Below are 288,358 nucleotides of genomic sequence, written 5' to 3'. Positions count from 1 at the left end.
TGCCTGCCCTCCTGCCCTCCAGGTGGCGCTCGCGGCCCACAGAGGCCTCGCTGATGGACAAAGCTCTTCCTCCGCCCCGTCCGGTAACCGGCCCGCGGCTGCGGCGCCTCGCAGTGGCCATCGGAGACCATGACGCACGTTCGGTTCTCAGTGTCCGCTCTCTTGCGTCCGCGCCTTTTCTGAAACAGGGAGTGCGTTTCTGTCAGAGCCGACTCTGGGTTCATGTGACTGCGCTGTCGGGACCCGGATTCCTGTGTCGGAAACCAGGCCCAGGGAGGTGTCTTTCCCTCTGGTCTTCACCTGGGAGTGCGTCTGGTCCGCTCTCGTTGTGCTGCCTTGGGGCCGAGTCCAGCCGCCCGCGGACGACGCCTTGGGCGGGCGGGAGCGTGAGCGCTTGCGGGGCGGGCAGAAAACGCCGCGGGGCGCCCTGTGGCTCGTGAGCCGGGGGTGCGCCCCCTCCAGGCAGCAGCAGCAGCGAAGCATCTCATGGAACGGTCGTTCGTGGAGCCCTCGGGGCCCCGCCGTGTGCGCCGCCGCCGCCGCGTCCCCTCTGCCATCGCGGAGTCAGGCGTTCCGAGGGTGGCGTTGCCTGTTGCCGCCGTCCTTGGCTGAGTGTATCCGGCGCCCCCACTCTGTACCGCTCTGAGTCGGTGGCGAGCCCCATCGGTGGTGGCGCGCAGTGACGGCGACGCTGCCCTTCGAGTGGAAGCCGGGGCGATTATCCAGGCATCAGCCATGGGGCGCGCGCTGGAACCCAGCTGGCCCACGTGTACTGCCGGGGTGCCGTGTTATTAATCACGTCCCCATGCTCGCCCGCGGTGAGGATTCGTGTGGTCTAATGAGCGGGAGCGCCGACCACCAGGAGCTACCTCGGGTCCCAGTTGCCATGCCAACTCTCCGGGGCGGCGTTCCCGAGCCATTCCTTGGGGGCCGCGGCTCACCTCGGCAGCTTAAGGGGGCGCGTGTTTCTCCTGCCGTCTTGACAACGCCGTCTCTCTTCTCTCCGGGGGGGACGCAAACACGTCTTCACGCTGGGTGTGATTTCAACCGGCGCTCGGGAATTTTGCTATTCAACATTAATCAAAATTAAACAAATGATGCTATTAATTATTGCGCCGATAAAGCATCCTCGCTGGTGTCCGGGCTTTGCCCCAGGGGAGCGATCTGAGCCGTGTGGTCCTCCAGATGGAGCGAGGGGAGGAAGCTGCGTTCCGCTTTCGATGAGGCTGAAGAAATACCAATAAATAGTGGGGCCCTCGATGGCCCGAGGACGAAGCAATGACGTCTGTGTTTTCGACAATGCTGGTAGAGACCTCAGGGACGAACCGTCCTCCTGACAGCTCCCTATCTGTCCAGGACAAAGCCAATCACGTCTCTCGTTAAGCATCCTTGGAGGAGATGGACTTCTGACTCCAATTTAGGCACGCATTTGAATTTATTTTATTTTTTCTTCTTTTGCTCTTTAGGGCCATTCCTATTTTTCTGGAGGTGCAAAAAAAAAAAGTTAAAGTGAGAAAAGTTCTCTATTGTCTTCCTTCATTTCAGGAACATGTATGAAGGTGACCTTCCCCATGAGGTCTGGACCTTGTTTGGTTTGCAACCTGAGGCTGTGAAATCTTTTCACGGGAGATATGGTTTGTCTGGTAATGGAAGCAATGAGCGGCTTGGGTGCGTTCGTGATGCTCAGCACATGCTCAGCGCACAGCATCGAGCTCCCATCAGACGAGCGTCTTCCTTGGCCCACAGCCACTGAGAGACAGAGCATGGAATCTGCCCGGGACCCCCCCGGCACTTTGAACCTGAGCCCCAGGGCTGCTGCCCCCGGGCCCCCCTCCTTCCCCACTCCTGCCTACAGCATGTTACAGTCATGGGTGGAGATGACTTCTGTTCCGACCTTGTCGGATCTAAGGTTTGACTCAGGCACGCAGCCCAGTGCTATTGGTTAGAGCGTGTTTGGCTGCGAACTTGCCCGATGCTTTTCCCGTATGTGTTCTCGGTACAGACTTTGTGCGCCGGCGACGGAAGAGGCGTCCCTTCGATGGTGAGCTCAGACACAGACAGATGTGACGGCGTTGGAGAGCAACTTGGCAAATACGCAGCATCTAAAATGTGCACGTCCTTTGATCCAGCATCTTCAGCGCTAGGGATCTGACCCGCAGGCACGCTTGCCCCGATGGTCAAAGGTGCACGTGTCTGGGTGGCTCGTGGGGGCTTTGTGAGAACAAAGCCTAGAGACACCCGAAGCTTCGGTACCAGCGGGGTGATGGGATGACTGGGGACGTTTCCACGGGAGCAAGGGCAGAGCGGTCATTCACACAGACCACTCCCGTTCACCTCGTCACTGCCGTGCCGCCCATACACTCACGGGTGCGTCTCAGCCAGTGCCTGGAACTACTCGGTGGGAAAGTGCAGGTGGTTTTCTAGGATACGGAGCCACTTGGATGAAGACAGATTCATCAATTTATATGGCCACACGTGTGTGCATGCCCGGACAGCAGAGAAAAGTCTGGGAAAACACACGAGGAAAAGGGTTGCTGTTACCTTCAGGAAGTGGAGCCGGCAGAAGGGCCGACAAACACCTTCCCCTCTTCGTTTTGCTGCATTCCTCTGTGTCATCTGTCTTTTTGTCTCATCCAGGAAACAATATTTTTAAAACCGAGTGGCTTCCCTCAGCCAGGTTGCTCTGTAAATTCAGCGTCCATGTCCCAGAGAGGAGCAGCTGCCCCCCTGGACTGGCCCTTGGAGCTCTGGGCGCTGAGTCCGACCTCAGACACTGAGGCAGGAGAAGGCTCCTGGCCTCCGGGCTGCGAGGCTGCAGCCCTGCCTCCGGCCCAGGTACGAGCTGCGCGCTGGCTGCCCCGGCGGCCCCGCCCCGCGCAGGGCGACAGCTGCTGCCTCTCCAGGGCCGGGCGCCCGCGGGGCCTGGCAGCCGGTCCCCAGCCCAGCTCGGTGGCTCTCTCCTTGGAGCAGCCTGGAAGAGCGACATGATGGATGATGCGGCCGCTGCCTCCGGGGGCCCGCGCAGCCCTGACTTCACCGCTCGCCGACTGCGGGCCCCGCTGCAAGGTGGCGTGAGGGGCGCGGGGCTGGCGGCTCCCCCAAGGTCGCAGGGGCTGTCGCTGAAATGCACGCCGTGCCCTGAGCTCCCTTTCCGCCTTCTCCGCCTCCGGTTTGTGCTGCTCCTTCCCTGCCGTGGGAGCTCACGGGTCCCTGGGAAGTACGGCTCTGCCCACCCCGACTTCTGCACGCCAGCGGGGCACAGGGCCGGGCCCACGGCTGTTCTAAGTCGACCACTAGTCAGCGTGACCGTGACCGAGTTGAGAAGGGAGGGAGGGGGAGGGGCACACGCAGCCTCCGACGCTCTGGCGGTGTCTGCCATCGTTTTTGAAGAGCTGCTTCTGCCCTAGTTTTCCCCCACCCGAAGCTGCAGCAGGGGCGTGGTGTCTGCCAGAGGCGTCCCTGCCGTGCGAGGAAGTGGCACCCATCGGGCTGGGGATGGCACCTCTGGGGCAGGCAGTGCCAGCCGAGCCCTGTCCCCGTTGGCACGGGGCACACGCTTGCTCCTTGCTGGTGTCGTGCCGGGAGCCCGTCCTTCACACGCGTGGGCACGCGCCAGGCCTGCGGGAACAGAGACGCCGAGTCACTACAGCGGCCCGGCCAGGGCCGCAGAGTGCCCCCCGGTCGAGGGCGGCCCTGTGCTGAGTGACAAGCCAGAGCCAGCGAGTGAGCGGCAGGCTGGGCTGCGCTTTTCTGGGCGGGAGCCGCCCAACCAGGCACCTGGGGCGTCTTCTCCTACAGGCGCATTCCTGTGTTTTTGTCCATGACATAGATGAGGCCGCAGCGTCTGTCTTTAGGTCAGGGAGTTTTACTCCCCCCATCCCGCTGTGGCTCTGGGAAGACGGGTGGTCCGGCCGACCCGCGAGGGCTAGCTCCCGGCGCTGCAGGACAGGCAGGGGTGAGGCTGCAGAGGGACTGGGCCCCGCCAGTCGCCACGGTGTTGGGGACACGGGGCACATTTGGATGAGTGAGCTGCTGGAGAGAATGTGCCAGAGGGGGACTGTTGCTTGTGGGGGGGCAGTCTGTGTCAGCTGGTGCAGGATCCCTCACCGAAGGCGGGGCGGGGGGGGGGTGCATGGGGAGGAGGAGGAGGCTGCCCACTTCAAATGTGTGTTAAGCCGTTTGGGGGAGCAGACGTGAAATCGCAGCCTCCGGCCTTCAGGGGGCAGTGGGGGCACTTCTGGCAGCTCAGCTTCCAGCACCCCCGTCTCGATCCCTGGTCGGTGCTGATGCCCTGCGGGTCCCACCGCTTCTCCTCACTCAACGGTCTCCCGGACTTCACGCTGGGCCGTCACTGACGCCACGGCCCCTGGGGGGCAGTCGTCACATGGATGGTCCTCGGGCTGCCCCACGGCACCGTGAGGGGTCTCAGGGACCCCACATCCTCAGGCTCTGTTTCTGAGGGGTCTAAAGGGCGGGGAATCGTGGTCTCTGCGCCCTCCCTCATCCTGCCTCCGTGCTCTCTGCAGGCCCCTCCTTTTGAGGTGCTGGGGGTGACCCACATTCCGATGCACTAGCTTCCTCGCTTGTTCTCAGCAGCGAGCTGCCCCCGGGGCCTCATGTTCTCTTCGCTATTTCCCTGCGGTGAGCCGGTGGCTGGGTGGTCTCACCGTTTGCAGTTAGGTTGTGTTTCATGACGGTATTTTAGAGGAGGGAGTCCAGGGATGAAAAGGAACCATCTCGCGTGCCCCCTCCGTGAGGGGTGACCACCTCTACCCACCCGCAGCTGCTCCCGCCGGGAGGGATGGCAGGCGGCAGGGGAGGGGACTGGGGCAGGGTCCCCACGCTCACACCTGTACAGGGCGCCCTTCCCTCACCTCACCACGTGGTGTTTCTCTCGTCGTCGTGCCCTGGTGGCTGCCGGTTTTGGACCCCCCGAAACACGTGAGCATCGCGCAGACCCTTCCAGGGAGTGCGGCGCCGTGCTGGAGGAGAGACTCGGCCGGTGATTTCTGAGCAGGGCTGCCAGCCGCGGCGTAGGAAACCACAGAGCATTTCGGATAAACAGCAGTCTACGTCTTTCTCCCCCGGTTCCAGTCTCTCTGGCACTGCGCCCCTGCGGCCGGTCCCCGAGCAGACTCCGTCTTCCTGTGAGACGCGCCCCCGGGAGAACGCCTGGACGGTGAGGGCCCCCTTTCTCTCCCCCATCCTCCACCTCTTTGACAAACCACCATCGTTTCCCTCCAGCTCTTCCCTGGGAACACTCGCCTCTCCTCTTCACACCCAAGTGTGGAGTCAGAGAAGCCCTGCCTTGCTGCACGCCCTTGTGATCGTCCCCCCGCCGACCCAGCTAACACGGCCGGCCGCACTCCGTACTTTCCCACGACACGTGCCATCAGCGGTGTGCCCCATCCGCCCGCAGGGAAGCTCAGGGCACCGCCTGTGGTCCCCACGGTGCCCCTCACTCCCGTCCCTTTTCCTCTGCGCTCACTCGTGGTGATGGATTGAACTGGTCCAGTCCCACCACCAGCGTTTCACTAGCCACAGCTGGTGCTCGCTGCCGCGCGCCCGGAAAGCACCGGAAGTGGTTGCTTCAGAGCCCTTTGTGCCCGCACACCCCAGCGCCACATGCTCGTCGGTGGCGAAGGGACATGCTGTGTTCATGGCCCATGGAACCCTCCGGGGCAGTGACGGGCCATCTGCACTTACCAAAGAACCTCAGTCCACACACATCAGGGCTTGGGGGACAAGGTCTCTTTCGTGTTTTATTTTTCAAGGTGGCTGCTCCTTGTTCGTGGTGGAAACGGGAGGAGACACGAGAGCGGGCCGGAGGGACCCCACAGCCCCGAGACCCTCTGTGCGTCGTGGAGCACGCTCCGAAGGCAGGCGCACTGCTGCGTTCCGCCTCCTCCGCGTCACGCTGCTGCTCGCACTCACTCCTCTCCCCGACTGCTGTGTTCTCTCCCCCTGCCCTCCGCCCTGCAGCTTCCCTTCCCTGTGCCGTGAGCCGCGGGCTGGGTGGCCTGCAGCACAGCGCCCTCAGCGGGCGGGAGACCGGGCCCGGGGGCCTGCCGCTCCCAGGCGCGGCCTCCCAGACCACTGGTCACAGCGCTCCACACGGCCTCCGTGTTGGCCAGAACTGCACCTGAGACGAGACCCGTGTACTGTCCCCGCCCTCTCCCGGGATCCCGGTGGCTTCCGTCCTGCTCGAAATGGCCCATCTCCTGTCACAGCCCTTGTCGCTGCCCATCACGTGTTTTGAAACCTGGGCGGTGGTCACAGCTGCCCCACACTCTCTGCGGGACCCCGGTGGCACTGGGAGCTCCGAGGAGGCACGCGGGCCGCTCTGTGCGGGCAGGGTGCTCTGTGACGAGGAGCTGAATGCCGCAGTGTGGTCCAGCTGCTGCCGGGGGCCGGGCGTTGCTCACTGGCCGCTGGGCAGCTCCTGGGCACGGTGTTTGCCTGGCGTCACTCTTGGCTCTCGGTTCACGCCATCCAGTTCCAACGAGCGATGCAGGGCTTGGGGTGCCCTCTGTGGCAGAGAAGGGTGACTGTTACACCGAGGGCCCGTGCTTGCTCCCCGCCTCCCCTGGACCCCCCGGGCATGGACTTAGTCCTGGGTCGTGCGCGCTGACATCTTGCACTGAGGTGTGCCGCCTTCCAGCTCCTCCCGCTCGTGCACCCGAGGGCCCGTGCGTCACGGCTGGCGCAGGTGCCGGATGGCGAAGCCTCGCTGGCCCGCGTCCCGGAGGGTCCGTGCGCAACCCTACGGGGACGCCACCCACACCTGCTGGACACGTGATGTGAACGAGCGACCGGCCTCGGTTCTGCTGTTTGATTTCTGGGGGTTTGTTTTGTTCCCACTGCCTTGTGTCCTCGTGACCAACGGGCTGACTCGCAGGTCATGGGGGCTTGTGCAGCCACATGCCTAACCAGCTACCAGCTGTGCTCTGGATTTAGGAACACACACACACACACACACACACACACACACACACCAGAGGTCAGCATTTATCACGGGCAGTAGTGAGACCGAGAAGAAAGGGGAGAGGCAAAATTGACCTATTTTGAGCCCTGGCCGGGCGGCTCGGCTGGGTAGAGCCGTGTGCCGATGCTCCGAGGGTTGGGTTCCGATCCCTGCCCAGCGCACGCACGGGCGTCAGCCGGTGAACACGTGAGTAGGTGGGGCGCAAACCGATCTCTCTCCCTCTTCCCCCTCCCTCTCTCAAACCGATGGAATTTTTTAAAATTAAAAAATTCACATGTTTTGGTTATACCTCTGATATCTCGTCTGCACTTTTGAGAAAGAGCTGTTTAAAACACCAGACATGCAGCCCACGCCTGGGCAGGCGGCTGCGGGGCGCAGTGGGGCCTCAGCGTGGGCGGCTCCCCGGGTGCCGGGCGGGGGCGCTCTGCGCCCTGCACGCGGCAGGTGTGCGTTTGGGGGCGATGCCGATGGCGTCACCCTCCACTCCTGCCAAAGTCTCACCCCCAGACCAGTGGGTCGGGGATGCAGGCGATTTGTCAGAGGAGCAGCTGTGGCAGGAGGATCAGCCTGTCCCTGCTGGGCCCCAGCTCCCGGTTTCCACGGGACAACCTGCAGAGGGCAGATGGCGCCGAGCCGTCCGGTGGGTGGCTGCAATCAGAGAGAGAGAGTCTGAGTTTAGGAAACCTGGGTATTTTATACCAGACGATGAGCACGCCTGCTGTTTGGTCTGGAAGGAGGCACTATTTCCAAGGCTGTTCGCTATGCAAACGTCTTAGAAAAGACACGTCGGCACTGAGGGGGCCCACTGAGAAGCGTCACAGACAGGAAGTGGTTTCTCTGAAACAGACTGGAAATGTCAGGAGGGAGTGTTCTTTTATGTAAATGGCTCGACCTGCACATCATCAAAATCCGCTCTAGGTTTTTAACTAGTTTTATTTTAATACCTCCGTGCTGTTGATCTTTCGCTTTCTCTGTGCTAAGAGTGGAAATAGTCTGTAATTCTTTATTCCCGGTCCCCGAGAACCAGGACCTTCCCTGACATGTCCAGCCGTCCGAGGCCCAAGGTGAGGCCGGGCTGCGGTCCACCCCATTTACTGTGAATAAATAAATAATGAGCAATAAAAATTGTCCCGTGTCGCCACGAGAGGCGCCAGCCCATGTTTGTCTTATCTGTACTGTGACAAGAACGGCTGTCCTCATTTTCTCGGGGCGCATGCCCCTTTGCCAGAGCCATCAGGCAAGTTTAATGGCATGTTTGTGGCCCATTTTATGCAAAATTTGTTTAAATCTCTAGATTTCTTATCTCTTGAAGAAGGCCCACATTTGTCTTGCACCATCTGCTCTGCCCAGCCTTCCCCATGGACTTTATTACTCCTTACACCCTCGCCGCTGGGAGACGGCTGCATCATGACTCAGGGCGCACGCCGGCATGCGGGCAGTGTCGATCACAGCGGAAGGAAGTGGCATTTTTTAAAAAAGATTTTATTTATTTATTTATTTTAGAGAGGGAAGGGAGGGAGAAACAGAGAGAGAGAGAGAAACATCAATGTGCGGTTGCTGGGGGCCATGGCCTGCAACCCAGGCATGTGCCCTGACTGGGAATCGAACCTGCGACACTTTGGTTCACAGCCCGCACTCAATCCACTGAGCTACGCCAGCCAGGGCGGAAGTGGCACTTTATTGCCCTTTCAGGTGGGCACGGGGATCTTTGCTCAAGAGAGTCGGTCAGTTGGCGGAGGGGTGAACGTGGGAACAGAGGCACTCTTTCCTCTCCTACTTTTTATGTCGGCAGCCACCCGCAGCCTGCCATGCGCGTTCTGTTCTATGCTTTTGTGTGTGTGCTTCTAACCCACTTTCTTTGCAAAAAGTTTAAGTGAATGGTATATTTTTGGAGCAATTTATATTTCTAAAACTTGCAAATATGAAAAAACTCTTTATGTTTCTAATGCAACTGAAGACTAACAAGGAATGTGAACTTTTAATATTAACATACATACGTTTTAAGATTTAGAAAATGTTTTTTATAGAATGTGTGTTCTTTCTACTAACTGCAATCAACTTTAGATTAATTAACCAAATAAAGTTTATGTAACATCCTGAGAATGATCTGCCACCCATGTATCCCAAAGCCAGGGGCATTCCAAATGTAAACATTATTTAGATTTTGTGTCATTTGGAATTCAAAAAAAATTTCACCGTTAGCTGAAGGCCTGGAGAATGAATGTGAGTGAAGAAGTGAATGGCCTAAACGCTTACTCTCTCTCTCTCCAGGTCATTTCGATGAATTAGGAACAGCTAGCCGAGTTTTTAACCATCATCTGTCTTTATCGATGTTAAGTAGAAAAGCTACCACCCCCGTCCTCCTTCTCAAACTACTAAGCACGTCTTGGGCGGCTGCTTGAGTTCTCTCAGGATGCTGGCACACAGGCAGGTGCAAGGCAAACTTAGGGATAACGATGCTAATGGTAAACGTTTGTGAGTGCCGTGCTGTCCCGAGGCCAGGGCAGGGGGGCAGTTGCCTCAGGCACAGGGTTGGAGGGGCTGAGGAACCTTCAGCAAATCCAGAAAGAACACTCACTTGCCTCCCCCCGACCCCACCCTGCCGGGCCCTTTCTGTGAGCAGGGTCCTGCCCTGAGAACTTTGTTGTGTGTTTTTGCTATAACTATTTTAATAACCTACTTGGGGAGATGCTGACCCCACTCGTGGCCAAGTTCACATGGTTAGTAGTTGGTAAAAGTGGGCTTGGGACCCAGGGTTTATGCCGTGAATAGTTTCTTTCGCTTTAAGAAACGTGACCTCTGTCTCGAGGGGCCGGGATGGGCCACAGCTGCCCAGGAGCCGGTGGAAGTCGTGCTGCTCCCCGGCTGAGGGGCTAAGAAGATGCGCACACAGTGGAACCCTAGCCGGCCTGGGGAAAGAAGGAGACCCCGCCGTCTGCGACGACGACAACGTGGATGGAGCTTGAGGGCGTGGTGCTGAGACAAATCAGAGCGAGGCAAACGCCACACGACCTCACTTAGATGTGGGATCTAGGGAGCTCGGACTCCCAGCCTCCCAGCAGCGGAGCAGAGCGGTGGTTGCCGGGGGCGGGGGCGGGAAGACGATGGTGAAAGCGCGCAGAGGTGCCGTCACGCAGGGCGAGTGAGCCTCGGGGACCACCGCGCTGCTGCTGCGTGGTCCCTGGGGTGAGCGATGCCGCGCTGTGCACGCGGAACCTGCTGAGAGAGCAGGTTTGGTGTGCTGGCCTCGAACCTCCCTGCCCCCCACAAAGGAAGATGAAAATAGTACCTGTGCGCCACGTGAAGCCGTGGGTATTTAATTAACTTGATTGTGATAATCACTTCACAATGCACGTGTATGCAAAGCAGGAAGTTGTACACACTAATTAAATACAGTTTCTCAATAAAACTGGGGAAAAAAGCAGCAATGCCACGTCTCCTCTTAAAGAAGCCAGGGTGCCCACGTCCGAGAATGGGGCACCCGAGTACGAGGATGGGGCGCCCGGACTGCCACCCACCACGGCCTCTGACCTCTCGGCGAACGGACCCGGGCCCTTGGGCAAATGTCCTCCGTGGGTCTGTTAAAAGCCACCCCACTCTCTTCCACAGGCTAACTAGGGTGACTAGCATTAAACCTATGAAAAAGTTTAAATTTATGTCTTCCGATCCCTGTGTGTGACCGAGTCACTGTAAAATGAAGGCCCGGAGAGATCTGAAAACGGTCCTGTGTGTTCCTTCCATCAACCTTGAGGACGCTTGTCAAAGCAAGCCTTGGATAAGAAAGATCATTTTTCAGAAAAAGAACCGAACGAACGCTCTGCTTAAATGAACGAGGAGCAAATGAACCTTTGTATTCGACGCCCGTGCTGTTGCTACCTGGGAGCCCTGCTGCCGCCCTTCCCTTCGAGGGGACATGCTGATGGATTGAATGATTAAAGAAAACCTTTTAAGTTCTTGCTGTTCGCTCCTGATAACATGAATCAAAATTACATTCTGCAGTAACAAGGCTTAAAGGAATGGGTCCCGTCTGGGGAACCTGTAGACTTCTTTCTTTCTTTCCTTTTTTTTTCCCCCTGAGAGAAAACCCACTAACAACTCTGAGATAACAAGACGCAAGACCGAGCCGCGTGACGGTGACCATGCTCCGCTCCTCCCTGGCTCTCTCTGCTCTGCTTCCCGCCATTGGGCGTTACCCTACTTTCTCGATGGGAAATATGGGACTCCAATGAGCCTCACACACCAGTTTTCCCTTAAGTGATTTCTCACCTATAAGAAGGTCCTAGAGAAACATGTTTGAAATGATCCCCCTCCCACAAAATGCTAGATTTGTTCAACAAACGTTTATTGCGTGCCCGCTGAGCTCTGAGGGAGAAGGCTCCCATGAGAGTGGGAGGGGCAGGTGCCCGCGGGGAAGCAGTGAGCCAGGCGGTGTCGGATGGGGTGCTCTGTGCCCGGCGGACCCGCCCTGGCCCCTCGGGGGCCCAGCACCCACATGGTCAGGAGTGAGGTCGCACTCTGCTCCGTGTTCAGACACTTCTAGGTATTGCTCAGAAAGGATTTCTTTCCTACTGAGCAAAATGATGAAACACAATGATATGTGATAAGTCAAACTTGGGCAATGTGGGCAGATTTGGTTCTAATTCTTCTTGAGTCTTTTTAAGCAATTATTTGTCTTTTTTATTGAATTTGTTAGGGTGACATGGGTTAATAAAGTCACATTGGTTTCAGGTGTACAATTCTATAACACATCGTCTGTACGTTGTACTGTGTGTTCACCGCCCCGAATCAAGTCTCCTTCACTATTTATTGCCTCCTTACCCTCTTCTACCTCCCCTACCCCCGCTTTCCCTCCAGTAACCACCACACTGCGGTCTGTTTTGATGAGGGTTTTTTTTTTTGCTTCCTTTACCTTCTTCATCCGGACCTGCAACGCCCCTCCCCTCTGACAGCCGTCTGTCCTCCGAGCCTGTCTCCGTTTCCCCTGTTAGTTTGGTTTGTTCCTTAGATTCTGCAAACGGGTGAGATCACGTGGTATTTGTCTCTCTCTGTGTTAGTTCACTCAGCATAATGTTCTCCAGGTCCATCCATGCTGTCGCCAAGGGTGAGATCTCCTTCTTTCTACAGCCGAGTGGTGAGACCTGATTGAACCGCGACGCTGCCATCTGGAACAGCCGATGTTGCCAGCACCTGACTTCTCTGTGGGTGTGGGTTTCCGTGGGGACAAAGCATCGACGTGCGTGGAAGTGTTGGTAAACTCTGCGTTTCTAATGCTTTTATTATTGCTGCTATTCTTACAGTTGCAGTGATTTCATTATTGAGCCCCACTTTAAAATTAACCGCGTCAGAAACACTGGGGTGGGGAGATTGAAGAAGGTCTGGATTTTCCCCCCAGCTGGTGTTGGTTCTAATAGACATAGTGATCATTTGGAGCTTTATAATTTAAAGATGACTTTTCCTATGTTACATACTTCAGTCTCACCAAAACACTGAATTGGATTAAAAGAAAACTACTATAGTTTTAGCCCTATTTTGTGTGATTGAAAAATTAGACCCCCAAAGTGCTTGTCTGTGGGAGAGAGGTTTGTAATAACTAGTGGGTGGCCCACATGCACTTCCCCCCGTGAAAATGCGGGGCTTTCTCCCAGGCCCAGTGCCCTAGGCTGCGCCTCTGGCTCGAACCCGTGGCCCCAGAGCTCTGACGGAAGAGCTTTCTCGGTCTGTTCTGTTCCTGTCTGTCAGGCCTTTGGGGGGAGGCAGTGCATCTGGTTCTCAGCGAATAATAGTGAGGGCAGAGTGTGTTTATAGGAGTTGCTCCTCAGAAATTTGTATCTTGCTAAAACGAGGAAGAATATCGACTCATTTATTAATAAGAGGTATTTAAAATGTCACACTTTTGATGTACAGAAAATCCTGTCGTTAACTCTATCCACTGGGTAAATTAAATGACCGAGGTTTACAGTGTGGGTTTGCAACAAGCTGTTGGTACAACCTTAACGTCATTTTTGTTATATTATCTACATTGAAAAAACAAACCTATTTTTGTAGCTGCGAGTGTAAATGTAGCCATTAATAAGCGTGCCATTTTTGAATGTTGTTAAATTGTCGTTAGGTAACACAGCAGCGATCAAAGCGAAATAAGGGGGCCGTCCGTTCCGAGCGTGTATCTCCAGTCTTGACGATTTCCATCGTTCTTGCAGAGCTCTCCAGTGCACTGCCAGGGGGAGAAGGGCAGCTCGCTGCACGCAGAACATGGGTCTGCGTCGCATTCAAGACGCGTTTCACCGAAGTCGTGAGGTGCTTGCAGTCGGGCAAGTGAGACGAAGGGAAGCAAGGGCTCCATCCAGCGAGATCACATGCGCAAACGAGTCGAGGAGGAAAACTGATTCTCCCTCAGGCCCTCTCGGCTCCTGGCTGAGACCCTGGTAATAAAAGACAGATTAGCAGGAGAAAAGCAAACAGAGTTTATTAACACATCTACCTCCTGCAAACACGGAGGAGACCCAGGAAAACTGAGTAACTGCCTGGGATGGCTCAAACCACAGCTTTAAATACAAAAGACAGACGGGGTAGGGCGGTTACGGGAGGTGAGCAGGAAAACCACGGCAAACTAGGGTGTGGCTGCTACGCAGATTCGAGTCCTGCCTTCTCCACCGATGAACGTTTCTTGTGATTCACTCCACTTCCTCTCCTGGGAACACAGAGAGAGGCACCCTTCCCTTATAAGTGCTCATTTCCCTCAAAAAAGGGCTACTTCTCCTCTTTTCAGAGACTCTCCTGTGTCTGTAGCCTTTCAAAAATCATCAGCCCCAGAACGAACATGCCAGAGGCGTGGTATATTCCGTTCCCCTTTGTATGTGTAAACATTCCTACAGACACTGTTCAGTTTGAGAAAGGCCCCACACACTGCTCACCTGCTTATACTCGTGTAAGGGCCCACAAACATTATCCGTGCATTTTATATACGTACTGCTAGTAATGTGAGTGTGACATTGTGACGTGTCAGAGAAGGCGTGCACGACGGGGGGTTTTTATGGGCGGGGACCAGGCACGAGCAGAAAGTGGTCTGGGAAAGAAAGGAAAGGGTTGTGTCAGGCCGGGGCGTTTTCTCGGGGGGCCGGCGGCTGTGCGCCCGGACTCGGGATGGACTGGCGTGAGGAGGACACCTTCCTGGGAGGGCTGAGACGGCCTCAGCGTCAGGCAGTCGGTCTGAGTTCGGCGTCACGGGCTTCAGCACCAGGGACCCCACTTCGGGCCAGAGGTTTTCCCTCTCACGCGGCGTAATTAAATGCATGGATTTGGGAATTGATTATCCTTAGTCTAGGACGTCACATTGCAAAGTCAGCTCACGGCAACTCCAATTACACTGTCCCCCCCACCCAACCTGAAGAACTAACCGGAATTACTTCCGAAATTCAGTGTAGCCAATTCTCCCACTTCTCCTCCCCCTTGTGTAATATTGGCTCTTCAGAGTTCTTTGGAAAATGTCATAAGAGGATTTTACTTACTCTATTTCCTGTCTTTCATCTCATTGATTCTTCCTCCAAGGTCAGATAAATAGCAAACGGCATCAGAACGATGGGATGCTTTAAGCTTTTGTGGCTCACGAAATGCTACTTTTCGGTAGACTCCTTGGTGCACATTTCAGAGCACATTTTCCCCAAAGCAACTCTGCAAGGATTCCCTTTTTCTTTTTAAAAAAAATTGTTGTTCAAGTACAGTTGTCTCCATTTTTCCTGCAGCTGTTGACACGTTATTTGTGGATTGTGCAGACATATAATTTAGGGACACAAGAAGGGGCCCCCCCCGAGGGACCTGGGTCAGAGGAGGCTGGGGTAAGCCGGCGGGCAGTGGCAGCCCGGAGCCCCCGCACACGGCCCTCCAGGGGCTAGGGCATGAGTGAGGCAGTCCTCTTCGACTTTCTCTTTCTGTCGTTGTTGTTATCTTCGCGGTTCTGTAAAACGACAGTAAGTCTGGAGAGGGAGAGCCGGATGAAGTAAGCGAGGAAGGAGAGCTGGGAGACTGAATGTCACCGCCCTGCAGCCGGGCTGCCTGGGCTTTGGTCGCAGTTCCTGCGTGTCGTGTCGTGTCTGTGCTCGGTTGTCCCCTGGCCCCCGCCCCCCATCTGCGGATTGCTGGCCGTCATGGTGCCCACGGCTCGGGGCATCCGTGAGTGAGAAGGCGGGGTTCTGCAGGGCTCAGAGCAGGGCCCCGCACATCGCCAGCATTACAGACACGTTCCCTGTTGCTCCGCGGGCCGGGCCCTGTGCATGTGCCGGGGACGCAGGCTCTGCGCCTCCCCGCTGGGCACAGGGGACCTCGCGCTCTGCAGAACGGGCCTGAGATGCACGGCCAGGGGACAGGGGTGTCCAGCGACCGCTGATTGCCTTCTCATTTCAGTGTTGTTGAAAACTTTGCTTTAGGCAGAATTTGTCTTAAACATTTACATTTTCAATTTATACTATTTGTGAACTCAAAAATACAATCAAAGTTTTTACAAACTGGTGACCGGCTAGTCAGCCGCAGCTTCCATACATGTTTGCTTAGCCAGAACCATGGGTGGTTTTTTTAAAAAAAATTAATTTGAGTACTTGGGGGATAATGGGGGTAAGCGGGGAAGGGTTTTCCGGAACAACTACAAAGGACACGGGGACAAAAGCAAGGGGGCGTGGAAGCAAGGGAGAGAGCTGGGGTCGGCTGGCGTCGGGGAGGAGTGGTGGGGGGTAAATGCAGAGAACTGTAATTGAACAACAATAAAATAATTTTAAAAAATCGAATACTCGGAAGCAAACTTTTCATTCTCTAGTCCACTCCGGTCCTTGTCCTTCCCCACAGCCCCGTGTCGCGCCCCAGCGGCCAAGCGCCTGGGCTCCGGGGTGTTCTCGCCAAGCCCTGCAGACACCGGGCCTGCCACCCCGTGCCCTTGTGACGGCGTTTCTCGGGCAGACCAGGGATTCTGGGAAATGTTTTAGTTTATGCCATTTCAAGCCATTTTTAAACCAATTGTACAATTTCTAATGTAATTTTTAAGCATATACATCTTGGCAAAAATAATAGTTCAATTCTAGGACTTAAATTTTTAAACTTGGTAAAAGTATATTATTATTTAGAAATTTATAATGAAGCTTGATGTCAATATTAAAGTCTTCTTTGATGGAAGTTAGGCTTTAGGTATTAGGTACTTTTAAGAATTATAACAAAAATACATTCACCAACTTATAATTTTCTTTTTTTTTTAAAGATTTTATTTATTTATTTTTAGAGAGGGAAGGGAGGGAGAGAGAGATAGAGAGAGAGAGAGAGAGAGAAACATCAATGTGCGGTTGCTGGGGGTCATGGCCTGCAACCCAGGCATGTGCCCTGACTGGGAATCCAACCTGGGACACTTTGGTTCGCAGCCCGCGCTCAGTCCACTGAGCTACGCCAGCCAGGGCTATAATTTTCTAATAAAATTATTCTTATTCTAATAAATAATAAGTTTTGCCCATTGGGGATTTTTAGACTTAAAACGCTTCTATATTCTTTGCATTTCAAGTCACCAAGTAAACCAACGTTCATCTACGGAGAGTGTGTGAACTGTAAAAGAGTATTAAAGGTTTATGAACAAGGTCTCAATGCTTCTGAAATCATATCTTTTACATTCTAATTAGCAAGAGCAGCCAGGTTTCCTTGCGTGTTCACCGGATGTGAGAAGTGTCTGGCCGTGTGTGCATTTCAGGCTCCAAGGGACCCCTGGAGGTGCGGTGAGACCGGACTTGACCCCTGGAATCCCGGTTAGGCCCGCCTGTTGCGCGGTGGGCGCCGGAAACGGGGCGGCCGGGCCGTCGCTGCGGAAGTCAGAGCTGAAGGAGACAGACAGGAGGCCGGGGCGGGGGGCGGGGGGGGGGCGGGGGGGGCGAGGAGGAGCAGGAGCCCAGGACCGGCCGCGACCCGGACGTGGAAACAAGGGAGGTCAGCGTCGGTCTGTCTGACGGTGCACACTCACGGAACACGTGCGTGTAGGCGCCGAGCGTCACCCCGGCGGCAGCCTTGTCCAGGGCGGAGCCCCCCGGGGCCTCCGTACCTGGGGGACGTCTGGAGCACGTGACCGGGTGGCGCTGGCTGGGCGAAGGCGGGCTAACGGCCACGCGCAGGGAGCGGCCAGCCTGCTGCCCCGCTGTGCAAACGCAGGTCACAGTCCAGAGCCCACGGGACCTGGTTCAACGGAAACACAGCCCTGAAGTCGGGGCCACCTGTCACCGTGCCGGGGCTTGAGAAGACGTCTGCCTCCGGTCACAGGGCCACTGTGTGACGCCGGCCGGGTGCGGCGGCTCGACCCACCGGCGGGTGGCCTTGGACCGAGGCAGGCCTGCACGGTCGGACGCCTCTGCCGGCCGCGCTCGCGGAGCGGCGTGCAGTGTCCACACCCCAGAAGCAGGGAAACTGCCAGTGCGGGAGGAGAAGATGTCCTCCTTCGCCCGAAGCTCCAAAACGTCTTGTTGCGAATGGCCCACCGAGCCGCCGTGTTCCTCCGAGGGCAGCGTCTTGGAGGACGTTGCGGACGAGCACGCCCGGGCCGCGCCGCTCTGTCGCCCCCAGGAGCGCGTGCCGGCGTACGAGCCGGCGGGACACCGGCCAGGGAGGTAAGCCGGCCCCCGCGGGCCACCTCCTCCGTGGCCCAGAAGTGCGGCTCGCGGGAGTGACGAAGCGTGGCTGCGGCTGCGGCTGCGGCTGCGGTGGCGCGCCCCTGGCTGTGCGGGGGACGGCGGCGGGGGGGGCTGGGCATCGTACTGGGTGGGGCCGCGGTCGGGGGCTCCCGGGGTTTGAAGCATTTCCTGGAGGAAAATGAAGAACCTTCTTTTTTCTCCCGTCGTGCACGTCCCGAGTAGAGCGTGCGGGAAGGGGCCACGCGTGGCCGGGAGTCCGAGGGAGTCGTCCCCCCCCCCCCCCAGCACAGCGTCGGAAGGTGCTCGTGGTGGCGACGCTCTCCTTGTTCCGTGGGGAGGTTGCTGTGTCTCTTCCATGTCGGCCGAGTGGGCATTTTCAGTTTTTCTGCATTGTCTAGGGTCCGAGACCGTGAGACGGGTGACTTTACACGACTCCCCAGATGCGTGGGCGGGCATCCGCGGCTGGCAGGTGCCCGCCACGGCCGGTGGGGCGGAGGCAGCTCTCCCGCTGCCTTGCTCCGTGTTCACGAGGCTTCTTCCATTTAATAAACTGGGGAGGACAGGACAGGAGGTGGGCTGAGTACGTAACGGGCGCCGCTTTCTCGGATGCAGAAAGCATGGCGTCCTTTTGCAACGTGTTATTTCTCGCGGCCGACGGGCTGTCTTTGGGCCCCGGAAGGAGCGGACAGGAACAGGGGGCGGAGGCTGACGGTCGTCCGAGGTGCCTGTGGGGCGAACGCAGGGACGTGAGCTGACGGCTGGCGCGGGACCCCCGGCCGCCGGGTGGGCAGGGCGGGTCCGGGGGGCGGGGGTTCAGGAGGGCCTGTCAGTGTCGGAGCAGTTGGAGAAGCGGGACCCTCGTCCCGGGGTTTGTGTGCAGATCGTAGGGGAGCTCAGTTTATTTGTCATTTTACTTCTTGTTTTGAAAGCTTTCGAGACTATGGCCATGTTCCAGAATGTGTCCTTTAGATCGTTATCAGTGCCGTACCCTACGTAAATTGATATGGACTTACCTGTGTTAGAGACTGTTATATTAATGGATAGGCCCTTGTCAAAGGTATTTAACCAAAGGTGTGGTTATGTAACGATTCTAGTAAATCATGCTCTAGGAAATGATAGATTAGTAAAAAAGTAAGGAAAAAAGAAATGTTAGAGGTAACATTGACCTTAAGGTAATAGTTTCTGGAATGTTCTATCAGAGCTGGGCTTCAGCGCAGGACAGTGGGCCAGGTGCCATCTTGTGAGCAGAGTCCCGGCGTCCACTGTCCGTGTCGCGGGCTTCCTGTGCCAGCGGGGCCCTGGAGCCGGCCTCTGGTTTCGTCCTCGTCAGTGGGGACGGCCTCCTCGCAGCTGTGCGGAAAGCAGCGGGAAGCCGGCCCCCGGCCAGTGAGAGGACTCAGAGCACTGCGGTGTGCAGGGAACGGCCACGCGCAGGCATCCATAGTGACAGATCGTCCAGGGCTCGAGCTGCCCCGCAGGCCTGCGGCCAGGTGGTGAGTGCACCGCGGAAGGCTAAGCTGCTCGAAAAACCGTTCTCATTTTTATAAGGTGTACATCATACACTCTTCCATGGAATCAGTTTTCCACCCCGGCAAGGCCGAGGACAGTCGAGTTAACGTGACTCGAAGACGTGTGATTGTGAAGAAGAACATCACTTGTCCCGACTGCCGTGACGACCCGCGGTCTTGACCTCCTACTTTCCCAGTCCTTCCTTCTTCTTGCCTGTTCACCTTGACTCGTGTCAAACGTTTTCTTCCGTTTTCCAGACTGCTACTGTGGAAACATAAGCAGGTTTGTGTATCTAAGATTTGGTTTTCAGAAAATTCCGGATCTTCACCCGCCCCCAGCAGAGTGTTTACAAAAGGCTCCCAGTGCCCCTCAGTGAGGACGGGGGCGCACGCCAGGGGAAGGGACTCGTCTGGCGCTGTGCGCAGACTCCGCCTGCTCGGCCCTGGCCCGCCCGGCGCAGGTGTCGGGAATCCGTCCCTGCAGAGCTGCGCTGTGCACAGTGCGGCCGCACCCCACGTGCCTCCGCAGCCCATGCAATGCGGCGGGTCCGCAGTGAGCTGCGCTTTAGGTGTGAAACGCACCTTGGATTTCCAAGACTCGTTATGAAAAAAGAATGTAACGCACCCTGACAATAATTTGTACATCAGTTGTGTGTTGAATGGTAATTCTTGGGGTGCATTAGTTTAAATAAAATATATTCTTGAAGTTAATTTTACCTGTTTCTTTTTTACTTCTACATCGTAGCTACTAGAGAAGCTAACTGCATGAGCGGCCTGCATTCCATGTGTATCAGACAAGCCTGCCATGGCCTGTGTATTTAAATATCTTCAGGGACGTCCCCAAATGTGTCTAAATGATGACCTTATAGCAGCAAGAACAAAAAAAGAAAAAAAATAACAGAAAAAAATGACTTTTACAGGGAGATAGTACCGATTGTCTGTTGTTAAGTAGGTGCCAGTGAGTTCGCACAGCAGGGAGAAAGTTGCCTGGTTGTGGGGAGGGGCCGAGGCAGCGGCAAAGGAACCACCTGCCGTGACCCTGGCGACGCAGAGAGGCTGACGGCACACAGTCACTCAGCTCGGATGGGAGGGAAATAGCCACGAAAACACGGATTTCTCCAAATGTCTTGATGCCAGTTGCGGAGGATTGGGTAGGGGGCCAGAACTTTGGGTTTCTAGGTGAATGATTTTCAGCTTTTACTGCTTCAGTGGTCCAACGGAGCTAAGACTGGGAGAGCCGTCACCGCGAGCAGCATCAAAGGCATCCCAGACCTCTGTGAAGTGGGAAGTTTTGCAGAAACAAAGGCCTCCAGCGGAAAAGTAAAGGACGATGAATTGCAGCAAAGAAGGGGGTAGCGAAAGGGTCTTCCTGGCCCGGACCAGGATGAAACTGGGGGAGGAGGTTGGGGTGGTCTGTCTGGCCCATTGGGATGAGCAGTCAGACTGGAAGGTTCCGTACATGGTCAGTGTTCCTGACAGATAGGGGTGACGTCACATCACCGAAGATGACCAGCCAGATCCTGGTCACGCTGACAACCCGAGGTGAGGTTTTCAAAAGATGGAGAGAGGACCAAAAAGGAGACTTATCTGATTCTTCTTGAGCTTTTAGCTCTGATGTGTTATGAAGGTTTCCCTTCCACTTCACTGAAGCATAACTTCCCTACGATGAAATGTTTCCATTCTAAGTGCGCAACTGGGTGAATTCTGAAGAATAGTGGACACTCACGTGACCACCCCCCGTGTCCAGATACAGACACTCCCACCACCCCAAAGTTTCCCTGGGAACCATCGCGCTGGTCCCCTGGCCCCCTTGCAGCCCCCGTGGCTGGGTTTGTACCACGGCAGGTCAGTTCTGCCTCCCCTAGGACTTCACACAGGTGGAGCAATGCCCATTCCGGCGTCTGGCTTCTTGAGCTTAAGATAAATGCTGCGGCTTTATCAATGCCTATTGCTTTTCTGTGGCGGAGGAGCATTCCATTGTGTGCAGAAACACATTTTGTTTATCCCTTCACCTATTGATGGATGTTTGGGTTGTGTCTGCAGTGTTTTGGCTATTATGAATACAGCTGCTATAAATACTCACAGGCAGGTGTCGTGTGGGCGTGTTTTCACATCAACCGGGTAAATGCCCAGGGGCGAGGCTGCGGGGAGCCTGGGAGGGAGGGGCGTGCAGTGTTCTGGGGCACGGCCAAACCCTGCTCCCAGGGGGCTGCACCCCGCCGCGTTCCCGCCAGCCGGGACTGAGGTCCCTCTCGCTCTGCGTCCTTCCCAGGAGGAGGCGTCTGTTCTGCTCCTCTGCCCGCTTTTCGGTTGGGTTGGTGGTTTCCTTGAGAGTTTTTGTATTTTGGGGGATGGAAGTCCTTTGTCAGAGATGTGTTTGGAATATGCTTTCTACCGATTGATGGCTTTTTAAAAATTCTCTTAACATTGTCTTTTGCAGAACACACGTCTTTTGATTGATCGATTGAGTTGTTGATTTATTTATTGTTATTTATTACAGTTGTCCCAATTTTCCCCTATTGCTCCCCCCCACCCCTGAGCATGCGTTTTTAATTCTTATACATTTTGACCTACTAATGTTTTCTTTCTTGGGTTGTACCATTTGTGTCACGTTTCAAAACTCATCGCCTGCAATGGTTTGAGTGTGTCTCTCCAACATTTATATGTTGAAATATTACCCACCCCAAATTATGGTGTCGGGAGATGGGGTTTTGGGGGTGGTTAAGCCACGATGGTGGAGCCCCATAAATGGGAGTAGGGTCTCAGAGGCTCCAGAGGATACCTGCGGCCTTTCTCCCCAGGCGAGCGAGCACAGGAGGTCCGCCGGCCGCCCAGGGAGGCGGTCCTCACCCAGCCATGCTGGCACCCCGTTCCCAGGCTCTCGGCCTCCCTCCCGACGGAGAGAGACACATTTCTGTTCTCTAGTCCATGGTATTTTGTCGTAGCAGCCAGAACAGACGAAGGCGTCACCAAGCCCATGGTCTCTTCGGTTTTCCTCTGTCGTTGTTTTTCTTATTTTAAGTTTATTCAGATTTTTTATTTTTTCTTGAGTTGGTACCAGTAGTTTGTGTCTTTCCAGGAATTTATGTATTTCCCCTAAATTATCTAGTTTGCCATCATGAAGTTATTCATAGAATTACCTTAAAGTTTTAGGGTTTTACTTTTGTAAAGTTGGTAGTAATGTTTCTCTTTTCATTTAATTGGAAGTTGAATCTTCTTTCTTTTTCCTGGTTGGTTTAGTGGAAAGTGGGTTGATATTTTGAATCACCAACTTTGTTTTTGTTTTGTTGATCTTCTCTATTATTTTTTAATTCTCTATTTTAATATTTCTACTCTAATTATTTTCCCCTCCTTTTTCTTATTTTTTTCCAGTGTCTTTTAGTGGAAGGTTAGGTTGTCCACTTAAGATTTTTCTTCATGGACACGTGTTCACAGCCACAGATTTCCCTCTAAGCACCACCCGAGTTGCATCCTCCAAGTTTTATTGTGCTGTGTATTAGTTTTTATTTATGTCAAAGTAGTTCTTAAATGTCTCTTGGCATATCTTCTTGACCCACTGGTGAAGTATGTTGTTTAACTTATACACATGTGTAGATTTGTAAAATTTCCTCTGTTGCTGATTTCTAATTTCACTTCTTCGTGGTTGGATGTACTTGGAGCAATTTCAACCCTTTAAATATACTGAGCCTCATCTTATGTCTCCGATGACGGTCTGTCCTGGAGAACATTTCATGTGCTCTGCAGAAGAACGTTTGTTCTTCTCTCACTGAGGGGAGCGTTTACAGATGCCCGTTAGGTCTGGTCCGTGTGCTGGTCCGGTCTGCTCGACTTGGTGTCTGCCTCGTTGTTCTGCCCGTTATTGGAAGGAAGGCACTGGGGTCTCCAACTATTATGTTGAATGGTCTGTTGCTGCTCTCAATTCTGTGAGCTCATGCTCCATATATTTTGGGGAACTATATTTCTTACAAACTTCCTGATGGAATGACCTCTTTATCATCATAAAATGTCTATCTCTAGCAACATTTTTATTTAAGTCTTTTTTGTTTGGTTTTAGTACAACCCTTCCTATTTGTTATACTTGCTGTTCATGGATATCTCCTTTCCTTCCTTTAACTTTTAACCTATTTGTACCTTTGAGTCTGTGTATTTCTCCTGTAGATGGCGTATAGTTGGATCTTATTTTACTTACCCAGTGGGACTGGATTTTTTAATCTGTTCACATTTAATGTGATTCATGATGGAGTTGGATCTATGCACGTTATTTTTGTCTTCTACATGCCTCGTGGGTGAACCTCGGTGGTCCTGATGGCAGCCTGTGGGGGGGCAGGAGGACCCTCCCAGGATGCCCACACGCTGACTCCCGGGCCGGTGAATGCGTTAAGGTTATGTGGCAAAAGGGATTTTGCAGGTGCAGTTGCAGTCTTGAAGACAGGGCGAGTGTCTGGGGTTGTCAGGGGGGCGTGGTGTAGTCGCACAAGCTCTGGAGCCGGAGATTTGTGGCCAAAGGAGCCCAAGGCCTCAAGTGTGAGAGGGGCTCATTCCGCCGCAGCTGATGGGGCCTCGTGGAACCTGGGAGCAGGGCCCCAGGCAGAGTCTGGAAGCAGGCACCGGCCCCTGGCTGAAAGCCAGCCGGGACCCGCTGTCCCCGGGCCCGCATCCACAAGGAACCGAGTCCCTCGTGGGTGTAGGGCTGAAGCTCTGAGATAATAATGGGTACTGTCTCCAGCAGCTGAGTTTGTGCCGGGTTGTCCCATCAGTCATGGAAACCGACGTGCATGCGAGGTGTCCGTTGTCACGCCAGATGGACCACACGCACGGAAACGGCCCTACCGCCAGTGGAGGACGGGCGTGTGACGCAGACTCCACGGTGGGATGCCGGACTGTTCAGGGGAACTGAGCGCAAGGCGGGGGGCAAGGGGAGAATCTGCTCATCAGTGCTCGACGCTAAAAATCCTGTTGAAAACGTAGAATGCTGAGGACATTGTGCGCGGTGCCTGTGCCTTTTGCTTGGAGGGAGGGACTCTCGGAGTGACCTCGACTAGTCATGGCCTTTCTCTTGCGTGAACACGGGGTTCGTGTTCCTGTTTAAGACGCTGAGATCCTGATTTGTTGAGTTGGAGCGGAAAGGGGCCAGCCTACCAACACAGACACGACTGTTGTCACCCGGCCCGGAGCAGCGGAGTCAGGTAAGCGGAGAGCACAGACGCAGTGGCACACTCGGCAGTAACGAGGGGCATCTGGGCCTCTGCAGTGCTGGCCCCCGAAGGACGGAAACCGGCCCGGGACACCCGGCGGCGCCTCAAAGAATCTGAAGTAGATTCCATTTCGGAGGCTCCTCATGGCCCCGTTCTGTCGCCTTGGTGTGGCTCGGGCTGCTGTGACATTTCCTGGCGGCGACTCATCGAACATACAGCGTTAAGTCCTCAGGCGTCTCTTCCTGCCCGGCGACTCATTCCCCAGGCTCTCAGGCCAGCTGGAAGTGTACTGGTCCCCAATAATGAAGAAGGTGGGGACTGGGGGCTCAGCGGGACCAGGACCCCAGCCAGCCAGCGGGGGCGGGGTGCAGGGGGAGCGGCCCCGCCCCCAGGGAGAGCGCCCAGGGCGCCCGCCGCGTGCAGGGGGAGCCGTGTCTCCGGCTCCGGCATTCGTCCCCACGGGTCACCGCGTGGGGCCATCCATCCCGCGGAGGTTAAAGGGGTATTTCTCAAAACCTGGTGGGGAGGGGCAGCCTCTCGGGAGGCTGTTGCGTCTTTGAGTTAAAGGCTCTGAAGGGGAGAGGAGGTGGTTACTTTAAAGTCAGTAGCGAACGTCATTTCACCCCCGCCAAGCCCCCCGAAAGGTGTCACAGTCACGGACTCGGGTAAATCTGCCGGCTCGTCTTCGGCGCTTCCCGGCTTCCGCAAGGCGTCTGGGCTCGGCCCAGGTGAACCCAGGCCTCTGTCGTCACTGCTGCTGGTCAGGGGTTCTCCTCGAGTGGGACTGTCACTTGAAAGGGAAATGACGTGTCGTCCTTTGGGTTCTTCTGACTGTGTTGACACCACAAACGTGCGAGCACGTAGTCCGAGCAGACGTTCCTTCCAGCCCAGAAGGAAGGCGTGTGCCCACGCTGCGCCTTTCCCAGAAGAAGGTTCTCGGTGGGGAATGGCCGCACCTTGGGAGTTCCCGAGTTACTTTCTGACCTTCTGCCTTGGATTCCAGATGCCCATCCTTCCGCTGGGTGGTGTCAGTGCGGGGGACTTCCTTAATAAATACTATCTCTACCCTCAGGATTAGTGCTGGTCTCCAAAGGGTGTTTGGGGGTTTTCTGAGGGTCTTTCTGATGCAAAAATCTCTGCTGCTCCGCCAGCCTCTGAAATCCTCGCTGGCGCCTCCCTTTGCAAACACCCCTGGGGGCGCTAGTGCAGGTACTGGTACTGCTCCCCTGTCTGAATGGGCACAGTAAAGGGAGTGGTTTAACCGGACCTTCCCCTGCATGGTCTTTGGTACGGGCAGGGTGGGGCAGCACAGGGCGCGGCCGCCGGGCAGGGGCCTCTCCGTCTGGAAGGGCGCAGCAGGGGAGGGGGCACAGGAGACAAACCTCCTGTGTTTTGTGTTTGATTGTTTTCTTGGGATTAGCCTAGCTTTGAAGATAAAGGTTTTGCTTTCCGCTGTAGTTTATTCTTTCTTTTTCAACGTAATCATAGGGCATTGTGATTGAGTGAATGAACGAATGAACGAATGAAATCTTCGCAGGGACCAATTAAGGAATGAAGGATTACCCTGGGTACGGTGTGGTTGTTTTCTTGGAATGAAGGAAGGCCTTTCTTACAAGGAGCCCCGCTCTGTTATGACAAGCCAAGAACCACAGTGGCGGGGCTGTGTGGGAAACATTTCCAAGGTCGAGTTGGGCTGAACCTTCTCTCTCTTTTTTTTTTAGGAGTCTTTTTATTTCTACCTGATGCAGGAGCGGCATTGTAGGCTGGCAGGCTTTTCTCATTAACTTAAGCTCTTTTTGGCTTCCCTTACTTATGGGGGTTCTCACCGGTGTTTGTACTGGGTTGGCCAAAAAGTGCATTTGGTTTTTTTCCATAAATTTTTAAAGACTTAGTAGTCTTTAACTTCATTCCGAACAGTTTTGTTGGATTGCATTGTGACAGCTGTCACAGCAGCGCGCATTTTAAAAAAACGTATCAAAATGGGTGAATTTTTGTGTATCCATTGAAATATTGAAGATGGAAGAAAACACGCAACATTTTCAGCATATTATGCTCTATTATTTCAAGAAGGGTGAAAATGCAACTGAATCACACACAAAAAAGGTTCGTGCAGTGTTTGGGGGAGGGGCTATGACTGATCATATCAAAAATGGTTTGTTAAGTTTTGTGCTGGCGATTTCTCGCTGGACGATGCCCCACGGTCAGTCGGGCAGACCAGTGGGACAATGGGACTGGTCCCTGCGGGAACAGGAGTTTGCCGAACTCGCCAGTAGAAGGACCGGAGCGCTGGGTTCTGTGTCACCCGCCTAGGAGACGGCCCACTTTTCGGGGGCGCACTGACCCTGACCCCACTTCTGCAGGTCGGAGGTTAAAACGAGGATGCAGTTTGCTGGGTTTTGCTGACGAATTTTCTGGAGAAGACGTCTGGACGTTTGTTTGGGTGGGTTTCCCAGTCCCGCACTTTGGGCAGGTCTCCTTCAGGGGCCCCTTCAGAGTGGCCGCAGAGGTGACCGGATCGCTCCGAAGGCTCCTCCTCAAGCCCATGGCTCCGAGCTCCAGCGGGGACCCCTGCTTTCGAAGGTGTCAGTGAGCCAGGCACTCAGGGCTGGCACACGGGTGCGGGGAGGGCCCTGATGATCTTCGCCTTCGCAGCTGGTTTTTCTGTTGCTCGAGGTGGCCGTTGTCTCTGAGGGGCCAGTGCTTTCGGCGTCTGTGTCAACATCTGCACTCAGGTCAGTGGGGGCCGGCTGGGGGACTTCGTGTCCTCTTCCGGGCAGTGAGAGTCCCCTCCAGTCCAGCCATCGGAGGAAGCAGCAAGGGCTTCCCTTCCCTTTTGTCCGCGCACAGGATGCCTCCCCGGCTGCGAACACCCCAGCACCCACTCCTGCTGTGCTGGAGCTCCAAGCAGCCAGCGCTGCGTCTCTGGGAAGGGGAGCTACCTGGGTAGAGGTCCAGACAACCCCACGGGTCTAATGACCCCTCCCTAACCAATGCTGGATGGGCGTGGACGATGCCACACGCCAGCGCCCGGCCCTGGTGGGGACAGGTCGGCTCAGGTGCGGCCAGCGCTCCCCTAGGGCTCCTCTGGGCCCCAGCCAGCGCCCCCACTCTGAGGGTGCCTACCTGCCTGCCCCTCTCCCTTCCCGGTCCGGCTCCTCCTTCCCCGCTGCCCAGGACAGGAGCTCGACGTTCACCTTGACATCGACCCAATTCTCCAGTTTTCATTTTGGGGAATTCAACCTATATTTCCCTATAGCCAAATTTGTCAAGTCTTCAGTGGGGAGAGCAAGCCTGTAAGTATCATCTGGGAGCCGTCAGGGCTGGTAAGCAACATTTTAAGGATCCGTAATGAACCTGTGCCCCTGTGTGGGCACCTGGAGCCTGGAAGGAGGTTGAAGCTTCAGGACTCAGCGGGGCAGGGACAACAGGGGCAGAAGCCAACAGGGGGAGGAGCCAACAGGGGGTGGGGCCAACTGGGCAGCAGGGCGTTGGGAGAGCCCAGAGCTGCCTCTGTGGGTTCCCTCCAGTGGGGTCTGGGCCCGTGATTCCAGTCTCTGGGTGGGAGTGCAGTCAGTCAAGTAAAAATGACAGGATTGGGTGAGGACATTTCTGAGCTCCCCTCTGGGACTAACGTTGGAGCGTTGTGAGCATATTTTATGGCCAAGAAGGAACCCAGCAGAGCACCCAGGTCTAAGGCAGGCTCTCGTGGGCGAGGTGGAGCTGAAGGGAAAGACAGGGGTTTAGGAGCTGAAGACCACACTGTCTGCATTCGGGAGCCCCAGAGAAACAGAGCCAGTAGGGTGTGTGTGTGTGTGTGCGTGTGTGTTTGCATGTGTGTGTGTGTGAATGTGATCTCTCTGTCCCCACTTGGAGACTGATTCTAACGCACTGGATGACCGTGGGGGCCGTCCCAAAGTCCTCCGGACAGGCAGTGAGGCTGGGCACCCAGGGCAGACTCGGTGTTGCAGCCCCAGTCCCAGGCCGTCTGCGGGCAGAGCTCCATCTCCCCGGGGGAGATTGCCAAATCTCACTGAAGGCCTTGAACTGTTTGGACCAGGCTTACCCACCTTCGAGAGGCTAATCTGCCTTAGTCAGAGGCGACTGAGTTAGTGGCAGTGTTGACCTCGCCTGAGGTTAATTTCACAGCAGCATCCGGGCTGGTCTGCGACCCGAGACCTGGGGCTGTGGCCCAGACAAGTGGACACACGGTGTGTGAGCCATCACACTGCTCCGCCTGGGAGACTGGGACCTCGGCGTGCTCGAGGGTGGCGCCTAGACGGTGGGTCAGGGCCGGGCGAGCACCGCAGGCCTGGTGTCCGGGCGTGGGGGTGGGAGGCGCCCCCTGGGCCAGTCGTCCCTGCGGCCCTGCTGTTGGCCAGCGGGACGGCCAAGCAGAACGGCCACCTTCTGTGCCCACATTCTGTGAGCCCAGACGTGATCCGAGGTTTACACAGTAAGGCTAAATGTGACAGCCGCAGCCTTCAAGCTCAAGTTCAAGTTCTTGACTCTTAGACATTGCGGGGCTTCAGAAGGTTTTGTGGTTTATGTTTGTTTCACTCCCTTGCTGTGAATTCCACAGGAAAAAAACGTTCATACGTTAGGAGAGATTATTGCATACGAGAAAACTGGTCTTGGATAGGCTTAGGGGGTCAAGCGTCCCCGTGATTAGTTAGGAGATACAGTTTAATATCTTTGGGGTCAGTGATGTAATTTGAAGGTCAAAATATTGCATAATAGATGAACAGCTGCAGACAGGCTGGGTTAGGAAACGCTGTGAATTATTTAGATTTGTTTCTTTTTATCATCTCGATTTCCAGCTGTACTCCTTCTGCTGCGGCATCATCCCATGCCTCCTCTCTATCCCCTTCCTCTGCTGTTGGCCTCTCTCTCGCCGCCTGGGGGTCCCGCCACCTCACGCCGTGTGTTGCGTCCAGAGCCCGCCCTCAGCTCGCGCTGCCCACACCCTGAGCTGTGTTTCTCGGGAGCGGCCTGTGGGCTGTGGGCGCTGAGGTCTCTTTGGGAGCTTGTGGAAGGTCTGGATTTCTGTGTTCGAGCCCCCACCGTCCCAGACGCACGTTTACCGGTGTGCCCCCTGTGGCCTCATGGAAGTATTTTGTCTGAAGGTGACAGTGGCCGCTGTGCTCCTTTTGCAGGCTGGCAACCCCCAGGAGCGACCATGAGCGAAGTCCTTGGGGGTGGCTGCAGGGGGGCAGTGGTAGGGCCTCCTGCTCCGGCGGGGGGCGGGGGGTGCGTGGGATCTAGTCGCCTGACCGACCGTGTGGAGGAGAACCTCGGTTTTCCTGCTCTAACGGTATAGAGACTAGAGATGGAGGAGTGAGCTTGGTGGAGAATTTTAAGACAGAGGTTGGAGTGCACATTGGAACTTCTCCTTTTGAAAATAATTTATTTTATTCCTCCTTGACAATCTGTTATTCCTTCCTCTACAACACATCTTCTTTAGCTCTTAATAAGTTGGTAGACATATCAAAAGGGCGACAGTAATGATAAACCCGCACACTCAGTGCACTGTTGATGAGATTTACATCATTTCCATTAATGCCTACTTTCCTCAATGGCAAAGGAAAACCTCACGGATAATTGCATGGTTATCACAGTGTTTTCATCTATATACAAACAAGTGAAAAGTGGCAAATCCTTCTCGTTTGGAGTCATTCCTGTGTTGGGAGCTGCACAGAGTTCTGGCTGACGGGAGAGAAGTTAGAAGACTTTGTTTCCTGCGGAATGCTGAAATATGACTGTTTGTGTCAGATTCCTGTAGCAAAACTCAGAAAGCCCCATTTAACTCGCTGCAATGAATCTCTCTCTTTTTCTCTCTCTCCACATCAAGTATGTTTGATTTTCTTCCTGGCCAGAGAGCACAGCCTTGCTGCCACCTGAGCGAGAGGTGCGTGGATGATTTAAGATTTAAGCAACGTGTTCCCCCTAAGAAATGTGCATTGTGATCTGCAGTATAAATCTCTGATTATCTCAGAATTTCAAATAAAGCACGCGATCAAAAACTACTTGTTCCTAGCCTAAAAATCCGACGGGAGGAACACCAGCCGGATGCCCAGGGGAGGGGTGTCAGCCACCCGGCCTGGGGCTGTTCCGGGCCGCGTCGTGGGGCCTTTCCCGGACCCGGCAGGAGCCACGCTTTTCAGGCGTCGTAAGATCTAAGGAGCCAGGGAAGGCTCTGACGTGTTGGAAATGGAAATACGGTTGCAGAAACGGGCTGTCTTAGAGAGGCGGCCCAGCAGATTCTGTGCAGGCTTATTCGCACAGGGTCAGCGGTCAGTTGGAAATGACCTTTCCTGGATGCTCATTATGGAAAAGTCCTCTAGAAAAATGTTCTGTTCCCCCGTGTTTTCCTTCTGATGGAAACAAGACTGCCTAAGAGACTGGGTGTGGAAGAATTTTTCCCATAGCTCCAATTAGCAAAATGACTCACAGCCCAAACCTGCACCTGCTCAGGTATAACCAATATTTATTTCCACCTGGGATGCTGTGTGTTCGCTGCTGTAAAGGAAGAAAAAATACTAGAATGTAATTAATGACAAGTTTTCTTCTAGCTTAAAAAGGTAAAACTAAAAAATGCCATTGTCTTAGGGTCTCCGTATGGCCCTGTAAAGACATTTCTCTCCTCTCCTTTTCTTAAAAACCATCCCCTGGAGGAGGAGGAGAAGAAACGGAAAACACGAAACTCGCCATCAAGGACACTGTGCGGGAACTGGGCCGTGGAGACGGCGGGGTGCGGGGCAGAGAAGAGAAGGCTGCTTTGCACCCACCACCTTGGGAAGCCCTGAGCACGGGAAGTGCCAGGCATCGTGGCACGTGGGACCGCAGGGGACAGAGCGTCCCAGACACGTCTCAGGCACAGAGGACGCAGCTTGGTGGGGCTGAGGGACAGCAGGTGCGCAGTGCGGTCTGCACGGCGGGTGGGGAACCCCCCGTCTCTCCCCAGCCCTGCCAGGTGGAGTGCTTGGAGGTGAGGGAGGCGCCTCTCGGGGTGAGAGGCAGGCGGACCTTCCTGTGGAGAGGCCGGCCCCCAAGGGGAGGCTTACAGATACGGGCAACGGCGGGGCCCCGACGGAAACTAACCCAGGGACCGAACTGTCTTCATTTTCACACACATCACATCATGTTTTTCCTCTAGAATTACTGCTGTTTTATGTCATGTTTAAGAAACCTTTCTCCGGGAAGAGGATATGATGTAGAAATCCTCATATGTTATCATTTTTGTGTATATGTATAATTTTATAATATATGTATTTTGTAATATGTATAATTTGGAAATATTTTGTAATATATTCTAATGTGGAAATATGTTGTCATATATATAATTTTAATATATACTATTAATTTAGAAATTAAATATATACTATAAATCAAATATATGTAATTATATATTATTTTGGAATTAAATATATAAAAATAATACATACTTTGTAACACTGTGTGTGTGTGTATGGTCTCCAGAAGGTATCCAGCCATGTAATATGAAAAATAGAGACATATATTCAAGAAGATACAGGAAACATTGTACACAGGACAATGATGCCTCAGTCCCCTTCAAAGTGGGCACCTCGGGACCACACACAGTTCTCTCAATTGCCATCAACTGCCCCATTGTATTTTCTTGAATGTCACTGATGATCTAAAATCTCTTCCCTTTCAAAGGTGATTTTAGTTTTGGGAAAAGCCAGAAGTTGCAGGACGTCAAAGCTGGGCTGTAGTGGGGCTGAGTCACCTGGGTGATTTGATGTTTTGCCAAAATACTCTGCATGAGACGTGATGCATGAGTGGGTGCATTGCTGTGATGAAGCTGCCAATCACCAGTTGCCCACAGCTGCGGCCTTCTGAATCATCTGAATAGTTTCTGCGGGGGAATGTTCAAGCTTAACACAAAATTTGGTGCAGATTCGTTGCTGTACTCTCTCAGTCATTTTAATGCAACAGCCACACAGTACACATGCTCACTCAACAGCATCTACCACCCTCACCGACTAGTACAGTGAAGTTGTCATTCCAGTCCGCTCTCCTGGGCTGCCAGGTTACGTCGATGTCACACAAACCATTCTCATCATATGAACAATGGAGTTTTTCTGGACAGACCTAGTACATAAAATCTGGATATATCAGGGAGGGGAAAATCGCTTAAAATGTTGAATATGGTTTCTTGGGGGCAAAGAAAGAGTAAAGTAGAGAAGATCAAGAGACAAGGAATGTTTGTTTTGTTTCACGTTTGTTACAAACTCCTAGAACTATTTAATGTTTAAAACGACCTAAAAACAATACTTTCAACGAAGCAAACATTGATAAAAATAAAACTATCCACCCAAGCCTTCTCACCCCTCAAGACGCCCTAACAGAGCATCCCTGGGAACAGTTCCTCGTCGCCACGTTGCAGTCACGTGCGCCACTGTGGCCATCGGTGTGAGTGAAGGCTTCCAACTGGGCCATGTCGAACAGTCACGTTCCACAAAACTCCGAACCGGTGAATCCCCGAAGGTTCTCTCACATCACAGCAGGGCTGCTTTATGTGGGTTGCGTCTGAATTCAGTGCTGGCCTCCAGGTGGGCGGTGACGGTGCAGTGAGGGCAGCGGGCGTGTACAGATCGGGGAAACACCATGAGGACACACCTGAGCACTGCGGGCCTGGAAGCTTCCAGGAAAGGCAGAAACGTGGGTAGAAAAGTGTGTGGGCGCAAGGAAGAGACTCCTGGATTTAGACTTCAAACGATGACTGAAATGCGTGTGAGTCCAGAGTCTACCACAAATTCTACTTTTTAATTAAAGCACAGTCTAGATATAATCTTGATACATATTCCATGGCACAGACTTTACTGCCTGTTAAATTGATTTTTTCCTCGGCAATCTCCTTCTCGTTTCTTCCCTGTTGAATTCAGACCTCTCGGGGGCTTGGGTTTTTATGACTTCAAATCAGCGTCTTCGGTGTCTGTCCCCTCTGAGACGTGTGCAGTGTCTTTCCCTTCCCCATCGAGTGAGCCGCGTTCCCTGGCCGCCGGAGGCTCTGAGCGGGAGGGGCTCGACAGGCGGCCTGTGTTCACCCCGCGTCCTGGAGCCCCGACCGCTCTTGCGGTGTGAGTGTCTACGGGGTACCAGACACGAGGGTGATCACGCCATCTGTTATGTGCAGGTCACCAGCCGACAGATGGTGACTTTGGGTGAGGATGCTCTTCTGTCCTGGGATTGACTGAGAACAGGGGAGTTGGTTCTCGCTGGCTATTATGGGGAAAGAGCTTTTCATTCCTGGATAGCACCGAAGTCCTAAACAACCCTTACTCTATCACTGAAACCAAGAGTTTGCCGTCTGCACGTACCGCTGCTTCCAGAGGGCTGTGGGAGTTTGCCTAGGTGCCTGGGTTTGGGGCGCGGGGGACCAGGGGTATGTAGGTGCCCAGGGAAAGTCGGGGACGGAGAGCCCGGGGGGCAGGGCAGCCCTGGGGTGCACACGCTTGCAAGAGGAATGGTGGGAGGGCACCGGCTAGCTGGGTTCTGTTTCACAGGGTAGGGGGGTGGGCACTTCTGTCAAAGAACTGACTCACCAGGTTTAAGTGGCAGTCTTTCCACGTCACCAGCAGGGAGCACAGACACCCCAAACTGTGTGTCCGGAGACCCACACTGCCCTTGGTGGACGGTGAAAAGTCTTGTCTTGCAGAAGGAGCTCTGACCGTGCCCTGCCACGCTTACCTGTGTCCAGAAAAAAAACCGTCCTCAATCTGGGGCTCAATCAACCGAGGACTCACCTCCTTGCCACCTGCAGGTTCATCTGTCTGGTGACGTGACACAATCTGCCCTGCACTCTGGTCATTTGGGGTCCAGGGGGTCTGGCTTGGGCCCCAAGGCACTGAGCGTGTCATGACGTAGCCCGTCCCCAAACCGCTGTCTATGGGTAGCCACGTCCGTGTTTCAACCCCCCCACAGCCACATTCCGACTGAGGCTCCGGTCCTGGTGGGCTGGCACAGCTGCTTCTGCGCCAGTGACGTCACAGGAGCTGCAGCGTGAGGGGAGCACAGGCAAGGGGGGCACCCGCCGGCCACCAGGTCTGGGTGTCGCTCGCCTCGATGCCCCGACTCTCTCTGCCGCCCCGAGGGACACGCTGCCGTGGTTCCCGAGACCACGGTGGTGGGTGTCTTCAGCCACCCTCCCAGGAGGGGAGAAGAAGACTTCTCCTCTGCATCACGTTTCATCAGGGGATGCCCCACAGGGCGTTTCTCGGTCCGGGCACCTCCTTCTCCCCCACGCCTCGGCTGTGCTGGAGCGAACCAGTCGGGGCGAGCTCCGTGTCGCCGTGCCCGGGGTGTCGCCCTGCCCGGGCTGAGCCCCTGCCCTGCTCGCCCAGTCTTCCTGACGCAGAGCGCGCCCTGTGTGGAGACGCCACGCCGCCCCTGCAGCTGCCTTCAGTCGTCGTCCGCAGCCTCTCGCGTCTGGCAGTCCTGCCCCGGCACGGCCAGACCCTCACCCCCGGTCGGTGACGGACAGGATGCTCCCCCCCCCCAGCCCAGCTCTGCATCGGAAGGATGTCCGTCCCAGGGACTCAGCTCTGCCCCTGGGAACGCCTGGGTCCGGGGCGAGGCCCACGCGTGTCCGAGGGAGGTGAGGTGCCCATTCTGGTCCCACCTCACAGAGCAGCAGGCGTTCCGAGAGTGATTCTGGTGCCGGCCACGGTTAGCGCGATCGAATGACCACCCGAGGCGTCGTCACTCGCGTAGCAGTTTGCAGTTCACAGCGCTGCAGAGGAAACAGCCCATCCTTCCTCCATTCAGACTTTCTAGATTTCTCCTAACGCCTAATGGCATCATGTCTGTGCTTTAAAAAAAAAATCCTGTGGCTTAACCACCTCTCTGCTCCTCACCAGGAGGGTCCTTCGGTCTCATTCCAGCGCTGTCGCCACGTGAAGCCGGATGCGAGCCCATGCGGGGGGCAGGCGGACCAGTAGTCAGGGTGCTCGCCTTCTGCACGTGCACAGGAGTCTTCCGCCGGCCTCACCGAGCTGAGCTGGCGGGCGCAGGGAACGGGGCCCCGCGCTCTCCAAGGGCTCCTCCGGATACGCTGTCGCGGATTCGTGGGCTGTCTCTGTGAGTGCACTGACCGTCTGCGTTTAGACGCGTCTGGCATTGTTGTACGATTTAGAAATGCTGTCCCCAAACAGTAGTCTTACTGCCTCGAAAAGCTAATCACAATTCTTTCCCTCCCCCCTTCCACTTAAATATGCATGTCGAGTTACTACTGGCTTCTAAAGATCAGCCTTAGCATATAAATGCGTTTGTAATGGATATAATTTCTCGCTCTGGACATGAACTTCCTCAGGATCTTAGGTTAGCATTTACTGAAGGTTAATGCAGGAAATAGCGCTCATACATTGCATGTTGTAAGATGCCGTCTAGGGTGATAAAGAATTGGCTTGCTGTTTAGAATTGAAGTGAATTCCAGTCTCAGTGCTTCCTGACTCAAAAATCAAGAAAACAGTTTTTGGGACAGACTAGAAACACACTGTGTTTGTCATTATGAGCTGTTGGTAGTAGCTCCAGCCTGTCCCGGGATTTTTGAAGGAAAGTGTGTTGGCCAGTTGCTGGGGGACTGGGAGGCAGCTTTCTGAAGGTGGTGCATCGTTTGGGGTGAGGCCATTTCTCAGCCCCCTGCACCCACAGTAGAAGCTGAAGAAACGTGGTGTAAGACAGTGAGGCCCGGTTACCACCGGCCCTTCCACAGGGACCCTGGCCTCCGCTCTGACCCACGTGCTGGGGAAGAGCGTGGGGCGGGCTGCTCTGTCTCTCCCTTGGGTTTCTCACTCGTGGTGGGGCCTCAGGCCACGGGTTAACTGTGGACAGCTCATCTTTTGGCTCATCTGTAGTTTTTCTGAAGGACAGAAGTTCTCCATTTCTACGTGGTGAACCACATCATGTTTTTCCCCTCTACACCTAGTGTCGCTTTGTGACTTCTTTAAGAGACCTTTCCCTGGGTAGGGGTTAGGATGTGGAGATCCTCACATACTCTCTGCTAAGGCTTTAATATTTTTCTTTTCATGTAAGATGTACACTCAATCGATGGTTCGTTTATGGGTAAATCATGAAAAAAGCTAATTTAATTTTTATGCGTGCATGCACAGCTACCCCAGCACCGTGCACTGGTTCAGTGAGAGGGCTGTTCTGAGTCTGTCCTTTACCCCGAGGCTCTGGGACACAGTCTGCGCTCTGTGCTCTCTTTCCCAGGTCCCTGTCCCTCGGGCAGCAGCGCCGCACTCTGCAGGTGAATCCTGACAGCTGGCCCAGCAGGGCCGTCCTTTCTCTTATTTTTCTTTAAAAGAATCTGGAGTATTTGGTACTTGTTTTCCATGAAAAAATGATCTCATCAAGCCTTACACACGCGCACGTGTGCGCGCGTGCGCGCACGCCTGTTGGGCCCTGACTGGTGCAGCTTAGCTGGGTGGGTGTTGTCCTGCCAAGGGGAAGGGCTCTGGTTCGGTTCCTGCTCACGGCACAGGAGTGGGCTGTGGGTTAGGCCCTGGTTGGGGTGCGAGCGAGAAGCAACTGATTAGTGTTTCTCTCCCTCTCTTTCTCCCTCCCTTCACCTCTCTCTAAAGTACATAAATTAAATTAAAAAAATATCTGTTGGAATTTTTCTTGGGGTGGTATTAAATATGTACAGCAACCTGGAGAAAATTGCTGCATTCAGAATCTTGAGTTCTTTAGTTTTGTCCCTTCATTTGTTTACATGTTCTGTAATTTCTTTTCATAATATCTTATACTTTTCTTTCTAGGGAGGTTGCACATTTTAGAACTAGTTTGGTTTCCTAATTCTTGAATTAGCTTTGGCAAATTGTATTTTACTAGAAATTGGCCAATTTTATCTAAATTTAAATATTCATTGGCATAAATCTGTTCAAAATGTCCTCTTAAAATCTTTCAAATGTGTTCAGTATCTATTAAGATGCTCCTCTTTTCATGTACAATACTGATTAGTTGAGTTTTTCCTTCTTGATTATTACCATTAGAAGTTTACCCATTTTATCAGCATTTTCAAAGAGGCCACACTTTATTTTGTTGTTCTCTATTGTAATTTGTTGTATTTCTTATCTTCTACTATTTCTTTCCCCCTGCTCTTTTTGAATAGATTTTGTTGCCCTTTATGTAACTTTGTCAGATGGATCTCAATTAGCTCATTGATTTTCAGCTTGTCTACACTGGCCTTCTGGGGTGAAATTTTCAAGCTTTTATTTGCTTCAATATATGTTTATTACTCCTTTATGTTTCTTTCACATTCTTATTAGTTGTAGAATGGTAGGTTGTATATTTCTTACTCTTAGAGCACACACACACACATATACACATGTTTGATATGTTAGTAGTGACTCACTGGAATGTGATCTCAGGGGTTTAGAAAAGAGTTTGCTGAAAAAGTCGATTTTTAAAAATCAACTCCATTGTGAACTTGACCTTAGCACCACGGACAGGTCATTTTATACCCAGCACCTTTACCCAGTGGGTTAGACAGTCAGGAACACGGAAGGAGATACACATTTCCCTCATAATCTTCATTCACCAACTTTCCTTCCTTTTTTCTTTCCACTCCTCCTCTTCTATCTCCTTTTTATCTTCTGGTCACCCTTAGCCCGTTTTTCTCCAGATTACAAGAAGAGTAATTTTGTGTCTAGAAAGTTACTTGAACCTCGACCAAAGATCAGTTAGTCTCCTGGACTTGTTAATGCCCTTCCAAGGCCCCACTAGCCAAGTTTCCCCATCTAGTGGGTATGATTTATTGGCCAGATCAAACCTTAGCACTAGGTATGCACTTTTCCTCAAAAACAAATTCACACACAAAAAACCCCCCGTATGGCATATAAATATAGATTCGGGAAAAGACTGCCAAGGCTGGCGAGAGGCGCCAGCACGGAGCAGCTGGGACCGGAAGCAGAATGGATGGCTGCGTGGGAACAGCTCCGAACTTAGCACGCGGGGCCGGCCTGGCTGCCAGGAGCGCGCCGAGCCCCCTGGAGGCTCTGCGTCGTCCGGCGCAGGAGGCGGGGCCGGGGAGCGGGGAGGGGCCGGGGAGCGGGGAGGGGCCGGGGAGCGGGGAGGGGCCCGGAGGGGAGGCGTGCGTGAGCACCCCCGCCGCCCCTCCGCCGTGTCACGTGCAGTGGTCACGCGCCCTTCTTCCCAGCACGGAAGAGAACCGGTTCCCTCGGCTTGCCTCTTCCAGCAACTTTGTTTTGACACTTAATGCCTCTTTCCCTTTCAGTCTCATTTCTTGTCGCTTTAGATCGGAAGGAAGCTTTTGGTGATTGAAGAACAAAGCACACGTTCCTAGACGGGGTGGTTTGAGAAGAGCATATTTTCACACCCCTGCGTGACCTGGCTGGTCAACTTATGTCAAACAGGAAGCCTTGATGGGGTTCTATTCCTTGTTGCTTTTCTTTTACTCACGCTCCTGTTGTTTGAACTAAAATTATGTAACATTGTGTCAGAGAAAATTCTTACGCTGTAATTTTTTTTGCCTGGTACTGTATAATATTTGAGATATTGGCTTAAAAACTAATTAACTATCTCCATGTGGCTGGGATCCATTCTCCATTGTGAGACAAACCCATTAAGGGATACAACTTACACTGTGTTCAGTAACTTAAAGATGTTTCCAGAAATGCCATCCCATCTCATTCAATATTACAACTCAGTTGTCTTTATGCATTGGGGCAAATGAGTTCCTTAATCATCTCCTATAGTTGCACTTGAAACTAAGCAATGTCCCTTTAACAGCCTTGGGAGGTTATACTCCCCCTGGGGTGGTTTTATTCAGAAGGTGACAGGTAGGAGGTCTTTGGGGACGACCCTCAGGGATGTCAGCACATTCTTTTCCATGTTCATGGAGACAGTAGCTCTTCATCATCAGACAGTGAATCAGAGGTCTGGAAGGACTCGAGAAGAATAACAACAGTAAAACCAAGTGTACCGATAATGAACACAGGCCAAATAGCACAATTTTGGATTAGCAAGCCTGGGCAAGTGAGAGACACGAATTTGATTTTTCATGATGTGGCCTGCAGACTGGTCCCCGAAGAGATTCTGAAACGACTTTTTACATGTATCTGGGACGGTGGTAGCCTCCCCGAAATAACGGTGCGGCTTCCACAGTGAGCCTTCTGCAGGGGGATTCAGACGCACACCTCACCTGGCGAACGCTGTACCTGGCCCTGCACGGTGTGCTGGGGGCCTGGGCGAGGGCCGCAGAGCTGGGGGGGTGGGCGCTGCGGGAGTCCCCGGAAACACGCTTTGGCAGGTGTTTTCTGTGGTTATCCCCACCACGGTCACACAAGTTTAGAGGGACTCCACAGAGTCCCTTTGTAAGTGCCTTGGACAGCGGCACAGGCTGACCTTTTAGTGGGGTTCTTCTCTTCTAACCTTTTCAGTGCCTTTTGAATGGGCAAGAAGAAATAAAAGCTCTCATGCTGAGAAGAGGCATTTGAAGTAGCTTCCAATACTCTGGTTTGTCTTCAGATCATATAGAGTAAATCTATCGCCTTCTACTCTAGCAGCTTCCAAAACTCCTTCAGATGTATCATTGCCCTTAACAAAATGAACGGGGGCACTGTCGGGTCGCTCCTGCAGTTTGAACTCAGATCAAAGGCAGATTGTTTTCAAGGGAGCTTCTGGCTCTGAGGACGCTGCAGTTTAATTGAAATGCCACCTCTTCCACGTCACTGTGTTAGCACGTAGGAAACCATGCGGTCTCCAGCCCTGACCCGGGAAGACTCTCAGAAGCTAAAATATTTAGTCCTGATCTTTTAGACTAAATGCAGAACAGAAATTTTGGAACATAATTGCTTCAGAAAAATGCTCTTTTCAGGGGGAAAAAAAATCAGCCTGTGTTCTTACAGGAGACTTGAAAAATGTATATTGTGTGGTGATTAAGTGCAGATAAAGCAATTCATTTTCCCTGTATTGTTTGGACTGTAGTTCGCTGTAAAACATAATCCCACACTTTAGAATCAGGACACTTTTATTATTTGACTTCACCAGGCTTCTATAAACTGGACTGGGTATTTGGTAATTATCTCTTCCTCCCGTTAAGCTGCTTAATGCCTCCTGATCCCTGCTCACAGGGGCCCCCCGGAGGGGGTTGGCCGGCCTCCACAGAGGGGCCGTGGGGGTCAGAGCTCAGGAACCGCAGCACCCTCTGCGAGGGGCCGGCTTTTGTACAGGCTCTGCCCAGATGGATCTCTCTTTTTTTCTTTTAAGATTTTATTTATTTATTTTTAGAGAGGGAAGGGAGAGGGAGAGAGAGAGAGAGAAGCATCAATGTGCGGTTGCTGGGGGTCACAGCCTGCAACCCAGGCATGTGCCCTGACTGGGAATCGAACCTGCGACACTTTGGTTCGCAGCCTGCGCTCAATCCACTGAGCTACGCCAGCCAGGGCCTGGATGGATCTCTTAAACGTGCCCCCCTGGTTGCCTCTGGGCTCCGACTCTCCATCAGTGCCCGTGCTTCAAGCGCAGAAGTGGAAAACCCCTGACTGATGCTGATGTAAGTCGCCTGTGCTCGTGCGCACGCACATCTCCTCGTGCGCCAATTTGGAGAACACCGACAGTGGGGACTTCGCTCTATCCTGTCTCATGTGCCTTTGGGAAGCATAAATAGAAGTAAAGTGTATGCTCCTTGATATTCAGAGACAGATTAAGAGATTACTCATTGTTGGCTCATGTGAATAATTCCTGTTTCCACCCTCAGGGGTGAAAATAAAGCTCTCAGGCCCACGCCCCGCCTTAGCAGACTTTGTCACCCCTTGATGTTTCTGCAAGGTGGACAGGTGTATTTTTGAGGGGATTATGAGTTCCTCGCAGAAAACATTCTTTTAGGACCGCCGTGCTAAATGTGACATACTGTGAGCAGGTCCACCAAACAATTTTAAGCTTCAGTTCCTGGAGAAGCACGGGGACTCAGAGTGTGAGGGGCCAGTCATTCAGAGAGCGATTATATGCGTTTCTCCAAGATTTGTCTCAGGAGTAAAAGAAGACGTTACTAATGCAGAAAGGACCCGCAGTGCAGGGAGCGGTGGGAGGGGAGCGGCCTGCCCCTAGACGAGATGCGTCTGCAGAGTCAGACCTGCGTCCCTCCCAGTGGGGGCAGCGTGGGGCCGCACTGGCTGAGCCCTTTGGTGGGGAGGCGGCGGCTCCGGCTAGGAGGTCAACACAGAGAACAGAGGGAGTTCCTTCTGAAAGGTCAGCACGATTTCTCTTCAGTGCAACTCTCTTGCATTGGGCTTACATTTTCCCTCGGGAAGAGCGGAGTTATCTATTCATTCAGTCTCTTCGCCGCTGCACTGGGTACTGGGGGTGCAGTGATGGAAGAGAGAGGCCGGAACCCCTGTTTGTGTGAGCTCTGGGGGCCCAGCGTGGGCGGGTCTCCTTTTCAATGTTTCGCACAAGGCATTGACGCCTGTCCGTTCTCCTACATGCGGCTGCAGTCTCAGCCGCCTGGCACCTCACCCCCCCGCGGAAGTCACTCCCTTATGAGGCTTTTATTTATATTTTGACACCGATCACATCTTCTCTCGGGGGTGTGTGTGTGTGTGTCCCTGTCCCTGTAAATTCTGACCTGACAGAAATCGGGGACCATGTCTTTTCTCCCTTCATATTCTCTAAAAGAGTAAATGCGTAATAAGTGCACATCGGATCACTGCCTAACTGAATTTACAGCCTTGCCGGCTCCAAAGAGAATAGTAAAACACCGGCGATGTTCTTTGCGGGGTCCCTTTCGGAGACGGATGTGCGGCCCTTGTCCCGCGCGCTGTTGCAAGTGAAGTGTGCGGGGGGCGGGGGTGGATCCAGTCACGATGGGACTGCCCTCGCTCACTGCCGTGGGCGCGTCGATTCCCCACGTGGTTGCAAAATCTACATTAGGGGCTGACGTGTGGAAGAGGCAGGCACAGTGTCAGTGTGGACCTCAGGGGAGCAGAGTGGTCCCTAGGATGACAGTTGTGCTGGCGTTGCCGTGGCCAGGTGGGCGTGGAGGGGACATGAAACAGCGGAGGAGAGAATTTGGGGGAAAACCTTTGCGTCTGACGCCCGACTTGAATAGGCGGGCGTGAAGGGCGTAGGCAGGGCAGGGGCGTGGCCCCTCCTGAAGAAGTGTGTGGGGGGGGGAGATGCCACCCACCCTCCCCCACCCGCACCCAGCGGTTCTCTCCCAACACCAGAGGACATTCGTGCTGCCTGAAGGGCAGCGCTTTGCCCGCCCGAACCTGTCACCCGCCCAGCCGGCGCCTGTCCCCGCTGTGGCTGCATTGGAAGGAGGCCCAGGTGCTGCAGGATGTCCCCGGGAGCGGCTCTTCGCCAGGGCGGCGGGGTGCCCTGGCCCTGCTCCGGTTCCCTCGCTGGGGGAGGTCGGGTGGGCACCCGGACGCCGATCCCGGTCGTAATGCGTGTCCGTGGGCAGCAGCCAGCCTCCCACAGACTCGGGCTCTCCACGCCCTGGAGGAAAATCTCTTGGGAAGCATAAGACCTGGTTTTAATTAATTAGTTTGTATTCGATACGGGCACCTTCTCCTTAGAATACTGACGCCCCTCCCCCGTCTCCCCCAGAATCAGCCGGCCGACCCTGGAAGGCGCAGGAGTCACTTACGTCATCTGCGCTAAGGCTGCTCAGGGTCTCGGGCACTTTCGTCTCCGGGCCCCGTCCCAATCGAGCCCCCGGAAGGGAGGTTGTTCCCACAGTTTGGTCCCGGAGTTGGCAGGTCGTGGGCGGAGTCCCTGGACCCGCCACCACCTCGGAGCAGACCTGCTGTGTGCAGAGCAGTTTTCTGAAAAAGCACCCTGGCACCCCGAGTCACTTTTCGGCGACTCCTTTGCCAGGAGATTGGAAGAACCGCCCTTCCCTCACGGTCCTCCGTCCTCCTGCTGACGCCGTGCACAGCCTGCGGGTTAGAAGGGGCTTGTCCTGGAAAGAAGACCCCAGACCGTGTCCCCAGGCACAGGGACACGTCAGGGAGAAGGCCCCACGCATCCCGGACAAGGCGGCGAACGCCTGCTCGCTTTCGCATGGAGGCAGATGAGCGACGCATTGAATGCGGCGCAGACCGAGACACTTTGCAGCAGCAAATGCTCCGAGCCCTGAAGACACTGTCCCTGTGCTTCTGTGGTCCCCACTGTTGGGAGGACCCTCCGTCTCCTCCGCACAGGAGAGGACCGCGGGCACTGGCTGGCCAGTCTCCCCCCGGTGGGAAAATGGGTTACTATTTTCCCAGAAACAACTTTGAGGGCCCCGCTCAGAACTTAAGACACGTATTTCAGGATACGTGCTTGTCTGTAGGAAACATTCGATTCAAATACATTTATAAAATGTAGCCTATTCTGACCTGGCTGGCGTAGCTCAGTGGATTGAGCGCGGGCTGGGAATCAAAGCATCGCAGGTTCGATTCCCAGTCAGGGCACATGCCTGGGTTGCAGGCCATGGCCCCCAGCAACCGCACATTGATGTTTCTCTCTCTCTCTCTGTCTCCCTCCCTTCCCTCTCTAAAAATAAATAAATAAAATCTTTTAAAAGGTAATTAAAAAAATGAAATAAAATGTGGCCTATTCTATCCCAGACCCTGTGTGAACTGCTGAGCGTGTGCCGCTGAAAGGGAAACCATACTTAGCCTGAGAGAGCGGCAGTTCAGCTGTGTAAATGAACAGTAGAATTAAGCAGAGCACATCGTGAAATGCCCTAAGGTTGGTATATAGAAGCACCTACGAAGACGGGACTATTTTCTTTATCTGAGGCCAAAACCTCGGCCCGAGCTTGCAAGGTTGTGAGAGGTTTGCAGGACAGAAGAGTCAGTGCAGGCAATGGGAATGGACTGTATGTTCACGACCTGACCCGGTGGCTGGTGGCCCATCAGGGAACGGGGACGCATTCTCGTGGCTTTGCAGTCACATCTCGGTGTGTGTTTCAGAGATGTCCTTCTTACAAGGGGGTTGGGGGTGGTAGCGAGGGGCGAGGCCCCTGCGCTTTAACCAGAGCAGCATCCACCCTCGTGAGGAAGGAAGAGATTCTGGAAAAGGTCCACTCCGCAAAATATCGTCTATCGACTCCTCAGATAAGAAAACCACCGATGTAGGGGATGCACTCCTTTCCAGCTTTGAACAAAGGGAATAAAAAGGCCGCTCCCGTGATCTGGTCTTCATTTCTTCCGGCACAGAGTTGCAGGAGGGGAATGACCGGCACGCATCCGTCCCCGGACGAGGAGGGCAGGTGTCTGGCCAGGGCCGAGAGGGGCACCTTCGCCCCCGTCACTGTCACAGTCTCCAAGAGTGCAACCCGGCTCAGTGCAGCCTGGAGACTCCTCGCTGGCCTCACATTTCAGGCGGCACAATCAGGGCGCAGATGAAGACGGAAATAGTAACAACGTGTTTCGGCTGTTCCCAGAGGCAGGTTTCATTCCGCAGCCCCTCGTGTGGGCGCAACTGCTCTCCTTGTGAATACTCGAACCGACGCTGCATGTCTGAGCGGACGCGGCACGTCTGCGGCGAGGATGCGCGGAGGGCTCTCAGTTCTCCGTGGCGGCTCCAGGAGACTCGGGGGGACACGGCGGCAGGGGTGGTCTGAGGGCGCAGGCGCGGAGTGGGGCAGACCTGGCTGTGGACCCGACACAGCCGCTTACCGACAGCCACACCCCCCAGGCACGCACCTGCCGGAGGTCCCTGTGCAGAGAGGTCCCGGCTCGCCGGGACTCTGCCAGCTCACCTCTGCCCCTCGGCTGTTTGCAAACCCTCCTGGGTGGTCGCTGTGTGGTCACTGTCCCCGAAGGAGCAGGCAGCAGTCTGAGAGGAGGTGGAAGGCATTTCTGGTGCTCAGCAATCCAGAGCCCATACTCACAGTTGCGAGTGCATGGAACACAGGGCTTATTCTTATGTTACTACTTATTACTTACTGCGTTATTTTTCATACGTACAACTGTACGCCTACTTTTGTCCCACCCTGTAAAAAAATAATGAAATGCACTCCTTAGAATCACATTGTACTTTAATATGTTATTCTCTGCAAATTTGCTGCCCTCTCGGTCACATGGGGACAAAGTCCTTCCTGCCCCCGGGCTGCTGGCCAGGCTGGCGTTGCTCTGGGACATGAAGGGTCGTGCCCGGGGCTGCCGGGCACAGGGCTTGCAGGTGCGAATGTGGTTTGGTTTGGGTGTTGTGCTGCTGTCCCTGCGTGGGAAGAGTGAGTGCTAGGTGCCCCCTGCTCCCTCGCCCTGGATTGCAGAGAGTGGCACGTGTCACACGGACCTGAACTTGGCCTGTGCCATTGGGTGTGGCCCCCAGTGAGAAATAATCGTCTGTTGTTGTGGCCCTTGGACCCTGGGGCTGTTGGCTATTGCAGCAAAGACTGACTCATACACCTAAGATATCTTGTATGACGTCAAGTGTAAGGGAATGTTTAGGGCAGGGAAACTATAAGAAAAGGATTATAAGCCGTGAACTGCTGAAATTTGACTTAAAATTCTAGTCATCTCCCAGCTGGGAGCAAATCCTTGGGTCAACTATGCGAAGACTTTTCTGAGCTCATTTTAAAAACAGACATTTCCCCTGGATCCAGGCAAACACAAAATGTTTCATGTGTAAGGAACACGAAGGTCCGTGGGGTAGAAACACTTTCACACACTCCCATCAGCACGCTTGCTTGGGATGCGGTAGAATGATTTGGATAGTGACGTCTCTATTCCTGAAATATGAAAGTCATATCTCTGCCTTGGCCTGTGGTTATAGAAACACAACTTCATTATAAAAGTCTTTGTCCTTGCACGTCGAGAGAGCGGATGTCTTATTCCACATGACTGCCAGCTCTCTTCTCTGCGTCTGTGGATTTCTGCTTATTTGTTGTTTTTGGACACGGTTCTTCTGTTCTTGTATGAAAAATTTAGCACAGTGTTAATAGGATTTACGAAGTGTTTATTGAACCTGAAACTGCACTGCCTTTAAGTTCGTTACAGCATGTGGATGGAGGCTTCAGCCCGCTCCACCTAAGAGCGCAGGCCATGCTAAGAGGTGTGTTCGGGCACCTGACACTCAGTTTATTACCTCCCCTCGGTGGGGATGTGAGCTAATTTTTTTTAAAGGTTTTATTTAGTTTTTATTTTTTAGAGAGAGGGGAGGGGAAAGAGAAAGAGAGGGAGAGAACAGTCAATGTGTGGTTGCCTCTCACATGGCCCCCACTGGGGACCTGACTCACAGCCCAGGCATGTGCCCTGACTGGGAATCAAACCAGCGACCCTTTGGTTTGCAGCCCACGCTCAATCCACTGAGCCACACCAGCCAGAGCGGATGCAAGCTAATTTTTTAATGCTTTTTTCCTTATCTGTGCATCATATTCCCATTTCTCTTTCTATTTAGAGATCATTCCTTACCTCCCAGTCTGTAAGAGTCTATCTAGGTCTGGCGGGAGCTTTCGAGAGGCACAGAAGAATGTGGCACATCCCGCGGGTGCTCTGGAGGAGGGGTGAGCCTGCTCCTCCTTCCACTCCACTCCTGAGCAACCGCCCACGCGCAGGACCAGAGCCCTGGGGTCACGGCAAACCCGGCGGCAGGCTCCCTTTCTTATCTGCCACGGTGAAAACACTAACGAAGCATCTCAGCATAAGCATGCCATAGGCTACGGAGCCGAGGCTCACTCGTGAAATTACGTTTAAATGCGAAGGACCCGCAGACTCCAGCCTGGAACCGCGCTGCACAGTGTGTGCTGGAGCCGGCCAGCCACTCCGTGTCTGGTCTCCGACGGCCCCGAATTTGGTCTCCTCTCCTCTCGGCAGTCACCTTGGCGACATGAGTTTTCAGTCTAGACACATAAGCACCACTCCGTACAGGAAAATAAACAGGATCGTGGGAATCTGATTTTGGAGGCAGGCACGGGAAAGAGTGATTCCTAAGACGCTGCGGGGTATGCGAGGCCCCACAGACCAAAGGGAAGGTGAGAAGCAGAGACGCTCAGGCTGGCGGCACGTGGCTCCTTGGAAGAGAGATCCGTGAGCAGCCTGTGCCCAAGCGCCCCGCACAGCTCTTGGACTTGGAGTGGGTGCCAGTGGGAGCTGGTGCGACACCTCCGTGACGGCGGCCTCGGAGGGCGGGGACCCGGAATAACTTTCGAGACACGTCTTCCCTCCTAATTGCCTTTGCGAGCACGTGTCTCACAGAAGCATCGGAGTGAGGACACGGGCCCGCCTTTACAGTGATGTGTCCTTGAGACGTGTGGGTACCCCGGCCTGCTAGTGCCAAGGCAATACACTCTCCCGAAATGTCACACAGTGCTCTTCGAGGTAGTGCCTGGTATCTATAAACCAATGTATGACGTTCAGAGTGCTTTCAAATCCATTCACTCACTTGATCCTTGTAGCTAGGCTGCCTTATTCTGATACTCATTCAACAAACACAGGCTGTGCATTTCCCTGGTATGAGGGGAAGCCCTTGATAGGGGTATAAATATAAAAAAAGTGATATGAATGTAAAAAAGAGGTAATGGTAGCTTTTATAGAACTTTCAGCTTCATGGTCAAAATTTACCACCTCGTATAAGCGAGGTAGGAGTCTTAGAAGCCAGCAAATTGTAGTAGAGAAATTAAATAAAATCTTTCAAGCTCAAACTTAATGTTATAATCGAAGTTAACACACAGAACCCGGATTGAGTGTTCTCACCGGCATTGTGTACTTTCGAAGTCGCAGGGGCTTTTTTAATGTAGAGGGCATGTTTTTAAGTGTATATATGTCTTTAAGTCTGTTTCATTGGACGGGCTATTACAGTCGCCCTGTGTTTTCCTCCCCTTTCTCCCCCCTCTGCCAGGCACCCTCATTCCTTCTAGTTCTTCACTCCCCATAGTTCATGTCCATGGGTAGTTCATGTCCATGGGTGGTTCATGTCCATGGGCCGTACATATAAGGTCTTTGGCTTCTCCGTTTCTCATACTATTCTTAACCTTCCCCTGTCTACTTTGTACCTACCAATTATGCTTATTATTCCTGTACCTTTCCCTCCATTCTCCACACCCCCCACTGATAACCCTCCATGTATAATAAAGAGAAAATGGGCATGTTTTTAATACCACTGAGTTATTTGCAGAAAAAGAAGAAAATCCTTTTGGCTGAGCCTTGAGGAGCCGAGGCAAAAGCCGGGTGCAGCCGTGTGGGCCGCCGTCGCCTCCGGTCAGCGGGCGGTCGGCGCTCCCCCGGCCTCTGTGATGACGGGCCACACTGGTGCGGTGTTAGCTGAGAGCCGGCGTGGGGCTCAGGGCCTCGTGACCCCTCTCTGCGCCCTGCCCCCCTGTCGTGGTTAGAGCTCAGATTCCAGACGCAGGGTCTGGAACCCTAGGAGAGTTTCTTAAGCTCTTTAAGCTTGTTTTCTTGTCTGCTTATTGGTATCTTCACCAGATATTAGAAAGGAAAGCAGTCAAGTCAGCGATCCCGCGAGGTCACGATTGAGGGTTTAGTGAGGTCTCTAGAGACTTGTACAGCACGGGCACTTTGGAATCTCTTGCGAAAACAATGGCTGAGGGGGACAAAGCCGAATATCCAGTTACTCCATGGCATGGACACGAGGGCCCTGTGAGACTGTGGTTCATTTTGATTGCCTTGAATAGCCAGCACAGCCTCATATATTGACATTAATTTTTTAGAAAGCGGAGACTGTGGCCACAGCCAAGCACGTCCAAGAGTTACACTTCAAAGCTTAAAGGGTTTTATTAGAAATACCCGTGAAAGATGCTATCTGCTTTCTGCTACTTAAGCAGTATGTTACTAAATCATTTATAGTTGGACAAAAAAAGGTCTTTTGGTTGGTGAATTGAGTTCAATCCCCAGTCAGAGTGGCTTTTTGTTGTGCTTTATCTTTCTGGTGTTTTTTCCTGTGGCATCAGATTTGATAGAGGAAAATATAAATCTCCCCAAAATACGAAAAGCTGAGTTGTTTCTTTATCCTCCTGCAGATTGCCAGGGTCTGACCCGACGGCCCCCTTTTGCACGGCCCATCACTGACGTCCGCACCACGGTTAGAGCCGCCGAGGCAGGTGGGCGGACGGCCCTCCGCAGGGAGACGTGTGGTCGCTGCTCCGTTGGGAGGTCTCTCTGCTAGACTCCAAGCGGTGAGAGGGCGTGGTGTCGCTCACCGGTCTCAGCAGCACGGAGTCCAGTTCTGGGCACGGGAGCGAGTCACAGCTGTCGCCAAACACCGTCCTAGGGTACCTCCTCCACCACGCTTATTCCAAATAAGGTTCATTTCCTGCAGATATTCTCGACACGTAGACACGTATTGTATTATCAACGTGTGTCAGGCTCTCAGACTGGTGATACTGCAATGCACTCTGTTACCTTGGAGTTCTCTTTGTCTTCTTTCTTCTTAGAAGTCTCCCCTTTTATATATATATAAAACTTATTGTAAGGGCAAATGCTAACTTTAAAATAAGAGACTTAATTCTCTCTAAAATGAAGGGAAGTGATTTACCCCTTCCACTTGAGAACATTTACTGTCGACACTTGGTGTTGTAAGTTCTGTCCTGTCTCTTTGAAATGTATGTAGGTCTTTTTAAAAGCTAAACTGGGCTGGCCGGCCTCAGGACGCAGGGGTGTCTTTCTCAGGCACCTGGGGGCCACCCTTTGCACCCTCACCGTCAGGAAGACAGCAGGGCGGCCACTCCCTCTGTGGCTGAGGGGAGGGGCGTGATGTCGGTGGGCTCTCGGCTGCAGACCACCAGACTGCCTCCTCTTCCGCAGCTATGAGGAGTTTGGTTTTCCTTTGTCCAAGCTGGTTAGCCAACACCGGTGGTCCCCCAACCGCCAGGCGCACCGCGGGTGAGCGGTTTGTGCCGTGGGCGTCGTCCCGGCCTCGCATGGAGGCCTCGCCATTGTTTGTCTCGAGGGCAGGTGGGATCGGCGTGGCTGCGCGAGGGGGAGGCCTCTCTCCGTCTCTGCAGTCCCTGCAGGGTGGGCGACGCACGTGCCGCTCCGGGCCTAATGCTCCTCACTGGCACAATGTTCTTTTTCTCTGCGCTTTGCGGAGCGGCTTCCCGGACCGAGATTTTTCAGGACTTTTCCGACACTGCCCACACGTGTCATTGAGCGCATCAGCGACGCCCCAGCTGCCAGCTAGTTAACGCCTCCTGATCACCACAGGCAAACACCTGACTTAATACTAACCGCTGGCCGAAGCAAATGTTTGGAAGCCACCGCTTCTCAGTCGAGGAAACTGGAATGCGAAGTCATCAAGGAGTTCTCCCAGAGCTAATTGGCTTTAATGCGCCAAACCGGGGTTTGAATTCCCCGTCTGTGTTGACCTTAAACTCTGCACTTTTTACCATTATATTCTATTGCTTCTTGTTTGTTACTTAGCTATTTTTATTGACTTTAGTGGGCGACGCTGGCTAATAAAATTATACAGGTTTCAGGTGCACAGTTCTCTAATGCATCGTCCGTGTGTTGTGTTCTGTCGTGTTCACCCCAAGTCAACCTCCCCCACCTTCCTCCCACCTCCCCCAGCCCCTCCCCTCCGACAGTCACCAGGCTGCTGTTTGGTTTAGTTTTCATGTTTAAGGTAGCTGCAGAAGAGGTGGGTGCGTGGGTAGGCTGTGTGTGGGGCGGGGGGGGGTGGGGAGAGGGGCTCGGCCTCAGTGAAGGTGAGCCCGAGGTCGGATGGGACCCCGGACGCTGGAGAGTGTGAGGCGGCGTGGGCACTGTCCCAGGCAGGGACTTCGGCTGGCAGGGACAGCCCCGAGTCACACGGTGCTGCAGGGAAAGGGGGGGGGTTCCGAGTGTGGGCGCAGGAGGCAAAAGCGCTGCCTCAGCGGACCTCACCAGACCCACATTCCACGGACTGAGCAAAAAAGGTGCCTCCTCGTTTTTAATGAACCGGAAGCTGAATTAATTAGTAAGCAGGACACTGTTTAGACCCTAGTGGAAAGGAATGTGCTCTTGAACGAGGGAAAGCGGAACGTTCGCAGCAGCCACAGCGGGCCTGTCCCGGAGCACCCACAGCAGTGATGAGAACGCCTGATTCCCCGGCCCGGGGAGGGGCCGGCCGAATGGGGGAGAAAACGGGCCGGTCCGAAGGTTTCTTCAGGGTCAGAACTAAAATGAACCCTCGTGGTGACCGTTAGGCCTCTCAGGTCACCGTGCAGACGCCGAGGTGCAGGGTCAGGTGCGGGTGCAGCTCCAGGGTGGTGCGTCTGCCCAGGCTGCACGCTCAGCCGCTCAGCCGAGCGAGCCCCGCCCACACTGGGCCCCGCCCAGCCGAGTGGGCCCTGCCCACACTGGGCCCCGACCAGCCGCTTTCTGGGCTTGGGTGCAGAAGAGGCTAAACAGGCTGGTGGCTGGTCTTCTCTTTAGTTATTTACAACCGTAACTTTTCAGGCTCCTCAAAGGCACTGACAATTCTGTATGTTTCTCTGTGCATTTATACCCTAGAAGTTCCAACAGCCACGACTCCCCTGTTTACAGATCCCTAGCAACCCCTCGGCCTTCGCTCCGTGTTTCCTTCTCAGTGTCAAGGAATCAGTGTTTCCTTTAATGAACAAATTAAAGCATTTCACCGACAAGGGCAAAGCCTACCAGCAAACGACTCCTCTCCGACCTCTGCTCAGCCTGCCCCTCCTCTGCATTTAACTACGTATTCTTCGCTCTGCGAGTGGACCGCCCCTCCATTCCCTCCGGCTTCAGCAGTTTTGCAGTCATTTGTGGTCACGGCCTCTAGCCGCTGCCTAAAACATTTCTTTGCTATTTGCTATTTGAAGATGCTTGGAGAGGAATTTCACAGCCATGGAAGAAACCCGCAGAGGGAGAAGAGACGGACGAGGGTGTGCAGATGTGCAGTGCGCGAGCTCAGGCGCAGGAGCGGGAGATCAGGGCGCGGGAGGGCCTCGGGGTGGGTGGCCAGGTCGCCTCCAGCGGGTCACGAGAGACTCCTGACTTCCTCCGGGGGGAGGCACAGTCATAAAAGGATCGGCTCCACGGGACGCAGGAGGGGGAGCCGGGCCACACTGTCCCTGAGGAAGAGGTTTGTTTGATGATGACTAGAAGATGGTACGGAAATTGCTAATGATTTCCCCGCTAGCAAAGAGGTATCACAAGCTCCTCCGACTGGGAGTGCAAACGTGAGGATTGGCTCGGATCTCAGTCTCTGTGGTTATGCGTCTGGGCGTGCTTGGTCATTTGACCCCGCGTATCCATCATCCCTCAGATCCCACCCAGCCCTGGAGTTCCGTAACCACACGGGCGTATGCTTTACTGACGGCCTGGGAAGGGTGACCGGCCAGGGCAAGCAGAGCTCCGCACCGGACGGGGAGCTCCCTTATGTAAACCATCCGTCTTCGTTTTCTTCCTGGTGTCTGTCCTGTGGCCGTTTACTGTTCCTTTGTAACGTGGTTTGGGAGAATGGGGGAGAGCCTGACATTTCGGTGAGTTTAGTTGGCGAGCTGCTCATGTTTTTAGAAAGCATGTTGCTCGTCTTTACATCCTCGTCTGTTGTCAGGATGAAGATTTCGGAAAGGAAATCACGTGGGCAGTAGACTCGGTTCGGGGAGCGGATGTCAAATAGCTCTTCGGAGGTTGTCAGCCCCCTGGGGGCAGCGCCTGTCCCTCGCTCTTGCATTCTGTGGCTGCCGGGAAACCTCTCTCGTGGCATGGGTACTTCGCCAGTTTGTTACAGAGTACAAGAGCTAGTCTGTAAAAATACAGACTACAAGGCCCTTGAGAAAAGTGTCGAGGGAGCCAATGACATTTCCGAGGTTTCCAGATTCCCGAGGACACCCGCGTGCCGCGCGCGTGTAGGTAGAACCTGATGGCGCGGCATCCTCTCGCATCGCCGCTGCTGAGTCTGGTGAGGCGGTTCTCAGGACACCGAGCAGCCCTGCTGCCATAGTCCGCTGCCCCCAGATCTCAGTGGATGAACAAGGTAGACCATCAGCAGGGGGCCTTCTGCGCGGGGACACGGGGATGTGGGGACCCAGCACATCCACCTGTGCTCCCAGATCCCCACCGTGCCGGCAGGCCGACGAGGAGAGGGCGAGCGGCGAGGCGCATCGCGAGAGCATTTTATGGGTCAGCGCGGCCTGCGTTCTCTGACCACAACGGTCCCGTGGCTCCGCAGTCTCAGGGCCGAGTGGGACATGCAGACCTGAACACGGAGCAGGAGACGGAAATGGCGTTGCGAACACGTGAAAATACCTGTCACGCCCACCCTGGCCGTCACTACACATGCGTGTGGGTCTCGGACCGGCACCGAACACACACCTGCCCCGTGCACTCCGCCCGAACCCCACAGCCGCAGCGTGCGGGGCCGGGTCCAGGCGCTTCAGACGAGCGTGGGCTCTCTCCCCAGACCCAGGGCACAGGATGCAAAGGGGCGGTGTGGTCACGACACGGGTCTCATCTGGCAAAGGAAGGACGGGGTGTGTGGAGCATGCCTTGGGGGCGACCATTCTGGAACCCTCCAGCAGACATCGCAGGGCCCCGTCCTGGGCGGTCTGTGGGGTCGTGCCCTTTGTCCCTTCCCTCCCGAGGCTGCGCCCGCCGTGATGGCGGCCAGCATGTCACCACTGAACGACAGTGCTGAAACTCTGTGTTTCACACGGAGGTTTGTCGGGCCTTCGGAGCAGAGACCAGTGCCTGCCTTTGCTCTTCCTCTTAGTGGGTAACTTCTCCATCTGTGGGTGGCTCCTGACCTGGGGGCTTTTGCCTTTGGCCCTGCCGAAAAGCCAGCCCGCTCTCATGGGGGCTTGTTCGATTTCGGCTCCCTGTAAACGCCCTCCGCAGCCATCAGCCCATTGACTCTCTCTCGTCTGCTCCCTCCACAGTGCGGACTCAGGAAGGCTGTGGGATTTCTTCCTAATCATGGTGGGGCTAGCCTCCCAGAACTGTCCCGTGGCCATTCCTGCGGGGTCTCAGCAGGCGAGGTTCTCTCCTGCCGTGTTTCCACGTCCCCTGGCCTCGGGATCCCCTGCCGGGGCCCCCGTCTGGGAGGATGGGGGTGAAGGCCTCTGTGCAGGGGCGTCTGAGCCCGGTTTGGACATGCCCCGTGTGGGAGGGGGAGACTACATCTAAGCCTAAGGCGGGTCGAGACTTGTCACCTCACCGTGTGCCCAGGTGGAAAGGAAACGGGTTTTGGTGAACCTGCAGCAATCTCGGCCGCAGGGTGAGTGGGTGAGTGGCAGTGCGCGCTGGTGTTAGCCGTTCCGAGCTAACACCAGCAGATGTCCGAGCCGTTCATCTGCAGACAAAGAGTTGAGGATGGGAAGGAGATTGAGTAAGACAGAGCTAGAGAAAGAGGGAGGGCGAGGAGTCAGTGGGGAAGCCACTCGAGGACCTTCTCAGAGCCCAGAAAGAGCAGGGAGGACAGCTGTGCGCCTTGCTCCTCTGGACTCTCTGCCCGTGGATGGCTGCACAGGGCCGAGGCCGTCCCCAGCCCCTAGGATGCAGGTGGCAGAAGCCTTCTAAGGGGGTAGCGGTGCAGGCGGGTTGACTTTTCCCAGAGTTAACTCTGCAAACCACATGCTCATCCATGCAGGTTTGCTCCTCTCCCGCAGGGCTGTGGGTGAGTCATCTCCTGCCATTGTTCTTTAAAAATAACCCGGGAGAGGTGGGGAGGACTGGAGGAAACCCACCTCTGGCATTTAAGAGATCTGCCGGCGTCAGCTCCCGCAGGTAGGGGTGGCACCGAGCGCTCCCAGGCGTGGGTGCATCTCCGACAGAGGCCAGCTGTGCAAGGGGCGAGCTCCTGCCCTAGGGACCCGCAGCCTTTGGTGGAGTTTCATGGTGCTCTTGGCCAAACCCCCTCATGAAGGGAATTATTTCCCAATTTTCCTAGAGACACAGCACAAAAGTATCAGCCTTTTTATGTTCAGTTTCCTGGAAAAAAATCAACTACTTGTCAACTTAGTTGTGGCAGAAAGGTGAGAGACAGGGAAGAATACTTCATTCGGTTCTTGACAAATTAAATTTATATGTATCATATCACTCCTACCTAGTCTCATAGATTTCATCAACATAGAATTCCTTCCTTCCTTCCTTCCTTCCTTCCTTCCTTCCTTCCTTCCTTCCTTCCTTCCTTCTTTCCCTCCCTCCCTCCCTCCCTCCCTCCTTCCTTCCTTCCTCACTCCCTCCCTCCTTCCTTCCTTCCCTCCTTCCCTCCCTCCCTCCCTCCCTCCCTCCCTCCCTCCCTCCCTCCCTCCCTTCCTTCCTTCCTTTCTTCCTATATTTCTAAAATATTCAGGGAGTGTTCTGGGAACAGGACATAAATTGGTGGAGAAAACATGTGTAACAGAAATGTATTATGAGCCGTGTCTGTGCATTTACATTTTCTAGTAGCCACATTAACAAAAAACTAAGGGGCAACTTTAATCATATTAAGCCCTATACATTCAAACATGTCATTACTGAACTGCTCTCTTTTTTTATTACTATATCTTCAAAATCTGGGTTATATTTTCCCCCAATCCACTAATCTATTTCCATCTTTTGTGTTTCTTCTACTGGACACCACCCATACCGTGGAATAGTACTCAGTAACAGACAGGAATGAACTGTTGATTCTTGCTCAGATGCAGTGCAGGGGAATTATGCTGAATCAAAAGAAAGTCAGTCTCAGAAGGCTACATATGGCATGATTTCATTGCTATAACATTCACGGAATAATTTTAGAGACAGAGCAAGTTAGAGGTGGTGAGGAGGCAGGGATGGCCGGGAAGGGAGGTGGGTGTGGCTCCGGGGGTAACGAGAGAGGACATCGTGGCGATGAGAAGTGTCTTGCTCGTGCTAGTGGTTGCAGAAGGGTATGCGTGTGAAAACCGCGGCAGGGCACGTGTGAGCACACACAGCACGAGTGTGCGTATAAACGGCGACCTCTCCGTCAGCCCCGTGCACCCTCCCAGTGCCAACTCCTTGGCTTTGGTGCCACACTCTCGTCAGCACGTGCACACCGGGGCCACCGAACTCTGGTCGCGAACACATCTTTTCCTGGGGTTGTTTTCTGCTGCTCCTGGGATGGGCCCGGGCCACGTGGGCCGTGCACCTGCTTGGGGTGCTGCACGTTGGCCTCCCACGGAAACGGAAGTTCAGGAGCGCGGCTGGCTCTTAAAACCTTTACTGCTTGGCGGGTTTTCCCTGTGGAAGGTTCTGCCAACTGCATCGGCTTTCCCTTGTTCTGTAAAATTTCTAGCAGATGCTTACATTCATGACTGAAACCGATTTTGTAGGGGTCGGACCTTGACTCGGAGTGGATGAGGGCTCCCGGGGCCCAGAACACAGCACTTGCGCGCCGCTTGAGAGGGCTGTGCAAAGGCTCGGGAGACGCTTGTCAAAGGTGGACTCATTCAGCGCACACTTTTGAGAGCATAAGCCTTGTAATTTCTTTAATTTCCAGAGTCGTGTGCGCGGGTTCCTAGCAATTTGGCTATCTAAATCACACTTGCCTTTATGTTCCCGCTCCAGAGCATCGTAGCGGTTTTCTTTTCATTTGAAGGTAATTTCCCCACTTTCCATCGCCCGTAATTGCTGTGGCGTGTCGGCCATTGTGTGCGTGAGTGGCGGCGGCGGAGGAGACGCAGGAGGAGGCACCTGGGGCAGGGAGAGCGTCTGGCCGCTGCCGCGCCCCTACCCCCTCCACCCGGATGGAAGGGGCGGAGGGGATCGAAGGGAGGCATTCATTCCCAGAACACCGCAGAGGAGCAATTGTCCCTTCGTGAAGCCTTCTGTCACTTTCAGCCTTCTCTCATGACAAAGGGGCATCTTCATGTGTGATTACCAGAAGTGGGGAAGTGGAGGACGGCGACGGGAAATGCGTTTCGTGATGACCCCTCGGTGAAACGGCTGGCTGCCCACTGGGGCGGCGCGAAGGGGCTGAACTCTGGTGCCGTGAAAGGGCTCTGCTAGTGTAAGTTCCTTCGGAAATCTCTTGCTAGTGTCTAGCAGAAACGTTACTGCTGTATGTGTCACTACCTAAAAATAGAATTGGAGCAAAAGAAGGACCCCAGGATGTGCTTGCTAATGTGCCCAGAGAGCTTTCATGCCCATGAAAAGCACCGTTCCCAGACACAGCGACTTGCTCGCCCCGCGCCTGTTAGAATGCCGCTGCCAAAGGCAGGCGGTGACAAGCGTCGGGGAGGGTGTGGAGAAAAGGAAACCCTTGCGCACTGCTGGAGGGAGCAGGGGTCTGTGCGGCCACCACAGAGAACAGTGTGGAGGGCCCTCAAAGAATTAAAGACAGGCCTGACCGTATGACCCAGAGACCTGGCTCTGGGTACATGTCCCAAGGAAGTGGCGTTGAGGCACTGCTGGGTGTGTGTGCTCCATGCTTGTGGCGGCCGTGTTCACAGCAGCCAAGGCGTGGAAGCACCTGAGTGTGTGTTGATGGGTGAATGGATTTTAAAAAAGTAGTGTGTGTGTGTGTGTGTGTGTGTGTGTGTGTATGGGATATATTACTCAACAATACAAAACAAAGGAAACTCTGCCATTTGCGACAACATGGATAGACCTAGGGGACATTGTGGTCACTGAAAGAAGCCAGTCAGAGCAGGACAAATGCCGAATGATCTCACCGATATGTGGAATCTGTGAGAGTTGAGGGGGTAAGACCAGAGAGTGCAGTGGTGGTGGCGGGGGGTGGGGGCCGGGGACCGAGGGCTGTCGGTCACTTAGGACACACTCTCAGTTATAACGTGGATAAGGTGTGAAGGCCTAATTCATGTTTCCAATGTAGTGACTACAATGAACAATAATGTGTTGTATACTTGAAATTTGCTAAGAGAGAATTTTGTAAATTAACTTACCACAAAAATGGTAATTATGTGAGATGATCGATGTGTTAATTAGCTTGATTGTGATAATCATTTCACATATGTATGTACATATGCACCTTTAAAGAAACAAAAATGCCATGCCGTATAACCTAAATATATACAGATCTGTTTGTCCACCATGAAGCTAGGAAAAGAGCCATTAAAAAAAGACCGCTTCATGACCTTACATTTAAATTAAGTTGAGAACATCTCTCTAAGGGTGCAAATGGGAATTTTTGTGTTTATTATAAAACCATCCTTTTGTAATTTTCATTCTTTAAACAGATTTTTTTAAATTGGGTGCCCACATCGCTTCAGGCATGTGTGGACATGCTGGGGACACAACGGTAAAGACGCAAAGTCCCTGCGTCCACCCTAGTGTGACGTCAGATGGCGGGGTAGAGCACCGCCCAGGCAGGGCGGGTGCCCTGGGTCTCGACGGAAGGACCACCCGGAAACAGCGATGGCCAGACGAGGCTGCGGGGCATCAGGGGCACTCAGAGGAGGCCTGGGGGGCGGCGGCAGAGGCTGTCTAAGAAATGAAAGGCTGATGATGAGGTGACGGACGGGTGGACAGGGGAAGGGCATTGTGAACAAAGGACGGTCCCGTGTCCGGGCACCGTGACTCCCCTGGAGAGTTGCTGTCGGGCAGCGAGCGAGGTGAGGCCGGAGAGGCAGCAGGCGGGGCCTGAGGGTGGACACCGCGTGGGGGGGCCCTGGGGGCGTTGTACAGGCGGGGCGTGCTCACTCTGGGTGGCGGCTCCCAGAGGGGAGGCGGCAAGGAAAGGCACAACTGCCGAGAAGAGCAGTGATGAGTCCGTGTTCTGAGATGGTGGCGATGAAACGAGAGGCAGCGCCTTGGGCGACACCGAGAATGTCCCCTGGCGTGACCGCGTGACTGCAGGGCAGAGCAGGAGGAGCCCAGGGCGCGTCCGGATCCCTGCCTGGCTCTGTCCCGCAGCCACCGCCGGCGTGACGGACGACAGGCGGGGGTGGGCGGGCGGCAGACGCGGGCTGGGGCGTGCGGATGCCGAGCCGGCTCTGGGGGATGTGGGTGGCAGGTGGTTCCATCCGTCTGAAGCTCAAGGAGATTCGGGCTAGAACTGAAGATTCAGAAACCCGCAGCCTTGGGGTTGTGGAGACGCAGTCGGATGAGCTCACCGAGGAGGGTTGTGCAGAGTGGAAGAAAGACAACGGCCTCCTGAAGCTGGAGACGTACCAACATGTAAAGGAAAGAAAACAGGGAACATTAGAAGGGGTTGCTGTTTATTCCAGTGTAACAGTGGCGCTGCAGACCTAGTGGCTGGAAGCAACACAGCGCTGCTGCGGGTCTGGCATCCAGTGAGGTCTCACAATGGCGATCCGATCCGGGAATGGACCAGAGTAGCAGCCGCATCGGAGGGCGGGCTGGGGACGGAGCTCTCAGGAGGTCACGTGGCGGGACGCTGTGCTCTAATGCAAACCGCTGGCTGAGTTCCAGAGCTTGCAGGTGATTGGAGTTCCAGAGCTTGCAGGTGATGGGCCGAGCGCTGGTTTCTCCATGCCTGCTGCCTGGAGGCTACCCTCGGGCCCTCAAGGCTGCCTTCCATTTCTTGCCCTGTGCCGCAGGCCCCCATCTCAGCCAGCAAGGGGGAGAGAGAATCTTCGGGCTGCGTCTGCAGCCCCAGCGGTTCCTGGTGGGAGTGGGAGGGGGTATAGCAAGCGTCCGACAGTTTTACCTTCTCTGACTCGGTGAGTGAGCAGACCCGAGTTTTCCCTCTCTCCAGCGGGACTCTTGGACACCAGTTGTCCAGGCTGATGTTTCAGGCTGACTGCTGTGTGTGGCTCCCAACTACTTTGCCCGAGAAACTCCACTCTGAGCGACCACACCTCCTGGCGAGGAGCCAGCTCCGCACTGCTCTTGAGAACCCAGTGGAAGGGCCCGCGGGGGTCGGGGGCTCAGCCCCCTCAGCCAGCGCTGCCTCGGGCAGGGTGTTCTCAGACCCTGTGGGCGCTCAGGCGCTGGGCAGGGCCGGTGCGGGCCCTGCAGCCGCCTTCCCACAGGCCCAGTGCACCTCTGCGCCTCCTCCCCGGGCCACGCTGTGCCCTCTGGCTACACATGGCCCCACGCATCCTCAGACCCCTCCCCATGCTCTGTTATCCGCGTTATGGGCTGAACGTCTGTCCTCCCAAAAGTCATGGTGAAGTCTCCCCATCTGTGTGACGGTGCCGGGAGGGAGGCCTCTGGGAGGTAATTAGGGCGCCAGGAGGGCTCGCTTCCCTCGGAAACCCGTGCGCTCTCAACGGCTTTTCCCGATCCCCCCCAGGCTCCCATGCCCTGCGCCCTTTAGCCGATGGCTGCAGCTCTGCGTTTTTAAGGCAGAGTCTTTGCAGAAGGACCGCATGATGGGGAGCCCTCTCAATGCTCAGCTATATTTTTCTCTATTAGAAAATCCCTCACAGGCAAAGAAACCCTTGACTGCAAAAAATAACGATATCTGTCTGCGGCCCGCTGCACAATAATGAGACTGGGTTTCCCCGTGCGCGCCACGAAATCCGCTCTCATCCCTCCTCAGGCCTCCTGTGCCCCCAGCACGGACACCCCACTTCGCTCGCCCTTTGTTCTGGAGGCAAACCGATGCGAGCCAGGTGGTGGTGGATTAGGGCGGAAATAATAGCGACTTGAATGTATGTTCATAAATACTCTGGGTCGGCCTTTGGGACAGAGCACTCTAAATACGAGAGGATTAAAGGAGCGGATTTTATTAATTCCCATCCCACCTGGATTCAGAAAACACCATTTGCTGTGTTTTCATTTGGGGAAGAATCATTGCAGCAGTCAGGGGACCTCCCCAAAGTGACACGGAAGCGCAGGGGCGCAGCCGACTCAGTGTCATCTGCGGCTGGGAGGACCTGCCGTGTGGGATGATACATCCTCCCCGGCACCGAGATGGGCTCTGTGCTCGTTGTTGACACTTTTCTGTCACTTGGACACTTTTGATGTTTTTTGAGCCATGGACCACCCAAGTTCTATAGCTGGTGCTGATCTGAGCTTTGAGTATTTTACACACATCAAACTTGAACCTCGTAGCCAGCACTGCCAAATCATACCTTACAGCCAAACGTGGTTAAGAATGTGCCACACCAGGAAAAATGATGGAAGATTTTTCAACCGGCAAGTCGGGCCCCCGAAACAGTGGTTCCGGGGACGTGTCAGAGCGCGCGTGAATTCATTCCCTGGCCATCAGGCTGTTCCGGCAAGGGAACGGGACAACTGTGCTATGAGAAGTTGCCCATAGCGTGTGCAAAGTCTTTCTAAACCCTGGCTGCAGTAACCGGAGCTTGGGGTGCACAGATTGCGAATTTGGAATTCATTTAAAATCATAAATGAGAAGCAGAATTTGCAATGGTTTTTTCTTTCGGTACTGCAAGGGACCATACACAAGTTGGCTGTGCTCACAAGTCCTTGAAACGCTAAGTGTATTAAAATCTTGCAGCGTGGGCAGGACTGTTTGGGCTGTGCTCATCCATTTTTATCATAAATCAAAAGTGCGTGCGTTTGAGTGCTGTTTTTCCTGAATCACGAGTGTTCTCGGTGAGGGCAGCGAGTCAGCAAGCCGTGGTTTGTTTGATTTCCTTCTTTACTTAGCTCTGACAGGGTCCAACCCACCGATCCCCTGGGGCCCGCCCATGGAATGCATTGTTTGTCTAATTTCATACTGTCCTTTGATTGAGGCATTTAAAAAAGCAGACTATCTATGTGATAATGTCTGTTGTTTAGTGACCCTCTGCCTGTCACCCGTTTCGTATCATCTTTTCAGATTGGGGTGCAAGAAAATACCTACCTTTTATATCTTCTTTTTTTATAGTGGTTTTCAACTGGGGAGCGATGACTTCATTACCCAGGAGATACTGGGTAGTGTCTGGGAGCATTTTTTATTGCCAGAATGGGGGGTGCTACTGGTATGTGGTGGGTAGAGGCCAGAGATGCTGTTCAGCCTCTTACAACACACTGAAAAGCTTTCCCACTTGGGGATTTTCTAACCCCGCATTCCAGCAGAGCTCAGGTGGAGAAATCCCGCCCCGTTGCTTAGAGTCTCCACACAGAGTTGGTTAACTTCCCGCTGCCCTAAACAAGGCGACAGTGGGGAGGCTCACGTGCGCCTCAGCTATCTGAAAGCTGATGAGGCAGCTATCGGCTGGACTGACAGTTTTTCTCTTTAGAAAAAAGGACCGTATTCACATTTTATTTTTTTCTTCTGCTTATTTTTATTGTTGTTCAATTGCAGTTGTCCCTATTTTTCCCTCATCACTCTCCCCCGACCTGCCCACCCCCACCTGCCACATTCAATCCTCCCGCCCCCACTGTCTTTGTCCGTGGGACTTTATAACTGTTCCTTGATGGCCCTCCCCCTCTTTCCCCTGTTATCCCCCTTCCCGCCTCTCTGGTCGCTGCCAGTTTGTTCTTTATTTCAATGTCTCTGGTTCTGTTTTGTTTGCTTGCTTGTTTTGTTGATTAGGTTCCACTTATAAGTAAGATCATATGGTATTTGTCTTTCACCACCTGGCTTATTTTGCTTAGCATAATGCTCTCCAGCTCCATCCACGCTGTTGCAGAGGGTAGGAGCTCCTTCTTGCTTTCTGCTGCATAGAATTCCACTGTGTAAATGTACCACAGTTTTTTGATCCACTCATTGACTGATGGGCACCTAGGCTAGTGTTGGTGGGAATGCAGATTGTACAGCCACTGTGGAAAACAGTACAGAATTTCCTTAAAAAATTAAAAATGGAACTGCCTTTTGACCCAGCAATTCCACAACTGGGATTATACCCTAAGAATCCCGAACCACCAATTCAAAAGAACCTATGCACCCCGATGTTCACAGCAGTGCTATCTATACAGCCCAGTGCTGGAAGGAGACTGACGGTTATTTTTCAGTGAAGAGGCACAGAGGGCCCCTGGCCAGAGGTGCAGACGTACAGGCCCCAGAGCTGTTCTCTGCCAGGTGGACCCTTCCTCGCCCGGTCGGCAGACTCGGACCAGGCCCTCGGGCTCCCAGTCTGTGTGAAGACTGGCGTTATCTCTCCAAGTTGAGACTGGGACCTGGCTGAGCAAAATCAATGTTTGGAAATTGGGTTTGTATACATGACAAGTAATACCTAACCCTACCGTAGGAGACATGATGCATGAGTAGGCGTGTTGTCGTGATGAAGCTGCCAGTCAGCAGTCGCCCATAGCTGCGGCCTTCTGAATCATCTGAATAGTTCTCGTAGAGGAATGTTCCAGCTGAATGCAAAATTTGGTGCAGATTTATTGCTCTGCTCACTCAGTCATTTTGACTGTGATGGCCACACAGGACACACGCTCACTCAGCGGTGTCTACCGCCCCCACTGACTAGTACAGTGAAGGCATCATTGTTCACACATGCGCATTCCAGTCCGCTCTCCTGGGCTGCCAGGTCACATCGATGTTGTGCAATGGCTGGACTTTTTCCGGACAGACCTCCTGTAGCCATGTTGTGACGTACTGGGGGATAGGGCGTCCGTGTGTGAATTTTGGAGGAGACACAATTTAGCCCATAACGCTAGGCAACCTTAGAGAGGACGTCCAGCTGTTCGCACCCACCTTCCTCATCAGCACGTCGGCCGCGAGACCACTGACACAGGCAGGCAGCCTGCCGCAGCAGCAGCGCTTGCCCGGCTCTCTCCTCTGCCTCCTCCTCTTGAGTGACGTCTGCCTTGGGAACCCAGTCTGCTTGCAATTCAGCAAAGACATTTTCTTTAAAAACCATAGTTCTTTATTTGGGATGTTTGAAAATGTGTAATGACACTTTTTACATTTGATTCCAAGAGGCTGAGAAGGGGACTTGGTTTTGTTGGTTGTTTTGTTTTTGCCTTGATCTCTCCAGAAATAAAATCTAATTGTATTAAATGCAAATTATTCCACTCCTTTGGGTAACCGAAGGTGTGAGGAATCAAACCTCTTTCCCATTCACACCTTTCTAAGAAACTATTTTTTGTAAGCTGTGCGGTTCAGTGACTATGCAAATATGCATCTAATTTGAAGTTCCCAAAGTCGGTTTAGGAAAATTTGTTCATGAACCTGCTGCAGTCACGGGAAGGAGAAACATCAGTAGCCCCACTTACAGATGGAAACCTGGGTGCCCCGGGGAGACTAAGCAATAGGTACCTAGCTAGGAACTTCAGGGCACTGCCCGTGACCTTCACCGTGTGCCTGTGGTCCTTCACTGAGCCTGGCGTGAGCCGGGCCCTGAGGGACAGAAGGGAAGAGACAAGATGACTCTTTCCCGGATCACACACATGGCTTCACTGCCAAGAGGTCTTCCTGCCAGGGAGAAGTGTCATGTTTGCAGAAATCGTTTGGGAAATTTCGTGTCATATTTCATTAGCACAGAGGCTCCTCATAATTTTAGATTAATTGATCATGATCAATATTAGTTAGAATGGAGAGTCACATTTTCCCTGCAGTGACAGAGGTTCACCTTGTCAAGCTCAATACTTTGAGAAACTTTGCAGACAATGGCATTGCCAGGGCATTTGTCACCAGAGCAGAGTGCTTCCTAACCGGTCCCACCCCACGTGGTGACAGTTCAGACAACTGAGAAATCATAAAATTATACTGCTGGTAACATATTTCATTCTCCTGGTATATTCTATAGTTTTATTTACTTGTTTTTTATTTTTATTGATGTTCGAATACAGTTGTCTCTATTTTCCCACCACCACTTTCCCCCGCCCCACCACCCACCCCCACCTCCCACCCACCACCCTTCCCGTCTTTGGCTTTGTCCACGGGTCCTTGATACATGTTCCTTGACGACCCTTTCCCTTCTTTCCCCAGTTATCCCCCTCCCCTCCCATCTGGTTACTGTCAGTTTGTTCTTTATTTCAGTGTCCCTGGTTTTATTTTGCTTGCTTGTTTGTTTTGTTGATTAGGTTCCACTTATAGGTGAGGTCATATGGTATTTGCCCCTCACCGCCTGGCTTATTTCACTTAGTGTAATGCTCTCCAGCTCCATCCATGCTGTTGCAAAGGGTAGGAGCTCTTTCCTTCTTTCTTTCTGCTGGTAGTATTCTATTGTGTAAGTGTACCACAGTTTTTTGATCCACTCATTTACTGATGGGCACCTAGGTTGTTACCAGCATTTGGCTACTGAAAGTAACACTGCTGTGAACATTGGGTTGCATAGGTTCTTTTGAATTGGTGTTTCAGGATTGTTCGGGTTTTAAAACAAAGATGAACAATTATAAAAAAAAGACGTGCTTTGGATTTTCAAGATAATCGTTATACCCAGTGAAATGTTTTTTGAATGTTTTATACTTGAACTACAAGTTGCACTCACCAAACGCAAATATTACACCTCCCAGTTAAAACTACTTCACAGTATTAAACTTTAAACAGGAATACGCATCTCCAAGTGGTCACGTAGAATGACGAGGCCGCAGGAACCCAGTTCCCTTTCTCCGTCTTCACCATCGCTGCGTCGTTAGTTTTCTGTTGTGTTTTCACGTGTGCCCTTTGCATGCAGCTGCGTGTGTGCGGAAATGGGGCAGGGCAGACGTGAGCTGAGCCCGGACGCGGCACGCAGCTCCGAGCCCCGACTCCGGCTCCGGCTCTGTCAGGGTCACAGCACAGGGTCACTGTACGGTCGGCCGTTCCCCAAGTACAACATGACAGAGGTCGTGATGTTTATTAAAGAAGGCTAATAAAAATGTGTTCATTTGTAGCTTCCACATATGTTGTTAGAACTCACTAGTAGCCACAGCAGCTATTTAGATCTTAGACCAAAAAAAATATACTTCTCTCCCCCGTGATGTGTATTTTATCACTGATCTCATGTAGAATTGCCACTTCGTGGTGACAATAAAAAGACAGATTTCAGTTAGTTCAGGTAGTCTTGTGAAATTTCCCATGGTGGCCGTACCTCTCCCCTTTCCTACTCCAGTGCATTACCTGGGTCAGGTGTGCCCGCAACCCCAGCTTCCTGCAGGCAGGTGAGAATGAAGCAGCCCCATTGGCATCCTAACGTCTCCTGCCATTGCATCCAGTTGTCCCAGACTGTAAAAAGTCTGTGTGGATGCATTTATATCTGAACACTCTCTTGTGTGATCATTATGGACTGAATGTTCCTATCCCCCTCAACTCCCACGTTGAGACCCTGTCCCTGCTGTGTTTGGAGGTCGGACCTTTGAGAGTCACTTAGGGTTAGATGACGTCACGTCAGAAGGGCGGGGCCCCTGTGCATGGAAGCTGTGCCTTTGTAACCGTCTGCAGGGAGGGAGGGACTGCTTCCTCTCACGGTCCTCCACTGGGCAAGGACACCAGGGAAGACGGCGATCCCCACAACCCGACCCTGCGGGCACCCTGACCGCGGCCTGCAGCCTCCAGGACTCTGGGGATACACTCCTGTGGTTTATCAGCCACCCAGTCTGTGGAGGTTCGTTACAACTTCCCGAACAGACAAGGACTGCAGTGTTTGGTTTGCTGTTTGCCCAGAGGCCAGAGCTCCCCCTTAACCCTGGCGGGGGGAGTGGGCCAGGTTCACAGCAGTGCCCACCTTCTCAACAGTGGCGGGCTGGCCATCGGAGCAGGCGTGGCCTGGGAAACTATAATAGATTTCGCCTTGTAGCCCACACAGTATTAAAAGCCTCCGAAGTAATGGAGCTGATAAAGGCTTGCGGAGAATAATAAACGCAGCTGAGAATTTGAGACCACGACCAGCTGCGGGGGACTCGGGCATTCGCGTCCTCCTCCGAAGCCCCCTCTGTGCTAATGTCCAGCATTTTGCCAAAGGCCTTCATCACGGCTAAATGAGACGAGGGTCCCCTCTCACCACCTCATCAAAAAGAAATGTGGGCATTTGCATAAGCAAGGTTACAAAGTCAGGCATGGTGACACTCCGCAATCAGAAACGCCAGCCCGCGCTCCATTTGCTCTGTCCTTTGAGCCGCCGACTGAATAATAAACAGCCCCGTGGTGTGCTGCTGGGCGCCCGGCAGCCCTCTCCCAGTGTGCCAGGGTTTCTTAGCAGATGACTCTCAGCCAGCACGCCAACACCGCCAGGCATCTGGAAGCCACAGCCGCCGTGGACGGAGCAGGCCTGCCGCTGCTGCCAGCGAGACAGACGAGCGCCGAGCTCCAAATGACCACCGCGCTCGTCAACCGGCCCCTCTGTCACATGGCGTCGTGGAGGCTCCACGGCGTTGACCTTGCTCGAGCGTTCGTGTGGTTTCAAGCTAATTTCCCTTGCTTTAATTTTCCAGATATTGAATGTAGGGAGAACCTTCTACAAATACCGTTCTATGTGCGATGTTCGTAATGTGTGATTTCCCTCTCTCAGCATTGTAGCTTGGCTTTACCTGGTTTGGAAGGAAAACAAGCAAAAACTGGGCAGACTTTACTGACGATGTCCCTCTGAGTAGTTCCCCGGAATGTCACGGAGCTGGACAGGTGAAATAGGACCCCGCGTCACTTAACCCCCACCCCCGAAGTTAAACCATTGCAGACTCATCATTGACGTTCGAGTTCTTTTCTCACTCTGAAGGCTGCACTTGACCTTAAGAATTTCTCAGAATTCGTGTGCCCCACACGGTGGGAAGCTCCCCCCTGCGGCCCCGATGCCTCTTTGCTCTAAGTGTTTCTGCTGCGCTAATTAAATCGAAGTTAACAAGTTTGAGACCGTGATAGACAGCAGCTGTTCAGCCAGAAATGCGGAGGGAAAGGGTATGCAAAAACGGTTGCATCAAACGGTTCTCTGTGTTTGAGAAAAAAAAAATGGACTCTATTTCTGTTTTTCCAGAAGTAGAGCTGATCAGCTGCTGCAGGGAATCAAGGTTGACACTTCTACCTCTTAGGGAACTGCGGGAGAATTCATAGGCGGGACTCGTGTGCAGGCAGCCACCTGTGGCGGCATCCTGTGCACCCAGCTCACTGCGCATGGACCCCAGCACCGGGGGGGGCGAACTACGGCCTTGGGGTGAAGCATGTCCCCAAGGCTGGCCGTTCCTTACCATGTCGGGTTACATTTCTCATTGTGGCTCATCTCGGCACTGATAGCATCCTGAGAGCTTTTTTTTTTTTTTTATAAATAACATCTCGTGCGGGAAAAATAAGCCTTGGTTTATTAAAGCAAGGTCAGGCTTGGATATGTGGAGTGACCGACACAAGTCTTTCGCAGGACGAGGGCAGGGAGTAGGGTCTCTCCTTGGTAAGGGCACGCAAGGTCAGGTCACTGCAGGCGAACTCCACCGCTGGCTGAGAACCGGACCTCGGACACGTTCCGCCGGCGCTGCGAGCGCCCGCCCTCGTCCGGGAGAGGCAGTCTTTGAGAAGATTCGATGGGATAAGAGATGCGTAGTTGGCCACAGTGCCTGGCGCAAGGTTAGCTTTCACTTCTCACTGACACCGCCGCGGTCCCCAGGACACCCTGAGAGATTGAGGAACTAAGCGTCACTGACATCTTGAAGCCGCTGCCTTGAGACAGTTAATTGGATGCCGGTGACTCTGTCATGTGGATGGAGAGGTGTTTTGACTTTGACGAAATACAAAGGGATTTCAGCTTTCTGGATTTCACAGTGTTTTATTTTGGTAGGAATGCGTAGCACGAGATGGGCCCTCTCTTGTAGGGGCACGGCACTGCGTCGCGGACCACAGACACGGGTCGCACGGCGGAGCCCCGGACTTCCTCGCTCACCTTCACACCTGGCGAACAGCGGCTCTCCCTCTCCCCCTGTTCCCAGCCCCCGGCCACCACCATTCTCCTCTTTCTGTGGGTGTGACTTTTCAGAGACCTCGTGCACCAAGCGCGGTGGGAAACGCACTCGGCCGACGCACACAGCCCCCGGTGCCAAGGTCGCGCCTGGGACTGTAATCAGGGCGGGGTCAGACTGGGTAAGGGTCGGAGACGGAGGGTGAGAGAGGCCTGTGGTGCGTGTCGCTTGGTGTGAAGAACGTATCCTGTGTTTTGATGTGATCGCTCCATAACGAAGCGGCAGCGTCGATATATTCGTGTGTCGTAGCATGAAGGAGTTCCAAGCTGTTGGGGGCGTCAGGCCCCACCCCCACGTGAATGATCTCAGAGACCCTCCCTGACCCGAGGCTGGAGAGCCCCTGGGGGGGGGCGGCGGCTGCTCAGCCCGGTGTGGGAGGTCTGCCCACCCAGGTCCTTGTTCTTCTCTGGAGCCCTGCTCTGGTTTCCTCTGATCAGGAGTCCACGCTGCGTACGGCGCGGAGGTCGCCGCGAGGGCGGTGACACCCTCGCTGACAGTGAGTGAATACCTTCTCAGCACAGGTGCGCTTCTCTGCATCTAAACCCTTCCCGTCCTCTCCATAGTGTCTTCTTTCCCCAATTTGTCGGTTTGAAATCCTTTTCTTTCTCCTGGACCCACCTGAAATTTGGATATGTGACTCAAGAGAAAAAGTTTTAATTGAGGGAGTTTGGAGTGAACCCTCTAGGCCACTTTATCCCGAATGCCTGCGAGCAAGTCTGCCGGAGACAGTCTTCCGTGGCCCGGAAACGTGCGGGGGACCTGAGCCCTGCTCTGCCCTCTCGGGGCTGCCTGAGCTCCCTCTCGCCTCGGGGACTAGAGGTCCCCACCGGAGGGCGCTGTGGGGGTCTGCGTGGTGGTCTTCCAAAACGCGTGGCTGTGGAGCCCACCCCTCCTTCATGCTGCGTATCTCCGAGCGTGGCTTTGTACACCCAGGGCAGCTTCGGAAGCCCTCCCCCAGGGCACAGGGAGGAGCCGGCGGGACCAGGCGAGGGGGCGGGCCCACAGATTGTGTTCTCAGGAGGCAGACCACGACGCCGGGGTGGCGTGGGGTGGCGTGGGGCGGGGAGGGGAGCTTCCTCTCCACCCTCCGCAGGTAAGAAGCCGTTGCCAGGCCAGAGGATAGACGACGCGGACCTGTAACAGGGTGGTGTCCGAGGACCTAGGTGGACGGGAACAGACAGTATCGCAGAGGTGAATTCCTCAGGTGGGCGGGCTGGTGACAGCTGAGTTTAACGCTTCCAGAATAGATGTGTGGGAGGAAGGTTAGGCCGTTTCTCAGTTGAAGAGAGGCCAGTGGGAGTTCGCTTTTGGCGTGCTGAATTCCAGGTGTTAAAGACGTGCATACATTTAGATATCCGGAGGGTAACCAGGGCAGGGCAAGGTTGAGAAGAGAGGTCTACTCTGAGAAAACCTGGGCCGGGGGTCGTTACTTCATAAAATGGGCATTAAAGCAGACTGCCGGCCGTGTTCACTGTCGGGGGGGTTAAGGCGAAAGGCCAAGTTCCCTGTTTTGAAATTCTAATTGTTTGTGGTTAACCATATAGGTATGTTTGTCTTTTGGAATTTATCATTTTAGAGCTCTTTGGGTTAATCACACTTCTACCACAGTTCTTTTTTTTTTTTTTAAGTCATGTTTTACCCCCGTTGGTTTTCCCAGCCAGCTTCCTTGCAGACCGTCACCGCGCAGGCCGCAGTGATCACGGTGGGAGGACGGGGATGGAGTGCCAGTCCTCATTAGAGACTTGATTGCTCTGGAATCAAAAGGCTCGTGTTTGGTTTGGACGGTTCTGGGCTGTCAGGTGGAATGAATCAAACGCGTCCGCGCTTTCATTTCAAAATGTGGACGCACGCTATTTCTATTGTATTTCGTGGCTGTGATTAATGATGTGTCTGCGGATACGATGTCCCCAAAGACAGCCGATTTTATGCTCAATCTGCATGTGCATTTGTAAAACTAATTTGTTCTCATTAAAATTTTTAAGGGTTTATTTGAGCTAAACTCAGGAGGTCTTTCTGGACATAAAACTCGTGAAATACAAAGCAAAGTCTAATTTTGGGTTTTACTAGTGAGGGAACTATTCGGTGCCTGGAGCATTGCGCTAGATATGATGATCACGAATATGGTTTGGCTGTAAAAATAAAAAGGGGACAGACTTCCTTCCCAGCGAGTGTTTTTAATTCTCTTTGAAAGACTAGGGCATGAAACAAATGAACGTAATGTAATCTGAACTTCTGTAGCTTAGTGAAGGAACATTAGGTTTAGTCAGGGAAATACTAAGCCTGCGTGATGAGTTAAGCGATGTTTCTGGTTAACCTACGGGCATTTGCTGGTTGTTTTGCATTTTTTTTTTTGAAATTGCCTGACATTTCTTTTAGGTTTAATATTTCCTAAATATATGAACTACTGATGCTAAAATTTAAAAGATATTTTTCAAGGGGTATAAATAAAGCATTTTTTTCTCGTCAGTGTTCATTGTCAATTGATTTACTTTTGAACAGATCCCCAAGTGGAGTGTGATATTGCAAATAATTTACTTCTCCCAACTTCACTATGACTGAGCTCATCATGGTGGTAGGATGTAATGGTGGTCACCAAGGCAACGCTTGGCAAACACAATTTGTGTCTAATTTTTATTTATTCACATGATTATAAAGCCCTGCATTCTCCTGCCCTGGCTATAATTAATCAGTAGCTCAATGTGGTAGGATATGTTAGGTAGTTCGCAGATGTATTAAAATGAATTTTATTTAAAAATAATATGTTTGCTACTAATCAGCGAGTGTACGAAGACCGATCCCGTCTGAAGTGAAGAGGTGGGTGGGGTAGGCAATGCACAGCCCACCCATTTGTCCGTGTCCCTGTGTTAATGTTCCTCTCGATGGCAAAAGCGGCTGATTCCTCTGTTTTATTTTATCCAATTTCAGAGATCACTACCCTCAACAAGATGAAGCAATTATTCCCCTCTTTATTTGGTGTTTTCAGAGACCATTAAGCTTATTTTGTCCACATCGGGAAACCAAATAGTTTTCTACTCAAGGTATTTCCGATTCTCAGCAGCTCACTTTCCATTAGCGGCCATCGCGTCCTCCTGAGGTCGGACTCGCAGCAGGCCCGGCTGTGGATGGACCCTGGGCGAGGACTTGGAAGTCAGAGGAAAAAGGGACCTGGGTGTAAGGGGTCGTCCTGGAGCCTCTGCGATGACTCTCAGTGGCAATCCTGAGTCCCTTCCAGGTCTCCAGCGGAGGAGGGCAAAGGACTAGAAGCGGGGGAGGGGTTGCGTTTGGACTAGTGGTAGCTGGAGGAGACAGAACGGGTCACCTCGCTCACACCGGCAAGCAGGCTGCCACCCCGAGATGCACAGCGATAGTCCGCGAAGTCTCGTGGGGGAGGGCCGTCGGGCAGGGAGGGCCCTGGGGACAGCCCCAGCCAAGGAGCAAGAACCTTCAAAGGGGCTCCAAAGGACACTGAAGAGGAGACACTGGGCGGGAGGAGGCCAGGAACCGAGGGAGTGAGACCGTTTTGGAGAGGCCGCAGTCTCCGATTCCGCGGAGGGCGCTGCATGCAGACACTGCGCCTTCTGTGTCATAGCGAGGACGGCGGTGCCAGCTGCTGCCAGGGCGACACGAGCGCCGTGGGGGGGGGGCGTGACAGCTGGATCCGAATGAGGAGAAGAGTGCGGCTGGGTCAGTGAGAATCAGAGACCGCAGGTCTGGTCCGACCTTTCGTGAAAATGGGTGGAGTTGTGTTCGGGGCGCTTGGCCTACGTGCTGGGCGCTAGACAGGAGGGCGTTGTTAGAGGAGGGTGACAGTGACGGGCGGTTCTGTGCGCGGCAGGAGTTAGACTCTGGGTTTTCCCTGTCGTCACTTAGAGCTGCACCGTGATACTGAAAGGCATAGAAATTCTCCACTCCTTTCTCTCGATGGGCAATTTTGGGCCTATAGAGATTCTAGGATTTCACACAGTACTATTTTTTGAGAACTTTGGACCTTATTTTGTCATATCAGCAGGTTTCACTCAACTATATAAAAGTTTTCTAACTTTTCTTATTTTTATTTATACTGAACTATTTAAAAAGTTCTCTACTTCCAGGTAACCAATTAGTTGAGTATCTTCTCTTCATCTAACAACCGATTTGTGATTCAATTAGCACCACTCGGATTATCTCCCTAATCTTAAGGAAAGTTGACTTGGGACCCGAATTAAGCTGTAGAACGCCTCCAGAGCAGTACCCGGGGGTAATGGGCCGGATGATTGGGGGACGGGTGCGGGGACGGGTGCGCGCCGGCGCCCAGGGTTCCGGGGTGCTGCTCACCACACTTCTCTCGTTTCCAGACCTCTGTCAACAAAACAGGCTTTAACAAAGGTCGGTTATTTACAATCAGCTCTCTTACAATGTAAGCTCCATGTAAGGTCAGAAATGATTATAAACAATAGTAGTCTTGCATAGATCATGCAAGATTGCAGGAGAAACTATTAAATTATTATAGATATATACCAGTGGTTATAAGTTTTAGAAAAATGACATATAAAAAGATTATTTTTGAAGAAAAAAATAGTTTCACTTGTTTCAAGTTAGCATGTCTAAAATTTTTTTTTGAGAAATGACATATTTCCATGCTAAAACAATACAGAGGTGTAATAAGTGCATTTGATAAAAAATAAATAATACTTAGAAGAAGATACTAGGCATGCCATTTCTTGAAGGAAAGCACCATTGTTTTGGATTTGTTATAGAAGTCACTCACCCGTATTTTAATCAAAATTTTCATGAATTTTAGGAAGTTTCTTTTCTCTCTTTTTATGTTCTGAATTTTTTTTTATCTCATATAACATATGTCCAATGTATCTCAATGAAAGTAACCCACAATAGCACTGACAACCACCCCAACATAGGTGAAATACCTGGGTACACAGGTAACAGCACACGTGCAAAATCTGTAGCATGCCAATGACACGAGCTTCAGGGCAGAAGTCAGCAACGCCCGGAGAACCGGAAGGGTGCACTGTGCTCACGGCTGGCAGATTCAGCACGGCAAAGTTGCCCATTTTCCCTCAAAGGGATCAACGTAGCAAAGGTATCAGTTCCCGACATGACCGATAGTGTTAGTACAATTCCTGTCAGAATCTCAGCAAGGCACTCTGCAGATACGAACAGGCACATACCCTGGAAAACTTAAAATAATCCTGGCGAGGAAAAAGGAGAGATCACACCACGTTAAGACCTACTGCAGTGATCAAGGCCGTATGGCGTTGGCCGCGGGACAGTTTAGTGGATTCGTGAACCAGGAACGAGAGCCCAGAAATAGACTCACAGATGTGTGCTCAACTGGCTTTTTATGAAGGTGCAAACCTAGCTCTCTGGAGGCGCAGCGTTTTTCCAACAAACGCAGCTGCAGCAACTGGACATCCGTAGGCAAAAAGGGACTGGAGACCGAAAATGCCTATCAAATAAGAATGAACTCAAAACGGACCACGAAGGGAAAGGGAAACGTAAAACAAAACTGCAACTTTTGGGGGGAAAAGCGTGTGGGATCTGAGATCTAGGCCTGGGCGGAGGGCCTGTAGGCGCGACCCCAGAATGAGGCCCACGGATGGAACACACAGACAGGGAGGCAGTCGTGTTCGTTTCCGCTCCAACTCCGGGCGCATCGGCAGCTGTCCGCCTCACCTCGCTGCCTCCCAGGGTGGCGTGGGCCCCGGCCGCTTCTGAACGCATAGCTGCTGGATAAGGTCAGTGCTCCCTGCTGTTGCAAGACCCAGAGATTTTACATGGTCTGTCATTTTAAAAAGTGTGCGTTCATCCCTGGACTCAAACCAGCACGGTCTGCCTCCTCTCTGCGGAGACCGAAGCGAGCTGTGAGCTGGGGCCTGGCTGCAGCCGCGGCGGAGAGCGGCAGATTTGGCTTGGCAAGCCCGGCTTTGCGCCTCATCATTCCCCCGGGGCAGTGCGGAGTGTGCCCACCGGCTCTCTCGGCCGAAGGTGGCGACGGGCGCCCGGACTTTCTCACCCTTGGTGATGCCCCCGCCAGTCCCGCAGTTTCTGATATGCCCGTTTTTTCACATGTCAGCTTGGGTTTTCTTCGCGTCCACCATTTCTTGACTGTCATACAGATCAGAGGTGATGACTTCCAATGGTTTTACTTCCATCCATCTCGGCCACTACCTTGCTCTGGTGATGCCTTTGATGTCCTACATATCTTTATCATTTAGCGGGTACTCTGGTGCAACGTGTCACTTAATTCTTAGCTTCATGAGACATATTTTTGTCCCTCACCTCCAAGTACGGAAATGTAAGTTCTGGGTGATTTTCTAAGCTAGCGAGAGCCCATGCTCTGAATTCTGGGTGTTCTGATTCTCGATGGAGGGTCCTTCCCCCACAGTCATGAGGTCGGAGGGGACAAAGACTGCCAGGCAGCTGACTTGCTTTGTCACCGAGTGACTGTCAGAAGCAAGCTCATCCAGCCACCTGTGCGACTCATCACGTTTTTCATTATAAACAGCGCAACCCCGATGGCAGGGCGGGTACAGCACCGCACTGGAAAGTTTGGTCTTTTCTCAAGTTTCCCTTCTTTGTTGGCATGTGGGTTTCCAAACACATTTACTCAAAAACGTCTGAAGGTCATACTTCCTGAAGTATTGACAAACAGGGTCATTAGTTCTGAGAAAAGTGCTTCCTCTGGAGGGAGATGAGAGCATCTTCTAAACCCCGTGGAGTGATGGCCGGACATACAACCTCTGAGTGGATGGACAGGCGGAGGGACACACGAGGAGGCTAATTTTGCGATGGGGAATGTGGCACTCAGTAGTCACAGTGCAGACTCGTTTAAAGGCGAGAGGGAGAAAAGCCAATCCTGCCGCCTTCTCTGCGTACGGCGTGTTCAAAGACGGCGGCTCTGCTCATCTTTCACCGCGCTGCATCTCTGATGAGGGCACATTCCTTTCTCTCCCGGCCGCTCGGCACGTCTCGGCTGGCAGTGTTGTTGCAGACAGTGGGCCGAGGGCATTTCTGCTCGTGATGACCTCAATCGGCCGTCGAGCGTGTTCGTGAAGGCCAGGCTGCCGACAGCTCCCTGCTCCCCCTCAGGTACCAGCGTCTTAGGCAGCGTTACCAGGTACACTGAGGCATGCTAGAAATGGGAGGAGTTGACAGTTGAGCAAAAATCCGTTTGAATCTGGCAGCATCCAGTCTAGCGGGTGGAAAGGAGCCCCAAGGAGCCGCAGAAAATGAAAGCCCCCCCGGCAGAAGGGGCGAAGAGGCTACTCGGCAAAGAGAGCAATCGGGGATTGCAGAGCTGACCTTAGGGGTCCGTGAGGTGGAGTCCCCGCCGATCCGGTGGCTCCCGATCGGCTGGTTGAAGATCCCATTTCTGGGAAAGCAGGAACCGTAATTAAGCCTGTTTGGTGACGTGGGGCTTAGCATAAGCGACTCCATTTTGGACCCATTCTCTCGTCTTTAATAATCGAACAGGTTTGAGTATAAAGGTCATCACAAGTCTGAAGAAGCTCAGACCGAGTGTGTTTTCACTCTCGTTTTAAATACGGGGTGGACTGCGCACTGTGTAACGGCCCCTGAGGTGTGAGCCCAGGACCGGGCTCCCGGGAGGGGGGCGGGCCTTGTGGCCGGTGTGCCTGGGGGCGGGCTCTGTCCCGGCCCGGCCACGGGGCCACAGGAGCTGGCGGGGGGGGATCTGTAAAATTGGGAACAACAATGATTCTCGGGGCTTTTGGTACCTGAATGAAATAAAACAGGAGATGTGAATGCTTGTAGTTCAGAATTTAATTTATAGTAACGATTCAAAGCTGTTGCTTCTTCTAGGATCTACTTACAATTAAAAAATTAGATTATGTCTAATGAATAGCAATCATATAACTAACATTCATATATATGTATGCATATACACACACCCTAATTAAGAAAAATACTTTGCCTTTATTTATTTATTTTTTCCCTTTGCCCTACTCTTAATACACAGACCTGCCCTGCCCCCACGCAGGGGTAGCTGCTTTTCCGAACGTGGTGTGTGCGGTGAGACCGTGTACGCTCGGTTTCCGCCGTGTCGAGGTGTACAAGGATGGCATTCTGTCTCGCGTGTTCGGCCACTTGCGTGTCGGCTCACAGTCATACATTGGAAGACGGTGATCATGATGGAAAAATGGAAAAGCCTGTCCGGTCAGGGTCCTCAGGGGACAGCTTGGTTTCCGTGTGGTGCCCGCCTCTGAGAAGGCCCACTGTCCCTTTGCGTGGGCGCTTTGGCGACTACCTCATTTCTTGCAGAAAGCTAAGGGTATTTAAATACAGTCTTAAAGTGTATCCAGCAGCTTTAGCTGTTTTTGCCGAAGCGCGGTCAAAGTGTCTAGACATCGAAGCCAGCAGAAATGGAGGCTGCATTCCTTCTTAATTGTAAGATTTATTACACTCTTAAGGTGCTTCTGGACTCCTTCCCTAATTTTATTCCTCAGCCCTTTCCTTGTTCCGGACAATACCCTGGCATTTTGTAACTCACCCTCAGCGTGCTAACTGCTTATATCACTGTGTTTTTGATGCGTTTAGAGCGATGGCATTGATGATAAAATCATCTGTTGCCTGTTTTCTGTGTGGCAGGCACTGTGGCCCACGCTGGAGGTCCTGTGGACAGCAAGAGGGGCTCCTGGTGTGGAGTGACCTTGAAGGAGGGACGGCCGACCTTGAGCAGAAGCGAGCCCAGCGAAGGAGGCTGCAGGCCGAGGTAGGGGACTCTCCAGACAGAGTACTTCCCGTCTGCAGAAAGAAATGGAAAATAGTGATTTAACGCGGAACGTTTAAATGGAGTCTGGCTGGCCTGGTCACACGCAACCTATTTCAGTGAGTCAGATTCAATCTTTTTTTATTTGAGACATTTCATTATTCTTATTTTGGGGCAAATCTCTTAAGTGCATTTTCAGCCATGTTTTCATTTCTCATCGGCGCAACCTAATGCCACTGGCCCAACCAGAAGTAATTTCAGGTATGTGGATGTTTAAAGAAAACGTTCCTATTTGACATTTGACTTCTGTTGCGTGTAGCCTGGTTACCGGCAGGCTTGAAGGAGGCCACCACAGGGCAGCGGGGCCAGCAGGAGCCCCTGGCGGAGGCGGCCTCGGGTTCGATGGCCTTTCTGTCTCTCTCTGACTTGTTGGGTCTCCGTGGGCAAGGCAGGGCTCTCGCTGAGCCTCAGTTTCCTCATGCTTTGACTAGAGGCGACCGTGAATTTCCTTTTCCTGTTTTAGCTAGAATAAAAATCATGCAGGTGCCATGAAGAAAAGGATGCTTTTAAATTTTGAACGAATTCATTCCATGTCCCTGCTTCAAATCCTGCCACATCTTGTCATCTTACTTGGGATGAAAATCTGATGCCCTTACAAGGGACCAGAGGCTGATGGGTTCATGTGGCAGGGACAGGAAGACAAAAACCAAAAACGCAAAAACAACAAACAAACAAACAAACCCCTGAGCACTCACGGGCGTTGCCGAGTGTTGACTGTATCGTCTGCAGAGTGCCCTGGACGGCTGTCCTGGCTGGCTCCTGCCGAGATGTGAGTCAGCCCCTGGAGGGCAAGGATTAGGCCTTTCGTGGCCACTGATTTTGCGTTTCAAATTCCATAGCAGCCGCAAGGTATTCTATTAATGCGTCAGGAATACATGAGTAAGCACTGGCTAGAATGTGTATTTAAAACTCCAATGCATTATTCAAATGCATGCCATTTTGACTACATCGTATAGTTTATTTTTAACGCAGTCTAAGATTGTCACAGAAGCGCGGCACTGTCGTCACTCGGAGTCAGGATTTGATGTTCTGAGCGGCACAGCCCCCTCGGGAACCAGGCACCAGGGTCACCCCAGCTCCGGGGATGGCCGGGGCCACTCAGCGCTCTGCTGGAAGAGCAGCCCTGGGCTTTGACATGCGAGCGGCTCCGGGCGCTGTTTTTAGCACATTTTCTCAACAAGGACGGGGTCAGCACCGGAACCCAGCAGCACACCTTAGGAAGGGATGCTGAGGCGGTGTCCCTGAGTCGGCACCGCCTCCCGTGCCCACTGTGTCTGGCACAGAGGGGGCGGCTGCCAGGGGCTGTCTCATCAGGCGTCTGTCTCTTCTTCGGGCCCCGATGTCAGCAGTAGGCGCTTTGGGAACACGCTGACCTTACGAAGCACTTTTCCCGGGCCTCACGCTGCGCCCCAGTTCACCGTGCTGCCCAGACGCGCAGCTGACGGACGTGCACGTCACGCCCCACGGGGCCAGACGCCGCACTGCACTTGGCCCTGACCGCTGGCCCAGGCGCAGGGCTCTCTGGTCCTCGTGGCCGGGGTCCAGAAGGCAACGCACCTGCTTCCTGAAAGTGTCCGCTCTGAGCCGCAGGAAAACGGCCTAGCGCGCCTTCTCACCTGTGTGCGGTGACCTGGCGCGTGACCTGTGCGGCTCCGTCTGCTCAGCGTGCCACCTGGGGTCCTGCCCTGCTTGTCCCGGCGACGATTCCTGCTGTTGCACGCTGGTTTGCATGTAACACGTGTGCTGTTTCTCCATCACAGCTTCCGGGCAGAGTGATGACAGACAGTCCACCAGACCCCTCCCTGTTTCCCTGTTTTTCTCCCTAAAGTGCCTGTTTCCAGGCTTTTGGTCCTTGATGGAAAGTGGGCTCCTTCGCCCTGGCAGGTTGTCTTCTGGGACTACGTGTTTGTGGACAGGAGAAGGCTGGTGGACGAGTGAGGGGGCGGGGCTACCTGTCCACACAGGTGGGTCGGTCCGATCCACCCTGTGCCTGCAGAGCCATGGGCGTGCGACCACATCGCGCTGTGCCCGCAGACGAGCCTGAGGAAGCTCGGGGCTGCCACGCCCTCTGGGCGTCCCACTCCGAAGCGCTCTTTCTGGCGTGACTCGGGCTTCTGCTTCTACAATATTCCATCCTCCACTAACATCCTTATCTGGGCTCATCTTAAGCTCACAGGCAATTACATTCGAATGGCATTTCATATATCCCTCAGCTGGCTTTTCTCGCAGGCTGGGACACTTCTCTGCCCTCTGTCTGTTAGCTGCGGTTTCTAGTCTCTGCGTGCATATGCCCGGGAATGGAGAGTTTCTGTCAGTCATTTTTCTGGAATATTCCGAATGCTGTGCAGTCAGATGCTGTTCTGTGTCGTCAGTATTTTGGGGGAGCAATGGTGCAGAACTTAACTCTGCATGCTCTGCATCTTGGCTTGTTACTAGCAGGGCGACCTTACCTGGCCCAGTTACCTGACCTCTCTATAACTCAGTTTTGCGTCTATGAATGGGAGTGAAATCACAGTAGTAACATATACCTCAGAGGTGTGAATACGCAGCATGAGCTTAGCATATTGCCTCCATGGAGAAATATGTGTTGCCTACTATTATTGTGTTTCATATGTGTCTTTGATAACCCCGTGGAATTTAGCATATGGGCATCAGACTCAAAGTCCAAAAATATAAATTTGTGTAACTTACTCCGTCAGACCTTAGAAGTAAAGTCATCGTGTAAACACTGAGTGATCTATGCTCTGAGTTCGCTCATTCAGCTTCACCTTGGGCCATGCACTCACCTCGGCTCAGCGCCAGGCTGCCACATTCCGGGTGTCGTAAATCACTGGGGTTCACTAGGCCTTGATGAAACAGGGGGCTTGACAGGTGCCCAGGGCCCCGGAGAGTTCTGACGAAGCCCCACGGGGTACGTGGATTTGCCCCCCGGCAAAGGCAGGGTGGGCCGTCCTCAGTCCCGGGCCTGGGAACTCCGGCGTGGCCGACGTTGCGTCTCTTCTCACAGCTCCAGGGTGTGTGCTGGGCTGGGCCCCGGACTCTGTGGTCGGTTCCGATGCGTGGGTGCCGTGGCGGGTCAGTGAGGGGCTTCTCCAACACTCACGTCTGTTTCTCCCGTCACCCATGGTCCTCAGGCAGGGTGGTGGCAGGTCCAGGGCGGCGGTTCCGCAGCACCCAGGGCTGAGCTCTCGGGTGGTTTTTGTCCGTCCGTCTCTGCTGCATGAACACACACGTCAGGCTCTGCTCCGGCTCCAGTGGGCACAGCGTTCTGGGTGCCACGTGCAGACTGGGTGCCATCCCATGAAGAAGAGGCGTTTTCTTCTTTTTGGTGCTTACCACGAATGCAGAAAATCCCCCCGTAGCCGCTGGAGGCCCTTCTAGGGGGACTGGGCACAGGGCCCGTTCTTGCTGGGAGGGGGGCGGAGTGGGGAAACCTGGCGTATTCGGTCGGAGGCCGGAGGAAAATGAGCTCTGAGGGCCCGTCCCAGGAGGCAGCACTGTGTTTCCTTCTGGAAATACACCTAGGAACAGAGTATAATGTGCTGTCCCAGAGTTTACGGGCTGGGGCGGGGAGACACAAGGAGACAGGAAACGGCATTCAGGGTGACAAGTGGGGCCCACAGTGGAGGCGTGGGGGCTACAGAGACGCTGACGAAGGCCGCCCGCCTGGGGCTGGGGGCACGCCTGGACCGTGGCTGCCCGGAGAAAGCCACTGTGGAGCGGAAACCCGGGGAGCCGACAGTCTGGTCCCAGTGAAGCGGAGCAGAGCGATACCAGGTGTCAGCGGGGAGCGGGTCCACGTGGGGAAGGCCGGTGTTGTGCGGAAGAGCCTCTGGCCACGATGAGCCGTAATTCCGTTTGCCTGGCGACTGTGTGTTTGGGGCGCGACCTGGTCTCTGTCCCTGCCACGCCTCCCCGTCCCCCGGGACACACGGTGGTCAGCAGGCTACTCCTCCCAGCAGCAGTGTCCAGTGTGTCACTTTTCCTTAAGTCAAAATGCACGTGGGCCATGTCCGTCACTTCATCCATGTGAATGGACTTTCACAAGCATGGTTTTTCGTCTCTTACTGAATAAACATTCACTAACACCCACTCTGTGCCAACGAGAGGGAGAGGGTTAGGGATAAATGTGCAATTCGTTCACGTGGGCTCCCACTGGGAGAATATCAGTTCACGCGGAGTGCAGTGTGGAAAATATAAAAACACAAGGAGGCCAGAACGTCGCTGTTTCAGGGCGGAAGCTCTCACTGACACGGCCTCGTAGCTGGTAGACAACAGTGCGTACGGATTTGCTCCTCTGAAATGCAGCCATTCAAGTCGATGAAGTTTTGTGTTCTGTGTCCTACAGGGAGAGAATTTCCCTATCGCTGCAAACTCTAGGAATGAGGTTTATAAAAGATTTTAAACGGGTTAGTAGCCTTGGGATCAAGTCGTTCTCCAAATGTGTTGACAAATTTATCGACCTTGAGGAGCACTGTGGCAAACACTTCAGAGTCCTTTTTCATGATGGCCTTGGAGTGTCTAAGCCTGCAGTTCCCTCTGAGTAGGAACCGCCCGCAGCCCCCGAGTCTGCGCACATCCGCTCCCCGGTCTGCGACGCCCCGGCTGGGCGCCGCCCGTGCAGGCAGACGCTCTGCAGCTGTGCCCCCTCTTGTGAAGAACCGGTGAAGCTCTTCTAGGGTTCCTCGTGTCAGCATCCGCCTCAGCCGTCACAGGCCTCGGTGACTTCTCCCCCCCACCCAGTGGCCAGATCGCCTTAAAGCTTCCTCCCACCCTGAGATTCTTCGGTGGAAACACTCTGTTTTTTTGTAGAAATTCTGTTCGGTGTACCTCCCAGGCATTATTTTCCCATCCTCGGTGCCTCAAGGTCACAAACAGAACATGAACATGCAGACTCCACCTCCCACTCAGCAGCAGGGGGAACCTGGCTCCGCACGCACACGCTGCCGTCCAACACGTTTTCTCTCCTTGTTTTTTCTTTTCCTTTTTAATTTTCATTTTGTTCTGTACAATTGCTGTTTCAAAAACGTGTTATACCTCCTTCAGGGAATGAATTCACTTGTGATGAAAATAATGAAGTGCATTTTCAGAGCGTTAGGGTTCTCGATTCCCTGTCATCGCCCTGGCTTGGTGTCTAATAAAAGGCAGCGATGATGACGACGACGATGATGATGATAATAACAGCAGTGCGGAGAACAGCAGTGGTCTGCACGCACCGCTGATTGCAGAGCGCTGGGGGGACACGGCAGCCTGCGAACGCACAGGTAGTGGCATCCAGGTACTAACCCACTTTTTATCCTTCCTGTCTTTCCACGTAGACGCTAGCTCTCCAGTTAGCTTCTCTCTCACTCCACCACTGTTTACCACGGTGATGCCCTTCCCCCAGGGAGAAGGAGAGAGGATATTCGTGTAGGACATTCTAACGCCACCGAACCTGTCTGCAGCCTTCCTTCTCCTCTTAGCCTCTCGATATCAGGCTGCAGCAGAAGCTTGCTGTTCCTCCGCCTGCACTGTGGAGTTGTACTCGACAGGGGCGTCCGCGGCTGGGGTTTTTACAGGCTTTGTGAAAATAAACTGCAAGTCAACTAAGATGTTTAAAACAAGGAAAACCAAAGTCTTTTTTTTTTTTAATGAACAGCCAGGGTGAGTCACAGATTTATCATCTGCCAGACTTATGTCTAAAGAGCGTCAACGCCACTGCTGCAGGTTCGTTCGTATTAAGAGTTTATGAGCCAAGAGCTGGAAGTCAACCCCCTGCCATTCATGAGTGTTCAAAAATTTCCTGCGCACTAATCGGCTCCTTCACTTCTTCATGACCTGGATTTCATATATTTACTTGCGACCTCATTCTTGCCCACGAGCATTTGTTCTTGTTGTTAAATGAACACGCTTGGGAAACTTTCTATCACCTGCAATAGGCGGAGAGACTTTTAGGAAGTATCCTGAAGCCTTAGCTCACAAAGCTCCACGGGCCCAATGTAAGCAATTAGTGTGAATCTAATTAATCCCTGCAAAACGAATCCTCTTCTCCTACGGCCGTCCCCTGCAGTCACCAGGAAGGACGGGAAGTCGGCCTGTGTGTTCCCGGCCTGGGCGGCACAGGGCGCCCTCACTGTGCCCTGCAGACAAGTGGGCTTCGTGTTAGATCTTCCCAAAAGCACTGTGCTTGGACGTGAGCCGTGAGGATGGAGAGGAAACGGTTCCGTTTCCCAGGGGTCCCTGCCTGTCCGTGCCAGGGTTCTAGAGATCTGTTTTAGAGTTCCCTGGGCAGACACCAGGGTCCCTGAGAGGACGGGGGCTGGGTCCAGCGCTGGGGACGCATCTGTGGAGAAAATGCATCCGTGACTCGGCAGACCCCTCGGGCTCTAGCTGCCACGGGAGCCCACGCGGGGCCCCCTGGTCACGTCCCAGCTGAGTCCAGCCGCCCCCTCTCATCACCCAAGGAACTGGACATGACAGTGAGCGACCTTCCCGACCATGTTGCCCGAGTGACACTGTGAGTCCCGTGAAGCCCCAGACACCACAGAGACAAACCTCTGTAACTGTCTGCCCACCAAGTCCAGGGGCCAAATACGAAAGTTGCCGTTTGCAACGTGTTTAAGGTTTGCTGTGCAGCAGTAGCTAACGGAACAGCACAGGGGCGTTGGGGTGCAGGTGACGGATGGCCCAGCGGGCAGTAGACCAGGCCCGCTGCCCCACGTCCCCCGACCGTGAAAGCTTGTCCCTACGTGGAGATACCTTGGTTGGCCTGGGGTGGGCAGAGAGGGACAGCGCCATTTGAGACGCAGCAGCTTTGGTGAGGAATTCTGAACATTGAACTTGACTAGCACTGCAGCAGTGACTGTAATGTACAATAGACACTGAAGCCGGAAGATACTAGAGTAACCTTAGGAAGATTTGAATCCACCCTCCACCCAGACTGGAGTCTCTGAGGAAGGTAAGGATCATTTCACAGGAGAGAGCAACGGTCACTGCACCGGTCAGCTGGGCCAGTTCAGGCTGACCCCCTTTGCTCTCCGAGTGATGTGGAGTCCGTTACTGTGCAGGGACTGCGTCTGTGAGAAGTCAAGCTGGACGGACGTGTGAATTCCACGGGCAGTTTTCATTAAAACGGAACATTTTTGTTCATCGAATTGTATTGACAATCAGTTACTGATGGTAGATGAGTGAAAACTTCCTGCTTTGCCCTTTCCCACGAGAAGGTGTGCTTTCTTGGCGTCTCACTCTCCAGAGCGAGCGTCACATGACGCGTGTGATGGGTCTGTGGAGACCTTCGGAGGCTCCTCCGTGCCAGCCGAGTCCTGGCGGTGGTGGAGGGCCCCGGCGCCGCCGCACTCCCGCCCTCCAGTGCGTGAAGTGAGCAGCGGGAGAACATGCGGAGCACAGACCGGCGAAGGGAGCCTGACTCATCTGCGACAGCCGCTTGTTGACATCTGGCCGTGGGGGAGAGGCAGGGAGATAAGTCACGAGAAAAATGAGCAAGGCTGTTACAAATGGCGGATAATTAGTGCGTGGAGTTATGCCACTTTAGCTGTATTTTTCCACTTTTGAATCTGATGAATGGTGCAGGACGTCAGCAAATATGTATATAATGTTATCGACTGTTTTCCCTAGGAAATGCCTCATTGAGAGCAGATGTAACATTGCTTAAAAACTAGCCAGCGGCGATCCTACGGGGCATGGGCGATGAAACGTAGCTGCTGAGAGGTGGTCTGCGAGCTCTCCGTAGACGTGCCCAGTGACGGGTAGAGCAGTCACGTTTCTGGGTCCATTTACAAGGAGACGCTGCTGGGGAGGAAGGGCCGTCTCGGCGCACGTGGCTTCGTGGACGGATGCCTTTGGGCCAGACGGATTGCTCCTGCCACGGAGGAGTGACGCAGTTGATTCTTCACCGAGTTTCGCCTCAGACCGGGCAGGCAGAGCTGTCGAAGGCTGGTCCCACAGACGCGGGGCAGCTAGTAGTTAGAGACGGCGAAGCGTGTCGAGGGCAGCACTTAGAATGGGCATCAGCCCCGCTGGGTGCGGGCAGACAGGCTTGTCTCAGGCACCCTGAAAAGCACTTCTAGGCTTTTCCTAATAGGTAACGCACCCGTCCATGCTCGGGAAAACACCCCGTTTTTTGCATGAAATGAATGCAGTTTAATAAGAAAGGGAGAGAGCCCTCCTTCCTTCTGTGAATGATCCTGGGGTCCCCCCCCCCCCCCATAACAGCAATAATGAACATAATGACGCTACCTCGCAATGACTGGGTTGGCTACAAAGTTCATTTTTTTCCCTGTAAGGTGGCTCTCGCAGTGCTTAGTTGTCTCTATCTTCATTTGAAAACAATCTGTTAGATTGTATTGTGTTGTGACCGTGGTCATATCAGTATGCATTGAAAAAGAAAAACTTATCAAAATTGGTGAATTTTTGGTAGCCAATTTAATATTGAAAGTGGAAGTAAATAAGCAACGTTTTTGGCATAGTGTGCTTTATTATTTCAAGAAAGGTAAAAACCCAGCTGACATGGAAAGACGGGTTTGTGCAGTGTGTGGAGAAGGTGCCGTGATGATCAAACACGTCAGAAGAGGTTTTCGAAGTTCCGTGCTGGTGATTTCTCGCTGGACGACGCTCCACAGTCGGGCAGACCAGCTGAGGTTGATAGCGATCAAATCAAGACATTGATAGAGTACAGTCAACGTCATACAATGCAGGAGATAGGCAACATACTCAAAATATCAAAATCAATAAAATGGCTGGTGAAAATGAAAAAAAAACATGTCTTTTATTTTACAGAAAAAACAAATGGAACTTTTTGGGACTTTTTGGCCAACCCAATATGTTCTGATTTTACATTTACTCAGATGTTTTCTAAATTTATTTGTAACAAAACTCGTGAGAGGAGCAGGACAGCCCTAACGCAGCCAGAGGGATACGGGAGGGGGATTGGCAGCCTCTCGTGCACTGCCCAGGGAGGAAAGTCTCGCGGGGCTGGGTGCTGGGTGCAGGGAGAGTGCCCTCCGTCCGTCCATGCTCGCGTCTCTGTTTCCTTGTGCACCGACGGTGGAGCACAAGTCACTATTGACCTGCGAGATGCTCTCTTTAGTGAAGAGTTAGCATGCAGATGCACACAGCAGCCCACAGATGTAATCTGACAGTAAGTTGTACCTGTCAAACAGTGCGACTGGGTATCTGAGACACGTCACGGGGTGAGCAGTACGTTTTCTTACTCCAGGAGATTTGTCTTGTTGATAAGCGGAGAGAACCACGGATAGTGCCGAGATGAGGGGCCCGGCCTCTGGGCCCAGGCTGGGTAGTTTGTATCCCAGCTGAGCTGTGAATCTGCACGGAAGTTACTGTACATTTTGGGGCCTAATTTCCTTCTCTGTAAAGTGGGATAATAGTGGTATCATTTTATCCTGAGGACGAAGTGAATCCATCTAGGTAAAGTATTTAGCACATGGTCATAACTGTATCAAGGTAGCTGTTCTTTAATTCTGGCCGGCACTGCTGTGGGAGTTGACCCAGCGTGAGTTTTCACGAATAATTAACTCACTTATACCGAATGAGGAGCCTTCATTTTACTTTGCCTTGTCACGGTGCTTTTCCATGACACATTTGCTTGGGTTATAGTGCACTTCTAGCCATTTCTGGGGTCAATTTTGAGAGTACTTTAGCTTATTGATAGTAAGACATCATCTCCCCGTGAGACACTAACATTTACATTTATAATTTTGATGATGTATATGAACTTGTTACTTTGCTGTGTGTGATTTTAGTTTTGTGTCGAATCATTTGACAGTGTAAATCTCTCTTAAATTCTCTTAAAACCTTTTAAAGGTAGATGAGAGTTAATTCCCGGATGTCTAAGGTATTACCTGACTTCAGCAAACCCAAAACACTTTACCTTAAAACCAGATTCATTGATTACTCAACTGCTTACTATTTGTTAGAGAAGGTCTAAGTGCTAGGAAGTGTGTGCAAATTTTGCATCCTATGCCTTCGTATCTTTGTATTAGTAGAACTAGGGCGTTGATTTCTGTAACACGGAAAGACACAGCACTGTACATCCCAAGTTTAGAGGAAGCCCAGTTTGAGAAGCAGACACAAATCTCTGTTGATGCTCCTAAAATATCAACCATTAATTAGAATGTGTGTTTGCATTTACCTGTGCCTATATCTATCTGACTGTGTGTGTAGTTGGCCGGAAGCAACTTGGTTTGTAGATTTTGGCAACCATGTATAAAACCTAATATTTTAACAAAATTCTTTTCCTTCTGTTTAATTTTCAGTTATTTAATTAAAAGGGGGATTTTACTGTGCTTGTATTCTATAATATCTATTTTATTTAAAAAAAATTTTAAGGCGCTATTCTGGAGGCCAGGCACTCGAAGCCTTAACGGTCCGAGCAGTTTTTCCCTGAGCTCGGTCTGTGCGAACGCGGCTGGCCGCACTGACAGTGGGCGGAGTAGAGAGGTTTGGACGGAGGCCACGTAGCCACCCCCTGTCACATTCTTGTTGAATCATCTCGTTTACGGGTTTCAAAACCCTGTGTGCGAGTTGCCAAGGAAATAGGGTTTGGTCTAAATGTTGAACAAATGGTGTAAGGTAAATAAGAATTAAATAATCTGAAACTAATTAAGTGCAGATAAAAGAAAAGTTGAGACCGTATAGATACCATAAAAGAGTTTAAATAAGTCAAGGTTCTATTCTATCCCATGAACACTGAGGACTTGTCATATCAATGGCTTGTTGACAACTGACTTTACTTACGGTTACTGAGTAACACATAACATAGCATCTTGCTTATTCTGTTCAATGCAAGAACATTTACATGCAGATTACTTTAAATTAACTAAGCAATGATTTGAAGTTGCTAAATGCCACAGAAAAAAATTGAGTTTTGGATGTCTCAGTGAACTAGATTCATCATTCACGCAAAATATTCACGTTGTCTATTTTGGCCCAAGAAGCTCTTCAGTTTAAAGCACATGCTTTTTATGAGAATTACTCCTTAAAGGAATGATATGGGACACTCAATCCATAATCTTCTATCACATTTTCATCTCTTGATAGCTTTCAAATTGCATATGCATGTTTCTGAAATTACTCAGAGCAAGCATAATACAATTCCGGCTGCCTTATATCTTCAGTATCACTTTTAAAATATTTATACTATTATGGTTTGGTCTCCTCCCTGTGATGTAGGGATACATCGCAAAAAGAAGGACTGTGTGGTGAAAACAGCCTAATTTAATGAAGTGGGTAATGTAATTGCCACTTTTCTCCAGCATAGCAATTCTAAAATATTTTTAAAAGGTACATTTTTATTTATACTGCATCATTTTCTGTATGTCTTTTATGTATTCTACAAATTAACCTAGTTTCAAAAACAAAGCTTTTACGACATTTGGCTTGCCTTAGCGAGGGCCTTTTCGAGAATGTCGCTGATTTACGGTGAAAGAGCGCAGGGAACACACCTGCACCCTGTTCACATGGCATTTACTCAGTCAGTGTTTTCTGAGGACGTGCGATATTTTTGGCCCTTGGTTAGGTGTAGGACAAAATTTTGAGCAAATTGGAAATAGAGTCTTTTTACCTGGAGATTATAGTCTACCGATGACTCTGCCCCCCGTCCCTGCCCCCCATCTGTTCCTCTTGCATGGGGAGAAAGCAAAGCAACCTGTCAGGTAAAGGTGCGTGTTGTTATGACCCAGTGGTCTGTTTAGGACAGTACCGCCAAATACGTCATGTCAAACGCACAGCAATTGGCTTCCATGACATCGGTCCTCCAGAATCACAGTCAAGATTTACGTAGTCAACAGACACTTAGTAACAAACACTTATTTAGACTATACGCATTCAATGCGTGAAACGTTTTACTTGTCGCACACGTAGTGTTGTGCACTTCCTGGCAATGCTCAGGAAACATCTATGGAATTGACGAGTGGGTAATTACGTGCACGAATCACCATCGTGAGATGCAGAACTAACGCCCATCCTCAAGGCTGCACCCTTGTGGGTGAAATGGACAGATGAATAGATGGTTGTTGCTCTCGATAATCAGTGCAGTGATGGAGAGAGGCCCAGAATGTCCCCAGTGCTCCTAGAGGGGTCGTCTCACAGACCCTCCGAGGGTCAGAGGAGGCTTCGTGGAGGCCCAGGTTGCGCTGAGGAGCTGGAGGAGTCGGGTCAGGAGAGAGAGGGGGTTCACGTAGTTAGCCGTGGAGCACGCACTGGAACGTGGGTGCGGGGCTGAGACAGGGCTGGGTAACAAAGTTCTGTGACGATGAGAAGGGTTCAAGTCTGTACTGTCCAGCGCCGTAGCCACTGCCCGGGTGGCTTGAGAGCACTTGGAACGCGGTGGCAGGCGTGACTGGGCCTGAGTTCTTCATTAGAACTTAAAGAGCAAACCTGACCTGGGAGCACTGTACGGGGCGGCATCGGGCTGGGGGCTGGCGGGCCGGGAAGGTGAGGGCCCCGTTGGGAGCCCGGGCAGGACGCCCGCCACAGCGTCTCTCAGTGACACGGGGGACGAGGCAGGGAGCTGGGTGAGTCCACGGTGATTCACTGTCTTTGAGACAAAGAAGAAAGGAAAGAGCCAGAGGTAGACGTGAGTGGATGCTGCTATTTGAGGGGCCGTCCGGGAAGACACACCCAGGGGAGGAGGTCGTTAGGTAGGTGATATCGAAGGGCACTCAGAAATGGTCCTCATCTAAAGGCTGAAGAGAGGCAAGGCTGAAGGTCTGAAAGTGTCAAACGTCCCAGAGAAGCTGACAACATAAGGACTAAGGACGGTCCAGGGGGTCAGGATTTTCACGTCAGAGGGAACTAGGAAACCAGTTTCCTCGGAGATATAAAATCTCTGTGCGCTCCCTGGCAGAGAAATAAGCCCTTGGCAAAGGCAGATAAATGTGGGCCATGTCTTCTAATCGAAACTTCTAGTTGTGTATTAAAATAATTAAATAACTGTGATGACTCCGTCACTGCTCCGTGCAAACACCTCTCAAACCAGCTCGTGTTTTAACCTTATCAACCGACTGCAGTGCGCTGACTTTCAATCAGAAGCCTGAGAGAACCCCCAGGAAATACTCCCGTTAAGAAGCCTTGTTTTCCTCCGAAGGGGATGTTTCTGCTATTTGGAGGGAGCTGCCGGTTCCCGGAGTGGGCCTCCTGGCGCTTCCTGGGAGTCAGTAGCGTGTCCTCTGATTTTGCAGAGCCGGGCGGGGGCCGTGAGTCCTCAGTGACATCGTGGCGAACGGATTTGGGCATGTCACTGCTAACGCCCACCCCAAGGCCCAGGCTGGCCGGGGAGGGTGACCCTGCTTCGGAGCACGGCTGGAGAAGCTGACCCACAGGCTGTGCTTCTGCTCTGGCACGGCCCAGCCTTTCCCTGGAACCCTCCCCGTGGGCCGGCCGACTGCGCTGCAGGTCCCCAGCTGAGGAAGGGTGCCGTGTGCTTTCGGAAGAGCCGTCACACTGTCATGGTCCAGGGCCAAGGGGAGTCAGTCAGATGTGGCCGGGCTCTCGAGAGAAGCATCAATGAAGCTGGGACGTTGGTCAAGTATTCATTAGCCCCCAATGCCCTGGTTGTGGTGTCTGACTGTCATTTCCCGTTAAAGGGAGACGGTCTTTGAGAACCGAACTGCCTGATTTCCGGCCCACAAAATGAGCCTGGAACAGCTGTCACACCGGAAATCAAGGCACCGCATATTGCTGCTTATAATGCACGCCTGTGTTTCTGCACATTACACACGTGGTCATTATACCCCTTATCATACCCGTGGTCTGTAATCATTAAACCATGTATGATGCGCATCCTTATTTTCCTACTCGAAACTTGGGGCAAAGCGTGTGCAGTATACATGGCCAGGTACGGTAGCTGTGAGACACCCCGGGGTCCCGGTGAGCAGGGCTGTGCCGACTGGACTTGACCGCCGGGAAGGGCTGTGCTTGCTCTGGATTGAAGCACATCAGGTGCGTTTTTCTAGGTGAAGAAACGGTTGGCTGATGAACAACAGTGTGTCTTTATGGAACTCTTCAGCATCAAGGAAGAAGGAATGACAGAGTAGGATGTCCCTTTTTTTTGCGACCCCTGGTGACTCCACGCAAAGATGGTCACGGCTGCCAACCCCGGGAAAGGAGAACTGCCACTGGGCCCCGAACAGCCACTATCTGTGCAGTGTTATTGCCTGAAAGTCAGACCTCGGTCTGCTCTCATCTACCAGTTTGCCGGAAATACGGAGAGGAGAGAGATGCGTGAGATAAAACCGCAGTGATGCAAGGGCCAGAGGCCGGGCTGGGGCAACTCCTACAGAACAAACCCTCTGGCTTCAAGAAATAAATTGTGAGCAAGCACGGAAGGAAGAAAGAAAGAAAGAGAAAGAAAGAAAGAAAGAAAGAAAGAAAGAGAAAGAATACTACAGATCGAAAGTAGGCATATCAGATGATGACCATTATTTGGATCTTAAACAAACTGAAAAGTTAATTTTTTTGCATTTGAAAAAATTTGAACACTGCATGCATATGCAGTGTTGGAGGATAGTATGGATTTAGTTAATAATAACTTTAGGAGAACAATAATATTGTAGTTATTTGTGAGATTTTGTCTTTTAGAAATGCAACTGTAACATTGAAGGTTGAAATGATTTTATGTTCAAAATAATCCGGGGGAGGGGCAGAGTCGAGGGGGTATATTTTGTTAGGTAGCGCAGCGCTACGTCCTGCCCAGCCAGGGCTCTCCAAGGCGCACTTAGAGAAACCGGTCCCGTGGCTGGCAAGTCCAGGCGAACGTGAATGCGGGAGAACGGCGCGTCCACACTTCCGTGTGTGTGTGTGTGTGTGTGTGTGTGTGTGTGTGTGTGTGTGTGTAACCCGTCCTTTCTGGTCCCGTCTGTTTAACGAGAGCCCCTCCTTTGTGCTGTAATTTCAATTTGGTCCCACGTGGTACTGGAAACTAATCGTTTCTTTTGCTCCTGATTTTTCCTGCAACTTGGATGCTGATCTTTATTTTCATTCAGGTTATTTCATAAGTAATGCAAAAATGATTCAACTTTGAACTTATTTCAATTTGTCAGATGTCATTGGTTTTTGGGAGCCAACATTGTCCATTTCCAAACTTCTCTCTTGAACTCCCGCCAACTTCCACGCTCCTTGGTAACCAGCGTCTCTCAGGTGGGGAGCACCGGGGTCACTTCTACACTGCCTGGCAAACTGACACCCCTGCAACGCACCGTCACCAGACTCAGCTGACCCTTCACAACTGCCTGGCTTCTCCTCTTGTTGGCTTGCTGCCCCCCCACCCTGCCCCCCACCCACTGTCACTAGCCATGTCAACAGTGATAAGCTCTCTTCCAGGCTCCGTCTCTCCCTCCTGCACCCTGAGCCTCAACGGTTGACTACTCTTGCTACTAAGGCATGAAAATAGAAAGTATTAAACAGGAACTCCATCAGCATTCCTGCAAATAAACAGGAATATTTCCCACCTATCAACACCCCCGCACCCATCCACTGGTACATAATGGAAGTCAGTACCTCCTCTAGGAACTACTCAGTTTACGATTTTTGAGCGAACTTACCCGATTGATTATCTTTATTCCATATTTTCAGCATTTCTCTCTCTACTTGGTCTTCCCGTCAGTGTTGAAATATGCTCCAGTCTCTCCCATTTTAAAAGGAAAACAAAACAAAATAACTCGGGAAGTCATAAGATCACAGTGTCTCCATCCAATCAGAGCCGAACTCTGAAAGAAACGGCTGGACACACCGACTCCTTTTCTCCGCTTCCCACTGGCTCTTCAGTGACGTCTCTGCTGGCTCCGCCCCGCTGCTCCGCGGGCTCTGCCAGGGGCCCAGCCGTGCCGTGATCCGTGCAGCCGGCGGTGGGATGGGGGGCTTTCATTTATGGCTGGTGCAGCTCTTCGGCCATCTTCAGTCTGGCCGACGTCTCCTCCTCCTTCTGGCGCTCTCCTCCCTGGGCTCCTGGGACCCCGCTCTCTCCATTCCCTCCACCTGCCTCCCCAAACCTGAGCTCCTCCTTCTCCATTACCTGGTTGCCGTCTGTCCCTTCTCTAAGCCTCGATGCCGCTCCTTTCTGTTATTTTACCTGGAGCCTCAGCTCCTGATACCCAGAGTATTCCCTCCTTTATTCCCCTGCTGAGATTCTTGTTCCGAGCTCTGCGGGGTCTGCATTTTCAACACATACGGAGCATTTCCCATGGGGTCTTAGAAGCAACTCGGCCGCAGTGTCCTGGAGCTGAGCCCATGCTTTCCCCGAGTGCTTCAGACCCCCTGAGTATTTCCCTCTGCTCATCGTCCTATGAAATTGTCTTAATTAGTTAAAAATAGCTTGCCTCAGACTCATGCATATGTAGTAATTATTACATTCTTATAAAAACCCCAGGAAATGGCTAAAAAGTAGAAATTGAATTTTTTTCTGTTAAAACAGAAACAAAATATGTCCTTCAACTCTGGCCGTCCTTATGTTTCCCTGGAGTGCGAGGTGGTAGGAATTTCCTTTTAGTCCAATCACATGTGACCCACGTTATTCATGATATGACACATTGCACAGGCTAATGTTAACCATAGAAGACTGTGTTCTTATCTAAAGAGTCCATCAATAAGGTAAAGCTTATTTTCAGGATTGATTGCTTCCATCAGTCACCTGAGAGAGTCAGATGTGACATTAACTTCCCTCCGCCTCTGAGGAGAATGCCGAAAATAAATAATACATACGTACATACATACATACATACATACAAGGGGTAAAGGAGGTGGTTGGGGCAGTTATACGTGTCCCCTTAGAAAATGTGTCAAGGTCAAATCCCGTTCCTTTGTCTCCAGCTAACTGGGGTCAGCTGAACGTAAGCTCCTGCTTTCTAAACAGCCCCAAAGTTTTGGGATGTGCGAGAAACACTTACGCAGATGAGACTTCTACAGTGGCTGGGTGCTGGAGGAGAGAGGGTGAAACTTATTACACAGTTTACTTGAGCTTGGAGGCGCACTGGGTCAGGCGCAATGAGAGTGGCGTGGCCCTGAGGAGATGAAGGCTTACAGACTGGAACCCCAGCTCTGTCACGGAAACCGAGGCTCCGCTGAGTCACGCGGCGATACGGTGCCTCAGTGTCTTCAGGCCAAACGTGACTGAATGCTCCAGGGACAATTCGCATATGAGAGTTGTGTGATTCAGTGTTGTGAACGTACAGATGATTGCTCTTTTCAAAAACTCTGTCGATTTCCAGACCTCTAAACAATCAGACTCAGCCCCAGCCTTGCTTAACGTTTTTAAAGCTTCTCGCTATGAGATACTTTCCATCCGGACGCCCTGCGGGAATCCGGAGACCGATCCACACCCCTCCTGGCTGGCCCGCGCGGCCCCCATCACCCCAGGCACACCCGCAAAGCGGACCTGCGCCTTTCACAGTTGTCCTGTGGGACAGTGTCTCAGATCTCATCCCAAGGCCTGTGGTTATTTTGATTTGTCATCTTACTTCCGCATTTTGCTTCTTATAATCTCACTCATTATAAGGATGTAAGACAGCCTCTGTGAGATGCTCAGGAAAGAACGTGCTTGTGTTTCCCCGGCTGACTGTCTTCTAGATGCATGAAACAGCCTACGGACACAGTTGTTGTTGATCAGCGTGCCTTCCAAGGCACGATGACAGCTCGCGTTCATCCCTCCTTACATCTGAGGCCATTGTTTAGTCTGTTCCAGTCGATTTCTCCGATTTCATTCCTCAGCCTCCCCCTCTCTCCCCCCCCCCCAAGGGGAAGGCGGGCTGGCAGGTCTTTGGTGCCCTCTTCCCCAGAGCTGGTGGTGGAGGACCCTCCCCAGCCCTGCCCTTCCCCTGGGACGGGGCCCGTCAGTCATCAGGTCCAGCTTGCCACGCTCTTATCAAGCTCTCCGTGGCATAGCTGGTGGTAATAATTTGCTCCCAATCTGCTGCTTTTTGTCCCCTGGTTAAGAATCCTGGCGGAGAGTGCCAAGAGGAATTAAGCTTCCTCCAGTGTCAGCAGACACGCCTGGAACTATCCCGTGGCTGGAGCGACCCAGCCTCCCAGCACCTCCCCTGGGTGGCTCTCTGCTCACGGGCCCGCGTTCTGCCGACTTTCAGTGTATAAATCTGTTTAATGGGAAAAATAACTGCATTTTGCTCATCTGCTCATATGTTCCTTTTTTTTGAGACCAAATACTTTAAACTACTAAATATGCAGAAAATGTCTTTTTGCTGCCAAAGTGAAATATTCCTATTTTGGCATCATCTTCTCGCCTAATAAAAGCGCGGCCTCTTCACTCCCTTGTTCGCTGTGGGGAAGTGGAGCGTCAGTGAGTGGCGTCAGTGAGTGACGACCGTCTCACCTGCTGGCAGAGGCAGGTCCCCGAGTCTGGGCTGCGGGGTTCTCTCCGCACCTTTGATTGTCCTTCCGCATCCCGCGCCCGCGCCCCTTTGGCAGTGAACTGCTTATTGTTTGTATCTACGAATCTTTTTCGGTTTCGTCCATTCACTTACTTTATATTTTATTGTTTTAGATTCCCACAGCAAGTGACATCACATGGTATTTGTTTCTCTCTACCTGACTTATTTCGATTAGCATAGTGCCCTCTGGGTTCGTTCACGCTGTTGCATATGGCACGATTTCCTTCGACTTCATGGCTCAGGAACACGCCACTGCGTGTGTGCGCCCGTCTCCTTTGTCCAGTCATCTGCGGGCGGGCGTCTGGGTTGCTCCGAGATGTGGGCTCTTCCTAGCAACGCTGCAGTGAACATAAGGGTGTATGTCTTCTTGAGTTAGCGTTTTGGTTTTCTCCCGACAAATACCCAGTAGTGAGGATGCTGGATCGTAAGACAGCTGCATTTTTAATGTTCTGAGGAAGCTCCATGCCGTTTTCCGGAGCAGCTGCACGAACTGACGATCCCACCCACCATGCGCAAGGGTCCCCTTCCCCGCACCCTCGCCAGCGGGCGCTGTTTGTTGGTGTCCTGCTGCCAGCCACTCCGACAGGTGCGAGGTGGTGACTCGGTGACTTTGATTTGCATTTCCCTGGTGATCAGTGGTGTGGAGCGGATATATGCTACAGGGTTCTTTCAAACACAGATGGCTAATAAATATGCATAGTTAGTTGTTCAAGCTTGCTGTTAAACAATGAAACTAAATATAAGAAATACATTTTGCTGACAACATGTCGAAAATGAACAGGAATACTAACAATAATGCCAACAAGGATCTGGGGACGTAGGGACCTCTCACACTCCGAGTAGGCTTGTAACTTCTCACGAACGTTCTGAAGGCAGTTTTTAAGTATTTGCGAAGAGCTTCTACCCCTTGACGCAGCATTTCTGCCTTTAGGGAACCGTCCCATGAGCAGCCGAGGGTGCCCACATGGCAGAGCAGCTGCAAATAAAGCACTGCGGTCTTCTCACGACAGATAAAAGTGGGGACGGTCCTCGTCCCCAAACAGGGGTTGGGGGTCGAAGAAACCACGGCGCAGCTGCATTGTGCGCCCGTTGAGACCCAGGGGTTGCAATGCCGTCTCTGACGTGGCGACACAGTCACAGTCACCGTGCGATGGAGAGCGGCACCCTTCAGCAGCAGGGGCCGCGGGGTTCTCTGGGGGGCGGTGGGTGATGAATGCCTCCCTCTTCCTTCTCCTGCATTTATTAACTTTGTATATCTCTGTTTGACTCTTCAAACAATAAACATGCGGTAGGCTTTTAGAAAAAATGTTTAAAAATGAACAACGTTTTTCTATGACCCACAGAGGAAGCCTGCCCCCCATCTTCCCTCTCTGGGTCCCCCCACCACGGCGGCCTCTGCAGGGGCGTCCAGTGGAGGAGGTCAGGTCATGGTGGGGTGTCTGTGGCCATCATTACTTTAAAAGAACACAAACCACTGATCACCTTACTCTTCTCGGCAGAAGTCCAGAAACGGAAAGGGGGAGATGAGAACGGGCTACGATGTCAAATTAGGGAGAATCCGTTTTCCCTTACATTCTTTGGGGAAATCACTAACATGCCAAATACTTTCCAAAGTTGAGTTTGTGTTAACAATGCAAATAAATGACAGCCTCTGAGTAATTTAATAGGAAAATCTTATGAAGATGAACACCTTAGCAAGGTCGTTGTGGATTTTTTCCCTCACTCAACAGCTCAAAATGTTGAAATAGGCATTTGAGTAACAAAGCTTTATCCTTTTACTATATTTAAATTTCATTAAATTATGTAAAGCCACTTACAGTCTTGGCATCAAACTTGCTGAATCATTTTTTTCTTTTGGCTGAATCTGGGCAGTGTGTGAAATTTCTCTTTAACTCTGTTTCAGTAGCATTGGTAGAGGAGTGTTTTCAGATAGTTTACTTTGTTTATATACTTCATCCTGGCTCTCTTCCCTCAAGTAAACAACCGAAGCACAAACATCGTTTATCCTGACTTCTGAGTCCACATGGAACCTATTGCCCTGCCTGGGTCCACGGGGCACTTTCAGAAGCTTGAAGGAACCACATTCTTAATTATCCTTGATATCCTTTGAACCCACTTCCAACCGTGGCCGTACAATGCTTTAACGACTTTTCAGAACATTCCAACAAAGTCAAATTTTTAAATTTAGGAAAGCTTTATTTGTGCGAAGTAAACAGCAAATAGAAAGGGTGGTTATTGTGGGTGTGGAACTAGAATCCACGTGTCTTTTCTAGTGAATGTGTCTAAAAATGTCAGCTCCTGATGCCCAGCTCGCTTTCAATGAGGCATCGTTTGCTCTTCACTACAGACGATCAAAGGCAGCCCCGAGTCCAAGGACAGCCAGTCAGTGCTAAGCCCCTGGCGGAAGCTAGCTTGCCCTCTCTCCCCGAATCAAGTTCTCTCGTGTCCCAACAGTGTGGCTTTAAGTCTGTGGGCTCAGGGTTCTCTAGCCGGGCATAGATTCCTATTAACGTTAATTTAAAAAACTTACCCTCCCCAAATCCGTTAAGAAACATGGCCACCTGGGCTCTCAGGTGCGTTTGAGCTTTCAGCATCTGTCAGCTACATGAGAGACCCGATTGAGAACTTGGTGATTCTAGGACGGTGGGTGAATGTCCTAGACAGGACATTTGGTGACACTCAGTGACTCTAGACAGTGGGTGAATTTGTCCACACCTCTGGGGAATTCAGTCATGAATCTGGATGATTTTTATTTTCTGAACGTATTATTTCCTTTCGATGGGTTAAATTACTATGATATTGAAAATGCCTTATTTACTGATCAATCTAGTTGTGTCTTAACACAGTTAACAAGTTCAAGTTCTTACATTAGTCTTAGCTGAAAGACCCACCCTTTGGACACGGTCTAGCAAGACTCCTGTGTCCAGAAGGACCGGTAAGCAAACACAGGACCCACGGTCCCGCTGACGGAGCTGCTGTGAAGCTAAAGCATTTATAAGTTTTTGTAACAAACTGGGCCATAATTATGATGCCAGTGTGTCAATTCTATCATAATTTATTGATATGTCAGTTCACTTTATTGACCGCCTATAGCTAAGCAGTTTGACTCTGTGGCACGTTAGGGTGTGCAAAAACATCGCTTTCTATATGGTTGTGGTTTCCCACACACGTGGCATAGATTTCTCCCTTTGCTGCCCGTGTAGGTGGGGTTTTATCCATTCTCATAAGCCAGGTCTCCTGTCCCTGAGACCTGTCCCAGGTCTCCTGTCCCTGAGGGTCTCCTTCCCTCAGGCAACAGTTTCACGCTAACTTCCATTTGTGAAGAAGGGGTCTGATCTTACAGAATGAAGGGATCGAAAACTCTCAAGTGCAATGCCAGGGTGTCTTTTAAAAGATCCCCGAAGGACTACACTGTTTGCTGCTGACACCTGGACCTCTTGAGGACTTCATGTTGACTTTGACCTTCTCGGAGCTTCTCTAGCTCTATGGGTACAGGAAGGTTAGGGAAAGCAGCGTCCCTCAAGTTCAAGTGCCCTTGGCAATGTAAAGTAGGGTTAGGAGCCTACCTCTGATTACCAAATCCTTTGCTTTCTAAATCTGAGATCTTAGACAAACCCCGTAACACTCTGCATCTCAAGTGACTCAGCTGTAAATCCATAGATTTAGAAAGGGAAAGAAAGGGTGCGAACCCGAACCCACAGGGCTGTTGCGAGGACTAAGCGGCTTCAGACACCTGCAGTGACTCCAGGAGCACAGTGCTCTCTTCACCTGTGGTGGTTATTACGATCGGGTGTTACTAGGTGACCGCACGCAACACATGACTTATTTCTCGTAAGGACACTGTGAGACGTCCATCTCATTTACAGACGAGGAAATGAGTCATCAGAAGTGCAGATCACCCTAACTCACGCAGGTTGGGTCGCCCAGCTGAGACTCGTTCAGCCCTTGAACGAGGTGGGTCCGTCCAGAATGCCCTCCCCTGATGCCCGCAGCATTTCACCGACGCACCCAGCGCAGCTGTGATTACTTGTGACGCGTCGCCATGGCCTGGCAGGCGGCACGTTTCACGAGCGCAGGACGCCCGTCTGTCCTGTCCAGTGTCCCCGGGACTCTTTGCCCAGGGCACGGGTTCTTAATAAACACGCACTGAGTGGGCGGATGAACGTGCTGTCTCCCAGCTCTTCCTCTGTTTTCAGGGGACACACATTTCGTCTGCTTTAACTACGACCAAAAGGGACAGAGCCAATATATTGGCTTAATACAATGCGGACTCCACCGTCTTCTTTGCTGCTTAATGGATTTTCTGTGTCAGTTGCAGTGCTCAAAATGCCCCTCTGAACATACTCTATTATAACATTTCTCTTCAAACAGTACCGAGCAAATACCTGTCGCCTCATGTAATACAACTTTACTTTTCACTATGGTCTCCCATAGGCTTATGTATTTACCCCTTTCCTTTCCTCAGACCCTCAAACCTGCCATCTCTTTCAAGGTCCACCTTGGTGGAGTCTAGTGCTTTGAACATTTTCCAAACAGCTCCGCCCGGTGGGTGTTTTACAATGACAAAGGTCCATGTTCTGTAGGCAGGGGAAGGGCGCTGTGGGTCAGAGCCGCCTCGGGGAGAGTCACGCCGCCATTGTCACAGTCAATGTGCTTTGAAACTCTATGTGGATGGACCTTTGTAACTTAGTTTATCCCAGGATTTCCAAAGCTTATTAGAAAATACAGTTTTTTCCCCTTACGTTATAGGTATTCATTCCTAGGTCCCATTTGGGGAATGAATGACCTATAGAGAAAAATCTTAATTAAAATCTTGGCTTCACTGGGTATGACCTGAAGTAAGTAATCAACCTCAGTCCATCCCAGCGCCCTTACCTGCACCGTGAAGATGACCCTGCTCAGCGGGTAAGACCCTCAGAAGGAGCCAGTGGCGTCGCTCGTGGTCGCCGTGCGGAGCGCACACGCGGAGGCCGGCTCTCTGCCCCCAGCAGCGTGGCGGTGGGGTGGGGACTCTCCATTCACAGACGGGAGAGGGGAGAGGACCCGTGAGCCCTGACGGAGCCAGAACTTGACGAAGTCGGACGCTCGCCGCTGTTGTCCTCTGAGTGCCCTTTGCTCCGGTAACGCCGCCCATCTGAGTTCACTGCCGCCCTCCAGTGGGGGCTGCAAGGCTGCCCCGTGGTGCGCTGTGACCGGCCGACCCGTCATCCTGCCTCCTGTCCCTCGCATGCCAGCTTGACTCCACCTCCAAAAGTTGATTTTCTTCCAGTTTTGCTAATAAACTACAAACTTCTTCTATGACTTTAAGGACAAACCAATTGGTGTGCATTATTCCCCCAGCTTGTTTCTCTAGTCTTCCAATGCTGTTTTATTTCAGATGAAACAGGGTTACAGTGAAGAAGAAAATTACTAGTAGATCACAGCTGTTGGTTACTCTTCAGAAAAATAATATTGGTGCGAACAAAGTCCCAAGTAGATTTAGGTAAGATTTGTTATGGGAAAAGGCCGTTGGTTTAAAGTCGGGTTTCAGGTTCAAATGAAAATACACAGGCAGCGCTCAGCAGGGATGGGAAACACGAGAGCGCCAGGTGGTTTTGCAGCGCGGGAACTGCGAAAGGAGTCCAGGAGGGTGGCGGCTAATGCGGGCCTCAGGGATGGGTCTGCAGGGCTGGAGAGTAGACGGAAATCTTTGATCGTTAGCAGGAAGAAAGTATTTTGTGTACAGAGAAAATTCCAGTCACCTTAAGAAGGACACTTTATATTAACACTAGATTCCACTTTAACTCTATAATAATCTCAAATTCCACGTAAAGTGAGTTGCTAAGTCATTTAATCTGCAATTAACTGGCCTTTATCTTCTTTTATTAGAAAATTACAGATTCTGGCTTAATATGCCAGCCTACTAAATTTATCACTGTATGGAATAAAGTGCAATTTAAGCATTTAAAGGGAACAATATCAGCCAAGTGCTGATAACAGACGAAAGCGTTTACTCATAAGAAATGTCAGCAGAAATGCAACGTGTTGACCGAGAGGACAAAAGCCTGCAGTGAAGCAAGAATTACCTAAGACACGCTCCCCGCGTGACTCTGCGAACGTCGAAGCCACCGTGGCAAGCAGAGGGAGCCTTTACTTCGCCCATTTCCCCCCTAATGCTTCTGCCTGCTCTTGTCTGAAGAATAAGGAACTTTCTGTTTTGGGAAAATATGAAGCCTGGCTTTAGCACAGTATGGAGTTGTACATTTCTTAATGTTAAACAATTGTGAGATAAATCCTACTTGCATTAATCATGTATGATAATATTGGAGTTAAATCATTAATATTTAATTGGGTGAATTTTGCACCTAAATTTCTAAGTAGGATATCTTATAGAATGAGTTGGGCAATTTTGCTCTTCTTATAAAGGTGTTGTGGACAGGAGGTTTGCGTGTCCCCAGAATTCATTTGTGCGCGCCCCACCCAGTGAGGCGGCACGGGAGTCGGTGGCTCTAAGGAGGTGAGTGAGGTGAGCGGAGGTCATGGGGGTGGGGCCCTGACCGACGGGACGAGTGTCCTTGCACGAAGAGCACCCTCACCAGAAACTCAACCAGCTGGCACCCTGGTCTCGGGCTTCCTAGTCCCCCAGCTGAGGAAGGACGCTTCTGCCGTTGAAGCAACCAGTCTGCGGCGTTTGTCATGGCAGCATGAGCAGACTAAGACAACATGTTTGGAATATTCTAGATAACGTAAGAAATATTTCCTCCGTAAAGATTTGTTAGACTTGATAAATTAATTTCTCAGGTTTTTAAGGGAAATTTATAAAAACGGAAAATTATGTCTTCAACTTGTTTTATGAGAATTGGTCCAATCAAGTTTTCTAGCTCGAGACCATTTTTATAACATTCTTCTAGAAAAATCATCAATTTACTTTTTAAATTAAATTAAATTAAATTTATTTATTTCTATTTTAATTATTGTTCAAGTACAGTTTTCTGTCTTTTACCCCCATCCCAGCCCATCCCCCAAGCGCTCCCCATTTCCACCCCATTTCCACTCCCTCCCATTCCCGACCCCACCCTGCTATTGTCCATGTGTCCTTCATACTTGTTCCTGGAAACCCTTCCCCTTCCCCCTGAAATGCCCTCCCCTCTCCCCTCTGGTCACTGTCAGCCTGGCCTCTATTTCAGTGACTTTGGTTATATTTTGCTTGTTTGTTTGTTTTGTTGTTTAGGTTCCTGTTAAAGGTGAGATCATAGGGTATTTGTCTTTCACTGCCTGGCTTATTTCACTTAGCATAATCCTCTCCAGCTCCATCCAAGCTGTCACAAAGGGTAGGAGCTCCTTCTTGCTTTCTGCTGCATAGAATTCCATTGTGTAAATGTACCACAGTTTTTTGATCCACTCATTTACTGATGGGCATCTAGGCTGCTTCCAGCATCTAGCTATTGTAAATGGTGCTGCTATGAACATTGGGGTGCGTGGGTTCTTTTGGATTGGTGGTTCAGGGTTCTTAAGGTATAGTCCTAGCAGTGCAATGGCTGGCAGTTGACTTCTCAGTCAACTGGGAAAGAAACACTCCAAGCCAGAAGAGAATGGCAAGAAATATTCCAAGCAATGAGAACCAGAGTCCTGCAACCAAGGCTACTTTACCCAGCAAGGCTCTCAGTCAAGACAGAAGGCCAAATAAGGAGCATCCCAGACAAAAGAAGTCTAAAAGAACACACCTCCACCAAACCAGCTTGCAAGAGATGCTTTTTAAATTTTCGATAAAAAGCTTTTTTTCTTTGACAAAACCTTCTTTGCATCTTGGCCTTGGCTTCTTTTCACCAATGTTTAGTCGTCCTTTCTCCCACTTTCTCTGCTCAGAATTAATCAACATCTATTCTGTTGGTTGTTTTGAAGACTGGTTTTGATGGACACTGATATTTTTAAAATTTCTATGACTTCAAATCGTAATCTTCCATAGCTGCATTCTCCTTTATAGCTAATTATTTTTGGCTCACATTAGGAAGGAAATTCGGGACTGGATGACTAATGACTTTATTTCCAGTGTTTCTTGTTTTCTAGCAAAAGCGCATTTGAGGTGGTCGCTGCCCTCCTCTGCCCGTGTGGCGCGGGTTTGTCATTGATGTTCATCTCTCAGTGACCCGCAGTCCCCGTCATGACGCTCTGACACCCAGGCATCGTTTCCCAAGCTGTCGTCAGACCCCCTCCCTGTCTGTCGCACGTGGCGCTCACAGATTATGAACTATGAACGCGGCCGATTCAATTTCCACTGTTGGGAATTTAATTTTTTTCATGGCCTAACAAGTGCTTACTTTGCTTACACATCTGTAAATATTTGAAAACTATGAGCATTTTTAGTTTAGTGTGTATAACTTTGTGTTTAGTATATTTATTAAACCAAAGTTAAGTAGGTTACTGAACCTTCATTTTTTCCCTATTCCTTCTAGTTGCCATGTTGATTTTTTGAGAAGGGTTTGTTAAGATTTTGTACTGTAACTACGAAGATAATTATTTCTAACATTTTGTGTGCGTATCCCAAACCCATCTGTCGCCAGCACGGGAGGGTTGTACCTCTGGCCAGTGTGCCGCCTGCCAGTCAGATATGCCTGCTCTGTGTTGTTGGAGACCCGGGCACTGGTCTAGTGAATTCTCTTTGTTGAAATAGGAATTAATATTATTTTCCTGATTAAACCTTGACTCAGACAAGTCCCTTAAGCAAACATGGGTTTATTTGTCAGGCAGCAGAAGCCCAGTGAGAACCCCAGCGGAGCCACACCTGCGCCGCTGAGGAAGAAGGGAGGTGACTGCCGGCCGTGTCTGCACGATTTTACAGTTTTGTTCTTGCTTGCCGGTGTGTGCATTGCTCTCGTATGCGCATTTATCCGTTGGATAGTTTGCCTCTTAGAGGACTTGAATATTATTTGTTCATTATTATATGTAAATTAGAGTTTGTTTTTTACTCTGTCTGGTATTTTCTATTGCCGCACGTTCCTTTCTCCTCGCTCCCCCCCCGCCCCCCGTCTCACCGCTGACTTTACGACGGCGTCCCTCACGTTCAGTTCTTCCTTCTGTTTCCGGTTACCAGCCAGCAGCCCCTCTCCCTTTAGCTTTAGACATAAAGCTTAGATTCCTGCGTATGTGAATGGTAGAATGGCTGATGGCTAAAACTGTGGGTATGAAATTTCTCCTTTTCATGGTGATTGTAATTAGCTCATGATAGAAATACCCTTAATTTATGGATGAGATTGCATTTCCCGTGCTATTTGTGTCTTCACTCGGTTCCCCCTTTCACTGTGCAGGGATGCTTTTTTCTTTAAGTCAGAGAAATAGCTAATGTGGAGGATTTTAATAAAGTAAGGCTTTCCTTATCTCAAAGCCCAGTATCTTCTGCAGAGGTTACATAACAGTTCAATGATGCCGACTCAGGATCTCTGCAACTGTCTTGGCTTTTCCTTATGGGGGCAAAATGGCTGCTGTCTGTCTGCCATCACATCCACATTCTAGATGAGAAGAAAAGACCAACCACGGGGGTGTTTTTTTAAATCAGGAAGACAATAATTTTCCCAGAAGTACCTTGAAAGTTACATTTTCTTTCTTCTCCAACATCACCCTCAGCTGCAGCGATGGGACTCCTGCCTGGGGGCCGCCAGCAGCTTTCACAGGCAAATCAAGGGTGTTTATTATCAGAGAAACGGGGGGAGTGGGCCTTTGATAGGTATTTAATCGTATGCGTCACACTTCATATGTTCAGAAATTAAATCCTGTGCTGACATTCTGATTAGAATCTCTGCGAGAGTTCCAGTGCTGCTACATATTTATGCACGTTTTTACCTTTTTGCCATTTCATCAGGATTGGGGGTGGTGGAGTGTTTCTGTTTTGAATCAGAAGTCTCTGTGTCTTATTCTAATTTCCTACCTTCAATCTATTTTGCACTCCGTTTTCATTTTATAATTGCTCTTGAATTCATTTTCTTAATAAGAAATTTAATCGAGCCAGCCCCTGTCTCGCAGGACTTTTCGGGAGGGGATGAAGGTCCTCCAACCCCTCTGCCTGCACCGTCCCCTCCGTTTCTTGGGCTGGAGCCCTGCTTCTCAGAGACACCAGGTTTCTCCAGCCGGGGCCCCTGCCCACGTGGGTCCTTGGAGTAGACACACCTCCCTCCCTGCTCCCCGGAACACCCCCTTCCCTCCCGCCAGGGCAGCTCAAGGTCCTTCCGCTGCGGATCCTTCTCCAGCTCCTCAGACGTCAGGGTTGCTGCTGCTCGGGCAGCCACAGCGCCCCGGGCATCCCGGCTGGAGGTCGCTCTCGGCCCCCCAGTGGGCACGAAGGGGTCGGAGGAGTGTCTTCATCTGTGCGTCCCCGGAACTTGGCGAAGTGTCGGTGACAGGGCGAGAACACGCAAACAGTGGACTAGATGAATAAACAAATGAGCGAATTAAAACACTTTAATGAGAAAAGTACTTTTCCTGGACTATGGAAGAATATTTTTTTTTAAAAACAACAACCGCATACATTTAAAAAAAATAATGGTTTTGGAAGTCTTACCCTGTTCAGCAGTACCTACTTCAAGAGCTGATCTCTCAGCACAGTTTTGAGATCAACTGTGAGAACTCATCTAGTCTCTCTCTCTCTCTCACACACACACACACACACACACACCACACATTAACACAGACAAACTCAGGCAAAACCATGCCTACATTATCTCATACCTATGCTTCTTAATTCTAAGTTTCTATTTTTACAACAGCTTATTTATTGGCCTTAAAACATTATTTATGACTGGCATGGAATTACAGAATAATAAACCCCTTAGTACCTGCTTTTGTAAGACGGGCCTTCTTAAACACATGTGCTTTCAAAGATAAAAATGCAGAGGACTGCGGGCAGCGACGTGGCCGTGGGCGTGAACTGTGGGGTGCCAAGGAATAGAAAGACATATTAAAAATGTGAAGATTAGCCTGACTCCAAAATTTGCTCTTTTTCTCCCTCTGTTTTTTTTCTTTGACTTGAAGATATTTCCTATATATTATAAAATGACAGGGGCCTACGGCTCCCAAACTTCCAAGTCTGGGAAGAAATTGCATACGATGTTGTCACATCCCCTCCGAGCATTCTCCTCTCTCATGGCAACAGAATACCCCACGGGACCCCCATCTAATAATCCGACTCTCGGAGACTCGGATTCATTTCCAGTGACACCCCTGCCAGCCATGTCTGAGTCTCGGGCTTCCTCCACGTGGGAGGAAAGCGGTAGATGTGATTGCGTTAGCACCAGCTAAATGCTTTTTTTTCTTTTCAGTTTATTTATTTTTAGAGAGGGAAGGGAGGGAGAAAGAGAGAGAGAGAAACATCAATGTGCGGTTGCTGGGGTCATGACCTGCGACCCAGGCATGTACCCTGGCTGGGAATCGAACCTGCGACACTTTGGTTCGCAGCCGGAGCTCAATCCACTGAGCTACGCCAGCCAGGGCTGCTAAATGCTAATATGACGTTAGAATCGAGTGGCCCAGCGTGTGCGTGACAGCTGTGACAGCTGTGACCGTTGGTGAGTCAACAGGGAAAAGAACCCTGCCAGAGGGCGCAGCCCACAACGGAAAGACAGAAGGACACAGTGAGGCGTTGCGTATTTCATCTCACGGAAACACAAACTTCAGGCTGACTATGAACAAGTGTCTCTCGTCACAGTGTGTCAGATCTTGCTTTTCAATTGTTTAAGCCTTTAAGTGGGCCCCTGGTGAGGTCCAGTGGTGACGACCCAGGCTTTCTGGGGTCTGAGGGTCCCCCGAAACACGACAATCGGGGATGGAAGACGGGGTTCACAGCCGAGATTTCCCACGACAGGGCCTGTGTGTATAGAGTGTCGTGAGGCATCGTTAACTTATGAGCCATCACAGTTAGTGCACAGAGCACGAAGACAAACAAATATACGTAAAATTTAGGCAGAAAAAGGGATTTTCTAGTTTAAAATGAGATTTTTTTAAAACAACCGTTAACCCTCAAAATGGAAATTATGTAAGGCTAAATGGAAAGAAATGCCAATGAAGAAACCAAATTATTTCATGTCACTTGAATTACCAGCATTTATTACACTGATTTTCAAATGAGTGTCTTAAAACAAAATGCTACACACACATTTGAACATAGACATGTCTTGTCTGCATAATGTTCAAAATGTACCCAAAGGGAAATTTTTGTTTCTACGTTTTCCTACATCAAACACAGATTTAAAAAGATTATTAGATGTATTGGGGTGACATTGGTTAATAGGACCGTGTAGGTTGCAGGTGTACATTTCCGTGGCACGTCATCTGTACGCTGCGTTGTGTGCCCACCCCCAGAGTCGGCTCTCCCTCCGTCACCGTGTCCCGGACCCTTCTCCCCTCCACTGCCCCGACTAGCCTTTCCCTTTGGGGACCACCACGCTGCTGTGCGCATCTGTGAGTTTTTGTCTGTTCATTTGTTCTGTGTGTTCACTTGTCGAGTTCAGTTTTATACCCCATACGTGAGTGAAATCATCTGGTTCTTGACTTACTCTAACTTACATCACTTACAACGAAACTCTCGAGAGCCACCTGTGTTGTTGCGAAGGCGGTGTGTCCGAGTTTCTCGTGGCCGAGTGGTGTTCCACTGTGTACACGCACCGCATCTCTTTGTCCAATCCTCTACCAAAGGACAGGTATTTTTAAAAGCAGCATCTAGGTTACATCGGTGCCCTGCAGCTGTTCAAGGCCAGGCAGGTTCCCACGGGATTCCGGCAGCGGGAAGAACAGGCGCGGAGCCCTCGGGATGCGTGACGTGCCTTTATTCCCGGGCGGGGCGATCCGCACGCGGCTGGAGCCTGGAGTGGCCCCGTGGGAAGTCCCGACTCCCTTGCGTACCGAGTGCACGCAAAGGCGGCCGGGTGCCAGCAGAGACTTTCACTGGTTATACAACGGACCTTGATTCTGGGCCCTCGGGCCTCAGTCACGGTCACGGAACCACTGCGGAGTCCCAGCTGCCCGGGTTCGGGGGAGGGGGCCGGACTGACGTCACCTTCCTACAACTGGGCCTTGCAAATTCACATGAAAACATCGTATTTTCTTTCTAAATATCAAAGTAACATTTTCTCAGAGAGCTTGGAAGGCACACCCACCAGACCTTAGTAAGCTCCTTGGAATCTAATGACTCGCCTTTCCCCTTGTACAAGAAAGCGCCCCCATGGGCGAGGCGAGCTCAGGACGCCTCCTTCTGTGTGAGAGGAGGGCCCACCTGGGGGCGGGGCTCACACCGTGCACAACTCTCGTCTCTGCCACCAGGCTGTCACAGCCAATCATTTCTGCATTCGAGTCTCAGGTTCTCTTGCTTTAACGTAGGGGAGTCTAAATCCTCTTTCTCGGTAGAGAGTCCCCCACACGGGGCCCAACGTCTCAGCCGAGCAAAATGACGCAGTTCTTGCGACCCGCTGTGCCGGGTCGTGCCGGGGGTCAACAGTAATCGCACACTTACCCCTTTATTGCTCACACTTAGTCACTCACTGCGCACATTTAGTCATTTAGTGCAAAGGCAGCCATGGTAGGAGCTCTTTCCGCAACAAGATACGGTTTTGGAAAAGGAAAGTGGAGGGCCAGCCGCAGCGAGGCGGGAAGGAGTGGACGCCACTCTGACCGCTCCAGGGGCGGCCGGCCTCTGGTGAGTCTCAGCTCCCGCAGCCCGCCGTCCCTCCGAAACGTCTCAAGGAGAGCAAGGAAACGGCGTGAAAGACACTCTTGAGGTGGCATAGATAATTTAAGTGCTGGACGATAGCCGGAGACTTCTTGCTGGAACTCACACCCCGAGCAGGACGCCGCGGGGGACGTCGTGGGTGTGCCGTGGCAGCGGCTGATGGATTCGCTCCCACGCAGACGAGCAGGAAGTCGGGGCTGGAGGAGAAAGCACGGAGAAACCTCCGAGGAAACCGAGGCGGCAGCAGTGAACACGTTTCAGCTCCCAAGTGAGTTACAGCGCAAGTAGCCCAGGGAGTCAGCAATGACAGTGAGCTGGGGGAGGTGTGGGCGTCGCGCCAAATAGGGGCACTCTCGCTGGGAGCTTGGGGGAGGTTAACGCCGCACACCTGCAACCCGTGCGGCACAGGGGGCGCGTTGGGGGAGGTCCCCCGCATGGTTCCAAGAGGATGGTTCTGGCGCAGGTCGGAGGGACGGCGCAGTGCCGGGAGGAAGAGCAGCAGCTGGGAGAAGCATGGGGGAAGTGCACGGAGCCCCTTGAAGCCTACCTGACAGGTGGCCGGGCGCCTGGGGCGCAGTAGGGGGAGCCGCTGTGCCGCACAGTTCGGTGTTCCTGATGGACAAGGCGCGGGGGCCCTGGTTGCGCAGAAACTCAGGTGGATCTGTGTGCGGGGCAGCGGTGTCGCTGGTTCAGAGAAAACGAGCGCAGGGCCACCCGAGCCAACGAGAGAGCTTTTGCCACCATCGGACCCAGGACGGCGTCTCCCTTCAAGGCAGCGATTTCCCCGTGTGGGGCTCTCCCTTTACTTCCAATGAGTCCGTGGAGCAGTTGCTCAGCGTGTGCCACGCACGCCACGCCCAGGGGTGGTGACGCACCGTGGAGGCCGAGCGTTCCGGCAGGTGCCCGCCGGGTGGCCCCCAGGTCCAGCCCCCGCCCCTTGTGTGCGCGCGCACGCGTGCGTGTGATTTTCTTCGTTCTGCAGTCCGGGGTCCACAGAGAGGTTCCTAACCCTAGTGCGACTTCAACTAAAGGTAGGTTTTCTCCCCACTCCTCGGGGCCCTTCCCTTTTTTTTACACCAAGATCCTGACTTTTCTCTCCACTGGCCGTGTGCAGAGCTGACTGTCACGTGCATTGCTGATGACAGAAGGATGTTTCGTGACAGTTTTTCCCCCCCTCTACCCCAAATGATACAGACTAATTTTAGCAGCAAAGAGTGTTGGCCTGGGAAGTAGACGTTCTCTTTTGGAGCTAATGCTGGTGGGGTCTGTGGGTGCCAGGCTGCTCCACATCGCGGGAAGGCCTCTCTTCTCCACGGGCAAAGGGTGTGGACGAGGGCCAACGACCTCACAAGGCACACCCTATCACCGGAAAGAAGATGACGGTCTGATACGACTGCGTCGCTTAACAATGCAATCCACTACGTAAGCTGAACTACCTAAAAACGCACAAACTCACACAAAAGGACAGAATCTGCTCCCTGAAGGACGTGTTTTGTGTAAACTGAAGAGAAAGCAACGAGACAAGCGGGTGTTTTTAAATCCTCCTGATTTTGGGTCTTGGCCTCCCTTCAGACTTGAGGTAGCAGCTTGACATCAGAGGTTCTCTTGCCTCTTTCGGTCGGTGGTGATAAGGCGCCGTGGGGATGGGGTGGGCGGACACGGCACCGAGCTTGTCCACGCGGGCCTGTCCCGGGTGCAGGGCAGGCTGCTGCCAGCCTCGACCATGCGGACTTCAGAGTGACCCGGGGTCATGTGAGTGTCATCCGCATGCAGGAGAGGGGGCGCAGCAGCACACACACGAGTGACAGTGATTTAGACCTGGCTGTGCTTCAGGTGTGAAATTTATGCTGGAATCCTGAGAGCTGCAAAATCTGCTCAAAGAACGTGTAATTTTTGCCACGATGCAAAATTTGCTCAAAGAATGTGTAATTTTTGCCACGGGGCGGGGCCCATGAAGCATCATCTTTGTGATCGATTGGGCACTGGTAGGTTTAAGAACCTTTTCTTCCAATCCAATAGTTTCTGCCTGTTAAGATAACATTTTTGATAAGAGCGGACGCTTTCATTATCCACTAGTCTATGCAGAATCTCAGGGTAAAGCTTCTTATTGCAATAATGAAAGCAACTCAGTAATGTAGGAAGAATGATTTTAAAAGCAGTAAATAAGGTATTGGGGATCCTCAAGGAATCTGAAGTACCCATAAGGTGTGCTCACACTGTGTGTTTGCAACTGACGAAGGAGGTGGTTACAAATGAAAACCACAAGAACAGAGTGTCCCGCGGTTAGCAGAAAAGTATGTCAGGCAATAATATTCCAGCCTTTTCATTTCCAGTCAGACGAGTTCCATAATGGAGATGAATGAAGTCTACAGTGCTCAAAATTACATTTTAAATTCACAAATGACTCATCCCAATCATCTCATTTTATGCACATGTTATATTTTACATATCAACATTTCAGAGTATTTTCACAAACATGACCTCATTTTACCTTCAAACCCATTTTGTGCGCTGGGTGTCATTCTTAATCTCAACAGAAAACCAAGCAAACCAAGGCCCAGCGACTTGCCGAGCTCATGCCCCCTTTTAGGGGAAATCAGATTCAGAAGGATATTTATAGAGCAAAGCTGAAAAGTATAAACATTAACCTTGCGGTATCCTAATAGGCTATTTTTCCTAATTCTGTGTCATTTCCATAACTATGCAATTGGTCCTGCATTTAGTTTTGTTTTGCTTTTCGTTAGACGGATTGCCATAAACGTGTTTTTCAAACCTGTAGGCTGTTGTCTAACTTCGGCCTGACCGGGCGATATTACGTCACTGCCCGGAGCTCCTCCCACTCCGGCCCAGGCGGGCGCGCGCAGGGCATCGGAACCCCCCAGTAGCACCGCAGCGGCCCCCCACGGACGAGTGAGAGATAAATATTGTCTGTAAAGCCCGCACCTGGCATCTAAGTGCTTTCTGATGTACACGGAAAGGAAGCAATCGTTTTTGAAAACCTCTTCCGAAGGGTCGCAGCCAGAGCGAACCACGACCTCGGGCTATTTTACCTGCTCTCCAGCGGAGGGGCCGTCGCCACGGGGGGAGGCCTGCCCTCACCACTCGGCGGGGTACCCTGACCCGGCGTGGGAACTGCGGCCCGGAGGGGCTGCAGCCTGGGCCCGGCCCGCCTTGCCGTGTGGCTCCTGTCCCCCATCTCTGTTGCCCCGGTTGGGTCTCTGTGAGGACACCCTTCTCCGCTGAGCCTGAAGTACACCCTGTCCTACTTTCGTGACCTGCTGCAGGAAAATGGCAACGGGAGCCCCTGCGCTGTCCCTAAAAACAGCCACGCGGTGCCGGGACCCATCAGGAGGCTTTTCAAGGAGAGAACCTCTTCAAGCGGGATCCTCCGATGTTTCGCTCCAGAATTCCCTCCGAGCAGGCTGGGCATCTATTTTTAACAAGGTCACCTTGTCTGCTCGGGCGCCTGACAGTCGCCGGTGCAGGACAGTGTCCCTGAGATGATTTGTCCTGTGTTCCTTCTGATGGCCCGTGAGAGCCTTCTTTTGACACGTGCAGTTGGCACTCACGTAGGGCGGGCGGCGATGCTGTGTTTTTAGGGCCCGCGGAGGCACTCGCAAACACTTAACATTAACATCTGCAGGCTCTTGTTGACTTTGCTGAACAAATTATAGCGGTTTGTCTTCACATGCTGCGCGTGCTCGTGGCGATGGCTCGTGAGGTGGCCCTGTCTCAGGACAGGACGGAGACATGGGACCCAGTCACGACAATGACGCAGGGGGACGCCCACCTGTCCTCTCAGACACAACCACAGTGCGGCTGGTCACGAGATCCGATAAGGTCCAGGTTGTCGCCTTGTGTGACCTCGGTGGGGGGCCCGTGAGTTTCCTGGTAAAACAGCAGGTCGGGCTGTCCAGCTGCGCCCTTGCACGATGTGACATTTCCAATAACCCGTCAGACGGGGGGGCCCGCTCCCTGGAATGGGTGTGGGACTGGCGGGAAGACCCTGTCCTTCCCAGGGGAGCATCAGCGTGTTCTGCCTTTGCTTCCACAGTTCCTTTTCCAGAACCTTCTCAACTGAACAGTGTTCTGTAGGGACCGGTTTAGTTACCGTGGGATCATACGGCCTCTTGAACCCTCTTTCTTAAGTGGCTGCACGTAAACGGTAAACCTTGAGAAAACAGACACACGGGGCCCGCGGCCCTGGGTGCTCACACTCTTCCCCGGAACCCCTCCTACCCCGCGTGCCTGAGCCCAGCTGCGATTTGAACCGCGTGCCCGTGGCAGTGTCCGCCTGTGCTCCGCGTGGTGGCGAGTCCCACTGAGTCTCGTCTTTCTGATGAAATAACGTGTGTTGTTTTTACTTGTCTCGTGGGTCCCCGTGGGCTCGCCCTGACTGTGTGAACTGTGTGAATAACCTCCGCACTCCGGAGACCGCCTGGCCTGGGGGATCAAGAAACCACATCAGTCAAATCAGTTCCACTCGTTGGAAACCAGGAAGGGGGGGCGTTGGAGGCACAGGAAGAAAAGAAGGCTCCATGGGAACAGCCAAGACCCTTGGGGGGATATTAATCGAAGCCACGGTCACGGAGGGCAAAGGCAAGTTGGATGTTTTCCTTCTTCTACCGCACAGCCACGAGAAAGTCGACATCATTTCTTTAGAGAGCAGGGGGCGGTAAAATGACATACATCTATCTACATTAAAAATCTACTCCAAGCCCTGGCTGGCGTAGCTCAGTGGATTGAGTGTGGGCTGAGAACCAAAGCATTGCAGGTTCAATTCCCAGTCAGGGCACATGCCTGGGTTGCAGGCCACGGCCCCCAGCAACCGCACATCGATGTTTCTCTCTCCCTTTTTCTCCCTCCCTTCCTTCTCTAAAAATAAATAAATAAAATATTTAAAAAGCACTCTTATTTAAAAAAAATCTGCTCCAAACTTATTAAGCATGTGAAATGAGAATGATGCTATATTTTTAAAAAACTTATGTGTCTCAATGTTGCAAGTATTTTACTTTAAGTAGGGAGCTACTATTTTAAAAAGAACAGGGCAGATGTTTCATTAGAGCTACAGGAAAAGTTCTGCGCATAAACTTCGCTTCGTCGCTGCCTCGATGCTATCGTCTAGTCCCCTGAGCAGGGAGCAGACCCCGAACGGTCATGTCCCCATCAGTGAAATGCAGTCGGTCCCGTCTAACCTCCTGTCTCATGTTGAAGGCAACAAAAGGTAATAAAAAGAAGCATCTTTTCAGTTAAGATGAAATAAATGACTATCTGGCTGCTCATAAATCATTTTGTGTGCATAGGTTGATGACTTAGCCAGGAAAATAAATATGCTTCCTTTGTAAATAATAATTTATAATGTACAAGCCAAATTTTGCATAGATAAATTGTTTAATGCTGTAAGTTGTGCAATATATATGCATGCCTTTCTGTGCTCAAACGGGATGTTTAAATAGGAAACACATTTATCAACTTGTGCTGCATTTAAATTCTTGTTATAAAATATATTTCCCGTCTCAATTCATGGTAATTTTCATGCTAATTAGTATATTTGCATTTTTACCACGTGCATAAATTAGCATACATATCTGGCTATATGCCTGCTGTATACGTGAAAACGCTTTTAAAAGCTAAGAATAACTTGCAGAATTTATTGTGAGGTAAGGGCTGCTTAATATTTACAAATATTTCTGTAATAAGATGCTATGATACAAATAATATTTGTTCAATAAACTGTTGACCAAGTCCTTCGCAGATTATTCAAGGCGGTTAGCAGTCCTGAGAAACTGATTAAAAATAGAACCGAAAAAATCTCTCATCTTGGCCCTTCTGTAAAATAATACACGGCACATCCCCCTGGAACTCTGCTCCTTGGTGTGGGTATGACACTGTGTAAAACATCTAGACCTCCACGTTTGCTAGTTCTGTAGAGAGGGCAAGACACATCTAGGGTTTTTTTTATGGTCAATTACTTTAAAAAAAATTTTTTTTAATCATTGTTCAAGTACAGTTTCCTGTCCTTTACTCCCATCCCAGCCCACCCACTCAGCCCTCCCCACCTCCCTCCCATCTCCACGCCCCCTAGTTTCTGTCCGTGTGTCCTTTATACTTGTTCCTGTAAACCCTTCCCCTTCTCCCTTGAGATTCCCTCCCCTCTGGTCGCTGTCAGCCTGTTCTCTATTTCTGTGTCTAGGGTTTAAAGGGAGTGAGCGCCGTTCAGGTCAAGGGCTGCAGGCAGCGTGCTGCGGGGGAGGCTGCGGCGCTGCACTGTGAGGCCTGCAGCGCACGTCCAGACCCGCCCCGCCCCGCCCCGCCCACTCGCCCGGGCTTCCGGGGGGCCTGGCGCGCCCGGCAGGCTCGTTACCCCCCAGGGTCCGGCCTCTTCGCAGGGCCTGCTGCGTCTTTCCTGGGGAGACACGCCAGGGGGGCTGGGGTTTGGCAGGCACTCAGATGAGCAGCCCAGACGGGTCTATCCGCTGCTCTAGAGCTTGTGCGGCGGGGCTCCCGGATTTGCGCCCCCCCACCCCTTGCAGGTCCCGCACCAGGCGGTGGGGTCCGGGCTCCGCAGGGGGGCCGGCAGGCCTGGGTACGACAGCGCCCCCGCCCGCACGCGTGGCAGCGGCGCCAGCCGCAGCTCCCGAGCTCTTGCTAACCTTCGAAACTCGCGTTGTCCCAATGCAGTTATTACTGACAGGGCGTTGTCTGTGGTGTAGTCGGTTTTTCTGTTTAGGTATTTTAAATACATTATAGTTTCATCAGTTTATATTTGACCTATTTTGTGTGGTGTGATAGATATATTCATTGTTACGTATTTCACGTGTATCTTCACCCTCTTTGCTCATATTTTTGGACGGTGTTCATGGATTAGGCGGGGAGCCCCCAGCATTCCTCAGCAGCGGGGCGAGCGCTGGCCCGGCCCGGCGGAACTACTCGTCTGTTACCCTGAGGCGCAGTGTTAGTTAGGCTCCTGCTGCACCGTGCATCCTCGACTCCCACCGAGCTCTCTGCGGGAGGCGTATTAATCTTTCTTTTTACAAACGACGAGACGGATACTAAGTAGCACACCCAGTAGAGGTGAGGCCTCGGAAGCTAATAGACGGTGACGCTGGAGTTGCAGCTAGCTTTATTTTACATCCAGACCTGCCACAGTTCATTAGACCAGTCATCCCCTTTGGCAGATCTATTTAGGAAGTACTTGGTTCATTTCAGCGATGATTTCATTTCATCCTAGTCTGTTTTGTATGAGCTTGTTGCTTGCAACTATTAATTTCTGATACTTGGGTTCCTGAGTTTTGAATCTGAACTGGAGGCGCTGACCGCACAGTACAAGCAAGAATCACCGGTGAATTCCAAGTTGCAGTTGTAGGTGCTGCGTGTGCGCGTGTGCGTGTGCGTGTGCGTGTGACTGCTGGCTTGGTTGGGTTCATTCACGGCCCCAAACAGTCGTCGGGATGTCTGAAGCATTATGCAAGCACGCCAGCGTCGGTACTGCTAACATATCCCGCTGGTTATCTAGACCTGCAGGGTAAACCACTCCACCGGACTTCCAGCCGCCGCCGCCGCGGGGTGGCGCACGATTCTGAGCTGACCTCGGTCTCGGTTCAGCTGGGCGTCCTTCCTGCTCTGGGTGGCAGTGGCCAGGCTGACTCATGCCTTTGCAGCCAGTTAGTGTCTAGGGACAGCGGGTCTTGGAGGGTGTCACTGCTGTCTGCGGTATAACTTCCTCTCCACTTGGTGCCTTGTGCTCACTGAGACCAGCCTGGATGTGGTCGCAACGTGGCAGGCGGTGTAAGAACAGGAGCTGAAAGACCTTCCAGGGCCAACGCTTGGAAGTCCCACGGTGTCACTGCCGCCACGTTCTCTTTGCCAAAGCGTGTCACAGGGCCAGCCCACATTCGGGGTAGCGGGGAACAGGCCTCTCCGCTTCCCAGGGGGAGGTGAACAGACCCCTCTGGCATTTTTAATCCACCACGAAGATAGGAATTTAGAATTCAGTTGGCACCATGAAGCTTTCAGCCCCAAACAACCCACAAGAATCCAGATATTCCTCGTTTGAGATCAAAATGAGCTCTGGGTTTTCCCTCGGCAGCTATGGTGTGCACGGCTGTACTAGTTCCAGAACTCGTGTGTTCCGATGCCTCTCCCAGGGCAAACGTCCGTTACCGGGCCTCTCCGACACCGAGTGCCCAGCCGCAGGCAGGACGGGTCACGTTTTGACGCCGACTGCCGAAAGCAGGACACTCGGTGTCCTCTCCGTGTCTGAACGCAGTGGCTGGGGTCCCGGCTGGAGTCCTGGCACTTCTTCTCTCACCTGGCATCTCACCTGGCACGCCACCTGGTGAATAGACACGGTTCCTTGAGGAGGAGAGTCATTTATTTATGCTAAACACAGTACATAAATCCCAGCAAGGGTTACATTTGCTTCGATCAGATGGAGGAATGATGTCTGACTCCGGACACAATGCCAGCGTGAACCTCGGGAGCTTTCAAACAGACGTCACTGCGCAGTCCGCTCTGAACGCACTGCCTGACGTCTGCGGGGGAGGCCCGCCCGGGGCAGCGAGACAGTGGGAATCGGCACTCTCTCTGCCACACAGCCAGCCATAAACAAAGTGTTCAATTAGGTGATAAAGTGTTTCTGGGCTTTTTTTCTATAGGTTTCTTTTATAAAGAAAGATCACCCTTATCATTTGGTAAGCCTCTCTGAATTTTAATATTGTGTAATGATTAGCCGTGCTTCCTTTTCAAGGTACCTGTGTAATTAACTGCTGTTGTTCCAACAAATTTAATTTTTAAAAAGAAGAAAGTACACTTTCTCCAAAAATAATTAGCTTCAAGATGAGAAACTCGCTATAATAAACTGCTAAATATTGCACCGTTAGATAAAGGACTGAGCTACTAGAAAGCCTGGGATCCTGTGATGCAGACGGTTGGGTGGTATTTGGGTGAAGAAGCCCACCAACCACGTCCCTCAGCCCTGCTGGTTATAGCCCTCACACCTGAGGGAGTGGTGTGCATGTGTATATCGAAGAAGGATGACTTTCGTTATTGTTTAGATAGGTTCAGATGGGGACACACAGGGAAAAGATGCCAGGTTGAAAGAATAGCTGGCGAATGTTATCGTCCCAGCTGATGCTGACTTCACTCACTAATCGAATCACTGCCCATTAAATAATGAAGCAAGAGTCTCCTTCAAGCAACGAAGGTGCTTCGCTGAAGTCATGCCGTTAGTCGCGGCTTCCGTCGGCCGCGTCGCCAGCATTTCCTCCGTCTTCACGCTCTCCCCATCCATCATTTCTGAGAGCAGTGACCCTGCGGTCGACACTTCAACCTCAATTCACTTTTGCACGCCCTTCGATCACTTACGTTATTGCATTTGTTGTATTACTCTCGGAGTTTCAATCGGGGTCACACCGTTGTGAGCACGGAGATGCACTCTTAGATCTGGTAATATTTTCCTATTTAATTAACGTAAGGGGGAAGAGTGAGGCAACCTCAGGAGTTGGTCTAAGAGGCGCAGTGGCCCAGGGCTCCTCAGGCCTAGAAGCCGCTTAACGCAGCACACGGAAACCCTTCTATCAATTAACCTTTCTTGGGGCTGCAAGGAGGCACGTTAGTGGCATTATCATAGTTATAAAACACTACTCCACAAAAAAAATGGAAAGTCAAATTTTATTCAAAGCATGGACTTTTTTCTTTAAGTTGTGTGCCTTTATTTGTTTTCTGACCATAACTATACAAAAGAGATAAGGTAGACGTGATTCTCTTTAGGAGCAAGGCACCCATTCACATGAGTGTGTAGAAAAAAGCCTGAAGACAAATGCACAGCATATCACATTTTTATTTAATGGAGGGACGTTTTATTCCTGCATAGTCCCGCTACAATTTTACTTTTCATGTTTCGGTTGTGTAATACACATCTTACATCTGTTCAATAGATTTTGCAATTCGCAGAAAAAATGTACACACAACTCACTCAAAGTGGCTGAGAATCATGTTTTCAAGTCACTTACAGCAATCTTTCTATCTGAAAACCATGTTAGCTGCTGCAATTACTATGCCAAATATGAGACAGGGATGACTGAATCTCATCTAGAAACGTGTCAAGGTAGAAAGAGAGCACAGGACCCCGGCTGTGCCCGAGAACACGGCCACTAGCAACCGTTCATGGCGTAATTCGTGCGTGCTGACGTGCTGAGGCCGCCTGTGACCTTCCTTATGCCGAAAGGGCGTTGTGGCAGACGTAATGCGTGGAGATGAGGTCATGTTGGGTGAAGGTGGGCCCCTCCTTCAGCACGACTGAAGCATTGTCTCTTTATGAAAATAAGGAGACAGCCATGCAAAGGCGGGGCCGTGCAGAGAGACCGTGTGACCATGGAGGCACGGGCTGGAGGGACGCAGCCGTAAGCCACAGTTTTCCAAGGGTGGCAGGCAACCACCAGGAGCTGAAAGAAGCAAGGACAGGGCGGCAGAGGTGTGACCTGAGATCGCCGGTCGGCCTCAGCAGCCTTCCGTACCCCTCCTCGAGCATTCAGAATGAAACTGCCACCGTTGCCCTCATCTGGTCCTTAATTCCTGTGATCACAGCCGCTTCCACGGGCGAGACGACGTCAGCAAGACCTGCTCTCGGGGACCAGTGTCTAAATGTGCCTTAGAGAGAGGAGCAGCGAGAGGCAACTGAGTATAACGAGCACCCTTTTGTACAGATTAGTGTAACACCTTGGTGTGAACACTTTTGTGTCGAGTACCCGGCAGCATGCCTGGAAGAGACTCAGGGCTGGGTAGCGATCGTTCTTGAACGAGAGCACTGAGAGGACCCTAAAGGTCTGGTTCTCCGTCCTGTCGTCTATGATCGTTAACCGAACAACGGATCGTGGCATTCTTTTCAGTTTTGTTGTATGAACTTATGTCTTTTTAAACTACAGAAAGAACAAATTTCGAAGGTTGTGCTAACTTTTACCGCAGTCTGCAGGGATGACAGCGCATGGGAACCACGCAACGATGGAATAGAAATAGCGGCCAGCCCGCGCTGGGTCCCGGCTTCCATCTCGTGCGGTCACTGATGCTCTTCTTCCCGGAGAGAAGAAGTGGACAAGGTCGATATTTTTGAGGGTAAAACGGTGACACACTTGCCACCAGAATACTTTAGGGCTGATCTTAATTCTACTCTTTCTCCAGGTTATTGATTAACCTCTTTGCAATCTCGGAGGACATTTGTGGACCCACACACGGGAGCTGTGGTTTTGTGTTTTCGTTGTTTGCAGCTTTCTCCTCCGGCCTGTTGCGTTTGGTCCGGCGGAGCTCCCTCTCCCCCGTCCCCTCCCCCCCCATCATCTATGCCCCTTGCACTCTCCCCTTCTTTATACCTCCCCATGGGCGTCACCGTCTGGCTTGAAGGTGCCCCAGCGTCCCACTCTCCTCCATCATCATCAGAGCTGCAGTCAATGAGTTTCCAGTCAGGCCAGTGGTGGGAGCTTTGTGCAGACCACGTTGTTCTGTCTTCGAGACAATCCCAGCAGGGCCGTGCCACCGTGCCCCGGGGGAGCGAGCCACACACACCGCCCTCTCCGTCTCCGCCGCGGTGCCGCCAGCCGGGCAACTGGGGGTTGATGCGTGCGAGCGGTGGTCGGGACAAAGGGAATGTCCTGGGGAGCTGGGCATTCCGGAGGTGCTTTTGGTCATACAGATGCACCTCTGGCCTGCAGTGCCGGTGGACTCTGCCTTCAACAACACGGCCCTCCTTTAACATGACAGTCAGACGTCATTGCCGAGAACAGGAGCTCACTCACTGAGTAGATAACTGATTTCCGAGACATCACTGTGCAGAATACAGCCTAAGGCTCTGTGATCAACCTTCGACCGCTCCGGGTGGGAACCCCGGATCCGTGTGAGGCAGTCACGGGAAGCCGCGGGCCACCGCCCACGTGCTTCACTGTGAGTTAAAGACAGCTTCCGGAATATTTCGCATTCACGTATCTTCGGTTACAGTAATGCCCTCGTTCCCACACATTTGCCCCTGTTCAGGCAGCTGATGCTTGTTCTACTGTTTAAATTCGCACCAGTAAGTGCTTTTTGTTTGGGTGTATTTTAGCTGGAGTGTTTGGGTTTCTCCATTTTGTGCCCTCCTGTGATTTTTTTTACATCGATTTATGGGCTCAGCATTGTGAGAGAAGGTGAGACTGAACTTGTAAGTGTGGAGAGATTTCCATACCGAGGTGTCTGCGGTGTACAATTCTGGAGATGTAATTTTAAAAATATATCTGAAAGTCTATATTTTTGAGAAGTTCGCCCTCAGAGATCGTAAATTAAAACACATCCAAACCGAAGGGAACTGTGGAAATTGCTTTTCTTTCGTCCTCTTGTTTCACGGCTGAAACGTGACCCTTGGGATTTCACTGAACCGCCCCATCACATTTATGTTTGTGTCTCGTACTCCTAGAAGTGCGTCTCGAAACCTACTTTCCCGGACAAACTGAAAACAATAAAGCACGAGTCCCTTTAATTTGTACTCTTCCATGGGACAGTCACCAAGCAAATACAGGAGGCGAGAGAGAGGGAGCGTTGGACTGGGTGCCCCGCCTCCTGCCTCGGGGTTCTTCCCGGAGACGAGCCAGGCTCTGAATGCATGCATGCATGCATGTGTGTGTGTGTGGGGGGGGGGATGGGGGTGTCGTGGAGCCCTGGAGCCGGTTGGGGACAGAGCACAGAGGAGGAGCCGACCAGGAGACCAAGGTCTGTGCAGGACATGGGAGTCAGCACACGGGTCAGGCAGGGATGGTCCTCTCCAACTGTGCGCCCCACACATGGCATTTGAAGGGAGGAGGCAGGTGAGTCTCCCGGGATGAGGGGGGGCCTCGGCGGAGAGCGCCAGGACAGCAGCGCAGCCCCTGGCTCCTCCCACTGACGGAGGCGGAAAGAAGGGACCAGGGAAGAGGGCGGGTCGGAAGAAACTGCAATGGCGGGGGGTGGTCTTGATGAAGGCGGACGAGAGGTGTCCTGGAGAGGTTCTGAGGATGAACAGTTCATGCAAGAGGCGGTCCATCGGGGCTAAAGGTGCCAGAAGGGAGACTCTTGAGAGGTGGCAGCGAGCAGAAGTGGCCAGGGGACAGGGTCTCTGAGGCGCAGCGGATGCCAGGCTTGGGGGGTGCCCCACGGCTCAGAGCCCTGCAGCTGCATTTTTCATGGTGACCTGCCATCTCCCCTCCATTCCCACGGCCACCGTTGGAATTCATGCTGTTCTGTCTCTTCTCTGGATTATCAGTTAGTTTTCCAGTTTCTTTTTCTCCCACAGATCTTCTCTGTTTCAATTTGTTACACGGTGGCTGCAGAGCTTCTGGCCTCACTCCATTACCTGCAGAATGGTCTGACGCTCTTTAGCCCGCATTTATCTAGTTCTCAGACGCTATTACAGATTTCACGTTCCGTCCGCTTTCAGCCTCGCGTTCCTTCGTCCTCTCAAAGCAGCCTGTTCACTGCAGCCTTACTCACCCAGTCCTCACGGCACCCCACTGAGCCCCGCCCCCCATTATTGCCACACCCTGGCTGGGCCCCGCCCCCACTATTGCCACACCCCGCTGAGCCCCGCCCCCATTATTGCCACACCCTGGCTGGGCCCCGCCCCCCACTATTGCCACATGCCGCTGAGCCCCTCAAGGTCTATCCCCTTTGAGGGGCGCACTGTCCAGTTTGCCCTCCTGAATGGCCGCGTGTCCTGGCCAGCCAGCTCCTCAGATCCCTGCTGTCTTGAGTCCGTTTGTGGCACCTGCACCCAGACCCTTGCTCTGTCCTCTCTCTGCCTGCCCTGTGACTGGGGGGCTGCCTGCCGCAGGGCGTCCCCGATGGCCCCTCCGGAAACGCATCCTCCCTGCGTCAGAAGTCCGGGGGGGTGCGGGGGAGGCGGCACCCCCGAGGCTCTTGTGGCTTCCCCTCATTCTCTTCATCTTGACCTTCTTCAGTTTAACCCTGGAGTGTGCCACTCACTCTTGGCTGAGACCCACCGGCGCCCCAGACCCCCAGGGCTGGAGGAGGCCTTTCGGGGGTCTGCTCAGCCCTCCTGTCAGTTCCCTGGGTGGATCACAAAAGAGTCCCCTGAAGGTTCGGCGGCTTTAAACAACGGATGGCTCTCCCGTCACGGTTCTAGAGGCCAGGAGTCCACAATCGAGGTGGCGACAGGGCCGCCCTGCCCCCCAAGGCTCCAGGGGAGCGTCCCTCCTTGTCCCTTCCGGCTCCTGCCGGCTCCTGGCGGCTCCTCGGCCGTGGCCGCGTCATTCCAGTCTCCGTCTGTGTCTTCGCATGGCCCTCCTGGGTGTCTGAGTGTACCGCCCTCCCCTCTCCCTAATGAAGACATCAACCGTGGGGTTTATTGCCCAAACCGTATCTGGGATGTTTTCATTCTGAGATCTGTAACTAATTATATTTGCAAAGACTCCATTCCCAGAGAACCTCACACGCTGAAGTTCTGGGTGGGCATGGATTTTGGTTCAACGCTACTGAAGCCCCTGTATCTTCAGTCTGAAGAAAAATGACCTAATCGTTATCTCAGCAGAAGATAATCAGGATATAGCTGATAAAAAAAAGTCACATAAGGCTGACAAACCCAGCCCTGTGTTTAGGGACTGAATTTACAGGTAGAAGGGTAAAGATTTTTATTAAAACATGACGGCGTGCATTTATATTCAGGATGTGCATCCGTGGGAATATGACGGAGCACACAAATCATTGTTTCGAAAAGAAAGAAAGATGCTTATTTCTCAGGCCTGTGTGGTGGCTCAGCTCCAGCAGGCGGCCAGCAATCAGGAATCTAAGCCCTTTTGATCTTGTCATCCATCCTAATGCAGTGTTCTTATCCATGTGACAGAAGATGGCTTGTCACAGGCCTTCGGTCTAGTGGTCCTGGAGAAAGACGGGCACCGACAAGGCCACACTTCCAAGGACTCCTCACCTGTCACCAACAACATCACTCGTTGGTGACATGATCTATGGATCTGAGCTCCATCACAGGGCCCCATACGGCTGCAGAGTGACCTGGGAAATAGAGGGGTCATAGCGAACGGTCCTGCATCTTCTTATTTCTGACCTGTTAACCATCGCCATCTGTTTTTCATGCCCATTTCCTCTCTTCTATAACCGTCTAAATGATAAAAACACATCTACACTTCATTGTACTATACATTATGTGAGTTTCAAAATTAAGGTGACGTTACTGTGAATAAAATGATTGAAGCATAACTATGATGCAATCACCAACTGTTAAAAATATTTAACCTGTATACTTAATGGAGTCCACATAGCCACACCTCTAACTTTTACTGAAGAGTCACATCATTCATATATTTTGTATGTTAAGTGACTATTTTCTCCAGGTTTTAACTCAGTTCTATTGCAAAGATAATGACGATTTTAATCCCGCGGTAAATGCACCTTCTAAGTATAATCCGGGGGATAAGAGAAAGTCCAGATGCTTCTGACGCTTCGTGGCATTCATGAAGGGCTGGTACAGGGCGTGCAGAACACACACACCGTGACGTCTCCACCTCGTGCTGGCCGAGCCATTACCGCCTCTCTGCCGCTCTGTCAAGCTAGCCTGCGGGCGGGCCCCTTCCAGAGACTGGCTGTTCCCACCCAACGCTAATTTCATTCTAATTGAGTCAAACACATTCCCGGATCCCTCCATTAGTAATGCCCAATTAGCAAGGCACAGGGCAGAAAACCAGAAGAAAAATTGGCAATTGTAAGTCACTCATAGCGAAGTCATTTAATCTCACTTATCAATAGTTTTGCTAATCTACAGGAAGACAGGGGAACTGGAAGTTATTGTGGGAGAGCAGTGAGTCAGGGAGCTGCATTCCCAGACAACACGGATCCCTGAAGCAACGACTTTGACTTCAGATGTACAGACTCCCTGGCGCGTTGACAGTGGTCTGTCCCAGCCCCCAGAGCGGCACGTGTGCAAAGCCGGAAGTCAGCCCAAGTTCCTTTGATGGACACATCAACAACACACCTCCCTGGAGAGTCCCTGTACAACTTGCAGGTATCAACACTTTGCCATAGCTATTGAATATTCCATTCATCATTCATAGATACTTCCCATTGCGTGACAGACATCACAGAGGGTGCTGAAAAAAAACCTCATTAACTTGATGAGTCTGATGCCCATTTGGATCAAACTGTGTTTCTGAATTACAGCCTCAGCCCCGGCGTCCAAGCCACTGTGACCGTTACGAGTAAACATTCGGTCTCAGTTGCTCTCTGATGAGGGGTGACCCCACGCCGTGCATTTACGGGGCTGAGAGTGGACGAAGTGAAAGCGCAGCCCGAGAGAAAACTGATGGTTAGTGTCACTGGCATGTTGTACACCATGTGTGAAGAACCTCAGAGAATGGAAGACACAACCAGTGGCGGATTAGGAATGAAATAATGTTCAATTTGGAATGCTAGCTTTTGGAGAATGCTCTAATCAATTATTTAAAATGCGACAAACTGTTATTAACTATTTTATTTTATTTTATTTTTTTAAAGATTTTATTTATTTATCTTTAGAGAGGGAAGGGGGGGAGAGAGAGAGAGAGAGAGAGAGAGAGAGAGAGAGAGAGAAACATCAATGTGCGGTTGCTGGGGGTTCTGGCCTGCAACCCAGGAATGTACCCTGGCTGGGAGTCGAACCTGGGACACTTTGGTTCCCAGCCGCGCTCAATCCACTGACCTACGCCAGCGAGGGCTAACTATTTTCTTTTAAACACAAAGTATGTTCAGGATATTTTAATAAGCCCTCCAAAACCTTACCTATCATTGGATGATTTTTTTCCAAATGCTATAGTCATAGATGGTGATCTTAAATTAAAAAAAAAGCAGTCGAAGTTCGCTGAACTGTACTTGGGAGTTCATACTTTGCTGTAACATTATTGCAGAACATTGCAACACTGTGACACATTCACACCCTTCCCAGGGGCAGGAGAGGTCAGGTGCCATGAAACCCGCTGAATCCCTTGGCCAGGGAAACAGGCACAAAAAGGAGGCAGCTTCAATTCCATCCTCCTAACCACAGCTGTGCTAAGCTGATTTACAAAAAGGGTGGGGGGATTGAATTGTCCAGAAATAACATAGTGATGAATGGGCTAGCCTGGGCTGGAAAAGGGAGTAAAAGACCGTCGTTTTCCTTTAAAAATGGTGAACAGAAATTCAGCCTTGCTGTAAATTTTCCATTTTTAGATGATTAAATATCTCTGAACTCGATTCTCTGGATAAAAGGTGTGATTTCTAGAGGAAATTTGCCAGCTGTCCTATTTCTCATACAAAGGGGCATTCTTTTTGCAACTTCTATGTTGACTCTCCTACCAAATAGGAAGTAACATCCCTTATTTGTATGATTTAAAAAATATATTTCTTAGCAAAGAAGTATTTATCTCTCACTAGCTAGCTTTTTAAGACCCGAAGAACCTCTCGTAGAAGAATAATCGGATATATGCCACAAGTATTTTTCCGTAAACGCACAGTTCAGTGTTTTCTACCTGTACATGCGCCTCCGCGTTATCGTGGAGATGCAAATTATTTCACAGGGGACCCCCAGCTGAAACCCATAATTGTTTACCTAGGAACTGAAAAGTTGTATGATGCTAAAAATTGACCTCATTAGTTCCTTGAAAAGCCAAATGAGTAATTATCCGAAGATGAAATCGCTCGTATGAGTGCCCCACTGTGAACACGAGAATGCTCAGAGTGGCCTGTCTCCGGTTGTTCCGCAGCCTAATTAGAGTCGACAGCGTGGCCGCGGGTCAGACCTGTTTTTGTGTGTTATGGAACAAATCAACGAAAAATGGTTTCAGACCTCGTGATGCATTTCTGACAAACCGCTGTCATCCCAGTGTTTAATGTTATTGAATTTATTTCAATTTAAGTTGCACCTCAAACCTCAGTAAATGTATCTTTTCCCCAGCTTTATTGAGGTAGAACTGACAAATAAAATTGTATTTATTTAAGGTGTACCACCTGATGCTTTCAAATAGGTGTGTGTTGAAAAAAAATCACCAGTCAAGATAATTAGCACATCTGTTTCATCACATAGTTACTAACTCCTTCCTCCTCCTTCCCTCCCTTTCTCCCCCCTCCCTCCCTCCCCCCCTCTCTCCCTCCCTCCCTCTCTCTCTCCCTAGTGAGAACACTCATGGTCTACCCTCTTAGCAAACCTCAAGCAGACCACACAGGATGCTAACTAGAGTCACTACGCTGCGCATTTCACCCCCAGAACTTGCTTATTACGTGTAATGAAAACTTTGTACCCTTGGGCCAGCACCCCCCTTCCTGCCAGACCCCAGAAGCTGCCACCGTATTCTCTGCTTCTATGAATTCAACCCTTCTGGGGGCGTTCCTGAGTGAGGTTTCGCGTAATTTACCTTTCTGTGTCTGGCTGACTTCACTTGACTTCATGTTCTCCAGTTTCACGCGCGTTACCACAAATGGCAGGATCTCCTTTCTATGGGGCTGGATGATGCCTCGTGTGTGCGTGTGCGTGTGTGTGTGTGTGTGCGTGTGCATGTGCTGTGTGACGTTTCCTTTATCCAGTCATGTCCTGGCTATTGTGGATAACACTGCAGTAAACTCGTGGGTGCAGATATCCGAGATCTTGATTTTATTTCTCTTGCTATACACATGCAGAAGTGGGCTTGCTGAATTATAAGGTAATTTTATTTTTCATTTTTTGAGGAACCTCCATACTGTTTTCCATCGCGGCTGCACCAATTTACACTCCCACCAACCGTGCACAGGGTTTTCCTTCTCCACACCCTCGCCGACACTTTTATCTGTCGTCTCTTTGACAACAGCCGTGCTAACAGGTGTGAGGTGATACTGAGATCTCAGTGTGTATTTCCCTGATGATTTGTGATTTGAGCACCCTTTCATGTTCCTATTGTGTGTCTTCTCTGATGAAATGTCTGCGCATTTTCCTCCGATCCAAGTCCTGGAGCGTTTGTTCTCCCTTCAGCGGCTGCTACGACGGTTGAGGCCGGGCGCCTCTCGGCGGGCGCTGGCGCTCGATTGATGGTGAGAGATAAAGATACCTTTGTCACTGAAGAACCAACATAGTTTAAGCTTTCTTTCTCTTCCTGATTAGATAGAGAACAATTAATCTCCCCATTCTTACACAGTAAGGCTGTTTTTATTAAAACAGTCAAGGCAATACAACCTCAATGTACACAATACATATGTCAGTATCTTTTCTCCGAGCTCCTGTGTAGAGTGATATTGCTTAGAAAACATATTTTGAAAACTCCCACACATTAAAGATGAAAAGGTATACATATCTTACCTATAGAGTAAAATGAAAGGGCCCCATCTCTTTGTCTTCTTTTCTAGCTGTGGCTGCGATATCTGGTGTGGGCGGAAGCCTTTGGGGTTGCAGGAACGCACCTTCCAGAGGCTGCTCTAGGATATCATGTGCCGGGCCCCAGGCCCCAGCGTGTACTCACTCTCCAGAAACCAAAAGTATTACGAAGAGAAACCACAATATTGCACTTTCATCTCAGGAAGGATACGAAAGGTGATCCATACCCTCATTTCTTAAACATTTCTCTTGCCTCTGTGACACTTCTCTTGTTTGTGAGAACTGCCCCCCCGACTCGTACATCAGAAACCCCGAAAACTCCGCTGCGACCATCGGCCCTGGGGCCACGTGACGCCCAGAGAAAACTGAACGAGTCTCACACTGACCTCGAGCTGACATGAAGACACAGGGTCACTCCTCCGTCCTGTCTGTGAAATTTAAGACCCTCGTCCAGGACAGACTCTTGGTACGTCTCTGGCTTCAGACAGGTCGATCTGTTGCAGAATAGCATTCTGCTAAGCAGTCTGTTTGCCCTTCGTACACACACGTGAGTAGTCGCCCACGGCCTGGGCCAGGTGGGGATCTCAGGGTGAGCCAGGCCTGACGTCCCCCCGCCTCAGCTCTCCAGCTGAGCTCCTCTTTTGCCCGAGGGTTCCGCGAGACCGTGACTCTCCCCGAGAGGACGGGGACCTCGTCGGGGCTCCTCGTCCACTAGAGACGCACGCGGCGTCCGGGGTGGCAGGTGGCGTTTACCGCTTGCATTTGCAAAAGGACGAAATCTTTTAGAGCGGAGAAATGTGGTAATGATGTGAATTGAAGTAGAAATTTAACGAGAGGCAGATACGTTTGGGAAACACAGGGGCCTTCTAGCCCTCATAAAATCAGAAGAAGTGGGGCAATAATGTATAATATACCTATTTTCAGTGGGCAATTTTATGGTACTTACGAAGACAAAATGCTATTAGTAGTAGTAGTATTCCCACATTAAAGACGGCATAACGGCTAAGAACGATTATGCTATTGGCCTGCATTACCCACACAGTGAGTGCTGGGACACAGACTGTGAACTTTAAATGTCTGGGTGCCTAGTACTCTCTCCTAGAACCAGGCTATAGTCTGTGCTCGTTCGTGCCAATGTGCAGTTAACTCACGTGAGGCTTTGCTTCAGCCGCCATCATTTGTCAGATGTCCCAGACCTGGAGCCTGCGGACAGACAGGCGGTAGCCTCTCCAGGCTGGCCTTTCCCTCAGTGACGCGCACTTGGGTGTGGGCCACGCTGTCCCACGGCTCCACAGCCCCTAGTTTTTGCGCTGAATAGCGTCCCGTTGTCGGACTGGCCCACCGTTGATCCGCTCACCTCCCGAGGGGCGTCTTGGCTGCTCCCGCGTTTCGGTCACGGATAAAACCGCTGTAAACACCTACGGGCAGGCTTGTCTGCGAACGTGACTTTTCAGCTCACTTAGGTAATCAGAAAGGGACGTGATTGCTGGGTGACATGCTAAGAGCGTGTTTAGTTTTGTCAGGGACCACCTCACTGCCTCCCGGAGTGGTTGTGCCCTGTGGCGTTCCCAGCAGCTGTGAATCCCTGCGGCCTCGCCAGCGTCGGGTGCGGTCAGTCCTGGGGGGTCCGGCCATGCTGATGGCGTGTGGTCATGTCTCACTGCGGTTTCACTTCGCATTTCTCTGAGGACACACGATGTGGAACATCTTTTCACATGCTTATTTGCCATCTGAGTATCTTCATTGGCGAGCTGCCTCTTAAGGTTTGGGCCATTTTTAATTGGATTTCTTTTTATGGTTGCGTTTTAGATAAAAACTCTTTATCAGATCTGTCTTCTGCAAATATTCCCTCCCAGTCGGTAGCTTGCCTTCTTGTTCTCCTGACACTGCTGTCCCCGCTCCGCGCAGAGCGCTGTCTTCTGGAGGGGAGCCCACATGGCGGAAGGAGTGGGGGCTCTCTGGGGTCACTTCCGTGACCCCATTCACGAAGGCCCTTCCCTTGTGACCTGATCAACCCCCGAAGGTCCCATCTCCGCACACCGTCCCGCCGGGCCCTGGGCACGTGTAAAGGCCTGGTACAAAGTGCAAGGCCTGCTATAAGCTGTACAACGGCCCGGGCACGTTGCCGCTCTTCCTTACCAGGCATCACGTGCCGGCCTCTCGCACTGCAGGGAAGCCAGCGGCGGTCCCCACGTCCCCGCGCGTGCCTGCCCGCGGCACTCGCGCATTTCCCCCACTCTCTGCCCAGCGCGGGCGTGGGTCTCCGTCCCTGCTGCCTGCCAGGCTCTGGGCTAGCCCGCCACTCCGGAATAGTCGTAGCGCCGGGCCTTTCAGGGGGCTGAGTCCGGGGCTCCTGGCCCGATCCACCACGGAGTCGTCCCGCGCAGAGGAGCCCGGCACGGGCCCGAGCACCCCCGGCACGCCCCCGCCCCGGTTTCTGCCAACACTCACTTCACACGGACCTTTCATTGCCCTGTGGACGGTTCTCTCTGTTCTCCGAGGTCAGCGTGTTTCCTGCCGCGTCCCCTTGTCTTGCTACAAATCCCATTCCTCCGTTCACAGTGCTCCCACACTGTCTCCTCCAGAACGCCACCTCCCTGTCGCCGTCCTGTCCAAGCGGCATCGCAGGGAGCGATCTCCATCGGAATGAGTTTCGCAGAGAAGATTTGGTGGGCCCCCCCCCCGCCCCCGTCTGAACCGCCCGCGGCGTTGCCTTCCCTGCACCCGTGCTTGACTTGGTTCGTGTCAGGAGCGCCCGCACCCGAGCTCCCCTGCGGGGACTCTTACAGGTCGTCCCGCCGAGCTGAAAGAACCCGTTTCGACACTGAGAGGGACATCACATTCAGTGCGTTTTATCACATTGACTTCCCTTGAAAAGAAGACGGCATGGAACCCTCGGTCTTGCCGCATGTCTGAAGCGGGAGGGCCACCTGGAGCCGTTACCGGTGTTACCGGAGCGACTGTCCCAGTCCCGGCAACACGGGTGAGAAGGATGGCCGCCGCCGAGTCACCCTGCCGCCGAGTCAGGGTCCTCTTTGGTGGGTGCTGCCGGCTGCGGGGACACGCGTGAGTTTGTCCCTCAGAGCGGGGACCCCTTGTCAAAGGTGACGCGGCACAGCAGGAGGGGCCGAGAAGTGTCCGAGGAGGACAGAAGGGGGGTTTTCAAGTCGCCGTTTGTCCAGTGCTCTTTGGGACGCAACCCTGTTTCTGCGTCTCCTTCGCTTGTCCCCAGAGTGGGAGGTGGCTGCCACCTGACGCGGCGGCGTCCTCCCGAAGTGCGCCTGGGAGTGAGGGGGGGCGCGGCGGACAAGGCCGCCCCTTTGCGCTGCCCGTGGCTCTGTGCGCCGCCACCTCCTGCTGCTGACGAAGGGTGGCAGGTCCGCCACAAGCACCTGAGCTTCGGTGAACGCGAGCGGGGTTGCTAAGGGCCTCGTTTGTAAAATCACTGTTTGATTTGCCTGCCCTTCCCCTAGGACTTCATGGCCACGATGAGAAAATAATAGAAGCTGTCTGATTTCCCCCCTTTATTTTGTGAAGTTATTTTCAAGTGGGACGTCACGCAGGCTGGGGGCAAACAAGGACTTTTAAGGATCTCTTTCCTGAGTTCCGTGCGCACATAGCACGCTCTGGGATAAAAAGGTACAGCGCGATACCTACGCTGCTCAAAGGATGCTGAAAGGGGAAGAGCCCATCATCTTTGCAGACGGAAACAGCGTCGACATCTGTGTTGCTGGTTCCTGTGAGGGCGGTCTCCCCGCGAGCAGCAGTCTGTGTCCTGGAGGCGGGTGGGCGGCACTCGCAGTGCAGGCGGAAGCAGGCGGCGAGCACGCGGCCACCCTCCGCGCCCGTTCGGACCGTGCCCTGGGCTCCCCCTGAGGCCCTCCTGTCCGCGGGCACACGCCTGGCAGCTGCGAGGCTGCGCCGGACCCGAGGGCCGCGACTCAGGCAGCAGGTGCGCGCGCTGAAGACCAGGGAGTCCTCGGGGCAGGGCGCGCGGTTGGGGCGAGCGGCTCTCCGAGCGCCGGTGCCGGTGATGGGCGTGGGGTGAGGGGCTCGCGTCAGGGTCACCTGCGAACTTCTCTGCAGATCACAGAGGCGCTGCCTTCACTGCAGGTCTTTGGAGTAGGGTAGCTGCAGGTGAGTCTGAGCGCGTTTATGTTCAGGAAGGGCCAGGGGCCGTAAGTCTTCTGATTATTATTTGATAAATGGAGAAAAACCATGAAGCACCTACTTCAGCTCGTAGTGGCCAGGAAAAGTGAGAGATGTGTTTTCACCAAGAACAACTGTAAGTCGAGCGGAAATATATTAAGCTTCTCAGAAGTTTCTGTAAGCCACGAGGACAGGGAGGAGTCACAGGGGCAGAAAGGTAAGAAGGCTTCAATCTACCGAAGAGGTGAAATGAGGGGGGAAGCCATTTTACCGGAGGGCGTTCGCCTCGGCGTGGATTTGGGCCGAGTGGTGGGGCCGCAGGTGGACGGCGGCCCGCGAGGGACAGCCGGTCACTACCACCCCCACTTCCATCTGGTACCCAAAGAGGTGCACACTTGGGTAAAGCAAACTGGAATTCAACTGCCTCCTTTTACAGGTTTTTTTCCTCATTGTTCTGTATATGCCTTGGAAAGTCTAGAAAAGTTCAAATCCTGAAATGGCTCAGGATTGTCCTGAAATAATATCCCCGGGTCACCAACAGCAACGAACTCAACTCATTTTCCATAGCAACAAACTTCGTGAGCCTTACATTATTTCTACAATTTTTTTCATGACTTTTGTCTAACCCAGAGTCAGAAATAAGCAGGCCCATAAGCAATCCAGCATCTTTGGACGAAAAATAACAAAAAATAAAGAAAACAGACTTACAAAGAGTGTGCTAAAAGAAATTAAAAGTGAGCTTGAATATATATGCAAAGTAAAAATTATGAGAAGAGACAATGTAGATAAAGTAATTTCAAATAAAACTAAGAAACAAGGCAAGACTCTAATTGAAAACTTGCTATAGGAGTTTAAAAACACATTAGACACAGATGAAAAGAGGGCTAGTGAAACATAGCCAGATCAAAAGAAATTGCCCAGGGAGGAAGAGAGACGTAATAATAAAAAATTAGATCAAATAGAACGAGAGGCATACACATGAAAGAGTGTCCGATATCGTTTCATGCAAGTCTGCAGGAGAGTAAAAGGGGGGGATGGGGAGAACTTACTCTGAATATTGAAGAACAATGGACACTGAAAAATCTACTTAATATTGATGAAATTGGACTTGATACTAGCTTTGAGCTGAAAAGAAAGTAAAAAATGAAAATAGCAAATAGGTGGGTAACTCTAAACTACTTTAGGTGCATAAAATAGCACTCTATAATATTTAACAAATATCAAATTAAAGTCCACACCATCAATAGTAAGTAAGTTGGGAGGAGATTGTGTTCTCAATTTGTAGCATCCTGGGGGAGTGTACGGGTATTGACTAACATTAAATTTTGATACGTTAAAAAACCGTCAGTTGTTTATATTATAGAAACACATGTAGGTAACCTCCAAATAAAAGGGGAATAAGTATAATAGTTTTACAAGATGATCTACAAAGAGGCAAGGGAAGATAGAGAAAAGATTCATAGAATAAATTGTATAGACTGGGTAAAAAAGTCCAACTATAAATTATGTATGAGATCTACATGAAATGTAAGGCTACAAAGAATGAAAGTAAAACAAACAAACAAACAAACACCAAGTTACACCAAGAAAACACTGCGTAAAAAAGCTAGTTTAGACCTATTACTGTCTGACAAAATAGGGTGTAAGGCAAAGGGGACCGCTGGACATGAAACACGCTGCTGCGCAGCGAGGAAGACCCCACTTCACCAGGAATATGAAGTAATTCAAATCGTGTGTTCTCGCAATCAGACTGTTTCAAAATAAAGCAAAAACTGACAGAATTACAAGAAAAACAACACTCCAAAATCACAGTTGACGCAAAATCATGGTTAACACACCTTTTCTCGGACAGAAAACCGGTGGAAAGGAATGCCCTCTGAGAACAGAGGTGGCCCGAACAGTAGGATTGGCAAACTGACCCCCGGAGCCAGAGAGGAAGCTGTCATCACCGCTGTGGAGTGCGCATAGTTTCCTGACGCGCGAGATGTCCGTAAACACCTGTCCTACTCAGAGTCCTACACGGCAGCGTGAGCCTTTGCGACAAGCCTGTGCCCCCGCTGACGGAGAAGACAAAGAACAGGTGTCTGGCCATTTCAGCTTTGGCAGTGGTTAGGTAAGAAATTATAGTTTAATGTCATTGCATTTGTTGGGGAAGTTGGACGTGGTTATAACTTCACCCCACTTAGGAGATCAAGATGGTTGTGTGATTACTCCTGATATCATGGAATATACGAGGTCTGTCCGGAAAAAGTCCAGCTATTGTTAATAAGAACAGTTTGTGCAACATCGATGTGACCTGTCAGCCAAGGAGAATGGACTGGAATGCGCATGTGTGAACAATGATGACTTCACTGTACTAGTCAGTGGGGGCGGTAGATGTTGCTGAGTGAGCATGTGCACCGTGCGGCCAGGGCATTTAAAATGACTAAGTGAGTAGAGCAACAAACCTGCATCAACTTTTGCATTAAGCTTGAACAAAACTATTCGGACGACTCAGAAGGCCACAGCTATAGGAAAGTGGTGGCTGGCAGCTTCATCACGACAATGCATCTGCTCATGCATCACATCTCATGCAGAGTTTCTTGGTGAAACACCGAATCACCCAGGTGACTCAGCCCCACTACAGCCCAGATTTAGTGCTGAGACTTCTGGCTTTTCCCAAAAGTAAAGTCACCTTTGTAAGGGAGATTTCAGACTATCAATGAGATTCAGGAAAATATGACGGGGCAGTGAATGGCTATTGGGAGAACTCTGTGAAGTCCCAAGGTGCCTACTTGGAAGGGGACTGAGGCGTCATTGTCCTATGTACAATGTTTCTTGTATCTTCTTCAATAAATGTCTCAATTTTTCATATGTCATGGCTGTATACTTTCTGGACAGATCTTATATACATGTACATGAATACACGGATAGGTATAGTTCCTTGTTAATATCACATAACGGCTTCTTCTGATCTCAGACAGCTTCTAAGAGTAGAGTTTTTCACTATTTTTTAACAGAGTTTTAATAATTTGAACATATTGTTACCTCTTGGGTCACTAATCACTTCTTACTTCCCTATTCTCAGCCTCAGCCCAGAATCCAAATAAAGAACGATTTTGCCTGATGACAGAGCTCTTTGCGAATACACTCTGCACACGTTTTATGTGTCGGTAATGACTGCTGCGGAGGGCCCCTTACAGCACTTCCGGTGCGTTTCTCACTTGAGTCTTGGACGGCATCCGGCCCGTGTACAAACCCAGTGTGCACGTCGGTGCGGGCCTGCCCTGGGCGTCCGGGTGTGACTCGTGCAGACAGATGGCGGGCAGGGCGTTGTCAGCTACAGAGAGCAGGCGCTAACGAGTGGAGAAGACATGCCTAGAAGGCGACTGGGACCGAGGGTCTTACTCAAGAGTTGTTGCATCTAATGACGGTGTGAGCACACCTCTGAGCATATTCTCCGAGTGTGAGTAACACAGAAAGGTAACGAAAAGCAATAATAAAAAGCAAAAGCATTTTTTTCTCTTGAAGAATACTTTTTTAGTCTCCTTTGGAATTTGAAAGTGACATTTTCTCTAGGAAATTTCTAAACAGTTTGAAGAATTTTCCTCCTGAAAGAATTTTTTTTTTCTTTAGGACTTAATTTTGTTTTTTTCTTTCTGAGAAAGGCTGGTAGTTTCTATTCTGAGGTAAAACTGTTCAGGCCAGTTCCTTCCTTCCTTCCTTCCCTCCCTCCCTTCTTCCTTCCTTCTTCATTCCTTCTTCCCTTCCCTCGCTCCCTCCCTCCCTTCCTTCCTGTAGTACAACATAAACTTAGAATATTAAGGAAGTATTAAGCATTTGCTTGTGTTATGAACAGAAGCACCTGTGTGTGCATGAACATGCACAAAACACACGCACAGTTTAGTCTTTTATATCATGCTGGAAAGATTCATTGCATTTCCAAGGAGTTTTTCTAACAAATAGAAAAATAAAGGAAGAAATGAAGGAAAGGAGAAAAGAAAGAAAAACAGTTGCCTTGGGAATGAAATGAGCAAATCATTCAAAAGTGGGAGATATTACACAGGTTTTAGCATTCCGGAGTTTCAGATACAGCTCACGTTCTGTGAGCCCACATCTGCACACGCCCGGGAGAGGGAGATCCTGAAATGTACAGATACCCGGGGATGCAGAGACTGATGGACGGAAGGGTCGAACTTCTGTCTCAAGAAACCGAGGTGTTTCTTCTGTGCATTGAAAAATGTTTCCTTCCTTGTCAGAGATGAATGAGCTGCTGCAAAAATTCTATTCTTTCAACTCTGAATAGCAACGTGAGACGGTGCAACCTGGCCGCGGCCTCGGCCTGGAACCACAGGCCGCGGTCCCTAGTTCTGGGAAAAACATGGTGACCAGGGAGACAGCGTTTGGTCAACCATAATTATATTCCGTGCTTGTTGATGACCACGATATTTTACAAGATGTCGAGCTGCTTCTGTAAGTAGGGACCAAATAAAATCCCCAAATCTGCCTATGCTTTTCAAAATCAAATTCTCTTTTCCCCTTGTTTACTTTAAAGATGTACTGCAGCAGTATGCGAGTGAGACCTGTTTCCTGAAATTTAACCGAACGATCGTGGCCATCCAGCCCAGGCGCAGGAGTCTGCGCCCAGATCCCGAGGAGCGAGTGTTTACCGCGCACCCTTCCCCGCTAGCACTGCAGCTCCCCTCGGTCCCTCTGGGAGCAAGCAGGCCCAGCAGCTCGGGGCAACTCTGCGCACCCCCGCGGCTCCCCATTTCCGCCAGCAGACAGAGTCGACCCCCCTTTCACAGACTCTGTGTGTGCAGCACCACCTCCTTGCGGAGATTTATTCGCAGCCCCAAATCCATACTCAGCACCAGCGCGCCGACTTCTCTCGGGCATGCGCAGTCACCTGCCTCCCACCTCCCCAGCAGGGGGCCCCCCAGGCCCGCTGCCCTGCTGGTTCCAGCTCTTGTCCTGTGAACCCGTGTGCTGGTCTTGGCCTCTTCAGCGTCACGTGCGTCTCACTTGTGCGTGGGTGTGTGTTTATGATTCTACCTTTAAAAGTTCTGTCTAGTGTTCCTAGACCCGAAAGGCCGGGCTGTGCCGGAGAAAATGCGGGGAGAGACCCCCCCTTGGTGATTAGTGCGGGGCTGGTAGCGCTGTGCGTGGCGAGTTCAACATTTGCGAAACCGCAGTGTGCTGAGGGATCTTTAAACAAAACACGTGTTAAACAAGTTGCTGTATTGATCTGTCGGTGCAAGTGGGAGAGGAAGCCAGCCCTGTGATTCCCTGAGGGGCGGTGATGACCCAGCGCCCTCCACCCAGCTCACTGCCCACGCGGATTTCATGAGAACCGACCCCGCGTAGGAAATAAACCTACCCCACATCTCGAATTAACCTACATGTAATTGAATGGCTCACTGGTGATTCTTCAAGACTCTGTAGAATGTGAAAAACACAGTCCACTGAGAAATGTATCTGAAACTATATTCTACACTTTTAATAAATATGTATTTATTCTCCAACTATTGTACATATATTACTTCGAACCCTACGTGTTTATGTAAGAAGAGTATTTTATTTGTATTAGTGGAGCAATGATAATCACTATAATAGAACGGTAACAGTATTTGTTGAAAAGTTGCTAGGTGTCCAGGCTGGCCTATAACAGCCTCACAAAATTCTGTGCTTAGTCTTCGCAAACCATTGGGGGGGGGACTATTATTGGCCCCCCTGTGAAGGTCAGCACATCAAGAGGCAGAGAGATTCTGAAGGTCAGCTCAGCACACTGCCAGTGAAAGGCAGTAGGGTTATACATACATCTCTATGCATATGCACATATACTAAGCAGGTTAAATACACATTGGAACAATTGCTCAACCCCTGCCACCTTAGTAGCATGGGATTTTAGTGAAGAGGGTCTCCTATTTTCCTCTTGTCTTGGCTTCCTCAGGGTCTCGCGTAACGCCCGGTGGGCGAATGAACTCTCGGTATAGAATTTCACACGTGGTTGGGTGTGTGTAGCCTGGGAAGCAGAGTTTAAGTCCCAAATTTAAGTCTGACGTCAGAGTCCCCTCATCCTGTCGCAAAGATAAACAAAGAACGTCAGTCCTCCCTCAGGCACTGCACACCATCGTCCATGCGGGCACGCCACCGATCCGTCGGGATCACACACTCCAGTCTCGGGGGTGGCAGGCTGCTACCTGTCCTTTACCTTTCTCTCCCTCACCTGCGCCCCAGGAGGCTTACGGGTATCAAGTGACAAATGCCTGTGAGGCCGTTTCAGACACTTAGGGGCGTGGATGCTCCTCCTCTTCCTCATCCAGTAGCTTCTGTCTCTTTGCCACTGCTTCGTCCAATATTTAGAGTTTGGTGACGTTTTAAAGATTTAAACTAAGTGAAAATACAATTCTTGATAGGTCAGGTTTTTTTCTACGGGTCTCGCCTAAATTTATGCGAGTTGAGCCGTGTCTAGGACATATCGTTAGCGTGAAAAACAAATCTTTGAACAATTTGTACTTCTGTAAGTTAATTTTAGACTAATTTCTCATATCATTTCTCAATATCACCCAAAGCACCTCTGAATTTGGCACCAATGATCTCTTTTCGCTGAACCACCTCGAGGAGAGACTAGGATTTTTCTAAGGGCGGGCCTCCCTGCATCAAAATGAAGTACGCTAGCAAAGGAAAGCAGTGATATTTTATTGTTTCCCACGTAGCAATCAATGGGATAACTTTTTTTTTAAGATTTAAAAAGTTTCTATGTGAATTGCAGTTCATTAGATGACACTTAAAATTCTGGCTTCGTCCCCTGGGCTGAGAGTTTAGCTTTCCAAATGGCTAGCAGGAAAATTTAAGAGCTAGGTTTTAGATTAGAGCAATTTATTTCACTTTTATGATGTAATATATTCTAATGCTTGATAAGCTCAATGAGGACCAGTTCTGTGAAGCAGTTACTCAATGAATATGGATGGGGGTTGATTTGCACCCCTACTCTGTGAGCACTTTCTGTTTCAGGGTAACGCACTCAACGCGGCGGCCGCTAAAGGATTTCACTCGGAAGAGTTTGGGCGGCTCAGTCCGCAGACCGGGGGGCTCACAAACCCCAGACGTTGGTTTCTCCCAGCTCTGGAGGCTGGCTGTGTGCGGCCCGGCAGCCAGCGGGTCTGCTGCGGGCGGGCGCTGCCTGCTCCAGGGCGGAGGTATCTCTTCACTCCTCCTGCAGAAGAGGTGGGGGAGCCCTCTGGGCCTCTTTCCACCATAACGACCCTCATCCCACCTTCCAGACGGATCTCCTCCCAGAGGAGGCCCCACCTCCTGATACCCTCGCAGCGGGTGGGAGGGCCTGACACAGGCATTGGGGGGGTCACAGACGTCCCATCTGCAGCAGGGCTGGGTCTGGCGCTGGAAAAATAGGGCAAATGTCTTCTGTCCCCTAGGCTCCGGGTGCAAAGGGTGAGGACCGAGGCTGTGGGGAAGAGAGACGGGGAGCTGTGAAATTTCCATCTCGGGGATCAGAGATGCTCTCGGACTGAGGGATGGTCCGATGACCAGCAGGACACGGGGAGGAGTCACCTGAAGAGTGTGTGTGTGTGTGTTAAACGGGACACACCAGCGTGATTACGTGTTTGTACTTAACTGCGCCCGGTCTTGTGAGTGTGGGCTCGGCGTAGGCAAAGGAACGGACGGGCAGGGTCCTCGGACAGCGGGGTGCTGAGCGGTTCAGAAGAGGAAGGACCCCTCACCGCAGCAGGACTGTGACTTACTCCGGCGAAGCGCGCACGTTTCTCGTTGCTTCTATTGTGACGGGTGATTTCCGGTCGACCCTGTTGTTTTGTGCGCCCACGGACTCCCCAGCGCCGTTCCCTCCAGCGTGCCTTATCCCCTCCCCTCCCCCCCCAAGACTCCTGCTCAGGTGTGGAGACGGTGCTCAAGCGTCCGCCCCTTCTGGACTGTTGCCCGATTCCACGGGTGTTCCGTGGATCAACCCCTGGGAGACAGCTCGGCTCACACACCTGACGTGACGCTTTACAGAAGCGCGTGCCAGCTTCCTGATGGGTCCTCCCATTGGCTGACCGGACCCTCTGGTCGCCCCCCTCCCCTTAGGTGTCCTGTGTGGGGTTGTCCCCAACCTCCCTGGCCACTGCTCTCCACGTAGCAGTGACGCCCTAGGTGGCTCGCTTTGGTGTTTCCCGTCAGCACACACGTGTTCCTCCATCCAACCTTCCGGAACTCCGTGGTCATCAATGTCAATCAACTCTGGCCGGTTGAACTCATTCATTCTATAACTTGATGCTTGTATATGGCAACGGGCTGAAAAAATGCAGCCCCGAGTCTCCCCGAGACTGGAGCTCTGCTCCACCCCTGGGCCCTGCCACCACGCCCTCCGCCAGAATCAGACGCTGACCTAGAGTACCTGGATCTCGACCAACAGCCTCATCTTTCTCGTCCTCCTCCTGACGTTTAGTGCTCTCTTCCCAAATTTACGGACACACTAGGAACCGAAACCCTCCCTTTGCTCCCAGTCCATCACCCTTCGCATGGCTGGTCAGGGGGGAGTAGGAGGCCACAAGGGTGGAAATGGACACGAAATTTCCACGACCGCCGGCAGTGCCCGCGCCAGAGCGAGCCGGCCTGCTGGGGGGGGCGCGGTGTGCGGGGTGGGCAGAGGGGCCGAGTCAGGCTGCTCCCCACGGCCCCAGCCCTGCCGCTTGCAGGGCCACTTGTGCTCCGCCGTGGCGGCTGCCGCCATTAGCTGGCTGCGATTTAGAGCCGGCGTAGATCATCCCACTTCATCTTCCAGAACGATCATCCCCGAGGCGCGCTCTCCATCCCAGCCGGCGGCGGCAGCTTCACCGGGGAGCTCATTACAAATGCCAGTCCCTGGTCTCACCCCACCCCGCTGACGCAGGGATCCAGGGCTGAGGCCCAGGTCAGGTGTTTTCCCGTCGCCCCGGTGGCTCGGGTGCACACAGGTCACCTCAGAACCCCCACGGCACTGAAAGAACATTGATTCCCATCCCGATCCCGAGACACCCTGGCTCGTGGCGGATAGATGTCAATGCCCAAGAGCTAATATTTTATTTTTTTTTAGTGTCAGCGCTCTCATTCCTTCAGCCTCTCGGGAATACCTCCCGCTTACATCGCGGTATGGGCCAGCCCAGTGAACTCCAGCAAGAAATAGCTTCCTTTTGCTTTCGGAGCTTTCGAAACCACTTAACCTGGCTGTATTTTAATAATTTCCAGGCGGCTGAGGTATCAGAAATGCTCCTACCTCGTGCTGACCTTTAGCTGCGTAACGAGGACAGTACACATTTTATTGCAAACCTTCATGTGACCTCTCAGATTTCAATGAAGGCCGTACTTCGGCACTGGCAGTTTTAAGTAACTGAAAGAACTACTTAGAAGTTTAATTAGGTTTTTCAACATGGCGTCGGCAAAGATAATCCAGAAGAAAAATGGACTCTAATGAAATTTTAGGATGTCCTGTTAAAATAAATGTTTGAAAAGTAACTTTAACTTTAAAGTAGGGAAATTCAATAGTGATGAAGCTCATTAAAATAATCAGAATAGAATCTGTTTCTCTACTTTAAGAAAAAAAAAACTATCCCCTAATGCTTTTATAAACACTTTTCCCAAGCAGATCTTTACAGAGGGGAATGAATTGATAAAACAGAAAACTTTTTGTTGTTGTACATTTGAAAATGTCAATTAAGTTTTGTTAGACTCATATTTCTGACATCAGTCATGCCTAACACTGAGAGATATGCAATAAAAACAGAAAAGCTATTTTTTTTTCCTGAAAAATTTGTGTTGGTTAGGACTGACTGGGCAAAGCTGAAAACAGAAAATAGCATTTTCTTTTTTTTTTTTTAAGATTTTATTTACTGTTAGAGAGGGCAAGGGAGGGAGAAAGAGAGGGAGTGAAACATCAATGTGCAGTTGATGTTTCCCCCTCTCATGCGCCCCCTACTGGGGACCTGGCCCACAACCCGGGCCTGTGCCCTGACTGGGAATCGAACCGGCGACCCTTTGGTTTGTCGGCTGGCACTCAATCCGCTGAGCCACACCAGCCAGGGCCAGCATTTTCTGAACAAGATGCGAGAGCAGACAGTGACCAGCAGGAAGGGGGCTGCTTGTGGCTTGTCACGACTGCAGTCCTCCCTGGACAGGCGGGAACTTGATCTTCAGTAATTAGGAACCTGGTGACAAACACAATTGGAGGACTACAGTGAAGTTCATTTCAAATTAAATGCATTCATTAACTGCCCTTGATGACAATATTTTAATCAATACATCAGCTATGTTGGCAGATATCTAAGGAAAGAAATTTGCATACATTATGGCTTATTTATAAAATTATTAACATAAGGACTTTGACAATATTAATATAGAATTAAAACATCCTCCTGAAACCATTAGCATAAGGATAGCTAGTGTATTCTCACTTGTAGTCTCAAAGAGGATTTTAAAAATTAGAAAAACACATCTCAAAGCTTAATGTACAAGGAAGCCTCGAGTAACCACACAGTGAGCTCTGTCTTCCTGAGATTCCTTGCGGGGCGGTCAGTGGCGGCCATCACCCCGAACCCCGATGAGAGCCTCAGCAAGGGCTCCCCTCCGCTGCGTCTTACTCGTGTGGACTTCGGACGTCCCCACGCCGGGGGCTGTTTCCGTTTCGTATGCTGCCCGGCCCCGGTGCACACACTTGGGCTCCCCCAGGGGCAGACTGAGACCCCCAGACCTGCCGTTCTCATCTCGCAGCGGGTCCTCGTGGGGGGGCCGTCCAAGAAACTTCCGTTACAAAAGGGAACGAACAGCACCAGACTTGAGGCCAGGCCTTTTCTCCCCAAGTCCTCAGCCACCCTCGTGAACAGCTCACGCAGAGGCCTGGGGTCCCCACTCTGTCACCCGGACGCGGGGAGGGCGGCTTCCTGCCTGTCACCGGGCAGGAAAGCCGCACTGGCTGACGAGCCGGCTGCCCCAAGAGGCCCACCCCACCCTGCGGCCACGTGTCCTACCTGGGACCTGGTGCTGCAGGCCTGCGCCCTCCGCCTCTGTCTCAGAGCTCCCCCCGCCCCCAGACGGATGAGCCGGCACCCCGCCTACCCCCCACCCCCCAGGCTATTAGGTCAGGTCTTTGAGCCTTTCTGTAGCGTTCGCTTCTTGGTGGAGGTTTTCCATTTTTCCGCTTGTTTCCCGGGCACCGTTACCTGTGGAAGGGTTTCGGTGGTGGCCGCTGCAGCGTCCTCGTCTGTGCCTCTGACGCTGGATTCGTGTCCCTGTCGGTGTAAGACGGGTGTCTTTCTCGTTCACGCCGGGCTGCTCCTGGTTCTGGGCGTGGAGTTCAAGTTCCAGCTGTGTTCTGGGCCTTCTGGACGTGACGTGAGGAGACCCTGTCTGTACACGCGTCACCTTCGGTTTTAGCAGCCGGCCACGCCAGTCAGGGCTAGCTTCCAGGTCCCGGCGTAGTTTTACGGGCTTCACGAGACTCCAGAAATGACAAATCTAGTCCCCAGGGACAGAAATGAAGACAGGAGCTGTCCCGAGGTGGGGGCGTGGCGGTGCTGGCTGCTGGGGTGTGCGCAGTTTGGAGGGAGACACAGGGAGCTTTCTGGAGTGGTGGGGTGCTCTGTCTCTTCGCTGGGAGCGAGACTCCATGGGTGTATCGTTTGTCACGACTCGCAGAAATGCATGTAAAATGTTTGCACGTTGTGTCAATCGCATCACAGCTACAAAGCGATAGAAGCTCATATAAACGTGGTCCCAAGGATTGGCAAGGGTCAGACCTTGAGTAGCTTCATGGACTAATAAATGGGCTAATAAACCAGGCTGCTGAGATTGTGTCTCTGCGGTGGTGGGGACACACTGGACTGTTTGAAGCCAGTCGGACCCCAGGGAGGGAGCGACACCTTCGAGGGAGGAAACCTGGAGAGCAGGATCCCGCTCCGAGCGGGCCCCCCGGGGAGGAATGGCAGGAGCCCCCAAGTAGGATGAGGCATGCGGATTGCAGGGGCCCCGTGTCTAAGGGGCTTGGTGAGCCGTCGGTGTCTCAGGCGGAGGGAGGTCGGTGCCGCTGGGGGGGCTGGCGGGCCGCGCTGCGGCTGAGTGAGGGGATGCAGGAAGGGGGCGGGACCCCGGGCGGGATGACCAGGCGCGCATTTCGAATTTCGGTGGGGGCACAGAGCCTCGGTCATCAGGACGAAGGCGGGATCCAAAAGGGGCAAGGGCGAAGGTGAAGGTCATGGGTTTAGCCAGGATGTCTTTATGGGCAAAGGCGAAGGATTAGGTCCCACGGCACAGGAAAGTGCAGCTGTGAACTTGGGAGCCGTGTTTAATTTCTTCAGTTTTAGCGCCGAAGGCGGGCAGGACGAGGGGTCCCGGGGCCGCGGGCTTCGGCGTTTCTGAGTGGACGCGGTGCCCACCATGTTCCCGGAGAGGTTTCCATTCTCGGGGTGGTCCGACACTCAACAGGTAAAGAATGACCAGGGCAGGTGGCGTTGGGGCAGAGAAGGGGAAAGAAATTGCATGTAAAGACATGTTTTTTTAAAAAACTAAGAAGCAAGGTTGCTGGAACGGGAACCACAGGGAACGCACCGGGGAGGCCGAGGGAAGCGGAGAGGCCTGGGCAGCCGCTGCGGAGGGCGGGGGCGGGAGGGGCCGCCGGGGCGTCCCAAAGCAGGCGCCTGTTCAAGAAGGCTTTCCAGAGGCCTCAGGTCCAGTAAGTGCGGACCTGGGTACTTGGGCTCTCTGAGACTCAGTGGTACCTGTGAGCTGACTTTTCCCGGAAAGTTCCAGTCATATAATTTTATAGCCCTGACTTAGGTTAGAAGGATAAGCCCAAATAAAGACTTTCTATTAGAGTGTATTTTAGTATCCCTGAAAACGTTGACATTAAAAGTCCTTAGACACGTGATAAAGCATTTCTTTTTTTTTAAGATTTCATCCATCCGCCCTGGCTGGTGTAGCTCAGTGGATTGAGCATGGGCTGCGAACCAAAGTGTCGCAGGTTTGATTCCCAGTCGGTACATGCCTGGGTTGCAGGCCATGACCCCCAGCAACCGCACATTGATGTTTCTCTCTCTCTCTCTCTCTTTCTCCCTCCCTTGCCTCTTTAAAAATAAATAAATTAAATTTAAAAAAGATTTCATTCATACACCTTGAGAGAGAGAGAAGGGAGGGAGAAAGAGAAAGAGAGAAATGTCAATGTGTGGTTGCCTCTCCTGTACTACCCACCAGGGACCTGGCCCGCAACCCAGGCATGTATGTGCCCTGACCGGGAATCCAACCAGCGACCCTTTGGTTCGCAGGCTGGCGCTCAATCCACTGAGCCAGCTGGCCAGGGCAAGCAATTTCTTCTGACTAAATCCTTTCCCAGTCCCACAAATGTCGCTGATCAGAGCCAGCAGTGTTAGGGACCTAACCTGAAAGTAGGCAGCGCCCTGAAGCAAGGAAGTTTCTGGAGCCGTGGAAACATAATCTCGTCTTGAAAGGTGAAATTCTGCCGCTCTGTTGAGGTGGGAGGTAGTTTCGGTAGGAAGCACAGAAAGGCATCAGAAGGAGGTGATACAGGGTGACAGGCGAGGTCCCTTCCATCGACAGAAACGAGGGATGCTCGGCCTGGCACCGTGCGCTCCGCCTACTTAAGGAGGTTTGCAACCCAACGATGAAGTATCTGTATTCCACTTTCGTCCCATGCAAGTGACTTACTGTCTTCTCAAGTGTTAAATGGCCTCCCTGGGACTAGAAAAGAGTATGTTGCTAATATTTTGCAAACATTTATAGAGCACCTGGCACTTTCCAGCTCAGAGGTGGTGCCAAAACCCGTTTATGCGGAGACTAACGGATGATGCTATAATTAGGCAGAAGCGTTACTTGTGGAACAAGAAATCAATATAGAGAAGATAAGGTCGCAGTAGCTATGTATTGAGTCCAAAGTGAGATAAAATGCTGGAAATGTTATATATGTGATTCCCTTTAAAATCTTTCTCCATGTTCTCTACTGCCTAGCTCCTGGCGACCGCCACTCTTAAAGACAGCCCCAGTCAGAGTTTCTGACAAAAAGCTTTCCCTAATTCCCTCAGGGCATCTTGACTCTATCTACATTCGTGTGATGTGTAACTTTCTCTTCAATTTCCAGCATTTGTAACATGTTGCACTGGATTGCTGAGAACCATAGAGGAATAAGAATTTGGGCACGTAATTCTAGCTTAGCCTAGTTGGCGATAGAACTATCCATCACAGCTGGCCCACGCTTCAGCTCTGCTGTGGGTGAGACACAGGCAAGCGTGAAAGGCGAAATGAAACAATTAAGCACTTAATTTAGTGCTGTAGCCTCAGTGATAGCCAGCGTGGACATATTTCTATTGTAATTTTAATTAAATGCGTGTTAATATGAGGAGAAAAACAAACTTTGTAAACTTATTCAAGAATAAAATACAGTAACCCGCCCCTCCCCAAAAGAAAGTAACACCAAGATGCGTTCAATGTACGAGATGCTGAAATAATTTCTCTTCGGGAGAGGAGTCTGGGCACCCTGCCACGTTCTCTGTGTGACCACTGAGCTCTGCCACTTAGGTCCCCGTGAACTTCAGAGAAGCAGGCGTCAGCACACCGTGCCATGACTTTCTTCGACTTTCGGCTGGCTTACATTAATCATGTTATAGCTCTCTCCTTACCAGACGATCTAAAGGGCTCAAAGGGACGAGTGGAATCAAGGACAACCGAAATATCTGATGGAGTCTGAACGCAGAGCTGTCGCTCAGAGGACCCGAAACAGGCTTAGGCTCCGCCCATCGCCCCCTCCGGGACCCTGCTTCCTCACCAGTCCGCGCCCCTGGGAGACGCGTGGCGGTGTTATGTTGTAGGTCTAGTTCGTTTCTCAGAATGCGCACCACACGTTAAGTCATTGTCTTCCTAGTCATGAAAAGTGAAGTGGTTCCAGAACATTCTCTGCTTTTAAACGAATGCAATGAGTATCCTTGTATATGTTTCTTTGTGCTCACGGCCAGGTGTACAGCATTCCAACGTGATCTCCAGGCTCATCGGTCACATCCCCCGCCCCCCGCCCTCTTATCCGTCTCTCTGTCTCTGTCTCTCACCACGGCCAGCTCGCTCCACCAGCGTGCACATTTGCACACACACACACATACACACACAGTGTTAGGTCACTGTTCATAAACTAAAAAATCGCAGGTACGACTTTCCACTTTTTCGTTTTTGCTTGTTCTGTTTCTATTTCTACTCATGGCAGAAACACACGACGTGCAGTTTGCTCTTTTAATCGTGTTTAAGTGTGCAGCCGTCTTGTTTCGCGTCCGCGCTAGGTGTGCCCCTCTGCTCTCGTGTGGGGACTTGAATCTCACAGCTCCGCGGGGACGCCGTCTCCGGGGGTCGCAGTGTCAGCTGCAGGTCGGCTCTCCCCTGTCACTCTGTCCCTGGCCAAGCTGCAGGGGAAGTGCTATCTTGAAATTATTTTGTGTTCCCACCAGCTTCTTTTACATTCTTTAACTTGCTCTTTTGTGCAAGGAGGTAGATATAGTTTCATTGAAAAAAAAATGCAACAAAGACATGTCGCTCCCTGGAAAGGTCACTATTACCATGTGAATTGTAACTTTCCTAACCCTTTCAAATACCCACACATATAAAACATGAATATCACAGAGGTATCTTGTATCTGTCAATCATCGGCTCACCTATATCATCTATGTTTTAATTTTAAACATAAATGGTATTATATCCTGCTTATTTTCACTTAACAAATACCATGTTGTAGAGATCTTTCCTATTTCTGTGTATAGAATCTCATATATTTTAAATATGTCTACCAGTCTCTTGGTAGAAATTCAGGGAATTCACAATTATTCTGCTTCAAACAATCATACAGTATACTTCATTAAAAATGTCTTTTATCTCTGTGCAAATGCTTTTTTCCAAACTGATGCAAAATTTTGCAATTTTTGGATCTTTGAATGATATGTCAGTGATATCCTGTTTTGGGAAGCTTTTAATGGACTGAGCAAAACTTCCCACTAGATGATATGTAATATTTTAAAATTTTATCAGCATTTATCACATTTTCACAACACATTTTCTTCTAGCTCCTTAATTACTCTAGTGTGGCAGTTGAGAAAAATTATATCCCATTTTTATTTTGCATTTTGCTGATAATTACTGAGATTGAGTATCATCCAGTTTTCTTAGTGATGTGTTTTGTGAATCAGTTATTTATCTCCTTTGCTTATTTCTTGTACTGGGTAGTTTTTGCATAAAGATACACAGGGGTTTTTTAAGTGTTCTGCATATGAATTCTCGGATTTTTATGTGTCAGTAATTTCTTCCAATCTCTCCTTTTACTTTAAAAATGTTTATAATATATTTTGTTGTACAGCAATTTTAAAATCTGAAGCAATCGGTTGGATCAATCTTTTCCTTTGTGGATTTCAGTTTGTGTTTAGTTTTAGAATCTCTGTTTAGCCTAAGCTTATAAACACGCCAATATTGTCTCCCCATATTTTCATATTTTTGTTTTGAATCCATCTAGAACGTGTTTTAATGGCGTGACGAGTGACTCTAACCTTATCATTTTATATGAACAGGCAGTAGTATACATGCAGTCAATTTTAGGAGCCCCCACCTATTGATCTGAATGCCAGACTTCATTGACTTTGTCAGAGAGTTGGCCACACAGGCCAGCTACCACTTCCTGCGCACCGTGCTCCCTGTTCTGTGGGTGAGGGGCAGCTCCCGCGCTCCCGGCCCGCTTTCCTCTGCCACTGGAGGTGCTCACGGGGCTCATTCGGCTCTGCCGACTGGATGTCTGCAGCAGTGACCGGGGAGGCGGGGTCTCCCGGGAAGGGTCCTCCACACTCGAACCAGCCGGCCCTCTCGGCCTCTGTCCTGCAGTGTCTTCCTGCCTGTGAGTCTGCCTGTGAGTTCGAAGGGGCAAACGTCTTAGACCCAAGTGTGACAAGACGTACCAGGACGCACAGTGGGACGGAAGGGTGACAGCGGCCGAGTCTCTGATGACACCACTAAACCACTCTTTTCAGTGCTGAACTATTGGCTCTAATTTAGTTAATTTTGCGTTATGTGGGTTTTCTCTTAAACACAACCAAATGCACATTTAACTATTAGAAACATAAACTAAATTCCAACATAATTATAACTCTGTGTCTAGCCTAGCGGCTCTGGGTTCCATTTATACTGTTGGTTCTTACACTGCACCAAGATAATTCAGTTAATACTCCGTTCATACAGATTTAAGAATATGGATTTTTTAGTATCTGGAAAGACCTAACCGCATACTTTGTTCTTTATCCAAGTTCTCATAAAATTTTATTCTTTCATTAAGTGTTCAAATGTATTATTTTGTCATATTTCTTAAATAATTCTTCCTGGATATGATACATATTGAATGTTGAATGTGTCCTTTACTTTGTCTTGCACCTAAAATGATCACAGGTTTTCTGTTGTTACTGTACATAATTATAGTAACATATTATCTAATTGGAACTCCATTGAATTATAGAGCTAAATCCTAGTTGGCAATGGAGTGTTTTTTTTATTTTAATATGTTTGAATGCATTATGGTAAAATACTATGTTGGATTGTGCATCTCTGTGCTCATCACTGATATAGACTTGTAGTCTTTTTTCCTTTGCTATTATTTCTGGCACAGCACTGTGGTTGTTTAGGTGTCAGGAGGTGATGTGGGTGTTTTTCCACTGGTTTCTCTAGAACAGTTTTAAAAGATGGAATTATCTGCTCTTTGAACATTGGGCAGAACTTTGTTTTTAAACTATTTAGGAACTAGGTATGGGCTTACTTGTTCAACTTCAGGGGTGGAATTTTTACGTAGAGTGCATTCTTCGAACACCTTACATAATAATGAATTCAGCGTTATTAAGTTGCTGATTTTGCTTTTCTACTTTGCTTTGTAGTTCTCAGGTACACAAAAAATATAAGATTCATATAAATCTTATGGATTAACAACATTAGTTAAGAAAATATAAATTTGTTTTTGATTTTAAGAAACAAAGGGAATCCAGTATCAAAAAGTGGCATTCCTTTTAGGAAAATAATCTTAGAATTTGTGATTCTAATTATAAATTTATAATTAAAAGTAAAGATTCTAAATTTTATTATGATATTAAAAATTAATATTAAAGCCAAGAATGATTTAAAATGTGAATATTAAGAAAAGAAAGAAAAACATAAAATTCTAGAGTGTCATATCATTTCTTTTTTAAAAAATCATTTTACTGTTCAATTTAGTTTTTTACAATATTGTTTTGTATGATTATAGACATTTTCTATAAGTGCTTTTTTAAAGCAGTAACAGACAAAGGGCCTATTGTTTCCTAAAAAAGTAGGCACCTATTTCTCTTCCAAAAAATACTGAGCACAAGAACATATTTTATATTCAAGTAGCAGGCACATAATTCCAATATTCAACCTTTTGTAAACATTGATATAGCTCAACAGATTTTAAGTTAACATTTTTTTGTTTTGAATATGTTTCATGGTAATATTTCATATGGTGTGACCCTTATTTGGTGTGGGGGAGCTTTGTCCAGCAGAGCTCCCCCCCAGCCGTTGAAGATGAGACTAAGTCTACCAGGATGTGATCTGCGTGAGGAGGAGAGGGGGCCAGTCTCTCAAAGGAGAAGGGCCAAGAGCCTTTTCCTCAATGGGCTTTTATTGGGTTTGTTTGCACGGGAATAAAGGTAAAGTTCATCAATCATTGTCAGGCAGTAAGGATCAAACAACAGATAACAAAGAACTCTGAGGGCCTATTTTGAGTCAGGGTCAGATAGCTAAAGAACTATATAACTTTGAGGGACAAACTCACTTCTTTCTTGGCCTCTTATCATTAAATTGAGAGCATTCTTAGCAAAGCAGGTTTCACAGGACTTTATGCATTCTTTCTTAGGGCTGACCACCCTGGGAACCCACCCATTCCTGCCCAGGGCTGTACCACCCTCCAACATTGTTTCAGGCTTAAGTCAGGCAGGGGAAGTAAGGCAGCCAAGAGATTAGGAGACTTCTCACAGACAGAATGAAGACTCAGGCTATGTGAAAGCTGAGGAGTAAGAGTCCATCACCCCCTTTTTCTATAGCCCCCCCAAGTCCTTCCCAGAGGGCCCCACCACCACCACGCCTGTCTTAGGTCGTCCCTCCCTTGAGGAATCTTGCCCGTCATTGGCTAACCAGTCATCTGCCTGGGGCCAAGCAGGGTGAAGTAAAGAGGGTGGAGGTGGCGCCCCTGCTGGGAAGATAAGCCTTGTCTCCTTAGTGGCTTATGATCCCAAGGTCTTTTTACTCAGCCTTAGCCATGGGGGTTCTAACTTCTGAAACCAGGCAGGGCGGTTCCCAACAATTTGGAACTGTAACCATTCAGGGGTGTCCAACCCACAGCCCACAGGCCACAGGCAGCCCAGGATGGCGAGGAAGGTGGCCCAGCATAAAGTCATAAATATACTTAAAATATTATGGAATGTTTTTTGGATTATGTGTGACAATGTCTTTAATGTGTGGCTCAAGACAACTCTTCTTCTTCCAGTGTGGCCCAGAGATGTCACAAGTTTGGACACCCCTGATTGACAGTCAAAATCAGTGATGATCATTCTCTTCTCTGGGGAATTTTTCCCAATAACGAGTACAGTTATCACTATGGGCTGAATCGTCCCCCAAAGTTCATGTATGGAAGCCCCAACACCCTCCACGTGATTGTACCGAGAGATGGAGCCTTTGGGGACATACTCAGGCCATGCGGGCAGAGCCCCGATAATGGGAGTAGTCCTCAGCTCGGGGCCCATGCTCTGGAGGGGAGACAAGACGACGACCTCTCTCTCTGTCTGCCCGGCGGGGCACAGGAAGAGGGTGGCCACTAGAAGCCCAGGGGAGGGCTCTCAGCAGACACCGGGCCTGAGCTGCCGGCACCCCGATCGTGGGCTTCCCGCCGTCAGGACTGGGAGGCGTCGACGTGACGTGGAAGCCACCGGTTGGCGGTGCGTTGTTACAGCAGCCTGGGCCGACAGAGACACGTACATTCTTACGGAACACACCGCCTGCATCCACCCGCACACACGCACACACGCAAACACCCACGGTGCAACACGTAGGTGGACAGCACCTCCCATTTGATGCAACTTTACGTTGGATCGATTTCGCTTTGTCGGGGCTAGCACCCCGTTTCCCGTGTCTGACAAATAGCTGATCTAATTTAAATTAGGATCATGGGCGCCAATAGTTCACAAAAGCTCATTTAAAATTCACATTGAACTTTATAATCAATTTTTTTAAAAAGGCCTGAAGTTATTTTTAAGTGTCCATGCAGGAATTTACCACAGAAATGACAGCATTCACCCTAATGTTTGAAACCAGACTGCTATTTTGTATCCGATTTCCCCACATAGCACACGCGTGTGGGATGAATGCGATCAGGAACATAGCAACAACTGGAGTCCATGGTTTTGTAGATTTGCCCCCAAAACTGATTTGTTTGAAAGTTTTAAAATATATCCAATAAACATTACGATGATTTTTTTCTTTAAAAGATAGCAATAACTTCTTCTACCAGAAACATTTTCAAAATTTAAAGTTAAATATTTCTTTCCTTTTCAGTTCATTATCAAGATTTATTGTTTCTCTGTTCTATTTTTTTTTTAAACTGTGGGACTATCTGCATAATCCCTGAAACAAGTTGAGGCCAGAAAAGTCAAGTCACTTTGTTGATACTTTGCAGGAGTTTATCATCGCATGTTAGCATTGGATTATTGAATTATTTAACTATAAACAATTCAAAAGTCAAAACACAAGCAACTTTAAAATCTACCTTACAATATTGCTTTCAAACAGCCACTTTTACATTGAATGGAAAATGTAAAATCTATGATCTCTGGCTGACATTGTATCACCGGACATTCTATCGGGTCGTCTCACTTGAGGTCACAGTATTCTCTTTCCAGGCCTGTTTTAAAATGGGGAAATAGGAGGCTCAGAGAGTCCTATGGTTATTTAAATAATAGATCAGAGTGTTCTCAATGAAAGCCTTCTTGTTTCACAACCAGACTCTACTACGCCAACCAAGAATTGCAGGAAGACCCATTAGCGCCCTCGTCCGGGGAGGCTGGGGAAGGGAAGCACCAGCCCCACGCGAGGGCGGCTCTTGGGGCTCGGCTGCCTCAGTCACTGGGCAGAGAATTCGGCTGCACGAGACTCTTCAAAATTGAGGATACTGTTTAAGTGAATTCCAAGGCTTCCTCATAACCATTGGAAGAAGTGGACAGTTAAATTTTTTTTTCAGTTCATCAAAGTTTTTGTCTCTGCCGTGCGTGGTTATTGAACTATGGGACTCAACACATAGTGTCCGGAAAACACAGAGAGACAGATGGGGACACCCAGAGCGATGGAAAGAGAGGACAGTGACACACGGACACACAGAAAGACACAAAGCACATCAAGGGACAGAGACGCCAGCCAGCCAGACAGACAGACAGACAGAGAGGGGGCTGGATTTCTTCTATCGTCGTTTGTGCGGTTTCCACGAGCCCGCGTCCGGGCCTGCGATCCCATCTGGTCTGAGCCTGCCCTCACGTCTTCCACGAGGTCGGCTACGGGGCGTGACAACAACAGCCGTGTATTTGTGAATGCCCGCTAGACGTACTCGGGCTTACCTCCTCCCTCCACGCCAGGAAAACAACAGTGACTGTCTTCGCAATTCCGCTACAGTGGTCATCTCGAAGTTATTTTATTTTGATTCCTAGTGAAGTTGAACGTGTTTCTGCAGCTGTGGATTTTCTTTCCATGCTTCTCGCTTTTGTTCCACTGTGGTTTCAGTGGTTTTGATTTATCCCAGCCACAATGCCATTAAGTGGTCGTTATGTGCCCCAGGGAGCCTGTCGCTCTGCCCGTTATGCTCTCCGGGGAGCAGATGCGGAGACCGGCTGGGCAGCCAGCGGCTTGCCGGTTGTCGCGGATCAGGGCGGATGCCTGTGCGGAGTAGGAGTGGGAGGAGGCAGACTCCAGTGATACAGCGGATAAGGGGTCCATACCCAAAACTTACAAACGACTCATTCTACTCAATGCCAGAAGCACAAATAATCCAGTAAAAAATGGGCAGAGGACCTGAACTGGCATTTCTCCAAAGAGGACATACAGATGTCCAATGGACATATGAAAAAATGCTCGATGCCACTATTCATCAGAGAAATGCAGATTAAAACCCCAATGAAATGTCTCAAGCCCTGGGTGGTGTAGCACACCTGTCAGAATGGCCGTCATTGATAAATCCACAGACAACAAGTGCCGGCGAGGGTGTGGACAGAGGGGAACCCCGGTGCACTGCTGGTGGGAATGCAGACCGGTGCAGCCGCTGTGGGAAGCAGTGTGGACTTCCCTCAACAACCTAAAAATGGATCTGCCTTTTGACCTAGTGATTCCACTTCTAAGGATTTATCTGAAGAATCGTGAAACACTTGCACCCCTGTGCTCACTGCGGTGCTGTTCACACCAGTTAGGGTCTGGAGCCCTGGCCCCCGGTGGGTGGGAAAGGGAAGCCGGGGGAGAGGCGGGCGGGTGGGCAGGCGGGCAGGACCGCCGTGCAGTGTGGACGCAGAGCTGAGGAAGTCTCGGCCAGCCCAGCGAGGACCTGCAGGGTGCAGATGGGTGGCCCGGATCACTCGTTGGAGGTGTCATGCACCGTGCAGAAACGGCCTGGTCTTGCTGTCACCACTGCGTTCAGCCACTGGCCAGGGGCTTCTGTGCAAGAAGAGCCTGGCTCTGCGCTGAAGCTGAGGCAGCCCCAGAGGGGGGCTGCTGGGGGGTCAGAGAAGGAGAAGTCTCGTTTAAATGGAGGCCCACTCCTTCCCCGCCAGGTCGCCTCCCAGGGGCTGTGGGTGGAGCAGGAAAAGGCGACATCAGCCCTGCGTCCGGCAGACAACAGTGTGGTGGACAGAGATGGCAAGTAGTGGGTGTGAGATGCTTGTGGAAGGGCGATGTACCATCAATGACACAGCGCACAGTTGTTTTGATAGAGACGGAGAAGTGAAAACCTTAGACGGTGTGTGTGTAAGGCCTGTCTCAGCAAATAATAAGACCAGGGCACTGCCCAAGCAGAACACACTGTTCTGGGGTGCACGACCTCCGGCTGCTGGGGCTGCGGTCGGGGTGATGGAGACAGGCCGGCCCTCGGAGGCAGGCCGCCTGAGCCAGAAGGAAGAGAGGCCTTGGCTGGGGAGGTTCCCTGTGGCTGGTTCCCAGCGAGGGATCTGGGTCTCATGGTGCGACGTCAGGACTAAGGCTCCTGCAGCTGGGGTTGGTGCCCGGGCCCCGAGCGCGGGGCATCTGGAAGACAGGTCCAGCCCCTGGTACCGTGGGCCTCGAGGATGGCTGGAAGGGAGCTACTCCTGCACTGGCAGTTGCGGGGCTGGAGGAAGGCAAGGTCAAGTGTGACTTCCGGATTTCATGCCAGAGAAACGAATGAGTAGATGATGGATTACTTCTATTGATTTTATAATCTCTATTTGCAAGAATGCATCAGTTACCCTTGCATGAATCATCATTCTCCAATTTGTTTCCTTTTACACTTTTATGATCGTTTTGACCTTAAAAAGTTAAAACATGGTCACGTCTATATATCTTCCTTGCCTGAATTTGTGCTTAGAAATCCATTCCCCATCTGCAGAAGACATCTGCTCCAGTTTCTGTCTTTTAAAAATCATCCCTTATCATGCGTCTCTTCGACGGGACAGAGATGTATCCTGCGGTGCGTCTTTTAAACTGCGTTTGTTCCGTGACCGCACAGCCACTGGCCGGCAGGTGCTCAGAACCGCCGTGGTGAAGTCCAGGAATGTTCTCAGGTTCCCCGCACCTGCTTCTCACGTGTCGTGAGCAAAGTAAAGAGGAGAGACTGAAGGAAGAGAGGGATCTCTCCCCTGCCCTTGCTGCGTCTCAGGCGGGCAGCGGTGTTCCTGCTGTGACCCTTCACGCCCTAGGTGGCCGCTGTCCAACCCGCCGCCTCATCGCCGCCTTCTCCCACCTCGCTCCCAGCGCCCGGGGCTCGGCTGCACAGGCTCGAGCCACGTTCTGCTTTGCCGCCAGCACAGACGTTCTGGGGAGCCCTCGTGCTTTGATTATCATCTGAGAAGTCCTGACACTTGTCCTCTCGATGGGGTCCCGGAAACTAATGTGAGGAGTACAAGTCATTTTTAATGGAGTCGTAGGGATTTCCTAAAAGCAAAGTCGAAAACATGAATGCATGTCTGAACTGTCTCTGTCGGAAGAATCAGAAACTCTTGGTATAAGACAGATGATGAAATATTTTGGGTTCTAATTCCCCCACACAATGCTGAAGTTACATATTAGTTGTTATGTCAGTCAAATTTATATTCACTCATGCATTTACTCTTCCATCGATTTATTGTTTTTTTTCCCCCAGCATAATTTCATTACAGTTGCTAAGTGTCAAGTTAGCTCTTTGGTATCAGGAATTAGAAGATGAATAACATTCAGGCTCTGCCGTTTAAAGTGTCCAAGCTTGGTGGAAGATGCAGACACGTAAAGAGGTGATGATGACGACGATGACAATGATGGTGATGATATTGATGACGATGGTTAGATAGTGAAAGCAGGGATAGACATGTGGTTGGTTGTTACGGAGCCTGTCATTTGGACCCAAACTGATGGTCATGGTCAGAAAGTCTTCCTGAAAGACCTTGTTGCAGGTCACGCTGGCGTGCTTACTTTGAACAGCAGGAGACATACACGGAGCGACCTCTGGGGAGGGAGAGGCACCAGGGGCTCTCCTTCCGCGTCTCTCCAATTCTTAACGCACTGACAGCACACCCTCTGGATGTCGCCGGGCGGGCTTTGAGATGACGAACTCTGGTCAGTGAGTGGAACACCTCGGTTCTGGGGCTGCTGGCTCCGTGCCTGGGGTACGCCGGCTGCTCTCAGGAGTTGGGCCGGGCTGACCCCAGGGCGATGACGCCAACTAGCTTTCACATTCTATAAAATACAGCCACGTGTCCCGCAAAGGTAATACAGATGAAGTCTCACTCTGGCTAATCAATTTTTAAAAATATAAACTGTGATCTTTTAAAAGTGTATTGGTACCATAAATAAGTTCGTAAATTTGTATAAACACCAGGCAAATCCTATTTTTCTGCAGTTTCAAGGCACGCTTTCCTTTCCAGAATACGAGTATTTTCTTTTTCTCTAAATAAATATTTCTAGGCAGAGTTGTCAAATTGCTACCTTGAGGTTTGCAACATTAGTTTGGCAGAAAAGAAAGCCAGGGTTCGTCTGTTGATAAATCCGGCCGATGCAATTGCTTCTTTGAGTATTTCAGATCACTGCGATACCGTAGCCAATTTCTTGGTTTTTTTAAAAAAATTACATTTAACTTTTTACCAATGAGCATAATAGTGCTCTAGGGTTAGAATAAGAGGCACTGGCTCTTGAAAGAAAATGATGTTTTCTGATGTTTTTGAGATTAAATATATTCTTGTCATCCTGGCTGAGAAATGACCTTTTTAAATGTTCTTTCTCATAGCTTCAAGAGATATTGAGTTCTCTAAACTCGAACAAAAGAGAACATAAACATCTGTTGTGTTCTCTCTGGTGTCTCACTTTGGATTTCTCTGTGTGTTCTCTTCAAACACGTTCTTTAAGCTATTCAGATGAAAGTCAAGGCAGGGTCTGACCTTCCACGCGATCAGAGGGCTAGAAGGTGGTTATTTGGGCTGATCCCATGTCTTGGGTGCTGGGACTACTCCAGTGGGCTGTGTTGTTTGGTGTCTGGCTTGGGAGTCGAACCGACGCTGTGGGCGACCCCACAGAATCTAGAACCTGTCCTCTGACTGTACATCTGACGCTTTTCCCACCTGTTTGCCCCCTGGGGCATCTCCCTGCACACTTAGGTGCACGCTCGGGGTACTCTCGCTGCACTGACCTTTTTTTATAAAGCCTGTCATCAAATGTCTCCTGAGTACAATTTATTGATAAATCATTGTGTACAGGGAGGGGAAGGAAGGAGGGAAAGGAAGCAAGGAAATAAATATGATGATTATTTCGCAATGTGCTCATATTTCTAAACATCATTTGGTATACCTTAAGTATACACAATTTTATTTGCCAACTATATCTCAATAAAGCTAGAAAAAAGAAAAATGTGCTAAATTTTGAGGTACAAATTGCATTTAAATAAATTCAATAACATTAAATGTTGGGATGACAGCAGTTTGTCAGAAATGTATTACTAAGTGTGGAACTACATTTTGTTAATTTGTTCTATAAAATATAAATACAAAATACAATAATCTGCTGTCATCCTGTCTCTTCCTTTTCTGCCTGAGCAGGACGCCACGACGCAGCGGCCTGGGGTCCCTGGCCCCATTTTTGTCGCGCTCTGTTTTACATGGTGTCAACAGTCACAAATGTTGAACAGTTACACTTGCTGATGTTTCAACAACGCTGTACACCTGTCATCAGTCACGTCAGGTGATAAAATTAACACAATCAACCCTATTGTAGTCACTGAAGTGGAAAACTTTCTTTTCAGGGATAATGATAGCTTCCTGCCGAGGCTCTGCCTTTCCAGTGTTTCTGCAATTGCTGTTGGTAATTGGCGTGTGCCACTCTGTTCTGCCTGACACACCTTTGCATTTATTGTACGAAGTGACATTTTGATGACATGTGTGACTCATGTGCTGCTAATAACACTTTTCATCCCTAACTCACTGCTGCCTTTGTAGTCTTATATAAGCAGAAAAATACTATATTTGTATTAAAAACAGTTCTACACAATTATCTCTGAACCTAGAGAATTGCTATTTCAATTTGACACTAAAGAATGTCACCATTTGATTATTCCTGCCACCCTATCAATCATACTCTGAGACATCATTTCAGGGTCAGAGAGAAAAATGGTGTCCTCAAAAAACAAAACAAAACAGCATTTATACCTCCACAAAACCGTGACCCTGGTCACGTGTGGCTGGGCCACCTGAAACCAGAGGAGACCTGCCATTCATCCTCCAGGGAAAACACACCATGTCAAGAAAATTACTGAGAAAAACACGAAAATGATTTACAACATTCTTGCCTCTACTGTACACGCTCAATAAATGTTTCTTGACAGACTAACAAATGTCAGTGTTTATGCCAAAGTGCTTTTTCAGAATCGAATTTTAAGAAATCTAAATGTATGGAAACGCTACAAAAACGTCTCTGTGATTGTGATGCTGGGCTGAAATCGTTTATGTCCATAAATTGTTTGAGTAGCCTGCAGCTGAGCGTGAAATCTGACATGAATTTCAAGTTTCCTTCGTGCTTGTGTGTTTCTGAGAACAAAACAGCTCTTCTGAAGCAGCCCCATTTTGTGAAGCAGGACCTTCAAAAGGAGACCTAGAACGAGACTGATACGGTGAATGAACTGGAAACGTCATCTCTGTTCTGCCACGCGCCAGCCCGTGTCCAAGGCTTTGTGGACAGGGGACAGAGCAGGGGTCCTGCTCTCTGCATTCAGGGGCCTCGCACGCAAACCGTAAAATAACATTTCAAAAGAAAAACCATTACATATAAAATAGGTAAGGAAATAAATTGTGAACTACCTAAAGAGATGCCATTACTAGTTTTGATATCTGTTAGGATTGTTTGAGAAGCACCTACAGAGGAACTGGTGCTTGTTATGGACCTCGAGGAAGAGGCCAGGTATGGAGAAACGTCTACAAAACTTCTGGAAAACCTTTAGCCACAAGTGAAGACTACAAACTGTTATTTAGAGCATCTAATACCTGAAAAATCATAAAATATCATAGCATGCATATTGTACACAAAATCATGATTATAAAAAAGCTCTAATGTATACAAGCAGGGGAAAATTAATTTGATTTTGACTGTGTTTAATTCCAACTAAAGTAAATTTATGTAACTCACAACGATATAACAGCTACTGCTAAAATAAACTGGGAAGAATTCTTTAGATTCTTCTTTTTATTAATATTCATAAAACTTTTCACACATAAAATAAAAAAACACATTATTTTATGCCATCCAATTTGCCTATTAAAAAGTATTCTTTTTTTATTGATTCTAGAGAGAGGGGAAGGGAGGGAGAAAGAGAGAGAAACCTTGATGTGAGAGACAAACATCAATTGGTTGCTTCTCGCACGTGCCCCGACTGGGGCCCAAACCTGCAACCCAGACCCGTGCCCTGACCAGGAATCGAACCAGGGACCCCTCGGGTTGCAGGACGATGCCCAACCAAGTGACCCACACCAGACTAGAAATACGTGGGGAGGAAAGACTTCAGCAGTTCTCTAGAATGCTCCTAACACAATCACTTGTAACGGGGCCACGTAAAACAGGCGCAGATGCTGACTCCCGTGGGTTCCTTCCCTTTGACGGACGTTACAGACAGAGTCAGCCGACTGTGCATTTGTTGACAAAAATAAAAACCACGGGAGATCGCGTCACAGAGCCCGTCACCGTTTCTAATGCAGGGATAAATCCCTAACAACAACAACAACAACAACAACAACAACGGAGTGTAAGTGGAGGACGCCGCGGACAATAAAGGGAGCTGGTCCCGAAAAGAGCTCTGGGGCGACGCCGGGGACTAGTCAGCCAGCGTGTGTTTACTCTCCGAGAAGTCGTCACATGCTGGAGATATAAATAGGCAGTTCCCCCTGAGATGAGAAGAAAACACGGCTCTGGGTGACTCCCATTAACACCACGGCGGGGAGGCTGCGAGCGGAAACAGGTTAATGGATCCTGGCAGCGAGCTGGGAACCGGGAGGAGGCACCGGTGGGGGGGCCGCGGCTGAGTCGTGGTGTGGGCGGGCGGGTTGGTCCGCCAGGCCTGCGCCCGCAAAGGGCCACCTGCAAAGTGGCTTGAGCGACAAAAGTATGTCGTCTTAGGGTCCTGAAGGCCAGGAGTCCCAAGTCAGGGTGTCGGCAGGGCTGGGCCCTCCTGAGGTCTGCGAGGGACGGTCTGCGAGGGGGGTCTGTGCCAGGGCCCCTCCGGGCTCCTGGAGGGCCGCCGCCACCGCTCCCTGTCTTCGGCGTTCCCCGGCTCGTGGGCGCCACCGCCCCGGCCTCTGCCTTCACGTTCTCGCGGGGCTCCCCTGTGCGTGTCCGTGTCCAGGCTTCCCCGTTGTGTGCGGACCCCTCACAGGAGAGCGGGGGCCAGCCTGACGGTGCTCGCAAGAACACCCCTGCCTTCGAGACGCGACCTCCCGGTGCACATCCAGTCATGTCCTTCTGCTCCAACGTTGTCAAATAACTTGCTCTCTCTTCCTCCACAAAAAGGAAAGCATTCACAGCATATGGCCTTCGGCCACCTGCCGTAAGACAATCGCAAACCACATCTTTCTCTCCTCGCCTCTCTGCCCCTTATTTGCTAGCATGGGACCATCAGCCTGCATTTTTGAAGTTCCTCAAGGCTCCACCCACTTGCGCTGCTTTCTTAGACTAATCTTCGCCATAATAGCACGGTCACCGAACAATAACCTCAAACTTAGCCGGCGTGTTCCCTTCTCAGGAGCTTCTCCCTGACCTTCTGCCCTTCCCGAGCTTACGCGCCCGCCCTGGGCGTCACGCCCGCGAGCATCCAGCCGCCCCGGGGCACCTGCGTCCCTGCTCAGCGAGGCTTTTCTTTCCCCTGGACCGTCTGCTTCCGAGAGAAAGAACAATTTCAGCATACTTTCCTCGTGATAAAGGGAAATTTAGCTCCATTGTGCTGCTTGAAAGAGTGGAAGAATTAATAAACCAGGGCCTCTCGCTGACGTCATGGCCTCAAGTGCTCTGTTTATGAGGTTTCTCTGTTCTCCCGGGAAAGGAACATTGAGTCACTGCTCGCTCCGAAGAATTAGCTATTGATTTGGACTTATTTTCATCAAAATGGAAATGATTCTGTACTTTCACATTTTTTCCAAAGGAGTATCAGCATGCACACATGTGAAATTAAGTATGTAGTATTATATAGAACACATAATATCAGGGTAAGGGTTTCCTAGAGCTGTCATTGTCTTGGAACTGGAATTAAAAGGACAAAAGGTATTTTTTTTTCTTGGTTATTCTGCATCACTGTGGACCACGCCTCCCACGCGTTTCATGGACATAAACGTGTCCCAGGTTGGTAGGCCGGTTCGTGAACGATGATGTTCCTAGGATCTCGCCTTGGCCAAGCGTGAGACCCTGTTGCTAAGACAGAGCAAAGATGTGCTGGGAAGTTTGCATCTTCTCAGTGAAGAGGAACAGCGTCGGAGCCGGAATGTGCTGTTGGCGGTAACCCGGAAATTGGATTTTCTGCAAGGCTCCCACGAGCTCATAAAATATTTAGAGGGTCCCGCGCTAGCACCGCTTCAGCGGATGTGCTGCGCTCAGCACCGTGGGTTGCGGTGATCGAGTAGATGAAACCAGAAAATAGGTTTTCCATTTACGGGTGAGGTTTTTTTGTTGTTGTTTTTTTCTTGTCCTTTCGCTGTGATAATGTTAGTCATCAAAAAACTGTTTTGTCTGTATCATCAGAGCCAGGGAAAATCAAGCGCCGGCAATTCTCCACGTTTCGGACGCGTGTTTCCAGGAAAGAACGCGTGGGTCGGTGCCGAGCCTCCGGCCCCCGCATGCCGCGGAACGCGGGTGGGCGGGCGGTCAGATCTGTCAGTGAGCAAACTGTCGTGTCCCTGCCCGAGGACAGCCTTGTTATTGCAACAAGTAAGCTCTTCGGTCGCTTTCTCTCAACTTGTTTTCCCCAACAACAAGGCCTGCACGCGCACCCGCACGCCAGGACGGAAGCGAGGGCGTTCGGGACACGCCGCCCAGCAGCACAATGCCCGTCTGGCGCAGCGGTCGTTGCAAGCGAAAGGCCACCGAGAGAGGCAGCAGACAGGGCGCGCTCCCTGCCACCCCCCAGCAGCTGGATGGCGGACCGTCAATGCCCTTGTGAAGGTGGCCCCCACCCCACTGGGCCAGGGAGGGGACGCCGACCGTATCCCCGGAGACGGCACGGCGCTCGGAGGTCCACAGCGAACCTCACTCGAGTGCCTTCGCCTTCCATTGGTTTCTTCCCCATGTGCGGCGTCTCGCCCCTAAACCCTACGCCCCTCCCTTTCCTCGTCTTATCACGCACCCGTAAATGTGTCGTTCTTGTTAGGGTGCCACGTCGGCCCTCTGGGTTCCCCGTAACGGGGTTTCTCCTGCGCGCACGCGCACCCTGTCTCCCTCTTGTCCATCTGTTTCTGTCAGTCTGAGCTGCAGGACCCCAGCCGGAGTGGAGGCGAAAAGTTTTGTTCTGCTTTTTTTTTAATTTTATTTCCTCCTATGGAAGTACTGGGGAAATTGTGGGATATAATGAAAATATTTTCTTGGACTTACAAATAGAAGACCCTCGGAAGACGATGCCTTTCGAAGGACAACGTGCTTCTTCCTCTCTCTGAAAACCGGGAAACCGGCTTGCTGTTGACCTGCTGGGCAGCGGGACAAAGGACCGGCCCGGGAGGACTGCTGCGGACTCCGTGCGACAGGCAGTTGAGACTGTAGGAATCCAAGGCCGTTTCACTGCCTAGGAGGACATGGTCTGGCTCATCGTATTAACAGGAGTGGCTGCATTGATTTATCAGCATGGGAAGCCAGTGTTGTGGCTGGGGATGTAGCTCAGCGGTAGAGCATATGCTTTGCATGCATGAGGCCCCAGGTTCAAAGCCTGGCATCTGCAAGTCCCTTCACTGGTTACATGGACCCGTTCTTAGACTGGTTTATATTAAATGCTATATGTCTTCACAGTGGGGCCTGTATTTTCAGTGCTATGCATTAGTATAAGTTACTGTAGTAAATAAACTACATGGAAATCTAGGTATGATATGATAATGGTATGAAAATCTGACATGATAATGGTATTTTCTTTCACTATTCATAACTTTTTTCATTCATCAAAAATGAAAATCTAGCCTTTCCTAATTTAATTCATTTATATCACTGTGAATAACCTACTTTTAGAAATAAAACCACCTACATGGTCAGATAAAAACTTACTTGCTCTGCCATGGGCATGGCCCACTGAAAGAATAAAAATATAACAAATATATTTATAACACTCCTTTTTCTAAGTTACTCTCACATAGAACATCCCTTTAGCACTCACAGCAAGGTCGTGTAAGGCAATGGAGCTGGGAGTGTCTCGTGTGTGTCACCTGTCTTGATGCCGCGGCCGACCCCCCAAACCGTTCCGTGACACACAGCTGCAGTGTCGCCCGCAGAACAGACGCCGGTTCCGTGGGCTCCAGCACTGTGGAGCCGCCTTTGCCGTACGGCTTTGATCTCCATTTGTGATGGGGTGCAGAATGGGAGGTTTTCAAATAGCTCCCGTAATCTTTGGGGAATAGGAAGCTGACTCCCCCCCCACCCCCCCGCACTGACTTTCAGGTGATCCACATGACACCTGTTGACCTTGGGCGTTGTCAGCCACGAGGACCTGAAGGCGGTGGATGTACTTACTGTTGCGATGGGCGCCATGGCCATTGATGACACAGACACGCCCACTCACGTTTCACTCTCCACCACGAGGTATCAATCTATTTTGAGGGGTGTTACTCGTTTCTCTGGGGAAACACTTGTGACATGCATTCAGGTGTGTTTGGTGTAATGACCAGATAAAGAGGTGTCTTTGGTGAGCCCTCCTTTTCTGCATCATGGGTCTATTTGAACATTTTGTTGTTGACCTTCGTCCTAACATCAGTCAAACTGTGTTTCCTGTTCTCGTACGAACAGAATGAAGGCAACTCTAACGAAGTCAACCACCTTCTGTTCTCGGTTCGCTCACAGCGATTGGTGTTCGCTGCGGATGGAGGCCCCGCCTCCCCGCTGGGTCGAAGGTCACCCTGAAGCTGGGCCTGGTCTGCCCCGACTTCTCTGCGTTCTGGATAAAGCCCAGGGATCAAATATGTAGACACCTCATTTGTGGGGATAAATTTGAGACCTTCTGATCAAAGACATGTTTAATCATGGAATAACACAAGACTGTGCATGGGTTCATGGTTCAGAGGAATATTAAACACTATGTTAACTTATTCACAGTCTTGGAGAAGCTGTTAAATGTGAGAACTAATTACTAACACATATTACCCATTTATTTTTCATTCATTAGAAATCGTGTCACTTCCCAGCGTGCTCTTGCTGTCAAAGTGCCCTCTCTCAGTGCACTGAGATGTTTGGGAAGGGAGAGAAAGTTTCCGTGACTAGCCTTACCCCTGTCACCGCTTCCCAAGGCTGTGTGACAGCCCCCCGTTTTCCCTGACAGCCTTAACTGCACCCCTTTTTTCCTTCAAGCACTTCCGTGTGACTAAACTGTCAAGCGCGTGAACTAAAGTCAAGTATCATTTCATTTCTTTTTATATTCTGGAAAATGAGAGACTGTCATCAAAGTAAAACCAGAAACCATTAAAAAAGGAAGTATTGGACGTTTTCCGTGCCACAGAAGACCGAGAAGAGCAGAGCAGAGACAGGGTGACAATGCAGTATGGTGACAGCAACAATGACAGCGGCAGGACTCGGGGCTGCCTCATGCCACCTCACTCATTCCTCACAAGAACCTTCCGGGGCGGCTACTATTTTAAGATCCAGTTCAAAAGAGGGGAAACTGCCGAAAACGGGCGTGTGGAAGGCCGCCCCGGGTCCTGTGCCCAGCAAGGCGTGTGCACACTGCGGGGAAGCGAGGCTCAGCCCGGCCCCGGCACGGAAGGGGTTTCTAACGTGAGAAGTAAACTCGCCGGCCCGGCGGGCCCGGCCCTTCCGCCCGCACGGAGGAGGGGCTGTGCTGGGGCAGAAATGGTCTGGCCTGGTTTCCGCTGAAGGCCACGCTCAGGATGCTGGCTGGTGTTTGGGTGGGGCTGAGAGCTACAGCAACTCTCGGTTGTTTTATTTTCACGGGAAAGGGAGATAAGACTTAGAGGATTTGGGAGGACTTGCAAGTTACCACGTTTCACTTACTTTGGCGAGTTCCCGATGCATCGACAATCCACAATGACGAGTTCCCATTCTTTCCCTCTATCGAGTGACAGGCAGATGACACCCAGAGTCTCAAAATGAAAAAAACAACGATTTTAACTAAGTCCATTATTTGGAGAATTGAGGGATTTGACTGATGAAAAGATATGTAAACGATTGCAGAGTTATTGTGCGCCGTTTTAAGGAAACATCAGAGCAGAATCACTCACATTGGATTCAGAGTACGATTTTAAAAAAATACTCTGAGTGTGAAGAAAGTGGGAAAGTTGCGAACTGAAAGCTCTGGGCATTTTCAAGGTGTCGGGAGAACAGGGCGGGCGTTCAAGGATGCGTCGTAGCCTTTTAAAGAGGCAAAAAAAAAAAAAAACCCACTCACTGTCCCCAAAGCGAAGACAAGTGGAGGGAGTGCGGGAGAACCCAAGACCAGTGCGAGGGGTGGACCCGGGCGACCGAGTTCAGTGGCAGCAGAGACTTGACGACACAGTCGGGGGAGGAGACGAAGCAGGCAGCTCGCGTGAGAGCTGGGCTCACTGGAAACACGCAAGGACTTGTTGCTGACCCTGGTGGTCCAGGGAATGAGGCGGTTTCTCCTGGTCTTCACCCGCTCTGTGCTCCTGAGTCCCGCAGCGTTCAGGTCAGGGTCGTGCTTTCCTCTCAGGTCCCCTCGGTCTCCGTGGCGAGACGCACCTGCTTCCCTTTGTCTCAAAAGTCATCCCACCATCAGTGACGTGTTGCTAAGTAGCTTCTGCTGCTATTAATTTGAAACCTCCTGAGACAGCCGTTCTATGACACTGGCGTTTCTGATCGCCCTAAGCCTTTAGGGATATGCAGCTTGCCTCTTACAGGTTTCTAAAATGTTACAGGTTTCTAAAATTACAGGTTTCTAAAGTGTGACACCAATAGGCATGAGCAGTTCAGCGTGTAAGGTTTACTTGAGAAAGAAACTGGCCCTTCCGTAAGGGTGACGGCTTTCATCGCCTGCCACACAGGAAACAGCAGGGAAATGCGTGCTCTCTCGATACACCGTTGCCCGACTCCCAGAGTGCAGACTGAGATACCTTTCCCTTTCTCACTTACACAGATTTACGTGATTGACACCCTCATTGTTCCCCGCTGGCGAAATAAAAATAACTGTTAGGCAGCAAATTACTGAAAATCCAAAGGCAGCAGAAAATTGCTCCTTTTTATCTTACTTAGGAAATGGAGCAGAAAGTAATTCGTCCAGGATAATGTGAATAACAAATGCAGACAATGTTGAAACTCCTCGTCAGTGTCCTTGTGTCTTTGGCCGAGAAATACCCGTGATTACTGTGTTTGCCAGAGAAAGCCCCATGCCTAAACGTGTACGCTCTTTGGAATTTCATCAGTCGTGACTTTGCAATTCATTTCACCCTCTTGCAATGTTTCGATAAAAGATGACTTTATTGAGAGTAATGGCTGCCGGGGTTTCAGCTTCACGAAGAATTTCCTTGGTTAAATGTCTTCATACACCTGTGAACTCAAACTGAGGAAGCCAGACCATTCCCTCATCTTAGACTTGGCAATGGGTTGATTTGTGAGTCAGCTGGCGGGGTTGGTTTGCTTGTGGGTGAAAAACTGTGGCGGGTCTCTCCTAGATATCCGTTCCTCGGAAATACCGATGTGGGCAGAACCCTGTAAAAAGTGACTACCACTTAACATATGTTTTAAGGTAGGATTGCAATGTTAGACATTAAAGCACCCTCAGATCTCATAGGCCGACTTTGCAGAGAGACATGTCACAGCATTACTGTGTGTGTGTCTCTTCTGGCTCCTTACATTCAAAGGTGCTTCAAAGTCAAGGACACAGCTCCCGCTCGGAAGCTGTAATGGCGGTCGTCCAATGGTGATCATCCAATGGTGATCACTGACTGAGCAACAGAACACAGTGTTCAAGTGCCTGAGCTCTGCAGCCAGAATCCCAGCCCGCCCAACAACAGAAGGGACCTTAAGGTAGTTACTTACCGTCACTGTGCGCCCATGTTCCGTGTGGTAAAAGAGGAGAATGGCAGCGTGTATTGCACAGAGTTATTGGGAGGGTTTGATGAACTCATGAATGTAAACCATTTTGAAGAGGGGTTGGCCCAGGGTGTTTTGTAATCGCTAACCACTGTTATCTCGCTTAACTTCATCAAAGCCCTCCTGAGAGCTAGTACTTTTGCTTTTGTGTGCTTGAGATTTAGCCTTTGCAATGAACTTGCCCCGGGTCACAGAGCTTGCACATACTGCAGCCTGGACTACAACCCAGGCTGTGTGGTCCAGGCCCAGGAGGTTTACATCTGTGCTGTAACTTCCCCACTCACAGGCGTTTCCCCCCCGACACCACTGCCACTTTCCCCTGTCCTCACGCTCCTCCTAAATCTCCCAGAGCTGATCAAGTCACGGCAGCCAGAGCTTGCCTGTGTCCTGCATCGTACACACGGCTGCCCGTGCAGCTGGGTTCTGTCTGTGCAGCTAGGTGGGAACCTCATTAAAGGCATGGGTTGCACCATCGTCCTGAGGGAATCATGTTTGCTTAATACCCATTATTTTATTGGAACAACACTGGAACGATGTGGCTTAATATACTCACAAATTCGATGATAAATTTCTGTAGAAATTTTCTGAGATGTTGGCAAATGTATCTGGCACAGCTATGTTTTTCCTCCATCATCAGTCATGGTGCCATTTACAAAGGGTCTTGTGGCACGGATCAGAGGTTGACGAGAGACCTTCGGCCCCGCTGGAGTGGAAGGAAGACGTGGCAGGGCCAGAAGGAAAAGCGTGCGCACCGTCCCGCCTGGCCAAGAAGCCCGTGGGGTGACTCTGCTGCACAGTGCAGCTGGCACGGGGAACCCGCGTTCCCTCTCCCTGCCAAGTCTAAGCTGGCTTCATAACATAGAGCTCCGTGCGGTGATTCTGCATTATGAAATGGCAGTCTGCGGAGACCATCTGTGCTGTAACCTCTGGTGTAATGCGTGTGGCGCGTGTTTGCTCAGGGTAATCTAAAGTAAAGGATGCGCCCGGAGGCAGCCAGCTATGACCTCACCCACGAGGGAGACGGGCATTTACCTTGTCTCGGACGGCTCCCTGCTTCTTGTTTCATATTTTGTGCTTCACGAAGGCAATCAATCAGAGGTTCTGGTGGGCCTAAGGATGCAGGTGCGGAAAGCTTGGTAGCAGTAACCTATAACGCAGCCCGGTTTCTTAAACTTTGGGTGAGGGTCTGTGATCAGCAGCAGGTACAAAGGACCGCGTTGGACACCAGAGCATACGGCTTCCAGTGAGGGCACGTGAAAAGGGGGCGTGAGCACAAACTTTCCTAACGGCACAGGCCAAGTATTTTCTGTGAGAAGCATCTTAACAAGGCCGCGCAGAAATGGGAGCGTGCTGGAACCTGACTGCGGATGGGCGTGGTTCTGCTGCATCAGCTGAGACACCCATGCTGAACCTGACTCCTTCCCTAAAGTCCCCCTCCACGGTTCGTAAAACCCTCACATTGTGCACAGTGTTGTGTTTCAGCTTGAACACAAAGGGCGTTTTAAAAAATTATGATCCGAATTCTGGTGTCTTCACTCAGGCAACATGTAAAGCTTTTATCTGACACAGCGCTTTTCCTCCACCAACAAGAGAGGTCAGTGTAACAGCAATCAGGATATTTCTACAGCCGAACCGCCTCTTACATGAGGAACCGTAAAATGTCCCTGACCGACCTTTTGTAACACTAAATGCCACCATTGGCACGGTTTTATGGGTAGTAAAACGTCTGAACGGACTCCAGTAGCCAACGGGACCCACAGAGACAGTCTCCTCTTACCCAAACTGTAGCCCTACTCCCCCTTGAAGCCAGGCCCGTGTGCCACACAAGCATCTACAGTATTCCAGGGCACGGCCGTGTAAGACACACTGTGGTGCGTGACTTCCTCCTCAAAATTTGGAGGACATTACCTTTGTGTAGAATGATGTAGTGGCCCATTGTGACAGTGCACATTCGCTTGACTGGATCGAGGTTTAACCAAAATTCTTAAACAAGCATGAATTTTAATTTTACTGAAAATGGCGCATGGATTTACTGGCATCTTGAATACCTGTAAAAGGAGTTAAGGTGGCGAACAAGAAAGTGAAGGAGCCACGGGAAGTCGGAAGGAAGCTTTGCCAAAGCTCTGCCTGTTGGAACAGGCGGGATGCATACGGTGTCCGGCCAGCGGCGACAGAAACGCCCCGCTCCATGCCGGCCTGTCTAGCATGAAAGTTTGTGCATCAAGGTCACATCATGTATGAACGTGCCCATCCTCACAGAGGATGCGATCCACCCAGAGATCCTAAAACCTTCTATGCTCCGGGCGTGTGCTGACCATCACTGCCCTGCCCACGCGACACGAGGGTGGCGTGCCCTCGGGGCACAGAGCCGGCCCACTGCCCGAGCAGCCTCTGGACCCGTCCCGCTGGCCACTTTCTCACCACCCTGCGCATTCTCCGTCCTCTCTGAGAAGGACCCTCCACGGCCCGCCTTCACCGAAGCCTCTTTGCCTGTAGATGTTACGTTTCCTCCACTTTCCTGGGATTGCATTATTCTATGTCCCATGTTGCTGAGGGTCACCGTCCTTTCCGGTTCACACTTTTGACCCCATATCACTGCCCTCCACAATGCTAGGAGAAGATGTAACGATATTACAACCAGGTATGAGTTACTTTTTATTGCTGCGGTGACCAGGGACCACAAACCTAACGGCTCACACGCCACCCCTTTACCATCGCAGAGCCCGCAGCTCAGAAGAATCAGAAGGCCGGTGAGTGCCGCTGGGCCTTCTGCTGAGCGCCCCCTGACACTCCAATCGGGCGTCCGTGGTCTGGCCTCTTAGCTGGAGGTGGCTCTGAGGCCCCCACGCGCGTGCTGCCTGTCCGCTGGGGGCCGCGCTTGGCTCCGGAAGGCTGACCTCACCCCTGACCCGTCGCCCCTCCCCCAAAGCCTGAGATGGAGGGTGGGCTCCCCTTGTGCTCTGGGTCTCTCGGAGGACTCCCCTTTCTATGTCTAAGGGTCCGTGTGATCACACGGGGCCTCCTGGACAATTCCTAATGCCAACTGATTCATAAGGTTAGTCATGCGTACAAAGTCCCTCCGGCCACCGAAGTTTGCATATTCACAATCTGAGGGGTGAGGTGTGGAGTTGCCTTGCTTCTTGGCCCTTCCTGCTCACTGTCGCTTCCCTCGTCTCCACTCGGTGACCAAGGGCGTCGGCACCCCTACCGCGCGCTGCTTCGCCGCCCCGGTCCGGGCGATTTCCAGGCTGGGCCGGTGGGAAATGCCTCGGTCTCCCAGCCTCCTCGTTGCCATCCAGCTGCCAAGGGCGCCTGAGTCTGCGGGCCTCTAGAACAGTCCTGCGCCCACCATCCGCCCTGAGATAATGCTTGGGATTCCGTGCTGGCCCTGAACTTGGGCCCTTTCCCATTTCTCTCTCTTCCCGTCTCCACATCTGCCTGGGACCCCTGAGGACGCCAGCGCCCTGGCCCTTCTGCTTTCGAAGACACCGCCGCCCCTTCCCCGTCTGGGGCCTCTCACCTGACCCATTCCGTTGCCCAGGCTCCGGCCCTCCTGTCCCGCTGTCCTTCCCCCGACTTTTCTTCCTAAAACAAAACCTGCTGGGATCCAGTTGGATGCCTTCTCTGTGAATATAAATTTAAAACATAAATACAAAGTAAAAGAAAAAGTTTTGAGGTTATGATTTGAAAACCCAGCGGGATAAGAGGGAAGGAGTCTTGGCCTAGATATCAGACAGCATTACAAACAAGACAAAATCTCGCTCGAGGAGACGACGGAAGACCTTCAGCCCGGGGCGGCCGTGGGTACCCAGCTGATGTCGTGCTCCTTGGCTTCCAAGGACCAGGACGGATGGGATACGTGGTTCTCATCGCCGGAAACAGCGGCCCAACGGGGATTTAAAAGCCTGCACATGACACGCAATCTCTTCTCCTCACATCGTTTCCTTCTACCTAATAAAGAGGAATAAAACCCCGCATCTCCCTCATCGTGATACACTAAGCCTTATTACCTGAAGTTTCCAGTCCCTTCCATCACACCCCTCCCGTGGTAAGGCGTTGGAGGCGAGCGGTCCAGAACTCTGGCTCCGGACTGCTCCCAGGGCAGGGGTCCGCCCGGCTCGGGGTCCGGCTCCATCTGCTAGAGCAGAAGGAAAAGATCCTGCCGCAGTCGAGAGGGAAAACTCATCGCTCATGTGCCCTTATCCCGCTGGGACGCCGTGTGTTCTCCATCTTCGTCAAGCGGGAGCAAGGGGGGGGGGCGTGAACGGGGCTCAGCGTACGGTCGGGAACCACAGGACCCGGTGCGCGCAGCCCCTGGGGATGCTGGAGGGCCGTGTGCTCCCTCCGCCGGCTTGGAGAACGACCAGTGGGAACCCATCTCGTTTTCCCCCAGGTACACCAAATACCCGTGAAAGGATGTCCCAGGAGTAGTCCCTGCCCATATGCTGTGGCATCTGTCTGAACTCATCTTGCCGCCACCAGGGCGCAAACTCAGCAGCTTGTCACTCGGGTCACGTGGGTGCGTTGTCAAACTGTCCCCCTGACCTTAGTATTTCACGTCCCCAGAGAGACCACAGGGGAAGCTGAAAAGTCTGGAGAAAACACTACCCTCCTTGCCTCGGTGTTACCATGTAGGAATACCAATTATTCTGCTTTGAAAAATAACGGTCCACTTTGCAAATGAGATTTTTGCACTGGCAGATGGTCTGCTGGGAACCAGTGTGGCTGTGATTTAGTTTTCCTAATTAATAAGTAGAAAGAGGTTTTACTTGATGAGTAAATCAGAAGGCTGGCGGGGAAAAAAATGTCTGACGGAGGAATTAAAAAAATATACTGTGTGTTTTGCTCTTTTTTTTTTTCTGAGTGTATCCATGACTAGGTAGGTAATAACTATTTTATTCCCTAGTTTTCCCAGAATGAAGTTACTGACTCCTCTCCGTCTTAAGGTAGCACTGGTACTGGGTTTGGTTGACGACCAGCAGACGCTTGGTGACAGGTTTTTGTTTCTCCTCGTTGATGTAGAGCATGGAAAATACGACACATACACCTATGTGTCACAGGTATATGGACTGCATACCTATGGACTACATACGGACACAGTCCGTGCAGCCTTCTGAGGACGCACTTCTTGGGATACAATAGGAAATGAGAGGTAACAGACTCTCGAAACAGCGGCTCTGGACCAGGAAGACGACAGAACAGCCGCCGTAAGCTGACCGCAGCAGATGTGAAGATGTGCCCACCAGAGGTGTGGGTGGGGGGGGCGCCCCAGACGCCTCTAGGCCCCGCCCCCTGGCCCTGCCCGAGCAGCTAGTCCAGCCGCTACCTGTGGCCCCACCTCTCAGTGCCCCCCCTTCCCTGGTGCCCGTGATGAGGGCTCCCCAGCCCTCTTGTACCTTTCTGCCACTCCCTTCCGCCCCTTTGACCTTGCCCTTGTCTTTCGTCCGCACCACAGATCCTTGCTGTGCAAGGCAGAGGCTGGCTGCATGTGGGGCCCTTTCCTTTTCAGCACCTGCCCTTGCCCTTCAGGGCACCCCGCACACCCTGCACACCCCGCACACCCCCACACACCCCGCACACCCCACACACCCACACCCCCCCACACACCCCACACACCCCACACACCCCACACACCCCACCCACCCCGCACACCCCACTAGTCGAAAAGGGAGCTCGCTCTGCCCCGCCCCTCGCCAGCCGACCCACACCTGCCCCTCCAGCCTGTGCGCTCTCTCAGGATGGATGGTGGTCCCTGCGTCCAGCCCCTCGTGTCTCTGGAGAGGCAGACACCGCTGTGGACGGTCCTGTGCACTGGCCTCCCCCGAGGGCGCCATCATGAAGTTCTGCTGCGTCTGTTTCCCGTGTGCTTCCTGGCACGGCTCCTGCCCCTCTGGCTCCCCTGCCCTCCGCCGAGTGCGGCTCTTCCCCCATTAGGCTTTCCCCTTGGGTGGGGGGAGGGGGGAGCCTGCGACACCGCAGGTCCATACTCACGGGCGTTCGAGTAAGTTTTGTTAAATGCACATTTATTCATGCAGCCGCTCTCAAGTCTTCACGACATCTCACTGCTCTTGAGTCCGGTCCCTGTGTGCTGTCTGTCTGTGTATGGCGGAGTGATTACTTATATGAAGACCACTTTAAGAAAATACTCGCACATTTCATTTCTTAGTCGTTTAGTCATGTCAACATACCTCCCATTGCACAGATTTATAATTTCCTGAAAATAGACACTTTCACATCTTGCAGCGGGGTATTACGAGAGCCATTAAATGTGAGCGTTATTATTTACTTGGGCCTTGAAAGAAGTTCAATGGTGTTATTGCTCTCCTGAAAAATAACTTCTGCTAAATTTCCTTTTGCTGCATTTTTGCAACCTATAGCAATAATTCATCAGGTTGGCCTGCGCTTCACCAACTTATAATTAATGCAATTGTTTAATTATCTGCTCTGTTGAAGTGGTAAAGAGTCAATATTGTGTATTCACCTTTGGAAAATATATCTAGTTCTCAGCATATTTGCTTCTGTTTCTTTTGTAAACATTGGACCAAGAACCTCAGAAAGGCAAACATTCTTGGCTGTTAGCCTTCAGGGGTGTCCGACCTTTTGGCCTCTCTGGGCCACACTAGAAGAAGGGTTGCCTTGGCCACACATTAAATACGTGGCCACTAACAAAAACTGATGAGCCAAAAAAAAGGGTTTTAAGTAAATTTATGATTTTGTGTGGGGTTGCATTCATAGCCATCCTGGGCTGCCTGCGGCCCGTGGGCCGTGGGCTGGACACATGTCTTAATGGGTTCCAGGAGATCCTTGTGCATTATGTGTATTTTCCCCATCAAATCCTATGGCTGCTGTATCCTCTTATTGTAACCGGGGTGTGAGTGAGGCTTGTTCACAGCAGAGGCCCACAGTACAGGTCAGAAACCAGACTTTGTGACCTAACATGACCTGCTTCATTAAAACAGCAAAAGGCAAACAGAAAATTTCACTGTACATATTTCTTTCCAAGATTTTATTAATGAGGTGTTATTAAATCTAGGAAAACTAGAAAACACCTTGCACTCAATTTTATAGTCATGACCATTCCATGTAGATACAGTATTTGCATAATTATCATGTAGCTAACAGTTTTGTAGCTTGTTAATTCGTATCTAAATTATTTTTAAATTTCATACCAGACCCAACTGCTTTATTATGTATTACAATATACAAATAAATAGATGTGAAAATAAGAGAAGAGCTTCTTTTAAAACATTTATTTCATGTAATTATAATATACAAAATCATTTAATACACAAAAAAAGAAAAGTTGTCTAAATAATTCATTTTTCTTCTAAGCTAATTATTTTTTAACTCCAGGTTCTGAGACCCAACTGCAAGGACTCTGCTTTTTAACATTAAAAACTATTTTTAGAGGATATCTTAGTAACAAGGTAATAATAGAAAATATTGTTTTATTTTCTTTAGTAGTTTTTAAACATAAAAATGAGCAAGAGAAATCATAATTTACTAAGTTGTATAGGTAATGTGTTTTGATCTAAAGTGACATAAAATGAGCGAAATACTAAAAGGCTAAAGAAGGAAAATAAAAGCTTGGAAATGTTGGGGGCAGGAACGAAAACGTTTCATATGTTATTTGCCGTATTTCTAACCATTCTTCCAAAGACACTGGCAATCAAGAGGCAGAACCAAGAGGCAGAAAGCTTCTCAAAGTTGTCTTACCTGTGAATGGAAGCACATGAATCTGTGGTAGGACCTAGAAAACACGTGCATTCCACATTTCTGAATAAAATCACAAGTTAATCAAATGGCTCATATTTTCTGCTCGTAGACCCGGCTCCAATCAGTGAAGGAGCTTAGTATCCATAGCAACTATCACAGAACAGCAGTCTGTTTTTCCTAGGCCACTTTTTTTTGTTTGTTTGTTTTGTTTTAGATTAAGAAGAATTCCCTAGGCTGATTGTTAATGTTTTGTACTAGCAAACCACTGAACCAAGGAAAGACTCTTGCTAGCAACTGTGTTTGAGATTAACTTCTGAAAAGTTAATTTGCTAAAGACAAGAAGGAAAGCCAAATGTTTGCCATAAATATAACACAACCAAATACATGAAATTATAGAGTCATTGAAAAGGTCAAATTTAGCATCGCCAGCTGTGAATATAATTGGAAAAAAACATTGGTTATTTTTTATAGTTTCTGAGCAACTGGATGTATAAAAACATATATTACACAGGGAAACCAGCCAGTGTTAATCCATTATAGCTACTCAATATGTCTACAAAAATAATATGTATATGGAGAGGAATCTTTATCTAAAATCAATGTTAATACTTTGTTATTTACTTACCTATTTATTGAATTTCAAATTTCCCTCCAGGGGAAAATACCATGATTGAAAAGTAAACCTTTGCGAATATACAGGATAAATGTATAGCTTAGTCACCGATGTTTCTACAGAGCTGGAGCTGAGCTGGAATCAATGTCTCCTAATGTGACAGTATCGATGTCTTCAGTTCTCTTCACTATTTCGACAAGGGCACTGGGACCCGTTGACCCACAAAGTTGCAAACACACCACGCAATTGATCGGAGAAGAGAAGTACACGGCCTGTGTTTCCTTCCATGCGTCACAGAAACACCTGTGACCTGCCCTTCTCACACCGGCCTGAGCGGGGACCCGGGAAGGGCTCGGGGAGTCAGACTGCCAGCTCTTCTCCCTCCCCCGGGACCTCGGCTTGGGGGTGGGGGGCTGAGGATTTGCGGGTCCCCGCCCCCAGGAGGCGGTTCTGATGGGGGGCGGGGACAACCCTTTGACCGCGGAGGCCTTAGCGTATAAGAATCTCTTGCCTTGCACAGCTGTTAGAGTTAAGTGCACATTCACTTTTCTCATCATTTGTCTCTGTGTTTGCGGGTTCTCCTGGTTTATGTCCCCGGGAAGTGTACCCTAATTACTAACTCTTTTTCGTATTCACCTAAAGTATCTCTCTGAAATGTATTTCATGGTAGTCTTCTGTTTTTGAAGTTCAAACTATCACATTTTTGTGAATTACGCTCAAATCTCTCCAGAGTAGACTTTTTCAAGAACCTGTCACACATTTTGAAAGTATTTGCTTGTTCACAGGATGTGACACTCTGTCCCTCGGACCCCACCTTGTGTTGGCTATCCCCCGCAAATCTAACCGATGTAAGATGCCTCCGTAGTGCCTGATGCATAAACGCTTCTGTCCTCTGTCATTTCCATAAGAAAATCTGACATTTCTGATTTTCAGATATATGTTTGGTAAGTGTATTCTGCTTCTTAAAATTATATATTCCAGATATTGACATAAATTTGAACATAGAGCAGAAAAAAAGTCCATTTTTTCTTTAAGGAGTATTCAAGGAATCCAAATTTCTATCCCAATGTGTTAAACTGTCTAGCCCATATTGTTTCAAAACTAGATAGTTTTCTTCCAATGTAACCAATGGCTGTTGCACCTTGAACAAGGGTTATGCTTGCAGTAGGAAGGTTCAAGGCCAGGCTGTGGAACCACACAGACCCCAGGATAGAGAAGCTTCGTCTTCTCCCCGTCAGGGCCCAGGGTGGACTCCCTGGGAGCAGGCAGGAACCCTGACCCACGAAAGCACAGGCCTCCCTCCCATGTGGCGTCCATCTCTGTATCCAGAGGACCTGACCGCCCCAGCCATCCTCAGAGCCCGCTGCCCAAGGTCAGCGCTCGCCCCAGCAGGAGAGGGGAGGAGCGTGGGAGACAAGGACGTCCGGGTTCCGAGGAACCCCCGGTGGAGGTTACACACTCTTGCCCTGGGGTCCACGGGCCACCTTGCTCCCACAGGGTGACTCCCCGCCACAGAGGAAGTGCCGGGCGGTCATCTGCGCGGACCTCTTACCTTCGCGCCTGTCTCGTGGGGGAGGCACGGTGCTCTCTCTGCTCTGGACTCTTTTTCAAAGGTGTTTGCATGACAAACCACCTTGGGAGATAGAGAGAACGTCTCCCTCCACAGCCAAAGTCAACCGACTGAGCTTCCCAAGCCCAGGGTCCCTCTTCCACCACGGAACCTCCCGTGAGAAAGCGCCGTGCGCCCCCCCTACCCCGCCCCCGGGCCCTGCGGAGGTGAGGGCACCGGGGGACGCCCGCCCTCTGGGTGCGGCTGCCATCTCACTCCTGATGGGCGAGGCAGCCACAGCGCACTCACTGCCCGGGGGCTGATGGGGGCTGGGGTGGTGTGGGCTTCCATCCCTGTGGCCCAAGGCTGAGTCCGTGCAGTCTCTAATATTCCTGGTTGACTGATGGATAACATTATCTAACAATCTAATACCCTATTGATGTCTCGGGTCAAGTACAATGGACAGTATAGAAACTTGAAAGAGAAAGTCACCCAGCATTCTAAGGTAGAATAGATTAGTTTATAGGGCTGTCCTTGCTGGTGAGGTCCGGAGCCCCGGGGGCCGGGGCAGAGGTCCGCTCGGCAGGGTGGCCTCAGCGGGCTGCTTGGAGTCGGGTTGGTAATGACTCAAGGAAGTCCAGCTGAGACAAAGGGAGGGGGCCTGCTGCCAGCTTCCGTCAGCCAGGGGAGCGCCGTGTGCTCCCTGCAACTTTAGGCAGAAGCCACGGGGACACCGAAACCGGCACCGAGCATCGTGGGACGACTGTCCCTGCCTCTCCCGTTTCCGCGCGGTGCAAGGGGGCGCGGTCACGACCGCCTTCGCTAGTGAGCAGCTTCAGAGCGCAGACTGCCCCCCCCCAGAGCGCAGGGGATATCTTCTTGCCTTCTCAGAAACGTGTGTTGGGTTTACTGGGGCGCCACTGGGTAGTGAAAGCATACTGCCGTCCAGTGTGCGACTGTGTCGCACATCGCCTGTACACTGCGCTGTGTGGTCACACCCCAAGTCAGGTCTCCTGCCGTCACCGTTCTTCCCCCCCCCCCCCGCCTTTGCCCTCTCCCCCTCCCCACCCCCGTTCCCTTTGGTTACCGCCCTGCGGCCGTCCGTGTCCGTGAGTTGTTGTTTGGTTTGGTTTTGGTTCAATCCCGTCACTTTCCCACCCAGCCCTCTCACCCCTCTCTGCTCTGGCAGCCGTCGGCCTGTTCTCTGTGTCTGTGAGTCTGTCCCCATGTCGTCGGTTTATCTTGTTCATTAGATTCCACGCCGGAGTGAGGTCACACGGTGCTGACGGTCCTGCCTCTGGCGAGGCCCTGCCTTTCCCGGGCTCAGGGCGCTTGTCCTGTGACACAGGCCCCTGCGTGAACAGAGCCCCCGGCTCTCCTCCTGGTTTTTTTTGTGTGAGAATTGGAGCCGGGACATGCTCGCACTGTGCTGTCATGGGGTGAATGGTGCCACCCACCCCCAAATTCATATTTCCAAGTACTACCCACCAGGACTCACCACTGTTTTTCCAGGAGAATCCATGCGGGATATTTGGAGACAGAGTATTTGAAGAGGCAGCTACATTAAAAATGAGGCCGCTAGGGTGGGCTCTGACGCAGTATGGCGGGTGCCCTTGCAGGAAGAGGAGACTAGGGCCCGGGCACTCACAGAGGGAGACCCTGGGGGGACACGGGGAGACAAGCCAAGGACAGAGGCCTCAGAAGAAACCGATCCTGTCAGTGCCTCGGTCTTGCACCCCCAGCCCCGTGGAACCATAAGAAAACACATTTCTGTTATTCAAGCCGCCCAGCCCGCTGTCCTGTGTGACAGCAGCCCCAGGAACGGGACACACCTGGACGCCCCTGCGTGTGTGGGACGAGGTGTCCGTCTGAGCCAGGGGTCTCGTTTTCTCACTAGAGACAGTGCGGGCCAGCCCGGCGCCATGTGGGCAGGGCGCTGCCCCAGACACTTGCAGTCCAGCTGTGGACGGAGGGGAGCAGGGTCTATCGTCGCGCACCGGGCAGCCACGAGCCCAGAAACAGCTCAGGGTAGAGGAGGGGGGCTCTTACGACCGAGCGGAGCAGGGCTGAACAGACCCCGGGCCAGGGGGCAGGAGTCGGTGCCCAGAGTAACAGCGGCAGACATCAAAGGGAGTAATAGCGATGTCATAAGAACAAGGATGGAGTGTGCAATGACTTAGTCACTGACACGTTTACTGCCGCATCTAAGTCAGCATCTTCCAATGTGTGTTTGTTCTGAGGACCACAGGGAAGGCGCTGGGGTAGGCAGTGCTGAGCAGCCTGCGGCAGGAGCTCCCCAGGGGCTGTAGCACGTCAGCGGTGCCTCCGACTCGGAGGCAGGGTGCAGGGTCCCCAGCGTTGTCACCGAGATCAGCCGCCTGTTGCCCTGTGTCGTCATCTGCGGTGTGTGTTCAGTACCGCGGAGTTACAGTTAGGGCATCGCTCCGAGTCCCAGCCCAGTGCCTTCGTTTTATGATTTATTAAGCCAGTGTCTCTCTAATTAAGCGACTGGATGTAGATAGAGCTATGCGCACACGGAGTGAAAAATGGGACCGATTTACTGTGATTTCCAGATGAGTGGTTTCTGCAGAATAACAAATCTTTTAAAACTAGGCATCAATTCAATGTAAATTAAGGTTCAGTGTAACGTAGAAACTATATACGTTACTTAAAATATTTTTATATTTTGCTAAACATATTTGTCTAAACCTAATTTCATAGCAGTAAATTCTTAATACTTGATCATTTGACTATTGCCAAAATATTATCAAGAGTAGTAATATTTTATAAATAATTTTTACCAGTATCTGTAGAATCTCAAATACAATTTTTGGGGAACATCATTTCAATGAGATGTGACAAGCAAAAACTATTGGTTGGAAATATTCTAATGTTTTGTGGCAAGTACACACGAACAAAAGAATTCTCTAAATTTGTTTTTAAAGCTACCCCCTTCTCAACTGACACAGCCGTTGGGTAGGAGCCCCTCTTGAATCCGAGTTTTCTTTCATTCCTCATTTATTTTTGAGATACGATTGCCCCCGTCTGCCAATCAATATTAAAAGAAGAACGAGAATGTTATATAGAAAAATGTAGCTAAGGGGCAAGAGCCTGGAAGTGGAAAACACGGACAGTCTGCCGTGATCTCCCTGGTGACGGTGGCGGTGTGGGGCAGGGGCGGGTCACAGAACAAGGAATTCCCCCAGAGGCCCCGGTGCGGGTCGTCTGCGGCCCCTGAGCCGGAGCCCGAGGAGGAGCGCAGCCTGCGGGCCTTGTCTTGTTACAACGTGGATCCCGGTCCTGAGCCTGCGCCTCTGCACGGTCCTGCCGTGCGGGTCCGAGGAGCGAGGCACCAGGTCCCCTCCCCTCTGCCAGCTCTGGGACATGTTTGCTCCCTACTCTGCCACTCCCATTAGCGTGGACACCTGCTGGTTCCCCCCGCCCCCCTGCCGTGAAACAACTCAAACCTCCTCTCCGGAATCCGTGTCCCCCCTTCTAGGCACTGTATTGCTTCTCCTCTTTGCAGGGCGCCTTGGAATGCCTCCAGTGTCTCTCCGGTCTGGCTGTGGCTTCCGTTGGTGGTTGTGCCACAATTCCTCCCATCGAGTCCATCGGTGGCCGGCATCCCCGAGGCCCAGGCAGAGCGTCTGCTTTGTGAATGAGGTCCCCCTGGGCTCTGTTTGGAAGGTGGGAGAGGACGAAGGCCTCATGGCCTTCCTCACGGGACAGGGGTGCCCACTCCTGACCCCCTGGTGGTGGGGCCGCGTGGACGTTGGTGTGCTCCCTGGTCGGTCCCGACAGGAAGGAACTGGCCAGTTCCTGGTCCTCTGAGCACAGACTCAACCGGTAGCAGTGGCCTCCCCTGACCTTCAGTCTGCCGGATGCACCCGTGGTTTCGTTACTAAGTTTGCACGTGTCCGTATCATCCTTCTTTCTCTTTGAAACGCCTGACAGATCACTGACTGATACAGGGAGAAAATCATTGTTGAGCTTATTTGCAGACAGAGTCAGATTCTGATCGCCCTGCCAGCTCTGAGGCTGAGACCGTGTTTTGCATCTCCCGATCTAGGCCAGGGACGGTCTCCCCCGTGCCACGACGGCGGTGTCTGTGTTGTTTTCCTGCCCCCGCAATGGTCTCGTCGAGTCTCTTCTCAATGCAACCAAGTGTCCAGCAGAAACCGGAGTCAGACCATGAGGTTTCTCTGCTCAACAGCATTCAGTGACTTCCTGTCTCACTCCGAGTACAAGCCAGCGCTCCTGACCTCTGAGGCCCTGGTGCCTTGGAGGGCACTGTGTCCCCTCGTAGACCGCCCACTGCGGCAGTCCCCCTGCACTTGCTCGCACCAACCAGCGTGTTCCCACCTCTGGGCCCTGGGACCTGCCTGGGATTCTCGGCCAGACAGCCCGTCATTAGCTCCCCCGCCAGTTCCTGGTCTTGATTCAAATGTCACATTATTGGTGAGGTGTTTTCTGCTCTTTTTATCTAAAATTGCAATGGTCTCCTCCCCACCTCCACCCCAACACAAACTCTTTCTGGCTCTGTCCGAGACTTTATTGTTCATACTGGGGACGTCCTGCTTACTGCACTGCCCAGGCAGGGGTTTCTGTTGGCCTTGTTCCTTGCTGTGGAGCACCTAGAACAGGGGTTAGTGTTTCTTAGACTCTTAAGTAACCTGGGTGTGAATGAAGAGCGCACAGCACCAAGTTGCTCAGCCTGTGTCAGCAAACATTTGTCAAGTGCCCAGATGACATTTCTGCGTTTCAGAGCATCCTGGCTCGGGAGCAGTCAGACTGAAACACGTTGTGAGGTAATGTGCAGCAAGAAGGAAGGAGAGAGCCCTGGCTGGCGTAGTTCAGTGGATTGAGTGTGGGCTGCGAACCAAAGTGTTGCAGGTTCGATTCCCAGCCAGGGTACATGCCTGGGTTGCAGACCATGACCCCCAGCAACTGCACATTGATGTCTCTCTCTCTCTCTTTCTCCCTCCCTTCCCTCTCTAAAAAAAATAAATAAATAAAATGTTAAAAGAAAAAGGAGGAAGGAGAGGTTGAACCCGGACTGGACAAAGGGCATCACTTCTCGTTTTCATGCAGAAAGTAGGAAGGAGAAGGTGAGGGCGCGGCTTTGTTAGGGGAAGAAGACGGGTGGAGGGCGTGATGGTGTCTTCCTCCGTTCCGGCTCCCTCCTCCGGGCCGTGCCTGCGACGCCTGCGTCCTTTTAAGTTAGTTTGTTTTTTTTAATAAATTTCCAAACTATATGAAAGTAAATGGATATACTATGGATTCTATTTCTATTTTTAGCTCATAATCTTCATCTGTTCACCCAACCATCCACGAAAAAAGATTTAGGAGCATCTACACCGGGGGACAGCTTTACGATGCCGCAGTAGATATAGTTACAGGAATTAAACGAGGAAATATACCTCGGACTGTAGGGTATGTCCTCCGTTCCCAACAAATCCTCTTACTTAACGACCTAAATAGAGTCTTGCCCCAAATCCTGTAGTCTTGGTTCAACATTGACAGATACATCCACCATTGATGTGTGGCCCAGATGGGATGTTTAATTCCTACTTTGAGTCTTGGATGGACTTGGAAGATAGTTACCTGTTTCCCGAGCGAGGAGCTCCGTGAAGGGCCCTACTGCGTCCTGCTGGAGCCGGCCTTGGCCTCGTTTGTCACGGCCCCGGGGCTGCTGACTGGGCGAGCGCGGCGGGCTCGGCCCCGGGCGGGGTGCCGCTCCATTCTCCCTCGGGAGCCAACCGGAACAACACATCTTTCATCCTTAGAGCTCACGGTCAGCGGAGCCGCATTCACACTACTGACCAGGAGGCGGACAGCCTCGTTTTTCTTCATACCAGACTCCTAGGATACCAATTCCTTGATGTATTCCGAAAACGAGTTGAGCAAAATCTGAACCTTCTTTCACTCTCTGCGAGCACATCCATGTTTTCTCCCTCTTGTTTTCCCTCGCATGAAAGGTAATATAATGTAGGTACTACTTTGCATCTTGTTTCTTTCCACAATATATCCTAGAAATCATTCTATAGCAGTTTATAGAAATTGCTTCATTTTTTTTTTATAGCGGCACTATCTCCGCCGTGCTAGGCTGTGCAGTAGGCCTCGGCGGGCAGAGGTAGGAGGTGGTGTTCCGATGCTGTCTGAGGCGGCCCCCCCCCCCCCAGCACAGAATGCCAGAGCCCTGTCTCCTCACCCCCATCTCCATCCTTAATACGGCCCTCGCCTAAGGCCATGGGCGCAGAATGATTTGGGTGCTAAGGTCAAGAGAAATGGGTGGCAGAGGGGGAATTATCAATGAAAAACATAATTTCACAAATCTTCCAGCGTTCTGTCCGTGGGCAACAAGTGTTCTGTGAGGGCGAGTGTGCCTCTGTTCGTCTCCCTGGGCTCCGCATCCCTTTGACACAAGGCGTGCGAGGGGCGCAGGTGCTGGGGGCGCAGCCGGGCTCCGTCCTGACTCGGGGCCTGGGACCCATTGTCTGCCGCGCTGGGCGGCAGCCTGCCCTGCTGCTAAGTCAGGGAGATGAAACGGCGGCCCCGCGAGGTCATGGCGCTGATCGACCAAGAGGAGATCTAAGTTATGTAAAACACTTAAAAGGTGCTACGCCTGTGTCAAATGCTCAGAAGTGTTACCTCTTATTCCAGAAGCTTCAGGTAGGCATCCAGGTATTTAACACTTCGTAGCGCAGCTTTTCCTCCTCCCCCCCACCCCGAGCCCGGTGACCGTACACTGAGGTGGGGCATTTGTGAAGACGCAGCACGCAGCACGCCTCCCGAGGAGAAGTCTGCACCCAAGTCACGGGTGGGGCGTGGACACCTCCTAGGGATCAGGGAGTTTATTCTAAAGCCGTGGGTTCATGGCATGCAGAGAACCACGGGGGCTTCAGCAAGGCCGTGGCCACTGAGCTGTTGAGTTGAACAGAGAATCTGGCATCCCTGCATCTCCAGTTTGCCTTTCCGCAGTGCACACGGTTGTCGGTGGCCTTTATCACATGATGGCCTTTATCACGTGATGGCCTGTATATGAGGGCGTGTATGTGTGTGTGTGTGTGTGTAATCTACTCTCCACAACAACTAACCTAGGTGGCAGGGGAGTAAACCCTCAGGTCAAGGGTGCTGGACGACTCCTCAGTAACAGGCAGACCTTTCATGCCAGCCTCGGCCAGATGACGTTCAAATCCATTTCTTTTCCACCACGGGCCGAGGGCCCTCTCTACATTATAAATGGGTCTTTTTTCTTAAACCAGTGGATGCCTTTAAGGACTGCCTTACACTGGATACCTTCTTCTAGGAGGCTGCAGACGGCCGTGACTCGCGTGATGTGGCCCGGCGTCAGCCGTCCGTCCCGCCCTGGCTGCCCTTGCGGGGCGGAGGTCTCGGCAGAGCTGGGCCTGGACTCGGCTCACGCACAACTGGTCGCGGCTGACGCGGCCCGGCTGATGGAGCCGTCATCCCTCGCTGGCAGACGGGCGAGGTTACGGCCTGCAGCTCAGCATTCTTACTGTCACCAGACATGTGCAGCGGTTCAAGAAGATCAAATTCTTCTGACTTTCCGGACTGGTATCATCGTTCAGTGGTGTCTCTTTGCTTGGGATTAGTAAGGGGTGAACTCGCGCATATATTTCAGGACGTGTTGGATGGTGTTGGTCACTTTGATCTGCACCTTCCCGGCCTACCCAGAAACGTGGTTTTCGTTTTTCCTCCCTGAGTGTGAATTTCATCTGTGAGCAACTAAATACCGTTTATGCCTCTCATTTTTGTGCTCACGTGTCTCTCCCTTTCCACTTCTCCGCTCTGATGAGAACGGCCACCCGGCCTCTGCTGTTCAGTATTTGGCGGCGCTCTGCACAGGGCCTCATGAGTGGTTTCAAAGCTGTCTCAGGCGTCCCACTCAGACCGACTCATCGTGCGGCTCCCGGAGTGATTCTCCCGCAAGTACACGGGGTCGCGTTGAATTCCTGCTCACACACCTTCCCTTGCAGAGGTGCGTGGTCTCTGCCCTCACGTGCAGGACCAGGCCTGCTGCCCCAGACTGACAGACGCTGATCTTCTGTTTGCTGGCCTGCTTTTAGAAATGTGGGTAATGCCAGTTCAGGCGAAATACACACCGGAAAACGAGGTCGGGGGTCACGAGAGTCCCCCCAGCCCGACGTGCACAGCCCGGATCCACATTTTAGACGGCAGGGTCGAGGCTGGCCATCTTGGGGGCATTTGAGGTTTGTCTGTCTGCTTGCTTGTTGGCTGTTTTTTGCAGATCCTATTTTTACTTTTTAAAAAAGGTTTTATTTCGTTATTTTTAGACAGAGGGGAAGGGAGGGAGAAAGAGAGGGAGAGAAACTTCAATGTGTGCTTGCTTCTTCTCGTGAGCCCCCTACTGGGGACCTGGCCCACACCCCAGGCGCGTGCCCTGGCTGGGAATGAACCGGTGACTCTTTGGTTTGCAGGCCAGCGCTCAGTCCACTGAGCCACACCAGCCAGGGCAAAGACCCTGTTTTCACAGTCTTCATAACTTCAAGCCAGGGTCTCTGTTGTAACCCCTCCCATCCCTACTGCCCCCCAAAATAAAGATCACAGGCCAGCAGAGGCATTTACCGCGGACATAAGCTCTTGTGCTTCAGCGCATCTGCGGGGTCCTGCTTTAATTTTTGCTTTTTGATGGCAGTGCCTGCCTAGAGTCTTAGAATTTTCTCTACCAGCCAGACATACATGTGCCCGAGCACACATGCCCACGGGCAGGCTCCAGCTTCTTACATGTGTGTTACTGGAGAGCTTTGCAGGGTGTCCTGTCTATTATAATGCTGGGCACAGAAATCCTCACAGCTCGTCATTGTACCTATAAGTGAAAAAGTAGTTCAGAGCGTGCAGATTAACTTTAAACAATTTACAAAAATAATTTCCTATGTAAAGTGAAATTAGGCACAAGTACTTATAATAGGATGTGTGTTTTCACACCATTCAGTGACATAGGCCTCAGGTTTCGGACAAAACTGTGGTCACGTGGACAAAGGATGGCTCCACTTCTGCCTCCAGTGTCTGCAAGGGAACAATGGAGGGGGAGGTGCGGGGAGCGGGGCTTCAGGTACGGCCTGCTCAGGAAGCTGAGCGTTGCTGGCGCCTTTCCCACTCGAGATAAAGTATGATAATTACAGAACATACTGTCAACAAAAATGAAGACAAAGTCTGTAGGTCTTTACCATACTTGAGAAGTAAACTTTCAACAACAGAGTGGAACAAAACCAGTGGCCCCAGCTCTTCCGAGGCAGCGCCCTTCGGAGAGACAGCGGTGCGTCTGGAGGGGCCGGCCTCGTCGGGGAGGCAGGAGCGGTTGGCGGCGAGCTTTCTGCTAAGGCAGGGATTGCATAAGGCTCTGAAACAAAAAAGGAGGCAGAGCCCAAGGGCTAAAAAAAAAATGCACTGAAAGAGCAAATGATAGCCGGATAAAATGAGAAAGGACAGATCGATAAAGTCTATGCCAGATGCTAAAGTCTTAAGGCAATAGAAACACGTTCGGTAAGCCTCGGAGGCAGCCAGGGCTTTCGGGCTCATCATGGAAATGTCATCTGGAAGATTTGTGCCCTAACCCTCCTCCACGCAGGGTCCCGGAGAACGTGGACAGCAGCTCCCATCCCTGTTCTTCGCTTTGGCAGCACGCAGAACGGGGTAAGCGGCGCTTGACGCGTCCTGACGCACAGACCGTGATAGAGGTTCATGCGGGAGTTCACAGGTGATTTTCAAAGGATAGGTTCATTTTAACAATTTTAAATGATAGCGTTTGGAATAAGGGTGCCTTCACACATTGATTTAATGAGACATCCAAGTCACGAATGTGAAGCCACTCCTGCGTCACTTGGCTGGGTCGAGCCACGCGTTGATGAGTGACCCGGCCGAGGCAGGGGCAATGATTGTCTCTCTGGGTGTCTGCAGTGATTAGGGTGTGGCTGGTGGCACCAGGGGGCCTGAGTTCAAATCCCTATGCTGCATTTATTAGCCCTGCGGAGAGTTTGAACGAAACCTTCTGTGATTCATCTTCCTAATAAGTAGAACAGAGATACACAACATTAATGCATCCCAATTATAGCTCTTATAAAACATTTGATCATATAAAGTACTCAGAACCATGGTTGACGCATAGCAAGTGTTGTTACATTACCAACAACAATATTAACGCAGGACTCGTGTTGGATCGGGAAGTGCGAATGCTGGTTTAGAGAAAGATGGAAACGACAGCACAGTGAAGTAAGACTTAGGATGAAACATTTAAATATACTTGCATAAGACTCTGCATGACAAGGATGGGCATACACTGATGTCTTCCTCACTGGAAGTTTGTGCAGCAACTTTAATGCCCTTCCCACCCCCTTTCGGCCAGTCCGGAGCCCAGCCGTTCATCCAGATCCACTCCGCGGGTCCTGGCCGTGCTGCGGACTCCCCCTCCCTTCCGACACCCACCTCCCAGGAGCACCTGCAGTTTCTCCTCTGTGCATTTATGATGTTTGCATTTTAATAGTTTGTTTCTCCTCTGTCTTGCTTGGTAGACCAGAGATTCTCCAGGGTAGGCTGTTTTGCCCCCTCCTGCCCTAAGCCCAGCCCCGGGGAACCTGTGACAACGTCTGGAGACATTTTTGGCGATCACAGCTGGGGGTGGGGATGCTTCTGGCACCTGGCGGGCAGACACTGTGGATGTTGCTAGAAGTCCTACCACCAACAGTGCCAGCTTCTGTGGCACAAATGTCTGCTGGGCCGCTCTGGGGAGCCCTGCGCTAGATTATACAGTCGTTTTGGAGAGGCAGGAACATGTCTTATTTACTTGTATCCGGCATGCAGATTTTTCAATGGAGAGTCATTGAATTTTTGAATACCTATCAGCTGGGTAAATAAATTAAGGTCTTGGGGGATAAAATGTTTTCACGCGAGTCATTTCATGCAACAAAAATGTCTCACAGACGATACCCATCTGAAAATGCTAACGCACAGAGATGACAATCAAAATGTGTAACAACATGAACAGCCGAACAAGAGCAGATAAGAGACTTGAGCGAACTGGTTAGCCCGGTCACTCACGGGGCTAACAGGGGCTTCAGACCATGTGGGAGGAGAAGGGACAGTGACGTGGGAGCTGTGTAACCTTCCCTAAGTAAGTTTATCTAATGAATGTATTGTTCCAGTTTCCACTTACACATGCTTTATGTGTTTGCTCCTTCCAGCAAAGTAACTCAGAGGGTTCTTTCCCACCGTCTTTCTCTCCCGCCCTGCAGGCCCTGGTGAGCTTTGCATGGTATTTAAAATGCGTCCCATCCGAACACCCTCCCCCTTGTTCTCTGATATCTCTTGACTAATAGACCAGTGCTCTTTGAAGTAACACGAGTTGCTGTACAATGAAACGTGTAAGCGACAGGACAGGTAGCATTAACATCAGAACTTCCTGGGGGAAGGGAAAAGAGGGAAGTGACATAGGTCGTTTTACCAGGAAGTGTATGTGAATGCCACCTTCACCGAGTGCCGTCATTTAGTCGTACTTTGTCAGCAGCTCTGACAAATGTGACTTCCCCTTGGATCACGTGGTCTACCTATGAAAGTTTATCACTTCTCCTACAGGACAGACTTACTATTCTCTCTGTCATTGCGTTCTGAAAGTCACCTTATTAGAATAAAAGGGAATAATCAAAACGTAAGTTTTATTTTGATAAAAAACTCGAAAACATTTTTATATGGCCATTTATCAACCCTTAAGAATTGGGGGACAGATTATTAAATTTGGCTTCAAAGAGAACAATAATACCAACTGTACAATGAATAAAAATGAAAGGAAAATCTAACAGTACATCTTTTAGAGCCCCCTTGTGATTAATTATTTAGTCCTTTCTAAATGTGCTTAGTCTGAACTGCCTTTCTTTCGCATGTCACGATCAGACGTGTAGCGCACAAAAAGTGTAGCAAGGTAGGACCTCATTCACAGTAATGTTGTGATGGAAATAACCAAGTCCATGAAATAATAAGCAGGGTCATTCGTTTGTAATACATCTATTATTTTTTTACTAGGAGAAGAAACACAATTTTCTTCTTCAGAAACATCCCAAGTCAGACAAGGGGTCAGCCACCCCACCGTTTGCTCCCTGCGTTTCTCTGTCACTCAGAGCCACTCGAAGAGAAACACACCACTGACTTAGGGGAATGTCCCTCTCCTCCCAGTCTTGTTCCTTTGTCATTCCCACTAAAATGTGTTTCTGCCGGTTGTGACCCTGCTCACACACACACATAGCACTTGATTTCAGTTGCACATTTCCTGGCTGCTGACTATTGGTTTGGAATTCATAGATAACTCAATCCCTTCCAAGTAAATAAGGGGCCAGGCCGCTTATCTGACAAAAACAAAGGACCTCTAACCAGGTGACCAGACATTTAAGCTAGACTTATGGACATGTGTGTTCACAGAAAAGGCCCTAATAAGCCCACGGCAAACGTGGAAGTGATCTCACTACTTGTGTTACTGGGCTACTCCTCAGTTACTCGTAGGGGAAACTTATTAGTCAGTGACGATTTTTCTCCGCCTCCCCACGCAGGAGAGGTCACGGAGCTGCGTCGTCAATGGTCCCATGAGCATCCTCTGTCGGCCGGTGCTCGGGTCAGGGCAATCCAGAGGAGACGGCCTATGGATTGAGGCGGGATATGGTCTTCCCCTTTGGGCAGCAGGAAAAACAAAGGGCTTTACTGAAATACTTCTGGAACCGGGAATCCACACGTGACCCTCAGCAGTGAGCCAGGCCCTGGGGGGGGGTGGGGGGGTCCTACGAGGCCCTAAACGCGGCGCTCCCTGACGATAGGAGTCCTCCGAGTCCCCGACAGTCCTCTGGTGTCGATTATAATCTCTGATGGGGCCTGGGTTTGCAAATGAAATCTCGTAGAGGTAAAAAGGAGCCATTAAAAAATCCAAAAATAAGTCAAAGTGTGAAAAACAAAATAAAGGTTTTCTATAATCCACCCCCCCAAAGAGAAAAACCCCATGACCACGGTGGTGGGCTTTCCAAGACTTAACTTTCCTATTAAGACTTAAATGAGTGTGCTTTCCCTTTTGTGTTACAGAGCAGGCTCCTACTGTGCGCACTGTTACCTAGCGTTTGGTTTTCGCACGGAACGGAATACCGCAGGTCATCTTCTTGTCGGTGCGTCTGCATCTGTTTTGTCGTTTAATGCCCGTGTGGTATTTGGTTGTGTGGCCGAACCACACGTGCTTTCGTTTGACATTGAGAGAGTGTCTGTTTTTTCCCGATGCTACACCGTTTGTGAAAAGTAGGTTGGGATGGCTTCTAGAACTCACCTTTACCTCGGGCTTTGACCGCGTGTGAGCGTTACGTGACGCGTTACTCCCCTCGCTCGCCCAACACGCTTCTGCTCCGAGCTTCTGTTCCAAGCATTGTGCCAAAGGACTCAGGACTTCCTTCCTTTTTTTCTTTTTTTGGGGGAAGGTAATATTCTAATTTCTCAAAATAAAAGAAATAAATACCTAAATTCTTTACACTACCCAAGGTCCTGCAGGGGGATTCCAGTCTTGGCCAGGCCTCTCATCTCCAGCCCCGGGAACCAGACCCGGCCGGCCAGCCGGGGGGAGGCCCGGCTCCGGGTCCGTGAAAACCTCTCGAGATTTCCCCCACGTGCCACCAAGGAACTGGCATCAAAGCTGAGAAAGGGGCCCCCCTCCGGGTTGTACCAGAAACACAGGGTCCAGCAGACGTGAGGCCTGCTTCCGTGTGGTTGGTGGGGTAATACTATGGGTACAATAATTTATCACTTTAATTCGAACATTTCACCTAAAATGTCACATGGTGTGCTTGAGTGTGATATTGTTCTGTTACAGAATCACATGCCTATGATTTGGTAATAAAAGCTTTTGCAATAACAAGGAGGCCTTATTTGTTCTAGACCCTGTATTTTGACAAGCTGGGGCCATTGTCTCTCGTTCGGGCCACCGCTCAGAGTTAGCGGCCTTCTTTGGGGTGGCTGTGTCTCTCAAGGTCGGTGTCCTGGGCCAAGGTCTGTGTCCGGGGCCATGAAACCTTCTCTGCCGCTGAGCACGGAACTGAACCCCAGAACGACCACTGGGGGGTCGGAGGGATCTGAGACTCACGTCTGAAACAGCTGTACTGACACGTTCCAGTTCCACTACATTCTTCCATGGTCTCCCCTGCCCTTTGCCCTCGTCTCTGCGACCTGCTGGACCTTCGCGTCCACGGCCCGGGATCTGCCTGGCGCAGCCGCCGCTCCCTGTGCGGCGGGCAGGCCTCCTGAGACGCCTGACAGATGATGTACCTCTGGGCTCAGACTTTCCCGAGAGATTGATCCAAGGCAGGCCCGGCGCAGGGAATCCCTCCAAACATGTTTATAAAATCAATGCTAGAATAATGAATTGTTCTGAAAAAAAGGCATAACCTGAAAGAGAAAAATGGTTTCCCTCCCATTTCCAGACAGCAAAAGAAGAGTCAAATCTACGGAGAGCATGAAGGAGATGAGTAAAATTTGTTTGAACATCGTAAAAATCGCTCTAGAGCTTTCTTTACCATGGATAGTGATTTACACAGTACCCACCAGTCCTGAGATTTCTCTGCCAAGTCTGCCTACTCTCATTGTTAATCTCATCAGAAGACTCGAAAATTCCGGGGTGAAGAATACGATCGCAGAGGTATGGAGGTGTTGCGTGACAACCCTTCAATAACTGGACACACGGTGGAACCCCGGGCGGCGCCCGAGGCCTCCCTGCGCGTCTGGAAGCGTCCGGCGCAGTTTCCTAAGGAGCAGAGGCCCCTGGGCGTCCGAGGCAACGCACGTGAGTTCCTACGCGGATGCTTCGAAACACTGCGTGAACGTCCCATAGTTGTCCGTCGGTTCAAACACCTTGTTTCTGTCGACGGGACGTCAGCAGCTATGGCTGGCACCGCGGTCCCCTCCTCTCGTCGCAGCCGGGGGGACTGAGAGCCGCCACCCGCCCGCGCAGCTTCGGCCGGGAACTGACCGTACTGTCCCGGTGCCGTCTCCGGTGTCCGCGCGGAAGCTCCGCTGTGGACGTCACGTGCCAGAGAATTGTCAGGATAATTGAGCTTTTCCGCAGAGTTGCATTTATCGTGGAATCTTACCTATTTCATGTACAATGGATTCTATGCTATGGCTAAGCTGTGTAGACATTTTATTACTCTATAGTAGTTTACCTGCTGTAGATTTATTCCTTTATAATCAGTTTCTTCAGATCCATAACCATATTCTTAAAATACATTTTTAATGGAAGAAATCTTTCCAGTTCTCAGAAAGACTTTAATCAGTGGTTACTTTCAATAGAAAAATAAAATCACTTTTGTGAAGATTAACCGTTGATGGAAATAGCATGGGTCATTGATAAATATGGAAATTTTCACATAACTACAAATAAAATCTGCCACATATTGTATCTTATGTTTCTTAGATCTCTGTATTTTGATTCTTTGAGATTTGATCATTTATTTCTTTTAGTTATTTGCTGTATTTCAGAAAGGAAGCTATTTCACAGATATTTTAACAAATGCCATTTCTCTCATTCTTGTTGAGATTTCGTTTTACCTTTCATATAGACTTATGTAGAAATTGGTAATATATGATTATGTGATATTTGTTTAATAACATTAATTCAAATAACATGATTAACCAGGGACCAGAATGAGTTCATAGCTTCCTAGTGACCCTAATTTACACTAGGGGACACTTCGTAGGGTGTCACAATCCTGAAGGCCTGTGACGTCACTTGGGAGCATTAGGCGCACACGCGCAGTGCGTCCCGACCAGACCTGGCGTCAGTGCTCCACGGCGCGCCAGGTGTGCGCGGACGCCAGGTCCGCCTCAGAGAGAGAGATACTAATGTGGTGGTTTCGCGTGAAAAACTCAGCACTTCACCTGAGTCCTTTCATGTTGTCACCTGTAAGACTGCAGAGAACCACTACCCGAACTGAAATGCGTGTGTTACCTTAGAGAGTTTTCCGCTGATGTTTCAAAAACCCACCCAGTATAATTAATAATGGGGTTCTGGGCCCTGTACACTTTACAAGCTGGAGATAAAAATGGTTTCTCTTCCTTCAAGAAGATGCTTCAGAGCCACAGTCACACTAACGCAGACCAGAGTTCTTCAGAGAAAAAAAAGACATCAGACATTTGCATCCTCATTACATCATCACTTTGATCATTGGGTCATTGGCACCCGAGGCGTCTGCTTAATGACAGAGCTTCTGTGGAGGGAGGGATTCCAATGGAGAGGTTTTCTGAGGAGGAAGGACAAGAGATCCTTAATCCTTAATAAGATTAATCCAATTATGAACTAAAAAAAATAGAACAAATTCATTCAGCCTACTTAGGAAACATATTCTAGTATCATAAAAGTTATATATGTTATATATATATATCTACATTAGTAATGAACTTTTAATAAGAGTACCTTAATGCTAATTTAATGGGAAAAACCAAATGAAGAATGTAATATCGTGAACCCGTAACAGATGTCCTAATTAGATATCGTTAAGGAGACTCAGATGATTTAAAACTGAACCATTCATTAGCTGCCAAAAATAGACCCTTTAACTTATAATGAACCAGCTCTAGGCCGAAACACTCACCTGAGCAGTGCTCGGAGAGAGGTCCGAGCTGCGCGGCCCCGGCGCCCGGCCTGGCGCCCGAGGTCCAGCCCCCTGAGAGGAGACCGGGCACCAGCACCAGCTGTTCGCTCGAAACTGCTACGCGGAGAATAAGACAAACTCGTTTCCTCAAGCTATGGCTCGTGGAGATTTAGAAATGAATCTCTTTGTGAAGTCTTTGAGAATGTGTGAAATTTGGCTTTTGGAAAAGTAAGACATTTTATAAGTGGAAAAGTATATGTAATGATAATGTCCTGTTTTTTAGGTCGGCTTCTCCAACTGGAGGAGGAGGAGGAGGAGGAGGAGGAGGCATGAACGAAGTCCTCTGGGATGTCCGAGGTACGCGCTTTGCTCCTTAGTTAACAGGGCTCTGCGTGACGTTCAAGCGTGAGGGAGGGAAGAGATGGTCGGTGTCTTCGCCCTGGTGCTGGGGTGTGCAGAGCAGTCCCTGAAACCCGTGAGCTCTAGTGAAAACGGGACAGACACTCGAATGTTAACGTTCCCAATCACAGTTGCCTGGAGTTACCAGCTCATTTCTTATCATTAAGTACAAAGAATAAAACATGCGTAAAACAGCCAGCTTTGCAGCCCCAAGGATGTGTGGACAGGGTTCTCTTTCACGCGTCCCCCACCTGCCCCTGCGCTTTGGGCCGGTGCTCGGTCGGCGTTCGTGGAATGCTCCGCGTGAAGATTCGCGGCTGACAAACCCGGGTGGGTGGAGCCCGGACATGCGTCCGTCCGTTATCCCAGCTCAACCATCTGCTGTCCCGCCTTGCACCAACGATGCCTCTGGGGGCTTGCACAAAAGGAGTATTCCGCACGCTTTGTTAGTGTTCAATTTATTTCTTCTTTTTAAACTACAGTGGACATTCAATATCATTTTATAGTGGTTTACAAAGTGGAGCCGCCGATATTTGCAGCCCCCACCTGACACCGTACATAGTTATTACAGTGTTACTGACTGTATTCCCTGCGCTGCAGTTCACACCCTCGTAACTGTTCTGTGACTTCCGGTCCCTACTTCTTCATCCCTTCGCCTTCTCCCCCAGCCTCCCAACCCCCCACCCCTCTGGCATCTATCAGTCTCTTCTCCACATCAATGAGTCTGTTTCTATTTTGTTTACTTATTTTGTTCTTTAGACTTCACATGGAAGTGAAATCACTGGCATTTGCCTTTCTGTGTCTGATTTATTTCACTTAGCATAATGCTGTCCAGGTCCATCCATGTTGTCACAAAAGGTAAGATTTTTTTTTTTATCACTGAGAGTAGTATTCCATCGTGTAAATGTACCACAGCTTTTTCCGTCTGCTAGTTTACTGGTGGGCACTTGGGCTGTTTCCATATATCGGCTATTGTAAATAATGTTGCAGGGGATGTGGGGTGCATGTATTGTTTCAGATTAGCGTTTGGAGTTTCTGAGGGTATAACCCCAGAAGTAGAATCGCTGGGTTGTAAGGCAGTTGCATTTTTAATTTTGGGGGGTAACTCCATATAGATTCTCACAGCGGCTGCACCAGTCTGCATTCCTGCCAACAGTGTACGGGGTCCCCTTTCCCCCCATCCTCACCAGCACTTGTTGTTTCTTGATTTATTGATGACGGCCATTCTGACAAGCATAAGATGATATCTCTTTATGGGTTTTATTTGCGTTTCTCTAATGATTAGTGACATTGAACATCTTTTCATATGTCCATGGGCCCTCTGTATGTCCTCTTGGGAGAAGTGTCTGTTCAGGTTCTCTGCCCACTTTTTAATTAGGTTGTTTGTTTTTCTGATGTTGAGTTGTGTGTTCTTTAGCAACTACTTCAGCAGGTGCTTTTAGAAGGATAGGTATGCATGTTGGTTGGTGAATGCACCTGTGGTCGCACTGTGGCCCACTGAGCAGATTCCGTGTTACTTCGTTTGTGAGTGTAGTTCTCCTGACACACAGGAGGTCCTGTCTCTGGAAATCAGTTCGCCAATATAAGTAAGTAATTATCAGATGGCGCAGAACTCCAAGTACCGGCAGGCGGTGTCTATTTTTCTACAATCATTTTCAGTCAGTTGACCAGTTACCTGTCGTTTTGGCAGAAGTAACACTTTCCTTTCAGTTCCAGGATTTAGAAAACCCAGTTCAGTGTGTTTTATAGCTTCTCAACAGTCGTCCGCCTTCACCTGGCGGAGGGCTGGCAGGCGCCCGGAAGCCTTGCCGTGCGTGTGAGGGGCGCCACTCGCCTGCTGGCTCCGCGTGCCTGCGCCTTCTGGCTCCTCAGTCCTCTTCCTTGGAAAAATGCTCTTCAAGAACAGGGGAAAAAGCAAAGCATCGCAGGTTCGATTCCCAGTCGGGGCACATGCGTGGGTTGCAGGCCACAGCCCCCAGCAACCGCACATTGATGTTTCTCTCTGTCTCTCTTTCTCCCTCCCTTCCCTCTCTAAAAATAAATAAATAAAATCTTAAAAAAAAACGGGGAAAAAGAACGAACAGACTTCAATAAATAAATACATAAAATAAATAAAAAAGACAAAATATTATTGACTTCAATAAATAAATACATAAAATAAATAAAAAGACAAAATATTTTATTTGGTGGGTGCCTTATGCATTTTGTTGGCTAATGATGACAATGGCTCTATTAAAAGATGTTATTTCTGGGTTGCGCATAAGCTAAAGGCCTTGATTATAATGCGTGTAAATGTTTTCATGTGAATTATATTTATTGTTTATTACTTAAGAAGTCCTTTCCTATCATAGCTCACAAAGATGTGTTTCTGTGTTGTCTTTAAAAATACTGTTTTTGTAATGGAAATTTTAAGAGGTAAGCGTTCATTCTGGCACAGGCTGAAGTTCCGTGTGGGGTTTCCCTGTGGGCTCCGAACTGACCCAGTGTCGTCCAATACACACACCCCATTTCCGTGCTCCCTTGCAAAGTCTGCTTTGGCATTAATCAAATTTCAGTTTGGTGTTTGTCCCTTTTGGGGCTCCTTATTTTTCCATCCACTTGCTTACCCTTGTCCTAACATCACATTATCCTAATTCATAACAATGACACATCAATTCTTGCTATAGGTTAAGAAAAAATTCCTTCACCTTGTTCTCCTATTTTAAGTCCTTTGAACCTTCCCGTAAGTTTGAATACATGCTTTTCCATTTCTGTGTAATCATGCACACACACACATGCTCCTTGGCAGTATTTGTACTGAAGTTACATGAGGTCAATAGGTCAGTTGGGTTAGAAATTGTCCGTAGGTCATGGGAATCAGGGTTTGCCCGAGAACCCACACCCGCAGGATGCGTGCGTGTCCGAGAGAGAGGAGGACGGCGGAGGAGCACAGGCCGGGAGCCCAGGGAGGACTCGGGGCTGCAGGCGGGGGCTGGACCCCTCTGCCCTGGGGCTGGGGGTCCCTCTCGCTCTAGGCCTCCAGCTGAACGGATGGGCCCACAGACACTGCGGAGGTTCCTCTGCTTTATTCACACTCTCCTGAGTTAAATCCGCACCTGACCTTAAAAACATCCTCACAGCAGCGTCCAGACGGGTGTGACCAAGTGTCAGTGGTTACATATTATTCCAGGTGGGTGTTTTTTGTTTTGTTTTGTGTTTTTTGTTTTTTTGTTTTAATTCTCTGATTGTATACCGAGAGAATTAGAAAAAAAAAAAAAACAGGTTCAATGATTCCTTTGCATGGCGGTTTCACTGGTGGCGGTAATGAACCAGTTTTTCTGTTTGACAATTGAAAGTGACCTCAGAAGACAGATGGGCAGAGGAGGAGAAGACCCGTTTATATTTCAGATGATGATGCATGGGCTGCCTGCTTTCCCATTTATCCCAATTCACTCCAGCGCCTTCGTGACACAGTGAGAGGGGCTTTGATGATCTTTTCCAGAACCTACCATTTAAAAGCATGGCACTGTGCTGGGGGAGATGCAGCCACCGTAAATCTGCAGCTCGGACACCTGCCGGCTTGCACAGTCCCCTCATTCCGTGCGGCGGACGTGGGTTTTGGAATACCTATCTCTCTTTCCTGATTTTGAGCCAATTACTTGCTGACTGCCAGGGAATTGACCAACAAAATAAATAAACATTGGCAGAGGCGGGCATGGCTGGCCACATTGACCTCTGCCAGTCTAGGAGAGCCTGCTGTTATCTGAGTCATAAATGTGTAATTATATCCTGAGTGTTTTGGTCTGTTCGCTTGGCAAACTGGACGTGATGATGGACATTTATGCGCCCCGTGCCAAAAAGGACAATGGCAGGTTTGGTCCATGATCTCAGCCGCACAGTCGTTCACGATTTCTTTGTGTATGATGTATGCCGAAGCTCATCCCTTCCAGGAACGCGGGTGCCAGGAAGCGAGAAGACATAGTGCGGGTCCAGCCACATCCATTTGGATATGAAGGATTAGATGTCTGAGTTATGGTTTTAGAGAGGGGAGTAATTAAAACGACACACTGTGATGTCTCTAACAACTGAGAGAGGGACGCGAGGCTCGCTGGGGCGGCGCACACACTGAAATGGGAGTGCCACAGAGAGGCCTGGCCCGGCCCCTGTGCGAGCACGGCGTGCGCACTCGTGATACGTTCTGTGTGTTGTTTTTTTTAAAGAAAAAAAAACATATAAATAGGTCCTTTTGGACCTATTTTGTTTACAAGGATGAACTCATTAGAAACCAAAGAAATGCAAGTTCAAATGACGTACATTTTTTTCATTAAATTGTCAAAAATGTAAAAAAAATAAAAATAACAGTGATAGTTGTCATTCAGGTACACTCTAAGTACAAGTGACACTTCATGCACTGTATCTGATGGGCGACTTTGCTCAGTATGGAAAGGCTTGGAAGTATACGCACCAGTCACACAGCAATTCCATTTTAAGAAGTCAAACACAGTCCTGGCCGGCGTAGCTCAGTGGATTGAGTGCGGGCTGCGAACCAAAGTGTCGCAGGTTCCGTTCCCAGTCAGGGCACATGCCTGGGTTGCAGGCCATGGCCCCCAGCAACCACACATTGAGGTTTCTCTCTCTCTCTCTTTCTCCCTCCCTTCCCTCTCTAAAAAATAAATAAATAAAATCTTAAAAAAAAAAAGAAGTCAAACCCAAGGACGTAAAGAAGAATGTGAAGCAAACTTTAGCATCAGGAGTATTTATCATAAAGACAGTTCAATGTACATGGTGAACTAAAGGGAAAATGTTGTGGTATATACATACTGTATGAAACAAAAAGCACCGCGTGCACATGACTTACTCAACATACTGACATGTATTTAACACGTGTTTATGCCAACACATGTCAACACTGATGTGCCTTCTACAAGGCTAGCTTTAGAGACATTTCTCTAAAAGACCCACAAGTATTTTTGGATGCATCATGTTAGGTTTGAGTAACTTTCGTGACCCCCCCCCCCCCCAACCAAAATGAAATGTAGTTTTGATTTATAAGACAGAGGGTCTTTGCTCCCAGCCATTCCATAGAAGATGCTAACTTCTGACAGGGCCGAAGATCAAGCCGAATAATAGCGAATAAAACCCCGATTCGGAGAGCATCGTACAGAGAACCACATACTTAGGGAGGAGTGAGTCTCAGGTGACTATGTCTGTTCCGACAACTCAGGAGACGTAGTTGGCTGAAGTCCACGAAAAGCTAAGGACGTAGCCCAAAATGCAGAGCAAATTTGTAATGTAAGGAGATCCAGAAATTTTGTTTCTTGACCTCAACATATGTAAAGGGTTACACTTTCAATTCCTGAAATAGGCACCCTTTTAAAAAACGAACGCTGTGCTTATTAATAAGATTCTATTTCAGAGTGAGCTGTGTATCGCATCTGTAAACGGTAAAAATCCAATTATCCCCGTCAGTTAAGAAGAGGCCAGGACGTCTTTCATCCGCGTGCGCTGTTGAGGGGCTCGGAGCTTCTGAATCAGGCTGGCGCATATTGCGTTATTTTGAGACAGGGCACTCCATCCTTTTCCTTCCTTTCATAGAGCTGGCGGATATTTACGGAACGTGGCGCCCAGAAATATTCCATGAAATGGAACCAGCAAAACACATAAAACAGCACCTACCCATTGTAAGCAATGGGTTGTTAGCGGTGTAAACTGTGTTCCATTTTCCCCTTGCGCTATTTTGCATAGTTGGTATACTTCACCTCTCCGTCTGACCTCTGTCGTACGTCTGCACGCAATGACGGACGGGCCGCGCGGCCCAATAGTTGCAGTATCTATCGTGTTATGGGAAGTAGCGCAAAAACATCAGGGTGTCCCTCTTCCAAGCTCCAGACCAGGTGATTTGGGTGCATGGGGGTCATTTATGCAGCGGATCACCCATGACTCAGGTTCTGTAGGTGCCCAAGTGAGGCCTCCCAGGCGCTGCTGGTGCTGCAGGAGGTCCGACTGTGCTGACAGCGGAGGAAGCGGCTGTTTCCGCACTGGCTAGCGGTGTGTGCACGTGTAGGAGCTGCGGGCACCATCCTGTCCTCTAGCGCCTCCTACAGGAAGTGCAGTGTGATCACCCTCGTTGCTCCTTCAGGCTGGTCATGATCTTCTCCTTATCATTGCCTTTGAAAGATAGTCTTGTTTCAAAGGGCTTTAAGGAAATGTACGTGTTCCTGTATAACAGAAAATAACAACAAAGTTAAAGTGAGTGGTGAGCAAACTTGAAAAAAATACTAAGGCTTCAAAAAATAGAATGGGATCATTTGGAAGTTTAGCATCCTTGCAGAAATTTACAGTTTGGTTCTTCGAGTAAATACTGCAATTCCCTGATTCCTCGCAAGCTCAGGAACTTCCACAGAGAAGGTGTGGTTGGGAGAGGCGCCGCTGGTCCCTGATGTGTGGGTGACTAGCAAACTGATTAGGGACCTTTTAAGAGAGAGAGAGGGCAGGGGAGAGGGAAAGGGAGAATAGATTTCGGGTGGGTCGTCATCAGGGTCTGGTCCACTAATTCACAGTGTCACTTCCTTCCATCTTCGATATTAAAATGGCTACACAAAATTCACCAGTTTTGGTAACTCTTTTTTTCTAAAGCACGCCGCTGGCATGACAGCTGTCCCAGTACAATCTAACACAATTGTTCTGAATGAAGTTAAAGACAACTAAGCACCATGAAAGCCCAAATGAACTTTTTGGCCAACCCAGTATTTTCTGAAACATGGCAAATGGGGCAAGGGATAGTGGGCGTGAGGGTCACAGTAGGGACACATTGACTCACATTTACTAAAAGGATACCGTGTGCTTTCATCCCAAGTGTAAAGGGTATAGAACGTCTTTTAAATTTAGATTACTTATTGACTCTCAAATGTGTAACTATTAAAATACGTGATGTATTTGGATGAACAGTGACTCATTTAAAGTTTGGCTATGCACCAAAACACTCAGAGTCAGAAATGTAGTGCCAAGTTAAATGCTTTTTTTTAACCTCAAGACGTTATCATAAATATCAATATTTACAAATGTCTCTATTTTATGTCAGCTTTGCTGTTGAAGCATATCGTGGTATCTCTGCCAAGTAGTGTAAGGTAACACTTACCTAGAGAGTGACAGAACTTTGAAGAGAATTCCTGGCTTCCATTTAAATCTGTTTTATAAATACATCTGTGTATTTCAGAGTTGAAGATGTAAACTTATTGACATATTTTAATACTTTAACAGCAATGTTTTGTAGCATCTTTATTAAAGCCTAACTATTTTTATAAGATTTCACAGAAAAACAAGCCTTCTAATGTGAGGGTAACATAAATCAATCATTTTTCTCCAATGAAGCTTTACTTAAAGTACTAGTGGTGAGAAGATATATTTTTTATTTTATTTTATTTTGCAGGAATTTAATTGTAATGCCATTTTTTAGAATGGCAAGGTTAGTGTTTAAATGAAGTGTTTTATGAGGCTTGCACTAGCTGAGTATGTCAAGTCCGACTGATTTCGGTAATTAAGGCCTGACCGCCATGATCCTCCTTCCCCTGGCCCATCCAGGACAGACGCCGACAGTTACTCTGTCTTCCTTGAGACACCCTGGTTACCTGGCACCAGGTAACGAGGGCCCTTCGCTTCCTGCTGTCTCCCTCTCCACACCCTCCGCCAAACTCACGTCGCCTCCCACCAGGACATGCCTCAGTGTCCGAGGCTGCTTCCTGGCCCCCGTGTCACTGACCCCCCACAACTCCTTCCCACCCAGCAGTCACAGAGCATCTCCCGCCGGGACTTGAAGTTCTCTGACGGCGCCTTCCTAAATCTCCAGTGAAACCCGGTCACGCCAGGTCCCTCCAGGCCCCCGTGCCCTGGCCCTTGACTGCTCCCCAAGTTCATCCCTGCAGCCCTTTCCCTCAGTCCCTGCTCTCCCGACTCATCGGAAGACCTATTCTTCTCTGGGCACTTCCCATCCTCGGAGCCTTCGTGAGTGCTCTTCCCTCTCGTTACAACTCTGTTCCCTGTTCTTGCAGAACGGGCTGCACTCATTCTTCACTTTCTAGCCTGCACCTTCTGCCCCTCCCCAGGGCCTTCCGTGACTGTCTCTAGAGTTGCGCATCCACTCTTGTATTTCCTTTAGCGTCACACGTCATGGATGTGTCAAACCTATGGTTGTCCAGCGCTTAGCAGTGTTCATGGTCTCCGGGCCACTCCCTGGACTGGAGGTGCTGCGGGCGGAGCCCTGTTCACCGCTTCGGAGCCGAGGTCCACGTGCTTCGGCAGGGGCGCGCCTGGCATGGGGACACGCACCAGACGCTCGCTCATCAGCCGAGTGAAATCTAAATGCTCACAGTCCCTTGATAGGAAGTTAGCAGCAGTATTGTCTCACGGAAGTGGAGGCTTTATGTGTCAAATACTGTGTCATGAAAAGTGAAGCTATCCTGGTGGTGAGGACACTATCTTGCAGTTTTGGGGAGAAATATAATTTGCGATACATTTAAGCCATTCCTTCAGACGCAGTCACGGTGTTCACTCAGAGTAGATGAAACAACCATAAAATCTGAGACAGAAGTCTGAGTGATGAATGCTCACCGATCCTGAATTTTGCATAAATATGGCTACGGAGACCATCTAGGCTTATAAATAAGACGTGTAATCCACAAACTGGTACCTTGTTATTCTTTCGCCTCATTTACAAGGAGCGTGTGAATTCAAAATGCTGCGCGGAGCAACGCCTTGCACTGATTGATGTAATTCTCTAACAGATGGGAGAAAAGAACAGCGCTCGTGTTAACACTTTGAAATATGTAGACTCTGATAAAAACTTACTCAAATAATCATCAAAAGGCTTTTATCGTATTTTATTAAACCGATTGCATTTTAATGCATTTCTGTAGTAAAAGCAGGTGACACAAAGGGTAGAAATCACTCTTTCTCTCCCTTCTCAAGTCCGGGGTCCCTGGCCCTGGCTGCTGGCTCTCCAGGGTCAAGAGGGAGGTTTACAGAATTCCAGAATCTTTTAGCCTTTTCATGTCCACACACACACACACACACACACACACACACGCGCGTTTTTGTGTGTCCTCATTTCATGATCGGGATTGCACATACTATTGTGTTTTAGTTTCCTAATTAGACTCAGATTTTTTCACATGTGTATCCATTCATATAGTTTAACTTCCTCACCTTAGAGCTGCTTTGTGTTTGAAGAGTGCCCACCTTCCCACATTGTTGCCGTGATCTATTATTATTAGTCTTACACATTCTGATTTTTTTCCTTTTCCAAGTTAGCGTAAGGATGGACCTATTTTAATGTTTACTAGCCATTTATATTTCTTCTGAGGAAACATATGCATATGCTTTGCCTCTTTATATTTTTCTTATCCGTTATATGTAGAGGTATAAAATATACACACATATATATATATACTGCTATTTAAATTTTTACAGGGCTTTTTATAACACTTTTATATTTCCCTTCTGTACACAAATATGTCAGCGATTTTTCAGTCTGTGTGTCATCTTTGTTTCTCAATGACCTTGTTCATGAAGAAGACCTTGATTTTATGAGTATTTTGTTTTCTTGAGGAGGCTCACCCCTCATCCAGAAGTATAAAATTATAGCCTAGTCTTTTGTGCATTCAAATTTGTAGTTTATCTGTGCTTTATTTCCTTAGAAAGTGCTAGGTAGGGGTCTGGATAATTTTTTGCCTAATAGGTAGCTAGTAGGTTTAATACCTACTCTGTATTTTATTCTCATGACATTTTTGTTGAGTGCAAATTATCACACATAATATTGACAATTATTTTGCCAAAGTCCCAATGTTTCCACTGACTTACCTTTATGACCGCGCTCTCTCCGGTGATGAGGGGCATCTCCCTTCTCTCCCAGCCTCGCCACTTCCAGGCAGGGTTTGTCTTCCGTCGCTCTCTGATGAGAACAACCCAAGTTCACCAGGCGGTGGAAGGAAACGATGTGAAAAAGCAATGGAAGTAATTCTGGGAATGGATCCTTCAGGGAGACCAGTTTTAAATAAATCAAACTACCCCCTGGCTGGCGTAGCTCAGTGGATTGAGCATGGGCTGCGAACCAAAGCATCGCAGGTTTGATTCCCAGCCAGGGCACATGCCTGGGTTGCAGGCCACACCCCCCAGCAACCACACATTGTTGTTTTTCTCTCTCTTTCTCCCTCCCTTCCCTCTCTAAAAATAAATAAATAAATCTTTTTTTAATAAATCAAACTACCATTTTAGTAGAGATTCAAGTATATGTTCCTACTATAAAAAAAGAAATGTTATGAGAAAGGATTGATTTCCATACAAGAAAAAGCTCTTTAAAGTTAATCATAATATATGTCTTCAAAAATTTTATATATGAGGTCTATCCAGAAGGTGTCTGGCCTTGCACTATGGAAAATAGAGGATTTACTAAAGAAGATACAAGGAACATTCTACACAGGACAACGATGCCTCAGTCCCCTTCAAAGCGGGCACCTTGGGACCTCACACAGTTGTCCCAGTTGCTGTCAGCTGCCCCTTCATATTTTCCTGAATCTCATCGATGGTCTGAAATCTCTTCCCTTTCAAAGGTGATTTTAGTTTGGGGAAAAGCCAGAAGTCACAGGCACCAAATCTGGGCCATAGCGGGGCTGAGTCACCTTGGTGATTCGATGTTTCACTAAAAAACTCTGCCCAAGACGTGATGCATGAGTGGGTGCATTGTCCTGATGAAGCTGCCAGTCACCAGCTGCCCGCAGCCGCAGCCTTCTGAGTCACCCAAATAGTTCCCACGGAGGGATGTTGGAGTTATCACACTTCCTGGTGTCAAAGCTCACACTGCTGCAGCAAGCAAAGCAATGTGGTGCTGGCGTAAACACAGACACCTAGACCGTGGAACAGAGTAGAGCCCAGCAATAAAGCTCTCATGTAGGGTCAAATTATTTCCGACAAGGCTGCCAAGACCATTTGAGAGGGGAAAAGACAGTCACTGATCACGGAGAAACACAAACTGCAACTAAAATGCAGCATCACCTCACACCTATTAGGATAGCTACTATTAAAAAAAAAAAAGAAAGAAAAACCCGGAAACTAACAAGTAGTGTTCTGTGCCCCAAAGGAAACTCAGTGCCGAAAGCAAGGATTGAAGGTGAGTGACCTGCTGATGGGAAAGAAACCTTTCGGCAAATGTTTGATTTTGATGCTGAGTGAACTCTGTACAGCGTGTGTGCGCTTCCGGACAGGGAGGAGGTGTCGGAGGGCCGGAACTCCACCTTGGAGGGCAGCGTGGGTCAGTGGTGGAAGGTATTAGGGTTTGATGGGAACCAGATTAGAAAGCAAGAAGGTTTTTTAAATGTTGTATAGCTCCAACAACTACATCTGGATCCATAACTGAAAAGAACCGGATCATAGGAGGAGAATTCAAATGTCAGGCAAATAGATCCTCCATCCGATTTTATGGTCCCTTAAATGGAAACCTTTAGAACTGGCCAAACTCTTTCTAGCGGTGAATACCAAACGTACGAAACTGCTGAAGATCAGTAGGAAATGGAGACCCTTTTGCAGAAAACCATGGAAGGGAAAGTACTCATCTGCCTCATTCTGCTGTGAAATGAAGAAATGAAGCTGGCGAGGGGGGTGGGGGTGAGGGGCGGGGAGGAGCCAGGAGACTGAATGTCGCCTCCAGTGGCTGAACCAGGTGGGGTCATCGCAGGCTCTGCCGGAGGTGGTCGCAGCGTTCGCTCCGCAGAAATCCGGCCGGCGGAGTGACCTGTGCCCTTGGAGGAACTTGGCCGACTCCTCCCTTGCGATTGTGAACATAATGTGGAAGGAAGACAAGCACGATCTGTTTTTCACAGGCAAGACTGCAAAATAAATTCACTGTCCTCCTTGGGAATGTTGAAATTCTCCGGTGCACCCCGGTCACCTGGTGAGCTAAGATTTAGTTATGATTCATCGTCAAAGCAGCTTAATGTCTTACGGTGGTGACGCCACGGTGCAGCAGGCCGGGGGCCGCTGGAACCGCTGGAGCGCACTTCTCCCGGGCAGCGTGGTCCACGGGCTCAGATGAAATACCGGGCCAGGCTAATCCGTTACATTCGTGGTCGTGACAAAGAGGAAATCGTTTGATGCCTGCGATGGGTTTTGAAGGACACGTGCCCCTGACCTGGCTTTTTGGTAGCGATTTAAACATCCACTAACTGGAAGTAAAGAATAATTTAAATAGACCCAGTATAAAAATTCCTAAGTAGTCTCAAGGATATATAATTTCCAAACTAGCAAGTAATGTGGGGCACCTCTTCTTGTGCTTATTTGCCATTGATGTATCTTCTTTGATGAAAGGTTTGGCTCATTAATGAATTGGGCTGTTTGTTTTTGTATTATTGAGGTTTGAGATTTCTTTGTGTGTTCTGGATTCAAGTCCTTTCCCATGCAGTTTGCAAAGGTTACCTCCCAGTCAACGCTTCTATTTCTAAATCTTTACCAGTGTTTTTTGAAGAGCAAAGTTTTACATTTTGAGGAAGCCTGATTTATCATTCTGCTTTTTTATGGTTCTTAATGTTGGCCTTATCTATAAAAATTCATGGACAAACTTGATGACACATATTTTCTTCCATATTATCAGAAGTTTTATGCTTTTCTATCTTATATTCAGGTTTATAATAGATTTTAATTTATTTTTATATTGAGTGTGAGATTTGTATCTTTTTTTTGTTGTTTGCAAATATATGTCCAATTTTTCCAGGATCACTTATTGAAAAGACTTTTTTTTCTTTTTTAATTTGGTAAGAAATTGCCTTTGCACATTTGGTGATGCCACCTAAAGATATTTTTGTATGTCTATTTCAAGGATTTCTATTCTGTTCCATTAATCCAGATGTGCATATTATTTGTCAATATCATACTCCCTTGAGCACTACAGCTCTATAAGTCTTGAAACTGGACATTGTGAATCTACCAATGTTTTTTGGTTGTTTTTGTTAATTTGCATTTTGAATAAATTTTTGAATCAGCATATTGCTATCTACCAAAAATACTTGTTAGATTTTTATTGGGGTAATGATAAGTTAATAGATCAAATTGAGTAAGTTTTTGAACAACTATGGAGTCTTCCTATCCATAAACATGACACATTTCTCTAGTTATTTAGCTATACATTTATTTCTTTCATCAGTATTTTGTAGTTTTTAGTGTAGACACCTTAGACATATTTTTGTTACACTTAAACTTAACTATTCCTAGCTCTCTCTCTCTCTCTCTGTTGTTAACATGGATAGAGACATTTAAACATCAGATTTCTCTGTTTTCTTGCCTGGCCTAAGAGAACATGGTTGTCTTCTGTATATCGACCTGGTAACCGTGTGCTTGCTAAGCTCACTTGTTAGTCTCTATTAGTCTCGGGGGTTTATGATGGACTCTGGGAGTTCCTGCATAAATAACCATGTCAGAGGTTTTTGTGTGCTTCCTTGACAATCCCTATTCATTGTAGTTCTTTTTCTTGTCTTATTCCACTGTCTCGATCTTCGTATATTCAGAGATCTCCAGAGGAACAGAACCGCTAGGATACAGATAGGTACAGATGGATAGAGACAGAGACAGACACAGAGAGGAGATTTATTACAGGGATTGGCTCACGTGGTTATCGAGGCCGAGAAGTCACATCATCTGCCCTCTGCAGCGGGGGAACCCAGAAGTGCAGTGGTGTGAATTTCCCCTGAGAATCCGAGGCCCAACGCTCTAAGTCCGAAGCCTGTCTGAGTCCGAAGCCTGAGAACCGGGAGTGCCAGGGGCCAAGGCCAGGAGGTGGACACTTCTGGTCCAGCAGAGAGAGTGGACTTGCCCTTCCCGGGTCCTTTGGTCTCTCCATGGCCTCCATGGACTGGGTGACGCCCACTCTCGCTGGTGAGGGCAACCATCTTTACTCAGTCCACTGATTCCACTCCCTCTCTCTTTCTGCTGAGACATCCTCCCAGAGACACCCACGAGTAACGATTTATCAGCTGTCGGGGCACCTTTTAGCCTGGCCGAGCTGATGTACAATTAGCCCTCACCGTCTTCCACCATGACCCTGAGTGTATGGGCTGTGCTCCGTCACGGGGAGAAATCATTCCGTCTCGCATCAGTAGGTCAGTGTGACCTGTAGAGTTTTTTGTAGGCATCCTTTATTAGGTTAATGATATGCAGCTTAATTTTTCTGTCATATTACTGAGGGAGGAGTGGAAGACTCTCCAGAATTGCCTCGTGCTTCCTCCCCTCAGATCCGTCGGAGCGCGCCGCTTGTGGATTGCGGCTGTGTTTTTGGATGTCTTCCACGTAGGGTTTGCATGCCTTCTTGAATCATTACTTTATCATTATGCAGTATGGCTTTTCATTCCACAGTCTATTTTCTCTGATATTAATATAACTACCACAGCACTGTGCGTGTGTGCGTGTGTGTGCGTGTGCGTGTGTGATTTACTTCTCTCCATCCTTTTATTTTTAGCCAGTCTGTGTCCTTAGAGTTGGTATCTGGTGGGCTTCTGTGTTTGGTACACAGCTGATTTAAAAATATACCATCTTGCTGGCTGCTTTTCACTTTCTTTCTCTTTCTCTCTTTTCTCTGGCTTACTCGGTATCTCCAAAGGGATGTCTAAAGGATTTCCAGACTTGACACGTCTGACCTTGACGTCCAACCTCCTGTCCTTTCCTCACACCCTTCCCCATCTCAGGGGGTAGCAGCTCCATCCCTAGAGGTGCTCAGGTTGGAACCGCAGGGTTATTCTGGACTCTTTCCTTCCCCTGATCTCTCACCCGTTGGTTAGGGGACCACGCTGCTCTGCATCCGAAATAGAGCCGGACTACGACCCCTCCCTCCGCTGGCGACACTGCCGCCCTGGTCCCCGCGCCAGCCTGCTCACCGGGCTCCGGGGTCGAGTCCTTGCACTGCCGCCACCTGTGCTCAGCACGACGGCCTAGAGCGTCTCTGTAAGTGCAGCCCCGCGCGGTAGTGAACTGATGGCCGAAAAAAGGCCCATAAAGCGTTATTCGGGGACGTGTCCCAGGTGAGCGAAGGAGCAGATTTAATATTCGCCTGGCAGCAGTTTTGGAGGAAGAGAAGAGAGAAGACGGGTGACAAGCAATATTAAGAAGAGAGTTCGCTACAATCTGGAATTGATGAAAGCCATTTGATAAGCTGGATAAATAAAACCGCACGTTTATTAAAAAAAAACAACCCTGCTTCTAAATATATTATATTCAAATGGCAGGATAGTGAAGACAAGGGTGTACCATCTTTGAGTAAACAGAAAATAAATGACCTGAAAGGAAAGATAATTCAGTGAGGGGTTTTGAGTTCTCTGTCATTAAAAACAGAAATCTGGAGAAACGGAACAGGAGTCTCAGAATGCTGAGAGAAAAAACACCACTCCCTCATCTGACCCAACACGCACTTCGGGAGGACGGGTGTACGAACGGTGGTCTCTTCCTTGCCGGCCTCGCGCACACTGAACTGGGAGAAGCGAAGTCCGAAACTGCGGGGGGAGAGGAGCTGGAGGGTCCCGAGAGCGTTCTGTTCGTGTCTACGGGGCTCGCCCCCTGCCCCCCCCCCCACTCATCCAGGCAGCCCTTGGCTGTGGCTGGGGGCACGACGGCTTCTTTTCCAAAGTCCTGTGGGTGGGTGGCGCCCATGGACGTACCTTTTGCTCACTCTACGCAGCTGATGAATACAAGCTGTCAAATTCGTAGAAATCTTTTTTTTTCCCTGGAGACTATGTCAAAACATCACAGTTGCAGAGCTTGTGACCACCCTGGTACCCCATTGCCCTCCTCGCCAAACACGGGGCAGCGGGGCAACAGCAGGCTTCTAGTTGTGAGTACGCAGAACACGGAGTGTGTTCTCGTGTCGTCACTTAGGAATTACCGCCTTATTTTTCGTACGAACAACCGTGACACCTGCTTTCTCCCCACCATGCAGATGAAACAAGCCCTTTCGCCAAGCTGCATTGATCACTACCGGCTGATGAACGGGCTGAAGGTGCCCCTCACTTTTTTCTCCCCGACCAAGTCGTGAAAATCGTGGAGGTTTCGTATTAGTGGGTGAGACCTCTATTTCTTCAATAAAAAAATAAAAATTCTATTTCCATTGTTTGAGCCACTTTGGTGGGAAATTAGAAAATGGTCAGTCTCTTGACCTCAAAAACGTGTGATATTGTCATAGCTAACAAAGTTCTGAACATTATTCTGTTCGGTTGTAAATCCACGGGTCTTCCTTTACTCCTGACAGACAAAAGGCGCTTAAGAAACTGCTCTTTCACAGTCGTGTCTAATTTCATGTATTTTTTAAAAGATTTTATTTATTTATTTTTAGAGAGGGAAGGGAGGGAGAAAGAGAGACAGAGAGAAACATCAATATGCGGTTGCTGGGGGCCATGGCCTGCAACCCAGGCATGTGCCCTGACTGGGAATCGAACCTGTGATGCTTTGGTTCGCAGCTCGCGCTCAATCCACTGAGCTACGCCAGCCAGGGCTGACTTCATGTATTTTGACTAGTATTTTTATAATTTATTATATTTAATGGGTGCATTTCCCCATTCTCCTATTTCCTCTTTAGGCAAAATTTTAGAAGTATAAAATAGTATACTTTTTTACATGTAAAATATAGAAAGTATTTTTGCCAAGACCATTCATCCATCCTAATTTTTATGTGTTTGATATACCTGCAGTTACCAGTTATATAAAGATCAACTCTGTGTGTTTATATGTACAGTTAACATAATGACCCCACTCCCTCGAATTTCTTATCAGCCATCATGAAGCATCGTGAAAAGCCGGTAGGTAACCGTGTGATACACTTGCCCGAGGCCAGGCAATGAGTTCCGCCTTTCCTCTGAATGTTAGGAAGGGAGAAGTAAGAGTGTTTACTTACTTGGGATGGTAAGGGAGGCAGTGGTGATGGTTAGTGTTTTGCTTTTCCTCTGTTAGTCATATAAAACCTTTGACTGAGAGTTCTGCAAGGTCGTCTGAGGGCAAAGCTTCTTGCTACATTGTGCCTGCCACATTTTTTTCACCGCTGCAGTCTCCTCTTTCCTCACGTGCCCCATCCCGTGGTGTTTTCTTAGCTGTACGATGTCCTGCCAAGATGGCTTTAAAAAAATGGCGCAGCTGAAAGTTTACAGGGAACTAGAATTCTCAAATGTGCTTGAGAAGGAAGCCGAAGGACCCTTCTGGCTTCTCAGAATGCCTAATGATCCTCGCAGCACAAACAACCTGTACGCCTTCCTTGGTCCGTACAGTCGCCTCCTGGAATCTGCCCTGGGAGAGTCTGCCCCTTCCAGCCCCCACGAGGTCCCCCTGGGGAGTGCCGTGAGTGCGCGGACAGGCCAGGCTTCGGCACTGGTCATCGCGGCGATCCGGCAGCGGTGGGATGCAACGGGTCCTTTCGAGGACTGCCGTGTTCCACAAGCACAACATAAAGGGAACTTGGCTGATGAAGTATTCCAGGGCTTTCGGAGTTTGGTGGAACAATTATCTGCTCATTGAGAGCACATTTCATTCAGCACTTTGATGGACTGAATTTCGTTTTTACTTTCTGAAAGTTTATAGATCTATAGGCATGTATACACGTGTGTGTGGGTAAAATGTCATTTATAAATTATATTATGTGCATGCATGCAGACTTTGCAACTTGTTACATAATACATATGTTTAAAAGCACATGCTGGTATTATCTTTGTCTCCTATTTTCTTTAAAACATTTTTTTCTTAGAGATCACCTGGTCTAAATCACAGAGGGATTTCAGCTATAACACCAAAAATGTAGAAAATGGTTCTACCAGAAGGTATACATTCCACAGGCTTTTGCATGGAATATTAATTGGGTAGCAATTCAAATGCACTCAATAAATATACAACGAACATATGTTCTGCACGGTGACTTACACCGGATGCCTTAAGGAGTTTTTAAAAATAAGTCAGCTACAGCCTCAGATTTAAAAGTATAATATAAGTGAATAAATATGGAGTAAAATATGACAAAGTCATGAAGGTTTAGTCAATTTAAAAGTGAGTTCAGAAAGGAACATTGTAACAGTTTGGGGGGCAGTTAAGAAAGGGCTGTGAAAGATGTGTTACAGTCGTATCGACGCACATTTAGACATTATGCTAATTGCTATTACGTGATGGTGACAATGATGAAAAAGACCACCCTGGCTCCAGGATGTGTCGTGAGGTGAGAGAATGGCCCGAAGAGGAGTATTTTAGGCGGTCGAGGCAAGGGGAGGGTCTCAGGGGGACGGTATGTAACAACCACACACATCTGGGGGGAAGGGGCGGGAAAAGCTGGAGCCCAGAAAATACCAGACGCTTTGTGGGTGGACTGAAGCTCTATGGGCTCTTAGAGATTTACACGGGGGGCGGGGGGAGGCAGAGTTACCGCAGCTGTGCGTTAGGAAGTCCACACGAGCAGGTGCGGGCGCAAGTGGGGCGCAGAGGGGATGCTGGGAATGGAGGGCCCAGGAAGGAGGGGCCTCCCACCTGCTCCCCACCGCAAAGGGGCTCCTGGCGGCCTCTGCAGGCTCGGCCCCTCCTCGCCCTCCCAGCCCAGGCACGAGGGCAGACATCCTGCCGGTCACCAGGTGCGCGTGCCCTCACGTGCCCACGCCTGCGCACAGGTCTGCACGCTGGCACCCAGCACTCCTGGGCCCAGCTCGCCAACCCCTCGTCCTTTCTGCAGGCTGGTGGACCCCCGCACACGCCTCAGAGATCTCCCGCCAGCCCAGGTGCACCTGTGTTTAATGATGGAGGGGAGAGTACAGTTTTGATTTTCTTAGTTTGGGTGACCTGTTACCACTGATTTCAAATTCAGCGGTTCGGTTTAAATGAGTGAAGGCCCTGTGTGAATGCAGCATATATATATGTATTTTTTTTTTTTTTTGAGAAGAGAGATGAGGGACATGCTTATGTTGAGGGTTCAGTGGAGCACGACAGAGTGCCAGGAAGCAGGGGGCGGTGCAACAATAGTTCAGAGGTGAGCTCGTGATCAGAGATGCAAACACGGACCGTGCAGTCGCCAGGGAGAGATCTAATGCTGGGGGCGACGAGGGCGAAGAGAAAGACCGTGGAGGCCGAGGGGGCGCCCTGCACCGTAGTGACCAGTCGTCCTCGGTTCTCAGTGATCGAGTCCCTCTCCCTAAGTTTATTCCGAATGTGCGTCCCGGCTTCTCTGAGCGCCGACTCACACGTTTCCTCGGGCCCCTGTGCCAGGAGGCGGTGCGGCACAATCTGAGAGCCCAGGCCTGTGGAGACTCGCACTCCGTTATCGTTCTCCCCAGGAGGGAGGCTGCTTCCCCGGCCCAGGAACGTTCCCCTCTGCGGTCAGTTGTGAGATAAAAATCAATGACTTTGGCACAGTTAGAAAATTTTAGAAAAATTGCTTCTGGCTGCTAGCGCCTTCGGAGCTGGTGTCTTGTTCCAACTCGCCCTGGCAACGTTCTCTTCGGCGGCATCGCCGTGACAACGTGCCCGGCGGGAGACGTGGCCGACGGGAGGACAAGGTGGTGCTCAAGAGCACCGGCCCCTGCGTTCAGGCAGCGGAGTCCTGTGGTTTCAAGTCAGGGGAGATGACGGGACATGGAAATTCAAGGGAAGACAGGGTTGGCTGCAGGCACTTTAATCGTGCCATTAGAATTCCGTGTGACGCCTAAGTGCCATTTTGTAAGATATTTAAAGACAGTCTTCAGAGGCATCCACAGCCTTGGAGTCACGCTTCGCATCTCTGCAGAAGCTTCAGAAACTGTCTTTGAATGTTAGAAGAGATTAAATAAACATACTTAAGAATGATTAAATCCTGAATACCTCCATTTAGGAGATCTGGGTATGGCCCTGGCCAAAGTGGCCCATTTGGTCGGATGTGTCGTCCCGTAGACAGAAACCAAATGAAAGGTCGTGGGTTTGATTCCCGGTCAGGGACACCTACCAGGTTGAGGGTTTGGTCTCAGTCAGTACACCTCCTAGAGGCACCTACTAGAGGATTGATGCCTCTCTCTCTCTCTCAAAACAATGAAAAAAATGTCTTCAGGTGAGGGAACAAGAAAAGATTTTGATATAATTGCAAACTCTTGACTAAAATGCTTTCACGGTGTGAGCGCGCAGTCCGAAGCTGCACGTGAGATCAGCTCTATCGCCCTGCTCCCCATCCTGGTGTTTCGGATGGCGAGAAGGTCCCCAGCCGCCACAGTGCGACCGGTTTGGCCCCTGTCCTGCCCGCTGTCAGGGCAGTGACCCTGGAGGCAGCTGGCAGGGGGAGGGAGGTACGCTGGTCGGTGATAAACAAAGCCTTGTGGCTTTTGAATTCATCACGGTCAGTTCAGAAAGTAACAGTGTAAGACAAGTACCTTCTGGATGAAAAAAATAAGGTAGAAGGTCGCTATATACACACAAAAAACCCCATGTTCTTTCATTCATTCTTTCAAGAAATAGCCACTGAATGCTGAAATCCCAAGCTAGAACCTATATTAACAGCCATTGAGGGGCATTAGTTACATCGAGAGAAAAGTAAGTAGATGGGTAGCAAAATTCAGGGTAAATCGTGGAAAGACCTTTTTTTCTTTTTTTTAATGGGGGGTTTGAGTAAGTTCATGAACAAAGGAAACAGATTGGCTGGGAGGAAAAAGCATTTCACTTGGGAATAATTGCATATGCAGAATCTTGGAGGTGGAAGTTACCCAGCTGTGCATGAAATCCATGTTTGTTTTGAGCGAAGATTTTGTATTTAGAAAAGCAGGTTTTACATTATTCAAATGGAATTACATCCTTAAATACCTCCGTGATTTTCACATTGCAATTTTTCTTCCTGGCAAGGGAAGAAAAACTTATAAAGGGAATATAATTTTACCTTTTCTTCCTCTTAAGGTTTCTATTTTTTAAAAAATGTTCATGTTACCATTGTGACTGTTTTAGAAAAACCTAAATTACATACTAACAACTATTCTGTGAGGTCCTAAAACATTGGGGGGGTTTCTTAATGGAAATTAAGAGTGAGATGATTGTGAGAGAGAAAATGAGAATTAAAAAAAATTACTAATCAAAAGAAAACAATGAATTACCTTGTATTTCTGCATCAGAGCCGATTAAGTCTTGATTTCTTTTTTTTTTAAAGATTTTATTTATTTATTTTTAGAGAGGGAAGGGAGGGAGATAGAGAGACAGAGAGAAAAACATCAATGTGCGGTTGCTGGGGGCAGTGGCCTGCAACCCAGGCATGTACCCTGGCTGGGAATCGAACCTGCGACACTCTGGTTTATAGCCCTCGCTCAATCCACTGAGCTACGCCAGCCAGGAAGTCTTGATTTCTTGTTCACTGAAAAGTGTCACTCAGTTTTCATGCCACAGTGCAGAAAAATGACCACCTGCATAATACTGGGATAGTTAATATTAACATTTATTTTAAACCACTTAGTTACTGACATTATGATTTATTACATGAGTGAAATAATCAAATATAAACTCAAACAGTCTTAGATTAGTGTCTTATCTAAAAATATAATGATAATTAATGATATTTAATGATATTAAATGATATCATGGTAATTAATTATATTTAAATATAATGATATTAAATGATATCATGGTAATTAATGATATTTAAATATAATGAAAATTTCAAAGGAATAAAAATAATTTAACCTACTTTCAAATCTCTCATAGAGTTCACTATAGTAAAATAAGATCTATTTTAGTGATAGATACAAATACACACATATGAACACATACACACCAATATAAATTATAGAGTTATTGACATATATCCTATTTAACTGATGTTTAGTGTAAAGATGTTTGGGCAAACATTTCTGTAATGAGAGATAACAGAATTCTAGTACATACGAAGGAGAGTGCCCTCAAAATGGAATTTATTTATAAAAATTGCATGTGTATTCTTACATGCTTGAACTTCAGTCACCTTCAAAGTGCTCTCCATTCGATGCAATCTACCTGTCCAGACATTTTTCCACTGCTCAGAATGGTTTTTGAACTCATCAATTTTTTTCTTAAATATTTATTTTTTTAGAGAGGGAAGGGAGGGAGAAAGAGAGAGAGAGAGAGAAACATCAATGTGCGGTTGCTGGGGGCTGTGGCCTGCAACCCAGGCATGTACCCTGACTGGGAATCGAACCTGCGACACTTTGGTTCACAGCCCGTGCTCAATCCACTGAGCTACGCCAGCCAGGGCTTGAACCCATCGATTTTGATGTCTTTTCGTGCTTCTGCTGTTTTTTGTTTCACCTCTTCCACATCAGCAAAACATTTCCCTTTGAGGACTTTTTTTTTTTTATCCAGGGGAAGGAAAAAAGAAGTCTCTCAGAGCGGGATCAGGTGAACAGGGAGGGTGAGGCACAGGGGTCATGCGGGTTTTGGTCCAAAACTGCTGAACACTCAGCACGGTGTGGGCAGGTGCGCTCATAACTCACCCGCCATGAAATGGGCAGATGCGTTGAAAGAGTCTTAAAAGAAAAACCCTCACTGAAGCCGAACACAGCCTCTCACAACAGCGCCGGCTGGTTCACTGGTACAGAGGGGTTCCTAGAACACTCAGCCAGCGGGGGAATCCTGCACTACAAGGGGCCCGCCCTCCACGTGATAATTCTGTTTTCGGGGGTGGTTCCCCCTTGTAGACTTTGGCACTAACCCAGCAAAGCAAGAATTAACCCAGATACAAACAGACGGCTGGGGGGCAGCTCTCACACCTGCACAGCAAGGCTCTCAGTTTGCTAAAGAAGGTCACTCTCTCCTGTTTGCTCTTTCGGGGCTATTTCGTGTCCTGCTCCGCAGTCTTTTTCAGGCAGGAGGCGGCTTCGCACATGGGGTGACCCCTCCGGAGGGCCCGCCCAGCCGCAGCCACCTTGCTCTTCGATGTCCTCTGTAAGGACCACTGTCTCATGCTTCTCCAAGTTCGACACAAAGCTGACCCTTTCCCCTACCAAATGCCTGAAGACAAAGCAAACAAACAAAGCAGGGCTGCGGTTTCTCACCTTCGACAGCTGAGTGTGGGAGCGGTGGCTGGAGGTGAAGGGTTGCCGTTGGGGACATTGAGGCTCTTGAGACGAGGTGACACGATGCTTCCACCGTGAAGCAGAGGGAGCCCCTGCCCCGAGCCCCGCGGCCACAGGTCCCTGGCTGTCACTTACGAGTGCCCTGTAGTTGGTGTCATCTTGGGGCACACTGGAGGAGGTGGCAGCCTCCAAGCCACTGGCGGGCTCCCAGAGGATGACTTCCTCCTGGAGGAGCAGACTGTCACAGAGATCGTGATGGTGACAGTGGTGGCGGGGGAGTGAGGAAGGAGAGAGGAGGAAGAGGCGGAGAAGACAGAAGGGGAAGGGACTGAACGGGGGTGGGGCAGGGAAGGCGGACAGCAGAGGGGGTGGGGGAGGAAGAGTGCGTGTATTCAGCTCACCTGTGCTGACTTCTCTAGACACTGACCTCATCCGTCCTCACTGCAATCCCGCGTGGCAGGTGCTGTTACTCTATAGATGAGAACACAGCGTTGGAACAGGACACTGACACCAACGTTACACCAACCAGCGGTGCAGCCAGGGGTCCCCAGAGCCCACACTAGCACCAGACGGGCATGCCCATCACGGCCCTCCCCGGCTCCCCTCGCTGTGGCCAGAGGACAAGCAGCCTCGGGCCACCACGGGAGCTGAGAGCCGCTCTGATTCCTCTCCCACGGTTCCGGGGGAATGCCCCCCGCCTTCCAGTGAGTGGGACGGTCCAACTGCCCCCCCGGACCCGCTGAGGGCAGACACGAGACGACTGGAGTTGCTTCACCCAACGCGGTTTCACGAGGCAGCGGGCTGGCAGGGAAAATGTCAGCCAGACGAGGGACAGGCCGGGATTTCCAGTTGGTTGTGTGGAAACCCCGAACGAGACTGAGTAATGCCGTGAGGCGCCCTTTGCCTGTTCATCGCGTTAATCTCAGACCCGCCAAGCGGGAGGAATCCCAAACAGAGTGCTGGCAGTCCTCGGTCTCCTCGGCGACCCGGCGGAGTCCTTTAACCGCTCAGCAAACATCCTGGCTGATCTCCGCGCGGACGATCTCATGAGCGGGGAGGCCGTCACCCCTGGAGGGCCCTTCCAACCCAAGTCGTCTCGGGGTTTTCAGATCATTTTGGCAACGCCGGTAACAGGGCCAGTGCGATGGTTTAAAAGCTATTTTACTTAGGAATTAATGCAAACTCTATAAAAATCCGTGGACATTGGGGTCTGTCGAGGCCCCAGGCCAGGGAACAAAAATGCATCCATGTGCCGGAAGGGCACCCTCCCCCTCCCCGCCCCCCTGCCGGGCCAGGGGCTCCTTGGGTCAGCTTCCGTCGGGTGCTTGCCCGAGAAACTTCTCACTTGCGTTGTTCGTTTGTATCCGTTGTGAGAAACTGGGACTCCGTTGCTTTGTCCGGGGCAGACTGGGCCCAGGGACTGAGGCTGTCAGTCAATAATGTAACACAGGTTCACTGCAGGAACCGTAATTTATCGTGCTGTTTCATAAGCCAGTAAACAGTGCAGGGTAATGTCTCTTAATAAGCCAGTACGGCGGCAGCAGGCTCCCCGTCGGGGGCAGGTTAGTCCCACGGTGGTCCCAGGCGCAGGGGAGGGCACAGGAGTGGCGTCCGCACTCGGGGAGGTGTGGCTGCCCTGGGCCGGTTCTCAGTGGACTCAGTGCTGCCCGCGCAAAGATGGGCATCGGCGTCGGGGCGCGCGGCTCGTGGGGGACGGCAGCCGGGCTGGCCGGCCGGGTGGGCGCCCTGAAGGCTATCCCACGGCTGTGCCATTGAGGAGCGGCCTTGCTGAGGCAGGGACAGAGGCCCCTTCCCTTCCTGGGGTCCGCACGGCCCGCGCCGCCGCCCACCTGGAGCAGCCTGGCTGCAGCGCAACAAGGCCCGACCCCTCGACCTTCAGGGCCCGTTTTCGTCCGCAGACGGTGGCCCGGCCCCGACCCAACACTCTCAGTAAGTCCCCGGGGCTCTCAGTGTTTAACGTTTCCACGTCCATTACGTCACGGCTGCTCTTCCTATCTTCTCACCTCCGCGTGTCCAGGTGAGCTGCCGAGGGCTCGCCGCCGGCCGCCGGGATCGGGGACAGCACCCTGCCCAGGCCCCCGCGCGCGAGCAAGTCACCCTCAGCCCACAACCGCCTAGGTCAGAACGGATGGGTTTGAAATCGTAGCAGGTCAATACGCAGCAAGGAACTCAAGTGTTTTCCCGGGTTCTCAGAGCTGTTCTAGCAAATCAGTCAACCCCCAAAAGCAGGTGTGGGCACCGCAGAGTTATTTATTCCGACCCACTGGCTAGTGGGTCGGAAGCCCAGGCGGCACCTGGACTTGCGATTGGCGTCTGGAGTGGGGGAAGGGCAGCCTTGTGGGAAGGAGTCCTTTTCCCCGGGGTGGGGGGTGGGGGATGGGGGGCCCCCCCACGCGCCAGTTCCTGGGGAGTAGCTGGGCGGAGTTCAATTGTGGGACGCCCCGCCGTGTTGCAGGGGTGCTCGAGGTGGGGGTCTCCCCGCACATCTGTGCCGGGAGTGAAACGGCGTGGTGGCAGACTGTTCAGAGCAGAGACACGCAAGAGAGCTGTTCTGAAACTCTGCATGACGTGGGAGTTCTATTTTTGGTCTCCTCGGGGCTGCGCGGCTTCCCAGGCGCACCGACAGGGGGTTCGGGTTTCTCCCTTCCTCTCCGGCACTTGCTGTCCTCCCTTCTCTCCCTCCAGCCGTCTTAGCAGTGGGTGCGGGGGCTTCTCCCTGCGGCTTCTGTTCGCACCTCCCCGCCCGCCAGTGACGCTGAACGGCCGCTCCCCATCCCGTTGGCCGTCTGCGTGTCTTTGGGGAAACATCTGGTCGTGTCCTCTGCCTATTCTTGAACCAAGTGCTAGAAGTCATTAATACACAAATTATTACACAGTATTTTTAAATAATTTTCTCTTAATTGCCATTATGTCTTTATTTATTTCCTCTAAACCATTCTTTATTTTGCTTATTTGTAATTTGTCTTTTACAAATCAGTCTTGGCACAGATTATTGTTTTATTAGCACGTCCAAAGAAACGACTTTTGCGAATTGTCCATTGTTTTCATTGTTGCTTTCCACTAACTCATTGGTTACTGTCCTTATCTTTATTACCCGTCCTGGCCTCTTAGACTGGTGCGGAGCTCGCGGTGAGGACTCTGTGCATCACCGACACTGGTTCCTGTCATCCGCTCTTCTTTCCTTCCGTTTCAGACTTTCCGAGGAGTCAGTGTTAACAGCTTGGTGGGACGAACAATATTTCTTTTTCTACAAAAAGCTGGGAATATATTGAACATTACTTTGTAGTGCCTTGTCTTCTTTCTTATTAATCCCCAGGAGACACATCTGTATCAGTGTCCTGTTTACTGTTTTCTTATTACTCCCTTGGGGACACATTTATATCAAACTGCTGTATTTGAACAGAGGCATCGTTGTCTGGGAGGGACTTGCTATAATTTATTCGGGCGTCACCTGTTCTTAATCATTCTGCTTATTTCCGAGGCGGGGTGCGCGTGTGTCTGTGTGCAGCTCGCTTTATTTTTTCCGTTCCCCTTGAACTCGGTGCTGCATAAACATCCTCCTATTTGGTTTATTATTTCTGTAGAAATAAATTCTCATTAATAGTGCTATTCTGGATTAACAGCTGTGTGTGTTTTAAATGTCACTGCGCATGACAACATTCTTATTACGAGTTCTCACAACAGCAAGGTGTCAGCTCGCATCTCCTCCCGGCGCCGTGCGGCGGTTGGGAGCGTGCGGGGCTGGCCCACTCGGGGTCCAGTCTCAGCGCCCCCATGTCCTGGATGTGCGCTTTGGAGAAGTTGTCCATTTTTTTCATCCTCAGCCAAGGACACCTTTCATTGCTGTTTTTAGAGAGAGACAAAAGAAGGTGGGGGGAGTGAGAAACATGTGAACAGACCAATCAGTTGCCCTCCGTATATGCCCAGAGCAGGTATCCAGCTGGCAACCCAGGCGCGTGCCCGGACCGGGAACCAAACCTGCAACCTTTTGGTCACTGGACGACGCTCCAGCCAACTGAGCCACAATGGCCAGGGCTCAGTCACGCTCTTTAGGTTCTCTAAGTGACCTTATCTGTGACGTGGGCATGACAATAGCACCTCGTCCTCAGAATGTGATGAGGGCGATGCCGTAATATTGGTAAACCGTCTCAGATCTGTGTTTGTTAAATAAATCTAAAAATACAAATGTACACATTTTGCCATCTAATTGCTTTGTAAAATATATGTTTCCTTAATAACGAGGAGGCTGAGACATTAGCTGCGTTGGTAGAACACTGGTGTTTTCTTTTTTTGTCCTCGTCTTTTCCCCAGGAATAGGAGACAGCTGTTCTGACTCACGAACAGCAGGTCCTGATTCCATTCCTAACCTTCTGAGAGTCTTATTCCAGCTCTGTAGTGCGGTCTGAGAGACTGTGGTTTATGCCTTTTAAACGGTGCTGAGCCTTTATTCTCTATTATATCCGCATAGTTCAGTAATTGTATTTGTGGCCAAGCCAATAAAGCCATTCCAGCTGGACTCGAGCAGTGAGGCTCTGCCTTCCGTTACTCTCAGAGCAGCCCTCGTTCCATCTGATCACGAAGATGGACTCTTCTCGGGTCTCGTCCCCCGAGGCGTCGTCCCAAGAGCCCAGGAGGTGCCTGGGGTGTGGCAACCTTAAAGCCATGTCCTCCGAACGAATGATTGGATTGTTCTGTTGTTCCAAAGTAGCTTCCAATGTAATGTGGAGGAGGCAGATAATGAGTCCTAAAACCTACCATCCTCTGAGCGCCTTTGCTCAGGCTGTTTTCCTGGCTGCTCGTGTTTTATGCAAACCCACCAGTCTCTGAGGTGTGAGTGCGGACGCTGGACCCCGTCCAGCCTGGGCAGAGAAACGCTTCCAGCCCCTCGGGGCACCTTGGCCTCAGCTGCTGCTTTTGTGTGTTTCTCCTTTTCTGTTTATTTTAATTACCCCCACATCCTCTGTGCTGTACGAGGAGGAAAAGAATAATGTGAGAGAGACGATGCGAAGGACATCGCCCGATGCGATGAGGTGGAGACCACCCGGATGCATGGAGACTACCGAACAAAGGACATCGGTCCAGAAAGCTGGATTTGTGTTCCCACTCAGACACGTTAAGACCCTTTAAAAATTTAAAAGTGCGTTATGCTTCTTATGAAATGTGTGTATCTCGAAGTTGGAAAGCAATAGATATTGTCAGACCAAAAAAAGTGGAGAAACATTTGTAGAGAACAATATGCTTTGCTTTTTTCAGAAATTGTTTTTATTGAAGTGACACATGCATGTGAAAAAAAGTTGGAAATATTATGAATCTTCTTACATGAAATATATATTATATGTGTGAAAGAAACGGTGGCCTCCTGTCTTCTCCCCACTCTGGTTTTATCTTCAGGCTATCCTCTTCATTTCTCCCTGTGTGAATTCTCTGGTTGTTACTTCATCAACATTAAATAATATACATGTGCCTCAATTTAAAAATAGCTCTTTTAAAAAGAGATTATTTGTTTATTTTTTAGAAAGAGGGGAAGGGAGGGGGAAAGAGAGGGAGAGAAACATCAATGCGTGGTTGCCTCTTGCAGGGCCCCCACGGGGGACTTGGCCTGCAACCCAGGCATGTGCTCTGACTGGGAATCGAACTGGTGACCCTTTGGTTCGCAGGCCCACACTCCGTCCACTGAGCTACACTAACACACACTAAAATAGCTCTTGACATACCTATTGCTTCCCAATTTCAAAAGATGAAGGTTTTGCTTATTTGCATAATGTCCTCTAGCTTTTCCGCCCTCTTCCTTTGTGTTTTGGCCCGTCATATTATTTTTAGTTCTACTATTTTCCTTCTAATGTAAACTTTCACTTAATCCTCCATTTACTGGTGGATCCCCATTAGAAAGCATCCCTTGATTTTCCACTATCCACAACCGAGGTCCCTGTGCCCCGCCTTCCGCATCTCTCCGTCCTTTACCACAGCCCCTCTCCAGCGTGCCGCGAAGCCCCTGCCCCGTATTCCAGACCGAGAACGCCCCACTCACGCCCCGTCTCCCCAATTAGCCAGCTTTGGGCTTCTGCGTGTCGTCTCTGCGTTCATTGTGAATGTTTTGGGATGATGATGATGCAAAATAGGTGAAGAAGACTTTTATGGGGGGGCTTCCATTAGTCCCCCTGCTCTCGGCCGGCTTCCGCTGTGTCCTCTGCAGCCGGAGACTCGGGACCCGGGAATGTTCTGGGCCCCAGCGTGGACACGGGGCGGCCGTCGCCTTCACGGTTCTTAAGGACAGAGTCTGCGCAGTGCTTTCTCCACTCGCATTCATCAACTCGGAATTTCTACGTGAGGTTTTTCATAAATGTATGGGCATCTCTCTGCTTCACGTGGCTGATTTCTCCTTCCCTCTTGCTGTTATGAGTTTCTTTCCCTTTTAGTTTTTTCGCTGTAATTTTCCTGGAGTTCTAGGAGGAGAACATCTTGAACGTCTTGAAGTCCTACCAAGTACTTTAAAGGTTCGCTTGAGTGAGTGGAGAAAGAGAATAGAACTTATGATCAAAGTGCATGGGTTGAATGATCAGCCTAGCCTTATGCTTATTAGCTGGTTAATTTGGGGGGAAAAGTTATATAAAATTTTAGAAAGTCAGTTTCCCTGCTTACACAAGTGACAGTAATAATACTTTCCTTAAAAGATTGTGTCAAGGTCTACATTTTTTAAAAAAGGGAACATGCTTTGAAAAAACTTAAGTTCTATACAATGTTAAAGATTGTAGATCTTAAACCAAAACAAGTCATTTTATTTAAAAACCCTGAGGAAAAGGTGTCTTGACCTGGTTGTTTGCCTTATTCCGATACTGATACGGAAACACTCAGTAACGTTTTAATTCCCGTCCAGGGTTATTTTGAATAGACACAGGGAATTCCCAGACCTGGGCTAAGAACAGGAGGGGCCCAAATGCTTAGAAGTTAGTCGCACAGTGACGCCCATGACAAAAATCTGGCTGCGAGTGTCCCACTGTGCATATAGACAGGTGTACAAATTATCCTAGTTCCCTTCCTCTCTTTCCTCTCACTTCGTACTGGTGGCAAGACCTGTGGAAGTTATGTCTTCAAAACCTGAAACTCACGGGCCTCTAGCATTGCTCCTACTTACAGTGAAGTTGTCTGTCCATCTCCTGGTGGGTGTGAAGGCCTCTGTCTCGTCTCTGGAGATACTGATATAAAGATAAGTTAACAAAATCACTACTGTTAAGGAAGTTGGGATGGAATAAGAAAGAGAAATGTGTTTTAAGATTTGATGGTACAAAGCGGATTAGGGAAGATTATTGTTAGGTAAAAGACAATGACGTTCTTTTTTTCGTCATCAATTCAGTATTGCTGTGTTATGAAAATCGTAATAATATGATTGACATCTCTTTAAGTAGGAATTCTCTCTATTTTATTGTCATTGTTACATTTTTCTTTTTTGCTCTAGCTACTTTACTCAGTTCAGTGTAGTAGAGGCTGAATATTGTAATTTAGCGTTAAGATGCTGAAACTCGGCTGTGCGTGTCCAATGTCATTTCGGTAGCCACACCATGGGCCCCAGTTTTTCGGAACTTTTTAAGTTACTTGAATAAGCACCCCTTCCATGATTTTGCACACTTGGGTCTCTTCTCCAAGTGCCCACACTCCTTCCGTGTCCGGGTCACTGTCGCGCCTCCACTGGTCCTCCCGTTCCCCTGGTCCACTTCTCTTGCTTCTGTCGTCTGGACGCATGTAGGTCAAGTTCGGGGGCTCTGGTGCAGAGTTTCGCCTCGCCCCGTGCTACCGGGCGCAGTACTTACCGCCCTGAAGCGGAAGGTTTGCGGCCCGTGGTCCCCAGCCCACTGGGGACACCGTGCTGATCCTCCGGGGGCGGGGGGGGGGGTTGCTCTCTGGCCACGTGTCACGTGTGTCTCAGACAGGGCTTTCAGGGCTAGCAAACGTTTTTGTTAAACATATTTAAAAACACGAAGAATTGAGTTGTTTTTATGTTTTCTTCACAATAAAAAAAAATCTTCAGCTCTTTGTCTTCCAAGACAAATGAGAATGGCTTTGAAAGTTACAGAGATAGCAAACGGTGGCACATTAATCTCCATTTTGTTACCTTTCTGCAACGACTTTGTGTGCTAATCTTTATGACCATCACGACCTGTCTCTGCTCGTGAAACGCTGACTCCCGCAGCGCAGGGGTCCTTGTGGGGACAGTCACAGGGGTCCCGTGGGGAGAAAACGGGAATGCTCCTCCTAGGGCTGCCTAGGGCTGCTTTCTCCAGAAGCAGGCAGTGACAGCAAGACGGTATTCGTGGTGGAATGAGATGGGCTCCAAGAAGAAGCTGGTGAGGAACTGGTGGCGGGGACGGGACGAGACAAGGAAAAGGAGGAGTCACACGATGCTGTGATTCTTCAGAAACAAGCCACAGAGGGCGGCTGCAGTCCGACACCCCGCGGGGAGCTGGGGAGCAGCTTTCACGCTACCAGACCCATCGCCTGTCGTCTGGAGTCATTGGAAGGGGACCCGCCATTCCAGGCTTCCCTGCTCCCTGCTTGCGGACAGAGTGGTTCCAGGAGAGCCTCCCTGGATGGGCGCCAGTGTGCTCGCTGGGGGTGACAGCCCGTGCAAGCGGCGAGAGGGGAGACCAGGAAAGGAGAAGGGGTGAACGGGAGCCTGGATGGGGCGCCCACAGCTTTGCCACAGGGTTCTGCCACGCAGGGGTCAGCTGTACTGTGGTTTGTGTCTGCATCAGCATCCGGAGCAGCCACGAGGAGGCGCCGCCAGCCGGGCGGGCGGCTTTAAACAACAGAGACTTACTGGGTCCCAGTTGTTGGGGCTGGAAGTCCAAAATCAGTGTGTGGCAGGACCAGCTTCCTCTCAAACAGGGGTGTCCAGCTTGTGGCCCACAGGCCGAGTGCAGCCCAGGATGGCTGTGAATATGGCCAGGCACAAAACTGTAAATTTATTCAACACATTATGAGATTTTTGTGTGTGTGATTATGTGTCACAATGTATTTCATGTGCGGCCCAAGACAACTTTTCTTCTTCCTGTGTGGCCTAGAGATGCCAACAGTTGGACACCCTTGCTCTAAAACAAATAGGGACCATCCTTCCTGCCTCTCCTGGCCGCTGGTGTCGGTCAGCGGTCCGTGGCCCCTTCTTTAGTGTGGAGAGACACTGCCCCGGTCTCTGCCGCTGAAGTCCCATGGGTGACTTCTCCTGTGTGTGTCTCTGTCTTTCCCCGGCACCCTCTCCTAATAAGGACACTAGTCTTACTGGACGGCGGCCCACCCTAGTAGAGTCCGACCTCAACCTCGCCTTAACTTGATTTCAGACTCAAAGACCCTCTTTCCAAAGAGGTGTCCAGCATTAGGACTTCAACATGTCTTTTTAGTGGACACAGTCCCCCCCCCCATGTGTACTGTAATCACAATGAGGTCTAATCAGGAGAAGTCAGGGTGCCCCCGTGTGTCCTGGGGTCCCACCACGTCACTGCAGATGTCAGTACGAAGTAACAATAAGGCAAAAGTGGGTGGCTTTTCTTTAGTTAAAAACTTGTCCTGGATTGACGTTTCAATCATTATGAGATAGGTGGCAGGGGACAGCATTAAACATTCAGTTAGATGAGCAAACAAAATAGCAATAAGTCATTTTTCAATGAATGAAATGCAGTATTATTGTTGTATTCTTCACATCATGCAGCGAGTAAAAAGTACAAGAGAAAGGAGGCCAAAATAGTTTCTTTCTGTGATAGACGTTGTCTCATTTGAGGCTTGTCATATATTTCTCTCTTTTATACATCTTTTTAAAGATTTTATTTATTTATTTTTAGAGAGGGAATGGAGGGAGAAAGAGAGAGAAACACCAGTGTGCGGTTGCTGGGGGCCGTGGCCTGCAACCCAGGAATGTGCCCTGACTGGGAATCGAACTTGCGACACTTTGATGCACAGCCCGGGCTCAATCCGCTGAGCTATGCCAGCCAGGGCTGAGGCTTGTCATATATTTCTAATTTAGTTTTTTGAGTGAACGGCTCAGTTGCCTGTTTTCCCATCTCCAGCCTGGCGTTCGGTGGTTGAACCATCTAAAAGTAATTTTAAGACATCTGACCCAGGGCACCTAAACGGTTCACCAAGTGTTGCCTGAGGATAAGGGCATTTTCTTACATAACCACACAACCTTTAGCATATGCCTGATATATAATATGAGTTCAATGTTGTTATCTAATAGATTGTCCTCATTGAAATTTACCTATTTTTCCTGCAAAGTTACCTTTAAGGCTGCGCATTTCCAGCCCAGAGCCAGCCCGCGCTCACGGGCTGCAGCTCATGGCCACGCGTCTCCCTTCTCCTTCAGTCTGAAGGAGCTCCCCTGTGTCACTGTCGTTTTCCATGCACTCTCGTCTCTGAATGGTCTGAGGCAGCGCCTCTGTACAGAACGACTTTTCTAATTCAACAGGATCGTTAGACCTAGTTGAACAGTTTGCTTTTTGCAAGAATGCTTCATCGACAGTAATGCTCGTTTCTGTTACCAAGCAAACAATATCGGGTCATCCTGTTCTTGCTCACTCTAAACTGGTCTCTCGGTTATTTGGTGACCGCCAGTCCTCTCCATGGTCAAGGTAAACCTGTGTGACACTCTGAGGTGACGTGAACACGCCGTAGCCGTGGGTTGTAACAATGCAATGATGACTCTTAATGGATTCAGCTGTTCGCTTTGGTGTCGGCATTGTTTTCAATTCTGGCAATTGTTTTTCTAGTAATAGCTGCGTTCTTCTATAAATAGGGGTTTTAATTCTCCTTTTTCTTTTATTTTCTTGTTCTTGCTCTCTTTATCATGTTATCGTGGACTCGTGGGTTTTGTACAACCCATAGCTAAGAACAGCTCACCAACTCTTTTGTATGGGCTATGGACTAAAAAATGTTGTTAGATTTCTTTTAATGGTTGAAAAATATACGGAAACTACTGCTTCGTGGCACATGAAAATCCATGAAATTCAAAGAGGACGAGGAGAGGGGGTTGCGTGAGCTGAGCCAGTCAGAGCGGGGCAGCAGGGGAGACGACCCTTCTCAGAGAAAGATGGGGCTCCTGCCGCAGACGCGGACAGAGTGACAGGGACTGGGGAGAGACCCCCCCCTTCTCCCGCCCTGGAGGTCCCACCCCTGCTTCCCACCATCAAACCCAGCCAGGAGCCAGCCCCCCAGGGGCCTGCAGGGCTGGCCTCAAGGGCGCGCACAGGACTCTGCAGGCGGGGTGTGGGGCGGAGGGTGGTACAAACATTGCATGCCAGCACACCGAAACGTAGTGATTTCTACCCAGAAAAGGGGTTGAGATCAGGTGTGACTGGGATAAGGAAGTGACTATTACCCAACTGTACACGTATCAGCCCCAAGTTCCATTCTAGCACGAAACACGTGACGGAACCCATGGCAGAGGAAAGTCTTTAGTTTACTTGTTGATTATTCCAACAAAGATTTGAGGCTTGAGAAATGCAGAGTCTTACCAGGCATTTCAGGATGTCTGAGACAGATGCTTCAAAAGGTTGGCACATTGGACAGTTTCTATCCCAAAGCATTATTTATTGAGCACGTGCACTGTGTCCCGAGTGATGTATATGCGTGACTCGTACCACCGAGACAGCACCCTCATCCCCATTTTGTGGGAGAGGAAGCTGAGAGGGAGGGATGACGGTTCCAAGATTTCACGGCTGATACACGGCAGGGCTTGCCTGGAGCCCGAGCTCGCCCCTCTCCGACTATTTCACGGGAGTGCCCCCTTTCCTGTTGAAGTCACATCGTTCCAAGCGACCGAGGCCCGTGTAGAGACAACGGCCTGGGCGGCGGGGGACCACAGCCCGGCGAAGCGATTTGCTTCACGAGGTGCGAGCTTCGGCCCCGGCGGTGGCAGCGGCCACGTTTACCATTTCCTTCACCCCTGCCCTTTTCCTAGAGAGATTGTGAAAAAAAAACCGTGTTCCGCTGCAGGGAACATTTCTCCTGGGCATTTTACATAGGGACCTCAGGGCGTATTTTTCACTCTCCCAGAACGTGATCTGGTAGTTTTGCTTCCTTTTTTCCCTCCCCCAGAAAACACTTGTAATGGCCTGTCTTCAAAGTCCACTCACCTCCCCACCCCCACCCTCCATGAGCAGGTGGCGTCTGTTCCTCCCGCCATTTGTTCCTCTAGTTTTCAAAGGATTCTGTGCAAAAATAATATATTTTATTTCAAATTGGGAACCCTATAACGTATAATGTATAACGTGTACTGGTTTTAAGGAAACAAGGTGTGGGGCTGCTTTTTGAAATATGGAAACACAGTACCCCCCCTTCCGATTAGCGGCCTCTGGTCGCTGCCCCGGAAAATGAGCTGGTCCACAGCGCCTTGAACTCGTTGATGCTCCGGTCCCGGCGGCGTGTTTTATCTCCCCGCGGCCGGACGGCGCATGTGTAATAGAGCCAGGAACCGCTCAGCGCAACTCAACCAGCAAATTGTTTACTAAGCGCAGACAGCGGCCGGAGCCCAGCTCCTGCCAGCACAGCCTTGCTTTCCTTCCGCGGGGCCGCGGCGGCGCAGGGGCGCAGGCCGGAGTCGCCGCAGCCCTGGCTGTAACCCAGGGCCCCAAGCCAGCGCGGGCTCCACCCCCACGGCTGCTTTTACAGGAGACCCTTGAGGACGTGGATGAAGCTTCAGCTACAGAGCTATTCGAGTAAAACAGTGTAATGACTTACACAAAAGCACTGTCATTTAGAAGAAAAGTTGACCGCCTGTTGAAAACCTAAAGCGAGTGGATACGGTTACACTCAAGCCCAGGAAACATCCTCTTTGGGGAGAGAAGGCCCAGGCCGCGCCCCTCTGGTGTTCGCGCCGGTGTCCAGACTTGCCTTGCAAAGCCCAGGAAAAGGATTTGGCGACAATCGTCTGCACAGAACCGGTATTTATTTGTTCATGGAAGGGGTAGATTTTCAGAGGAAGCGATGGAGATTTTCTCCACTAAAACAGAGCCCGGCAGATTGAGCTACATTCCCCGAGACGCCAAGAAAGCCACAGCGGTATGATTCCCTTGAAATCTGTCCCCGCCCGTCTCCATGTTGGGACGAGGGTGACTCGTTAAGATCAGATGAGGTCTGATAAATGCAGTTTTGGAATGCGACGTTGAAAGGATGCCACTTTTTCTCATTTAATTCCTTCAAAACTCTCCCTGTAGGTGTTGTATCGTTTTATCTATTTTTTCATTGTGTGTATTTTTTTAAGCCATCCTACTAAAACAGTTCTCAGACCTTTCAGCAAATTACAGTCAATTTGGGGGCTTTCAGAAAACTGTATCAGCCGCAGAGCTCGACACCCAAAGATTGATTTAATTGATCAGAGGTAGGGCCAAACCTCCCCGGGGGGATTTTAATGCACTTCCAGGGCCGAGAAGCACTAACTAGCCTGTCTCTGCACATTATATTCTACAACCGAGTGATGATCACTCTGGGCCTGGGCACAGGGCGGAACAGATTTGTACCGGAAACCCCTCATTTGGGGCGTGGCCTGCTGTGGTCTTGGGCATGGTCTCTCCCCCCAACCCCGACCCCTACCTTTCTTGACATCAGTGCCTAAGCCGGACTGCAGTGCTCACGGCACGATGCTGCCCAGTTTTCCAAGCAACCTCGGTTCCAGATAGGACTGGATAGATTGACTTCCTGTGATTGTGTTTCATTAACTGCGAATGCAGATTTTACGCAAAAGCTACAATTTAACATGCTCCAGTATTTCAGAGAGGATGTTCAATAACCTAAAAAAGCGTGATGCGTGCTTGCCCTCATGCCGTCAGGGAAGACGATCTCCTGAGGCCTCGAAGTGCCCGCCGCCCTGCCGTAGGGGCAGCTGGCGGACACTCCGCCACCGTGGTGGGAACGGAGATACTGCAGCTCTGCTGCCAGCTGGTGGGGGGGGCCCCGGGGAGCAAGGGGTTTTGTGTGTGCAGGAAGATTGCTTGGCAGTGACAGAGATTCAGTCCAGACCCTCCAGGAAGTTTGGTGTGATTTCCCAAGAGGTCTCTGCAGGGCTTGGAGGGGAGTGAGAGACACGACCCTGGCCCTTCCGGTCGGGCTGCAAGGGGAGGGAATGGGACCTGGGGCAGGGGAGCTGTGCGCCTTGTGCGCAGGAGCACGAGCTCTGGCTTTAGGGCCTAACTGTTTCTGAGTCCCTCTCCTCACCGCTGCTGCTGTTCCCCAGTGGGACCGATGTCGCTCTGACAGCGTGCCCCACTGGGACCAGTCTTCGCAGGCACACGCCCGTGCGTGTTCTTCTTCATAGGATGCCCGTGTGTGTTTGCTGTCGCTACCGCATGTCGGACACCGAGTCAATCGTCTGGTGGTTTCTGGTGAAATTTTAATAACCTTTAATGCGAGCTAATAAAAGATGCAGCATTTGAATAATTACTTAAAGGGGAAAAGTGTAATATGTAGAAACTTTCAGCCAGAAGGCTCGTATTTTAGTGGTGGGAGGACGACATAACACTGCTTCTACAGGAAGGTGATTCTGACACGTGTCGCAGGTCAGTGGCAATGCCTTCACCCGGACTCCCATTTCTGATCACTTATTTTTAGGACCTTTATGATAGCACTCTTGAAAATATTAAAAAATTGGGAGTCCTATAAATACCTAAATACCTTATAAAAAGTGGTTGAATGGACAATGCCATTTGATGTCATAAAATGCCAAGAGCTGTTAAAAGCTATAAGGAAGTGTTAGGCATATACACTCTCCTAGAATCTCTCAGATATGCTGATCGTTGAAAAAGCAAGATGATGAACAGTGTGCCGCCCGTACCATAACTTGTGAAAAACAGGGGTGGGTGTGTGTGCACATTTGTGTTTGTACACATCGTGCAAACGTATTTCAGTTTGCGCACACGGCGACTTCTCAAGACACCCAAGAGAGGTTGCCACCGGCAGAAGAACCGAGTGACCAAGGCCTGTGGAAGGATTGAGAAGAAAGTTTCCTCTCAAATTTTGTACTATTGAACTATGTGATTTTATAAAAAATGATTTAAATTAAAAAAATTATTGCAAAAGCAAAAATATGAATTAAGACAGTTGTAATGAATGAACTTTCCTTTTATTTTGTTGCTAAATGTGTAGGAACCACTTTAGCACCATAATGTGTTCTACTTGGTACATTTCAGAAACTTCCAGGGCCTGCAAACCATCAATTTGGAAAACTCGCATTTAGAAAGTTCATTGTTGGAAATAACCGAAGTAATTCAGTGGGTGAGATTTCCCTATAAACGTTTCTAAAAAGAATGAGCCGTTAAATTAACATGTTGAATTGTCTAAGGGATGTTTGTTCTTATTTTAACAGCTCATGATTCACAACCATTTTAAAAGATCCGTTTCCCTATGTACATTTGGTTAAAAGTTTCCCTTAAATGATGGTATACAACCAGTAATTTGGGGTCTTTTCCACTGACTCCCCCGGGTCGCACCGCCAAGTGCCACGCGACCCCTTCAGGGAGGCCACTTCAAGTCAGACCGCTCAAGTGCTGGAAAGGCTTGCTCTCTATTCTGAAAAAAAGAGCATGTTTATTTGGAGTGGAATGTAACTTAGGTTGTGTATGAAATTCATGTGACATAAAACTAGACAAAGGGAGAAAAAGAAAGCCATCCTTTATAGAAAATAATTTCACCTATTAAACGTAGAAGTCATGATAGAATTAGAAAAACCATCTTGGAGCGCCAATAAAATAACTAATTCAGAGGAAGATCATTCACAGGTGCTGAACAGCAGCAGAGAGATGCCCAAACATCAGAGCCATGGTTCCCTCACCAAAAATACCAAAGGGAAACATTTAGGAGACATGGGGGAGAACCAGTGGGGAGCCCCTGGGTCATCACGTTACCCCAGCCAGCCAGGAGCATGGCTGACTTTTCAAGATGACGATCATCCTAGTGTGATGTAATAAAAGGAGCAAATTATCACCTGGTATTGTTGAAGAAGGATTATTGATCTGAAACCTAACCTTGAGGGAAATAGCCAAACCCAAAATATGGGGAAAAAATCAACAAAATAGTATGGTTTTGACTTCCAAAAAAAAAAAAACCTGTCGTGGAAGACAAAGATTGGGTAGCTCTCGTAGAGACTAAGAATCACCACATGGGCATAGCAGTTAAAAACACCAGGCGAACCTAAATTGCATCCTGGATCAAATCTAAAAAGTTACACATATGTATTGGGCCATCGAGAAAACCTGAACATGGATATATTGGAGCTAATGTTGTAATATCTTTGCTAATTGTCAGATGCGTTCGTGGTGCTGAGGTTACGAAGGGAAGGTCCTTATGATAAGGATGCTACTGACATACGTTTGTCTGTAACTCACTTTCAAACCATTATACACTCTGTCGAGACACACACACACACATTCCTATGTGGTTTGGTTCTACATATTTTTATTTGTAAATATAATACATAATATATTTGAACATAACATGTATTATCTCTATGCCACTACCATCATCTCACTATACAGATATGGCTGTATAGATTATAGGTGTCTAGATAAGCACAGATGTTTATATATCTATAGACAGATAGATAGATGGATGGCTACATGGATGGATGGATGGATGGATGGATAGATAGGTAGGTGGATATAAGTGAATCCTAGGACTTGTTTCTCTGACCGTATCTCTGGATATTAAAACTGATGCAGATACCAGCCCACAGTGTCTGCATTATTATGGATGAAATGAGACATTTACACGGACTACTGAGTCCGGTGGAGGAAAAGGGACAGCATGGCTTTTCTCTCCAGGGGAGCAAAAGCCGAGGCCTGTCATGACAGCCTTTATTGGGTTTCTCTGCCCATTACATGATGGTCCTCATGTACTCTGCACAGGTTCGCTTTAGGTGGTTATCTTTTACAGAAAACAAAGGAGCCAATGCTGCTAATCACATCACAGAAGAGAGATATTTGCAAATGAAAAGGGAAAAGTGGTTGAACTGGTTACTCTCATCCCTGGAAAGTTTAGCATGGATTTTAGGAAGTTACTTTGCAGTAAATGTCCTCAATTCAGGGTGAGGGAGTTTTGGCAAAAAGCAAGACTCATAGCATCCCAGGTACATTGCAGGCCTGATTCCCCATGGGAGAACCTACCCGTGGGCGTGGGTCCTGTGCATCTCCCAGTGGGAGCTGGGCCCACGCCATGCAGAAAGAACGGTCTCCTACAAAAACTCCATGGCTGATCTCTTTATGGATCAAAACGTTACCTACACATATAGAAAAACTGGAGAATGGAAAATAACCCATGTGAGTCATCCTCCAGGGAATCTGCCCTTCGCTGGCCTAGATTCCCTCCCCAGTCTCCCGTGCCTGCTCGGTGACGCGGCATGCTGACCTCTGGAGAGGTGTCACCACAATCCTTTGCTTTGCAAACTTTGAAAGCTCGTTTATTGTGCACTAGGAGGCACGATTATTTTATCTTTGCTGGACATCAGAGTCTTGATCACAATTCTACTTCTGCTGGCGTTGTTGCAAATGTAATCGTGTGCTGAGCTCCGGCTTGAACGCGCTGCCTGTTCCCGATTCACCGCAGTCCCCCGGTGTTAGGCGTGCAGACAGAGCGAGAGCGAGAGGTGTTCCGTGGACACGCGTTTTCTGGAGACCACATCAGGGTGTGTCGAAAATGAGTCAACTTCCACGATGAAATAAAAAAGCATGTATGTTCTGCTTTACGTTAACTCGGATTCAGTACATTTCTGTTATCAAGGATGGAGAGTAAGATTGTGAAAGGACGTGCCAGTTACGCTTTGCCGGAAGTGAGGCGGAACCTGGAGGCTGCGTGGCTGGGTGTCCGTGGCTGGGTGTCCGTGCCTGCCTGCTCCAGATCCGCCCCCTCTGTCTGCGGACGTTTGCACGCTCGGCAGCTCGCTGTTCTGTCCCCGCGCTGCTGCCCAGCCCCATCTGTCCGTGGTTCGACTGCATCTTTGAATGGAAGGGTCCCAAATCTGCCTCTCCACTTAGACTGGCTCGAGTTTCTTTCTAAATTGAATTTCTATGGACATTTTCTTTCTTCTTTTTTTGAGACATTGTTAATAATGCTGGGAATATGCTTAACTCAGGAGTGGCCACTTTCAGCTGTGAATCTGTGTATCTCTAACCTGCGAACATAGTCAGGATGCGGATGAGAAAATAATTTTGTGTACTTCCAAGTGATATACCACAGGCTATGATTTGGTTCCCACTGGCTGTTTGAGTGGGGCAAGCAATCACATGCTCTGGACTCCAGTTTCTTCATCTGAAGTGTGGGAAATAAAACAGTACCCACATCACAGTCTCGTGGAGAAGATCCAGCAGACGAATACGTGTAAGGAGCAAAGAACAGTCCGTGGAAGTAGAAACAACTGAGTATGTTGCCATTGTCATCACTAGCAGTAGAACTACTGAATCTTTGTCATTCCTAGTCACCTTGGTTTGTGAATGGAATTCAAGATGAAAATCAGTTTTATTATGTATTTTTATTTCATCTTTGTTGTATTTTCCCATTACCTTTTAGCCCCTTTATACCCCCTCCCCCCAGCAATCACCACACTGCTGTCCGTGTCCATGAGTCCTTTTTCCTTTCTGCTCAATCCCTCCACCCCCTCCCTTCGCCCACCCCCCTTAGCTGTCATCCTGCTCTCTCTGTATGAGTCTGTCTCTGTTCTGCTCATTAGTTCAGTTTGTTCATTAGATTCCACATGTGAGAGAAATCATATAGTTTTATGACTTTCTCTGACTGGCTAACTTCACTTAGCATAACGTTCTCCAGGTCCATCCATGCCGTTGCAAAGGGTAACATTTTTGGTGTAGTCAGACCCAGGGGCCGTGTAGAACCTTGGGGAAGGCCAAACGTGGGGGAACAAGCTCTTTTAGGTTCTCTGTGGTTGGATGACTCAGTGGGCTTCAGTCCCTCTTGGAGTCCAGCCACCACCCCTGCCCCCACCTCTCTGAGTAGAGAGGGTTTGTTCACGGGGAACAAGATGTTTCAGGAATGTTTCACTCACGCACAGTAATTGCTCTCTGTAATGGAAAGATCTAGGTCAATATTGCTAATGTTCAGAAGTATCTGTAATGTCTTGGAGCAACTATGAAAATTTTAACTCTATCAGAAACCAGGCTATCTCATATTTAATTCTATTCAATCACTCAATTTCTCTCTGCTTCATGGAGATAGCTATAGCTGAGATTAGAAAATGCACAACATTAGATTTGATTGCAACTTAGGAGTGTTATTACCCAAGGAAAGTCACATATTAATTACCTGCACTACCACATTTATGTTTGGGGGTTTTTACTTCCTGATGAGGGCTGGCGAGTGGTGGGGCATTTTGGTTGTTTCATTACGTTCTAGTATCGTTTCTGTATGTTGACAATCTGAATTCCCTTTTCTATAGAAAGGCAGTTGCCCTTGATTTGTAACTGTTAAAATGGCCCTACATACTTTCCTTTATTTGCCATCGTATATTTATTAACAGATTTCCTTGTCACAAGGCAATGTAAGTTATTCAGTTCTAAATATTCATGGTCATATGAGTTGCATGTGAACTTTAAAGCTACATTCACGTAAGATTCAGAGATCTGTAAACAACAGGGTCGAACGTTGATTCCATAGCCTCTATTTTTATTCGCCATGCTGGAGCGTGCGAGCATCTCCATGCCCCCTGCCGTGCCCAGTTTCACAGGCATCTCGTGAATTAAGGGCACACGGGTTGGGAGTAACTCACCTGGGGCATTCCCATCCGCAGCCTGCCTCTGCTCCTGAATGCAGACACCAAACACAGGTGCCGGGCTCCCAACGGTTACGCGTTGGCTATTGATTACCGCATCACAATGCTGCTGCACGAACAACAATGAAAAAAAAATGTCTCCAGACCGTTGCCTGTGAGCTGGACCCGGACTCACAGGTGAATCCTGCTTTTTGAAAGGTGGCATGGCTGTGGCTCTTCACACGCCAGAAATGTCGCGCTAACAGTTTCGGTGAGGGTCACTGGCTATGCCACACCCTGTGGCTTGTCTCCTGAAAAGCAGATGGGAGTTCAAGTTCAGCTCTCCCCCATGTCAAATGAGGGTGGCTGCAGTGCAAATCCGATTGTCATGTTTCATTCGCTCGGTGGCTGCACCGACATGCTTCCGGGCAGTTCCAGTTTATCCTCACCACTACGGCTCAGTCCGTGGAGAAGCATGGTGGCCTCGCTCAGTCCCCGCTGACCCCTCGGCTGTCCCCCGAGTTTCCCACTCTTGCTAACGTCGCCAACCCTTTTTGCCTCAGCGCTTCCTGCATCCCTCCCCCAGTGATGGTCTCCTCCCATGTGTTCCGAGGGTCCACACCGTGAGACCGAGAGCTCCCCTTTGCTCTCATTCTGATTGGCCAGCAAACAGCGCCTGATGCTCCTTGGACACGTGACTTATATTTTTAAAATTTTATTCTTCAATGGTTTTCTTTTTTTGTCCTTTTTTTTTGTTCTATTTCTTGTTTATTCTTTTCTTTTGTTCTCACTTTTTAAATGTCTTTTTGTTCTTTCAAGTCTCTTCTTTTAAAATGTGTCACACACTGTTCTTAGGACAAAACTCCAAGTGGCTCTTGTTCATATTTCCAATCTCTTACAAACTTTGTAAGAAATCTCTGTGCCTTTGAGCCTCGCACTCTCGGGCTTTGCAAACTTTCCCATTCTGTGCAGTGTGTTATTTAATCTTTAAATCACTGACAATCTTTCAGTGACATTTTTTAGTATTTACCACATGACGTTGAATCCCCTAAACCCCAAGCTTGCCTAGGCGGGCCGTGGAAGCCCAAGCGAGGATGACGTCAGCCCTGGGTGCGTGGTGGGACCGAAGCCTCGCAGCGAGTGTAGTAGGAATGCCGGAGGCTCTGCCTGTGACAAGACCTTCTTGCTCACGCCTCAGGCCCACGGGAGAGAGACTGCAGTCTCCTCCATCGTCTTCACTCTGGGGCCACCAGTGCTTGCTTCTCACTCATAAGCCGACAGAAATCCTTCTCCCTATATAAAAAAACCCTCTTTCTCTCTCCCAAACCAGGTGGCCATTTGTACTATCAGCAGTCCTTTTCTGTCCCTCTCTGCTGACTTCATTCTTCCCACTCTTTTGGCAAGTTTTTTTTCACATGCAGTCCTCCCTGATGAAGCTCATGCCATGGCTCTGGCTGGAACGTGTTCACGAGCACGTCCTGTGTGTGTGCGTGGGACAGGCTCTAAGAGGAGAGGAGGTAATACAGACATTGAGCTTCCTGTCCTTTGGAATCCAGCGTGGACTTCTGAGCAGATTATCTCAGGGTGCTTTCTGAAACATTGATAGGAAAGGCTCTGGTTTCTTAGAGAAAAGGATTTACTATAAACAAGATTAAGTTATGTATATCAACCAGTCCATGAGGATGAAAAAAAGTAAAAGAAATATAGATGCTTTGGAATAATATAGAGTTTGTTGTAGAGCATATTTACAAGTTGCTGGCTGGAATGTTCGAAGAGTTTTTCTGTGCCAAAGCCTTTAGCTGCTGCATTGAATATTTACATTTCCAAAGAATGGGAATTCTCTTTTCCATTCTTTAGATCAGTTACCGTTCAGTTAGCTCTTACGTTTGCCTGCCAGGAAAAGTCATGTTCTCCCGACTGCCACGAGCAGATGAAGTCCTCCCACTCTAATCAAAGTAGCAGTTTTTCATTTATACAGGTGGTTATTTTATTGTATTTGTACCATCTACTAAACTATAAAATCTATAAGGGTAAGAGAAATATCAATACTTGGCTGTCAGTGTATTTAATACATGAGCCAAGCACACGGTGGCTCCTTAAAGGTATTTGATTAAATGGATCAGTATCAAACATTTTAAAGGTATTACTTTGTAGATATCAGTTCTGAATGGGTAGATGGTATATCTGTATGATTCGGACATATTTAACCTCTTCATAAGAAAATTCCAATGATCTGAAAAAGTAAAATAAATGCTTTTTTAATCCTCACCTGAGGACATTTTTTAATAATTATCATTTTTTTTTCTAGACAGAGAGGAAGAGGAGGGGAGAGACAGAGAGAGAGAGAGAGAGAGAGAAGCAGCGATGTGGGAGAGAAACATCAGTTGGTTGCCTCTTGCATGCTCCCCAGGTCCCCAAGCTTTTGGTGCATGGGGTGACGCTCCAACCCACTGAGCCACCCGGCCTGGGAGAAATAGATGCTCTTTTATTAAGTGTTTCTATTTATAACTTCCTGTGAGATTGATTTTGATCCATGTGCATTCATAGAAGTACTAGCACATATATTTATATATAGCCCTTGTTCAAAAAAATGAGATTTTTCAGTTGCAAATAATAGAAAGTCTTGCTCAAACCATAGAATGGAATGTACTGAGTCGTGAAACCAAGAAGTACAGGAATAAGGTTCACTCTGGGAAGATCTGTGCCCACAGGTCCAAGGAATGTACAGTGCGATCAGAAATTTAATGTCTTTCTATATCTATCTGTCTGTCTGTCTATCTATCTATCTATCTATCTATCTATTATCTGTCAATGTGTCTATCTTTATCATTCATCCACCCATCACCCACCCATCCATTCATCTCTCTCATCTCTCTATTCTCTTTTTCTGCCCCCCACCCCCGGCCTCCCTCTCCCCGATCTCTCTCTGTTTCTCTCTGTGTTTCTCACCCCCACCCCTCCACTGGCCTCCCCACCTCCAAGACTGGTTTTCCTCTCAGGCTCCTTCCGAGTGTGGTGAACATGGCCACAGGGGAGCCCCGTCCTACCTCCTTCTCACTTGGCCACGGAGGATCGATCAATAAAGCATCACTTTCTAGTAGCAGCTGTTGAGTCTTCCGATAACATTCTCCTAAATCCGTGAGGTTGTGCCACACGCCAACTGCCGATTCAGCCCCAGGAGTGACTGGGCCCCGCCGTGGACCACAGCGGTGTGGGCGGCCGGCCCACGGGAACAGACGCTCGGAGCCAGAGGGAGGCGGTTTCCAGAGCGGCAGGGAGGGAGGCAGACCTGTGTGGCTGGGATGGACAGGAAGGGTATGCGGGGTGGCGGGTGGCATTCCTTACAGTGTGACCTGACCGTGACGAGTCTCGGGGGCGGGGAATGCCCCCTTCCAATGGCTCCTTTTACTTTTGTCAGCCTTTTGAAATGCTTTTAGTTGAAAATAACTTTGTTTCTGTCTCAGCAGCAGAACTACGATTCACTACACCTTTGACTTAAAATCTCCTGAACCCAAATGTCAGGATTTGGAGAGTAGTTTTCTGTGAAGCACAGGATTGATTGCAGCATTTATCTCTGCTCCTGCATCTGCCTTGGCCTGCAGGGCTGGCTGAGCTGGCCGTCCTTTTCCCACCCAGAGTCCATATCTACTTAAACTACTGACTGGCTCTAATGGTCTAATGCCGTATTATTCTACCCTGTCCTATAAAACTTGAGCACATCTTGGAACAGATGCTAATGTATTTCTAACTCTTGCACTTCATTAATCTTTTATTTATTACTGTTAATTAATTTGTACATGTACTGAAAACGAAATACACTGTGAAAACAAGTGCTGGCGAGTGTACAAAGGAACACGTAGTCACCTCTGTCCCCGTGGGAATGTGTGATCTGGCGGGGATTGTGTTGTTAGTACCGGCAATAAGTGATGCTTCGATCTAACCCAGCACATGATCGGGGGGAACAGGCCAGGGCCTCTACAAGGACTGGGATCCTCGTGAGAGAGTGTTTGCCGTGATGCCCACGTGAGGCAGAACCTTAAACAACGGGTTGCAGGTTAGAAGTTAGTGGGGAGCAGGAAGAAAATGTCTGTAATCTTCCATGTTTCCTATCCAAATGAAAAATTTCGTGCTACAGAGTGATTTACCTTGAGGACCTTGTATAGCTGACTTTATGTTTTGCTTAGGTGATCGGACAGTTTTGGTTTTTCAGACCTATGTAGGGTCAAACAAACATAATAGTCACAAGTTTATTCACTTCTATAAGTGATAGTCAGTTTATAACTGTGTAAAGACAATGATGACGGTAAGAATAATAGGTGATAGTTATAACATGTTTAATATGACAGGCGTAACTTTAGCCTCTTATTTAGATTACTTCATTCAATTATTTAATCATTACAAAACTGTTACCTTTACTTTTATTATGTAAATATTAATACTATTTTCATCAGATCATTGATTCTAATATGCTATGGCATCCTAAAATTTGTTTTCATTTTAATTGTACAATTTTGATCATTATGATACATTTCCGTATCTATTTTATAATTTCTCCCCATATTTTAACTACACTAAAAAGCCTGGAATTTACGTGCTCAAAGGGAATCAGATCTGTCCCTATTTTCTTTTTTTTTTTTTTTAAGATTTTATTTACTTATTTTTAGAGAGGGGAAGGGAGAGAGAAAGAGAGGGAGAGAAACATCAATGTGTGGTTGTCTTTCATGTGCCCCTTACTGGGGACCTAGCCCACAACCCAGGCATGTGCCCTGACTGGGAATTGAACCAGCAACTCTTTGGTTCACAGGCCGGCACTCAATTCACCGAGCCACACCAGCCAGGGCTTATTTTCTATCAGTTTTTCTCATGTAGACTCTTTAGATGTCGGTCGTGGCAGCCAGGTAGGAGAGCAACTTAAAGCAGGAAGTTTGAGTGATGAGTCTGAGCCTCAGGAGTGATGGGTAGGTTTCCAAAACTGATACATCTCATATTCCTGCAATTTATAGTTCTGTTTATTTTTATTGTTAATGGAGTTTCTAGAAAAAGAGTGGTTCTATTCACGTGGACTTGATCACAAATGATGTCTCTCTCTCTGAACATGTGTGTTCTTAGGTCACTTGTGCAAATATGGGAACAACACACGTGAAGATTCTTAGAACGTTTTTAGTTAGATTATCCTATGGCTGAAAGGTTAAATGATACAAATGGATGATTTTTATGGAAGATATTAATTAGAATTCTCTATCAGATAATAGCATTTTGAAATTTAAGCGTCATCAGATTTTAACCTCAGTAATATCTTTATAATATTTTCAGTAGACCATACATTAAAAGTTTAGAGAAGCATCTGTCTTTGAGATAATGCTTCAATAATATATTTTTTAAAGTGAAGGTTAGAATTCTTCTTGAAGGTACACTTTTAAAATATGAGGTGACTTCTCTGTTATTGACAGATAGATGAGCTGTGAACGGAAGAATGTTGGCTGCTTCTTCTTAAAAGTCTGAGCTGGAAGCTGGGTCACCCCGCAGTGCATGTGCCGTACGTCGGGGTGACAGAATGGGGGCACTTCTAGCCCAGATTACAATGTCTCCCCGCAGTCTCCCAAGTGATCCTGAAATGGAAAAATTAAAAGCTGGGGTCATAGAAATGTCACCATTCCAGCAAGCTGTCCGGCAGCCAGCAAGGAGCTGTGTCCAGATGACTTCTGCAGACACAGGGTCCCTTCTGTAAGGGAGACGTTCCAACGTAAACGTGCCTCAAGGAGCCTATTAGGGGTGGGAGGAAAGACATCTTCACTCCTCCAAATTTCTGGGACCCGGATAAAAAAATTACCTTCGTATCATGATTTTGAAGGCGGTTCATAATTTGGCAGGGGCGTTGGGGCCGGGGGTCATTACTACGGCAGTTAACGCACTCGGTCTGGAAGGTTCTTGTCCAGACTGGCTCCCCCACCGGCAGATTCGCTCACCAGCCCCTCCCCCGCCCGTGTGGGCCTGCCAGTTTCACGCATCCGCCCACAATTCCGTGTTGATAGGTGTGTCCTAGACACTGCGGGTTCCCCAGATTTGCAAGGACTGTAGTCAGCAAGCTTCCGTATTTGTCTTCAATGGGGAACTCAGTCATCTTAATGAGTTGATTGCTTAAACGTTTGCAAGAGAGTCCAGAAGAAAATAAGTCTCCACAGGAATAGGGAGCTGGTGATACCCCTGAGTCATTTACCTATAAGTGTGCCCCAAGGGTGCCAGCTACACTTTCTGCCCGCGTCGCCGGACAGGAACCGAACAGGAGGGGAAGCAATGCCGCGGAGCAGACACGGAGGCCCAGCAGGTCTTGGGCTGCAGCTCCTCTGAGGCTGCACCTCCACCCAACTTTGTGCCTGAAGTCCCACGTTGGGGCCACCCTGCCTTGGTCCCCTGCAAGGGGGCCTTCTTCATTGAGCCGCGATGGAAGGCTGTGCCTTTGTCCTTTACCGAAGGCCGTTACATGACACAGCCACCGTGAGAAACCTGCACTGCCTTCAGCAAAACTGCAGGCAGAGACATGGCCCATTATACTGGTTAATGTCTCTTTTAAGAATATACACGATAATTTTTTTACATTTAATGCCGTATGAATCTACTTAGCATGTTCTATGTGTGTGTGTGTTCGAATGAAAGCCGTGAAAACCCATGTTTATCTTATTGGAAAAGCAAAGTTAAACTGAATTGTGTTTTTCTCTTAGGCTCCTAATACCATTTCCCCTTCCTTTAGTAGTTTTCTATATTTCTGTCTTACTGTTTTTACTGCTATCTCCTCAGCTTTCTGCGCATATTGTAAGCCACTGTCCATTTTTATGAGTTGCCAGGTAATCGACTCTTTAGCAAACCACTTTAAATCAGTGACAGTCCCATTCTCACATCCCAGATGAAGGCACCGAGCATCTCAGATGTCGCTTGCCTTGCTCCCATTCTCGCACGCAGTTCACGGCGCGGGGACTTCCTGCTGTCTCGGTCCCACGGTCTCCCGTCTCTTCCCACCGAGTCTCAGAGCGAGCGCGGGTCAAGCGCCCCGTTTGGGATGAGCTCTCAGCCGCCGCTCCCCGCACCCAAACCTCAGCCTTGCTTCGTGATAGTCCCTTGGGTTTCGGAGGCTTCCTCAGCCCTGAGTGCACCTGCCGCACGCAGGGCCCACCTTGGAGCCCTGGAGGCAGGTGCGGCGCGCTGGCTGCCTGGGGCACCGGGAGGACGCAGGTGTGCCATGCAGCCCGCGGGTGGGCCTGCTTCAGGGGTGAGCCGCGTGGGCCGTTCGCTGTCCCGCAGACCACAACACAAGATGAATATATTCCGGGGACTACTTTTGATATCTGTGTTATTAATATCATCGTGTGATTTCTCTTCAAACCGCCTGTTGTGAGAATGAAGCAGAAAACGTCCAGGGGAAGCACCGATCTAGGGGAAGAATGAACAGAACTGGGGCTGGCCCAGCGCTGACGGTGACGGAGCGACTCTGGCCCTACTGCCGGGACGAGGGTCGTCGGACGCCGAGCCTGGCTACGCAGCGATTGGAGAGATTTATGGAAACCCCACCCTGGCCTGGTCTATTTGCCACAAAACGAAATACATTACAAATAGGCACTGCCCCAGAGGGAGAAATACAGAATTAGTATGACAGAGAAAGCCTTTTGGCTTTAGGCTTTCATAAAATTCTGTGTTATTTGCCACGTTAGAAAAAGAAGGACTTTGGGGCTCAGGATAAAGGGTCACGGAGCTGAGGTCCTGGGAGACGGAAGGCAACTGACGTGAGCTGTGTCATCACGGAACAAGAGCGAAGCGTCCTCTAGCATGGCCGTCCCCGAGGCGATGACAACACTGACACACGTGTGAGATCGGTAAGGCAGGAGGAACGAGGGGAGTGAAGGGGATGAAGAAGAGTGTCATGGGTGCCAAACGAGGCGATGTTCGATGTTCAGTCCACTGCAGAGCAGATGAGAACCTGCGGCCAGCTGCGCTTGTTAACGAACCCAGAGCGACCGGCTGCCGCACGGGGGCACGAGGGCGCCTCCCGCCCGCCGCTGCACGGGCGCCGCCTGCAGTCGCAGCCCCGCACGGGGGATGGATGATGCCGTAACACTCACGGGTGCCCGCGCTGGGCAGAGAGAAGCAACACTGTTGAAAGGAGCCCAGATTTAATTCACATATGTTTACTCTAGAAGAGAAACACCTGGACATACGTGTCTATATTTGAAAAGAGTACACTTAAACATGCAAGGCGAGCAAAGCGGGTTTACGGTTGTCCACATGGAAAATGGTACAATCGTTAATGCATAACAATAGTGCGAGGATGAGCTCTGTGTGTCACGTTCCGACACCTGTAAACCCATGTTCGCCCACCCCCGGAGGCGAAACCATGCATTTGAGAGAACCTGTTGTTTCCTGTACTCTCCTAAAATGCAGTATTTGGAGACCCGGGTGGCGTGAAAACGGAAACCACGTGTACTTCCAGTGGGAAAGCAGAATCAGAAAATGTAAGTTTTTACATGGGAATTTGCCTGTGAATGTGTGTTAGGTGACTGGTGCTGCATAACGAGTAAACACAAGCTTAGTGGCTTGTGTAATGACACCCAGTCATTTATTACCTGAGCTCACGGCAAAGGAGGCCCACTTCCCTGGCTCCTCCAAGGACGCAGCCCTTCCCCCCCCCCAACCCTCCCTCACTTGTCTCCTGCTCCGTTCTCCGGCTCAACACTTCGCAGCCTCCAATGTGCTGTGTGCAGCTGACCCTGCCCAGCAGGGGGTTGGGGACGCGGATTCCCGTGTTGTCAAAACCCCACACACTACTGTCGATTCCCTCCAGACTGAAGCTGCCTCTCAGTGCCCACGAGGATCGGGTTCCAGAGCCTGCCCTCCCCCCGTGGGCGCCAGCACCCGTGCATACCGCCCACCGTGGTGAGAATGGGGCGGAGGGTGAGCAGGTGGTGCTCGGAGCCCAGAGAGGGAGCCAGCGTCGTCCCCCGGGTGTGACGACGGGAAGCAGCGGCCGTCTTTCAGGGAGGGGCCCTGGGGCCAGGGTTACAGCTTAAAGGAGGTCTCTGTGGCGACCTGGAGAACAGTGGAGTGGCCGCCGTGGGTGGAGGAGAGATGTCCTTAGAAGGGACAGCAGTGGGCTGGGGGCGATGACAGCAGCTTTGCTGGGGTGGTGACGGCGCGGGGTGAGTGTGGGGGTGGCATGCCCCCGAAGGGCAGCTGGCAGAGCGAGGTGACGGCTCGGTTGTGGGTGGCGGAGCACGGAGCAGAACAAGATGTAACAACTCTGTGTGCGCGTGCGGTCTCACTGAGACGCGGGGTCGGGGGCTCTGATGCACCTGTGTTCTCCTAGAACGTCCGTGTTCAGCTAGGTCTCGTGGGCTTTAGAGCAAAACAAATAAAAAATGAAAACAAAGCCAAAATATTTCCAACATTTGTCTACAAATATTTCCCCAAGCAAATCGGACACATATAACTGGTATGTATATATGTATTTACATAATTTAAAAAATATCTATCCTCAGAATAGTGACACCAAAGAAATTATCATGTGGCTTGTGTACCTTCATGCCCTGTTGGTTTGATCAAATACATCATTGGTTTTGGGTGACTCACCGTCCAGGCTGAAACCTGGCATCAGTCCTAAAAGGAAAAATAGCATCATCTCAGAAACGTGCGTGTGTGTGTGAACACGTCTTCACACTGACAGGTGCCGGGGGCGGGGAGCCCAAAGGGGCCGGGGGGTAACTTCCTCTGCGGGGATCACTCACCCCTGTGAGTCAGCGAGCGCCCGTGGTCCAGGGTGTGGCTGAGCATCTTCCACACCAAACGAGGCTGACGACAGCCCATCGGCGGGGACAATGGGGACAGTCCTTCAGCGCCCGAGAGCCCACGCCGCAAGGGCATGCTGCTGGAAGGTTGCACAGCACACGAAGCCTGCAGCAGCCTGGCGGTAGCCAAAACGCGTTGTATTAACTTTGTAAGGGCGGGGCAGCCCCCGCGGGTGTTGGAGTGACTGTAAGTAACTGTCACGCACGACCGTGTTTAGCGAAACCTGCTCTGCTTCCCGCAAAGTTGCCCCAGCAGCGCTTGTCGTCCCTGACTCTGTTGTTCCATTTCTGGGCACCGGGGAGGCGATGTTTCAGAGGGAGCCGCACACACCGAAACCTCTGGGGGCCTGCCTGCCTGCACGTCTCCCGGCCGGAGACGTTTCTGCTGTGCTCGTCACGGTCACCCACTGGCGGCGTGCCCACGTGGCGTGCGAGCCTGGGCGGCCCTGCGGAATCATCTCAACCCGTTTTGGGTGAGAGTGTTTTTAATTCTCTGAAGTTTCATGCGGTCATAACCCAGAATTCATGTGCACACTTTTACCGTGAAGGGATAAAAGGATGAAACTCCTTCGGATCTGTGAGAAAATACTTGTAGGCCCCGTGGGCAGGGGTTTGGAGGGACCGGCGTCTTTGTGCGGATGAGAGGATGTGGAATTCAGACTCTCACAGAGCAGGGTTTGGAGCTCTGGCTTTCAGTGTATGCGGTACCGAGTAGGTATAAAAATGTATGAAAAAGTTGCTAACGAAGTTTATTGTGGTCTACATAGATGCTGAGGTAATTGGAAGGAAAATGCTACTTTTTAATTCGTTGATTTTAGAGAGAGAGTGAGAAAGAAAGGAGAGAGAGAGATTGACCCTTGTATGTGCCCTGTCCTAGGATTCGAACCTGCAACCTTGGTGTACCAGGACTCTGCTCTAACCAACTGAGCTACCTGCCTGGCCAGGGCAAGAAAAATTAAAAAGCTATTTCAAGGAGAAAAAAGGCTTCTAAGGGAAAAGCTGGGAAATTGACCTAAAGAAGACACCTCATGAATGTTCTTTATTCTTTAAATTTTTCATTTATTTGAGCATTCGAGAAGATGAAGCTCTGCTTGGGTATGGTTTAGTTTAGTTTTTTTTTTAAGGCACTGTTATTTGACACAAGTCTGTAGGTGCACACCCGGGTTCCGAGTTGTCACCCAACGCAGAGGAGAGCAGGGACTGAAATGCAAGAAGAACTGATGTAGAGGGGGGCCCTGTCAATGCGGCGGCGAGGTGCCCTTGAGACAGCCAGCGCAGGCGAAGAGAATTGCGTGTTAGCGATGGCCAAGTGACTCTAGTCGACCTTACAGGCAGCATTTATGTTTCTACACGAACTTCTATTTCGTAGAGGAGTTTTAGGTTCACAGCTAGACTGAGTGCAATGCTTAATTTTGTAAATTGAATGTTTCTGATAGGCTCACTGTCCCCACACACGCACCCCCCATGGTCAGCACCCCCCACCAGAACGGCCCCTGTGTTACCGTGGCGAGCCACCGCTGGCACCGTCACTCGGCGCCCGCAGCTGACAGTGAGGTTCAGCCTTGGAGTCGTACAGCCCGTGGGTGTGGGAGGCCACAGCCCCTGTCCCAGCGCCACACAGAGTACCCCACTGCCCTACAGACCCCCGTTCCCTACCCCCTCACGCTCCCCGCCCGCCGCCCCGCGTCCTCGGACACCACAGGTTTCTCTTTCCCGGAATGTCCGATGTACAGTTGGAATCACGTGAAGCCTTTTCAGGTTGTCTGATTTCACGCAGTGACACGCATTTGACTTCCCAAATGCCCTTTCGTGGCCGGAGAGCTTCTGTCTTTCCAGCCCCAAAGAATGTCCCACTGCCGGGACACAGTGTGTTCCGGGGCCCACAGTGTGTTTCCCGTCACCTGCTGAGGGACACCCCGGTGGCTTCCATGTTTGGGCAATTCGGAATGAAGCTGCTATAAACACCCATGTGTAGTTTTCATACGGACATAAATTTACAACTCTTTTGGGTAAATACCAAGGAACGTGATTTTTGGATCATATGGTAAGAGTATGTTTAGTTCGTAAGAAACTGCCAAACTCCCTTCTGTAGTAGCTTCCAGTGCGGTACTATTTTCATACCCACCAGCGACGTAACTTTCCGTTTTAACTTCCTCCCTTCTCTGGCTGGTCCCGGAGAAGATGCTACTGATTCCACGACCAGTTGGCCCCTGTCGGTCCTGACGGCCGGCGGCCGGGGCGGGCGTGAGTGCTGGTGCTGCGGGTACTGCGGGTGCAGGCAGGGGCAGCGGTGGGCGTGGCGGCCAGCGGCTCGGGATGAAAACAGCACTGAGGGGAGAGGGGGGCAGGGGGCGGCCCTGGCTCTTGGGAAGGAGGAAAGGAGAGCTCGTGGGGATCCAGGGAGATGCAGAGCCCTGGGCGACCCACAGAGAGATGGCCTGGGGGGAGGACCCACCAGCAAAGTCTCCCAAGGGGACGGACACTCAGCCCGCAGAAGTGCTCCCGGGACACCAGACCCCTCCTGGCTCACACACCTGGGGGTCTCTGTCGCCCTCCACAGCTCTGTCCTGGAGGCAAGTTGAAGACGGAGGGCAGGGCTAGTAGGGGTGCAGCGGGTGGACGATGCAGGGAGCTCGGGCCACAAAGGGAGGCAGGGAAGGTGGGTTCTGCCCCTTCCGCTTCCCGTCTCCGGTGAGGGAGCGAGGACGTGGGGCCACATGGCCGGGACGCCAGCTGTAACTTCCAAGCCGTGAAAGAGCTTCAGTCCCCTCCCTGTGGGGGAAACAACCGCAGGGTAACGGTGGCCCCAAAGTGAGACTCCGGGCCCTTCTGGAGTCCGGGCCCTTCTGGATCTTTGCTAGTAGCTTCACACCGTAGTCAGCCCTCCGGTGCCTTCAGACAGTTGATATTTTATATTTTATCTAGGTTTTTTTTTTTTTCCAGTTGTCCTCAGTGGATGGTGAGTGGGAAAAAAATGTGTGTGTCTTGATCAATTTGAGGTTAAATAAGGAAGGAACAAATCAATGATGAATCGCTCTTTGGACAGCATTTGTGTCGATTTAAGATTAAAAAAACAGATAATTCAGGCTCAGAGTCAAGGGGGTGTTAGCTTAGTCTTTAAATACGGTGTATCAAACTGTCTCTCGCTGCTGCGTGGAGCACCCGTGTCAGTCTCTCTCACTGCGCTAAGCGTGTAAACAGTGGTAGGCTCCCTCTGGTTCCCCAGGGTCAGGAGCGCTTGTTCTCTTAGACTCTGTGCTCACAGTCCTAGGTTATTTTTTCAACGATCTTTACTTACTAGCCAGTGAACACTCGCCTTGTGTCATTAGTATTATTATTCCTTACGTATCTCAAGTAAAGGACCTTATTTTTTTCTTTTTAAAAAAGATTTTATTTATTTTTAGAGAGGGAAGGGAGGGAGATAGAGAGAGAAACGTCAATGTGCAGTTGCTGGGGGGCGTGGCCTGCAACCCAGGCATGTGCCCTGACTGGGAATCAAACCCTCGATGCCTTGGTTCACAGCCCGCGCTCAATCCACTGAGCTACACCAGCCAGGGCTTAGGACCTTATTTTTTCAATTGATACCTTATATTTTGTTAGATTGTTCCTTTCACTTTCATTCTTGTCCTAGAAGAAGAAACCTGGGTAATAGGACAAATGAAACTAGGATGTGGATAACATTCCGTACACATTTCTGCGGAGTAGACCAGAGGATCGGAAAGAACCTCGGACAAACAGTCTGAGTCTCTCGATGGCTTATACATTTAAAGGGCGGTTTGGCCATCTCTCAATATAAACAAGCGTTTAAACTTAACCTTCCGTTCACGAGAGCGGGCGAGTCGCTGGTGCCGAGAAGAGCGGAGGCCTGGGCCCGCCCCGCGGGAGCCGCGCGCTCCCAGAGCAGCCGGCCTCGGTCCCCGCGGCGACGGCTTTGAGGGTCTCCGGGAAGAGCATTCTGTGTAAGGCCTTTCTGCGCCTGTGTCTCCTTCCGGCACTCGGTCTAACAAGGATCAGAAATTAGCTACGGCTGAGCTCGAATCACACAGGAGCATCCTGTGGCCCCGAAGGAGCGTCTTTGTTCCTCTGCGAACTCACCATCCCTTCATATGGCCCCTCCCAGCCCCTGCATCTCCCCAAAGCCTTCTACGTACCCGAGAGAACCCCCTCCCCCGGCGGGGAGCAGCCCCCACTGCCCTCTCCCCCAGGGGCTGTGTCTGCAATGAAACCTCAGCCGCCCCGGCTGGAGACGCGGCGCAGAAAACAGTGTTTCATCTCCAGAGGGTTGTGCTCACTGCCACAGCCCCCGAGTTCAGCAAAACGCCTCATTAGCAGCTGCGCATCAACAGAAGTTTCCTCACGAAATGACATAACTGAGTGTGATATTTTCTGCGCGTATGTAGGTGTAACAAACAGCTACATGATACCTCATATGTACACGCATGCAGAACCTGTGGCTTCGGCCCACACAGCTCCAGCAACGTGGTTAAACTCTGTAGATTTCAGAAATGAGTAGACTTGCCAATAGGCATCAGTGATCATCTTAATAAATGGTGAAAGAGAAATATATGAATACATCCTGTTGTTTGGCTTACTAGCTTGAGAGTAAGTAAAGGCAGGTCTGAGGAATATTAAAAATAGTGTTCACTTGAAATACGCTTCATTGCTTAAAAACTCATAAATAATCTTCAGGAGTTTATGGTTCTATGTCTCTATACCTGTGTGTGTGCCCGCCTACCTGTGCGGTCTGAGGAGCCGACTGCAAGCCCCAGCGCAGCGGTGGAAGGAGTGGGGCGGCCCATGAGGGAACCGCACTCCTGGGCCTCAAGAACACCAAACCTCCTTTAAAAGAGCCAGGGACCAGCACAGAGAGCACGTCCTCGGTTACTGGTTTCAACCGCTGTGCAGCAGAACATGGCTGAAAGTAAAATAAGCGTCTGTGTCAAGGCTTTTGAATACTTGAAACTCTATCAGATTCTGAAAGAAATCATTATGGGTTTAAGTGAAATAAAGTGATGAACACAGTGAAAATCAATAGGGCCGCTAAAAGAAATGGAAGGCCATCTTATTGTATTCCAATTTAAATTTAATTTTTAGGACTTTGTTTTTATTGCTGCCATTAAAAATCATGACTAGATTTTCTGAGATGGGTGGTTCTGTGTCTAGATATACACGTATTCCCTAAAATTAGGAAAGTAGATGCACTTTCTGTACAAAATTGCCAAGTGGCAGTGATATTTTTATGATTAATGTCAAGTGTAATTATATGCATCCAATGATTCAGAGAAGGTTTGTAAGCCTTCAGATGATAATTTATATTGCTTAACATATGGTTAAGTGTCCTGTAAGAAATGTCTTCAAACAACTTAGGGATGCATTTTTGGTGAATCAAGGATGCCGCCATGCTGGGTGAGGCAGGCTGCAGGCTGTGGATTAATGTGAGAAATGAGAGAATCAGGTATGCGTGTGTGTATGTGTCACAGAGTACATTAGAAATCTATAAAGTACTGCACCCTGGCTGGCGTAGCTCAGTGGATTGAGCTCGGGCTGCAAACCAAAGTGTCACAGGTTCGATTCCCAGTCAGGGCACATGCCCGGGTTGCAGGCCATGGCCCCCAGCAACCACACATTGATATTTCTCTCTCTCTCTCTCTCTTTCTCCCTCCCTTCCCTCTCTAAAAATAAATAAATAAAATATTAAAAAAAAGAATTCCATAGTTCTGTTTTAAAAAAAAGAAATCTATGAAGTAATGCAATTGGTGTATATGAATCAAATATGCAAGCAAAGAGTTTTTAGAGTGTTTCAGCACCAGAGACATGGAAAGCAATCAAACTTGGAAAACACTATAAATTCAACAGCTATTAAGTAACATTTTAATAATCCCATCACTGTAGTACACTGAATTTTTACATTTGGCTACACCAAGCAATGTAACAAATGTTGTAAAACCCTGAAGTAAATTTAAAATAAAAAGGATCCCAATGGAAGGGAAAAAAATAAAAGTAATTAGGGAAATCAATCTAACAGGAAAAAAAAGTGGGGATAAAGGAGCATAAAATGTTTGATCAAACATCACTTGCTCAGTGTTGACGTGGTTTTGATTCTTCCTAATTCCCTTTTATCCTGGATCCTTCATTCCCGTTGAAACAGCAACCTTGGATTTCTGGGCTCAGCACATCGGGGAAGGGCTGGGTGACAGTTAAAATACAAAAGTCTTTTCACTCACTTTAGGTTTGGATGTAGGTGGTCAGACCCATGGGACAAACAAGACCGTGATCAAAAGCAACTACGGAATTTGAGCTTGGAAGGGTTCAGTGTACAACATGTTTGCTACAAGTTTAGAAAGTTCCCGTTGGCATAATAAGAGCAGCCGTTGTGCCCTTCCAGAGGCAGCCCTGGTGTTCTGAGGGAGGGGAGAGACGGCGGTGGCGGTGTCCTTCACCGCCCCTGGTGCCCGGGTTAGGACGGACGCCGTGCTGCCACCCCACCTTGGGCGGCCCTGCCACTGTGTCGTGGGCACGCTGGGAGCAGGTGACTGACCGTCGAGGCTCGGGGCTCCACAGCTGGGGAGGACAGGTGCTCTGAATGCGCATGCGCAGCAGGCTCACCCCCACCTGGACCTCGTTTCGACGACCCTGCACTTTGGGGGTTTCACGGCCTCTAGGACCTGCAGTGGATGGGACGGTTGGAGTTTGGGTTTGATGGTGAGACTGAGACTCAGAGCTGAGGCCGTGAGGGAGTGAGACTCTTCGGGGCCTTGCGCAGAGGTGAAGTTTTGAGAAGGCTGTGAATTGTGGGGAGTTGGACGGCCTGGGGGAGACAGAGTGCTACAATCACCTCCCAGACCCACGACCCTGGGGGGACCCACCCTGCAGTCCCCGCCCATCGAGTTTCTGTGGGCTGGGTGACAATGAGGGAATCTCACTCCCGAGCTCAGGGAACCGGTCAGTGGGCTTTGACATAAAAGGGTGAAGATTCTTGCGTGGACTGCCCTTCAGTTTATCCCTGACAGGAAGGACCAGGCCCTCCTGAAATGAGATGCAAAGCCAGAGGTACCCTCTCGCCCCGCACACTGGGAAGCCGTGAGCTTCCTGTTAGAGAGGGGGCACCATGTCCAAGGACGGGAGGCAGGCGCCAGGAGCCGCAAGGGGCTGCATTCAGCCACAGCCCAGCAGTCAGAGGACGGTGACACTCAGATGCCATCAGAGCAGGGCCAGCACCACATCCCTCTGGGATGTGGCTTCATCCCAGGGGGACGCTCACAGAGGTGCCAGCGTCCTGACCCCTTGAAGTCACGCAGTTTTGAGTGCATGCCGTCTAACCCGGCAAGCCAGTAGTGATTTGTTATGTGGCAGCAGAAAACTAGTCCAGTTGTGCTCAGAAATCCATTTTTTAAGCTGCAAAGTAATGCGCACTGCACTCACTGGTCTTCCCAGCCAGCTTTAAATAATTCCTCCTTAAAGGCATCTTTCGATAATACTCTGCTCCCTGGCAAATCTTTTTCCTGTGTGCTAGTGATGTGGTATTGATTGCATTAATTTATAATTGATTGTTTATGGCTCTAAGCCATCTTTTAACCACTCACCATGTAGCAAGAACTTCAGCTGACTTTGGACTGTAAGGATAAATAGAGCATGCTTCCTTCTTTCTAGAACTTACTCTACAGAGCAGTAATGCAACATAAATACAAAAGTCAGTCAGAGCCTTGGTCCTGCGAAGGTAAGGACAGTGGTGATATGAGTGTTATCAGAGGGGAGGGCAGATGAATGGGGGTAAGGGGGAAAGAGAGTGTGGAATTTGAGTCGAGGGTTGATGGGCAGATGGAACTTTTCCAGGCACAAGAGAGTGGGGTTTGTACCTACCAGAAGACAAAGTAGATATTCAAAGGAAGGAAATACAATAGTATTTTGGATTTGGAGTGAGGAGTTTGGCATGACATGCTAGCCAGCGTACTGAACATTGAAAATAACATTCATTGTCAAGGCCACCATTGATGGAGGGTTTAGGACGTGCCAGGGACTTTCAGCTCTGTGTGCTGCATGCCATACAGAACTTACTCTTCATGACAAACTTCTCTGCTGTTACCAAGAAGCAGTGAGTAATGAGTAAAAGGAATCCGGGTCATAAGTTGGTAGTTATAAAAAATAAACATACTGTTTATATCGAATGCTCACTTAGTTGGATCAGTGAAAAAATGCATTATTAATAACATTCTACATTTATCTCTTCGTGTTCAGAATAATGGCTTACCATGTGTAATTCTTCCTGAAAATGCACCTCTTAGATCAGCATCTTTGTAGTTTCCCCGTGCTTGTGAATATTTAATAACTGATTCTCTGGGGGAGGAGAGAAGGAAAGCAAGAAAGCAAGCCCCTGACACCTGGCGCTGGCTGATTTCTGTCATTAGTTCAGTTCATTTGGGAAGATCAGCTGCAACCTGGAAGCATGCTGCTGCGGAGGTGCTGACTGCCCACACGCTCACGTCCTCCGGTATGTTCTCATTACGAGAGACAAGTATAATGAACCTTAATGGGTATCTCCTTTCTTTGCTCCCGATAGGAAAAATTTTCCTTACATGCCTTTGTGCTAATGTCAAGATACTTAATGGTACTCTCTGTACAAAGTAGAAAGTAAAAGGGTTTCGAGGTAATCAAATTAAACTACAGAGGTTAGAAACAAATAAAATAATAAAATCCTGTGTATTTACAATGATAAAGAAACGTATGTTGCAAATACATTTATTTTAAAAAACAAATACCATATAAGTGGAACCTAATCAACAAAGCAAACAAATGGGCAAAACAGAGCCAGAGACTTGGAAACAAAGAACAAACTGACAGAGACCCAAGGGGTGGGGGGAGGGGGCTGACAGGGGAAGGCAGGGGAAGGCGCAAGCACAGGAACTGAACAGAGGACCCACGGGCACGGACAATGGGGCGACGACTGTGGGAGTGGGGTGATGGGTAGGGGAGAGCTATGGGGGAAAAAGGCGGGACAACTGTAACTGAATGACAATAAAAAAGAAAGAAAGAAAAATAAAATAAAAAATATGGGTTAGGAAAGAATCATGCTGGGACGGTGTAGCTAACCATCAACACCCTTAGGCTCTGGTGAAGTTGTTTTTGTTTATCACACAAATACAATGCATCGATGAGTAGAAAAGTCACATTGATTGCTTAAATTACTGAATTCTTAGGGATTTGTGTTTTTTTAAAAGGCAACATAGGGAAGGACTTAAAAGTGCATCACCTTCTTTGTATACGTTTGTCCTACTGATCTATGACCTTGTTGCCCCAGTGCCCTTTTCTTTCCTCGCTCCTGATCACTGGTGTACCGTCATTGGGTGGTGCCTCTGAAAAAGTTTCTGAGTGTCATGCGATTATGTCCTTTAAAAACTATGCATTTTCTCTTGATGTTGTGCTGTTTATCTCAACACTGCCATGCTTCCCATGTCAGCAGCGAAACTCATTTTTTTGAGGCCTTTTCTAGTTGGGGCCATATTCGTTTGGTCCCTCTGTCCCGGCACGCCACAGCTGTGCACTTCGCCTCCTGGCCCCACGGGTCGCACAAATCCGTGTGCTTATCTGCACAGGGTTTGTCCACTTCGTCTCTGAGCCCAGGCTTTCGGCTCTCATTTCTCCAAGTGTTCTAGGCTCCCTCTTTGGCTGGTCCTCAGTGTCCCTGGAAAACGAGGGCAGGGTGCACTTCATAAAGTTCGTATTTCTTTTGCACAAGGAAACAGGCATTCTTGCGGATGGCGAGAACTATCCTACTTCATGTGTTGGCTACCTCTGCCTGTTCTTTTCCTCGGTTACAGTAGAGTTTCTCTCTCCCTCCGACCTGCACTTTCTAAAAGATTGTGTTTATCTCAGCATGTGTCAGCAGCTAGAAACAGAATGGAATCCAATTTACTGTATGGAGAGCTTTGAATTGTCTCTTTGGCTGGATGTTAAAAATGTAAGAGAGAGAGAGGGTGTCCTGGAAGAAACTTGGTTTGGAAATTCAGAACTCATTTGCATTCATATTGTGTTTTGAGTCAAGGATTTGGGAAGATCAGACACTCTCATTGACTTCATATAATAGATAGAGGTCACTCTTCTCCACAGACAAAACCCCTGATGATATTTATTCATGAACCGGGACAATCTCAACAGTAAAGTAATTCATTGCCCAAAATATCTTTGCTGAAGAATTCAAATAGCCAGATGGTGGTTGTGCAGCCTTCTATCCTTTCGAAATACGCTGTATCCCACAGGCTGTCACACGAGAAAAGGCGGCGGGTGTTCAGTGTGAATGTGGTGCGGTCACAGCCGTGCACACCCTGTATGCAGAGTGACAAGGAGATAACTTGGCACAGGTCATGGTATTTTGTGCTAAAAGCACTTACACTGGACTTCGACTCTTACGCAGTTACTCAGCTGTCCCACAAAGTTCGGGATACCTGGTCTCCCGAAAAAGTTAAGTGTTGGAACATACGTAAAGACAGGGTGATGGCCCTTCTCCATCGTAACATTCAATAATTTCACCCATCATTATGATTTAACAGTCAATGAAAATCTATCCAGTCTTTTGCCTCTCGTTTTGCATGCTGTGGTTGACATGAGGAAGGGTCAGTTTAAACAGGACAGGGGGTTCTGTGGGGACAGAGACTGTTTATACATCCAGACCAGTGTCAAGGACTTCCTCAAACCAACAAGCCCTACCAGCAACATTCCTAGAATCTGACCATCTTTTCCATCTACATTTTCTCTGAAGTGTTGGCCTCCAGTTTGCTTCCTACTCAATTGTTCCACTCGCCCCCGAGTACTTGACCCCGGTGTTCCACGGAGTCTACCCGGGGAAGACAGGGGCCAGCAGGAATGGAGCGCACCCCGGCGCACGCCCTCCCAGACTCCCTCCGTGCCTTTCTTTGACTTTTCTGTAGCGAAGTTTCTCCGGTGGGATATAACTGGGTTTAATCTATTTTTAACTTCTGTTACCCTTGTGGATGGGGGAATGTTTTTTTTTTTTTTAAATTTTGATATAATTAAATATACAAAATTATTCATGCAAATTTAGCCTGAAAGCATTCTCTTGGCCTTCCATTTACTTTCAGTTTTCAAGTTCTATTCTATTCCCTTACTTAAGGCTGCTCTAAGAAATTCCGTCTACTTGTTTTGGTAACTCTTGGAATGCTTGTTCCCAATGTAATCCTTCTGATTCTGTTGCCGTTCTGTTGCAGATGTACATAAAGATCCAACGCAAATTGGTTGTCTAGCTTTTATATATGAATCACCAATAGGTTTCATGGAGGTTCTAAATGTAATTAGAGATGCATTAACACCTATGGAATTACCACGTACATAAGCAGACAAGTTAAGGGAATAGTTCTTTGTCACTTCGTGTACGACGTACAAATAAAATGTTGTAAAGCAACTCAGGTGCTGGATTGACTTAGGTTCCAGGTGCACTGGTTGAGCTTCATCCTGCAGGAAGCGAGGGTGGTTTCCCAGCGTGGAACGGGAGTGGTAAGGACCAGAACACCGCTCCCGACAGGTGCATACGGTGGCGGGTGCGGAAGGAAATAATGTCGGCGGTAAAAATAGTCAGGCGTGAGAACTGAAGCAGAGGCTCTAGAATCACAGTGTCACTGGTCTGTTTAACCTGAATGATATTTGGCAACTGGTTGGATGTAAGGACAAACATGGAAACAAAATGATCCCGAGCTTAAGTGTAGTATCTTCATACATTTATAAAAAGGAGGAATAAAGCGCAAGGAGTAGAGTTGGTTGTACTTGGGATTCTGAACAGATACTCGGGTAGCGATTGTGAGAAACACACTCTTGGGAACTTGGCGGCAAACGTGCGGGAAGCCAGCGCTGGAACCACCACTGATCGGGGGCGTGACGCCGTCCAGTCTCGCGCACAGCGCGGCTCGCTCTGTGGCGGGCCCGCCTGCCACGTGCTGCTGTCAGGGCCTGTTCCCAAGGCGAGAGCGCGCCCAGGGCGAACCTGTCCGACCTCAGTGAAGGCTACTGACTCCCAGCGCGGGGGGGCGCGGGGGGCACACACCCTTCCAACTTCCTAAAGGTCTGTGCGACCACCGTGGCAGCGTTAATCTCAGGAATACCTGACACCCCCAGAACGACAGTGGGGACGGAGGAGAGGCGGGGCAGCCTGGGGGAGGAGGATGGTGGGGATTCCGTCCCCTTGTGGGGGGAGCGCTGGGTGAGCGCAGTCCCTCCGCAAACCAAGGCAGGAGGGGACTCGGGAGGACGAGGCGGGAAAGCGCAGGAAGCGTGGTGTGGCTGAGCGGCACCCCGCAGCCCGCACTGACGGTTTTCTGAAAGGTCAGAGCGGCATTCGCTCTTCCGTCCCGACAGTTGTGTTTACCGATGTGCCTGCTGGATTCATTTTCCTTTTCTTCTCCCGGAGTTTTAGTTCTGCTTTTGTTGTTTTAAGACTCTCGATTTGTGTGTCTTTTATTCCAAGCATTTTCAAATTGCTTTTCTGGGTAACGCGCTCACCGAGGCATGAGTTACACTCCACCCAGTTCACCCATTTCGAGCACACGATTCAACGGTCTCCAGCGCACCCACAGAATTGTGTGTCCGTCACCACGGTCCGTTTCAGAAATTTTAAAAAAAGATTTTATTTATTTTTAGAGAGAGGAGAAGGGAGGGAGAAGGAAGGGAGGGAGAAGGGGAGGGAGAGAAACATCAGTGTGTGGTTGCCTCTCGAGCGCCCCCTGCTGGGGACCTGGCCTGCAACCCAGGCCTGTGCCCTGACTGGGAATCGAACCAGCTACCCTTTGGTTCACAGGCCGGTACTCAATCCATTGAGCCACACCGGCCAGGGCAGTTTCAGAATATCTGTATCGCTCCAAACAGAAATGCTGTCCCTTTCAGCTCTCACCTGCCGTTTCCGGCCCCAGACAGCCACTGAGCCCAGGCCACCTGGCCCCAGAGGCCACATCCTGTCTCTATGGGTTTGTCTGTTCCGGAGAATTCAGAAAAATGGACTCATAATAGAAAATAACAACAACAACCAAAACAAAAAAATTCACAGGTTATCCCTAGTTTGACCCCTGGACCTGCAAACATGAAAACATACACCTTCTTTGGTTTTCTGGAAAAATAACCCATTCCCTAAAAGCATCCTGAAGAAATGTGGTCGTTAATGAAGATTGCAGGCTTTGTAGAGAACCCAGCAGTTGTCACGGGGTAGGGAGTACCCACTGAGAATTCTGCTTCTGAAAGAAGCACCTCCACCCACGGGATCCACGCTCCCCGGTGTCTGATGCTCCACACCGCTGGGAGGCGCACACGTTTCCCGCGTGAGGGAACCGCTGCTGAGAAAGGGCGAGTGACTTTCTCGAGGAAACAAATAAAACAACTTAAACCGCGTAAACAAACAGACATATAAAAATGCACACTTCTCCTCTCTTCAGAAACCACGATCGCCTCCCTACAGAAGCTCCCACGCTGTCTTTCCTATTCGGTTTTTCTTTTTGTCGCACTGAAGGTTTCTACTGACATATGAACAAGCTGGTGCAGACTTGTAAGCCCCGAATTATATGTTTTTGAAGTATTTTAAATGATTCTGTAAATCTTAGTCTAGCTTGTGCCGGATTTGTAGGTTGTTTGAAAGTGGTTCCCAGCCCAGAAATGGGGCCAGAGCGTATCACCGGGGCGAAGCATCACATCATGTTCTAAAGAGGATGGGATTTTGTCAGAGAATCTACGTTTTAGAGGGTTTCAGCTTTGCAGCACCTCGAAGATTTGAGATTTTACATTCTTTCTGTTAAATGAGCAATGTCGTTCATACCGCAAGTGACCCGAAGTGGCAGTTGTCACTCGAACTGAGAGTTTAGTGTGGATCCACGCGAAGAGCAAGCACTAGGGACAGAGGGGACTCGGACTTCGGTCGGTGGGGGGTTGGCTCTTGCGCCTGTGTCCGGGCCCCAGTGGAACACCTGCCGTTCTTGGGGGGACAGGTTAGGAAGGCGACGTCTGAGAAATTTTCTGAACTCCTCAGCCCGGGGGCAAAATCGAGGAACAGATTTACCCATCGCCGCCCCCGCCCCTCCTCCTCGTCAGAATCCTCTCACGGGTGTCCGAGCCCGTCCTGAGGGTCAACAGATGCGAGCAGGGGCAGATGCGCACTGAGAGAAAAGGCTCTCGGATCCGACCAGGTTCCTAAAGGGCTTTCATTGCTGGGAGACAAGGCAGACGCCACTGAGGGCTCCGTGGAGAGAGGTGGGACACTCGGGCCCAGCGTTGGACCCGCCTGGTGGCGCCAGGGGCCGGAGGCGCCGGGGGCCGCCTCGGTGGGATGTGCTGTTTACACGCCTGGGGTCTTGGGTGGCGGTGGCTAGGGGGTCTTGAGCAGACTCGGGTCAAACCAGCAGATTGTTGAACTCCCCCAAATATCACTAGCTCACGGATGCTAAATGGATTAGAATTTTTTCATTTATTTATTTATTTATTTATTTGTAAAGATTTTATTTATTTTTAGACAGGGGAGAGAGGGAGAGAAGGACTCACTGTTTTTTTCGGGGGAGCACCACTTCGGCAGTGTTGATGCTGGTGGGAGGAAGAGTGAGTGGCTGAAGGCGTTCCTGTCGAGGCAGGGACGTGGCGAGGATCTGGCAGGTTCACGGGGCAGCGCTCCGGTTCAGTGGGAAGGAATGGCTGGGCGAGGGGCCTGGGTAGGAGAGCTGTGGGACCAAGGCGGCGGAGGCAGCGGCGGCGGCACTGTCTTCGACAAGCAGGTCCTCAGGAGTTTCCTGGAGGGGAGTCGTTTATTGATTTCCAGTCTCGTCTTCCCCGGGTGAAGCTTCTCGTGACAAGCAGCCAAGTCTGGCTGACTCTGGCCTCGCCCTTGTCTAAGTCGCGGAGACACGTGCACGCTCAGTTGTTGTCCGTGTGACGGCGAGAGCACCCCCCCGCCCCCGGCTTCTCCGGCTTTAATAATATTCCGACTCTCCCAGCCTCACTCCCCATCGCAGCTGCACTTTCTCTCCCTCGCTTGACCGCCGACACCAGGTGCCCTGTCTTGTTTATGAAGCTGCTTCCCCCGGGGCACTGAGCAGGGCTCCGCGAAAGTCTTTACTCTTAAATTCCTGGCCCTCCTCCCTCTCCTTCCCCTTCCTTTGCTTCATCCATTGGCTGCCAGGTGACAGTCTTACGAATGCAATCTCTTTTTGTCCAGCTGTTCTCTATCAGCCGTCTGCCAAGTTGTTTAATTGACAGGCAAACTTAGAGCAAAAGAAAGGATACCTAACAATAGGAATTTCCAACTACATGTAATTTAAGAGATTATTATTTAAAATATTATTATTACACTGATAAAAGTTAAAGTGAATAGAAATGTTAAAATATGAGTGGTCGTAGGCCCAATGACAGAGAATTAAATTATGATATTTAAAGAAGCATATTATAGTATGGAAATTTTGTATACTGTGGCTCAATGTATATTAGATAAAATAGAGAAAGTATAAGTTAGGCCAAAAAAAGCTTCAAATTATTAAAAAGCTACAGACTACATTTAACCAATTAATAATTGCAGACGAATACAAAATATACAGCTTCAAGTTCCCATGAAACATTTAAGAGTTGGTGTATTCACGTCTAAGAGTCTTCTAAATTTTCACTCAACATATTGTATAATTTGCATTTTCTTACTGCCATATGATAAGTATGCTTTAATATCAAAAGTGTAAAATGGTTTAAATGGCTATTATTTAAATCACGTTAACGCTGTGCGGGAGGCCGCAGCCACTCGGGGAGACCGTGGGCCCGCAGACGATGCAGAGTTAGAGTTCACGCCAGCGGCACCCGGCTCTGCGAGTGGCGGGAGCCGGAGCGGACGTCGGCATTGTGCGGGCAGTTTTCACGCAGCAGCCTCGCGTGGCGATAAAGAAGGACAATGTTTTCATGACCGACTCCACCGCGGCCACGGATGGAGCTGGTCACGTTGAACAATCAATGTGACGCAAACACGACAAACACACACTGAGGGTGGACCGTGAGCACGTGTGTTCAAATGTTAATAGTGCTGCCTTCTGGGGGCAACTCACGTTCTCGAATAATCTGCCCTTTGGGGTTCAAGTGCTCATTCCACCAACTGTGTTGTCACAGGGCTCCTTGCTGCTGCCTCTCGGCCGGACTTCGCCGATACCTTTCTTTGATGGTGGATGTCGAGGCAAACAATGTTAATTTTAGTGCCATGAGAGAGTCGATACATTTACTATGAGTAAAGCAGCTTGTCCTCCATTGAGAATTTAAGGGGCAAATGTAAATGGGTTTTCCCAAATGAGTCAAGGAAACAAGCATGCATCTCTTCCAAAAGAAGCCAGAGAATTGAGGAATAGACGCAGTTCACAGGTTGCCGTGTTCCCCACAGTGTCAACAGTCACGGTAACTATTTGGGGGGCAGGGCACTTAGGAAGAGATCTTTCCTATCCTGAGTTATTGTCATGAAAGAGTTAAAGAAACTCCAGACCAGTAAATAATTTACTGCTTTGGGGGGTAGCATTAGGCCTTTAAGCACGACATAAATGAAAACTGTTTCCTTGTTTTCTGTAGTCCAACAAATGTATTACATGCCACAGCTAATAGGAAAGTCACTTACATGCCTACTAGACAGCAGTTCCATTGTTACGGAACAATGATAAATGTTCTTTCCTTAGAAAGAGAATAGGAAATTACTCAACTACAAACCAGTCTGGTCTTATTAATTATGCAGGGGACTTCCTGATTTAATAAAATTTAGATAGACCCGTAGGAAGCAATGTGATTTTGTAATATACTGACAATTAACGGAGAAATGTATCATGTATATTTTATCCCTATTTCTAGACATCGATTGCTAGCTCTGATACACCAGACGTGTGAAGCATGAGAACCGATATCAGTCATTTTGGAACACGAAAAATGTTTTCCTGAAATTAATTTCGTAGTAAAATTTGATTTTACCGCAAGACCAAAATCTGCAAAAGTGCTTCGTGTGTGAGAAGTTGAACTATTTCCACGAGGAAAATCAATCGCAAAGTGGTTAGAAGTTATGAGTTGTTCTTTGGGCGCAGACCGCTGTCATTTTTGAGTTCGAGTAGCGCTGCGTGTCTTCTCCTGGAACGCGTGCGAATTCGCGCCTGCAGGCCGCCGCTCTCCTCCGAGCCTCGTAGAGCCGGGTGTGGGCGGGATGACACGGCATCCTCTTCGGAGGGGCCTCGGTTAACATTCTGAGCGGATCCACTTGGAATGTCGCTTTAAATTTTTGTTGTTTATGCCATCACACTCGTTCCTGCTGTCCCTCCTGTACCCCGCCTCCCCCCAGCCCTTCGCCCTGCCCCGCCCCCGTCAGCCCCCACATTGCTGTGTGTCCCTGGGTCACACACAGAGGGTCTCTGGTTAACCCCTTCAGCTGCTTCCATCCCGCCCACCCCCGCCCCTCTGGCGCTGTCAGTCTGCTGCTTGTGTTTATGCTTCTGTTTCTATTTCGTTCCTTATTTTGTTCATTAGCTTCCACCGACAATGAAATCATGTGGTCTTTGTCTTTCTCTGATTAGCTTATTTCACTTAGCCTAATATTCTCCAGGCCCATCCATGCTGTCGTGAAGGGTAACATTTTCTTCTTTCTTACTGATGCCGAGAGTTTTATGGTGTAGCTGTACCACAGCTTTTTTATCCTACTCATCTACTGTGGGCACCTGGGCTGTTTCCAGTTCCTGGCTGCTGCAAATAATGCTGCAATGAGCATAGGGGGATATATATATATATATTATTTGTATTTCAGGATCTTTAGGATATATTCCCAGAAATAGAATTGTTGGGTCAAAAGGCAGATCCATTTTTAGGTTGTTGAGGAAAGCCCATACTGCTTCCCACAGCGGCTGCACCGGTCTGCATTCCCACCGACAGTGCACTAGGGTTCCCTTTCTCCACACCCTCGCCGGCACTTGTTGTCCGTGGATTTATTGATGACGGCCACTCTGACCTGTGTGAGGTGGTATCTCACTGTGGTTTCAATGTGCATCTCTTTGATGATTAGTGATGCGGAGCACCTTTCCATAGGTCCATGGGCCATCTGTATGTCCTCTTTGGAGAAGTGTCTGTTCAAGTCCTTGGACCATTTCTTATTTGGGTTGTATGTCTTAGAATCTTGGGCCTCAGTTTCCTTATTTGAGAAATGGGAACAGTGAAGGCTTATTGAGTTTTTCTCGTTATAAACACAATTTACAAGAAACACAAGAAATATGGGAAGCACCCAATTAAAGTTATTTTGCCAAAGGGTAAGCTATTTCTATCTTTCTTTATATTATGTATTATCAGTACAGTCTAGAAAAGGCCTACTATAAAGTAGGCTTATTAATCTTTGACCAGAAGACTCTATAAGTAAATTAATAACAGTATAATTTGAGAGTTAATGTATATCCATTACCTACAATGAATTGGAGGAATCGTAGTGGCGAAGAGAGACAGTGTCTCTTGGAATAGGATGCGATGATGTCATCCAACATCAAAGAAAACATCAGCCCTGGCTGGTGTGGCTCCGTGGACTGAGCACTACTGGCCTGCAAACCGAAGGGTTGTGGGTTTGATTCCCGGTGTAGGGCCCAGGCCTGGGTCATGGGCCAGGGCCCCAGTAGGGGGCGCGCAAGAGGCAACCACAGTTTCTCTCCCTCTCTTTCTCCCTGCCTTCCCCTTTCTAAAAACAAACAAATAAATAAATAAGTAAGTAAAATCTTTAAAAAAGAGAAGACACCAATAGTCTAGATTTTCAGGCACCCTTGCTCTTGGAACATTACTTAGTGGCGGACCAGGAGTGTCATCCGTCAGGGATATTTCCATTGCTGGTAACAGAGAGGCAGCCCTCCCCGAGTCACTGCGTGGTTCTGCTTTGATTTACCTACAGCCCACAGTCACTGCTTGAACTATTTGGGTCTTTTATATGCTTGCTCTCTTGTGTTATGTCCTTTTCCCCTGCGAGGTGAGTGTCATGGGAGCAGAGAAAGGGTCGCTCACATGCAGTCCTGCACACCCACACCCACACCCAGAGACGCCTGACGAGTGATGGGACCTACGCATTTGCCGAGTGAACCGCATGTCAACTACGTTTAACTCCCCCCACGGCCCCGGCCCCACCCCAACTAGACCGACCGAGTGTTTGACGACAGAAGCGCCGCCTACCCTCCACGTCCCCAGCCCCATTCCTAACGGAGCTCCAGGCCTCGGATGCAGGCTGAGTGTGAGGGGACGTGAGAAAGGGGGTTGTTTCGGGAATTCAGTGGTTACTCTGTCTCCGGCTCCCTCACGCAGAGTCTGCAAAAGCCCCGCATGGCCAAAACTTCATGCAAAAATTCCTGTCTAGAGGGCGTATCAATAATAAGCCAACATGTGCAAACATAATTTTCTGGTACAATAGCAAGTACAATACAAATGTTAATGCTTCCTACTACTCCTTCACGTGGCTGTCAGATGCGTTCATCCTAATTGCTTTTCCTTGAGGACCAAGGATACTTCAGACTTGCATCTGAAGGATGTGGAGCTACTTGGTGAGGGTTGAGGGCGAATCAAAGTCAAGGATGAGTGGTTCTGCGATTGCTCACCTGAGCCAGAGACCAGCGCGTCTATCCATTCAATGCATGCTTTCTAGTCCTTGAACAAGATTAAGTTAAAGCTGGGCGATGTGCAAATAATCCCAGTGTGTCCCCAACAGACGTATCAGGATGTTATCGGCTTTATCACGATGTTCTATTTAGTTCTTCTGCTTTTCCTAATGCCGGTGAATCACAGTTCCAGGTGACACACACACAAATTACAGCATAACTTTCCCTTAAGTAATACACACTGATAAGATCAAAATCAACTTTTTATACTTCTAGTTAAAAAAATCCCTTGTCAGATATATGATTTCCAAATATTTTCTCTCAATCTGTAGCATCTTTTCTCTTCACAGTATCTTTTACAGGGAAAAACATGTTTACATTTGAAATTTAATTTATCATTTTCCTTTTGTGGATTGTGCGTTCTGTGCCCTCTCTAAATGCTCTTTGCCAGACCCCAGGACACAGAGAGACTCCCCTGTGCCTTCCTCTAAAGTACCCCAGGTTTGCATGCTGTCTTTGGAGGGGTTCTCCAGTTAGAGTGAATTTTTGTGTGATGGTATGAGGTTTGGCTCACGGCCTTTACCTTTTTTGGGGTATATTGTTGTCTTTTTCAGCATCATGTACGGAAGAACTAGATTCTGTCTCCACCTTAGAACACTGCAAAGGTCGGCCGTGGTTTAGAACGGATCTGCTCTCTTTGCGTGGATCTATTTCTGGATTCCGTGTTCCGCTCTGCTGATTCACGTGTTGCTCCTTTTACCAGCGCCACGCTGTCTTGGTTCCTGGAGCTTAAAAACCAGCTGTGCTGAGATACTGAAATAGGGAAAGCTGAATATATGTACTGTCTATGTTGCTTCATGAGTCTGGAGATGTGCGCGCGCCCATGAAACCGTGGGCGCATCAGTGCAATGGGCCCGTCCCCATCCCCTCCTGCAGTCCCCCCGCCTGTGCCTGCATGCGTGCGTGGGCACGTAGGCTGGTGGGCTGGTCTGGGTAGCAGCCCTGAACTTGAGACCCAACCTCTGAACCGGTGTGGAGTGCACGGGGCAGTGTTGTTAGCTGCAGGCGCAGTGTTGTACAGCAGGGCTTCGGAACTCGGTCGTCTTTTATGAGTGGACCTTTCCGCCCACGGAACACCAACTCCCCCTCTCTCCTTCTCCCAGCCCCTGGCGACGCTGTTCTACTGTCTGTTTCTGCGGGTTTGAGTAGTTGGCTTCCTCGGGTAAGTGGCATCACACACACGTGTCCCTCCGGGTCTGGCTGGTCTCCGCTGGCGCTGTGTCCTCCAGGCTCACCCACGTTGTCGCAGAGTCTCCGTCTCTGGGCCACGGCGAACGACGCAGCGGTGGACACAGGGGCACAGGCGTCGCTACGGGATCCCGACGGCCAGGCCTGCGTCCGACAAGCCGCTCACACCTAAACGCACGAGGAACTCCCAAATTCAGCGGCAGAGATACCAGTTTGCGTTTCGGGGGTGCAGTATAGTGGCTTGTTTTGCATTCTTTAAAAAATTACATGTGTCTGGAGATACACGCGTTTCTGGTCCTGACAGATGCTTAGGCGTGGCTGAGGCGAGCGGAGACTGCTGTCCCGTAGAGAGGGGAGAGGAACCGCGTCTCTAAAATGTGTGGATGCTTCTCCACTACCAATTATTTTTAATGGTACATTTCTAAAAAGATTTTCATCCACTAATGGTTAAACGTTTTGGACGGTTGCCGTAGGATGGACAAAATGTCTCATCAGGAGTGTGTTGCTCCTTAACACCTTACAGTTATCCTCGTAAAAGTGTTGTGGCGCCCGAGGCTCTGTAAGACCCACTTGGCAAATGCTTCTCAGAGTGAGAGCCCCGGAGATAGTCTCTGCCACACCTGTTCTCCGTGCGCGGTCCCGCCTTGCTCCTGGGGCGAGGCACGGACTGGCAGGCCGCCCCGGATTCGGCCCAGCGCTGGGACAGCGACGGCGTGCGCCCCAGGCCGACGGGCCGCGTGGCTGGGCATTTTCATTCTGGGACCAGGCTGACCAGGGCTGACCTCCCAGCTCAGCTCCTTCCTGGCGCGACCGTGGACAAACTCGGCAACGACCCTAAATGTACTCTGTAGAGACAGGGCACTGCTTGTAAGGACACAACAGGTAATGCTCACTCCAGACCTAGCCCAGAACTTGTGCTAAAAACTCTCGGTGAGCACCCATCAGGTATCTTTTAAATAACGGGTTCTATCTTCTTAAACCTCCACCAGCTACATGATTCAAGTCCCATTGAATTAACTCAGTCAACGTGCTGGTGTTGAGGCGGAACTTGTAACCCTTTTACAATAAAAGTTGGTCACGAGGAGAGTTATCTCCATGAGAGATGAGACTCTGTCTCAGATCTTTCTAAAAATGGGGTGAGGGAAGTGACACGGTCCCCAGATCTTCTAACTCGCACACTGGGCCACACTCAGCCCCCAGCCCTCAGCCAAAGCTGCCCTTCAAGAGCACCCCCCACCCCCGATCCTGGCTCCTGCGTGCTTTGACTTCTCCTGGCCCTCCGGGTTTGGGGGCGATGTTTGGTCCCTGACTTCAGTCGTCCGATGGACATAAGAAAGTCCTTGCTTTTTAGTTTCTTTTTCTTGTGACGAGGGTGGGAGTGACAGTCTCCAGCCTCTTTACACATCGCAGCAGAAACACCTCATTGTATTTTTTTTAGAAATATGAGTTTCCACATTTTACAGAGTGTGTCATTTCTCACTTGGTAATATGCATTTCAAGTTCTTCCATGTGTTTTCATGGCTTATAGTTCATTTCTTTTTCACACCGAATGCAGTCCCATTGTCTGGAGGTGCCACGTTCTCCTTCCCCATTCGTCTGCTGAACAGCATCTTGGCTGATTACAGGTGTTGGCAGTAATGAACAGAGCTGATGTATATACATTTATGAGCGGAGAGGGAACAGGACTGGCCCTCAGAAAAGTCTAGACCTGAATCAAACCTCAGAACACAACATGGTCCTCAATCCTTACAACGCTGGACAGCGCATGCCCTGCCTCCTCAGTTGGGTTGACAGTGACTTACGTTTTTCTGCTTCCACAGGAAAAAGAAGGTCGTGTTCAATACTCCCATGAGTTAACAAAGATTTTCAATTAGTTTTCTCCACAAAGGAGCTTTTTCCCCTCCCAAAATAAAACTGGATCACCGACTTCTAGTAAGACGGGCAAGCTGGACTTTCAGATGCTGTACTTCCAGGACTCAGGCTTTTGGTTCTATTTTTAAATATAAAATATAATCAATGCACTAAGCGATGTTGAAAGTGTTCTGCTACATGACTCTCTACGAGCGCTGCCCGCCAGTGGGGTGAAGTGACCACGGAACACCCGAGAGAGTTCACACTGTCGTCATCTCGTGCCCCCTTTCCTCTTCCGGCTCGAGATTCTGCTACTTAAAAATACCGCAAAGGAAATTTAAAACTGACAGTAAATAACAGAGGTGCATTCATTCATGTCTCTTCATTGTTCTCTCATGGGTGAGAGAAACACTGGGCAGGAAAACTCACGATTCCCTTGAATGTCACTCGAGGGAAAAACTGGGATTTTGCTGAGAAGTGAGTTTGAGTGTGTTTCACTGTGACAACAGCTGACGGCCCGAGCTTCTGACATTTTTTTTTTTTTTTAAACAATAGACTGAGCCAGAATAGTCTTGAGACTGGAAGATTATCATAGCAGATGTCAAAATCCTCCGTCATTTTCCCATGAAACGTCTGATATAGTTCAACACAGTTTCCTGGGGAGCCTGCCAGAAGGTGTCAGGACCGAAGTGCACCCCGCAGGTACCCAAACAAATTAACGTGCTGTGTGGAATCATTCCACAGGAACCGGTTACATTTCGTTCATTTTCAACCAGAGATGATCATTTTAGTTTTAGAATAGTTCACATGAAGCCATTTTGGGGACCATAATTAAATGCCATCCCTAATTGTTTATCAAGGACACATTTTGCTTGATAACAAAACCAAATTACTAGTGTTCAGACCTACCGAAGGAATCCTCTGCATTTTCAAGGGTTATTCAAAGGTGGTGGTAATAAGTGTGTCAAGGACACACGCTGGCTTCATAGTGAACAATCTGATTGGTGAATGGCTGATCATTGTGAACAGGAAATGCTCGTCAATACGTAGAGCCATAGGTCAAGGTCATCAAAGATACACCCCAATCAATGAACGACCTGGGTCTTCAACGTCTTTGATATTTGTACTATCTAGTATGAACGTTCTATGACTTTGGTAAAGCTTCTGTGGTCTTTTGCAGGTAAGCAATATATTGGTTTAAAGAAAGAAAAACGTCCCATAGACTTGGAGAAGGCAGTTAGAGAGGCTTCGTCAGGCAGGTGCGGTCAGAACCCCGGCACCGCCCCAGCCTGCTGCTCCCTGAGTCTAGGGCTCCTCCCCCACCCCCCTTCAGACGAGAACAGCGTCAACGCCCGACCTCAGAGCTGTCATCACAAGTAAACGTGATGGCGTGTGCGAATCGCCGAGCCTTGCGCCTGGCCCAGATCAGACAGTCCACTGAGTTTGGACGTTACTTTTGGCATCCTCCTTCCTACTTGTCCTTGAAGAGCTGTATTCTGGGAAAAGTTTCGTCATTGTGACAAATGCATTTTGCTGCAGAGGATACATTTAAATTTCACTGGCTGTGAACACTGGCATACTATACATAAAACCGAATACCATGTCGAGGTATACTTTTATACGTATACATGTACTTTTCTTCTCTCTCGCTTCACGCCATTGTCAAGTTATTATACATTTAAGTTGTAACCGCCAATTGATCCATCTGGCACTTTATTTCTCTCGCTCCCGTTGTGCTGAAATGAATGGTCATAATAAGCTGGGCTCTCCGGAGTACGCATGCAAATGCCTGCCTTGCGTTAGCCAGACTGATGGTCCCGGCCCCACACTGCGTGGGTGATAAAACTCAGCGCAAGCCCCCGCATTGGTGCGGATGGCTGCTGTGGGAGAGACAAACGCCGCGCCGCGCGGAGCGGAGAAGTAACGGCGTCTGCATGGCTGCGGCGACACCGCGGGCAAACCAAAGGTAAATGTTTTAGTAACAGGTAACGAGGGCTGTGTGTTGCAGCTCCGTGTTCACTTCGGGTGGCCTGCAGAGCTGTGCGCCGGGCGGCCCGTGCACGAAGTCCCACGGCTCCGCGCTCTCCTCGGGTATTTGCAGGGCGATGCGTTCTGGGAAAGATTCAGTGATGGGATAGAGAGTCCGATCCAGTCCCACAAGGCCGTGGTGGGGCGGTTTGCGTCCCCGGGATCTCTGTGTCGAAACCCTAACCTCCAAGGTGATGGTGTCGGGAGGGGGCCTTTGGGAGGTCACAGGTCACCAGGGTAGGATGGGGGCCCCGAGAAGCAAGGCTCCAGAGAGACGCCTTCCATGCGCCACCACCGTGCGAGGACAGGAGGACAAGGAAGAGGGCCCCCCACCGTGCTGGCACCCCGATCTTGGGCTTCCGGTCCCCAGAGCTGTGGGAAGTACACGTCTGTTTTTGTGAAGCTGCCTGGCCGCTGGTGTTTGTCACGGCAGCCCGAATACGCCAAGTCCCCAGATGTCAGCACTCTGACGTGGAGTGCGTCACCAGGCCACCCTCGGCTGTTGCAGTGCTTCCTTCTTTTCCTCGGCCTCACCTTTTTCAGTCTGGACACACGACTTGGGAAATTCCAGAAATAAATGTTTCATTAGGTTTAAATTACATACTGTCTCAAGGGTCTTGACAAAATCTTTGGCCTGCTGGTCCATCCTACCTGGGACATGGATGGTCCCTTTGTCCAGTGCATCCACCCTGTGTGGGCTCCCTGCCCTGTGCTCACTTAGTAGCCTCTCAGGTATTAGCCTGCGGGAGAGAGAGAGAGAGAGAGGAGAAAGGGGGAGAAAAGGAGAGAAATCACATGCATGTAACTTTGATTACAGTGTATTATGATAGTTCTATTTTCTTATTTTTTATTGTCACTCTCGTACTGCATCTAATTTATAAATTGAACTTTATCACAGGTATGTGTGGCAAAGTCATCGCCTGTACAGGGTATGGTACTCTCCGTGGGTTTAGGCATCCCCTGGTGGTCTTGGGGCGTACCTTCCCTGGGATAAGTGGGAACTGATGTATAAGACTTTACGTCTTGTTAAAATCTCATCAATTCTTCTTTCTCGAGACAATATATGCAACGTTCCTGATACGATGGCCCCGCTCCGGCACCCAGGCCCTCACACCCTAGCCCTCGCTGAGACCCGCCCCCCCCGCCTTCCCTCTGGGAGCTGGCACGGGTGGGCCTCGCACTCCAGGTCCGCAGGCGGCAGACGGTTCCCTCCGGGTGCAGCTGGCGGGGATTCTCGGCTTCGCAGACCGCGCCGTCCCCGTCCCGGCCGAAACAGCCGTGCGCACGCCTGAGAGGGAACGTGCACTTCCCACGGAAGTTTGTTTTCCAGGGCGATGGCAGGCTGGGCTGGTCCTGGGGCCCTGGAGGCTGGGGCTTCACCCCTCTCTGAAAGCAAGGGGGTGCGAGTGTGTCCCCCCAATACCTATTCCGTATGTCTGAATCTTAGCTTTTTTTTTTTTTGGAGAATTTCAAGATTTATTTATTTTTTAAATTGAATTTATCGGGAGCCATTGGTTCATAAAATTATGTAGGTTTCAGGTGTACATTTCTCTAGTGCGTCGTCTGTATGCTGTGCTGTGCTCACCACCCGAACTCAAGTCTCCTTCCATCACCATTTACCCCCTTTGCCCTCTTCCCTCTGCCCCCAACCCTCTTCCCTCTCGTCACCGCCCTACTGTTGTCTGTGTCTCCGAGTTTTCGGTTTTGTTTTTGCTTAATCCCATCACCTCTCCCCAGCCCCCTCGCCACTCTCCCCTCTGACACTGTCTTAGCTTCCACCATGAAGAGCCATGCCCGCGAACCGCGCTCAGCATCTGCATCTTGTGTCCTTCCCTGCGCTGTCCTGGCGGCCTCCCCGAGGCCTTGCGTATGTGACCCACAGACGCTAAGGGCACAGATGACAAGGACACGTGGGGACAGCCCGGGGGACCGTCTCTCCCAGCTCCCCTGTCTCCATCTGCATGCTCTCTCCCTCTCACTATTCGTGCTTTTGAGAATTCCATTCCGTGAAAAACTCTGCGTCGCCCCCTGGGACGCACTGCGTGCTGCTGGCCACCCTGCAGGCCCCCCGGGGATGGGGGCTGCCCGCCAGTCTCCTCCCTTCCGTGCCGGCTGAGTAGGAAGTATTCCCACGTCTCGGTCAGGCCAGCCCCGCAATTAAGTCTTGTCTGGATCGTATCAAGTGTCTTGATATAGAATAACAGTGACAAAGTGACTTGTGCAGTTTGTCTCCTTGTAATGCATAAACCGCTTCTGAGGTTTCTCGTCACTCCTAAAAATATTCCCACCCTGCGTTATAACCTTTTCTGCCAACACCTTACTTCCAGAAATGTAAAATGCTTGCCTCATCGTCATTTCTTCAGTGATAGGACTATCAAGTCCGTGTTTACCGAGTTGATGTGTGAACACTTTGAATAACAATTACAAATGATACACATGTAATGTCTCAGTTATAATCCACACATCAGTGATTGCTCAAATTATGCTGAAATCATGAAGCACTGTAAAGTGTTCCTTTGCTACATGGTAATTTACCCATTTATTCGAAACGTATTGATGACTTATGTCCCTGGGGTTTGCAACCGAGAAGAACAAAGGGACTTGTGGCCATGCTTTGCTTTCGCAGAGCCCGTTGTCCTTTTCCACGGAAAACCAGGGGTGGGGGAGGTCGTCTGCATCTCCGGCGGCACGTGGAGTTCTTCCACATCCGGAAATGTTGACTTACCTTTGATTTTCCCAGTGCCTAGACCTAGTATTTGATTTTCCCAATATCTAGAAGAGTTCCCAGAATGCACGTAAATAAATAGTCAATTACTTCATTGAAAATTAAAAAAGTATAAATGAGTATCTAAGCGATAATGCACAGGTAAAGTTATTTTGAGAAAGGTATAACACATCCAGTTAAAATTTGGGAGGCTTTACAGTTCCTTGGGTCCCTGTGAAGACAAAATCCCTAAATAAAGTTGGATGGCCAATGAGACTATTCTTTGAATGAAAAAAATGGCATTTAATATGCATTCATTTCTCTAAGCATAAACTCCTGATTAAGGTAAATTTGAAAAATGTGTATTCATCACACGTTTATTTGGCACTTAGAATTCAAGTTCTGATAGTAATAATATTGTGGAAGGTTTACATAGCAACAAAAATACTTTTATAACATAGTTGAGGTACCATACTGACATGCTGATACTTAGCTTTCTGCGGTGTTAGGGAAGACGACCCTGTATCCTACGCCAGCTGTGCGCACCGAGGGGCACGTCGCGGGGCGGTGCCGCCGACTGGCGGGGTCTGGGCCGCAACAGCCCTGTGCCCCAAGCACACGCGTGGTCCAGAAACGACACCCCCAGTTCTCCTCACGGCCGACGTGGGGGATTGGGAAACGACACCAGGAGATGGCAGGGAGCGGTGGGAGCAGATAGAGCTGTATGAGTATTGTGAGTGCCGGGACTGCGACATTGAATTCAAAATTGAAAAAGCACGGATGTGATTGGGAAAATGCTTTCCAGACAAACACAACAGTTACAAATAGTGGCCAATAAACATGGACGAAGAAAATCGCCGAAGGGAAAAGTGAACAAAGCAAAGGAAAAGGCAGGTCACGAAGTCCCCGCTGGCTGACGGACACGTGCCCCGGTGTGAGCCCTCCCCCGTGAGCAGGAACACGGAACGGCCCCGGCCGCTCCTGCTTCACCTGCCTGCTGTATGTATAACACACACTGTTGGCAGCAGTGTGGGGAAAGGCTGCACTCAAACTTACTTTGGGAGTGCACGTTGCAAAAACCTTTTGGAAGAGTAATTCGGTTGTACTTAGAAAAATCGGCTCAGCAGTTGCACACCTGCGTGGGGCCTCCCGTGGAAATATTAACCTAAGTGCGCACGGCAGTCTCAGCTGGCTCTCCTTTGCTGGCCGGGGCTCGCACTAAAAGTATTCTTCAGTGGCTTCCTTTGATCACTCAGAATGCACCTAGAAAACACCGATATATAGAGCCCCACGTCATCTGTATTCACGGCTAGGTGACGACGTTAGGAACATGTAAAATTTGTTATATTTACCCTATGGTTGCTGGTTTTCACAGTTGCCCACTCCCACTGTTGTTGATTCTTCTGACGAATCGTGTGGTGGCGAGCGTTCTCCTGCCACCATGTCACTCAGCAGCACCATGAGCCTGCAGGACCTGTCCCCTCCACCTTTCGTAGATGGTGACAAATTGTTTCCCAAATCGTCAGTGTGACTTAGACGCATAGCAGCCACGTGTAGGTGTGACAGTTGTTCCGCATCCTTTCGGGAAGCTGCTAGGTCAGAGACATCAGACATCTCCTGCGGTTTTAATTTGCATCCCTCTGGTGACTACTGAGGGGGACCGTTCTTTTTGTGTGTTTATTGACCGTGTTTGTTTCCTGTCCTGTAAAATTCAAGTCTTGGCCCATTCTCCCCTTGGACTATGGTTTTTTTCATGATTATTTTAGACTAACTGACATTATTTACATATTAGGAGCACTACATTGTTGTCAGTTATATGGGGTGGAAATTTATTAGTGTGTGGCTTTTATTTCCACTTGATCTACGGTCTAGTTTAATTAGCAGGATTTATGAACATTAATACTCTCCAGTTTATCATTCTTTCAGGTTTCTATTTATTGAAACTTGTTCTGGAAATGTTTTCATGCCTGAACTAATAGGCACTTTTGCATATTTTCTTTTAAATATTTTATATTTTTGACATTGAATATTACATATTAATGGACCTGGAAATGAGTTTAGTCTGTAGTTTAAGATAGAGATTCAATAGTTTTTCCTTATGGATATTTTATTAACATAGACCATTTCAGTCAATATCTATGTTTTCCATCATTGATACCCAATGTCATATTTGTTCAATGTCATTTCATATGAGTGATACATTGCATGCATTCATTTTTCCTCCTATTAATGAATTTATTTTATCTCTACACCATCACTACTCTCTCAATTACTAGAAGCTTATATAATTATGAATAACGAATAAATAAAATTATTAGTTGTATGTATTCATAGGAGTTCCCCGGAGCCGCCGTAACAAAGCATCACAGATTAGGAGGCTCAGATGAAGGCCAGTCTTCTCACAGTTGTGGGGACTGGAAGTCGGAGACCAGGGTGCGTCCGCAGGGTCGGCCCCTCCTAAGGCCTGTCTTCTCCCTGCGGAGACAGCCGTCTCCTCTCTGCGCCCCCACCTGGTCTCCCTGTGTGTGTGTGTGTGTGTGTGTGTGTGTGTGCACTCATGTGTGCTGATCTCCTCTTCGTACCAGGGCACCAGTCGTATCGGACCAGGGCCCACTCCCATGACCTCGTTTTACCCTGAATACTCCGTTACAAGGGCTGCCTCCAAATACCGTCGCATCCGAGGTACCGAGTGTAAGGAATCCAACATACGAGTTCGGGAGGGCACAGTGCACCCCCAAATAGTAGTTGCCTGAAAGTGACCTCTTTCCTTTTCTCAGTTCTTACGTCTTTTCACTTCCTTTTCTCATTTCCACCCCCACCCCATCGTTACCGCTACAGTGACTTCTCAGATCCTGGGGTGCCTTTGCTTTCTCCTTGCCTGTTCTTGACCTGCGCGTCTGCGGACACGTACACTAGGTAATACTAGGTCCGTGGCTGCTTCTGCTCATCACATACATGCGAGTGTCGCCCGTGTTGTTACGTGTGTCAAAAGCCCATTCTTTGTACTGCTGTGCAGTATTGCGCTTCCCGAAGAGGCCAGCACACATCTGTGGTGTTTACTGATTCTTACAATGAGCATTTCGATGGTTTGACTTTTAAACTATTATGGATAAAAACTGCTATGTTTATTTTCATATTAGCCTTTGAGATTAACTGAATTGCGTAAGCGCCAAATTCATGTTTTGGAACCCAAGCCCCCGAAGTGACTGTGTTTGGAGAGAGGACCTCTGAGGAGGTCATAGAGTTTAAGTGACGTCACTGGGGGAGGGCTGCTCGCGTCCTCTCTCTCCTCCAGCTGGCCTGATGTGGGGTCCAAAAAACAAAAAACAAACAAAAAAAGAAACGTGCCTTTACTTATCTCTTTCTGTTTTTATTTTTCTATTGTTTGGCTGCTGTTTCAGTTTATTGCCCTTCTTTTGTAGCTTCTTGAGATAAAAATTTGGGTATTTTCATTTTCTTATAATATTTACTTTTAAAGATACACATTTCTACTAAATATCTGTTTAGCTACATTTCACAATTATGATATGCTGTACTTTCATTGTACTTTGCTCTAATTTTATGATCTTCATCATGATTTCATCTTTGAGACATGAATTATTTAGATGTATGTTGAGAAATATCCCAATGTTGGCGAATGTTTCAATTTCAGTTGGTCATTGATTTATAGTTGAGATCTGTTGTGAACAATGATTATGGTCTGTATGACTTGAATCTTTTGAGATTTACCGAGACCTGTTTTATGGATCCGCATCTGGTTTGTTTGATGGATGTTCCTTGAGCACCTATGAAGATGAAGTTAAACGTGTCATCGTTTTGGTTTGTGAGTTCCAGAGACACAAAATCACTTACAGTAATTTTGCTTTTTTCTTCAAATACGTGTGCCTTTTTCTTTTTAATTCTAGGTTTACTCTCCTTATAATAACCTAGTAATGTAACATAGGCTCACTTGAATCCAAATATTCCTCAACAGTTTTTTACCTTTGTTTAGTTTGGGGTTATTTTCTGAGATAACAACATTCCAATTTTGGTATCATTTTTATACTTAAACTTGGAAAAATCATTTAGATTTAACTAAACATTTAATTTACATACAGGCTTTCACTTTACTTGCTCCCTTAAAGTTGATTCACTTTGGGTTTTCTGAAATATGTCCACAGTATTTTTTAAGCAAGAGAGTATATGCCCTATGTTTAGTAAACTCGTACAGATTTTGAGGATGTAACCCTCTGTCACACTTCTGAAAGATAGTCATTGAGTATAGACTTCTTTATTCATGAGCACCTTTCTAAAGCTCCAAAGTGCAGAATTATTTCAAAATAGCTAAGAAATTGATGCCATAATTTAGGATGGCAAATATAATATGACTTACTGTCTTTTCAGATGCAAGACTGAGGCACCATGAAATGCATGACTTAGTCAAGATCACCTGTTGAAAAACCATATGTTATTTCACAAATTCATGCTGTTATTTTTAATTATTATAACCTGACAATAATTTATTTCATTTAAATGGTATTTTAAGTGCTGTGTATCTGTTCTGCACCTGTAGAATGAGTCATCCATTATATAACAGCGTTTCTATACAGTGGAGCTACTAAAGAGCCTTTCATGTTTGTTTACATGAAAATCTCCTTATCTTAGAAAATAACTCATTTCTTCTAAGTAAAATCCCCAAACATAATATTCTGTTATATAAATAGTTTTCCAGTACAGAAAATAAAACAATATTTATTATCTAAATTTTCTATCGCAAAGGTAAAAATACTTGAAAAAATCAGAATCACATTTATAATTGGTACTTCCCAAGTTTATAAATATTTTTTCAAAATACTAAAAAAAAATATTAGTCTCCATAGTAAGTAGAGGATAACAAAAAGTTATCCTCTTTTTGTTTTGGTATGTTTATTTTTAAAATCTGTAGCAATTTCTCAGAGACAAGTAAATTCTTGTTGCATAGATTATACTTAACACAAAGAGGATTTAAAAGAACAATTTTATCAGGAGGCGAAGTGAGAAATGTCATGTTGTCGTAGAAAATGTATTGTGGCACTCTTGAAAATGCCTAGAGTTTAGCACTCACTCTTGCACATATTTGATGCTTGAAATGTTGAAGTTCTGTTGAGTTTTATTACTAGATTGGTCACAGTTCAATAAAAGATAGTTGATACATTTAAAAGGGTTTAAATAAAAATAACTGTTTAAAAAGAGTATTTACAGAGGTATGGGCTGGGCTGAGGAGAAACATCGCTGAATAATGACGTATTGAGACTCTAGAAAAAGTGGGGAGCGGAGCCACCCCCACGGCCCAGGGAGAAGCTGGGTCCGTGTGCACCGCCGGGGCAACGTCAAGTTTATTTCTTCATGGCTGTTTTATTTCTCCCCTTGGGGTCTCTGACCCCCTCACAAAATCCTTTCCAAAAGCAAAGATGAGAGTTTTAAGTGAAACTAGATATACACTTCAGCTTTTGGTTCTTAGACACCATGTTGCAATGGGAATTTTTTAAAAATATGTTTTAAGAAAGAAGAGGATTGCAATTATTGACAACTATTAGAGATGAGGTTTGCTTCATTCTGCAGTTGAGCTCAAACGGTGCCATATGCAGCACCTGCCCCTCTGGGTACGGTCCAGAGGGCACTTTGCCGTATAAGGCCCCTGGAGAACTGACTCAGACCTAAGTAGAACACAAGGTACCGCTGAGACAGATTCAGCACTGCGCACCCTCTTTCCCTCCCTTCCCAGCAAACATTTCTCCCAGGCCAGGGGGCTGGAAGTCCAAGACCAAGGTGACAGCAGACTTTGTGTCTGGTGAGACGCCTCTCCCTGGTTTGTAGGTGGACACTGCCTTCCTTCTTTGCTCACATGGGCCCCCCTTGGCCTGAGCATGCAGAGGAAGGGGGAGAGCTCATTTCTCTTCCTCTTTTTGAAAAGCACCACCCCCTTCCTGAGGCTCTGCTCCCATGACTCCCTCATCCGGCCAGGTCGCCTCCCAAAAGCCCAGGGCCCAGTCACCATCGCACTGGGCATTAGAGCTTCAACATACACACATGGGGTGGATGTATGTTCAGTCTGTAACAGTCCCTGATCTTCAAATGGTATATTCATGACCCGTATATTTCCACCCTTTCTTCCCTCTACTGTGGATCATGCCTCTCATCAATCATTGCAATGTTTTCTTTGGAACTTGCTTGATGGTGCCCATAGAAATCTTTCGCCCAGTCTTGGGGCAGCCCCGATGCCAGCCTGGTGCAGGCAGGCAGCCCAGCCCTGGGTCGACTCAACTAACTGATGACAGTAATTGAGATTTGATTGTGATGTTGGAAGAGCTAAGAGAAGAGAAAAAGAAAAAAACAACCACGTGTTCTCAAAGGTCTTCGTTCTAAAAATAGGGCAATTAGAAGAGTGATTTAAAGGCTGCAATTAAGTTCATATCCATAATAGTTTCATTTGCCAGGTAAAGATGACGTGAAACTATTTCACGTGTTCGGAGAAGACACCTTCTGCTGGCTTTAAGTTGTTTCAATTCCGTGATTCTTTTGTTTCCCGAATCATTATAAAACATTTAAAAGTCAAGGGGATCTTCATTTGCCTCAGAACAGCATTCGGAGACCAGATGACTTTGTGTGTGGGAAATCTCAGGTTGCAGTTTGATGTGGGCCTGAGCCAGCGGAATAACACCTTCTTCCTGGCACAGAGGTGTGTGCCGAGTGCCCAGTGGATTCGCGTCACTGTCCCTCCGACACCCGACATGGTGAGACACCTCCTCTCCCAGTGGGGGACTTCCTCCATTCACTCTTACTTGTGCTACTTTTTTGGATTTCTCACTACTCCTTGGCTACTCTTTCTCTTCCTTTGGTGGCCCTTTTACTCCTTTTATCTGATATTTTCATTCAATAGGTGTTCATATATACACTGTATTTTTATTTATATATATGTTATTCGTACGAGCTTTACATGGCAGCCGTACCTAATAGGAGCAATTATTTGTCCTTTCCATGTCTTTCATAACCCACTCACGCCTCCTGGTGACCCCTGCTCAGGTGAACAATGACTGACCATGTGACTCCGACAAAGACAACCGTTGCTTGGAAACCGAACGTGGGGACCACACAGGCTGCACAGGATGGGCCCAATCAGAGGCGCGGCCGCAGAGTGGGGCGCTCTCTGTCTCGAGTGTTCCGTAACGGTGTGGAAGACGGTCAACAGCCCCCTGCGGGGCGGAAGCAGCAAAGACAGCTCTCCACTGATCTGACTTGAGCTTTCTTCTAAAAATAATAACTCTGAAAAGAAGTCTCTTACTTTTCATAGAATAAGCCCTAGGAGTTGTTGGACGACATCTGCTGCTTGGAAGGGCCGGCCAGGGACACCGACAACACTTACGTCCCAAGAATAAAGGTGCTGCCCAGGAAAGAGATAAATCGGAAAAGATAACATAGAGGCCAGGTCACATATATTCAAGAAGCTGGTTACATTGAAGAGCTAGTATTGAGAGTTATTTATTTACATGTGTGCCATACATTATGAGACGCTTTGTAAGTTACAAAGCATCTTAATAGTTATCTTTAATTTCATGACAGAATGCTGTTTTCGCACACCGATGTCTGCAAAGGTATCTGACATGACACAAAATTCAAATGAACGTATTGAACAATACTAAGATGTGCTTTAAGAAATAGTTGCCTTGTATATCTTTCCAATAACATTTCGCGTCCTGGGAAATTAGAAACATATGTTCAAAAACCGAAATGTTGAAGTAAAGTGGCTTGAAATAATTATCTCCTCATGTTAACACCCAAATCAACAGTCAATTCCCTTCCCTCTTCAGTGCAGCATTTCACTCGCTAATTAGCAGCTGAATGCTAATGACGTGGGGTGCTCTGGATTTCCTGAGTATGCTAATTCAAAGTTCTGCTGAGTGGCGGCTTTGTTCCACGGAAGCCTGGAACATAAACCGCACAGAATGCGCCGCACAGCCAGCCCTGCCCAGGGGTGCCTCGCGCTGAAGAGGAAAACTGTTAGGACTCTGAATCACCTGGGCAGTGACTGCAAGACGAGGAAGGGAAGTCTTGGGAGACCGGATCCCTACGAGGCACCGAGCGCCACCTGAGCACCGGGGGAAACATGAGGGCCCACCAGCGGTCACCAGACTCAAAGTCACGCTTGGCCTCGGCCCTCCGGAAGCCGAATCCACCGAGCAGGAGGCTCGAAGGTGCATCCTCTGGTGAATGTAGGTGAATGTAGGCGCGATGATGGGCCTCCCCATGGGGAGCGAGCAGCGCCTGGGATTCTTTCCAAAGAAGCGGAGGCGGCCGCCCGGCGAAGAGCTGGTGTCAGAGTGGAGGTGGACTTGGCCATCACACGCTTGTGGGGTCCTTGTTCCACAACACGATGTGATTTGGGCCTCTCTTTACGGTTCGCCACCGGGCACTGGTTCCCTGCAGGCCGCGCTCGCTGCGGAAACAAAGGGGAAGAGGGCGGCTTGGAACCGCACGGCTGCCCGATCGCTCCATCAGGGGCCGCGGGCAGAACCTCAGGCTGGAGACAATGCGCCGGGAAGGGGACACCGGCGGAGACACGTACAGGAGCATTCATTTGGGGTTTCTCCACTTTTTCCTTTTGCAAATACATGTAGACAGTGCATGTCTTAATGATGAAAATATTTCTAATGTTTATTACGTTCTAACTGGGTATGATTCCAGTGTGATACCCGGGTATGTATGTGTACACTTAGACACCGTTTCTCTGATTAGACCCACACACGTGCGCACGCCAGCAAGGCTGACTGGCACTTTGTGGCCACCTTAATGCCTGCCCCGTGAGCCGTGGGTGCCTTGAACAAGAGGGAAAGGGGCACGTGGTGCTCGGGCTGTGGTGGGGGGCTGTCCAGCTCCATCCCCCTTCGCTGTAGCTACCCGCTTCCCTGCGCCCATGAGGATTAAAATACAATACTTTGGAACAAAGGATTTTTAATGAATTTATAAAAGTCTTGGCAAAATCAAAAGGTGTATTTTGCTGCTTGGGGATAATGCTGCAGTGAATTTGTACACGTTTTATCTAAACCCAGCTTAATAGCAACTGTATCTGTAGTTCTACTCATCCTGGTCATTACAAAAGCTGGTGATATACCTTTAAAATGTCTTGGGAAGAGTAGCATCAGTATTCTGCGAGACAGCATAGGATGTCCAACAAAATGGAAAGAAAACAAATTCATGAGTCATGGTTTGCTTTATTTACGTGTTGTGAAGGAATCCACATTTCCCCAAATCATTTGCAGGTGAACATAAACAAGATAAAGGCCTTGCGTCACCGGAATCACTAAGGTGTCTTCCACCTGTCTGCACTTGACCTGTGTCGCTGTCACTGACGTGAGCTTCAGCCACTTCGAACCGGGCACACAGAGCCCCGTTCACCTTTGTGGTTTGCAGCGTCCTTATCTCGCCCTTACTCTTTAATTATAAGTTGGCTGGGTATTGATTTCTCCGTTGACAGTTATGTTTCTTCAGCATTTTAAATATGTATCCCATCCTCTCGTCGCACTGCTAATGAAATGCCTGACAAGCAAAATGTTGCTTTCTCACGGGCCCTTTGTCCTTTCTCTGGAGAGACTTCCAGCCTTTGTCCTGCAGGCTCTGAATTTTTTCCCAGATACATCAAGAGTAGTTTTAGTTTTCTTCTTACTGCTTTAAATTTAATAGAATTTTTGATCTGATAACCCTTACGTTTTGTAATTGTATTAAATTCTCAGACATGAATTTTTAAAAGAATTTCTGCTCATCACAGTCTCCGCACTGTTTTATGGGACTTCTGCTATAAAGTGAGGACCCCAGTAGACCGTCTGTCATACGCTGTGCGTGTGTCATGCCATGCCTCCGACAACTGCAGAATAAGTTCTGTAAGGGCATACACTCACAAACACGATGGGAAAACAGGAATGAAAATTTTAAAGTGGTTGAAGTTACCCACAGGAAGGCAAAAAATAAAAATAAAAACAAAAACAGGTCGAAGGGAAAGAGAAGAAAATGGCAGACGGAAGCATGAGCATGCCAATAATTACATTACATGTAAACGTCCTACATGCACTGCTTAAATGACAGAGATCAGACTAGGACAAAGAAAATTACCTAATTGTATAGTACATACAATATAGGCCTTTATTTTTTTTTAAGATTTTATTTATTTATTTTTAGAGAGAGAAGGGAAGGGGAGAGAGAGAGAGAGAGACAGAGAAACATCAATGTGCGGTTGCTGGGGGTCATGGCCTGCAACCCAGGCATGTACCCTGACTGGGAATCGAACCTGTGACACTTTGGTTCTCAGACCGTGCTCAATCCACTGAGCTACGCCAGCCAGGGCCTATAGGCTTTTAAGTATAATGATACAGGTATGCCAAAAGTAAAAATGATGGAAAAATGTTGTGCAAATATAAATCAAAAGAAAAGAAGTGGCCATATTAATATGCAATAAATTAGTTGTCAGAGCAAAGAAAAATGTCCTTTCGTGCTCCTCAGCACATTTCACGGTTTTCTTGGGGACCTCACGCTCAAACAGAAAAACCTGAAAACAGAGTGCAATCAAGGGGTGCACCTGCTCATGGGGGGAGCGTCAGTTCTGTCGCATTCATTGGCGCTCGTGTGGGCTGGGTCACAGTCTTCCTGGGCGGGGCCCCTGGGCGGGGCCCTGGGAGGTGGGCAGCCACTCTCCAGATGAACTGAACGTGAAACGCATTCTGGGAAGAGGCTGGAGAAACAGGTGCACAGAGATGCAAGTTAACACAGCACACCGAGGGAACTCCAGATGGTCTGACGTGAATTCGGTTTAAAGGGCCTGGCTTCGGTAAAATGATAAAAAATGAAGTGGAAGTAAAAATATTTTTGCTTGTGAGTGTTCTGGAAAAGTATTCAGTTTGAATGCTAACATCCAGCCATCGTGTGTGTAAATAGTTTCAATCATTTTTAAAGGCGTCCACTGCTGGTAGATGTCCAGGTCCCAGAATTAAATCCCTGCCAGAAATCCAATTACGCTTCTGCATTTAACGGTCCCTTGAGCAGGATCAAACCTTGACATCGTATCAGACTCTGAGGTTCTCTGAGCGCCTCCTGGCTCAGTGGGGGCGGAACTGCGTCTCAGCCGTCTCTGCATCATCACTGGAAGACCATCACTGCTGGAGCCTCGTAGGTGCTCAGGAGACTTCTCTTGCACCTGCCGGGAGTATGACCGTGAAAATTCCAGACACCTTGTATTGATCATGATGATCGATAGTTTGGGTGCTGAAATCTTCCATAACTGTTATGTGCTAGGTGTTTAATTTTAACACATTTTATTTTTCTTACCTATAAGCAAACACCTGGCTTGCCTTTCTCTCCACAATACACATTTCTGAAAATATTATTAATTCAACATTCATGTAACTTTCTACTGGTCTTTTAGGAGGAGTAAGTTTATTATAAATAAAAAACAAAAAGCCCCAGCTGGCGTAGCTCAGTGGATTGAGCTTGGGCTGCGAACCAAAGTGTCGTAGGTTCGATTCCCAGCCAGGGTACATTCCTGGGTTGCAGGCCATGACCCCCAGCAACCGCACATTGATGTTTCTTTCTCTCTCTCTCTTTCTCCCTCCCTTCCCTCTCTAAAAATAAATAAATAAAATCTTTTAATAAATAAATAAATAAATAAATAAATAAATAAATAATAACACTGCACAAATCTACAACATGGTGCATATCTTTATGCCATTTTTAATTTTCTTGACATCTCATAGATTTTTAATACATGAATTCGGTTTAAAGGGCCTGGCTTTGGTAAAATGATAAAAATGAAGTGAAAGTAAAATATTTAAAAAATATTTTAACATTTTTCTTACAACTTTATTCTTACAAAACAACAGTAAAAATATGGAAGTTTTTTGGGGACATATTTTTGTACTCTACCACATACACTTTCTGTTCCAATGTTATCAACTTGGTAGTGCCAACGTTAACACTAGAGTTATAAACAATGAAAGTGTTTGAATGACATTTTATGTAGATTAAAACAATTTAAATACTAATAGCTATCATAAAATCCAAAATTCTGACAGAAGATTTGATGTGAATAAATAGTTGGTCCAAAAATAAGTTATGATTAATAGTTAAAGAAGCACAATTATACAGTAAAAACAGAAGCA

At 49.9% G+C, this 288,358-nt stretch overlaps 1 non-coding gene across 1 annotated transcript; it reads left to right on the top strand.

The window, feature by feature from the left end:
- The first annotated feature begins 164,865 nt into the window (after positions 1–164,865).
- On the top strand, positions 164,866–164,937 carry TRNAA-UGC. The gene has a single exon. It is a non-coding gene; the product is annotated as a tRNA-Ala (tRNA).
- The last annotated feature ends 123,421 nt before the right edge of the window (positions 164,938–288,358 follow it).

Source organism: Phyllostomus hastatus, unplaced genomic scaffold (assembly GCF_019186645.2).
Source record: "Phyllostomus hastatus isolate PE091 unplaced genomic scaffold, TTU_PhHast_1.1 phas_contig_80, whole genome shotgun sequence".
Taxonomy (NCBI): Eukaryota; Metazoa; Chordata; class Mammalia; order Chiroptera; family Phyllostomidae; genus Phyllostomus; species Phyllostomus hastatus.
The sequence above is the reverse complement of the archived record's forward strand: the minus strand, read 5'-3'. Positions and strand labels throughout refer to the sequence as shown.